This window comes from Sturnus vulgaris, chromosome 6 (genome assembly GCF_052056855.1).
Source record: "Sturnus vulgaris isolate bStuVul1 chromosome 6, bStuVul1.hap1, whole genome shotgun sequence".
In the NCBI taxonomy this organism is placed as follows: Eukaryota; Metazoa; Chordata; class Aves; order Passeriformes; family Sturnidae; genus Sturnus; species Sturnus vulgaris.
In genome coordinates, this window is record NC_142248.1 from 29,892,702 (window position 1) to 30,181,059 (window position 288,358).

Below are 288,358 nucleotides of genomic sequence, written 5' to 3' on the forward strand. Positions count from 1 at the left end.
TATTCAGATAAGGAAAACTAATATGAAAAGTCCATATCTTTTCATTTTGATGTTGACTCATTATCATGAGATCCAAATATGCCTTTCCAAAGTGCTCAGTCATATTTTAAGGGAGGAATGCATAACTAATGTAAAGATGTAGCTAGCAACCCATCTCACACGAATTATATTTGAAAAAGCTATATGTAAGAGAATCTGGAGACTATATTAACTATTTGGTCCTATTTACTTGATATATAATGTGTTGATGAAGGTGCCAGTTACCTACATGGCAGATTTTATTGCTACCATACATACTGCCTGCATTGTTAATATCCTCAATATCAACAACTTTGGAAAATTAACTTATTTTCATGCAATTCATGAATTTATTCATACAATAGTCTCAAAGTTGAAGTATATCTATAATGTTGGGACAACTGAGAAGTGATACAGAGGAGGATAAAATGTACTAAACAATTCAATCACCCTTATACCTCAATTTCTACCTGATCCAGAATGGACAATTTATCATTTTGAACTGTCAGTCTTACATTCTTCATTAATGTTTTTTTCTTTTATTTTAATTACACATAAGATAAACATGACTTATTATAATAACACAATACCTATCAACATTGGCTATTTCAAAATCTTCTCAGAAGATTTTTTTTAAATGTGTCTACCACTATCTCATGAAAACACAAGATGTGTTTAGATTGCATAGAATAATACTTGAATAGTGTCAGAGTAATTATACCACATTCATTTGATATTTCTTGGCATATGGAGAAGGCATATTTACAGTCAAGTGCTAAATTAACCAATTTCCTTAAAATAGGTAAAAAAGTACCCTACTGTTGTTTTGTAATTTATTTCGTCACTTAAAAAAAATAATTTAGCTGTAATTTTTCTTATCTCTTTAAAGCTCTACAATAGCTTTCTGGCTGATGTGACATGGCTACATAACAAGTTCTCTTTCAGCAATGTATTTGAAATGTGTGTATATATGCTGAAAAACTAACTATGTCCTCACTTGCAAGCAGTTATTTAAGTCCCATTACATTTGTGTTTAGAAGGCCAGGGTGGGTGTAAAAACTTTGAATGGTAGGGCTGGACAGCTAAAAAGAGTCATAAAACAAAGACAATCTTTCATTTTCATACTTAAATTAAATACAATGACACTTGATTGTCACAGTTGAGTTTGCGAACTGATGTGCTGCTAAAAGTTATGATAAGCATTTGGAAAGCCTATCTCAATCTGTTAAGCACATTGATTTGTTGAAATTCCATCAGGAAATTAATAAAGCAGACTCAGACTTTCCATACATTCTGTTGTCTTTCCCTGTGCATGATACACCAGGGACACTGCATTACTCTTCATAGCCTGTAGGTATGTCTGGAGTCAAAAGATCTCTGTATCATCTGTAAAACCTTTTCCGTTTTCATATGACTTTTCATCAGCCTATGAAATAAAAATGTGGAGATGAAACTTATGGGATTTCAGAAACTCTTCATTTGACATTTGAACATTAAATGTTCGCTGGAGCCTTTATTTCAAAGCCAAAAAAGGTATTGCTATTATCCCAGAAATTTGTAAAATACAATATTTTCTTTTTTAATGATGTGACACTACAGTCTTGGCCCATTTCCAATTCTGTATTTTTAGACTCTTTTAGAAAGCCTGTCATAGATGACTCTGAGATTTAGGGCACAATTCATATAGCTTTAAAGAGCAAAAAATAGGTCACCAGCCATTCATTATATGCTCCTCAGATGCTGGAGTTAAAGTCAAACCTTCTTAGAAAATCTTCAGATGAGATTTTTTTCACGGAGATTAGTATTGTGCTTTCTGAATTCTGAGGAGGAGAGCACTTTTTTTTTTTTTTTTTTTTTTTTTTTTTTGAGGATGAAGAGGAGCGGGTTGAAAGTAGAAATACAATTCTTGGGTGGGAAAGAAAAAAATCCTCCTGCTACATTCCCCCACTGAACCACAGATTTTTATGACCAATAATACACTAGATTATGCCATGGTTTAATCCCAGCCAAGCCCCACACAGCCACTCACTCCCTACCAGCAGGACTGGGGACAGAATCAGATGGGTAAAACCTAGAAAATTCATAGGTTGAGATAAAAATGGTTTAATAGTGAAACAAAAAGCCATGCTAACAAGCAAACCAAAACAAGGAATTAATTCACTGCTTCCCATGGGCAGGCAGATTGTTCAGCCATGTCCAGAAGAGCAGGGCCCTGTCACACATGATGGTGACTTGGGAAGACAAACACCATGACTCCAAATGCATCCTCCCTTCCCTCCTACTTCCCTCCACTCTATATGATGTCATGTGACATCTCAGCATGATATGACATCTGAGCATGATGTCACATGGTCTGGAATATCCCCTTGGTCATTTTGGGTCACCTTTCCCTGCTGTGTCTCTTCCCAACCTCCCAGGCAACCCCAACTTCCCCACGAGTGTGGCAGTACAGAAAGGAGCAAAGGTCTGTGTAAGCTCTGCTGAGGAGCAAGAAAAACATTTCTGTATTATCAATCCTGTGTTCAGCACAAATCCTAAAACCTTACAAGACACAGCTCCATACCAGCCACTGTGAACAAAATTAACTCACCTCAGCCAAAACCAGCACAGATTAGAGGAAGCAAATAATTCCGTGAAATTCTGTGCAAATATACATGTCTGTAACTAACAGGATATATATCATGCAGCTTATTTTGTCACTATTTAAAGTATGATAATAGTTTATGATAATATTGCTAGTAATTTGTGTCTCCTAATCCTTTTTTTTTAATAAAATTATAATTAACAGAGAATAAAAAAATATTTCCACCCTTGATTTCTCAGAGCTTTTTTAATGCATGCTAAAACTAGGCCAGAAAAGTATAAATACCATGATCAGACATATTTCTAAACAACTATAAACAAAACTATTTCACAGAAAATTTAATAGTCAGTCAATCCAACTGAGCCACCACCACCCACACCACACCAAGGCCAGATAGATCAGTAGTAAAAATAAAATTTTTACATTTTATTTAAGTACAAGTTGTCTGTAGAGCCCAGAATCTAAAGTGGGCAGAATATTACTGTTAAGGAGAATCTAGTTTTAACCTCTGACTGATGGATAAAATCAAAAGAAATTATCATGCGCTAAAAACCCGTCTCTAATTTAATAGGCAGCAATGTTAAACAAATTCCAGATCATTTCACACTTGCCTCTATTTTTTGAATTAGTGCTAAATTTTTCTTGTCCATTAAAAAGAAACGTGGATGACAGTAAAGACTTTCATGAACAATGCATGGACAGTGCATTACCTATTGGCAAGGAGTAGAGGACAACTGTTATGGCATAATTAGAATTCTATTTTAAATGTGAAAAAAATCTTACAGAAATAATATAATTGAGTAAATGGAAAGAAACAAACAAAAATAGCATACATATTAATAGACACAGTAAAGAGTATATTTTCATAGTTGATTTTATAAGATTTCAGTTATGTTTTATTTTTATAAATCTACCAAGAAAAAAATCTGAAATATATAAACTCTGGAAGTCCAATTCTATAGAAAAAAATATAAAGAATTTTATAGTTACTTTTACAGACTTCAAAAATAGGAACAGGTATCATTTGTTTTAAGAAGCTAACTTAAATTTGTATCATATGCATTGGAATTTTTTTTTCACATTTTGACTTTCATTATTTTCCATTTTCTTTCAGAGTGTCTTACGAAAAGTTAGAGAAAGGCATAAGGAAGAAGAAAATAAAATGTTACCAAATCAATATAAAGAAAAGGGGAGGAGGCGGAAATAACTTTCCAGTGTCAACAGTTATAGACTTTATTTTTTCAGTAAAAGATCTTGAGGAAAAACAATCTGTGTGTTAAAAGTTATGAAAGTCCTTACTACCAGCATATTTGTCCTGTAAAAATAGTAATGCACACCCGTGGTTTTGAAATAGCAAAACTGTCTTATAGCTGAACTAATAGGACAAAAGAGAGCAATTCCCTCAACTTCAGTGAGAATTAAACTTTGAACACAGTTCATGTGGAATACTTAAGATTCTACCAGAGGAACATTGTTTTGACTGAGCTAGCAGGAGTCATGTTCAACTTATCTCAGCTGCCAAGTGTGCATTTTATGTCCAGAGAGAATTTGTTCCTTACTGTAATCTATGGAAAGTTCATGAAGTTTAGTATCTCCTAGAGAAAGCAACAAATTACTGTAATAGTTCCAATCAGTTCTGCTCTATTGCACTTAGGAAGGAGGTTTACTTCATAAAGACCGGGTAATACCCTAAAATGTGTTTAACTTGAACCTCACATACTGCTTTTATCCATAACAGATACAACTCTTCCATTTGCAAAAAAAAAAAAAAAAATCAGGTTCATCCTAAAAACTTATCATTGTATGTATCTGTCTCATATTTTCTAGTAATACTTCAAAAATTGACAAGCTATTTAAAATTGTTCTGTTCTTCACTTGGCTGTAAGTCTACAAAGAATTATTGAGTTTCACAAAAGGATTTGAACACAAAATGTTTCAAAATGCAATTTCAAGTATTTGAAAAAAAAGCTTTTGTGCTGGACCCTGAACACCAGTATTTTTTTAAAAAGTTTTTATTTACTTCATTTAAAAATTCTGCTAAGGACATATCTGTATATACTGCATATCTGTAAATCTGTTGTCATATCCTCACCCTTCCTTTTTAAGAAATTTAGCTGCTATTTTTTTTTAATAGAAGTTCACATCAGCAAAAAATGTAAAAGAAGAATCAGGCAGCAAGACAGAGAGTACTTTATTATCTGAGCCTTATCAAGACACAAAATACCTTGCTGGTGTGGTGTGAGCAATTTCCCAAATGTTCATATTCAAATCATGTGTTAATTCTATTTAGATTTAGTTTTAATTTATTTAGGAATCATATCATCCCTGCCTAGAGATTTTCAATGAGAGTTGCATTAATCTCTTAAAAAGGGATTAACAGCTGTAGACAGAAGTACTCATCAAAGTTAATTTTAAAATACTGGCTATTATATTAGTCAACCTTAGCAAATAGAATTACTGCCATTCATATCCTCCAGAAATCTTTCTCAAAGGATTTCTCCTTGTTAAAAGGGTTATTAAAAAAAAAAAAATTACAGAAGAAAAATGTAGGGAGGAAATAAGAGATTGCAATCGCCATTTTAATTACTCTATGTAATTATATATTGCTGTAAATGTTTATAAAGTCTGGGTTTTATAGGAAGCAGGACCCTTTTTTTAAATCCAACTCTAGTCTTGTGATAACCATCATTACTTAAAATCTGAAACACATGCAACTTGCAATCAGCTTGATCATTTTATATATATACAAAATCCAGTCTCAGACAAAGAATTATATTTCGGCTTTATAGTGATGCATGGTCACAGTGCTTGCTCCACTCAACTGGTGATGTAGGTAAAAGAAGATTCTCTTGACAGTTACAGCCTTACCAATTCCTGCATCTTCATCTCTTCTCTCCTATTTACCCTCTGAATGTCTAACTTCAGACAAGCCACTAGAAAGAGTGACAACAGTCTAACTTGGTTAGATCTAGACTAAGAGGCAGACACTGTGCATATTCTGCAGGAGAAAAGAGTTCTGTGACACACCAGCAAATGCAAATTCATATGATGTGGGTGGAAATTTAGACACATCTAAATTCACCTTCATCTGCCCTTTCAGAAAGAGCAGTGACCATAAGTAGACACAAAGAGCTGTGGGATCCTCTAGAAGGTCCCAAGAATGGAAACCATTATGTTTTCAATAGCAAGTGTGTCTGACTATAATAGAAACACAACTGGAAAATCCCTTTTCTAGCCCTTGTGTACTTCTGAAGTGGCTTTTGAAGATCTCAGGAGTGCTATTTCACAGGGATCTCTGGCTATGTGATCCTATTGTTTGCCCTCACCTGACCTGACCAAGAAGAGCAAAAGATTTGGCATAATAATACTTTTTCTGCCAAGAGAAATAAAGTCTATGCACTTATTTTATGTATCTTGATAATCTTATAGTCTACTCTGCTCTCATGAGACCCCATATTGCATCCAGCTCTGGGGCCCCCAAAATATAAAATAACAATGACTGTTGAAATGAGTCCAAAGGAGGCAAAAAATGGAATCAGGTGGCTGGAGCACATCCATTATAAGACAGGTTGAGAGAGTTGGGGTTGTTCAGCCTGGAGATGAGAAGGCTCGGGGTGGGGGGACCTTGTAGCAGTCTTCTTGTACCTCAAGGGGCCTACAAGAAAGATAGAGGGACTTCTTATAAGGGTGTGTACTGACAGGACATAGCTAATGGCTTCAAACTGAAGGAGGAAGGGGTTACTTTAGATATTAACATGAAATTATTTACTCCCGAGGTGGTAAGTCACTGGAGGAGGTTGCCTAGAGAAGTTGAGGGAAGTCTCCCTGGTGATGGCAGGGGGGTTGGAGTGAAATTATCTTTAAGGTCCCTTCCTACCCAAACTATTCTATTATTCTATGATTTCCAAATCCTGTTATATATTTACAGATTTGTATAGACAAACTCCTCAAATTAGATGGTCTCATAACTCCTTTCTTTGTTTGTTGATACATGTTGGAAACCATGAGATCTTCAATAGCAAGTGTATCTGACTGTAACAGAAACACAAACAGAAACGTCCTTTTCCATTCCAAAAAGTCAAACAGGATGCTGTTTGGCTTTCTTGTTCTTTGGGATGGCTAGTGTATAGTGCTCACGATCCAAATATAAAATTCAGGCCCCTAGCCTCCAGATCAAAGTAATTTTAAAAGCCTTTTGACAGCCTTGGAAACAACCACTTATAGTGGAGGCTATATATACAAAACTTCATTTTAACAGATAGATATGTATGAGTGGAATTTAGTTACCTACACATAGAGTTAATCGAGTTTTCCTTATGCTAGCAAAAATGTTTACGTGCAGAGCTGGGACATACACATGGGAAAGATGTTCTTTAGAACTTAGAAAAAGCCACAGCACATCTTTAATCGTTTCTCTTGTTCCTGCTTCTGAAACAGTTCTTTATAATCATTCATGCTACTATTATTTTTTTCAAATTCTGCTTATAGGAACTGCCATTTCTTCTAGTTGTTTCATGACTTCAATTTCAATTAATTACCCAGTGTATTCAGTATATTCCTTAGTCTATTCCCTCTTGAATAAGATTAAAACCTTGTAAAAAACTGGCAGAGGGATTGAAAAGTAATCACTCAATTTCACTTCTGCAGGATAAAACGAAGAAAACTTCAGACATGACTGTTACATAAAAAAGTGCCATTTCAGAACAATCTCTTAGAAAATGTATGCAGAAAGAATCACAGTTAAAGTAGTATTTATTTTATTTTCCTGTTACTGTTCTTAATAGGGGGTGTATGGATTTTTGTCAGAGATCTGCTAGTTAATATCTGAAATATTCCACTTTATGATGGAATCTTTTTTGTAGTATCAACACAAAGTCACAACCACAAAATTTCCATTGCTTCTCCTTTCTCTTGAATACTTACAGTCATCCTCTCCAGTGAAAGCCCATATGCAGTTTTTTATGGGAAGTGTATACTGCTACTCTACATGTTTCAGAGCCAGCCAGAGATCAAATGTATAGAAGGAAGAGAATTGTACATCTGAAATGAATTTGGCCTGATGATTCATGTGCTATTGGTTAACACTGAATAGAATCATTTGAAGGAAATTGCTCTAGTGGCACCAGGCCATTCAGACCATGGCTGTTGTATTTCATAGGTCTCACCCTCTAAGGATTACTTATACCTTACAGAGAAAACCAGCAGCTGTGTAACACATTTAGCCTTCACTGTATAGACATATCATTGATGTTTTCCTCTTTACTGCCTACCCACAAACCATTTTTGCCAACAGTTCCCAAACCTAGTAATACTGGGAGGGTCAAAACGCATCTCAGGGTGCAGAGGGAAAGGGAGAATGATAAATTTAAACTGACCTGGCTACATTCAGGTAGGACAGTCTGTGAGAAATAATTTTAAGTCCTTCTTTCTCAGGTCTTCTGCCTTTCCATCTGGGTTTGGTTTATATTTCAGGATGGACTGTCACTGTATCTTAGCTAAGCAGAGATATAAAAAACAAATTCTAGAGTAGAATTAGATTCTAGAGTAGGACTATCATTCACACAATCTGGAGACAGACTTATCCCCACTTATTACAATGCAAGCAAGCTCAGTATGAAATGCCAGATCAGTAGCTATTAAATATTACAAAACAAACTGACTTCAATGAAACTGAGTGGTGGTCAGAGTTCCAAAAACTGTGCCTAGTCTAATATTCACCTGAGAAAAAGCTGGTATCACCTTAGAAATCTGCTTTCTATTTATTCCTACCAAATAGTTGAAAAAAAATGTTATCTTTTCCCTATTATAAGTAGCTTAAAACTAACCAGAAGCATAATACCTTTCTGAGGAGGCAGAATATAGCCGTGGAAAGGGGTTTTAACCCTTTAAGTGCGGCGGAAATAAGATGCACAGCTACATGGTCATCTTTCATGACAGGAAGAAAGAGACAAGTTTATTCACAAACACACTTGGTTTTATAGCATGACGCGCAATTCCAAGAGTAGAGAAAAGGTGATTGGTTCAGAGAGAAGACACCCCATCCCCAGGGCCTGGTCACACACCACAGCAGGTGCTCTACCTTTGTTATTAATTCCTTTTTATTTTGACCAAATTATCACCCTGGGAGAAATTCTCCCTAGCCTTGAGCTGGACCAGCTTATCGGCTGGGAACAGAGCTGAAAAGCTCCAGCCTGGAATATTTTCCAGGCTGTAATTTTCTTACTTTCTCAATATGTGTTCCACAGTAGAAGAGGTGTGGCAAAAAACAGTTCTACAATAGCACTGAAGAAAAACAAATTTTATAAGATTTTTCGTACAGAAAACTTGTTTAACTACAATGTGTCTTAGGTTGCAATGCAAGATGTAACCAGCAGTATGTATTCTATCACCATCTGTTGAAACCAGGTGGAGCAGTGTTCTTTATCTCTTCCATGACCCATCCTCCCTCCAGGGAAATATCTTCTGTTAATGAGCCATTCTTGCTTCATGACTGATCAAATTACATTATCCCACTGTGAGATGTTCCACACAGGGGGAGGAGCCAAGCTTTTCCTACCTAGATAAAATCTGAGATTTAGAACACCAAGGCAGCTTTTTTCTACTGGATTCCCAGGGTAGACCAGGCCCATCTACACTACCACTGGACCTTCAGAGGAAAAACTAAACTCTTCTATGGGATCATTGTTTCAACAGAACCACATCTGTTAATCCAGGAAGACTGTAGCCACCATTTAATCAGACTGCTACCAACACCCTGACTGACACGGTGTCAGGTTGTATTCTGACTCTATCAGTGGATTTCTTTTAATTTCGTTTAGTTTAGTTTAGTTTAGTTTAGTTTAGTTTAGTTTAGTTTAGTTTAGTTTAGTTTAATTTTATTTTGCTTTGTTTTATTGCATTTTCATTTTAATTTTCCTAGTAAAGAGGTGCTATTCCTATCCCTACATCTTTGCCTGAGAGCCCCTTGGTTTCAAAATTATAATTTGGAGGGAGGGATTTAAATTTTCCATTTCAAGAGAGGCTCTTCTCTTTCTTAGAAGACATCTGTCTTTTCAAACCAAGACAGAATGCATCCCACATGTTCTGTAAGTGAATTATTTTAGAGCCATCCAGGAGATACTCAGCTTGATTCACTCTTTTTTGCCATTGGTTACTGTGACAAGCTGCTGGCAAAAAGTTGTCAGGTTCCAAGCAGACATGGCTGTACTTCATGAATAAAAGAATGTGGTAAAGGATTCTACCATCCCGCACATAATATGAACCAATATCAGGAATAGTAGATTTATTTTAAGGGCAAGACCAGTTAGGGAAAAAAGACAAAAGGAAAGATTTTGTAAAATTGAAACAAAATAATCGCACTAAAAATACAAGATATTGAGATTTAAGTTTGATTTGATTGGTTTTGGTTTTGTTTTTGTTTTGGGTTTTTTTTTTGTTTTGGTTTGGCTTGGTTTGGTTTGGTTTGTTTTAATAAAAAGTTCACTTTCTTCACAATTTTTTTTTCTATCCCCTCCAAATGCAAATATTGAATCTTATTGGTTCAGGTGACCTTGCTTCTTCATTAAGGACATTTTTTGTTATCAACAATTAGCCCTTTTAGTCAGCAGAAAACCACTCTACTATACTTACACACTAGTTATTTTGAATAACTTCACCTTTTTCTTCCCTTGGGATCATGTTAAATTTGTTCAACAATCAGCCTCCCGGGTATGCACATGTAGAGTCATAAGACACAGGAAAATGACTGGGATGGATATGTTCTGAGTCTGGCATACAAACAGAAACTCATAAAAACTATCTATATTGTAATGCCACATGAAAAGGAGCCACCCGTCTGACTAGCCAACATGTTTCTGCATCTCTGCAGACAGCCAAGATTAGTAAATGTTTAACCACCACATTTTCAACAATGAGTCTATTCATTAGAATTAGGAGGGAAGGCATAACTTCACCACAAAAGAGTGTTGCACCAAGGCTATTAAAACAGAGAACAATTTACATGGTACTGGCGGAGATTGGTTGAAAAGACAGGTACATTTTCGTAGACACCACAGGGCTGGAAGGCCTTCTGAAAGAAGAAAATTTGATAGTGACTGACATGCAGTAAAGGTATAATTAATAAGAACAAGGAAACTTAAGCATTGTCAAAAAAACCCAGCTTATATGCTTCCAATGAAATCTGTAACAAAAAAAATTGTGTATCATTTCTTCATAAGCAGTGACAAGTCTATTTCGATTTATACTAAGAGAGGCAAACCTCTCTTATTTTCCAAGCTTGAACGACATGATAATACTTAGACCCCAAAAAACCTGAGCAACTGAATATCTTAGGTTTCTTGTCAAAATTAATGTTAACTACCATGAAAATAAACACAACTATAATCAAATCCTAGCATGCTTCCTTTTGCCTTTCAGCTTTTTGTGCCAGATGTACAGCCACGCTATTTGCTCTGTGAGAGGTTTCTTAGATGTAATCTGGAGAATGGCTAATTGATGTAATATTTATTTCAATTTGAATGTTGTTTTCATATTTAATTAAAATGAAGTATTAAATTAAGTATTAAGCCTTTTATTCAATGGCTGCTGAAGTCCATTATCTGCTGTTAAACTTTTCACTTGTGTATCTCTTATTTCCTTTTTCTCCCAATAGTGATACATTTTAGATTTTGAGAGTAACGGAACATTATGAATACAGTGTGGCTGACACCTGATCTTCAATTTGAAAATAAATGCTAAAATTTTAATAGTGCATTTAGTGTTCTGAAACAGAAGAAAAAGAAGATAAAAATAATTAATAAACTCCAACAAAATTGTACTGTGAAGAAAAAAAAGCAAGACGAAAATTTCTCTTTTTGAATTGACATTTGTGCCTCTTATATTTTACATAGTACGATCACATGGAAAAAAAATAAAAAGAATGTTTTAAGATCTCTGAAAAAAGGTCTGATTATTTTTAGCATAATCATCTTGTCATGAATTAATCAACATTACTAATGCATCTTTTTTAAGTGAGATGCTGTCATTTGGAACCCTAAACAACAAATAAACAATTTATTTCACTTTGTACCACTCAAGCTACACATATCTGGATTCAGTTTTTGAACAAGTGAGGGTGAGAAAATCCACAATTGTTTTTTATTGCCAAGACATGATACCATACATGTTTACCATTGTAAAATAATTGTTCCCCTATGTTATTTAAGGTTTTCTGCTTGTTTGCAGTCCTTAGTTAACTAAAATGCTCCCAAAAACTGATGACACAGAGCTACACAAATTCAGACTGAGATCATGCTACACATGTTTAATGAAGAATGTATTAAACCTTTGGGACATCTCACACAGAGCTGCAGTAAATCCTTTTTGCCATGGAATGCGGTGGTCTCAACACTTAAAATGATGTTTGGTATGTTTGGTTGCCTCTTTATATATTTCAAAATTGTGGTTGTCACTCTGGATCACTTAGTGAAATTGATTGTCCTGTAGTATATTAGCCATTATGTTAAGATGTAAATGCTGGTTTTGGGCCTTAAAATCTACTGATCTGAAAAGCAACGCAGGCAATTTGGAGAGTAGTGGTACAGATCTCTTCAGAATAACAGTCTGAACTATTTCCTGCAATAGGCTCGTATTCAGCTCTTTTATTCAAACTACGTTTGCCAATGTATACCAATTATTTCCTGCCTTACAAATAATTTGATGTTCATATTACTTCTCAAACCACTTCCAGTTCTCTATGCTGTTCTCCTCTTCTGAATAAGGAAAGCACTATTCATAAAATATAGCCTAACAAACAGTTAATAATACCAATCTGAAAAGTGACTCTTTAATAGCTCCTATTAAGGAAGCAAAAACAAAGTGATATAATCCTGCTATTCATGACCTGTTCATGAATAGCCAATGAGGGTGATTGTAAGAGAAACTGTAAGCTGATGGCTCGTGGCTGGGACTCATCATAAGTAAATAAATATACAGTGTATGTGGCTCTAACACACTTTCCCCTTCATGACTTTGGACTGTAGTACATTTTTCTCTCTTTCTTAATCCTTGGTGACTTAAAAACAACAACCACATATGCAATGAACAGCAACTCATTGTAATTGCAGGTGATGGGTGTGAGCCAGGTTTGTGTAATGTCATTGATTCTGCTATTAGGATAGCAGTTTTATATAACTTAGGAGCTTGCACTCTACCATTCATCTGCAAGCAGACTGCAAGATCTTCTTAGAAATGACCAGCATAAAATATCATCATGAAAGAATAAACTGTTTTGGAAAAGGTTTTGCATACTTGCTTAATAATTTTACCTTCTCTTATTTCTAATTTTAGGTAGAAATATGAATTTTTAGGCATATTAAATTTCCTCATTTTAAACAAAGACTTTTCCATGATAGTTTACTGGGTTTAAAGCATAAATAATGCTTAAATCTTTGAAATGCTGAGTTTATTTCCCATTCATTATTTCCCCACTCACTGGGTCTTTATTTAATGGAAGATATTAAAAAATACAGATTCTTTACTTACAGGGAATCGGTTTAGACAAATGTTTAATGCTCAAACAGCCACCAGGCATTGGAACGCATACCATCTGTTTTCTTCCATTCCCTGTGTTTGTGTAGTCAGCTTTCCCAATGTAATCAACTTATTCACTAGGAAAATAAACTGTGATCCCTATCTGCCAATTCCATTTGTCCATCTGTCTACCTATCTGTCAGACTATATCTGCAAGGAGGACTTAAAAGGGTAAAAGTTTTCTGAATAATTTTGAATACACACAAATAGAAAAATCTTTCCATGACTACCAGAAATTTTATTTTCCCAATTAAAAGTCACCAATAAATCCCTGCAAATATTTTACAATATAGAAAAAGAAAATATGTGTAAATAACCATACTGTAATATAAAAATATTGAAGTCTTGGGCAAGTATTTATATACATTTTTGTCAACACTTGTTGCCAATTAACATGAATAAAGAAAGCTGGATTGTTCTATTACTTTCTAAAATGAATATGACCAAACTAAGAATTAGGGTCTGAACTACATGAATTTTGATTTATTTGGAATGCTTTTTGTTCAAAACTAGTAATTTAATTTACTGCAAAGACAAAAATCAAATGCTTAGTTTTAAGTAAATTAATTTAATCCAGAATCATTTATGCACTTTCTCTCTTTGATAGACTCTAATAACAAAAATAGCAAAAATTTAAAAAGTTGTACAAAACAATAAAAGACACCAAACTGGATTATTCAGAAGTAACTACTTATTTGTTCTGCCCACAAACATATATGCATAACAAATACATGGTTTTAGTTTTGCTATCATTTTAATTATATAGAAAGTTTCAAAATTTCATTACAAAAACCATTGTTTACTATGCAATTAATAGAAAAGGGCAATAAACAGAAGCTTAGAATCAGAAACATTTTTACATTCTTATTATTTGAAAATAATAGTGACTCATTTCTGAAGAATATTAAATCTCAAAGTATAAAACTAAAAAGAAAGTTATTTCAAAATTATGTACTTCATTATAAAGCCTGTAGGTCCATCTACATGTCAAACTACTTTATGTTATTTAAACTACTTTATATATTTACTTTGCACTATTTAAAGCAGGCGAAAATCCATCGTACAAGATTTTGATTTTTAATGCAATCAGCATTATAAAACACTGCTGACTGTTGCTGTAGTAATTTCTGTGTGCATTTTGCATTATTTCAGCACAGCTTCTTATTTTCAGTAAACTGCTGCTGAGATCTTTTAGGCTAAAATCTAAGGGCAGAACATTTTTTTAAGTATTATTTAACTTAATTTGTATATATTTAACTGCATTTAATTATAGGCTAGTAGCTAGTCTTCAATTCTTTATTTTAGCTTCATGTTAAGACTGATTGGTATGTACCTGAAAGATATAAGGACATTCCATCTCTGGGGAAGTATCAATCCTCAAACCAGGATACTGATGCAGACCCTAATGTATTATTACAGTTATTATAGTCCTGTGAGATACAGATTTATTGCCACTAGTTCTGTGGGTTTGTGGACTTGCTTGGCAAACGATGAAACATCTTCCTCTGTCTTCCATTACCCACTGCTGTGCTTCAGCAAGACAGTAAAGGCTGGAATCCTTGAATCACATGGATCTTGAGTGAGCCTGTAAAGCCTGGGTTTAAATCCATGCATTTAAAATATGGTGAATTACTATTTCCTTTGATAGCTGATTTTCTAATGTTAGTGTTTCTGAACACTGGGTTAAAATTAAAAAAAATATGAATAAAAGAAATGTGCTCTGCTAGCACTAGTTACATTTTAAAAAGGGGTACAGGTACTAACTGCTTTCAAGATCAGTTAGAGCTTATCTACATATCATAAGGAGAGATTTTATTAAAGTTTCCTTTTTTTGTGTAATTAGGCCTTTCAAAAAGCTGCTCTCAGATGTTGGTAATGTTAGCATGAGAATAAATATTACACTAGAAGCCCTCAAAAACAACTTCTTTCTGTAGAGCTGGCAAATTCACATCTGTAAAGGAAAATTTAAGTTTCTGCTTAAATATTTAACATATATATTGTAAATTATGTTCCTTGTTAATAGCTTCAAGAGAAGTCTCTTTGCTTATTAACATATTGCTGCTCTTGGATGAGACCAAAAGCAACATGGATGTAACCCTCAGAAGAAAGCAAGCAAGAAAGTAAGGCCAGATTGTGTGACATACGGCATGGCAGTCACTGTAGATATCAATATAACCTCAGTAGCACAGATATCAGCAGTGACTAAATATCTTAATATTTATTCATTTTCCCAGACAGATTTCACAGCCTGACTCTGCTCAGTGCTGCCACAACTACTATCCAGCCTGCTAGCTCACATGGGCCTGAAGTAGAGTTGGTGCCTTGGGGAAGGATTGTTTCTATTTTCACAATAGAAAGCTAGTTTTTCCCTTTGAGGATATAGAGTTTTTGATTAGATTTTATTGTCAGAATCTACGAAATTCAAACATTATTTGGAGGAGTCAAGTCCAGGCAGGCAAACCTAACACTGTTGGCCATACAGAAAAATAAAAGAAGAGTTTCAGAAATTTATGTCATTCATTATTTCACCTCTGATATTGTTAACAATGAGATGATTCAGAGGTGTGATCATATATTCAGGGCACATGATGAACTACAGAAAGTCACTCTGAAATCAATGCTGAGTAAACAAATGATCCTTCAGATATTGAAAGTTCCTTTAAGTCCCATATATTGTTTTCCCTCTGATCATTTCAAAGATATAGTAAACATTATAAAAACATATATCATATTATTTGATTAAAAATCCTTCTCAAAAACCACAACTCGTGCTTAATGCAGTGATAACAATGAATCTATTGAGTAATCCTAAACAATAAATTGCTTAGCTAACTATCAGATGACACCCTTGGTTATGTCATAGCTAATAAAAATTTGGGGAAAAGCAACTGTTTGGAATGTGTCTGGCATGGGCCAAATATGAAACTCTTTTGTCATCAAAACCGACTATTTGAAATGCAGCAGTCGAATAACGAAAGGCTCTGCAAAGGTCTTAGGAGTCAGCTCCTGTGATACGAAAAATAGGACTGAAAATAGAATTCTCTACTCACTACTCTCAAATTATTATGTTTCTGTTCATCACGTAAAGGCTCACAGAGTAAAAAATATAGCTGGTTGTTTTCAGCAGTTTTTAAATGAAAGATTATTGAAATGCAAGGTCTAATTAGCGTCACTGATATGCTAAGGTTATGAAATTCAAAATTTACTTCCTCTTTTCCAGGAAAAAAAAAATCAATTATTTATTCCATTTTGCACAAGTTTTTTAACTTATTGCGATTGTGTGATAAGCTAATTAAGTCATTAGGTATCAAGGCAGTTATCACAACAGAACTGCATCCTGGGAAGACTTATTGTCTAAAACACATTCCCCTATAAAGATGCTTTTGCTTTGTGGCAGAGAAGAAGGAAGGGGTAAATGCCCTTCTAGTGAAAAAAAGAAAAAAAGAGAAAAATGTCTATAAAGCTCTAATTGAGACAAGACTTACTCTATTCTTATACAAGTGTCAGAGTGAGGAAATATTTTAATAAAATCAGAAATGTCCGCTATTATTTTTAAAAGTGGTCAGCAGTGTTTTGTGCAAATTCAGATTTCTTGTCAGCATGTGGGAATATTAATCTTGCAAAACTCACTCTTAGTTGTAGGCGGCTTCATTTGAACTCTCTTTAGTGAGTAGGAGGAACTCCAGACAGATGACTGACATCTGCAGGCATTGCTGTTCTGTACCTGAAAGATCAAAAAATCACAAACACTGAGGAAGGCAATGTAGGGCGCATTTTACTGGATGTGAAACTGAAGTTTGTCCACATGTACACATACATTCTCAAGTAATTAATAGGTGATATCTATAAGTACTATTCAAATAAGGCACACAAATCAGAGACTGTACCTGGCCTATAATATGCAACAAAAAAGACTGAAATAAATGGAATAATTGTGTGAGATAATGGTGTTTTCATGAGTAAGGGTAGAAACCAAATCTGTGGGGTTTTTTTTCCCCTCTTCCTCCCTTGACAAAGATTCAATACTGAGTTGAGGAAATTTAAACTGTAAGTAATGAATGTCTTTAATGAAAACCAACATTCATTTTTCAAATCTCTTTTGCAACTTGTCAAGAAAAATGTAATAAATGGAATAGTGGGGTTTTTAAGAAAAGAATGATGCAGCAGTGTGAAGGTTAACACTATAAGGATCCCAAGAAATTTGAGAGCTAGAATCTGTCATAAAGTTCTGTACAAATTTGTTTAAAGTGAAAAAAAAAGGGTAGAAGAGAGAAAACAAACTGAAGTAAAATATATCAATGTTTTCTAGTGATAGAATAGTGTAAAGGGTTTCTTAATGACCCACAGAAAAGGATCAAAACTCCATAGCTTATGGAATTTAGAACTGGATTAATAAAAACATTACTAAAAACATTGAGGAAAAAGATTCTATACAAATTCATGATAGACAGACATTTGCTTTATAACCCAAGATAAATTTTCTCATTCTGACTACCACTAGCCCTTGATATTGAAGAAGAGCCATTCCAGTATATATACATACACACACATCCCTATATGTCTCTATATATAGAGAGATATCAAGGCACTACAGCAGTTCAACCCTAATTATCAAGTGGATTTTTTTCAATTACAGAAAATTATTAGATTTTTACTCTTTTTTAACAGAGATGGATTTAAAAAATAGCAAACAAAATGAAACAGAACCAGAAAATAGTGTCAAATCTTAAATAAATAATTGTTATATTGTATGTCTGCTGTTATCCCCTTTTCTGATCTAAAGTATGTGTCAAGCCAGTAACAGATCACAGACTGAATCTGAAGTAAACCTGATATTAATCTGAAACATTAAATTATCCTGTACACGCATATTCCATTCCTCTCTGCCCAGTTCATGTGGCACAGCTTATCCTAATTTTTGTCCTACTCTGTGCTTATCTTCTGCATAGAAATATTTGAACTGAAATATGTCAGTGTGCCCAAAATATTGTTCAACAGCACAGGAGATATATTTGAATACTAATTAATGATTTATTAAATATTCCAGACTACAGAGGTCAGATGAAATCATATTCCTTTTACAGAAAACCAATCAATTCAGTTGTTTTGGTAACACCTGTCCAGATTTTTCCATTTATCTTATAGAGAATATTAATCTCATTTTGAATAGTGTGAAAATCTGTTACAAACCAAAGAGAAAGTCGGTTTCTCTATTGTATTTGGGAAAGTGGATCATGTGTTTTAAAAAAAATAAATAAAAGCAAGAAATGAAAGGCACATGCAACTTTTTTTTGTCAAAGTAAATGTCATTCAACAATCAAGTGTGTCAAACAAGTATATGTAGGGCCAGGATCAGCATGCTGCAGCAATCATCTCTAATACCCACCATATGCCTTTAAGGATGGAAAATGTGACATGTGACAGATCGCTGGAGATGAACAGGGAAGGATAATGGCTGTTGGAAGATGTTCTCCACAGCTCCCTCCTGCTCCTCTTTGCAGAACAGGACTGTTGGAGAAGTCAGAGAAAGAGAGTGACATAAGAAGCTTCTTTCATAAGTTGCATTTTTCTATTGCTAGTGTGATGTTTTCATTAATATTAGTTCAATTACTCCTGATATACAGCAGAACAAATGAATTTTAGGACCAGCATCCAACATTTCATCCTAAGCAGTTTTTAAAATGAGAAAGAGAATCCTTTCTTTAAGAAAAACACTATTTAAGAAAAAAAATCCTCTCTTTTAAATCTTTCATTTTAAAAATTTCATAGAAAAAGAACTACTGTAGGGAGACAAGAGATAAAGAATAGAACAAGAATGTATGTGTGATGCTTGTTCATAGTTTTTGATTTCTAAAAATTCTGTGTGACTGTTGTGCGTCATGAAGACAATAGAATTCCTATACACTTCACAGCAAAAAATCACTTTTTATTTTAAAGTAACAATCCCTTGAAGAAGGATTAGAATCTTACCTTCAAAAATGCTTCAAAAACTTAATATTTCAGAGCAGTCAAGTCTGGCATAAGATTTAATTTATTTTGAGCACCACTGCAGAATTAATTCATAAGAGGTTATACCTTGATAGAATCTCCCTATTGTTATACTGACAAGATTTCCTTGTGCTTCTCCTGGGAGTCGTTTTTTGTTTGGTTGGTTTTTTATTTTTTTAATGTTTGTTTGTTTGTTTGTTTGTTTGTTTGTTTGTTTGTTTGTTTTGGGGTTTTTTGTTGTTGTTTTGTTGTTTTGTTTTTTGACCCAGATCTCCTCTGGGAAATTAACCTTTACCAATCCAGTGTGTTATCTAAATATCGTGCTTTTATGGTTTCTCTAGAGATATTTGAGAGCTTACACTTTATAACAGGACTTCATGTTCTATCCTGAAAGCATATTCTCCCCAGGAATCATAGCAGCCCTTGCATCTAGGACCTCCTGTACCACTTCTCAAGCTTTTCATGACAATTAACCCATCAGAACTGTACTCTGAGACCTATGACTTAACACTGTATGCAGAAGTTGTCTTAAAGAGCAGAACAAAAGGCAACCCTCAACATGAAAAGAGAGTTGATGAATGAAACATTTCTAAGCATTCATTTTCTTCCAATCTGCATATAAATATGCATTGTTTATGAGGTTAACAATATACAGCAGTAAACTGTTTCCAGCACAAAGACTGGGAATGCGTCAAACAGGAAAAATATGTGTTTACAGTGAATGTATTGCATTTAAAGAAGCACATGATTGTAAGCACATGCAGTGACAGTCTCTTTTGCCAGAGTAGTGAATGTACTGTTTCTCATTTGATACTGAAGTAAAAAGGGTGGCTGAAGGTAAAGTCTCCAGGTGATGTGACTTGTAACAATGTAAATACCTATCTGTAAAGTGGTCAAAAAGAAAATCTCAGCCTAGGAAGGAAATAGAGACAAAAAGAAAACAGTGTGAATTATAGCACATTGGTGCAGGCTGTTTTGAGTTGGAAAGGATCCTTAAAGATCATCTAGTTAGTTCCAATATCCCTACAGTTGATGAGGAAAATACATCAAGCAACAGTGAGCAAAGTGTTGTTGTTAACAAGAGAATTGATCCAAACTGGAGTACTTCAAAAATAAAGGCCATATCAGCAATGGTTCAGCAGAACTTTTTTCCAGCATTTTAAACATTTGAATTAGTAATGCAACATCTTTTCAGGATTTTTGACAAAGGTATTAAAACTATCAGTGTGCCAAATAATAATATTTTATGATAATTAATAGTAATATAATAATAACAACAATAAAAATAATATTTTATCTAGAAAGAAAAAAAAAAAAAAACAACAACAAAAATCAACCACCAAAAAGTTGACAACCCCCAAAACAAAACAACTCAAAACTTTAAAGGTTTATGTTGAAGGAATTAGAGGCTGGATACAATTAGCTAAAAATAGGTAAGAGCTGTTATTCTTTTCATAGCTCTCTTATTCTTTTGAATATTTATCTTCTCTCTCATGTTCTTCGAGTACCCTCCATTTACATTGATGGTGAAGAACCCTGGAGCTCACTGCCTATGATAGGGTGATCCCAACATGAAAGGACAATATTCAAGGATCTTATAAAAAAAATCATGATTCTTAATATTTTATATTAAGTTTCTAATTTTTCTGTGCCCGCAAAGGTAGATAAAACCAGAAGAAACATAACATTTCTATACTAAACAGGACATCACTAACCAATAACCCTCTCTTCTGGTAGGGTAGACTGAGACTCAGAAAGTTCAGATGAGCTCAAGGCATTCCAGGTACTGACACACCGCATCATTCACAAGAGTGTTTCCTGAAAGGCACCTGAAAACTTCCAAGAGAGTCTAATTGGGAAGCCTTTCTCAGAGCCCAGCTGGAAAGACTGGGTGGGTTCAGCTCTCTAACCTTGATCCTTGTGAAGTCTCCCCTCCTACATGCACAGTAGAGATTTATGTGTGTTGTGCCTAGGCACGAATGAAAGGTCAAGGTTCAAGGAAGTACAGCAATTTCTGAATTGTTTTAAGCTGACTCATCACTGGTTGGTAACATGCCCATCTATGTTCTTCAACATGCCCAGTAGAAGTTCATTGCATGGGTACCTTGTGCAAAAAGACTGTAATGAAATAAAATACTTAGCTATCAATCAGGAAGACCACAATTAGTCAATTAATATGGGTGAGAAAATCTAAAAGGTCCAATCATGAAAAAAAGTCTTTGCTCTCTTGGGCTGTACAGATCACCCACCAAGCAAAGAGACAGTCTTATCTCCATAATATAAAGCATTTCGGGATAAGAAAAGAATATATCCGTGTCTCTTCCCCAAGAGCTTAAAATATTTAAAGAATGATTCTCCGAAAAGGAATCTGTGACTTACAGACATGCATAAACAGAAATAAATTGAAAGAGAGGTTACCCAGAGAACATTTTTTTGTGTGTTGTTGACATTAAGAAATAGAAATATGTTCTATTTACCTAGTAATGAAGCAATATTAATATTCATTGTATTGTGCAGACAAGGAGCTCATGAGCATAAATGACATCTTAGTTGATTTTCTGTACTGGATGAATCAACAACACTGAATCAAGGACTCAGTCATTCTATTTTAGGAAGAAATTTTGGAACTTAAGATCCCCTTATATTTGATCCAGTTTTAGAAAAAAAAACATTTTGGGCTAATGCCAAGTAGTTTAAATAACGTCATATATATGGAAAATAGTATTGCCACCTATTTTCAAAATACATGACAAGAAGGTGGAACAATGGAAGCAAATCAGTGCATAAAGACTTTTATTGAGAGAGATGCAGAGCTGTCTATAAAGAAAGGTTGTCAACAGAAAAGACCAAATCCAGCTGTAATTTACTGAAAACTCCCTTTTGATCTAGCATTATTATATCTTCCCACCAGCAGGACTCAAAGGGGAAAACATCAGAAAACCCTTCATTAACATTTCCTATAAGTGAATTACCACAAGCCACAGTTTTCAACACAGTTCCAGGCAAATGGATTTTTTCCACTGGCAACACATTTGGCTGAAGTTTAATTACATCAAATCATATAATATTTTTCTAATTATCATTATAAAAATTTATACTTTTGATCTACCTCCAACCTCATACCACTTCTTATGAAGGAAGTTTTAACCATACCTTCTGAAACTAGCCAAGGACCTCTCAGTGAGCTCCAATTTGTTTGGAGTTCTCTCAGTGTAGGAAATTTCTTGAAAATTTGGAAGTTATAGAAGCATAAAATCATAGAATGCTTAGGATTGGAAGATAATCTGTTTCCAGCCTGCCTGCCATGAGCAGGGACACCTGTCACTAGACAGGTTGCTCAGAGCTCCATTCAACCTCAGATTGAACACTTCTGAGAGTTGAAAGTCCACAATCTCTCTGGGCAAAAAAGGAAAAAGAAAAAAATAAAATACCCAACCACTCTAATTCTTTCACCCTCTGTTAATAGGAGAGATATTTTAGTCCTGTGATCAAGTGAGTGGCTCTCCTCTGGACTCACTCTAACATGTCTCCATCTTTCTTGTGTTGGAGGCCCCAGAGCTGCTTGCAGCACTTCAGGCAGAGTCTCACCAGATCAGAGTAGAAGGGCAGAATTAATCCCTCAACCTGTTGGCCACACTGCTTTGGATACAGCCCAAGATGTGGCTGGCTTTCTGAGCTGCAAATCCATGTTGCTGAGTCATATTGAGTTTTTCACCCACAAATGTCCCCATGTCTTACTTCCCAGGGCTAATTTTGATCCATTCTCCTCCCAGCTTGTACTTGTGTGTCGGATTGCCCTGACCCAGGCACAGTACCAAAACACTGAGACAGCTGGTAAACTAATTGCATCAATAATAATAGGCTTCCAATAAGTACTATTACTCAAACCATGACATTTTTGCTTTTGTCTTATATCTGTCACAGGAGTATGACTTTAATACAGAGAAGATGTGATCTGTGTCTTACCCATTTCCCATTAAAAGTCTGAGGAATTACTTGTATTTGCTTCAGAGCAAGTTATGCTCGTCTGGACTAATCCCATAAAATCAACACCCGTGAACTTAAACAGACAGATGTCTGAAAGGCCAAAATATTGCTCTTTTGAGAAAATGATAAATGCCAGAAAATGACAGAACATTACTTACTTTTTTCAATGACAATCATACTGCTAGATATTAGTTTCTAAAGCAGAAGTTCTCTCTGCATGAGGGACCAGATCAGTCTTATGTTCCTTCTGAAACTACCTGCCTGTGACCAATGAAAAGGAAATCTACGACATTGACCCTTTATTGCAGGGTGTATCAACACACAGTATAAATTCAGAAAGAAATTATGTAGGAAAAAAAGGAAAAGCTTAAAGTCCTCTAGTTTAATGTCTATTGTTTTTTTCATCTTTTTTTTTTTTTTTATTGGTTACTTTTTAGATTTGATCATATATCCAGATCTTACTTCCAGAATATCAAATGCAGAACTCAAAAATGAGAAATGATCTTTTGCATCATGTCTGAGAACTACATTTGCTTTGGGTTTGTGATCTCCTCTGGCTTTGGGAAGTGAATTTTTACACATGGGGAACAGTTTGAGCAACCCTGGAAGCCCACAAATCTTTCTAGGCATAATTCTGCCTCCAGCCACATTCATACAGCATTAAATGTAGACCTGTTCCAGATTTACAGGGAAAAATTGAATTTTTTTTTTTTTCTCATTATAGATTCTGTTGCTTTGGCAGTAGAATGGGCCAGAGTCTGCTAACAAATCCACAGATGAAGGAAAGGAAAAGTTCGCTCTTTCCATGCATATTGGGTAGAAAATATCATTCAATCGTTATATTCACAGGGGGAAGGAGAACAGATGCAGAAGAGACATTTTATATCTTTGTTGCTCTGAAAGTTATGGTGATAACAGTGCCACTTATACATATATTTATCCCCAATGCTTAACAACTGTGATTCACTCTAACTTTCCAACTGTTCAGGCATGTGGGTATTTGTTACAGTAGTGCAATCCCATTGCCTCTTGGATTTAAACCACACATTTCTTTTTTATTTCTTTTCTGGCTAACAGCCCAAATCCACACAGCAGGTGCTGTCTTAGGAATGTCACCATCTAATAAAAGTACTGTAACATAACACAGAACCAATAAAAATTTCTTTGCATAGACTTTGCTTTTCCTGACAGACTGGATTCCTAATAAGACAATGTCTACAAAATCTAAGGAAGATGAAAATATAAGCTTTATTATTAAGTAGATAATTTTTCTCCCTTGTTTAGACAATGAACTCAGATATCAGGTGACAGAAGCTGTGTGAGATTTGTACAAACCTTTCTCTGTCAGCAAAACAGGCGGGGAAATGGGGAACCCTGGCATTGCATGTTGTTTTCATTATTTCTGGGTGAGAACTGTGACTCCATTCATGGTTGGATAAAGGATTTAATCGAGGAAAATACAATTAAAACAAGAGGACTGGGGTAATCAGCAATTGTTTGGTAAAAGATTTGGAGATTCATTTTTTCTGTAAAACGTGTATGGATGTAATTTGCAAACTTAGAATTTGTTTGGATGCTGCTTTTATTTATCTATTTTGTAATGCAGAGCATTTCCAGGCAGATTTAATCTGAGATATGATTTAAACACCCAGTACTTCATAAATCCCATATACACAAAACTAATTAGCAGTTCAAACAAAGGAAAGATTTCAGCTTTCAGCATTATTTTAGAAGCCCTGAAACTGGGAACAAAAGTCATTAGACAACAGACTGAAATGCTGAAGTGCAGACACAACAGTATTTTCAAGTTGGGGGAACAGAGTGGCATTACATCCCTAATGACTGTTTACTTCAGCTGTAGCTGCTATTCTAATTTTTTTTTTTTTTTTTTCAAAGACAGACTTCCAAAGCAAGGTTCAGAGGTGGAATATGTTTAAGAAGTTATATTCAAAAGAATAAGACACATAAGATATAAACGCATATGTTTGTTCTTATTTTAAAACTCTTTCTATCTTTCTTCCTCAGAAAGTCTTTCAGCTCTCAATCTATTTTGGCTCTGCAAGATATCTAAAATATCACAAGGTAAAAAAATGTTGATTTTTGGTGCATAGAGGTAGATACTGTTAAACTAATCACTTAACATGAAGTATAGTTTCCAATGTGGTAGAACAGGTCATGTTCAAGTGAATGGTGGTTAATTTTGAGAATTTCTAACAGAATGTGTTCCTGCCCAGTGCAATGGAAGTGCTTATACAAACCAGAAAATTCACTTTTGCAACATGAACATACAGGCCATTTTCTCTGTAAAATTATCATTTATCTTTTAAATTCTATATTAAAATTGTATTTCAAAATTTGCACCAAGATTTCAAACCACTTTAGAAAAAGGAATTATATCTCAGAATATATTGACAAAATAATCATAACCACAATAAATATGGAAATACTGTAGTAGAGTGATTTGATATAGGAGAGTACCCTCATTCAAGACAACAATCTAAACATGAATATGTAACTACTAGAAATCAGCAGAGCTTAAGCACAGTTAAAACTAAAAACATACTTAAAATTTTCCTGACTCAGGGCCAGATCAATTAAATAATATTGCCAGATTTTCACAGTGACTCATAGACTTTATTAACAGGCTTTCCTTCAAATTGGAATAAAAATCTGATAATACATTGGGCATACACTTGGCATACTTGCATACGTGGAGTCTACAGGGGAAGAAACAATCATTGCAATGCAAGGCAGCACAGACTGATGGTCTTGATTTAAAATATTAACGGCCTTTGAAAGTTGTTTTTATTTACCTGCTAAAGCTAGTATTAGTCTTTAATATGTCAGAAAACATTGCACTGGAAATCACTTCAAATATAAACATGCATCAGTACTTAGAAGTTGTGGGTTTTTTATTGGAAATGAAGAATCATAATTATTAGTGCAAAAGTGCTGATTAATTTTGCTTTTCTTTGCAGTGTGTGTTTTCACTGGCATTAACTCTGTTACAGTATATTCTTACACACAGAGTGCTTGATGGGGCACCCCTCTATTCATTTCCTTTCTTCTTAGCAGAAGCAAACAGTGTAAAAAAGAAAAAAAAGTAACTTTCCAAAGACTAAGTGGAAATTGCTAAGACACTTGTAGTTTTCCATTTCTTTCACAATCACTCTTTTTTTGTTGTTGTTCTTGCTTTTTTATCTTTACTCAGACAACATAGAGCTTTATCTATGTGTTACCTGTAATTAATGGAAAACAGTTCAGAGGGAGAAAATGCCTGCAGGGAAGGGTTTACTTTCTAGTAAGGAGTTTGCATTGCAAGTAGCTGACAAAGGATTTTGTTTTCCAGTGGTAACAGAAAATGAAAAACTTCATTTCTAGAATACCTATATATACTGAAAAGTTTTCTGCACATATGATAAACAAAATTAATTGCTGCACTAGCTTTGCATAAAGCTAAATTTCTCTCTCCATAATGTCATTATTCCTCCTATGATGAGACTTAAGTGATACATGGGGATGTCATTGTGCTAATTCTATATATTCCTAAAATCTAGTCTCCTGACAATTGACTAAATAAAATAAAGAAAATCTTCCCTTTTTAAAAGATTTGTTGGAAAGAAGTGGATACAAGAATCAGTTAAAAATAGCAGAAATCTCCTCTATGTGATGGAGCTTAATGATAAACAATATAACCTCCATCCATTATAACAAAACACATCACGAATAATAGGTTAATGTATATTATTGCAGATAAATAAGTCTGCCTTATTATTTAATTGTAACCTATGCTTTTATGAGTATGCTGACCAGCTTGCAAAACATGTGACTTTGTCAAGTGAAGCAGATGGGCAGAATTACTTCACAGACCTACAAACTTAAAGGTTAATGTAACACTCAGTTAAATATTAATGCACAAATACCTTTACATGCTACTCAATATCAAAGCATCTGAGCACTTCACACTGTGTATTTGCATCTCTGCTCTGATACAAGGAATTGTCATTTACCCCTTTCTTAAGTAAATTTAAAGAAACTGAATCTGGAAAATGGCTCACTGAGTTAAATTCCTGACCATCTTTCCCATCTACAGTTATCATACATTTCACAGACATAGTCTCATTAACTTTATCTGATGAATATGCTACTGTTATATATATTATACTACTCATAAATTGATATTTATCTGAGAGGTTAGTTTTCATTGTCATTTTATAAGCAATGGGAGTTGAAAAGAACCTGGAATACAGGTTTCAATAAAAAAAAAATCAGTTTGGAAGAAACATTCATTGTTAAATGTATATACGAGTCTGTATGGCTTTGTGTGGCAAGGTTTTGGTAGCCAAAGGTCTGTAAGGGTGGTTTCTGCAAGAAGCTATCAGAAGCTTCCCACATCTGTGACAGGGCCAATGCCAGTTGGCTGCAAGACAGATCCACCCCAAGGGCTGAGGCTGAGCCCATCAGCAACAGTGGTAGCACCTCTGGGATGACACGTTTAGATGAGGGAGAAAAAATGCACAGCAGCAATTGCACTGGGAGAAAGGAGTGAGAATATTAGAGAAACAACTTTGCTGACACTAAAATCAGCAGATGGTGGGAGGACCTCCGGGTGCCAGAGCAGAGATTCTATTGCTCAGGGTGAAGACCACAGTGAGGAAGCTGTCCCCTTGTCACCCTATGTGACATCTGCATTGGAGCAGATTTTCTGGAAGGACCTGCAGCCCCATGGGGGACCTATGCTGGGCAGGCTGTTTCTGAAGGACTGCACCCCCTGGAAGTGATCCACACTGGGGCAGGAGGAAGAGTGAAAGGAATGGAAGAAATAATATGTGATGAATAGCACAAACCTATTCCACATCCATCTCTGATGTTGGCAGGAGAGGAAATCAGGAGTGAAGCTGAGCCCAAGAAAAAGGGAGGTGTGGGAGGAAGGTGTTTTAAGATGTAGTTTTTAATTCTCATTACTGTACCCAGATTTGATTTTTAATAAATTTAACTAATTTCCCCAAGTCAAATGTTTTGCCTGTGATGGGAATTGGTGAGTAATCTTTCTCCACCCTTATCTCTATTCGTGAGCCTTTCCTTATATTTTCTCTCCCCTGTGCAGCTGAGGAGAACAGTGACAGGGCAGCTTTCGTGGACACCTGGCATTCAGTCAGGGTCAGTCCAAAACAGTGTCTATGCCTTATTTAAGAAATAAGTCACTTCCCTGTTTATCACCCACAGAACAGGCAGGTATTTAGAGGAAATTCAGTACGTAGTGTACTAGGAATGTTATTAGTTCAAATAATCCACTGTTTTGGTATGGGAAAAGAAAATGTTTTCTTTGAAAATCTGAACCATCAGCATCAAGAATGTTTGTTCTTAGGTAGTTCACTTCATTAGAACTTTTCTCCTTAAATGTATTTTTCTTCATATTTTTAGTGAGTAATTTTTAAGTATTTGTTATACATTTGTAATTCTTGTAACCTTTTAAAACAGAAAGAATATCTTTAAAACCTTCTATAAGGAAGATTTTTGCAAATTTTTATCAATCTGCTCATTGAAGTAAAAAAACCAAACTTTTAGATAACAATCTTAGCAATATTTGGTTTTACTTGATAATTTTCTGATAAAATTAATTAGAGAAGTGTATAAAATTTTAAGTAAAGGGGATAAGAGAAAAAAAAGGAAACATTTTGAGAGAAAATAAAAAGAAGAGGAAGAAAAGAAGAGAGGAGAAAATAATGAATTTTGAATTAGCACTGGATATTAGGAAAAAAATTTAATTACCCAATGTTTTTCTGCAGAAATCTAGAATGTAACCATAAAATATGTGTACAGAACAGCTGTGGTAATTCAGATTGTTTGTTAGCTTTGTTCTCTTTTCGTAGTGCCCAGGTTTACGTTTGTGTATAAACAAAGTGAGTATCCTCCAGCAGTTGAGAAACACACCCGTCAGGCTTTTTTGTCTCTCTTTTGGGGAGTCAGGAGAGTTTGTAGAATTTTACAGGCTGCTACCAAGAGGTGGGACTGTGGTGGTATGTGAGCATTTTTCCATCTGTTCCATTGTGACTTACGCAAATTCCATGCAGATAAAGAAGAGCTGTTACATCTGACAGACCTCCCTAGGCTGCACAATAAACAGCAGGAAAGACCACCTGCTACACAGAAACTCATGTTACATCAAAGCAGCAAGCATGGCCCAATCCCAATCAGATGGCAGCAGAACTTCTAACCACAGCATTTGTTTGGTAAGTTAAAAAAATTTTAAAAGAGACCTGCAGACTAGATGTAAAAAACACTTTCAAAGATTCTCTAGAGAGGTGTAAATATTTTTCATAAAACAAAATGAGTTTATAATTAGTCTTGCCTGCTGTTCATCATTTGTTTATGCATGTATTTCCTCCAGATTTCTTTCATTTATATATCATGGCTTCATCAACCTCCACTTATATGAACTAAAGACCAGATTCACTCAGGCCATTGGAAAATGAGGTAATTCGCTACCATGATGTAGCCTACTCCCTCAATAAAAGACATTTTCCTTACAAAGGAAAAAAAATATAAAATTCTTGATGACAAGCAGAAACTGGGCCTTTCTTTATGTAAGGTTTTGTGTTTTGAAATATTTTTTTACTGCCTTAAAGCGGAGTGACAGCAAGAATAATGGTGATGAATAATACAGTTTATTACTGAAACCTGTGCTAAAGATGATAGAATAAAAGCATTAGAAAATAATCCCTTTCACATTCTGCTACTGAAAGAATAAGTTTAGAGCATCATCTCTACATGCTTCCCAATATATCTCAAAACTGAATCACTGAAAAAAAATCAGTCTGTTTCTGTTTTTACTGTTCATCCCATTATCTGTAAATACCAGGATAATGTTCAGAAATGTTGTGTTATAAACTTGGGAATGAGAGAGAGTGCAAGTACCTAGGCATACCTCCTGAGCTCCAGAAGAGTCTTTAGAGAGTAACTCAAAAGCTTTTAACTATTGGCCTACATTGGATTCACACTGACGACTTAGTGCAGAAAAACGCCATATGCCCTTACTAGTCCCTTGAGCAATCAAATCCCTCATATTTTACACCTGGACTTTTTAATGAATTGTTGCAATAACAGCAGGTTTGGGGAAATTGTGTTCTAATTAATATAATGTTCCACAATTTCAAACAGCTGTGTATAAAATGAACAAAACCAAAGCTGTGTTTTAATTTGTTCTAACAAAGGAATCAAACAAATTAGATTTCCTAATTATTTTTTACCCCTCCCTCCCCAGCTGAATGTCTAATAACTGAAGTGTGGACACTGAGTTTTATTTTTTTTGAAACAGAAACTTTTAAAGGAAAGCAAGGTAAAACTATCTAGAGCTAATAGAGTGGAAATGTAAATTTCAACACAATATTCTAAGTTTGGCAATGCATTCAAATAAGCTTAAACAAGAAGAGGAATAATGAAACTCTCATTGTCATTGTAGTATATATATTAGTCCACCCTCTATTATGAGTTAGAATTATTGCATAACAGAATAGACACGAGAAACCTTAACAAAGTTTTTCGGTACCACAACTGAAGTAGCTGAAACATTGCTGCTAAAAATGAGAATCCTGAGAGAAGACTGAAAGAGACTCTTTAACAGTCCCCAAGAATTCTTATGGTTTTGTCTTTTTTCTCCATACTCATATGTAGAACTCACAGAAATTAATAAACCAAATTCACTCATGCAAAGAGCTGCTTTTCTGAGACCGTCGTTCCAGCACCTAAGATCATGTTTTCATTCAAATGAAATATATTTTCATCTCCTAAAGCCTGTATGAAACATATATATTTATTATGCTTTCCAGATAAAAATATATAGCCACTGAAAAGCCAGGAATATATGAACAGAACTATTATGCTCTTATTTAAATTATTGTAATATTATTTCTTACAGCTACTAGAGAACAAAAAAAGACATATGTCTTACTGGCCAAGTGCAGAGCAAAGAGATGCCCTTCTTTTTTCTATATATTTAACTTTCAGTTTCATTAACAATCTCATAACCAAAACAACCCCCAACAAAACAAAACAGAATAAAACAAAACAAACTCCTGTAAGTACTTAAAGCAATATCAATGAGGTTCAGAATATGGGGAATAGAGAATCAAGTCTGCCCCTGTGTGATCATGATTCAAGTTACAGTAAACTTGATATCCTTGTAAATGAAATAATCTTAAGGTCTCTGAGTTCAGGCCACATGTGAATTGCAACATTTGATACAACTTTTACTTTGCCTGAGAAATACCTAACAAATGAGCTAGGATTTAATGAGGCTATTGCCCCTCACATGCAGGAAAGCGAGGAAACCCAAGACCTAATTTTTATTTCTCACATATGCATAAATTAGGGGTAACATCATTTAAGTCATGTTGCAACTGGGTACCTCTGGTACCTTCTAAGATAATAGGCTATATATTTTCCCTTATGGTTTCAGGAAGCTCTGTGGTGTTAGGAGCACACTATTTTCAGATGAGATATGAAACAAATCCCAACTGCCTGCATTTTTTCAAGACTGCATAACATTTTTCAGAGGAGTCAAATGTGTTAATTACAATGTTCTGGCCAAATTAAACTGCACACATAGTTGTAATCTCTACATCTGATACTTCTGAAAATCCAACTAGCTCTGGTGCTCTTGCCCTATGCATTTGGGCACTATTGAGAGCTGAAGGCAACAGCAGAACAGTTTCTGGTGGATTCAATGATTTTGCTTGCTGCTTACTTTGGAAAGCACCTTGTGATGCCTCATAAATATTTAGTTAACATATGCAGAGATTTGAACCACTCTACAAAGACCACTGCCAGTGGTCAAGGAAGGCATTCCTTTCTTGCAGATGTGTTTTAACAAGACAGCCCAGACACTTTGGTCTGTTTGTGAAGATTATCTTACCTTGTAAGCTGAAGATTTCCTGAATCTATATTAGGCTTTTTTGCTCAGAGGCCATCGGCCAAAAAAATTAATTGGAATGTTCTGTCTTACGTATGTGAAGGACTCCTTGGTTCTCTCAAGCAGATCTTATCACTTTTTATACAAAATCTGCTCACATTGATCTAATGTTTGACTAAAAGTAACCTACAAAATGTTCATATATGCACAACAAGCAGGTCCAATACAATCTAGTATTAATCACTGATGCAAAGTCTGTAGCCAAGAATTTCATCATGGCAGATAACCAGGCACCTTTGGGATCACCCTGAGACATATAGCTTAAGAGACACTCTAATATGTATCCAAATCCTTCTTGTGCCTTTTAAATAATAAGATTCTCTATTGGCATCTACTGTATTCCACATCAGTTAAACTTTTCTCTGTCTGGTCTTCATGCTAGTCATATATATATATATTTCAGACATATGTATTAATTAGATAAAAAAGAAGCACACTACCTGGGCTACTTGTTGGTTGTTTGTTTTTTTGTTTGTTTGGGTTTTTTTTGCTGATTATAAAAATTATCAAGAACCACTTTGTTTTGAAGGATTTCCAATTCTTCATGAGCTTTTCAAGTGCTTAAAATTATAGTGATTGATGTTAACAGATGTTATTCCATATGATCACTAATATTATCTGATGATTAACTTCTAAACAACACAACAATATGCTACTTGAAATATTCATTTGCAGATGCTACAGAAAGCCATAAAAGTTCCTTACTATTCAAAAGGCTATATGAGTACTGATATTAAATAGAAACACCTGCTGCATAAATATTCTGAAGAAGTCATTCCTAATTTATCTTGCATGTAAGGGAGAATTCTTTTATGATGAAGTTCAAGATGGTTGAACATCAATACTAGGAATTGGAGAACTGTATTCTAATCTGAAAAATAAGCTGATGACTGACTTGCTGATTGTCTAATAAAAAATTCATTGAGACAAATTTACTTAGAGCAATGTGTAAACTGCCTTTATCTTGCTAGGCAAAAAAAAATCTATTTGGAGAATATAATATTACTGAAAAAAAAAAAAAAAAACAAACCCAAACTTTAAATGTGATTGCTTTTCTGATAATTATCATTTTGGAACTTGAAAATTTGGTCTAAACTGTATTCTTTTCCTTGCTTCTAGTTTTGCTCAAATATTTTCCATGTTCAGAAATCTGAAAGCCACTTATTCCTAAAACAAATAGATTAGTAAGGCCTTTCTTACCATTAGATCTTTAAATGCCAACAAGAAAATAGTATTAATATATTTTATTATTTAAAAATTACCCCATAACCTCATCTAGTTAGTGTTTACATTGTGAACCAAATGACAGGGGTGATTGATTGGAAATAAATCGTGATCAAAACAGTGGGATCCAGCCTGAACATTACCAAAACTAAGATGTAGACACATATTTATTTTCTAAATTCACCTTCAGCTCTCTTTGACTTCTTTATCATGTTTCTTTACTCCATTATCTTGCAGATAATATTAAAAAATCTGTCCTGAACTATTTTCCTACTCTTGTTTCAGCTGGGTTACAGAGTAAACCAAATGTGGTCTTTTCCTTGGGAAAACCAGTGTCTGCTTCCTTTTTTTCATTTCCATAGTACCTTGATGCTTATATTAGATCAAATGCAAGTCGGCATTTGTTACAAATGAGTGTTTGACATTGCTTAAAAAAAATCATTGGCAAGGGTATCAGCAAAAACCAGATTTTATATTAAGTGACTGCACAACAAAGTGCATTGATAAGATTCAGTCTACTACTGACAGGAGACTTAGGGCATACCACGAAAAACAAGCAACATCAAAAACAAACAAAACCTAAACAATCAAAATAGAAATTAACCAAGAGCCATCTAGGGGGTGTGGGGGTGTGTGGCAGTGTGTGTTTAGATGCCTGTGACAGAGGATAGTGAGAGCAAGGATCAAATGGAAAAAGGTCTAAAAGTCTAGCAGCACTCAACAGTACTTTAAAGTAACCTTAAACCTAACAATTTAACAAATGAACAATTTATATCTAACAATTTATAGCTTAAACTTAATTTATAACTTAACTTTAACTATTTAACAGAGGAATAACACTTAACAGCATTTAACCTAACATTTCAAAGTTCTACTTAACAACTTAGCAAAACAACAACACTTAGCAACACTTGGCTTATAACTTATGTTGAACTTAACCTCTTAGCAAAAGAGCAACACTTAGCAGCATTTAAGAAGTCATAAGTCACAAGCTTATTTACAGGCCTAACTTATTCAGTATCCAAGATATTTAAACATTTAAGAAAGCAGCATTTCTCTCAGATTTGCTACAGCATATGCACGTTTGTGCACCCAGACAGAAAGAGTCTGTGCAAGCACAGTACCTGTGAGAAATTCCCCTCAAATGTCAGTGGAATATTCCCTTTGGATGCTTCCACATCTCCTGCTGGGTCAGGCCTCAAGGAGAGAGGCATTAGCCCAGGATTCAAAGCTCCAGGTACAGCAATAAAAAAAACAGCAATAAAAATACCTGAGGGTGTCCCCCTCAGAAGGATGCCAGGATTGCTGGATGCAGCCTGCTGCCGTTCAGGAGAGCTCAAAGGGTCTCATTTTGACCTCTGTTTATAGGGGGGAAAGAGAGTGGGCTTTGGTCATAACAATGTTCCATCCTGGCCACAGTTTGGGTCAGGGCATTGTGTGAAAGTGTGAGAACAGGAATGTTATTCCATTCAGGCAAGAACAATATTTTCCAAGGCTGTTAATAAGGAAAACAGGAGCTTTTTTAGCAGTTCCTGGGAGCAGACAGTGTTGCTGATAAGCTCTGAAGAGCTGAGCCCAGATGCTAATTTTCAAGGCCAAGACCTAATGAGCACTTCTCAGACCTCAGTGGAGCCTGGAAAGAGGGAGCAGGATGGACCACTACAGCATTAACTTGTGGGTTTTCATTATTCTAAAATGATAGTATAATAATAATAATGTGATTTTTAAATATAGCTAGTGTAACAGATTGCTCATTATTGAGCACTTTACAAAGTCACCTTCTCAGTTATCATCCCTTAAACTAAATAGTTATAGATAGACTTCCTACAAAAGACAGAGAACATGAGACAAGACTTTTGGAGTTGCATAATTTTTAACAGTATTTAAGGATTGAGATTCTGCTGCTGAACAAAATAAACCTCTGAATAATTTTACATATTTAAGTAATTTGTATTCAATCCACTAGACATCAAGAAAATCATAAGCTGGAAATTGTCAGGATTGTGGCATTATGTAAGAATGTAAGAATGTTCAATGATTTTACTTTTGATATCTCTTTTTCGTTAGAATTAATATGTTCCCTTAGACTGATGCATAGCACACCACTAAAGGGCCATTTCACTGATACATGACTGTCACAGACATAAAGATATAATTTTGCTATTCCAGATTTTAATAGCTACGTTTCATCACAAATTAAAAAAGAAAAGAAAACAAAATAAAAGAATAAAAAGAGGTGAAAATTAAAGTTTTAACATTTGGCAAAGTATTATTCAAAACAGCTTTCTTAACATTCTGCTGCTTGCCCTACCATTAAGTACAATATGTTCTTATATATTTCATAACATCAAAGGACAACATGTTGCATAAACATTTAAGCAAATTGTGTTATCAAAACTTTAAATGCCTCAATAAATCTCAGTGTACATTGGCTAAATGAACTACAGGACTAAACAGTAATTCACTGACAGATCCAGGTATGGAAGGGAAACCAGCATTAAAAGTTGGTTTGTCTAGTAGTATTATTCTGTTGATTCCTTTTGAAAAAAATATTAAATATATTTATTGCATGACTGGTAGAAGACAGTATGGTTAAGTGTCAGTGAACAAGAGCTTTTCTATTCAGCTACTTTTGCCATGTCTGAAAGAAAAAAAATATATTTCTTCGCATCAGTGAACTGTTCGATATTGTAAACAACACCAGTGACCCATTAACTCCAAACCCTGGGAACTGTTATGAGGGAAGATTGTAAGAATGTTGTATTCCTTTCCTTATGCTTAAAAAAAGAAAAAGCATGAAGTTCAGTACCATAATCAGAAAGGCCACAGTCTAGTGCCAAAGCTACAAAACAAAATTGAAGTTTCCCTGCAAGAAGAAATTTAGAGAAAAAGAGGCAAATAGATTTTCCTAATTAACTGAAACACCTATTATATGCTGACAAGAAGCTCAACATGACCTGGAACTCTGTGCATCTCAGAAATCCAGCTGTATCCTGGGCTACTCCAAAAGAAGGATGTCCAGCAGGTCAAGGGCAGTGATTATCCCCCTCTGCTATCTTACTGTGAGATCCCACCTGTAGTACTGAATCCAGCTCTGCAATGTCAAACATAAGGGATGGAGCAAGACCAGAGAGAGCAATGAAGATGATCAGAAGGCTGGAGCAACTCTCCTTTGTGAGACAGGCTGAGAAGGTTGGGATTGTTCAGCCTATAGAAGAGAAGGATCCAGGGAGCTATTGTAGCCTTCCAGTACCTAATGGGGACCTATAAGAAAGCTGGAGAGGGACTGTTGACAAGGGTGTATACTAATAGGACATGGAAAATGGATTTAAGCTGAAAGAGGATATGTTTAGATTAGATATTTGAAAGAAAATCTTTACTGTGAGGGTGGTGAGGCACTGAAACAGGTTGCTCAGGGAAATTGTCCCTGCAGTTGTTCAAGGCCAGGTTGGATGGGACTCTGAGCAACCTGGTCTAGTGGAAACTGTCCCTACACAGGACATAGGTGTTGGAACTGGATGGCCTTTATGGTCCTTTCCATGATTACATCAAATGATTACATGATTCATGTTTATCAATGCCAAAGAGAATTTGACAACCAAGATATGAATGAATGGAAGCATATATGGAAAATAATCTATATGTGAATGACCTAGTAAGTTATTTACCAATCTAAACAGATAAATGCACAGATAAATGAGATATCTGCTAGTTTTTGGGACTGTACCACTTTGAAAATCAAGCTATAAATTTTGATAATGAGTCCGTTTAGAATCATGTACTGAAGATGTTCTCAAATAGTCAATGATTCTGATCATAAAATCCAGCTTCATTTAGGTAACATCGTTGTAATTTCATGTTGCTAATTTGCCACAATTTATATTATAGAATGCTTCTATGCCTGATAAAGAAGTGGAAAAAAAAATTATGGGTTGATAGCTATAAGGGTGCATTTAGTACACTTTTTATACACTATTTATTACTCTGTTCTTCAAAAAACCACTATTTTAGGTTTAGAGGCACTAAACCTATGCAAAATTTGGTGGTGAGATCCACATGTCTTGATATAGGCATTATAGGAAGGGAAATAAAGTGTTAGTAGGTCAGTAAAGAAAATCTCAAACTAACTGGCCTGGAAAAGGAGATTTTCAGGTGATTTACGACTTAATGAGGCAAAGGAATACAGGAATGTTGTTCTAAACACCAGAAGCGGTAGAGTAGGAAGATTTTGCCCTAAGTGTAGCAACATCATTTGGAGAGAAAATGGAGATAGGTGTGAATGTGTGATGAGGGAGATAGAAAGAGAGAAAGAAGATCATACTCTAATCATCCATTATTAATTAATTAAGACAAAATAAGCACTGTGGCATGCTATCTGTTTTGGTCGTGTTCAGGCGAGGGGCCAGAACCAGCCCCTGAAGCTGTTCACTGCATGTTTCCACTTTTATCTTTGTCTTCCTCCTCGCCAGAAACATGCTGATACATCTTTGCTTTGATTTGCAGTGCTCCTGACTATTGACTTTTATACAATATTTGGGTTTAAAAAAGGCAAAACTCTAGCATTTACAGCCTGGAAGAACGAATGATCTAGATCATCTCCTCAAATATCTTCCATGTCTGTTTATCTTTTTACAATGCCTCTTATACCATAATACTAATTGATTTAAGTCTTAACACAGAATGTGGTAATATTTTTTTATGCATTAACAAATTTCAGTAATAATGGTCTTGTAGGTTACCTCATTACTAAAATGTTGGTTTTCCTTTTGTACTTCTGGGGATACATTGACATAGTTACTTACTTGTATTGGTAGTGCATATTGAATTCTTTTCCTTACATATTTTTACCTAGTTATTTTCATTTAACTTTATTTTATTTGCAGATATTGAAAGGAGGTTATCATTCTGACTTAGAGAAAGACAATAGTCTCCAAATAAGTCACTTTAGTAGTCTGCCTGTCACTGAATCTAAATCTGTCTCTTTGAGTGCTGAAGTAGTGCACAAACCAATTCCATCTCTGAACTTCTGAGGTGTAAGGAAGAAAGTCTCCAGGTGTTGGTATGGAATAAACTGCATTTCTTTATGATTTGCTATGTAGTGTGAATTACTTCTAAAATGGCTTCTGAAAGGGATTTAAGAACTCTTGATCATGCTTCTTTGAGGAGGTTGAAAATCCAGCTTAAACATGAAGAAAAAATGTCATCAGAAATCCTAAACTACCTAACCCAGGCTTAATTTAGGTTATATACTAGTTCCAGATGTAGAAATATACCTTATGCTTGTTAAGACATTAAACTTCCCCTATTGGCATATAGTTCTTTCCCACTGATACTTCTGAAGGTTTGTCTGTGAAACAGTCCCACTACCTATATATTCATATTTATAGAGACCATGCATTTGCACTTGCTGATTTATATATACATGCAAAGTTCTTTGCCTTTTTATGCTTACTTGTCAGAAGTTAAAGATTTAAAATACTCTCCAAACAGTCTTGTTTTCAATAGGGTCTGCTGTAACTAGACATGTCTAGAGCAAATTACTATTTTCTTTTTATTGTCAATGTCTGTGACTTAATCATGTGTTCATTTTATGCTGGCTATTCATAACATCATCAGCAGTGGTGTGAATTACCTAATGTGGGATCATAAAACTTAGCAGAGTCCTATGCAGAAGTCAGAGTCTTAGCCATAACTTACCATGCACCTGAAGTCTAGAATCAGAAACAGAGCAAAGTGTAGCAAAACTGCCAAATGAATAGCACATGAACACTGCTTAGAAATAAGAAAAGTACTGTTGTATTGTGCTAATGACAAAGCAAATATCTGTACACAATTCCCAGTTGTTCAAAATCCTTATGGCTAACAGGGGTTAGAGTACTGCTGTAAAAGCAGTTTCATATTTAACATGCCTGCTCTGCTCGGCCAGATCATGTTCAAAGCACTAAGGATATTTCAGATAGGCTGTTACAGGGTTAGGATTTTTTATACACTGTTTGGGTTATTATGTTATCCTGAATAAAATATATACATTATATAACAAAATCAAGGGATGAAAGATTTGTATAATAGGCAGCTAATTCATCAGAAAGTATTCATAGATTTTTTTGTTGTTCACATGCTTGATTCTTGTCACTTTAAAGGTATACCTTTGAAATTAGGTATTCCATTCAAACTCTGGGTTTTTCAGTAGGATTCTTTAAATTTTCTGACAGTATAATTACTAGATAAGAAAACTGTCCATTTTTCTTACTTCCAGGATTACTAGAGGTGACTCTAGTGGTGGTCTGGGAAAGTCACTCTGCCAAATAGGCAAAACAGAACTATCAGCTATACCGAGAGCAAGAGGACCAAGAGAGTCCTTTCATCTCTCCTTTTTCTATTTTCTATTTTTCTATTTATGCCTTGGGCATAAATGTGGAAGCCTTACTCTCCGTAGTTCGTTATGGCCTTAAATACTTTATATTTTCAAGACCTGGATCTCTTTTATCATTACAAAACCTTCCTGATATATACATAGTATTTTATAGTTGTAATCTCTGAATGAAAACATTTTAGAAACATGTAGAGACCTCATGTTGAAAATGTTGATTCTGCTTTTAAGTAAAGCACAAATTTGTCAAAATAAAAAGAAAAATATTAGATGTATTTTTATCTTTTTTGAAGTGAAAATATAAATTTTGAGTTGACCACATATATGTGACTGCTCTTTTTCTCTGCATATAGAACTGGGACAGTTTTATAAATATAAACATTCAGCTTAAAATATTCACAGAAATAAACCTGTATTTATTTATTTATTTATTTCATTGGATTTTTCATGTTAGTATTAGCCTCCTTAGATGGACTGTCTGGAAATGGAAACAATACAGAACTAAACATTCTTCTATAGGACACAACCAAGGATAAGGGATTTTCTGTGCTGGTATCTACCTTTGTAGAAGCAATGCAAATGGTAGAGAGAGGAAATAAATATTGGGGGAACTCAGAGTATGTCAGGTACTTGCAAATTTCTTAACCTATGCAAGTTACAACTTGCACAGGATAAGAAGGAAAGGAAGCCACACTTCATGTGGAAACAAAACCAGTATCAATTAAAATGTGTACAGCAGAAATAAAATGAATCCAATGTAATTTACTTAGTGGAGGTTTATCAGTCTGAGAAAGGATGAAATCTGTGGTGCTTTAGAGATAGATATGAATGAAAAGAAAGCAAGAAATCGTCTTCCAAGACAGAAAAGGCATTAAAGGTCTACCAGACTTAAAGAGCTTGAGGAAAGAGAAATAAAGCTGTCACACAGATGGAAGGTTTGAGTTGTTTACCCTGCAGATTTGCACAGGAAGCAAAGACCTGTTGATCTTGCCTTAACTGAATGTAGTTTCCTATATTAGAAACACATGAAATAGTTCTCTAAACAATTATTTAGGTCCAGATACTAGACTAAGCCACTGAGGAAGAGAAATCTGTTCTTCAGGAGCTGTAAAATGCACACATTCAAAGAAAAAGGAAAGAAAAGGTCTAGTGACAGCCTGGTCTAAAATGAAGCGTGGAAATCACTGCAATAATTTTGTGCTCTTTTCTTCATAAAAACCAAAACCTACCTTTCATGTCTTCTTTGAGAGTCAAAGACTTTACCTCCAATTTTCAAAAATTCATGACCTGTTAAACTGAGTCATGCTTTGACAAAGACCCTGAAAAGATTGTGTACCTTTGTAGTTCTGAACACATTTAATGACTAAAGCAGTAGCTCCCCGTCTTTTTCAGTTTATGAATAATTTTTTCCAACCATGGTCCAATATGGAGTCATTCACAAAATCATAATTTTGCAGACTTCCACACAGATGTTGTAACATTGGTATTTTAGGCATAGCTAGTGAGAACCTAAAAAGAAGATGAGGAAATCCGACACCCATGCTACCCTAGGTCAGCTGTCAGATAAGAACTAGATAAAACCGAAAACCACAGAAACTAACTTAAGACATGACTCAGTTGGAAGGGAAAGTGCTTAGATCCTGTGGTTCTCCCTCGATATATGTAAGCAGTTTGAGGTTTGAATTCATTTTCCTCTCCAAGAAAAAGTCATTTCTCATGTAAAAAAATGTGAGTGAGACGATGCTTACTTCCTATTTTTTTTGGGGGGGGTGAGGGGAGTGGGGAGAAGGGAGAGGGGGCATTGGGTGTTAAGAACCAGCTTCCTTTGTTTCCTTAATCAACATCTCCATGGAATTTCAAAACATAACCTCTTCACCTTTTCCAATAGGTAGCACAACAGCAGCAGAGGGTAATCATTTGCTGACATGATGTAAACAGCCTTCTGTTTGAGGAATGAGAGATGAAGGTCTTGATGAATGCTTCCTTTTCTTTAACTGCACTGGAGATGCAAGCACTGGTGGCTGGTGCTACATCTCCCATCTGTCAGCAAGATGTGGCAGAAGTGCTCAGATGCCTTGCTACCCTTCTTTGCAATTTGTCTGTTTCCATTTCAAGGCTGCCAGACACATTTTCTTGTGCAACCGAATTCAGTGTCAGAAGGATGACTTGAGAGGTGAATAATTTGTGCTGCCAGGAAGAATTGGATTTGCAGTCACCTTGAATAGGAAATGGTGCATTGTTATGGATTGTAGCCTAAACTCTTGCTCTGCCCATCAGAAAAAGAGGAATGAAAACTAGCTACAGAACAACATACTGTTTGTTCCTTACTTTACTCTTTTTAAAAAATTGCATTTCTTGTTATCAGTAATTTGCTTTAACAACAGAAGACTTGTTGATCCTGCAATATTATAAGGATATATGTACTGCCACTCTCATGACTGGTGTCTCTGGCACTGGGAATCATTGAAAGTGAAAATGCAGCATTGAATATGGCAATAATGAGAGTAATTGGAATATGGATATTTAATAAGTAGTTTAGAAAAAAGGATTAGGATGGCATCATACATTAGTAATGCACCAAATATAAAAAAAAATAAATGGGGATGGTATGAGTGACAGGATACACGTTTGAAGATAATGATAGTTTGATAAAAGCATTCCTACATATGCCTGGTGCTCTGCTTCAGATCTCCAGGATATTTTTTAGCTATGGGAGATTATGATGTATAATGTATCATATGATATGATTTTGTGTTTGAGAACAAAATGCTAGAGACACAAAAGGCAAAAATAAAGCGTTTGTCCACCTGACTGCATAGTGAATCATAATATTTTGATCAACTCTCTGCTAGGTTTTTCCAAATTTTGAGGTCTTTAAATCATCAAAATGTTTCTATTCAATTAGATAATGAGGGTGATTTTTTTTTCAATATACATGCCTTGTAAGTTTGGATTCTGAAAAAAACCATCAGAAGTAAAACTAAAATAAATGGACAATAACAAAAAGAAATCATTTTTCCTGTTTCCTTAGTTACATGGGTACACAGATACAGAAAAGTTTTACACCCCTAATTTCCTAGATACATATGGATTCTAGTCCTCATATAGTCCTCTCGTCCTCTAGTACTCTAGTCTTCACCACCTCAGTGTGTTTGCTGGGGCAAGGGTTATTTTCTTTTTTGATAACTCAATATTTCTTTTCAAGGGAAAAGAAACCCAAAAAATCAGGGATTCAAATGAGATCATTGTAATTAACTTCTGATAAAAATATTCATGGACATTTTTTTCACATTAATAGACATTTTTGTGGCATTTTAAATTAGTGGAATTAAAAGTAATGTGTGGTAACATAGAATTTTGAAACATTTCATTATGTGTGTTTTACATCATTATATGATGAGAAACTGATAGATTTGAAATAGATTGACTATATATATGAAGCAAATTCAGTGTAGGTCAAAAATGATTAATTGTCCAAAGATGCCTGCTAATTGAAGTTTAGAACTGTACTAAAAGATATTTCCCTCTCAGTGACCTGCAACACATACAAAGAACTTCTGTGAGCCATTTTTGTGGTTTAATATGTCTGGGAGTCCACCTTTGCTGATTTTTAGGTTCCTCATTAGTAGTACTCAGAGGCCCAATTTCAGATATGTGTGTCTTTTCCCTGGAAAATCTGAAAATTACTCCAAGAAAAAAAAAATAACAAAGAAATTATGTAAGAGCCTGACAGAGATATGGAGGCTTTCAGCCGCTCTGAAAATTCTGTTTACTGCACAGACGAGGTTACAGCAGTTGAGAGTCGTGGGTGAGTCTGTAGCTGCTGGCCATAGGCAAGCCGTGTGTCCTGAAGCCCCATTCTAGTTCTGCTTACAATGCATTAGATACTTTTCATTACAGAACATCTCAATACGTGACTATCAATCAACATCATACACAATACCTTTTACATTTACATATAACCTATCAAAACTGCTAAAATTACCATATTATGTTAGTGACTAACCAACCATTGTAGCTAGTAGTTACATGTTAAACTTTGGGACTTGTTCTGCAGTGGAAATTTCTGAGATCTTTTCTCTACTTGCAACACTGGCTTTCTTGTTTGCCTGTGAAAATCCTTTCGTTTGGTAGAAACATCTATTGTTTGAGGTGGATTTATCCTTTGCTCTAAGTCATAAAAGCCCCTTCCAATTCACTTGCTCTTTGCCTTCTAGTTACCCAGTAAGACTGGCTCAGCAATTCTTTTCTTCTATATCAAAACTTGCTTTCATTCCTATAGAACCTTCTGTATATCTGCAAAACTCCTCTGTTAAATTCTCATCCTTCCCAACAAAATCACAAAATGAAAGACAAAAGGAATTTCTGTGAGTACCCTATAGTTCTGAGAAGTGTCAGGACCCCGAGGGAAGACAACATACCATTTACTCCAGATTTAAACAAGGCCAAAAATGACTGTTGTGGTTTGCTTTTGAATTAGTTTTATTAAACTGTTCATGTAGTCACCTATTCTATGTGCCATTACATGACCAATAATTTCTGTGAATAAGGTTTCAACAACATTTTCAGCTGAAAATATTGGGATCTTTCTTCCATAAGATGTGTCAAGATGACTGAAGAATAAATAAGATGTAATGGGAATGAAAACCAGGAATTTTATTTCCGTTTCCATTTCCACTATGCTGGATCATATTTTTAATCAGTTCACACTCCAAAAACAAACCTCAAAAGTATTAATACTGGTTTTTAGTTCCCTATATCTGCAGCAGAGCTACATGTCATCTCTTCAGATGGCCTAATTCTTTGACATTTTCCTTAAGAGAGGAAAAGAAGTATGTGTCATTTTGAGAAGTTGATCCCTGTGGTGTAAAAACAACTAGCTCTTTGCATCATCCTCAGTGCTTAAACACAAATTACATTATCACACCTCAGCAAAAATATATAATAACTACATAGAGAGAAAGGATTTGTCAAAATCCTTTAGAAGGTTGACAAGAAAACCAGAAGTAGGTGGTTTTTAAAATATTATCCTGAAACTTTTTAGCTAATCTAAAAGATAGCCAAGAATTTAAGATATTTTTGCTCTTAAAATTTTCTGTCACTTAATAGTGTTGCATTAATAAGCCCCATACTTCACCTGTGCTTCCCCCTTGAGTACATGGAACTACAAATGAGTAAGTGGGCAGTTTATTTGTGTGTGCATACATATCCACGCACACACACTCCTCAATATGTTTCAGGAACTGTCCATGGAATTCTAAATAGGATTGTTGAGGTAAAATTCCCGGTTAGGGTGTTTATATTGTTTGGGAATGTTTAAAATTTTTATTTTAAACCCTTATTTTCTTTTAAATTATATATCAATTTATATTATTTTATACATGCAAATACTCTAGATAATTTATTTGGGGAGATACTGGAAGATCTGTGGGGAAAGTGACATGAAATTTGTTCCCTAATTGCTTTATTTCATTTTCTTTTTTTTTTTTTCCATTTAGATGCCTAGAAAAAGGTGTAATAGATGTGGAGAGTGATTCTTATGATTATGTGTAGTCTTTTTCTTCTATTTTGAAGTGAAGCTTTTGGCTTGTGAGCATTAATGCCAGGATCTGTCCCAGGAGGTGGATATGAAGAGTCAGTTTTGTTCACTGCAAACAACGGTGAAAAGGACCATGGTGTGCTGAGCACATGTACATGTTCCCAGTGGTATTCCTAACAACAACATTCCTCTACTCAGAAAAAACGTTTTGCCCTACATGTGACATTTACATAACTTACAAATTTTACCTAGGGTGTCTTGCTTTAATTTTGTTCCATCCTCATGAGGCTGTCATAGAAATGAAGCCACTCAGACATGAACTGAAAATATAATGTACAGGCAGGTGTTTTCAGGACTTCAGAATTGCTTTAGGACTCAGCTGGTGCAATTCCATAGAAGGAGAGGAAACCTGGGAAATGTGCACCTTCTCAGATTTTGACCCTTTGCAACAGACTTTTCATCTAATTGTTTATGTACTGTTTGAAAGCAGAGCTTAAGCCTTAGTGTGTGAAATAAGCTAATATTCCCCTGACAATTCTGATCACAATAGTTATTAAAACTCCATTATATTGTAAGATTTCTTTTCATTACGTTTTTTATTAATAAATTTTTGGTTGTCTTTAACATGATTAAAATAAATTGATATATGAATTACAAAATCCTTAAAAATTTCTGCTTTTCTCTTGAGTTAGCTGGAATGTAGATTAAGGGGTAATTTTGCTAAAGTGCAGGTCAGCCCAAGCCTTCCATTTAAAGGAAAATTTTTTAAATTTTCAATTCTTAATATATCCATATATGTAATCTGAATTTCATAAAATATTATTAAAACAAAATAACCTCTAAATAAAACAGTTGAGACAAAGCAATTTTTAAAGACAAGCATTGCTTTCCTAAGCGGAAAAAGTATGCTTTCAGATCAAAAATTATACCATTCCAGAATTCCTATAGAGTCCAGACAGGAACACATAAAAATATCATTTTCTTCTTTCTGAACTTCTGAAATGTTGCAATTTCTCTGTCTTTCTTGATTTTTCTATTGATATTAATTTCTTTTAGTTTCATGACAGCAGTTCAGTGCTGCTTCTAAGTACCACCTTAAACTATGCTCTTCAGATGGCCACATGTTAAAACACACAAAATCGTGTGAACATGATACAATTAATATTTTACTGAATTTCTGTTTAGTCATCTAGAAGTTTTTTTCTACCTCATAGACAACTATTAGAAAGAAATTTTTCAGTTTGACCAAAGATAAACAACTTCATAGACCTGAATCTGGAAAAGTTATTGCTACTATAGATCAGCCACCTCTCCTTTGATAATTGATCCTGTTAACATTTATATATGAAGGGAATGAATTGAAACCCGTTAATATTGTTACTTATTCTCTTTTCTTGGATTGTATAAGTATCAAATTTATTTGTTTGGAAACCAAGCTAATTTCTTAATTGCTTACTGGTTTTGTAGCAGAATTATTTCGATTATTTCTACTGTCTGCTACTTTGGGAGTGGATATATCTAAAGCTGTGGATATAAGCAAATTGCTTTTCAGGATGATATTCTTCTGCTAAATACCTGGATTTATTTACTTGCATAGGTAAAACACTGGGACGTTCTCATGAGGACAAAGCAGCAGCATGTTCTATTACAGTCAAAGTTTGCAGTTCATTCCTTAAAACAGATGGAGGAATAGAAAGCCACTAAATTCACAATTCATTGTGCATAGGTAAGTAATGGAACACCCCAGACAGGTGAGAAGAGCACGATGTCAGCCTCACCAGACCATCAGCATGGTTCCTGTAAATAACAGCCCTAGAGGAGTCTCAATAGCCCAGCCATTCCAGGAACAGCCTGTGTACATGACTGTGTTTTGTCTCTTGAAAAAGTGAGAGACAGCACGACAACAGCGTAGAGGGAGGTAAAGAATTATACCCTAGCAGTTTGTTACTTGGTGTGCTTTTACCAAAAACACAGAAATTTCTGCACGACAAAATTACTATTTTCCCAGGTACAGAATTACCTTTGATGAAGATTTCAATTGGCTTCTATGCCTGTCTGTATATTTACAGCTCACATCTGAATAATTTTCATAGATATGCTGTTATATATGCAAACGTCTTTTCCATGCACTGCAGTAATCTACTCCATGCTCTTAAATATTCTGGGTTTATTTCTTAAAGAAAAAGGCACTCATTTTGTTTCTTGGGGTACAGAAATGAATGGTTAGTTGGCTTAACATGTGTAGACAATTCAATAAAAGGTTAATCTTCCTACTTGAATTCAGGTTAACAATTACTATCAGAATTAATGTTAAAGTGTATGCTAATCAGAATGTCTTGATAGAATAAAAATAAATTGCTTTAAAATTTAAGTAAAAATCCAGAAAAAATCTTATTCTCATAGTAAAAAAAGACAACTTCTCATAAATTTATATTTCTGATCTTGGTTTTTCATTAATTAATGTGAAATATAGCAAAACTCATAATTATTTTTTCTTTTGTGCAAAAGTTTCCATTAAGTTTAATCAAACACTGAAGTAATGTATTTTCTTTTTAAATAAAAACACATGCTTTAAAATTTTAGGATTTATGACAGTCTTTAGAAGATATAACAATGGACCTGTTTTAAAACGTTTTATGCAGATGTATAAGCATCTAAGCTATTGCTTTTGAAAGTTATCTTTAACATTGCTTGGTCATATGTCTGTGTTTTCATAAAACTTAAATGTGTGTTGACTATAAGCAGAAAATGAGAGTCTAACCTCTATAAATACAAGCTGAATTGTAAAAAAAAAAAAAAAATAAAAATAAAAAAAACCCAGAACAGAAAAAAACAACAAAACCAAACCAAAATAAAATAAAATAAAATAAAATAAAATAAAATAAATAAAATTAAAAAAAAAAAAAAGCCACAGCAATGTGTCAGGACATTTAATGCCATAATTTTCATCTCATTATTTCAGGTCACTGTTTGACTGCATGCTAGCATTGTTCTTGCTATCATTTGCCTCTAATAGCTCAACTGTTTGAAAGACAAAAATCTTTTTCAAGTCTCAATTTAATAACCTCATATGCTCAGGAAAAAAAAAAGAAGGAATCATAAAAATAAATGTATATAATTTATTTTCTATGGTGTTTAATCTTAATAGATGATTTTTGGCTTTATTTTTAATTAGGAACATTGCATCTGTCAGAAGTAGACAGTAGTGGTTTCTATTTGAAGGTTAAGAAAGATAAGAGGTGTCTTAAAAAATTTTAATACTATCTTATAAAATATCTAAAGATTAATCCAATGAGGATTTCATTATATGAAATCATTTACAGAGGCATTCAGTAAGTTTAAATAGGTATGAAATTCTGCACATTTCAACAGAAGTATCCCTGAATATATCATTTTAAGGGAGATCAGAATAATATAACAATCTGATCTCTGATGTTTTGATAGGTCAGCAGTCTGCATAACATCATCTTAAAAGAACAAGTTAATCGCATAATTTTTCCTAGTTCAGCTTGAAAATTTGTTCTGTTACATTTTTATCTCTATCATGTAGAAAATATTGCACAAGGAATTTTTATACATGAGCACAGAGCCATCAACATGAGGAAATACTAGGAGTTCAATGTTCTTTTTCAGTAGTGAAGATTTCACTTAGATTCTAATCGACATTACATCTGTGTAAAATACTGAAACATATGAACGATGTACTGGGCTAATAAAGGGCTGAGTGAGGCCTGCCTTTAACAAATTGAGTTATAGATGACAGGGCAGTAAAGGACTAATCTGATTTAAATGGTTAGGAAAGACTAGGCTATAGTGGCACAAATCCTTGTCTATGGCTGAATGTTGTCCTGAAAGCAGGGTAGGGAAAGCAGCAATTTCCTAGTCCCAAAGCATACTGTGGGACAAAGAAATAATGAAATGAAATTTAGAGGACTCATCAATACATTATAATAGAAAATTACTTGTATCCAGAATTCAAACTAAAGATTAATGAAATATTTTTCTGGTGACTTAGCACAGGTTTAGTAAATATGACAATCATTCCTTTCTTTGATTTAATTTTCAAAAACAAAAAGTAAAAAATTTTGAAGCTCTTATCTTTCATCTGTACAGGTCAGCTTTAAAACCCATAAACTTTAATGAGCAACTGCAATCTCTAAGCATCAGTCTTGAAAAATACATGATTCACACTTAGATTTTTCTTAGCTAGATCCGACTACTCTCCTTCTCCCATGCAGTGCTTTATGAAGGTATTGCTCCATTAAAAACAGTTGATTGCTTGCTATTCTCTTTTTGTGTCCTTAACCAGAAAGTTGATTTTAGGAGCATCAATGTACCTGTAGTAATATATTAATCTAACAGAAGTTGTCACAACATCAGCTAATAAATTATTTTTTGCTGACATTTGTTACAACCCCACTGCTCAAGCACTGGAAGATGAAGGAATAATGGACGAGGAGACAAAATTGATTTTTTACCCTTTCTCTAGGTAATAATACTGAACATCCATCTTATCTTTTAAGATCAAGGCTAGAAGCTAATATACAGCTGAAGGCAGGGGGGGGAGAAAGAATTCTCCAGATCAATATTATGCATTATAAACCACCTGCATGCAGACAGCGTCAAAACCAATACTGTGGATACAGTATGAAACTGGTAACATCAATTTAGCACTACCTTTCTTGGAGTTAGTATGAGAATGTCATATTGCAAACTGCCCAACTGTTCTTTTACTGAATTAGTAATATTTTAGTCAAATGACAAAGTCCAGTGGAACATTAACTAGGATGTTGATTCAGGTGTTTGCATCAAACTTGCTCTAAGCAGCATTTCCTCACAAATCTCTGTACCTGCTTCCAGTCAATGTTTATAAAAGTACATTTCTCTCTGAAATAAACCCACTACTTTAGCAGCCTCTGCCTAAAACAAGGCTCAAAATTAGATACTACACCTATTACTTTTAAGAGGTTCTCATTTCCAAAACACATTTATTTTATCACACACTCCTTTCATGAAGGCACATTGAAAAATCTTGGCACAGTACAATAGATTGCTAATGTCATCCTAAGGTGATGGCATGATGAAAGGCTTCCTCAGCCTGTTGTCCATTGGGTTTCTCACTCTGGCAAAATGCATGAACTGCCAGCTGTCTCTCTTTTCTACCCTGCCCGATGAGGTTACATGTCTTGTTAAGGAAGGTGACAATGATCAGCAGTCAGAAGCAACAAACTTTGTTGCTTCTTTGAGCATCTGTGACCACATTCACTTAATGTATTTCTCCTGTCCTGGTGCTTTCTGTATTTGTGTAAGGTTTACTGACAGGTAAATGTTGCTGAAATACAAGTTAAGGCAAAGCTCTTGCATATTCCCAGGCAAGAATCCGAGATGCTTACCCAAAGCCCTTGATCTCTGCTTAGCAAGTTTATTTGTTATTCACCATCTGTCACAAATCACTCAGGGCAAAACCGTGGCCTCAGGCCTCTTCTGAGTCAAATAGGAACCACACGTGTGCACCCAAACCGAGACACAGATAAACCCTTAGTCTTCAACAAGCAATGTCCCCTCATCACACTTCCTTCATTTTTTTAAAAAAATGAATTATTAAAAACTGAATGAAAAGTCCTTTATGATGGAGCAGCTATAAAACATTTTTATGCTGGTTTGAGTTTTTACTTTCCTTATTTTAGCTAGTTCTGTAACTCAGAGCTTGTTTTACTCTAAAGCAACTGCTTTGTTTATTTACTTGGTCTTTTGACTTCAGCTGAATTTCCTGCTGTGCATGATGATAGCAAGAGTTGGAAAATGAAGACGCAAAAACAAACCAAGTGAGCACACAATCTGATAAAAGGACTTTGATTTTCAGATATAATATTTTTGTCAGTTCTCTAAACAAGTGTAGAAATGTAAACTAATGCTGGCAGCTAACATAATTTGCTTTTATTTATTTGGTCTATAGCTGTAAGCATACCAAGTTGAAAAATAATTTATATATTATTTATGTGTCTGCAGGAAAAGTGTATTATCTCTGAGGGTAATATGCAAAGTAGAATTGATCAGGAAGATTGTAAATAAATTTAGTTTCATTGAATTGTCATGATTTATAAATAGAAAGACTTTGGAGGAAACTGCTTTTTAGCAAGGAGTAATCTGAGACATTAATATAAGTTATTACCTATAAAATAATTATTTTAAATTTGAGAAAAACAAATTTGAGAAATACAGAAGAATTTCAAACTACTTCACCAAACAATTCAAAACAAGCCTTAACAGAGGGTAGAAATTTCTTGTTCTTTTGACTGGATCATTATTGACAATGCAGGGCAACATTGGACTAACAATTATGGAAGAAGTTACAAACACTGTAGCTATAAAAAAGTAAAATCTAATGCCATCTCCCAGTGAAAATAATAAATTAGGAAAACAGTAGCATTTTTTTAAAACTAAAATATAATAATACAGAGCTTTTATTACAAAGATAATAAATTACTAAATTCTAATATCCTCATTTAAGTTTGCAATTTATTCATTTAATCAGGATAACTTTGTCTATTGTATTTTAAAATTATTAGAAATAGTAGGAGAGACTATTTTAATCTTAATTGACAACTGAAGGATCTGAGCTGCAGAATTTGAAAGGCCTGCCTATAACATAACTCAGAGCTGATCAATGGCAAAGGCAAAGCTTAGGATATCTCATTCTCAGACTATTGTCTTATGGCTACCATTTTGCCAAATAATGAAAAATACCATTACCTGTCATTTACCATTAAGTGGCAAGACATTTAACCTTTGTCTCTTTCCTTTTACACTCATAGCTCTCAACTTTCTAATTATTCTTTGTGTGGCCCTTCATTTGCCAGTATCTCACCTTTGGCCCTTATGTTACCTACTTGATTTCACAAAGTTTGTTGGTAATGAATCTGCTGCCCAGTTTCTTCAACTTCCTGATCTTTTTACTGTAGCTTAGCAAAAGGGAGAGAGAAAAAATTATAAGACTTGCAAGTTTTATTTGGAAAGCCAAGCAATGTTTTAATCTCAAAGCAGGAGTCCGTTATTGTCCTTTGGAAGCAGTACTGAGGGTGACTCCCATGTCACTGCAAAGGCATCAGAAAGATTATATTCATAAGGGAACAATTACCTACTCCTACAACAGTGCAGGAACCATTTTCCTATTAAAGATTAGGGCATTAACAAGAAGCCCGGGAAAAAACAAAACACAACAAAACAAAAGCAATAACACATTTAGAACAGTTCATTAATCCATTAATCTTTTCTCAGTATCCTACGCAAGATACTTGCAGACTGTTGCAAGTGGATTAAGTATTATAATCAGATTCAATTACTCTATTATTTCCACCAGAACAGCTACAAATCCTCTCTTCTCTAGTGACATCTAATGTGGTCGAGAGGATGTCTAAATTAATATGTGTTCTCACAGATTATATCTTATTAAAAATAAAAGGCTGAATACATGGCAAGCAGAAAAGTAACCAGGCATCATTTTCCAGAACTAAGTAGCAAAAAAGATAACATATTTCTGTGACAAGGTTATAAGCAGAGAAAATATTCCTGTGGCCACTTTATTCTGGTAAGTCAGTTGCAGGACATTTCCTACTAATTGGAAACAAATTAGGACTGTCTGGAAAAAACAGTGAGAAAATTGAACTCTAATCTCCTACTAGAACATGTCATGCATATTATCTAGAAGGATTTGAGCAGTTTTGTGTACAACTATTATTTTGTTCTTAGCCACTCATTATTTCATTTTGCCTCTGAGGTTCCACTTTCAGTCAGACATTAGTCCTATTTTCAAATCTTGAGCTGTTGTGAATAAATTAAGAATGTTAATTACTATACAGGTAATGTCACATTTGGACACTGCAGGACTAACTTTGGAAGTATATTAGAATTTTAATTTTTTTTCCTTTCTTGTTGTCTCTGTTGATTGTGTAATGTAAGAGAAGTGTTTGATCTGTGTACATCTCATGAGCTTGATATTTTGTAAATAACCTGCCTGGATCTCTACCCACTTTAATGCAAATTCTTATGTGGGTGGGTAGAAGACATTTGTATAAACTCTGGAATTTTATTGTATAAATGTAGATGGAGAAATATTTAAAAAACAAAAAAGAAAAAAAGTCACACGAAAACAAAAACCTGTAACATGCTTGTGCAATGTGATAATTTGGGTGTAACCATGTGTCTTATAGCAAAGGCAGTATAATGAAGGTGTTTGAAGGGTAAAGTCACATATTTATAAAACACTTAAATGTGGTCAACACCTCTGTCTTTCATCCTTAGAGGTACTATACTTGAAGCAGAAGTGGTACAGAGATGCTGGATAGGTGAACTGAAAGGTAAATGTATTTTAATTCATATACTGATGGAACCTCTGTAAATATACTTTTATTACTGCACATTCCAGAAAACTTTTCTCCTGGGAGCCATTCACTGCAGAAATTCACGTGTTCATCAGAGTTGAGCCTTCTTGAAGAGTAGGAGATATGAAAGCAAAGACAGCATTATTGGAATATCCATACCAAAATCAGGACTTTTGCTAATTAACAATGTATGAAAGGATTTATTAGGGGTCTTTTAGGGGTTTTTGAACATGTGTGGACATGTTCATGTGTGGATATCATACACTGATGTTCACATGTCTTTGTGGTCTTATATGCTAAATGTTCATAATTATTCTCAGAAAATATATTTGACGATGTATTAAAAAAGATCCCCTGTTGGATTAGGTCTTCATTTTAAATTGTTCTTCACTATTTTAAGATGAGTATCTTGTTGCTGTCAGTCTTTTTCTTAAACTTTACAGAGAAATGTCCCAAGTTATCTACTACGGCAAAAAAATCTAAAAATTAAAACAACCATTCATTTATCTTTTGATATTTAATGACAGACAACAGAGATAAAAATTTATCCAAAATGCTAAACTTGGAAAGACAGAAACTCTCTTTGTGAAGTTGTTCTCAATGCACATACAACTGAATTTCAGCATCTTATTTGATTGCTATGTCATAACATAATTTACAAAATAAATTCTTAAAGGCAAATGACATAACTGTACATTTAACAGTGAATGCCAGAAGATGCCTTACACCTGTGTGATCATTACTGACATATCTTCAGACAAAATATCTGGTGTTGAAAGCCTCCTTCAAACGTTGAAAAATACTTGTCATTTACTATGCAACCAAGTAAAATGGCAAGTTAGATGGCTACATTCATGTTAATATATTGGTACTATACAGAGAGAATGAGTACAATAAAACTTTCTGTACTTGGGGCCAGATTCACAACTAAACACAATTCCTTTGTCAAGAACAAAAAACTTACCTTAGGTAAACCCAGGAAATTCCAGCTTTAAGACATTTTGTTTGCGATCTTAACTATGCTAAAGCTCTCACTTCAGAGCTTCTACACTGGATTTTATACAGGAAGGATTATGGCTGTCAGAGATTTTATCTTTACAGCATAAAGTGTGCCATCACCAGCACCTTTGTGAAATCCCATATTAAAATCTTGTTAGTCACTGGGATTTTTCAAAGGATATTAAAAACTCTTTTGTAAAGAAAATACATTTATGGATTCTGTATAAATAGTAGACTAGTAAAAAAAGACTGAAAAAATTAATCACTATTGTATGCCATAAATCCTCATCTGCTTTTCCTTTTATTAGGCATGGGATTTTTCCAAAGAACTAAATCTTGGTCCAGAAAAGAATGGATTCCTTACTAAGATTTTCCAGAAAATTTCAAATTAATTCCTGTTGTGAAATCATATTATTAAAGAGTGGCAATTTTGTGTCTTCATAGTGAATATAGACTATTATACCAAAATAAAAATTCCCTACAAAAATAATTGCATGGTAAGCTTTTGAAGTCTAACACTATAATACAGTTGTACAGTGGATGCAAAATATTTTCTGCAATATTTTCTTGTCTTGCTTGCATTTTTTTTTTATTATTATTAGAAGTAAGATGAGTCCTAAATAATGAAGAACCACAATAATGGCTTTAAATTTGTGGTTTTTCTGTAGTCATGATTTTTCCCAGCACAGTGTAGGGCTCTGTGCTTCTCAATTCCTAACAACTGTATCCCACACCTCTGCTGGAATCAATGGATCTCACACTAACAAGTGCTGGGGTTTCAAATATATTATTTTCTTTCCCACGAGTTTTGTGACTGCTGTTGTGTTTACTCACATATTTCTCAAACAGCAAGGGAGCATTTTTGATAGACGCTCTCTCCTCTCTCCCCAGCAGAGCCAGGGTGGATTCCCTCTGTCTCCATCTTTTATATCCCTTTTCATGTCTTCCTCTGAGCTAATCAGGTCTGTCAGAGAAGAAGTTCAACTTAAAAACAGTGGAAAAAGGGAATTACCAGTATTACCACTCCCACATCAGATGTAATGTGCACAATATTATAGTAGCTTTCAAAGTCTTAACACTAATCATAATAGTTTCATGGGGAGGATTTCTGATACTATTCTCCTAAAAATAATGAATACTGCTGGGGGGTTTTATTTCATTTGAAAAAGATAAAATGTCCATGTGAGCTAAGACTAAATCTTAACTGATTTACTGAAATAATATTGAAAATATCATGGCCACTGTCAGGAACCAAAAGGATCCAAAGGCTGGTGAATATTACAGTAGATCAATGCGTCTTTCTACTTCTCCAAAAAAGAGCGTTTAACCATGCCAACAAGTTTTCAGTTTCCCAAGAGCAACAAAAAATTTTGCCCAAGATCCAAAGTGAAACAAATTAATTACAAATCAAGGAGGGAAAGGAAAGACAGCAAAAACTCTTCCAAGAATCTAAAAGGAATTATCTAAGAAGATTTTTATTTCCATTGCTATACTTAAAAATCGAAAGCCATTCTTTGATATTAATAGTTCCTTTTCCATACCTCATAGGACTAAAAAACATAAAGAAAAAAAATATAGAATTCAATGGCACGACTGTGAAAATGAATGATTGCACAACATAGCAGGAAATACAGTTCAAGATCATCTAAAGAACCTGAATGGGCACAAGTCCCTGGGATCTGGTGAAATGCAACTGAAGATCCTGAGGAAACCAATACACTAAGTTGCTAATCCACTCTCCATCATATTATAAAAATAATGGCAGACTGGTGAAATTCCCACCGACTGGAAAAGGGAAAACATAAACCTCATTCTTAAAAAGGTAGGAAAAGGAAGACCTCAACAAGATCACAGAGCAGATCCTCCTGGGAACTTTGCAAATGCACATGGAAAATAAGGAGGTAATTTGTGACAGCAAATATGCCTTTACTAAGGGCATATCATACCTGACTAATTTGTTAGTCCTCTAAAACAAGTATAAAGTTGGTGGATAAAGGAACGGTGTCATTGTGCAAACATTTGACATTGTACTACACAATATTCTTCTCTCCAAAATGGATTTCGGCATGGATTTGACAGGCAGGCTGTGGATAAGAAGCTGGCTGTATGGCTGTAGTCAGAGTTGTGATCAATATCTTGCTGTCCAGGTGGAAAGGAGTGACAAGGGCCACTCCTCAGGGGCTGATATTGGCACTGGCATGTTCTAACTCCTTTTGTCAGTGACAGGGACAGTGGTATGTTCAATATGGCCAGGTGCAAGATCCTGCACCTGGGTCAGGGCAATCCCAAACAGGAGCACTGGGTGGTGAGTGGAATGATGAGCAGCCCTGAGGAGAAGAACTTGGGGATGTTGGTGGATAACAAACTGCACATGGTCCAGCAAAATGCACTTACAGCATAGAAAGCCAACTGTATCCTGGGCTGCATCAAAAGAAGCCTGTCCAGCAGGTCAAAGGTGGGGATTGTCCCCCTCTGTTCTGCCCTGGTGTGACCCTACAGGGGGTACTGCAGTAATTCAGTTATATTGGTAAGAATTAAGTATAAAGAAAAAAATTGCTTATTATAGTACATCATCCATCGTTGGTGGATGGCAGGCAGTATGGGATCATGAAATCCAAAACGGGTCAGAATGTATATGCCTAAGAAAGTGGAATTAAAAAACTTCTTATTTTAGATTCCAACACTTTTACAATCAGCTTTTAACAGAATGTAAACATAGAAATATGTTTGTATATCCCCATGCATTTATATATACACCTCTGGCAATACTAGTAATAAAAGTTGTTAAAGATTATAGCCAAACATCATGGTTGAAAATAGTTTATTAGAGATATTAATTAAAGGGGTGTACTGCAAGAATGAGTTGTTTTTTTTTGTTTTTTTTTTTTTTGTTTAATGCAAAAGATCTCAGCTTCTCTAAACTTTGTTAAAGTGCTATCTTTTTCTCTTTTGTGAGAATGACCAATATCATACTATCTCTGCAAAGACCTCTCAGTTTGTAACTACATACTTACATCATAATCACACAAACTGCAGTTTTTCTTTATCCTCTCTTTATCTTGGCCTTTCTTTGTCTGCTGTTCTTTGCCTCTTTCATAAATTAGAAAACATACATCTTAACTTGTTCCAAGTCTTAAAAGCACTCCAACTGTGGGAATTGGCTTCAGCTCATACATTCTTATTTTCAGTTTTAAAGCAAAAAGAACTTACCCTGCAGGAAGGAAACAAAATAAAAATTAAAAAATAGAAAAAAAGAAAGTTGATTGTTTGATTTCTGTGAATTCTTGAGTGGAGAGGTGAGAGATGAAAATCACTAATATTTAAGTGCTATATAGAATTTCACATGCATAAACTTAGTATCTAAATGTATAGATGATAAATGATATCCCTAGCATGAGTATTTAAAATACTTTCAGTGAGTCTGAAAGTAGAAAGTCTCTTTGTTATGTCTTCAACACAAATACAGACTTTTCAGATGGGATGAGGCAACATTCCAGAGCAGATTAGCACATTTGGTCTGCAGTGCTTCATGATCTTGACTTATGAACTCAGTGAACTCAAATTCTGTTAACACTGCCACAGAATCACAATGAAGGCAACATAACTCCACTAGCAGAAGCTTAAATACTGTGGTTTTAAGTAATGTTCATTTTAACCAAAAAATTCCCTACTGGAGTATTCCATGTATTTCATTCATGGTGAACCAAGTGAGCTGGAAGGATTGCCATTGTGGTTAGGCAGTAAGAAATTATTTTATTTAAAAAACACTGTGATTAGCTTTGTGGGTGGGTGGAAGTGTGGGTGTGAGCAGCTCTAGATGACTGCATGTCTATGTAGACACAACAATGTGGTAGCCAAAGCCAAGAAAAGTAAATGTCACTTTTTTCCATCCTTAGAAATATATAAAATGTGGAGGCAAAAAATGTTGCTCAAAACAAAAGAAAAAAACAACAAACAAACAAAAACACCAAACTAACAGCTATATTAGACAAAATTGCTATTATGTATAGCAGTTTCCTCAGGGTACGTATTGCTGGCACTTTATTGTATAGTGCCTGAAGAAAAATGTTGCAATGCTATGATAAAAATATATTAAAGGTTTAAATGCTTTGATAATATTTAACTGATGCATTAGTGGCATGATTTTAGAATCAAAGAATCTCTTCTGCCACAGAAATGGGCCTGATGGATCATGCTGGCAAGGCGTGTGGGAGGCTGGGGGCTATCCTATCTTATGCATATCTTTCCCAACACTTCCAATCCACCAACTTGTATTAGTATGTCATTCATAAAATATGCAAAGGTTTTAAACTTCCACATCTTTATAATCTGTTATAGGATCAGCTTAGACTTTTTTAAGATATACTGAAGTCTTATTTTTAAATAATCATAGTAATAATAATAATAATAATAATAATAATAATAATAATAATAGTAATAACAACAGCCAACATGAGGCAAAATTATCAGAAATAAAAATAAATAAAACTATTTATTAACTACAATGTTACATTGACAAATGATATGTTTTAGTTATCTTACAAGTACTTCAAACACTTCTCACAAATCAAGAATCCAAAAGCAATTTCATTTTAAGATGTTTTGAATTTTTAGCTTGCAATTGTAAGATTAAAAAACCAAAACAATACCCTTTGACATAACATTTGTGGTTCTGAGACTTCTAAAGGGAAAAATAAAGTCTTCTGAAGGCAAGCCAGATACAGCTAGGAAAAAATAAAAAATCCATGCAACTGTTCCCTGTACCTTGAGGTTCTTTGGAAAACCCCAGCTTAAGACACCTCTAAGGGGAATTAACATAATGCCATTTCAAAGATATCGAGACAGTGTGTATGAAGTACCCTGGCACTTTCTGCTGAACTCTGACATTTTTGGAAGTTTTGGTTTTTTGGGGTTTTTGGCTATGGTATCGTGACTCAGCTATTTGTGTTGGGAACTGAACTGGAAACATAATGTGATAAAAGGTCTCTTGTGGGAGATCTTGCATCTATTTGTTCTTATAAAATGTAATAGCTGTAAACACACCAAAACCAAAACCAGTGACAACCAGACAACTAAAAAACCCTGAAACCCAGAGATACATTTGTTTGAATGATTAATTTATTACAAGGGAAAAATGCAAATAGAAATGAGAACAAAGATAATGTCTCTATTAGGGAAGACAGTCCATAGTTCTTTGCAACATGCTGAATGAAGTCTGGATCACAAATCCCTTAAAGTCAGTAAAGTAAAAATGTGTACATAGAAAGGAAAATGTAGACCTGCCACCTCATCGATAGTTTCATAGTTATATGAATCTCAAGAAAGTCCAGATATATTTAATTTAGTTGGTGGATTTTTCTTCATTGACTTCACTGGTGCCAGGCTCTTATGAGAACTGTCTTCACAATACTTTCTAATGCTTACAATACTAGTGAAAAACATATGTGTTTTTCACTTCAAAATAGAAAACTGATTTGAATTGAAAATGTTTGAGTGATCTAGCCTCGTTATATTGCCTTGATTTGGTCATTTTTTTCTAGTACAAGTGTCAAACCAGTCTAATGGTCATCTACAGACAACAGATGCAATGGACCGAAATCCAGAAATATTGTTGTTTATATTGAAGCTGTGAAATAAAAGAAAACCAGAAAATATTGATAGCTTTTAAAGACAGTTTGTTGTTTAAGAAGGACTGTCTCAACATAAGATCTAAAGTTCTTGAAAGATAAAAAGCTCCTTTAGCCAACATATTGTATCTTGACTTAAAAAAATATTCTTTACTACCTCCTTATCCCACAAGGTGAAGAATTCAAACATTTTGTTTACTGCTGACACTGTATAAATAAGCAGCACATTACTGGAGTAAAATCTTTCAGATAGCTGTTACTAACTCAGTAGATTATATTGACAAAAAAAAAAGCAAACAACCTGACTAAAATAATTGCAGTCTAACTTTATTTCTTGAGAAACAATTCTAACATCCAAAGCAAAAATTTTTATTTCTCCTATTTTCAAAAATATTTGCTGGATAATATTTCAGTCCATGATAGGCATTTTTAATATATTACCCATCAGGATCACAATATCTGTTACAGCTATTTTGCTATATATTTTCTTTCTCTAATCTCACTAGAATAAGAACTGCTATTATCATAAGTCACTGAATCTAAAAATGCCTCTGTGGACAAGGCCCTTTTGGTCCTTAGACCTTGTCAACTTTGACCTTTACTGAAAATGTGATTTGGAAAACTATGTTTTTTAGACAACAGTTGGTAAAAAAAAAAAAGTGAATTTTTCAATGTACATGTAAATTTCACTTCATCTGGTGTGGGAGGTTTGGTAGAATTTTGAACCATAATGTATCCTTTTGTCTATGATTAATGAACTGTTAATCCTGAAGATACAAGACTGATAATAAAAAATACCATTGGGGAAAAAAAATTAAATATTTCATTCACTCCTTCTCCCATCTATCAGATGGCAACAGATGCAAAATGGATTTTTCCCAGCTCTTTCACTCTTTGTAACTTAATACATACCTGCTTGGCCATCACTTCACAGATAACACATTCTTTATGAAGGATTTACGTCTCTTAACTGGGGAGCCTAACATATGCAATGCAATGCAGAGTGAAAAAGCTTTTCTTTTTTTTCGATGAGTTAAAATTCCAGACCCAGTAGTATTTAACTTCATTATGATTTCCAGTTTCTGTGCTCTTCACAAAAACCTGATACATGTTGTTGGATTTTTTTCAGTGAATTCCCTTACATGGATTGTCCCTGTTAGATATGCATAGAGGAAGTGTTGGATCCTTACAGAAAATGTTTCCTCTTAACAAATCAGAATGCAGATTTCTTCTTCTACCTGTCTTTTTTACAGTGGACTTCGCCCTGCAAGTTCAGCACCTTTTCATCAGCTGACAAGTTAATTAAAAGAAAAAACCAAGCAACAACCTGAGATGCAGATAAATAATCTTAATGAAAATGGCTCATATCAATCTTTCCACTTTGTAATGTCATAACAATTCAATAATACTTTAATTGGATTGCTGAATTATCTTTTATAATAAGGACACTAACCTTTCCTAAATAAATGGAAATTTAAACTGTTACATATGAAATTTTTTCTTTAAATCTCTCACTTTATTTCTTTGAAATATAGTATGTGAGTTTGAAATACTAATAAGGGGGGCAGGAACTATAAATGTGTTTTACAACATAATAGTAAAAAAAAAATGTTGTTCTTTTCACTATAGGTTGATTACAGCTGTTATTGCTTCACGCTTGTAGGAAAGCTGGTGGGAGGTGCATATTCTTAGTAGAAAAACAAAGGATCATTCCAAATATTAAGGGAGATCCAGACAAGAATGTACCAGAGAACCAAGGAAAGTCAATGGAACAGGAGTTGTTTTGTGCTGTTGTTGGAAGTGCTTCCAGGGTTGCTAAAGTGCAGATCGTGCCCTTTGCGATCTTTGACACTGGGAGCTGCCGAGCAGCTGCTGGAGCTCCTGTGCCCAGCCCAGGCCCCTGAGCCGGGCAGCTCCTGCACCTGGGACTGCATGGCCCGGGCACCTGGCAACAGCTCGCTGCACTGAAAACTGATGAAGGCACTAGAGTGGCAAAAAACCTGGATTTATTCTCAAATTCAGCACTCATCAGGAGGGAGAGGAAGGAAGGAATTTTTTAGCTTGGTTTCCACTTCTACTGTTTATGAAATGCATAAACTCTTAAAACAAGAACTTCTTTTGACTGAAGGAGCACAGTCTGTCATTTCACAGGCTGAATTCTTTCAGAACTTTTTTGTACTAAGTAAAATCTATTGCTAATCTACCATATATTGCTAATACCATGCAATATATATGTAAAGTACATGCAATTAGAAAATCTGAAATTCTGAATTGTTTAGTTATGTCTCTGTGTGTGCAACTATATCTTAAGGTATCACAAAATAATGTTAATCATAAATGTTTTTAGCCTTCTTTCTTTTCCATTTGTACTTCTTTTTCATCAGCTGTAGGTATAATTTTTTGGCAATGCAATGTTTATAATCAGAGAGGATAGTCAGCAAGAAAAATATATTTTAGCTTAGTAGTGTCTTCCTAAATATATGTCTATGTGTATGTATGTGTATATGCATATGCATATGTATCTATTAAAATAAATGTAATAGAAATGCAAATTAATATTAAACACAGCAATCACAAACGGTAGTTCTGGAGGTTCAATACATCAGCAGACTGTGCCTCCAGGTCCACGTAAACATGATCAAGTTGTCTCCATCTTCTATTCCATAATGTTTCTCAAGAAAGTACAGGTAGAACCAGAGCATGCACAAGTGCAGGCTGAATGAAATTATTTATTCAGGTTAACAATATAGAAATTAAATCAGAGGTAAGACCAATTAAAGGGCCAGCTTTCATAAGAAATCAGATCTACCTATGCTTTTCTACTAATAAAATTGATAGCTTTTCAATATTATATCTTGGAAAGTGTGTCACTGAGTGACATGGCTTTTCACCTTTAAATCTGAGGTGAAAATAAGGAGGTCTGTCTTTCATTAATTTTGCAAATATATTTTGGAGCTTTTTCTATGTTTTGGCTGGCTGAACTTTCCTAAATTCCAGAAGGAAAGCTCCCTTTCCTGTCTTCTGCCATAAATAACATTTTTTCCTAATGTATTTCACTATTCAGAACAGTTTCTAAGCCTGTTCACAAAGCTGTCAGGGCAAATGAATCGCTCTCCCCTGATGTTTGTTATTAACAGATTGTATACTGATAGGATAATAACCTCTTTCTTCATACATGAAAGGCATTCTTGTGAGCTGGATTACAACTCGAGATATAAAAGACGTGCTCTGTGGATAACTTCCAGGCCACTTTGCACCGCATTGCTCTCCCATAATTTTCTGTTTGTTATCTTGAACGAGTGACAGTAACCACCGATCAGAAACTGAAATTTATGTGAAATGAGTACCACATGTATGATGTTTACTTCAGTCTGGCCAAAGTAGGGACAGATCATTATAGCCCACAGAACTATGTGTTTTAGACTGTGTGCGCAATTTGATATCAAGTGCCATAACTGGAATATGCAATAAAAAAAAAAAAAGAGACTGGTTTGAAAAATAAACCTCTTGTCATATCATGTGTTAGTTTCCAGCAAGCTTTTGGGGTGGTTTTGTCAAACAAGTACTTATTTGTTTGTTTTAATATGTTAAAATGATCATTTGTCTTCTTTGGTGGATAACTGTACATGTTTTTAGTGTATGTAAGCCATTGGTACTTGATTGAAGATTTGAAGGAGAGTGGCAAAGGTTTTGCTAATAAAATAATAAACTCCCCAAGATCATTAGAAAGGGCGAGTGAAGATATGAATGACAAATAACTTCAGCTAAAAGTGAGGTATTTCAGTACAAGACCTTTCGTTACAAGCTGGAAAGGACCAGAGTTCAGAGTTCCTTTGTGCTTCTGCCACACCACTGAAATATTAAGTACAAGACACTGTATCTCTTCATTCCTGTATATTGTTAGCCTTTTGTTGAGATTTATGAAACCTTGCTTTGAGTACCTAAAAGGGATATTTAAATTAAGAACTTAAGTTCATTTTGCAGTCAGTCTAATATGATAGACAGTTGACCTCGACCTTGAATTAGGATTTTAGAATCAATTTCCCTAAAATAACTATAGTCTTGTGTCATTTGCTCTCAGTTAAAGTGACAGAAATTATGTGTGGATCCCATTCTGAGCTACATAAGTGATGCTGTTGTTTTAGTCAGTTAAAGAAGCAGAAATCAAAATTTGAGGCAGTATCCAGGAAAAAAAAAAAAAAAAAAAAACATGAAGGCTGATAACACATTTTCTAACATTTCTTAAGGAGAATAATGATCACTAACTGAAAATGTTTCAAATATATGAGACCAATTGATTTATTTTATTCTATGGACTAAAGCCCTAATTAATTTTTGTGTTTGTTCTTTGAATGTTCCAACACTGGAATATTTCAGTTAAAGTACAAATATTTATAAATATGTTGTCTCAGGGCATATTGAGGATTGTCATACAATTATTTGAGTTTCCATTGCATTCTGTGTGAGCTTTGCATAAAATTTTACCTTTGATGTATTCTGTTCTTTTCAATACAATTCCAAATACAATATAATTCACACTTAAAGATGTTTTTCCATCACATATATTTTTTAAAGTAAACTCCAATTAATCCTAATGTTTTCTGTGTTGTCAGGATAAGCCCTGAACCTGTTGGAAGTTTATCTGGACAATATCACAAATTTGATATTTTATCTCCTGATGTCATTTCTATGTCAATTATGGCATGTGAATGTAAACCTGAGGGATTTTTGCTCTGTGCTCCATTACTGATTAAAAAAAATCACCCTATGACACATCTTCCTATTGATTCTTGCTGTTCTTCTCTGAAATTCATCTTTGGCTGACAAAATATTGGGATTCCAAGTTCAACAATTTAAGAAAACAATAAGAATTAGCTTTTGTTATGTTGGTATATGCTGTTTTGCAGCTGTAAATTTGGAACACTGAATGTACATTCTGATGGGTTCCAGTTCAGTAGCTTTCTTATATTAACCTTGATATAAATTGAATATGTGATTAACTGTCTTGAATACAGCAATACAGAAAGTTAGCCTTTATCATTTATACAGACTCTATTCTTCACTGATATGTCAAAATAGAAGTCGATTAACATCAATGACAGTTTTCAGAAACAGAATTTTTAAATTTCACTCATAGGTTTATTTTTAAATTCTATATTCTCATTTCAGGTATGTGTCTACACATAGATACACCATATCTATATATATATATATAGAGATATATAGAGGTATAGATGTACAGATGTATAGATGTATAGATGTATAGATATATAGATATATAAGTATATGTAATGCACATATATTTTTATTCATCTGCATACCTATATTCATATAAACATAAAATGCAGTAATTTCACTAAAAGCTTGAAAAATAGCACACAATTTCAGATATATTTCTCTTTCATTTACCTCCTCAGAGTATGATGTGATTTTATACGAGTCACAAACTCAGAAGTCTTCATCTGTTTGCTTTGACCTGTCAAATGATATTTCATATACTTGCTTACAGTCTTCTCTCAGTGACCTTAATATTTTTGTGAGCAGTTTCTACACTGCATGTGTATGAAAAAGATCCTATATTCAAATAAACAAACAAACAACACCAAAAAAATTTCTTTGATATTTCACAGTTTTTTAAAGATGTTCTTCCTTGAGGAGAAAACATTTTCAAAAGCACATACCCATGAACATGCTTCAGAGTTCTAATCTTGCTCTTTTCACATTTGGTCCAAGCAGGCTAGAGATTATTGTATAAATTATTCTACTTTCTTCTGAGGCTTCAAGAATTATGACCAAATAATTAATTCAAAACTGTCTGCACAGAGCTCTTTATTTTTTTAATGGGAGACACTCAGTTTGGAAAACCATTCTACAGTTTAATTGTATGCAACTGCTGCCATTTTCATAATTAATTTTTCCACAACTTTTTAAAAGCTTTATTGTGAGAAAGATTTTAATGAGTAGCCAGGTTCATTTTCTCTGCTGTATAAAGCATCAATATCTTCCTTACTGAAAATTTCATAACTATGATCGATGTATAAGATGTGCATTTTGTTGTTTGTTTATTGATATAGTAGATTCATTTTTGAGGGCTAGATTGATGGATAGATGGATCTGAAAGGAGAATTTGGGCTTTGCTTTTGTATTATCAACATAAACGAAATTATTGAAAAAGCTGACAACTTTTATTAGAGCAAGAAGCATAAACAACTAGAAAGAAGAGTCCTCATTTCCTTTAATAAAGATTGACTCTCTCTCTCTGCATACTCAGAGGTATGGAAGAGAGATGATGAAGTTTATGCTCATCAACATAGGTTTTCTGCTTTAGCTCAATTGTGAAACTCATACAAAGAGACTGATGAGGAACTAGTGGAAGTCTTAGCATTAGAAAAAAGAATCTTTATAGGGATGTGAAGAGTGTTAATACCATATTAGTCATCCACTGTATCTGTGACTTAACCAAGGTCTTCTTATATTAAAACATTCTCATAGATATATAGTCTTCAAGAGATTGAATCAATACTGGCAGTACACATGACATGAGGAAACCATGCAGACTGATAAACTATGTCTAGTTAAACATATTTACACACCTTCAGAGCCCCCTGAACTTCCCTAAATGACTGCCTGTTACAGAGGAACAAAATTTGCACAATAGAATAGAAGGAGATGATTTGTCACACCAGCAATTGCAGCAACTAATAAATCAGACAATTCTGACAAGTCTTCCAGCATAGGGTGTGGGCAGAGGTGAACAATGCAAGGGGATAAGACAGACAGATCTACACAGATTTTAGTCTGCATAATTTGCCCTGCAGGTCTTACTACACAAAACACACTGCTTCAAGCAAGAATTCAAATTTGCATTAAGCCTGAACCGTGCACATAGTGAATCATAAGGGCTGGGGAATAACATTTGCATGTCGAAGCCAAACAGTTGGTGTCACACCCTATTTTCCTGCTCTCACCACTCCTCTAGGCAAAGATGATGTGGTAATGTGATGTCTGCATACAAGTCTTGGTTGCTCCACAGGCAAGGTTTATTTCAGCTAAAATCCTCCTCCCAAGTGTCATGACCATTTGTGTCTAGCCAGGGGCCAAGTGAATATATAATTATATATCTTGAGTCCATCCACCACAGTGATAACTGCACATCAAATTCCAAGTGAGTGCAGATCTGAGCACTTACTCTTAGAAGTCAAGATTACTTTGATGGGATTTGGGACAGTAAATCAACTATCTTAAAATTTTTAGATTTACAGAATCTAGAAAAAGAAGAAAGGCATTTTAGCCAATCAAGTCTGTCCTCCTGGATAACTTATGGTTCATAATTTAACAATTTGTCTCTGTTACAATAACCTTTTTTTATTATATTATGAATATAACCAGAGGATAAAAGGTTTTGTTATTTACCAGTATAAGAGGGCCAAATGCAAGTTAGAAAAGTTGACATTCTGTTGCTCAAAGAGTTAGTTATTTGAAGGGACAAAAATTATACAATACTTTTGAGTGGTTTACGTAATGTCTAATGCTTTTTTGATCATTAAAGATAATAGCCTTTGTTATAACTGCCAAAAGAATCACAGTTAGCACTCTTCATAACAGTATATTATGATTTTTGAATAAATGTCCGTATATTGTTTCAAACTTGTCTCTCTTCAGATATGGAAAGCTGCCTCCTTACAGAGTACTTGTTTAAAATCAGTCTGGTTTATATGGATTTTGTTTTAACTTTACAAAGAAAAAAATTCATCTCAAATTTTTCTAAAAATTTCTAATCTAAAAATGTCAACCCAAACAATAATTAATTTTCACCCTGAAACTGTGAAGAAAAAAAAGAAGAAAAATTAGTCCAAATTAGAATTTAATTTCCACCACTGTAAACATGTAAGGTTCTGTTTACTGTCAGTGGAGTTCTGCTATGTGCAGAAATTAGTCCAGCTCAGTGCATCTCCATCTGAACACTCTTATGGGTTGGAAAATTTGTCCCCTAAATATTCTTCATTTTTCTCAGCTCAGTTTCAGTGAAGGTTTCATATTTTGAGTTTCTGTAACCCTTGACCACAGGCTGCTAACCTCTCCCTCAAGCTAGCCCATTCTTTCCCTTGTCCCACCCCATGTCTTCACATTTTTCTGGCAGAGATCCCAGGTGCAGGAAATACTCTGCCAAACCCAAGTTCAGAGCGAGGACACATCTCAGTTTCCAAAGAAGAACATTTCCACGGAGGAGAATATTACATATGAGTAACTTCATCTTTACAAAAACAAAGATGCTTGCACATGATTACTTACAGTAATGAGTCTTTCCAATTAAAACCACCTGCTTTTGAGGATCCATGTAAATAATTTCTAAATATTTGTGACACTTCAGGTTTTTATGGGAAAAAGAGAAATGGGTGAAAATCATATTCCTGTTGTCATTCTTGTTTCTATACTAAAAAATTATTCAACATTATCTACTGAAATAAAACACTGATTTTAGGGGTAAATATTTAATATTCTAAAATCTGCATAAATAACACCCACATGAGTATTAAATGCCTTCATTTTGATTTAGCTAACTAGATTTGTTAAGCTTATGTCCCTTTGACATTGTAGTAGTAATGTTTAGTGTTGTACATTTTCTTCAGCCATATTTTCCCTCAGGTTTCTTTATAAAGATCAGCTCCCCTTGTTTAAAAAATGCTAAATTATGCTAAAAAAGACATAGTGTAATGAAGTTTTATTGTAATGAATATCACTATTATTTAGGTAGAAATTCTTCCTTCATGCCCTAAACCAATTAATCAGAAATAGTGCAATGCAACAATTATGTTTTATGTTCTTGCCAGTGATGATAGCTTATGCAGATAATACATTTGTGTCTAGTTGCAGGCTGCACTTAAATCTGTGTGGGCCTGCTTAATCCTCTTCTGCCTAATATGTCCCACTGCTGAGGCTAAAGATAGAGCCTTGTTGAGCTGAAAAATATGATGTGCTGGAGCAGGTGGAAGCCAGGATTAGATGACTTTCAGCAACCCTGGGAAAGGCCCAGCTCTGAGGCATGTCCAAGCTATAGCTGCAAAAGAAGATTTTATTTCCCTTCTCTTCAGACAACCCATGGAAAACCCCTGCTGCTAGTGCTGCTGAATTTACCAGGGTCACCATGGAATTTTTAAAGCATGAGTCAGCATGTTGTGGCATCCACTTCCTTGGTTTCCCCTGCTTCTTTTCAGCTTTCCTCTAGTGATGGTCTAAATATCAGTTCTAGTACAAGTCAACCATCTCCTGAGACTCAGAAAGAACTGAGAGTAGAGAGTCTAAAGAGATCAGCAGTAATTACATACAAGCATTGCACCCAGGCTGGCCTTACCCTAAATCCAGAATCCTCTTTCTCTTGTGCTCTAGCTGCTGATGTGGTTTGGAGCACATATGATCTTTCTGCCTTGTGGACAATAATGCAATGTGAATAAAGACCTATTAGGCATTTCTGAACAAAATGCTCTGCCTTGCACTAGCCTGAGCTGGATTCCTTCTGTACCCATTTAAGTCATTGCAAACATGTTACAGTCCAGTTATTTCAATTTTAATATTGAGCAAGCTTCCTGCCTGATATTTAGACCTGGTATTTACCCTGTGTTGAAGGATAGGCAGCTGATGCAGATGCTTGTTGGACTTTTGAAATGTATTACATTATTTAGGACCTTAGCCATGAGCTGCTGTTTTGACTGGATACAGGATCAAAGAGAGAGAGAAAGAAGCTGCCACACCTAGCGCTTCTGAATGAATAGTTAGATGTCTTGTATCCTTTTGAAGAGATAAACATTTAATTCTCCCCGTGTCATTTCCTTGTTGAGTCATCCTCCTGTTGCTGAGACAGTGTCTTTTAACTTTGAGCTGCCTAGCTCACATTTTTTTCTTGATAGATGTGCTGTGCAAAATGCAAGAGAAAGAGGAAGTATGTCACCCCAATGTGCTCATATGCACAAGGTAAGAAGGCACATGCTGATCCATGCACTATTCATTCAACTTCTATTGACTGGTGACAGCCATCTGAGGGTTGGATGAGGGTATACTTATCTATCTCCAAATCATTCTTCATAGGTCATGCTCCTAGGTCAGCAGTCATGAAAGAAAATGTATTCTGGAGTTCTGAACCAAGAGTCAAGACTCTAAGCCCTGCTTGCTGTGGCAGTCAAACTTCCCAAGGAACAGTGATACTCTGAGAAGTCTAGATGGTTTCTTCACATGAATGCAAGGATGCTGTTTCAGTTGAGAGTTCAGTTCCTTTGCTCTTTCAAAAATAGCTTTAGGACTTCACCTTAAAAAAAGTGTTTTCCCTATATTTTTTTTCCTGAGTAAATAAATTTTTAATTATTCAGCTTTTGATATATTTTCAGGTACGAGGATGGATACAGTGGGGATTAAAAGGAAGAAACAACTGCTTACCTCATACAGCTCCACAGGGTAGATACTAGAGCTGTTATTAGAAAATGCCATTTCCTCCATTCCCTTCAGTATGCTGGAAATGGAATCAGTAATTTTCAAAATATATTCTGCATCCAAAATCATAATTTGTAGGCACTATATTGAATGTTTGAATTCCAGCGAAGCATTATAGTTCTGAAAGCCTGTTGTCAAACCATGACAACAGATGCCCATTTCTTTCAGAGTGGTTAGAGCTCCCAGCTGCTGTGGTTTAGTGCACTCTCATGATGTAAATTGCTGTGTAGAGGAAACCTCGTTTGACAGCACTAGGAGTTCAAAGTAGAGGATGTTCATAGGGTTTCATGTCTCCATTTTGTCAAAAAGTCTGGAAATCATGGGAATACCAATTCAACCAAGACTTAACAATACACTTTGTGGTTTTGCACATCTCTGATGTTTAAAAATGCCTTAATTATTTTTTACTTTTTTGCCTTCTCTATCCATATTACTTACTTGTAAATAGATATTCAGGAAGACTCAAAATTCTTATTTTAGGAATACAGATTTTAAGCAGAATCCCCACCTTCTTTTTGGTCATTGTGAAAGAGAGTTCCAAACCAGAAATACATCATTTGTGGTAGAAAAATAAACATGCATTCTAGAAACCTGTTGATTTTACTAACCAACTGTTTCAAAGTTGACCTTGAGTTAGCTCTAGGTGACTATGACTGTCTGCCTTGATACAGGAACCACAGACAACCAAGGTAAGGACTACTGAGGAGGAAACTGGAGTGCAGGACAGCATTCACATCTTGTCTGAACAGGGAGATGACAGTCATAGAGCAAGATTTGAAGTTCCAGCATTCAGGCAGTACCTTATAAACTCCCCCCTTACCTTTCATTCCTTCCCAAAAGACAAAAATTAGGAAGACCATCATTAAGGGACTCATAGGAAAAGAAAAAAAACCCTTCTCTCTTTAAGATGTCTAAAAGAGCAGATATTTGGTTTACAGAGCAGAATTTCTGGCAATTTTTATTTACTTTTTGACTATGTATCATTTAACCACAGAAAGAGGACAGTGATTCACATACAGTGGGATTTTTCCAACCAGACTTCAAGAGAAATGATAGAACTTCTGTCAGACTTGCAACATTAACATATTAAAACTTCCCTGAACACCCATAACTCAAATAATTGTACTTTGACTAATACTTTATTAGTATCTGATCTTTCTTATCAGCATCTGTGAACAAAATAATCTTCATCCTTTCCAGGTTAAAAATACTATAAGTAGATATATCTTTTTGTTTCTGGTATAATGAATTTGCAAGTTTACCTTTCAAAAATTAATTCCTGTGATTCTATTTCGGGCTGTGAATTATGGACAATTTGTAATCAGTTTCAAAAGATTAAACCCTAGGCATAGCTAATGGGGATGTTTTAATAGTGCAGATGGCAAAACAGCCTGTGAAAGCAGGTCTGGTGGGCATCCTGCAAAAGCTAATTCAGTCAAATTTTATCCAAGATGACATAATGTACAATTGCTACACTGGGAAAGTCTATTAAAATTTCACACGTTTAAATCTCTCCCTTCTCTTTTAATTAGAATTTTCCAAGATAAAATAAAAGATGTGTACCTCTCTGAACCCAACAGGAAAGGTCAAGGATAAACAGCGTGATGCATGAAGCTCCTTTGTGCCCAACATGTTCAGGTTAGGCAGAATGTGTTAAAATGATTGTGTGGAAAAGACATGTCTGGGAATGAATTTTCATTGTGAAGCAACAGTGGCACTGAGATGTTCTGCCTGCACATGCACACCCACCCACTCCGCCTGTTACATTATTCAGTGTGTGTGCTTGCAGTAAGCACTGCAAGGGAAGTGAATTCCTCTTTTTCTAAGGACTAAGTATTCATTTTCCAAAAGACTTCAAAGTTTTAACCTCATTTACCACCGAATTTTCCAGGGAATGCAAATTTTATTCTTGAAAAAATCCATAGAGAAAATTACTCTGGATCTCATTCTGATACCCAGTGGTGTTTATGGATATTATTGTACTGAAAAATCAAGGAGCAATCCCTTTTTATCCTAATATAAAGTCAAGGTAATTTTTTCCCTTATTTTCTTTTTTTTTTTTTTTCCTTCTATCCCTGTGAATGCTGTATACCTTGCCATGAAATGAGTTAGCTTGACAAGGGAATTGGGAAATGTGTTCAGAAAACTCTTTTGAAAATCACTCTGGAAGAAAATGCAGTGACTGAAGTGGAAAACATGGGTTTCAGCTTTTTAATTGTGAGAAGAGAATCCACGTTTAATACTTCTCATATAATCTCTGTTGTCGTAAGTGTATTATCAAAGAGATCTTGGCCTTCTTATGGAGAGCAATTTCTGAATGAACTTTCTGTATGTGAAAATGCTTGCTGGATTAGGCTGTGCATGGATGCCAACTTTATGAACAAAATATGCATCTCAAGACTCCTGAACAATTAAATGAGATTTGTAAACAGCTGTTAAAGCTGAGCACTTAAATGGTACGTGAAGTGTTGCTGGCTTCCTATATTTCTCAGAGGAAAGTAGTATTAGACATTTATGCATTTGGTTATCCACTGAAATGACTATATTTCAAGGCCCAAAGATTCCTGGATTGTTGGTAAGGAACCACAATATGTTTTATATAGGACTCATTCTTTCATTTCTATCTGTAGAAGATATCTGTAACGCCTTTTAGAAGTAACTTTTTAGGAGCCATATATAAGCAAAATCATCTGAGTCAATAATCAACCCCAAAGGCTAGAGCAGGGTTCAGAACATACAATAACAGTTTTTTGATGAATGAGACTAAACCTTTTTCCTTTTATTTTTTTTTTTTTACATTTTGGTAGGAGGCACCAAGCACGCCATAGCACATAAAAAAATAAAGGGAAAATATTTTCTGATTTCGTGTTCAATATAAAATCTTTGTGAGATGGCTTCAGAGTAGTACAAACAAAATCCAAAAGGTCAAACATTTTATGCCACTTCTTTGATTAAAATTTCATTGCACTGTGTAGCTGAAACTGTGCACATGTGTCTACAGACTTAGCTTCTCCTATCCAAATACAAGCACCATAAAATTTCCATTTAAACTAATCCACTTGATAGGCATTACTTAATCAAAGGGTACCAGCTGTGGTATTTAAAATAGCAGCTCCATATTCAAGTAAGATGACAGACTATTTTCTATCTTTTCGAAGACTATGTTCCATTTATTGTAAATGTTTTAGAGTTACTAAGCTGTTAAATTGCCAATACAGAAGATACCTTTAGCTAAAGTTCTTCATGCTAAAAATTAAAAGGAACTATTCATAAATTCATCAGTTTAAACTTGATCGAGTTCAGTATTATTGTAACTTCAACAGGAAAAATCTATTTAAAAGTACAGAAATATTATTGTTGCTTGAAGAAACAGGGAGATATCAGTTCAAAAACATATTATTTCAGAAAAATACTATGCCCTTGTCAGTGAAGTTTCACAGCATATTTCATCACAGTAATTTAACCACTAGAAGTTTGTTTTGGATTGCAGTAAAAAGAATATTACTCTTTTCCTATAACTGTTAGTTTGTTTATTACTAACAAGAGTTTTGACCAGATACAACATTAGTCAGCTAACTCCAACATGTTCTACACATCTCTTATAAAACTGAGCACAAAGAGTGCATAATATGCATTTCAGTTGATAACTCCACTGTTATGGAGAATGTAATTTCCATTTCTTTGTTCAGCCATTTACTTCTGTTGGGTTCTATCCTTGAATTTTGTGCTTGTAGGAAAATCAGAGATCATCCTGCTGGCTAGCTTTCATTGCTTTGCATGAACTTGTAGAATCACTGTCAAAGCTGTAGAATGTGTAGCACAGAAAGGATAACAAAGACTGGGGAATATCCTGTCTTTATGGGCATGTTCTACCCATCAATCTGTCAGTCTGAATCATTTCTACAGCTGTGTGAATAATTCACAGTGAATCATTCTGCAATGATCTAATTTTTTCTGCTCATGAGAGACTTCTTACCATTACTAATATTTTTATTAGATATCTACTTTAAATTATCCAATTAATTATTATTCCTTAATTTTTATATCTTGGTCATGAAAACCTCTCATCTTGTAGCAAATGCAGATTAGCCATCAGTCAGTAGTCTTGCTAACCCTGAAATTGGCTTTCTGTGGGAGCCTAAGTGTAGTGAACAAAAGAACTATTCAAACATGTCAAAATCTGTCCTATGTTATATTTGCTATTTAAACTGTTAGATGTGAGCGGTCAATTAATTTGCACAAAATTGCTACCAGTGGCTGTCTGTGATAACACTGCCAGAAGTGAGTGTTCATTTTGCATAAATGTTAAATGCAGGTTTCACAAACAGTCCAGCCAGCTAAACCTATTCACACTAACTGCTGCACAGAATGAGCACTTAACGAATATAAAGCTTGATTTGTGTAAACTGATTTTAAAATGGGAAAGCATATCTGAAGAGATACAGTTCTATCTCCATTTTTCACAGTGAAATTGCTACAATTGTAAAGTTGTAACACTCATTTACTGCTTTGTTCAAAAATTATCTTCCAAAATTTAAATAAATAAATTAAAGCCATAACATCCCTACTAATGTAGTATATCATTCCTATAGTTAGGAAAAAATAAACATACAATACTTTGAAGTGATTTATGTTGTTGAAGCTCATATAAAGTCAGTGAAAGATTAGGAAAGAAAATCCTTGAAAAAAGAACACATGAGGGTTTTCTCACACATCTGAAGCTTGGACCTATTTTCTCAATATGCTCCAGAAGTATCAAAACCTCATCCAAGTTTTATATGCCAGAGAAGGATTCAGATGAAATCTGGCAAAATTTTGCTCTGCATTTTTTCAAATTCAGTCAAGCTTGAAGTTCCAAACAGTTTTCATGAGGGAACTTTTTAAAATGATGATAATAAAAGTTAAAACTGTTGCAATAATATTTATTTTTTAATACAATCAATATCCTCCATAGACACCCACATAATTAATGTTACTCTTAAACAAACCTTATGAAATTATTGTTTACCTTAAGAAATTAATAACATTTTTGACTTTTTTCTTTGTTCCATTGTTGGCAGTTAAACTGTAGTGGAAAATGGTTAGCAAAAGCTGATCTAGATAGTGAAATAGGGAAACAGTTTCAAAAAACACAATCATAAATAAAAATGAAATTTCTCTGGTCAGATCCAGATTGCTTGCATTGGCCAATCTAAACAAGTATTTTGTAGAATTATATCATTTTTCCTTATAAATGCATTCATTTCTATTGATTAACATCCCTCAAGGGTTCACTGGTTTCAGAACAGGTTTTCTAACAAAGTGGCAGCATCAAAATCACACATCAAAACATTCTAAATATGTCATAGTATTGCTGAAAACAGAAACACATACACACTTGCCAACTTCCAAAACTAGAATGTTCCACATACAGGTTAACTGGAATTTTTGCTTTTTGAAACAGGATTCAATTTACCAAATTCTCCTAGAAAATAGCATCCAGGTATGAAGCATTTGTCATTCAAACCCTGGCTTGTCTCACAGGCTGCAGTGCATCAAGAAGCAAGGTGGAAATTGAATGGATGCTCAGTGACTCGGTAGGTCCAGATTCCACCAAACTGAGAATGCTTTATCTGCTACCATTTATTTCAAAAATGCATAATTTTGCTTTTAGAGTTAAATTATGCAAGACATAAAATATTGTCCTGATATCAGATTCTGTGGGGCTTTTGTTTTGCTTGTTTTTCTGGTTGTTTTCTAAAGGTTTTATAACAGCAGTCTAGAGTATAATTGTAAATTATTAATATATTTAGATTTGGTGCAGATACTGGCATAGAAAAGATGATTGTTAAATTCTTTGAAAATTAGCTATAACCTGGCCATGCATGAACGCAGTGGTCTGCAAGGCCAGGTTCTAGCAAGCCAGATTATATTGTCAAAAAAAAAAAAAAAAAAAAAAAAAAAAAAAAAAAGAAAAAAAAAAAAAAAAGAAAAAAAAAAGTGTAAAAGAGAACAAGGTGCTTTTGCAATTTTAATAGCCTCAGCTGAAGACATTAAAACTACAGGTCTGTGATTTTAATCTCAGACAAACAGGGAGACTCATTTGCCTTATACAGCTTTAGGTAAGACAGTGTTTATCTACAGGACCCAAGAGTGTTCCTCAGCTCCAGGATTTGAGTCCTAAATCATTCCTAAATCATGTCCCAGCCTGATCCTGTGATGAGATCAGCTCTGAGATCACTTCTGTTCCTGTGTGTTTTCCATAGAAAGGAAATATTGGCTTTTAAACTGACTGAAGTTATCACAGATGACTCCTATGACTGAAGGAAGAATAAGTAGCTAATATATGCATATTATTAGATAAATCCTCAAGCTGATCTCTTACCTGTCTTCTGAAAGGGGAGCATCCACAGACATTATAATCTATGTTTGCTTAGGTTAGCAACAAAAAAATCTCATAAATTTTGCCATTATATGAAAAGATCAGTGCACCACAATTTGTTCAAGAAAGGATATGTTAAAAAAAAGGTATAGTACACAATGACTAATAGTTTATGAAATCCATCATATTAGCTGTGGTTTCTTTTCTGATCGTAAGTAAGTTTGGTTAATTACCAAATCAATTAACAAATAGCCTTTGTAGCCTTTCTTCTGAGCTAGAAAAACTTCAGATGTCTACCTTCTTTTACACTCTTGCTAACCTGAATCTAATCTTTATCTGAATCGTACTAAGGCACATTTGTATACATTTTCCCATCGCGTGGAAGTCAACAGCTACAGCGTGATTTATGCCATTTTGTCTTTCATTTTCAAAAAATTGTATTACCACAAATCTCTTATGTTTATAAAAGAAAGGTATAAAGAAAATATCTCAAGTAGTCTTTCCTGTGTTTTGTAAAGTATCTTGCTTCTTGTCTCTTCCAAATGTCTTTACAACCATTTTGTGCTCCCTATTTCATTAACATTTCTTGGCCCTCATGTGGCACAGTAACACCATTATTGATTACAGAGCAACTTAATTTAACTTGATTAATTATATTCCAGAACAATTAAAATAAGTATGTAAGAGCTATGAATATTAAATGATAGTGAAATGGAAATTTCTCTAATAATCATTTTTATTGAAGTTATGTTCAATAGCCAACCTAATAGATTTACCATTTATATTTCGCAGAATATATCTTATGTGTATTCTGATTGTTATCCAGTTTCTAAAGGCACATTTCCTCGAGGCATGGCTGAGTTTGATATTTGTTCTAGTTTTGTTATGTTAATTTCATAAAAATTTGAATGAGGATGAACTTCTACTTTGTCTGTCAGAAGCTAATGGCTATTTAAGATTCCAGATGCTCACCAGAGAATGGAGTCTCCATAAACAACAGGGATAAGTCTTACTCCACTGAAGTCATTGGGAACATTTGTTATTCCTCCAATGTGAGACACAATTCAGTCAGACATATAAAAATTTCAACTAGATAGCATTTTTTTTAAAGTTCTACTTTATTACTGCCTATTACCTATGTAATGATTTAGTCCTGGATGCAGAAGAATCTAAAAATAAAGAATAGATTTTATTTTACTTTATCTCCACAATCCCCTGGAGAACAATAGAGATGATGAGGTGAGGTTGATTCCAGTGGTGTGGGATGGAGGGTGCCTGCCCAAGAAGACAGGTGAAGATGTACTAAGAGTACAATCCCAGGAACAGGCTGCAGCAATGACCCCTTGTGCTGTAGAAACATGGGCTCTGAGAAAGATTCTAAGGTCTCAGACATGGTAGAGGCTGAATAAATCCATTTATTTATAAAAGACAACTTGGAGAACCTGCAGAGGCAGCTGGTAAAATGTGAAGCAGAGTAGATGTTGCTCAGAGGCTTCTAGTTAAGTCATGGCTGAGCAGGGGTGGGTGGATACAGTGCCACAAAGAGGAAAGGACAGGTAGGAACCTTCAGCAGTTCCCTGCATGAAGCCAAGGGTTTGGGCTCCCCAGGATGTAATACATATTGAGCCACTGGTTCAAGCCCAGCAGGGATATGGCTTTATGATACATAAGGAGAGTGTGAAGGAATGAAGTCTGCTGGATTAAGGGGGATCTCATTGGAATATTCAATTAAGTAGAGCGGGATTGTAGGAGAGGCTGAGACAGACATTTCTTTCTGCAAGCTGGGTATTGAAATAAGGGAAATTCTGATCAGGTACAAGTGGGGAAAAAAAAATCACAAGAAGCATGCCCAGAAATGCTGTAGTCTCTTCAACCCTGAATATATTTAAAACTCAGTAAGACCCAGAACATCTGGATCTAACTTCGAAGTTAGTCTTACTCCCCTCAACAGGGTATGGACTAGAGATCTCTGGAGGGCCCTCCCAGCCCAAATCACTCTGTGGTTCAGCACCCTGTGGTAGTAATTGGGCCAGGAGTTCCATTATACCATCTCTCTGAGAGCAGATGGGAAAATCACCAAATAACCTTCTTCAAACCAAGAGGCATATAAAGATTCTTTGTTGATATATGTAAAAGAAAAAGCTGAGTCTGCACAATAATGGTAGTTCTACTTGCTATAACAAGAAGATCATTAGCTGTGTTTAGTGTTTGACAGACTGCTACTTTTAAGACAATCAGATTTATTTTTTCCAACAGGCATATTAAAGATACTCTGAAGCTGCTATTTGGAAAACCAATACTCCCCCAAGATTCTTTTCCAGAACACTCCCAGGAATTTAACTTATAAATTGTTGGTATCTGGCTCCCAATTTGCCAGATTTGAGACTCTATAAGACACCTTCTTTCCTATACCCAATTAAAAACTTTGAGAAATCATAGAAAAACTAAAAGAATGTTATATTATATATAACAACAAGTTTAAAGCTCTAAGCCAACATCAACAGTGAAGATCTAACTCATTCAGATACAATCACTTATTAGAATACTCAACTAAAGTTTAAGGTCGAGTGAAAATATGGATTAAGTTGTATATTATGCATACTAAGAAGTAATAGAATATTAAATTTCTATTCAATATAATATACAATTTAGTGACAAATATTTACAAAAAATTTATCATCTTTTAAATATTGGGGTAACTCTCTGAAAATGTACAGGTTCTGCAGGCAAACTTCTCCACTGGTTTTGAAAAGTTTGGTAAATCAAAAACATCGGTAGTATTTTTCCCTTTGGAAAAGATAACACTTTTTCATTTTGAATTCAAAAAAAAAACAAACCAAACAAATGCTACCATTTCCTTTCAAACTTGAATTTTTCTTTAACATATTTTCCAAGGAGAAATAAACCCATATAGTTCTAGTTTTCTTGATATTTTCAGATGACAAAATATTAATAGCATGCCAGTGAAAAGTCTATTTTATGGGCTATCAACTCTGTCCATTTCATGGGCACAGAAGTCAAGGAAGAGGACAGTTTTAACTTCAAGGTTGAGCAAATAAAATAAGTTTTCCATCAAGCAATTTAAACTTCACTTGTCCTAATAAAGTAGTTAGCAGAAAGAATGTGAATCACTTTAAAATTTTTCCCTGCCACTCTCTCTTGCTTATAATCTCTGGTGTCTGAAGCCAAACTTTAGTTATTGACTGTGTGTGTAGAATTGGCTAATGAATAAAGTATTCTAAAAAAAAAAAAAAAAAAAACTAGGTTTGACCTGATTTTGACTAGTGTGTGAGATCTCTACTTTCAAACTGTCATTTATTTGGCAAATGTTGGCATTTAGTCCAACTATGAACATCACAAATCATTACTGTCAATGATTATGAATTAGGGATCTTCAGTTATTTTAGAACTTTTCTTTGTGTTGAATTATTCCATTGAACAGAAATTTTCCTCATATATTTGTTTTAGTTTGGCACCTTTCAAAGGCAAAAATATCTAATAATAGCTGATTACCACGTAAAAGAAATGACAGCATGCAGCATAACTAATATTCATATCTTTGAAATCATTACTTTAAAACATCACTTTAAAATACCTGTAAAACTTTGCCCCATGGTGTCAGTCTTAAATCTTCATTCACTATAATTCTATCCTCTATTTCTCTTGAAGGCGTTTCTTTATTTGCACTCCTCAAAAGTATATCAATATTATTATTATTACCTATATTAAAGTACTGCCTGAAGCATGAACCAAGACTATGCCTCAGAGTGTTATATTCTCCACAAGTACCAATAAACAGGAGTTCCTCTACTAGAAATTTACACAGATTAGAGAAATAAATATTGAAGAGAAAGGTAATATTATCATATTTGGGGAAGAAAGAAATTATTTATTCCAGATCACACCAGCAGAATGAAATACAAGCCTTTGCAAGTCTTCAGAAAGCAAGCAAGCCCTCCCAATATATTTTATTACCTCTAAATTTAAAGCTAACCACATGGTAGGATCTTTAGTTCTTGTTACCCTCAAGCCAAGGGGAGCACATTCATGTATTTGTATAGATAACTATGTGATTATTCAGAGAAAGTAAGGCTAGAGCATTCATATTAGATATTCTTGGCACTTTAAAACAGCAATGTCATCCTTCCTCAAACTGGTTACCTCTGTGTTAATTGTCTGTGTGATTTTTGAACGTGGGTGAGCCTCAACCCTCCCTTCTTCTGGCCATGAGCAGCAAACACATGTGCAGAATGCATTTATCTAAATCAAAACACACGGGAACGTTCTCTCTGACTGTGCATCACAAGTTTAATCCCAAAGGCAGCTACCAAACCACTTGCAGAAGACACAGGTAGTAGTGTCCTGATGGTAGCAGTTTTTATCTGGTATGTGCAAAAGTAGATCCATCTCTACTATGTAGGAAATGGCTGAATTTCCCTCACTCTTCAGCCATGGCTTATGATGCAAGGCCCAGGTGGTGCCTTCAAGTCACATTGCCTCTGGGGACAAGCTCCAGCATAGTCCTGCCTTTCTCTGGCACAGAGTTGCTGGAAGCACCACCACTGCTTCTGAAAGATGTAATTAGGAGATGAAACTTTTACCACACACAGCTGCCTACTCATCCCCTACCACACCAGTACCCTACAGTGTGATATTTTAGCACCACCTTTCTTCACATTGCTTCCAGTAGCCAAATAACTGAGGCAAGTTTAATGAGTTTTCTAACAATAAGTATTATTTTATGTTCATAGCACTCCAAAATAAAAATTGTTTTTCTAATCAGGTATTTCAGAAATAGTGCACAAATGCTCAGAAGTTGCAACACAGTGTTCTGATAGCAGGCTGAGATTCATCAAATGCTGGACACTTCTGTATTGAACTCTAAAAACAATTAAAAGAAAGCATAAACTTTGAGGAGAGACATCTTCTTATCATTCACTCTCTCCAAGTTCCCCTATGGTATAATCACAGTTCCCTGTGTCAAGATAGGTCAAAAATTCTCAGACACTCATACAAAACATTTGTAGAAGCTGTAGAGCTGGCCAGTCATAAAGGGAATACAGTATGAAGGAAAATTTAAAAAAAGAAAAGTTATAAGACGTAAATATTTATTGTGGTACCGTACACATCTAAGACAGTTTCTGTACATTCATCCCTGCAGGAGATGGATCTGTGCATCCTAAAGCTGATAGAAGCCCTGTATTTCTACTCTAACCCACTAAACAGAACTGGATACATGGTTTCAAGCATACTTATTATTAAAGATAACTGCAGATCGTACATTATTAAATTTTATCTCTTTCAAAGTTCAAGACAAATTTTGGGGAAATTTCTCAGTGCTTATGTGGATTCACAGGAATTCATGACCGTAAACTTCACTGGTCAAAATAATATGTGCTAGGATATGTGTAGCAATGCTTAGATCTGGAGAAATGAACCTATCTTATAAAAGGAAAAGCACAGAATTTTTCTTAAAAAAAAAAAATCAAGTATTTTTGCAAGTATTTTTGTCCTTCTGAGAATTTTTTAAGCCTTCTGGGAGATTGGCACCATATACTAACTTGTTGCCCATGAGGATTTTGTTTTCCTTCATTTCACTTTCCCTGTGTTATGAACTACTGCTTTTATTGCAGAATCTTGGCAGTCATCTACTTCTAGCAGCTTTTGCTGCACTGTAATAAGGGATTTTCCCTAAGGGATACCACTTTCAGCTGGTTAATATTTTCTCAAGAGTTGTTTATATAGGGAGACTAGAAAAGTACTTGTTCCTAAATGCTGTAAAGATCAGTTGGAGAGCAAATCAAAGTGTTTCAAGACCCTTTCAGCAGGCTTCATATGCTGTTCACATGATTTATTTCTCTTTGTTTCTAATCAACAGGCAGGAAAGAGGAGCCATAATTTCAGCTAATAATTACTACATTATCCTAATGTGCCCAAGAAGTTGGTACATATTAAAATAACCTTTGTAGCACTTGCTCCAAGTTCTTGATATTTGTATGCAAGAAGGTTGCTAAGAGATGAGTTCATAGTATCTTCTTCAGGAAAAAAGTTTATATGATGTCTTTGCACATAAGAGGGATGTAATTTCAGGAAGAAGGGGATGACATTACCTTAGTTACTGTGGAATAAGAGAGTCAAGTTATTTAAGGTCTACCCAGGACAAGAAATTTAATTACAAAATTCTAGACAACTTCAAATTCACACAGTACAGTAAGAATTCAAAGGTATCAGAAGTAGGGCAGAACATAGTGATATATTAGCCTTTTCATTCTCTTGTAAAACAGATAATTTACATTTCCATAAACAAAGATAAGGTATTAAAATGTCAGTATTAATTTCCTAAATTCCATTCACTTCTGTTTCCTCTGTTGGTGGATCTTAATGGATGAATCTGATTTCAGTGTCCCCACCAGAATGTGCACCACCTGCCAAACAGAAAAGTCACATCCCTTCTTTAGTTTGGCTACACAGTTTTCTTTGCTGCCCACTCTTGTACTCATAAACTCCAGACAGCTATTTGAAACAGTTTGTAAAATATTAGGATCCTTCTACTTTCAGGATATTTAACTACTGGTGATATAAATCGTTGAGCTTTAATCCTTCCCCAGGCAAAGTACAGCGGGTCATTTCTACTTAGTCTTTTCCACTGCTCAGAAAAGCCTTTGATAGCACATCTTGATCAATATGTGCCATTTTAAAGATGAAACCATGTATTTTCCAAGGCTATATAGGACAAATGACTGCATACATTTATTCTTTGTTTTTCTGTGTTTCTAGGCAGCATGCTGTGGACAAAATATACATTGGGGATTCACATTTATCTTTCTTCCATTCATTCATGATGTAAGGCACTTACTGTCCACTCTGTTATTTCTAAGATATCAGAACTGTAGTAAGAGAACACAGCATAAATCTGCATATATTCAGTTTGGTCTCTTGGGTAGCACTGCCATTTGTTTTATATCCCTTTAATTAAAACTGTCATTGCTGGGATTCTTTTTTTAATCTGCAAGGTTTTGTACAAGGTAAATATTCATGATTTAAAAAAAGGAGTGGGGAGAGAGAGACAGTCCCATCACTTGCATTTAATCACACTAAACAAGCTCTTTAGACAATTTGTTCTGAAATTCCTCTAATTAGAGCTCGCCCTCCAGGTAATGCTCTGATCTGATTTACCAGTGAGTATAAATTAGGGACATTATGTAATTAGCTCTAAGACCACAAATAGAAGGAACAGCTGGGTGGCTCAGAGGGGAAGCAAATAAACAGCTCCCATCTGATTTCTTAATAAAAAATTATAATAAAAGTCCCTTCTTGTAGATACAGTCATCAGTGACTGCTTTTCTAGCCTTATGTACAAAGGGATCCTATATTTGAATTTTCACTGAGAGATGGCATTTGGCATTCTTCATTAACCTGGCACTTCTTCAGACACTGACACTCTGTGAAGAGTAGCTGGAGATTCATATCACAGAGGAACCATCTTATTCAGGAGAGATTAATATTTTAGGTAACTGGCAAGAATATCTTCATGCTTTAGCAATGATTTTGTCATCCATATCCCATGAGTAATGCATAAAGCCAGCTCCTGACTTCTCTGCAATTTCTGCCTTCATTTTGTCTCCTGCCTATCTCTAACCTGAAGTGTTACCCTGTCACCTGGGAAAAGATTTAAAGAGCAGCCTAGTTCCAATGTCCCCACCCGAATTTTAAGGTATAATAAAATATAGACTGCAAAAATATTGGCTTAAAATATTTTATTTTCTTCCTTTCCTGACATTAACAGCAGTAATCCACAAAAGCCTCATTCATGACTTGTCTGAATTTTGCTTTTCCTGAGGATGGTGACAACATCTCTAAAATTTTCATAAAACAATCAAATTTTAAAAATACCTAATATCTTGATTTTTCGGCTTTCAAGTGTTGCTTACTTCACTGCAATGAATGCAATATAGTCTTGATAAATGCATCACAATTCCCAGAAATAGTTACAGGACATAAGCTAGGATGTAACAGTTCCCTCCACCTTTTCTTACCAAATAAAAAAAGGTTTTGAATTGAAAGAGGTGCAAAACTTGATCTGAAAGAGATCACTGGGTAAACTGGCTGATAGGGTCTCAGTATATTTTTTCTGGCCTTTCTTCTCACTGTTTGCCATTTGATCTTTGAGAATGACCACAGGTCAGAACTGTACCCATGTACTACTCAGCTGTACTGAGATGAACACTGTTGCAGTTCCCAAGTGGAGTGCCCTCCTCACACAGCAATCCCTACAAGGTTTTTGCCCTTGTGGATGGAAGATATAATATCAAAGCATGGCTTTCTCACATTTCCTGTTCCACAGGTAGTGATGGTTAGAATGAGAGAAAACTCAAAGGGGAAATATTGAAGCTGCACTATTGTATGCTATATTTAGTAATCTATAGGGTTTTTTATATGCTTTGTCGTATAACATACTTAAAGAAAAAAATCAATTAATCATGACACCAGAATATTCTTGCAGTATTTTTCACAGATGGTTACATAGCCGTCACTACTCCTTGTGCCTCCCTAATCCACAGACACTTCAACTAAGGTGACTAATTAAAAGGCATAACCCCTAAATTCTCTACCCAGCCAAATGGGGATTTAATCCTTAGGCAGCATCTCACTCACCAATTTAAAATCATATGTGAGGATTTACTCAGTGGTTAAATAACTATAATGATGTATCAGATGATACAATAAACTATGGGAAGAAAAGTGTTTGGCTAAATAACCTATGTAAGAGGAAATATTCACTGCTTCTATCTATCAACAAATATTTCTGAATTCTAAATTAGACCTCAGGCCCCTAATAGATGCAATTATTCCCCTCCTTGTCACTGTGTATTTTCTCCCTTAAAAAAATAAAATCTTTATGTGAGGAGGAAATAGGCAGAGCTTCTCTCTCATGCATTACGTGGTGCAGTTGACTCAGGTTAGGGAATGTGATTTGCCATTACTATTGCACTCTGTCCTAGAACCCAGAAATTCCTTGTGCTACTCATAAGCTGCTTAAGTTTATGCATGACTTGTGCTAAAGCTTCGAGTCCCAAGAGAAATTTCCCATTACAGCATTTCCATACAAAACAGAAAAATTATTCTAAATTTTACCAAATCTTTTTTTTCCACTAGGTATGCTATTTAGCATTTATAGCAAATCACTTTGGAAAAACATTGTCAGGAAACTAGCAAGTAAGCCATGGGGTATGTTATATTACACATCATCATAACACTGAGGGCATGTATCGTGCTCTGAATATTTGACTCTGCAGCAAATGTCACTGATAGAACATTTTCTGTGTGTATTTATCACACCTAAATATTAGATCCACTCACTGGAAAAAAAAGTACTGTGTTTACATGTATAAATATATGCATACCTGTATGTATGTGCGTGATATATATCCAAATCTCTTACCAACTTCTCTAAATATTCTAGGATTTGAAGGAGAGTATGGAGTTTTTTCCCAGTTCAAAGCAAATCATATAGCCCTCTTGACAACAGGCTATTTTCTCTACCTTCTACTCAAGTCATCAATATCTGGTAGATACATTCATTTTAAAAATACTCCTTTGGTGGAGTGGAGATTGCAATGCTCTCTGCCCTGCTTAGGTTTAATTTTGATTTTTTTTTTTTTCAACTGGATCTTAGCCAAGAAAGCATTCATTCAAGCCATCAAATGAGAACCTTACATTTTTACTTCATTTGAATCAGTCTTCTTCTTGCTTTTTCCCCCACTTTTTTATATACTTGAAGAGCATGTTCATTTCACATTAAAAATGCTTCACTTAAATAAGTGAATGATTCATTTCTCTATTTTTTGAATTACAAAGACTCACTCTCATCAGTATACAATAAATATAAACCAGCACTCCTCTTGCTCAAAAAACAAGAGAACAATCTATTGCAAAGATCAGAAAGACAAACAGATGCCAGTTTTCCACAGAAAAATATATGTTTTTGAGTGATCAGTTAACCTCCTCTACCCCAGTTTTTGTAACGATTGGTTAGTACTATTCCTTTTCTTGACCACCAGTTTTTGATTCCTTTTTTGGCTTTTATTTATCAGACTTCTAATACAAACTACCTGCATGAAGAGAATTTTGCTATTTTTAGGTTCATAGAACTTAAAGTTGTTCAAAAATATTCAGATATGGATATGAATAAAATATATACAGATAAAGCCTTGAAGTTTCTAGAGAACACAAGTGACTCCTTGCCTTAATTTCTTTAAGCATCAGTCAGTATTTGTGAGTTCTGACTTAAACGTCCTGTTTGATTCTTTATCAAAGGCTCCAAAAATGAAGAAAATAAATTAAAATTAAGATATTTTGCGCCTTATTTCAAAAAACAATTACTACAAAATTCAGCTTGAACGGAAGCATCATTTTTGTGTTTAATCTAAATCAGATTTTGAACTCTTTCCAATGCTGGTAAGACTCAAAGGAAGCTATGGAGATGTTCATCACAGAACACCTATGCTTCATACAGCTGTGCTGCACATCTGATTTTTGAAAAAATCCAGTGTCCTTTCAATGAATGGGTTGAGACCTGAGCTGACCTCAGAGTGCCCTTAGAAAAGGCCAGTCTGAAATAAAGCAAATTTAAAGACAGTTTCTTTCTGGGACATACAGAATCATATTCAAGCCTGAGAGAATCTTGTTTAAAAACAATGATTTTGTTAGAAAAATCTTCATTATAATAAGATTTGCCTACAACTAAGGGAACTGGCTTTCATAATTTTTTTTTTTACATTTTTACCCTAGGGATATCTCCTTAGGGTATCATTTCAAAAAGAAAACATGACAGGAGTCTTCTAATTGTGGAAGTTAAGTAAATACTGCTTAGATATGAATAATTTTATTCATAATCATGTTGGCCTCCACAATTTATGCCATATATTTCAGAAATTTTACTGCACAGTCATTTGAATTTCAATAAAATAAGTGGGTCTGCACATGTAGCTTTCATTAATTATTGTATAGAATAACAAAATAGCATTCTGGGAGTTGGTAATCATCCTGAAATATCAACCACGTGCTTTAGCACATCATGAAGAGTAAAGTCACACCAGTGATTGATTATGTGTCTACACAAAAAGAATTCAATCGGCAGTAATCAAGGGTAAGTACCTAAAAAATGAAAATTTTACTTTAATTACTATCTTATATGCACCAGTTGCTGACAAAGAAAGAGCTACAGCACCATTTAAATAGTAAAAGCTTCACTTGCATTCATTATATCAAGGACTATAAAAACCTAAACTTGTTATTCTGGATCTGCAGACAATTGTAGCTCTTCTTTTTAGTGAGATCTCACACCCAAAGAATTAATGTCCAGCTTGTGAACTTGAGCTTCAGTGAGGAGGAAAAAAACCAGGAAATATCTTATTTTGTTTGATAGAATTAAGAATCTACAAATTTTCTGAAGGTGTGTTTTTAATTCTGTCTCTATGTGAGGAATAGTGAGTAACAGCAAGGTCATAATGAACACACCATTGGCTTTTTATTTCTTTTTAACTAGGCAAATATATATTTATATACTTATACTATGTAGATTTACAGTAAGGAACTATAAATTATTCCACACTACTACAGTGATGTTATAGAATTGAATAAGCAATATACCCATGGATATTTGGGATACATTAATTCCTTACTACATATGAATTATAGCAATATATTCATCAAACGACTAATAAAACATCAGGTATTCTGCAACTATTTTATAAAAATCTATTAAAAACTTTTAGAGTGTTTTGAAAAAGGTTTTACCATTTTTATTTTTCTTCAGCTATTAAGATACACTACTAATATCACATAAAGGATACTTTTGAGATGAGATATAAAAAAAAGACAGAAAAAATGAGAAGAAAAATATTTTAGAAACTTTAGAAGTAACTTATTGTACCTCAGTGTTGCTGTTTATGCAAAGTCCTTCTAGTACCAAAGAAGTAATCATTTTTGTTCTCAGAAAAATATTTCACTGCCAGTACTTACAATGGGAAACTTGCTCTGCTAGGAAAGTAAGATTTGCTGGATAGAAAAATAAATTGTTTGATAGACGCAAATGCAGTAAAAAAAATAATTTCAGTGTTATAAAAATAACTTTTATTGTACTGAATAGCGATTTTTCAACTGATGAGATCTCTTTTTTGTTACGAGATTAATAACACCTGTGAAATGTTCCAATTAAGTAATGCTTTAAAATGCAGGCATTTGTTTGCATAAAATAAATCATTCGGAAGTGTAAAGGTATCTGAAAGTTGATTTAATCTTGATTCAGCACGTATTCTGAGTAGGACTCCAGATCTTAACAAATTAATAATAATAGTATTTTTTAAAATCCAAAAATCTAGAAACGTAAGCTTTGAATAAAATTTTATTATTTGAATGTCATAAGATAAAGGGCTGGATTTCTTTCTTTGTTTTCACCTCCCCCACAAAGTGTTATGAACAGTGACTTCTAGTTCATGTCTTCAATCAAACAATCCCTTCATATTGTGAGTCAATGTATGAAATTATCAGGTATGATAATGGTATTGGAATTTCTAGCTCTGATAAAAATTGTATTTGAAAACTAAGCTGATAATTGGTAAGTATAAAATTAAATTAGTCTTTAAAAAATAGTTTTGAATTTTAGAAGAACATAATTTCACTTGTACAGTTAACTTATTAGCTGCCCTGGTTAAAATGAATTTCCATTATCAACATCATCAGCATGAAATAATGTATGTTTTTGTTTAATAACCTGTGTAAAAGTTAATATTTCTTCTTGCAAGCTGGAAAGACATTCTCTGAATATATGTTTTTCCAAGAATATATTACAGGATTATCTTTTTTGCCTCTGTAGAAACTTCCATTTCTACTCCTAGAAGATATTAAGATATGCACCTAAAAGATTTACTGATAGTGGGTGATAGAAATCTGCATGAGGGACACAGGTCTGTGTGCCTAGAGTAACTCTTCCCTTGATCCTTTCCCCTTCTCTATATGCACAAAAGGAACTGAAACCTAGCTCTCCTTATTTTCATATGTCCTCTTAATAAAACTCCCAGGCCCTGCCTATGCAAACAAATGGCAATAGATCAAATGTGACAAGAACCATGGAAATTCAGTTACCACAATGTGAACTTCTGGCTTAAAGCAGAGTAAACTGCTAACATGGTGAATATAGAGATTAGAATTTTAATCTCCTTGATGTAACCATATCTTTAAGGAATTTTTAAAAATGAAACATTTTTCGTGGGTTCTAATGTTGGTTCTCAAATAAAAGTGTGGGTATGAATTATCATTTGCATAATATGCATGAATCGAATCCAAAAACATGTTCTTTTTATGTTACTGATCCAAGTATTTTAATTATAAACAAAACACCTACGTATTTTCACCAAGTCCCCTTAAAATGCTATCTCAAGGGATATATTTTCCTGCATACTCTCTTATAATAATACATATACCAAAAGCAATATAAAAATGGAGAGAAATGTCAGCAGTGCAGAACAGGTCTTAATTCATACCTCATTTATATCTTTACTACTCAGAGAGCTAAATTATGAAGAAATACTGCTGAGAAATTTGGTGTTCATTGAAATGTATCCTTGAATCCGATCCTCTCTATGAGTTTCTTCATAAACACACAGTACACAAAATTCATGCTATTAACTAGGGAATTAATTTTAGTGCTGGGAAGTCAGTATTCTTTTCCACTTAAAAACTTAAGATGATTAAAAAAACCACATAAGATCATTAGTTTGAAGTTAAGTATCAAAGTGTTAACAAAAAATCCATCACAAATGTTTGATTTCAGCTGAATACCAGAGATAACATCTAAAAGGCAAAAAATAGACCAAAAAAACCACAATCCAAAACAAAACAAAAAGCTTCAGGAATTAAATATATTGCTTTTAGTTATAAGAATTTTAGAATAACATGTAGCTCTATTCTTGAAATCTGAGACCAGAACTAGAAAAAGAAAACACACACAAAATCGTAATTATAGATAACCTTTTACTGCATATTCTCTGCAGTGAATCCACAAATAAAATAATGAAAAGTTATTTGGGAAAGAGATGTTATCTACATGTGATGTCTTACAATGACTGTGGCACCTGTCTTGATCTCATGTAGTCTGACAGAAGAGAAACTCTCTTCATTGACCCTCACCATTGTCTTTACAAGACACTTCTATTGCCATGTAAGAGCAAACGCTCTTATTTGAGCTCAGCAAGCTTATTTTGGTTCACAAAGAACACTACACCAACTACCTAGTCAAGACAAAGCTAAGTTATATCATGCTTCCACCTTTGAATTTCAACCTTTCAATAACAGAACTACACAGGCATAAAAAAGCAATTAACTCTGGTTTTGACAACGGGCACAAAGCTGTTGTGATTGCACAAATTCTATGATGAAATGAGTCTCAGGTCATTCCAAGTGAATAGCAGGGTTCAATCAACCCTTTTTGCTTTAAAAGGTAATTCAGTTAGTTGCACACTTTGGCTAAACTTCCTTCGGCGTATATGATGTCAGAACTTAAATTTAGAAAGCTCCTCTATGATATAAAAAGATGGTAGCTATCCCAAACATGATGAATGATGACCCTTCATAATACGGAAATAATAATTTAAAAAATCTCATAGAAACATCACATTGGGGAAAAAAAAAATTAGTGAGTAATTATTCACAAATGGCTCAGAGATTTAAATCAAAGGAGTTTAGCTTCTTAGTTAAATTTTAGTTGATTTAGCCAAAGCTTATGAATACACTAGGAAGGGGAAATACCTCTACTGAGAATTTTCATCAGAAATAATCTAAAGATAAAATGTAAAACCTTACTGAATTAATTCAATTACCTAAACAAAGTAAAACATATTTAGGAAATGTTCAAGTCAAAAGAAGAAGCAGAAAGAATCCATAACACATGTTTAGATATTATAGTGGCAATACTTCAGAATGACACAAAAGAATGAATTATCAATGTAAATATGATAGATATACATATGCACATTTTAATGCTGCTTAATATATATCCTCAACCCTCTGAATTGATCTGTCATTGCTGTAAAAGGCACACTATTATACCAGGAATGTGAATGTCACTTAACAGAGATAAAAACCCTATTTTTCCTTTAATTTGTATTGCAAATAAGTTCAGGCTATGACTTATATGCATCTCTGTCCTTACAGAAGTTATTTGGCAGGGTCCTCCAAAATTATTCTGTAGTTCTGCCAGAGAAATTGAAGCAAGATAGTGATTCATCTTACATGTTTACTCTAAAGGTTTAAATTCCATAGGCTTCATAAGATTTTTTCCCAGAGATGTTTTGAAAAATTTTATGACTTCTACCAACAGCTTTCTGATAATATTGTACATGATAATATTTTTGAGTAGAGATCGAATCTTAGCCATGAAGTGATTGAAGAAATACTTTATTTATATACACAATTAAAAGACCCATTCTTAGCCAAAGACATTATTTTCTTTATACCTGTCACTGAGTGAATTTTGGAAATGCTTCTGTACACAAAATGGTGTCAGGCTTTCATTTAAAGTTTATTGATTTGTGAAAGCTTGCAAAAACTTGTACCTCACAGAGGTGTGAAAAGCCTTTAACTGATGTAATGGCTATAGTTTGATGTTTCCCTCAAATTTCTGCTTTTAAAACAAGCAGTGCTGACTAAAGAAATGTTCTGAACAGATGTTTGTAACTGAAGTGATATTGGTATTACTGCAGCTTATAATACAGGACGTCTCTTAACTTATTTAAGAAAGTATATTATTCAGGAGCCAGTATTTATTGACAATATTTATGTCCAACTTACAATAAGGGCCTTTATAGCACTGTATGTTTCGGTAAGTTCATAGTTCAGTAATACATGGGTAAGCCTTCCCAACTGAATGAATTCTCTGTTTGCCTTCTGATAATTTCTTCCTTGTTAAATAAGCTGAACAAACTGTGTGCAAGTATAATAAAACAGATAAGACTCTTCAGAAAAGGAGCTGCTACCTGCTCTAAATCAAGGACAATTTTTTGGAACCATTTTTTTATTTGATTGGTTGGTGTTGGAGGGAGAGTTTTTATTGTGAGCATTCATACAAATCTGCAAATAAATCATTTAGTTCTTCAAAGTATCATCAGAAATAAACTAGATAATAAACTCGTAGATAATTATACCAGCTTTTTAACATTTCCAGTGTCTAAACAAAAAGCACAGTCCAGATGTCCCTGAGGCACAGGTCCTTTACTAAAAATTTATTATGTAGCAAGAGAGGAAATATGATCCAATGGATATATATAAGACACACTGGTTTAGAGCCACGCCCTTTTATAACCTTTCTCTGATGTTACAAGGTGACTTTACCTCACGCTGAGGAAGAGCTTAATGTGGATATTCCAAACTTTCGACTTCCAAACTTGTTTGAATTTGCAAAGCTTAATTATGTACCTGCAAAGAATAGATCAGATGTTTATGTATTTTTCAGAGAATCATAAAATGGTTTGGGTTGGAAGGAACCTTAGAGATCATCTAGTTCCACCTCCTCTACCATGAACAGGGACAATTTCCACCAGACTAGGTGGCTCAAAGCCCCCTCCAACTTGGCCTTTAGCACTGTGTGGGATGGGGCATCCACAGCTTCTCTGGGAAACCTTTTCCAGTGCCTCACCACCCTCACAGTAAAGAATTTCCTCCTAATGACTAAAATAAACCTACTGTCTTTCAGTTTGAAGTCATTGCCTCTCGTCCTATCACTAAATGCCCTTGTAAAATGTCCCTCTCCAGCTTTCTCGTGGGCCCCCTTATCTCAAAGGCTGCTATAAGATCCTCCTGGAGATTTTCTTCAGCCTGAACAGTCTCAGCTCTCTCAGCCTGTCCTCATTAGAGGTGCTCCAGCTCTCTGCTCACCTTCATAGCCCTCTTCGGGACTTGCTTCAACATATCCATGACCTTTTCGTGTGTGAGGCACCAGAGGTGGATGCAGCACTGCAGGTGGGGTCTCAGCAGAGCAGAGCAGAGCAGAGGCACAGAATGCCTTTCCTCTCTCTGCTGCCACGCTGCTTTGGATGCAGCCAGGGACACAGCTGGCTCTCCGGGCTGTGAGCAACATTGCCAAGTCAAGGTGAGGTTCTCATTCACCAGCACACTCAAGACCTCCTCAGGATGTTCTCAATCTATTCTCTGACCAGCCTGTATTTGTGCTTGGGATCACCCTGACACATCTTGCACTTGGCCTTGTTGGACTTTATGAGGTTCACACAGGCCCACCTCTCAAGCCTGAGAGGGTTCCTGATGAAGCCATGCTGGCTGTCACTATTCACCTCATTTTCTATCCACATAAATTCGAGGGGGATCTGCTCCATGATCTTGTTAAGCACTGAGGTGAGTGTGACTGGCCTATACATCTTTAGGCCTTCCTTATTTTTTTTCTCAAAAGTGTGAGTTATGTTTCCTCTTTTCCAGTTGATGGAAACGTCACCAGACTGCAAGGACTTCTCAAACATGCAGATAGTGGCTTTGCCACTTCCTCTGCCAGTTCTCTCAGGACCCTCAGATGCATGTTATCAGGTTCCAAGGATTTATACATCTCCAGGTTCCTTGGATGGTCTCAGAACTGATCCCCTCCTACAGCAGATGGTCCTTCATTGTCCCAGTCCTTTGTTTTGCCTTCTGCAACTTGGGCAGCACTGTAGGAAGACTTACTGGTGAAGACTGAGGCCAAAAACTTGTTGAGCACCTCAGCCTTCTCCCTCTTCTGGGTAACCAGGTCTCCCATCTTCTTTTGAGAGGGCCTATTTCTCCCTAGTCTTTTTATCACCAGCAAACATATAGAACTTTTTTCTTTTTATTACCCTTGATGTTCCAGCCCAGATTTAATTCTATCAGAGCTTTAGCTTTCCTAAACTGATATTTAGATAATCTCTGTATTCCTGTTGGACTACCTGTCATTGCTTCCACCTCCTGTAAGTTTTCAAATTTTGGGGAATTAAAGTGAAATTAACAATAGCTACTTTGTTGAGCAGAGTAGGAAGTAGTGATGCTGGGGAAAGGAGACTATTTAAAACCTGGTATTTTCCCTTCCTTTGGGTTTCTAATGACAGCATTAAACACCACTGGATTCGCAGCCTGGATTGATGTTCAATGTTATGTGTGACATACATGTGTCAAAACCAGCCAAACCTGCCAGTAGATGCCCAAATAAGAATAAACTAGAGACGTGCTCTGAGACAGCTTCAGCACAGTGACATCCAGCTCTGGCAGGACAATTGCATTCTTAACTTACAAATTTGCAGCATATATAAATGAAAATTCATTCTTATAAACCTCAGGAGTCTAGTCAGAAGCCTATTCACCCTTTTCTCCCTCTGTGAGGGTATTTCATTAACTGCTAAAAGGCAATTCAGGCCTTCAGCAAGCTGACAGACTGAGAGCTCATCTCCAATTTAATGTGCTGTTAGGAAGCTAAAATCCACATTTGCTCTTTAATGCCTACAGTTAGGTAGGATAGCTCCTCTAGGTGTGTAAAGACTTACCTAACAAATGCTTTTGTGCAGATGTCATGAGTGACTTCCTCATACTTATACAGAGGTTCAATATACAATAACTCTTCTTCTTCTGCTATCCCCCAAGCAGCCGCTGGCACTAAAATTTCTGTTGCCTAATTTGCTAGGGTCTGGAAGAGCTAGGTGAAATAGAAAAATGATGGATATTAAGTCAGTCTCAAAACTGATCAATGGAAATCAAACCCACTCCAAATACAGGCATATCAAAATGAAAGAAAAACCTGTCCATATTTCTTTCTTAGTCACAAATGATAGCAGCAGAAAAAGTCTTATGCTTTGTATGTCTTCAGTTTAGACAGGTGTAGCTCTTGCTCTTAATAACCTCACTTATGTAGGAACTTTCTTCCCAGGGTTCACAACATAATAGAGAACCCAGATTTAATAAAATATTTATAGAACTCTATTAAAATAAGCAGCACTCTTTGCTCAGAAATCTCAGGTACTTTCCATTCTGCTTCACTTCTGGTAAAGCTATTAGAGAAGAGTAGCCAGAAGAGTATCACCTCATTCCAGAGATAGGGTGGGAGCAGAGCTGGTGATGGGGAGTTGGAGGCCTCCCAGAGCAGCCTCCTGCCTTGGAACCAGAGAAGAGAAGGGGCCCTGGGAAGGTGTGAGATCATCCAGAGGACAGTGGCTGATGTGGACTCTGCAGCAGGACCAAGCATGGCTGAGATTGGAGTACTGGAGTATTCCCTGGTCTCTTCCTCTGGACTCTGCTGAAGCAGTATATGCTGAAAAGAGAGATGGCAGGCCAATAATGTTAATCATTATTATTCTAAAAGCCCATCTGCTTTTTTTTTTTTTTTTTTTTTTTTTTAAACATATTTTTTACACAGATTCAGTGAAAAGAATGCATATAGTACCATTTTTCAGAAATTACCATAGAGGAAGAAAAATAAACAGGTATGCTATTTCAAATCCATATAGTTGCTAGGTTTGAATATATAAATCAAAGTCTGAAGCTGATTAGAAATGAGACATTAATGATTTCTATTTGGATTGTAACAACATTAGTTTAGTATCTTCCTTTTATAAGGTGAGTTAAATCCTCTATACAAATTGAAAAGAGATGTATTATCTTTAAAATAAAGTTAATAAAATGACAGATAGAATAACTTCCTTGGTGCCTTTGAGGCTTGATACAGTCCATAACACTGTGGTATAGACAAGCTACACTAAAAAATTCCAGGAAGCCCATAAAAATAAAATTTGAACTGTCACTATCCCAAAACACTGTGATGACAGTGCAGGGCAACCCCTTGCAGCCTCTTGTATATGTCCCTGAAATTGTGACAAGAAGCTGTGCAGTCACAGGATATAGCAGCACACAATTCCATGACAAAAGTAGAACTTGGAAGCCAAAAAAGTGAATTATAGCTTCATGAAGACTTATAAAAAACAGTTTGTATGACATTTCTCAAACCTACAGTACCTTTAAACCTAATCGAAGCTCCACTTAATGCAGAAACTGAAATTTATTTTATAAGGCCTTGGATTCGAGTTCAGGCTACACCTCTTAAGTGTACCTGTCCATTGCTTCATAAAAGGTACCAATTGAATTTCCTAGTAAAAGCCAAAAAAATTAGATGGGAAATAAAACCTTATAATTCTTTCATTTATGTAATTAAGTATCTCAATAGACAACAAGAAAAGTGTAATTATTTGTAGCACATCAATCGTATACTGGTTTTCCCATTTCTCCTTGTCAATTTTCCATTCCCTAACATTCCAGTTCATAAAGCTTGAAACATACACCACAGAGAGGAAACTGATTCCTCTAGTAAATATTTCCTGTAAGCCAATGGGATCAGCACATCTCAAATGAAACCAAATCCAAAAGCATTTCTAATCAGCTGTTTCAGATAAAATTATTAGAAAAACATGTAATCTTTTTCTAACAGATCACTCATCACTAACCTATTTCCAGACATAGAATATGCAACTATGTAAATATCTCTATAATCAGAGTAGTTACAAAAGAAGAGTTAAATATTCACATATACCCTCTTACTCCAATATACTGTAATATTTTATGACAGATTATAAATTTGCATCTAGCTATCTTCCCCACTCAGCCCCCCACAATTTCTTTACAAGTTCACCCATAAACATTGTTGTGCATAATTTGGGGTCACTGAGATGTCATACTGTAAAGTATTTATTACTTTAACTGAACTTTTTCTTCCCATGCAGTGATATAAATAAGAACATCAATGCTCTTTCCAGTAAGTAACATTATGTTCTCACAGTTCTTCTATATATCTAGGCCATATTAAGAGCATGAATTACATAGGAGGCAAGTGAGTTCATACATAACAGCCTACAAAGGCTCAAATCAGAAAACAAAAAACAAAAGCAAAATTATTGATGGTAGTGTTGAGATAGAAGCCTGCAGAACAGATTTTACCTAACAAATAAGTCTTTGTTCCAAGGCTCAGATCTGATGCACAACTAAGTTTAAAGGAGAATAAAATGATGCAAGTTACATCTTCTGTCACTCTCTCAGCCCATAAATTATCCCAGCCTACCCTCTCACAACCTAACAACTGATATGGAAATATTAGCTGCATTGTCCTCTTTTGGTTTGTTGCCTGTCACATTCACTTTAAAACTCTGTAAATACAGTGAGAAAAATTCACGTGGATGAAAAAGTATGCATAATTCTGATATAACCCTAGCCTTTCTCTAGAAACTCAGTTTAACTATTTTTTCTTTGAAACTATTGCACAGTGTAAAACTTGAGTGTTAAAAACTGCAAAGCTTACATAATTCTCACACTTCCCAGTCAGTGTGTAGAGAGGGTACCTAGCATTTTCAGTCAGAAAAATATATTTCACTGTCCATGTGAAATATAATAAATGTTCAAAAGCATATAATTTTGTAATACCATTACCTCTAAGAAAAACCTAAGTCAATATTTTTAATCCACTCCCCATAAACCCTTTCACTTTGTTACTCATCCAAAAAATTTAAATACTAACTTGAAATGCAACATTCACAGCTCTGCACTGCAACATGCACAGCTCTGTAGTGTGTGCACACAAACATTCCCTCTTATCATTTTGTTTCATGCGTGATTTATCAGATGTCTATCATACAAGCATTTTGCCAGCATAGACAAGTAGAGCTTTATCCCACACAAGCAAAAACTTTTTTGAGAACTGCGTGTTATGACCCACCCTGTTTTCCCCACTCCTCAGTGAAACTCTCTGTGTTGACAAAATAGTTTTTATCTTCATAGCTAAGTTAATTAGTGATTACAAATGTTCATAACCCCCAGCAAAATACACTTGAAGTCTGTATTACAGGCAAGTTTCAGCTTTTTTTAGCATAGCTTTAGGATTTGTTTTGTGTGCTTGTGGTTCTTCAGAACCAGAAAAAAAGGATAGACTCCCACTTTCTTTCTTCCCCTCCAAACAGCAAAATCTTGTCAGCAATCAATCTGGAGCCCATGTAACCAGCAGCAGGTTAATAGGTGACTGGTCTTAGCTCAAGCAGTAATTTGTAGCACGTAACAGAAGTCATACACTTATCAGCCTGTAAGGTATCACTTACTCTTATCTTACAAAGCTCTAAATTTAGAGACCTTATCTTTACCATTTAAACCCAGTGAAGGCAGGGAAGAATTAATAAACCTTCACCTCAGTGACTTATGCTGCTGCTTTTCTGTTAGCAAAGGCACAGCTCCAGCTCAGAGCTAATAGCTAGTCTGAGTTTTGCAGCCTCAATAGCCTTGAGACTTAAAGACTGCTTCTCTTCTGTCTTGTCTCCTGTAAGTCCATAAAACATGTATGTGCAGACAAAGCAATAGATAATAAAGGACTGTCCTCATAAATATACCTAAAATAACAGCTATCCATATTCAGGTGGCAAACAATGGATTCTAACCCCTTCTCATAATACCTGATTTGATTGTGTTTTGATCTAAAACAAAATGCACAGAACCATTTTCAGCTACTACAAGCACAGTTGAGTAGTTGTAACAACTGCTTTTGCTCAGGGGACAGTTCTAGAACAGTGGAAAGGAAGGCTTTGTTCAGTGGTGAAAACAAAATGTTACTTAGGCTGGGACCATTTTTAACAGCCCAAAAAACTTCTAGGAGTTTACAAGATAGCACTATAAGTATTTTTTAAAATTTATTTTTCTTAAAGTCTAGAAAATGAAATATTTCAATAGAAAGTGTTACAAGTAAATATTTCAAATTTTCCAATTTCCCTGAATACATAATATGGTGAAGCCAAGTTAAGTGCAAAACATGTTTCAATCACTGATTGCATTTTCTGCCAAAAACTCACAAACCAGAAACCCCAAACAAACAAACAAATAACCAAAGCTCAAATTCCTCTCCCCCCCACAAAAGAACGTAGTCAATGCTTTTGTAAAAATATTTTACTTCAGTTTATTTACAATCTTCTTTAACTCTGATTAGTTCTTCTATCATCACATGATATATGTGTAGAAAACATCTTTTCCATGATGTAAGCCTCCTACATAGGTTCACAAGTTTTATTTGGGAATCTTATAAGTGATATCTCTAATGTTTGAGAACTTTTGTGACCTTCTCCCTATACCACTAGATTAAGACTTCAGGTTATTTACAAAAGTACAGAGTATTTCACCTAAAGTTTATTATATTATTCTTCCCTTTTCCTGGACGGTTTCTAACATCCCTGTCAATCTTGCTATGATGTATTCTTTATCCAGACAGCAAATCTATGACTCATTATAGCAATAATATTATTTTTTGAAGAGTAAGATAAATCTAATATTAAGCTGTTGTTCAAGTATATTTACTCCGTTTTCTGAAAAATAAAAAATGTTTTATCCTAAAACCCCATATTTCACTTAAAGAATCATTATGCATGATTTAAATAACAAGGGAAAACACCTAAATTTTGAACATTTGTGCTTTAAGACATGAAGTAATTCAACTGACACTTCTTTGACTCCTTATTGAGCTGACATTTAGTTCCTTTATTTACCTATTTTTATTCTCGTTCCTTGTCTTTGGTTTATTTGGCAAGATTTTGATAGCACTGAGCCTGCAAACATGACTTCTATGAGAAAATCCTGGAAGCTTTATCCATGTCTGACAGAACCAGCCCAGTCAGCTCCAAAAGGGACCCAGCACGGACCAAAGCTGAGCCCACCAGACAGTCGTAGAGTCTTGTGACAACATGTTTAAGAAGGGTTAAATATGCACCATGCAAAGCAGCATAGGGAGAGGAGTGAATATGAGAAAAAAACAACTCTCTTGACACCAGGATCAGTGCAAAAGGATGGGGTGCCAGAGCAGAGGTTCCCCAGCAGCCCATGGACCCCACACTGGAAAATGTGACTGTGCACAGGAGGAATCTGAGACCCTGCAGGAGATCCTGTGTTGGAGCAGGACAGTCCCTGGCAGGACTATGAATAGAAGTCAGGAGTGAAGTTGAGCCCAAGAAGAGAGGAGGTGATTTTAGACTTGTTCTTATTTCTCATTATCCTACTCTGGATTTGATTTGCAATAAATTAAATAAATTTCCTCAGAGTTTGTTTAGCCCACAAAGGTAATTAGTGAGCGATGTCTCCTTGCTCTTAATTTGACCTATGAGCTTTTCATTGTATTTTTCTTCCTCTGTGTTTTTGATGGAGAAGGGAGTGATAGAGTAGTTTAGTAAGCACCTGACAACCAGGAAAGATCAGTCCAGCATACTCACTCCCTGCCTTTTTAATTTATTGGCATTTTGGTATGCCTTCCTACATGGTCCAAATATACCAAGAAGAGAGAAGACTAAAACCTTCTTTTAGTCAGCATAGGCTACTTCTTGAAAACTTTTTTGATTATAGTATAAATCCCAACACAGTAAGTAAAACCAAAACTTAATTGTTGAATTATTGCCACTTCCTGGCAATAAATACCAAGATGTAGAAAAAAAATATAAAAGAAACAAAATAATATTGGGCTTTTTAAAATTTTATTTTCATTTGAATAATCTTGGCTATTGTGCTGAGTCATGTGAGTGCAAGAGGTAGTTTAAAATACATAAGGTTTAATCTCACTGACACCAGAGAGAATTTATGAGGTGTGTTAGTCTCTCAGTGTCCGTGGGGCTGAGGCAGACATTTTGGCACTAGGGGTATTAAAAAGCTTTGCTCAAAATTAAATTTTAATATGTAGACTATTTGCAGTTATCAGGATTGAGTGCTTCTGGACCACAGCTCTGAGCAGAATACCTAGACTGGGCATTGTCCTCTTCAGGCATGTAATTCTTCATTTACATTAGCTCTGAGATAGATGACTGAAGGTAACTTGTAGCTGTGTGTGTTCACAAAGCCCAGTTCCACTTACCCACACTGACTAGCAGCAGCCACAGACACCCACTGGTGCCACTCACTGGCAGCCTCTTTTGTGGCTGCCTTCAAAGCCTTCTTTGTCTCATTGTTCTGATATTGGCATATATGCAAAACTACTATGCTTCCAATTCAAGAAAGTTCAAAAGACACCTTCACACCACAAGATAAAAAACAAAACACGTATGGTTTTCCTTGGCATACTCACTACTTTATCCTGAATCTGTGTCATAGATCCTCTAGAGCAGTGGATCTCACAGTGAGATATTTGTTAAAATTTTGTTTAGGAATAGCATAAAACATTTCTTTAGCTCTCTCACCATTAGTTAAACTCCAAGGTTTGCAATTCTAGAACATACCATTAAAAAATGGAAGTTCTTAACTCAGCCACAGCTAAGTTTTTCCTTAATGAAGATTGAGTGAAAGAATTTCATCACTTCAAGAACAAACAACCAACACAGAAAGCAAGACTTGCCATAATAAATGAGATCACCCATCTTTTTGCAGTTGTCTAGTGTTCTGACACTAAAATTGTTCAGGTGCATCAAAAGTTTGACGGGGAGAAAAAATCCTATTATCCATGAATGAAAATTACCTATACTTCTTTATCTCTGTAGACAGTTTCCTTAGATCCTAAGACACCACTACAATTAACTTTTTACTATTATTATTTTAGTGATGCTCCAAAAGTCTTGGAAAACAGGCAGAAAAATACAAAAACAGATATAAGAATAAAAAATAATTTTGATTATATGAAATTTTTAATTTCCTTATTCTATAAATCCCTTCCTGAGATGAAAAGATGATCCTGCTTGGTTAACCATGTCTGAAGTGGGTTAGGAGATTATGGAAGATTTATAGGATTAGAATTAGGATTAGCATATAATTGTTCAAAAAGCATGAAATCCTTTCCATAGTTGTGGTTTAGAAAAGCCTTGTATGCCTTATTATTGTCTATGTTCTTTTGTGCATCTTCCTAAAATGAAATTTGGAATTCAAGAAACAATAGTATTAAGTAGTTTTCTCATTGTTTTTTTTTCCAATAACACCATTTTGAGCAACAAATAACAAAGAAGTTCAGAAGAAATTAATAAGTGATCTCTTAAGAATGAGCAAACAATTCAAAGTGAAGAAACATCTGAGAAGGGAGGAAACAGATGATGTTGTTTTCTTAGACAGCTTTGGCCTTAGTGACGCTGAACACACTCCATTCCAAAACCAAAGGATTCTATTGCATTTGTTCTATTTGATTCTGTTGCACTGGTTGTCCAAAAGAAAAGAAAACAGTTTAAAAATTTATAACATCTGCAAATCTCAGTTGCCTTATTCTTCATCCTGTTACCTCAACCCAAACCCTAACTCAAGGACATAATGGAATGGTGATGGGTTTTCCTCCTATAGAAATAGTGTAATTAGGCCCAGTGAGAAAAACTGACATGAGTATATGAAGTCAGTTTAGTGATCTTTATTGACAAAGGAGACTGCAATCTGCATTACAGCATTTCAAATTATTTTCTAATTTCATAGAATTTGTTTATGCCATTATTTGACATCCCAAAAGAAAGATTTCTAACAGTTTTACGATTGTTGGCATTAGTATTGTTAGGAACATTAATGCAAGTCCACTAAAGCCTAAATCAAGGCATGTACATCAGTTAAAATATGTAATAGTCTTTGCATTTGTTATCACTCAGAATCAAAGTGCTATCAAGCCCCACAGAGATGTTTTGATTTCTGAATGCAAGTATAAGATGAATGCAGTTCACTCACATCGTAAAGTTTTTTAATGTCTTCACAAGGACATAGTTGCTTTGTGTGCAAGACTACTTTTCCTATAATTCACTAGGATACTAATAGAACTAGCATTTCAAAATGTAGGGAAAAAAAAACAGAATTTAAAAAAAACAACATTTCTTAAATCAACTGTTTCTAAAGTGAAAAACAGGAGACTACTTTTTTTCTTTCTACTGCTTTATACTTAGTATTCTCATTCATTTTAGATTTCTAGAGATTTTTTTCTTTTCCACCAAAAATTTCATTTTACCACTGTAGCACCAACAAGCCACTAGATATCTGACAATATTGAACAACTAGATGTGTTTATATAAAAGAAAGTAAAAACTTTAATCTTGTAAATAATTAGTGCTCTTAATATTTCTTGACTTTTTAACTCTTTAGCAAAATTCACAAGCACATAATCTCTCAAGCATCATTAAACATTTTAAGAGATGATGGTGTCTATACTATAATATCTCACTCAAGTAGCTGCAGTGGACAGCCACTGCATTCAGCAGAAATCTACTTTTCAGAATATACACATACTACTCTAATTGATCTCCAGTGGTAACAGACAAAGCAATCTTCAGCTTCTGATTTTGGTTACCAGAAAATTTGCTGTTGTTTTAGGTATTGTTAACAATTTTTTTTTTTTACTTGCATACACTACTTATGTTATATTTTTGTTCTCTTTCTCCAGTGTGTGTTTTGGGTACTTTGGTACTTTGCTTTTATTCTGTAGAGTTAGAACAGAGGTCTCCAACCTTGAATTAAGGAGTAGATGAAACTTAGTGTAGGTGTCTGCCCTACAGTTAGCCATGCAAAACAACAGCCTTTGCCAGCACCAGTCACACAGGACACACAGGGCAGGGAAGGCAGCCCCAGGTGTATTTTTGGGTGCCTGGCTATACAGCAACAACACTGTTACAAAGGCAGTTTTGTTCTGTCACAGAACCCCCTGTGCTATATGGGCATGGTTATCAGGATGATCAGCTGGAAATACATCTGAGAACCTGGAGAGTAACACTGACACCAGGCCCCCTTATACCTTTGAGAAATTTTTACTGTGGCTGGCCTAAGAGATCCAAGGAAATGCAAGGGAAGCAAAATAACACTGAAATACCTACTTAGCAGTAATATGAAATCCCTCTAATGTTTCCACCATCTCAAAAGCACACCATTCTACCTAAAAAATGTATAGCAAAAAATAATGTCCTTCTATCTCTTCTCAACAGTGTCATTGATACGTTCAGTTTTGTCTGAAAATACTAAATACAACAAACCACAACTGTATTCTCTATGATTCTCCAAAATTTAGTTTTAGTTCTTTCTGCATGAGCTTCTTCTAGATCTGAAGAGAAATGGCAGTAGTTTTCAGCCAGAAATACAACAGGGGTTATAACTTTCGGGAAAGTTTTGTTTTTTTAAAAAAACTAAGAGAAAAATATTTAGTCACTAGAAAACATGTTATTTTTAGAATTTATTAACTATTTTTCCTTTGCCTTGACCAGCTTGTGATTGAGGTACATGGTGAGAAAGTATAACCTAGGAGCAGAATTAGTTGTGGTGACTATATCAACACAGTAGACTCTTTTTTCCCCCCTCATTTTCCCTACTCCCACACAAACTTTCACTGTAAGCAATATTTTGCAAAGATCTTGATGGCATAGACTGTCAGCTCTGACACAGCTGGTGATATTGAGAGGAGGATGCTGAAACTTCTTCATTCTTCTGATAAATTACTATAGCTAAAACAGTTCCTTCTAATGTTGTCATTTGCAGCTGACTCCCTCTTCTCCTTTAAAGTCTAGTTGCATTTATTCCTTTGCTGTCCTGTGACCAACAAAGACTTGAAACACGGAAGATGCAGGTGGCTCAGATATTAGCCCTGTGGGCAAAGTATCAGGTATCTACAAAGGGCTCTGTCCCAGTCTCTGATATATAAGATATTCCAAGTCTTTCATCTGAAACATGCAACGAGAACACTTGAACCTTGGATGCTGCTTTTCTGTCTGCATTAATATTGAAAGCTTGGTTTATTGTGCTTAGTGTGTTGATTGTCATAGTTGAATGTCTACCTCTGTGGATAGCTTTCAGTATATGAAAAAGGAATCCTTGAGTTTACTTAGAAAACAGAAGTCAAGTATACTGACAACCTTTCATGGTGACAGATGTAAGCAAGGAAAGTAAATTAAAGAAATACATTCTTAGCTAAGGAAAAATTTTATTGAGGCAATGTATTCGTAAGTTTATTGCACTACCCCAAGAGTTTAGTGGTTTGAAATTCTGCGTGCTACAGACTTGCACACATTGAGTTGCACATATATCCTAGTCAAGAATTACATTTGTCTTTCAACTGGAAAGGACCTAGACAACTTTAACAATTTAATTCTGTCTTATGAAAAATTTCACATAAAAAGAAAAGAGTATGTGCGCTCTCTTCTTCATTAATTAAGACTGTTTTATGTATCTGAGGATGCAACCATAAAGCAATATATTTACTGAATAGTGAAAAATAGATATCCTCACAACTATATGAATCAATATTCTAGGTCACGTTTTTAGCAGTTTAGCAAAAATAAATTCTAGAAGTCATTCTTTTTCTCTGTCATTATGATTGACCTTCATGAGAAAATAAAGAGATCACAAGTATTACTTTCTTATTTTAAGGGGGGAAAAAGTCCTTGGTCGTATTCTTGACAGCATCTTCCATAGTTTCATCAGAAGTGAATAAGCCCTTCCTTCAGATGGGCTAAAAAAGTCTGTCTAAGCACCAGTACACTGTGCTCATGCAGAGGTAAAGGATACGAAGGATAACTTCCATACTGCATGAGAAAAGTAATCTATTTCCCTGTATACCTTTCAAGGAAGTGTAGCACAGCCATTCCTAAACTATTTGAAGTCTTCCTTTTGTTGAGGAGACAAACATGCAAAGTATTGCATCCAGTTCCCCCTGCCCAGCTGCATTCTCCAGAGCGAACACTGTCATCTGAATTTTCCTTGCTCCTACCGTGACCATCTTCTTTGGCATTCAAGAGATGCAGTTGTTCTGTCTGACCCAGTTCTGGACTGGACCTGACATCTCTAGCCTCCCCTCTGGCTCTTGCTCAGGCACTCCAGTGACCCAGAGTGCCTTACCAGGCCATTTCCCCTTGAGAACCTTTGCTGTTCTGTGTTGGTTTACAGCAGTAGAATGTCAATCCTACACAGGCTGGACCAGCTTCTAGTATGTGTGTTCACCCAGCCTTGTGTATCAGAGCTTTATGAGTGCCTTTAAAGTCTGAAACAAGTCATTCCATGATATGCAGCTGGTAGGTGGAGGAGCCATAATTAAAAAGTGGGTAGCATGATTTCAGACCAATTAGTGAATTTTACTATGCAACCTGGAATTTCTCTTTCCATCAGATATCTCTTCATGGCTCCAGTACACAAGCTGTGGTGTCTATTGTCTCGTAGACATGTGGCAGACACCTAGATACATAGACTTAAAAGTGAAAAAAAAACAAAACAAAAACAACCAAAACCATCATGTTTGTATGGATCTGGAAGAAAGAAAAAAAGAGAGAATTAATTTTGTGAAAGATTAATCTTGGGCATTTTCTAATTTTCCAGAGAACATGGGATAAAAAGCATGGACAATTTAGATTATTTAAAACTTGAGAGAAGAAAAACCTTTCTGACAAGGGTATTTTTTCTTCACAAGAATTTTGGTGGAGTTTTATTTTTTTTCTCTTTGCTTCCTTATCATTCTATCATCATATCAAACTAATGCTCAAATCTACACATTTATTTGGGTACATATTACTTATTCATACTATTATTATATTTCGTTTACCTTTTTATTAAATAGGACTTCTGGCTAATATATGAGCATATCTAGTTTGTTACTTTCCCAAGCATCTGGATGTTCGGATTCAGTCTGGGCTTCAGAAGTTTAAATTGCTTTTCAGTATCAATAAGTTAAATGAATGCACTAGATATCACGTGCAGAACTACCTATTTTTCTGATGTGAGTTTCAGAAAGCAAATAGAGGTTTTGCTAAAATTACTGACTTTGTGATATAGACTATTTTTCATAAGTTATGATAAAAGAAGTAGTCATACCAAATGCAAATGACTGCAACTTTTCCAAGCTAGAAAGGCTTTGCATAGAACAAGCTTCTTAAGCTCTCAAAAGCCATTGATACCTCTAAGACGTTATAATCCACCTGATGAAGATTTAATTTAATAATATTGATGATATTTAGCTTTGTGAGGCATATTACACAATTTAAGTGAGTCACAAAATAAATATATCTTTATTGGTGATATATATGTAGATATTCTATTCTAGGCATATTTGATAGTTCCTTTTCTGACTGCCAATATTTAATTATTTACTATAACTTTCCACCAAATTCCTGCATTTTTTCTTCAATTTGCAGGTAGATAAAGAACAAAGTCCATGAAGAATTTGTAAGAACATGCTGGAACTAAAAATGGATATGTTCAGATATCAACATTTTCTAACGGTTCTTGAGTTTGGGCAAAATTACCATTTCTCACACCTCTAACAGTCAACAATAAAATTGCAAACTCTGGCTCTAGACAAATATTTATAATATTCCTTCTTCCTAATGACTTCCCTGAGATTGTTTATTTTATACAAACAATAAGCTATGGAACATAAATTACCAAGAGACAAAGATGACGTGCAACACTGAGATTTTTTATGAAGAAGAAAATCTCTCTCAGATTAAAGATTTTGTTCATCTTGTTAGCTTGACAATTTGTACAGGCTTTCAAGATATAAATGTTAATACACCTCTGTAAATTCTTAAGTTACAAGTTTAATGCTAGTAACTTCTACAGAGGTTTTCTTCAAGCAAAGACAGTCTGAACTGTAGATACAAAAGGATTATCAAGCATTAACCTGGATCTCTCCCAGGAGGGAAACATACTCAGAGCAAATAACATTCTTCCCCAGTTAATTGTTAGAGTTGTAGTTCAGATACCAGCTGAGATTGGTGCATCTCATTTAATAAGGACAATGGAATATGACTAGAGAACAATGGTAACCTGATAGGTTTGGGGTCTGACCCTGCATTTTTTAATCTGCCAGAGCCCTGTCAGTGCTCAGGTCTGAGCACTTTACTTCTTAATGCTAAATTAGAAATGAAGCTCAAATTATATGTGTGTATATATATATGTCACATTTTACTTTTTAATAATCTGCTCCTTGAGGTGATTTTAAAGGGTTATGTTGAAGAACATAGTTCAAATTAAAATTGCTGTATTAAACAGTTTCCTGGAGAGCCTCTTTTCACACAGGCCGTTCAAAACAAATTGGGCAGTCTCAGCAAAAGGCATTTTTGCATTTCACATTGCAGAGTTGGTATCATACCATAATAGTCATTCTCATGATGAGTCTTGATGGCTAACCTGCCAGAAAATAGCTGACATTTTTGGCTTTCTTCCTCCATTTTTCACCCGCCCCCCTCTGCTCTCTATAATATATTTAAATAGAGAAAAAAATCACACATTTTTGACAAGTAGGAACTGGGGTCAGAACCAACCCCCATCTCCTTCCCAGCTTTCATCTGCCTGAAGCAACATGACTTGTTTCATCTCATACCTAGGAAACAAGCCAAATGGAACATGCCCTTTGTAAGAGCTGCCTCTCATATGAAGAGCCTGTCTTTTCTGAAGGACAGACTGCTCCTCCCCTTATCCTTAACTCAAAATTACTTTTTATAAGATTCTCAAAGAAATTAGAAAAATTATAATACTCCACTAAATATACTTTTTTTTTTTTCAGGAAAAGTAAATAAAATTTGGACTCTTGAGGACTAAAAGATGGGGAAACAATCATCTTTCTTTCCTCTGGAACAGAAAGAGGCCATAACTGCAGTTCTAGTATGAAATGGGAAACTTCATGAAAAGTTTGCCTGTGCTATGAACAGAAGCACATAAAGCCTCAAAAACGTTAAGTGATTCATAAAGAAGACAAAATAGCAGGTGCAATTTTGGTTTAAAATTCAAAAAGTTGTGGATGGGGTTTAGTTTAGGTTCTGAGGTTTTTTTCAGGTTGAAATTGTTTTACTGTCTTAAAAAAGTGCAAAAGAAAACATAATCCATACGTGGTACACATATTTCACCTATTGCACTAACCTGCATTTCAGGTGTGTAGTGAAATTAAAGATCTCATTATTCTATGAAGGATCTCAGCATTGCTCACAAAATGTAGATGATAGATAGAAAAGAGTGGAATGGACTATTTTGACAATGACTTTGGCACCTCTGGGCAAAAAAAGAGCACTCTAAAATAAAACATGTTAGCAATATTCTTGTAACAGCAGTGTAGAGCTTCCTATCTGATCATTTCTTAGCAGTTTAAATGAGTCCTGAGGAATTTGACTGATGTAAGCACCTTAGTGTGTGTGTGTGTGCAAAAAACTAAGGGAAAATAAATATATTTTGCATATATTCCAAATATTCCCCCATTTTTCTTGGGATTCGGAGGATTTCTGTTAATGTGTTTTGTTTTATTTTGTTTCTGGAGAGATACTTTGTTGTATTCCATATGCTACTTTTAATGTCAGAATAATAGATAAAGTTCCAGGGAAGAAGGGTTTGCAGCAGCCAGAAAGAGCGACACAGGGAGTTCTCATGTGTTGCCCAGGAGTTTTAGTCAGGAGGAAAACTGTTGCTGAGTTAATAATCTAACATTGTAGTCAAATAGATTTATACAGACCCAAAGTTTTCAGATGCTTCCAATTCTAGTAACTGATCTAACAAAAGACAGCTGATGAAGCAGAGTTGAAAGCACGAAACAGTGTTCACTTAACACAATCAACAAAATTAAATATGTGACAAAAGTAGTAACAAACACTTTACGAAGTGTGATCTCTCAAGTATTGTACTAACATGGCACTTTCAAAGGGAACTTCCACCATACAGGTTGGCAAATGAACATAAGAAATAAGATGTAAGAAAATGAAATATGATATTCCATACAACTTCCATACTTCTGTCCACTATTAGGCTAAAGGTCTAGATGCTGTGAGAATTCTTTCAACTCCTAAGCTTATATAAAATAATTTACAGTCTATCCTACTTACCACTTCGATGTCTGGAAAACTAGGGCAAAATTGAGAAGAAAGAAAAGCATGTCAAAGCTTCAACTAAAATATTGAATAGTTTATGGAGAAAAGTTGCTTAATTTCTACTCACTAAGACTCTTAAAACGAGACTGGAAAAAAGCAAACAAACTTCAAATATTCTGTTTGTAAAAAATCTTTTTCTAGCTGGAAGATGTTTACAGTTTCTTTAATTCCAGTACTGCTTAGTGAACAATGAAAAATAAAATGGTTTGAATAATACATTTGGAGGCAGGAAAATCATACCATTCATTAAAATTTGTCATCTTCATTGCATGTCAAATTAAGAAAGACATCATTATTTAAGAATGCATTTATATTTGTGTTTAAATTTATACTTTTGCTGAGACAGAGGAATTACAAACTCTGTGGTTTTGCTTAGCTTCCTGCATTTAGATGTAATTCTAACATATTACTGCCCAAAGGCCACAGAGAATTATGTTTTAAAAGTGGGCAAAATTCTGTCCTCCAGTTCCTGTAAATAGCACTGAAAATTCCCTAGAGCATCAATGTTGATGGAGTGATGAATCAAATTCATTCCTGCAGCAGATGCTCATGAACTCATTACCTAAATCATGGTAAAGTACAAAGTGAGAGTTAGGTGATAAACTGGTTTAGAGCTGGCACTTTCTAATGCCATCAGAATTTAAATCTAGACCATTTTAGTTTGCTGGAGGATTTTTGCCAAGGTAAGTGGTGGTCTTTGGACATTAACCCAAAGCTATTTGTATGAGAAAAGTCAATATCAGAAATATTCCAAGGAGTGAAAATCAGACTTTCCCATTACTTCGTACTCCATTGATTCAGTTAAATATTATTACCTATATGTTATCTATTCCTTAAAAAATTATTTCCGTTTCAAAGACTTCAATAAGCACTGAAGTTTTTAATCAGTATTAAAATACACACACACTTATTTAGAACATATGCCCTATAATGTGCACAAAACCCATGTTTTGCTGTTAAGATGATCCAAACACCTGTTATCACAGAAATACAGTAAAGTGTCTCAAAAAATTAAAAAATATAATTTCTTGAACACCAATAGTAAAAAAAGGCCCCCTTCAATGATGTCTTTACACCTTTCTACATTATTTAATATAACTGAACACCTGAAAAGCATTATTTAAAATTATCCCCGATCTATTTTACAACTCAAGGTGAAATCAGGGAAAGAAATGCAGTTCTTCCACAGGGGTAAGATATGGGAAACAGATTTACATTGTCTTTACTTTCCATTACTCTTTCCATTTTTTCATATTACAAACTGAACTGTCAACTCTTTGTTGAGTTCACATGTTTTCCCAAATGCTTTTTTTTGGGGCTTTTCCACCTCTATCCAGACAAATTCATCAGTCACATCAGTGTTTGCAATAAACTCTTTTTGAGAATCAATAGAGTTTATTCATTTTCAAAGAGAGTGAGGGTAAGAGTGGTCACAACACTAACCTCCAGAAGGAAGAAATCAGCAGGAATTCTTCAATTAGAGAAAAAGAGGATGAAGAGAAAGAATATAGGGGATGAAATTATAGTTCTTTATTTATTTTGAAGTGGCATATAAAATCTTGATTTTTGACATTTGTTCATCCTGTGCAATTGTACAGATCCATCCTCTGAATTTCTTTCTAACAACAAGTTTTGAAGAAAATGCTGTCTCCTTATCCCCTGTGAAAATTTGTTTTGGAAAACTTACTGTGTTTTCGAAACATGCATTGTGTTAATGATTTAGTAAATGGTGTGTTCATGAGATTGCAAAGTACTCTTTGAGCCCCACTGAAATGAAAAAGAACTCATTAGAATGAAAAATACATGGAAACTACTGTAAAGAGAGTAGAAAACATGATTTCCAGCAGTTATGTCAAAACCTGATTTAACATATGTATAATTAATATGTTATGAAAAAACACACAGTCTCCAGAAAACATTGGACTGAGCACGTTTTGTGGTGCATCTAGAGATGCACCTTGATGCATCTAGAGGTAATCTAAATGTGAAATTGCTTACCCATTTCTTTTAATTTAAGCCTTTGCATGGAAATTCTAAGTAAATAAAGAAGCAGAAATACAATTTCTAAAATGTCTAGTCCACATATAATATGTAAGTAGAAGTGGGTGGCTCTGATAGGTGGACCTATGATATATAGTAACCTTCACAGACAATAAAGACTCATACAAACTCTTAGAAAAGCACAGTCTTAACTAGAGATTGCAAGCTGAAGAAAATTCTGGTTAGAAATGAAGTATACAATTTTTAGAGAGAAAGTGAAAAAGCACTGGAAGAAATTTGGAGATAAGCAACCAAAGGAAGCTATGTGATTCTTCAGATTCAGACCCAAAACCATTTTTTTCCATACATGTTCAAAGTTTTTAAGAATGGAATCACCATAAAAAGCCTTCATTCTTCCAGTAGCCAATTGAAAGGAGAAGGCATCTTGCCAGGATGATTCTAGATCTCAGTGTCTTTAGGGATGTCACTCATACAAGATACCAAGGTCAGTTCAGGGGAAACTTGGTGAATTTAAGTTTTCATAGGGACACACAGTTCAGTTGTCTCAGATAGTTTTAAATTTCTCTGTTCTCCCTTTTCCATATTACACTGCAGCAGCTCATTTCTGCTTTGAAAGAGCTGCTTGTAGGGCTGATAGAGCAGCTCTATCCTCCATTCCAGTCAGGTCTCTGTTTCTACTGCAGTAATGAGCAGCTATGCCAAAGAAGGCCTGCCATGGCAGTTATTTTAAGTAGTCCATTCACTAAAACAAATATAGAATAACAATTCACACACCATAGAAGAGTCATCAGGTAGTGATGATTTACCAGAATAAAGTTCAATATATACAAACTGTTGACCTAGAAATGGTTGTATAAGCCATTACTAATTTTCTGAGTCACTTAGTCAGATCTCCATTGGGTCTTAGATAATATCTTGTAGCTGAACTCAGAACAGCTAACACAAAGCTATAGCAACTTCTCACCTAACAATTACTCATCCTCACTCTGTTGGGTGTAAATTTGATAAGAAACATTCCTTGGTGGTTTCTGCCCCCATGCAGCCTACAGAACTTCTGTTCTGAGTGAACACTTAACGTCTTCAACATTTCTGTAGCCTTGAGGGAATAAACTTATTCAGATGAGCAGAACAAAAAGGCTGATTCGTGCCCCAGTTCTTACTTCCCTTGAATTCTAAGCAGTCATCTATACAAATGTTGATTGTGATATGGATGTAAAGGAAACCATCTTTTTAGTGTGCTGCTTCTCACAATGTAAATGACTACATAATGATAGTACTGAAAGAGGTCCCATTAGCTACAAAGAGCAATCTGATATTGAAGTACAAAGTTCATATTTTACTTCAGAAAAGTGAATTATTTTCAGATATATCAAACACTTATATCAAGTCAGTGAGAGGTTATTTTTGAAATTAAATTGAATATTTTGTTTTGAATAGAGTAGCCACAGAAATCTAAAAAATAGAAAAAAATCGGAGCCTCAACTCTCTGCTTACCATAATGATTAGCAATCTTCATGTTTTCTTTCCCATCAAAACTATTTTAATTTTTTTTCTCTTTAAGGCTTTGAGCATCAGATTTTCTTTGCCTTTCTGGCCTTAAGCACATGTTCAGCTGATTGGTTACAAGAAATTCTTTTACAGTCTCTGGCTAGGTGCCACCTTCCAGCTTGCTTTTCCACATTCTTGAAATGATCAGTCTGTTCCCCGTTTTGAGGGGATGAGAGCTCATGGTTCAATCACCCTTTAATTGAGTTACCAGAGAGTTTCCTTTTACCTGCCAAGGTACTGTTGCACATACACATGTGCAACATGCTTATCTTTTTTGTTATTTTTATGTTTTTATTTTTATGTTATTATGCTTTTATGGGGTTTTTTATTATTATTTTTTAACTGAAAAGCAATACTATTTTGGAATTATAGTTTCTTTTGTTTCTGCTACACTAAGAAATATTATATGTATATTTATATGCATATGCATATATGTATGTGTATGTATGTATGTATATAATGTCCTGTAATAATTTTTTTCTTCACATATTAGCATTAGTTCAAAACAAAACAGGTGTAACTGAGTTTGTTATTTTCTGCATTCTTAATGACAAAATGACAGCAAGCTGAGTGTAGATATTGTCTTAGTCCATGCCAGTATGCAGGTGTCAGGAATTTCCATTTTCAGCCTTCCATTTGGAAATTAGCAGATCACTGATTTCTGATGTATTTCATTAGTTTTAGCAAAAAAGCTTTCTGTATAGAAGGTGGAAAATAACAAATTATTATTATTAATACATTCTTATTATATATGTAATAACATAATTTTTATATTAATTATTTAGACCATCGTTGAGGAGATGAAGTTTCAAAGTCACTATTTTGCCATACTTGCCAGTTTTTTCTAACAAATTCTTTTGAATTATCTCCAGGTATTCGAGGAAGATATCCCACAGATGCCCTGTAAGCTATAGAAAGCTTTATTGCAGTTTGAGTATTTTCCATTCTGCACAGACTTGAGCAATTTTTCTCCATAAAAGATTCTGTAATCTGGGTCTTTTGCTCCTGAAAGAAGGATCCTACATTCAGCAACTCTATAATGTTTTGTCAGTATATAAGTTACCAGTAGATCAAGACTGTGTCACTGACCTATGCTTTTATTATAACCATTATATTATTTATCACTACATATGTTTTGGCATTCTCCTCACCAAATAGGATTAAAGTTTAATTTCTAATTCAGTGAAAAAAGCTTTTAATAGGTTAGGCTAACATACTCTCAATCATGGCCAGAAAGATAAATCATCATATCCATTAACATAGCTTTATTATCCCTATGTATATTTACATCTAAAATATATTATTAGCTATTTTATTATGTGACAAAGCTGGCATTGTTCTTCTAGTTCATCAGTCAAAATGTGCCATGAAAACCAGTCAAATAACTTGCAACGCTACTCTTAAAAATGTGCAATAGACTGAAAGGCACAGTTACATGCAAAGTGTATTACCCAAGACATAATCTAAAGCCATAAAATGACAAGAGCTTATAGTTGAGAATGTAGATGAAAGACAACTATATATACAATTTATATTAATATGAACTCACATGGTTATATATATGCTTCACTATATATAGTGTTGTCTGAATTAATCTTAGATAAATACGTTGGTTATGATATTGAAGTAGCTCTGTGGATGAGTTTATAATGAAGTCAGCTACAGGATTTCATGAGTGAAAGAAGGATCACCAGTTAGCAGCCTGGGGTAATAAAACACTCTTTGCCAAAAAAAGTTGTCACTTAGGCATATAATTTCAATATTCAGTTCTAGGTTTTCTCAAGACTGTCTACAATAAAACTGAAATTTAGAATTGAAACCACAACAGATAAGAACCTTAAGAAAAACAGTGAAATTAGTGAATTAGAGACTGACTGCAAGCCATTTCTAACCCGTGCTTAAAAAAAATAATTTTTGTAGCACACAATATTTTCGATAAAGAAACATAAACCACTAAGATCTCATCTGAAATATAAGATTGCAGTCATCAGTTTTCAGAAAGACTAACTAAATGTCTGAGATGACTGAAAGAATGAAAAAATAAAAAAAAATTAAAAGAATCTGATAAACATCAAAATAAAAGAGTTTTGAGGAAAATTTTTTGGCATATATAAGTACTGCAAACAAGTTAAATGTTATGCAGGTTTAAGAGGTATTCAAATAAAAAAATTAGCTGGTAGAAAAAGCAGTGGTTTGTGAACAAAACTAATTTTTTATGTGACTAAAAGTTCACAGAATATTTGGAAGTGAAAGGGACCACAAGGACCATTGAGTCCAACTCTTAAATGAATGGTCCATACAGGGATAAAACCCACAACCCCCCCATATTATTAGCATGCTCTAACCACCTGAGCTGATCTCAGGGACAAAAAACCTTGCATCATGATCTCCGTCCAACTACTCTTCAATATAATAGTGCCTCTTTAGTTGAGCACAAAAAAATAAAAAAATAGGAGATTTAATTTGGAATTTCTTTTTTTTAAATAAATATTAAAATAAAAATTGTCTACAGAAATATGAGATTGGGTTTAATGAGCCAGGAGGTCCCATTCATTATTATAATCCTAAAATGCAGGGTGTAAAAAACCTCACCAGTTGTTTCCCTTGTCCACTCACTGGGAATGTATTTAATTGAAAGACAGCAATTAATATCCTGCACAGTAGTTACATAACTCCCACTGCATGATATGACAGTTACAAAGGACATAGACTGAATTTCATCCAGCAATTTGCAAGCAAAATATCCCACATCCTTTTAAGAATCCCATGAGCTTTTTGTGGCCCAGTATCAGTCTTTGTTCCCATTCTGGTCAAAATCCTAAAGCTTCCCAAGAACTGCACATTGTCACGTTAATGGAGCAATTAGTAACTCGCCATTGTGTTTTCCTTGTTAATTTATGTTTGAATCCTTTGTAATGTCAGAGCTTTAAGTATCTTCAAAATAATTGTGCATAACTTTTGCTATGTCCATTACAAGTCCAGTTTTCTAATATTTGTTGAACTAGGACTGTTTCACAATTCCACAGCTATAAGGATTTACTTGTGCTTTCCACCATTTCAGATTCTTTAGTTCAATCAAGCATATGATACCTAAAGCTTAGGACTGTGAATAGCAGGCAAATACATTTTATGATTTTGATTTCATCTCACTTTTTGAGAGCCAAGACCCATCTGGTTTTTTTTTTGAAATGAAGTTCAGGAAAGTCAAGCTGGAATGAAAATGTTAGTTATTTTATTTCTTCCTCAAGAAAAGTTCTATCATTGCCTGAGTGATAGACCTTTTTCTCATAAGTCTGAACAAGTTTTAACAATATTGAGCATGCCCACCAAGACCATGAAAAGGCAAAAATCAAACCTATTTTAAAGAGGGTTTGGTAGACTCACCCTTTTATGGAACCACATCTTTGATACTTTTGTGCTTCTTACCCAATCTCTAAAATGAATTTTAATCCAATGACTCAGACTTCTAAGATAATACAAATTTTTTATGCATTTTGAATTTCATAACTAGAGTTTAAATATTGACTTAAGACAATTTTGAAATATAAGTAAAGTCATGTATTTCTTGTTAGATAGGCATTAGGCCATATACCTTTATGGAACTACTCAGGCTTGGGAATCCATAAAACCCATAATTTTTCTGTGACATCTTCCAGATATATTCTGGTACACAAAAATCTTTTTTTGGGCCTGAGCATCTCTGTATATGACACACATGATCATGGAAAAACGTTGTTAATTGTATAAAAGCAAAATTCAAGTATTATAGTAGAGAATAATACTTTTTGAGTCATTACTCTTCCAGAAAGCCAAAATAAAAATTTTCATGTTAAATCCATCAGAAAATATAATTTTCACCTAGACTACTTTGCTGTCAAATCTCACAGAATTTGTCAAGAAAAAGGGATAAAAATCCAATATGATGCCAAATTTTAACTGAGATAGGAGCTCCAGCTGTAAAAAACCCCCACCCTCTCTTTGGACTGTATCACACTATATTTTTAAGGATCATCATGGTATTATAAACTCTTCAACTTTGACACATTAGTGAAAAGAACTTTTTTTTTTTTTTTTTTTAATTTCTGTACAAGATGTAGTATGTCTGTAAATCCTGCCGTGCAGGAGAGTTTATAGCACTAATGAAAATGTAAGTGGAATAATAGTCTAGAGCTATGATTATTACATGTAGGATTTTGTGACTGAGCAACTCCTACTAGCTAGTCAGTCTGGGCTTTTAATGTCTTTGAAGGAAACAGACAGCTACCTGAATCACAAATATTTATACATGTCTCCCAAAATACTTTTAGCTCCAGAAATTTTCTGTAATATAGTTTGTGCTTTTCAAATGCTTAATAGCAATGAGAAGGGTTTTTTCTAACTTTTTGCTCGTGTAAAAGAAGTCCAGTGAACAAAAAAACAGATAAGAAAGCAAATAATAACTTCAATATATGGTACCTGATTGGGATTGCAAAGGCAGAATAGCTGTTTAAAGAAATAAAGGTTGAAATTTTTGTTTTAACCTATTAGAAAGACCTTTAACAGACACAGAAAGGGCTCATTAAATGGAAAATTACCAAATAAAAACTTGCTACTTTTCTTGCAAGGTTTGCAGATTTTGGAAGACTTACTAAGCATTATTTTTATTACAGCAACATTCATAAGCACAGTCCTAATCTTCTCCAGCTTGGTACATGACTCAGTTTCTTATGGTATGATTCTTCTGCTTTCCACACAGCTGTCTAGACAAGTAAATGATGTAGATACACTTCTCAAATCATCATACTGCCACTAAAAGCTGGAATGAAATCCTGGACAATGTAAGTAGAATGGTAAAGCAAGTTAGACTGAATATTTTCCCCCAGTAATGGAATTGGTAAGTAAGACTGATTTTAAACTGCAATAAGATATACTATTTATGCAAGACTTTGAGAAAGAAGAGGCTAAGAAAATGTAATGAAGAGATTCATAGAGGGTCCATCTCTTTTCCTTATTAAAAAAAAAATATGTCTTATTATATGTGTTGATGGACCTTGAAAAAAAATACTAAATTACTAATCACTGACAAGCAAAAGAAAGTTACTATCTGAAACTTGAAGATACACACTGAAATAGTAATAAGGTATAAAGTTTTCTGTGTTGTTTTTGTTTGGACCAGGCACTTCAGTGAGCTACATTTTTTTAATATGTTCTAATTAAATACAAGTTAGTATGATCTCTGTTGGTCATAGTTTCATGACTAACACCCAGCTATTAACTTTAAGTATCTCTTGATGTATGATAATACTTCACAGTATTAACTCTAGGACTGAGATTCTTATAGTAATTGAAGAAAATTATCAACAAGAGCAGCAGATAAAAAAATCAGTCTTTCAAAGGGACTGAGAGAAAAATGCTCTTATATTTAGGAGATTTTAGGGAAGGATGGTCTGAAAAAGAGGACAATATTATGGTGAATATACTCTCCACTAAAGAAAGTTATTGAGAAAACAACAACTTTACAATTCAGGACTTGAATTATCTACTTTTGTCATATATGGATGGAGAATAGTGTAGCCCCTTGCTAGTACTTGGTTCAGAGCCATATAATAGGCCAGAAGAAATAGAGCCAGTGAAAATCTCATTTTGCAATCAGTGGGGAAGACATGATCAGAGCACGACACACTGAAATTTTCTTGTTTCTGATATAGGGAAGATTTTCTGATTGCTGGCAAAACATGAGTCAGGCACTCCCAATTCCTCCTACTAAGCACACAGGGCATATACAAAACAAACATTGGTTGTATGATTTGCACTTTTGTTGCATCAACAGTAGCAAGCAATTGTTTCCCATCCACATATGTCTGGGAACAACATGGTGCTCACTGAAAGCAGAGGTGGGGAGACCCCATTTATGTGTACCAGCTGAGACTGGTTCATTTGGCAAGTCCACAAGGACTGGGGGGGAATTTCCTGAGCAATGAAACAGAAGTCTAGTCAAGCTACTCCTCCAGGAGGCATTGAAATGTGAAGTCCAAATTTGTACAACTAAATACAGCCACATACTCGAGGATGAAGTCCCAGCTCACTTGCTCTCCTGTAAGGAGTAGGACTGCTCTACAGTGACATTGTCAGTGGACATCAGGAGTGCCATCTGATGACAAAAACTTACCAATTGGTAGGAATTAACCAGCTGGAAAAATTCCCTTGCCAAACAAGCTTAGCTGCAGCATCAGTCATATGAGGCCATCAGAACTGCTCTGGATAAGCATCTGTGCAAGACTATTTTTAAATAAAATAGAACTAACAACATCTAGAGAAAATAATCTAAATAGGATTTCTCACATGATTAAGAGGTAGCCGTTTCTGCAATATTAAGAAGATAGATCTGTCTTCCTCTAAGTTTCAAAACTTCTCTTGAGTACCCAGTCTTACAAGAAGATCTTTCAGGCATTGTACAAGCCTTAAGAGAAATCTCTTCTTAGTTTCAACTTCAAGAAGCAGAATATATTGAAATCGAACTGAGACAAGATGTTAAGGCTGGTGCTGCAACTTTTTGTAATTGCTTCTGGTCTCTCTCACTTTATTTTTTTTCTCTTGTATCGCAAAAAGTATTTGTTTCACAAAGTCATTCCTGAGAAAATTCAAAGCAGCAAAAACATAATGAAACCTCTACCACAGGTGTCAGCATGAATACTATATATAATTAAACTGGAATTCACAGTCCCAATACATTATTAGGGTGCATTCTTGAAATGGATTATGTATTTGTTAATGTAAAAATCAACTTTTACAGATATTTAGAGGAACAAAACTACAGGGCCTGCCAGTAAATAATTCAGTATTACAGGATCTTTCATAGACTTGCCAATTTAGTGCTAATTTTATACAAAAAGAAATTAAATACTACATAAAAAGGTAATTCATTTTCATAATCAAATTATAGCCATCATAAAAAGAATGTTATAATTCTAAGCATGGGTGGCATACTCTTGCTGACAAATGGTATATCCTAGACTGACAGCTCCACCATTTGTGATTTTCTCACATACAACTCCTCAGTCTATAGACTGTATGTCATCCTGCTGCTCTTACTTAGGAATTCCAATAACAAAGCACCTCTCTGTCAATATTTATTGTATATTTCTTAAGGATTTGAAGTGTGGTTTCTTTTATCAAAAGCACTACATTTTTTAGTGTGTTTATTTGCCCTGTGGAATGATCTGAATGTATTTCAACTCAAAACAACACTATTAGAACTCCTACTTTAATTCCATAGATTCCCTTATCTCTTTAAGAACCTCCCAAATAACATTGATATCCCTGTCTATCCATGTCTGAGACTGTCACTGACCAGTCATTTGTCTGCTGAGGGTTGTAGTCTTTTATATTGAATAAAGTTTACAAACACAGGCTTTCTAATCCATTATTCTACTGAATGAAGTTTACCAGATAGATGAAATCGAAACACTTGTAAAATGCTTTCCAGGAAAGTAGGCTACAATGACTGTTTTTTGATAAAAAGTGGTCAAGCTATATCTAGAGGAATGGGATTTGATTATTCTCAAACACAGAAGTAAACTAATATAATGCATCTAATATAATTTATGCAATAAACTACATTATCTCTGCTATGATTTATACATAACCCTGAAGCAGAAAGAGGATAAAGGAGCAAAAATTTTAGTTTAGGGTCAATCTGATCACTGGCATATTGCAAAAACAAAGATTCAGGACTTGATCTTGGGGGGCATTTGGAACATTAACAGCAAAGTTAATCAGGCCTTTCTTTGAACAGAAGTCAAGCATGTTTTCCCTATATTTATTTATTATATGCATTTTTTTTTCTAATTTAAATGAAACATCTTTTTCTCCAAGTATCTTAGTGATCAAAAATTCATATCAAGTGCCTCAAGCACATGATATTTATATTTTGTAAGGGTCTCCAAATACCATTTCCAAACCTCACCTTGATAACAAAAGACTGAGTACACTCAGTAGTTCTGTGTTATACCTATTTTATAATGGTATGTCACTAAAAACCACAAGTAAAACACAGGCCCAGAAATGTTTTGCTTTGGGAAATTTCTTCTATTTCTATTTCAGCACTAAAGTAATTACTGGATATTCTAATAATCAAGATGTACTCCTTATTGAGCAGAGTAATTATAAATAAATAATATATTGTACATTTTTAAATTTATTTTTTAAATTAAGAAGGATTGTATCAAAGTAACAAGGTATCAAAATATTGTAGATTTTCCTTCTTAAATGAAGAAGGGAATATTTCATGCAAACATAACATAGAAAACCAACAATAGATTCACTTTCTCAAACTCTCTGAGCCGGATCTCAACTTAGAAGCCTTCATCCTCTTCCTGTGAGGTCATCTCTGAACACTCCTGAATTTCTGCTTCTCTGAATCTGTTTGAGTCTTCTGATTTCTTCCATATATTAACCTCCCTAATCAAAACATTGTCTTTCAAAGCTCCCACACCAGACCACATAGTTTCAATACCCCAGGGGGTTTTCATGTTGCTGTTTTAGTGGTCCTGTGCTATGTTTGGATGGGTTCTTTGTTGTTGGGGTTTTGAGGTACGTTTTTATTGTTTTGGGTTTTGTTTGTGCTGTTTGTTTGTGATTTTAATTAGCCCACTTGTTTTCTCACATTTATCTAAAAGAAGATTTCATTTGCGTTTGTGTTTGATATAGCTTAGACTATTTATAGTACTTTATCATCATGAACAAAAGGGGCTCAGAGATCTGAGAAGGAATTTCTTTGTGCAGTTCAAATGCATTACTTCTTGCTTCACTCACCATGTCAACAAATAACAGATTGCACCCTCCTTCTTATTCCAGTTTTGTAGGTTATGTCCTGAAATGTTTCCTTGGCTCTCTTCAACTGGGCTAGCCATCACTCAGGCTATGAGTACTCAAAGGTACCAATGGCTGGAAGCCTAATCCTTGCAGTATACCCTTGCACCTTCCCAACTACAGCTCTGTTCATATGTAGGATCGGATGCTTGCATTTTAGCAACAGCAGGAATGCTTTTTACTCAGTCTGTGAGCTGTATTATTTACTTTTTCTGCTGACTTTGCACATGCTCAGAGGTTTTCAGATCTTATATTTGTTTATTTTATTGTTTTCAGCTAGATTTTTCCGTTTAAAAAAAAAAGTTTCAGACATTATCAGAGTAAGCCTACTCTCTAAACCCAAGTATTTTCCAGTAGAAGACTGGAAACTGTTGTTTTTCTTACAATTCCTAAAATTAAATCCATCACTTATCTCAAGACTTACAAGTCATAATTACTTGATTAATTGACAAAAAAAAAAAGTTAAATATTAAGGAACCCATAATATATATGGCTTGTCCAACCAGACTGAACAGAGAAAATGCTAATCTGAGTACCAGTTTCTTAGTATGGACAAGTTTCTACAAATAATCATATTAGACACCAAAGTGTCCAATTCTTGGTCAGAGCAAGTATCATGTGACAGTGATATTCACCCACATTTACGTTAAGCCACTTTCAGCAGTAATAAACAGTGTCAGTTGTTACAGAATTTTTCATTGCCCAGGCAGTTGTTCTCTACCTCCCCTGTCATAAAAGCACAGCTTGGATGAAACATCCCTTGGGTTTGTTCTGGCTTACAGACTGCCTTTAGGACTAAATTGTGTTGATGAACTAGATTTTAATCTTAATTGCAGCCCTCAAACTCAAAACAACCTCATGAGATTTCAGGGATGTCAGCATTCACAGCAGCAGCAACATAGAAACCAAATCATTCCTCCCCTCCCCCAGGTGCAATCTGGCTATGGCACTCTCAATTCTATTATCACTTCTGTTCTTGCCAAAAAAATGCCAAAAAATCTTTTAAAAAAATCACAGGCATTAGTTCTCAGATACTTCCAGATGGAGTTTTGGCTCAACATCTGAAATATTTATTAACTGACCAAAAATATTATCCTGTAAGATAAATATTTTTATTTTTCAATTATAAAATCAAGTATTGAAGAAGTTTGGGTTTAATGCTATGTGCTGTCACAGGTTAATGAAGCAGACAATGTTTAAAATCAATCAGTCTTATTGTGAAAATATATTCATTAGAATAGCTAATAGCATCTTTAATTCAGAAGTCAATTTAAAATTAAATTGGCATAATATATAAAATATTTTAGGCCTTAGAGGACACTGTTTAGTAGTAGGGGTAGTAAAGAATTAATATTTATAGCAATGGAACATTCCCTATAGCTTCTGGGTTTGCAACATCAAAAAAGTGAAAATGATCCAATGAGTTTTGACAGGATGCTTGCTACACATGCTCAAACACCACTTTACTGATCCTGATCTTCGGGTTGATCCAATATCAGCCATCCCGGGAGCTGGAGAAAGAAATTCTATTGACTTTTGCCTCAGAAAACAAACTGCCTGTTGAAAACTCGAGTTACCCTATTCTATTAGCAAACAAATTCAACCTCGCTTATAAGAAATGAAATTCGAGTAAGCAAAAGCACAGAAAGTATCAAGGTCACACTGGAGCAACAGGCAGTTAGTCCAGGATCCCAAAGAACCCACAACCACATGATCTGGGTTTAAGTTTTTATTGCAGAAAGGTCATAATCTGCTTTGCAGTTTTCATATGGAAAGATGGTGTGTGAAAAAAGGAACTGTTCAGCAAAACCTGTTAGAAACAATGCTCACATGGCCCTGCCAGGTCACTCTGGTTCACAATCCCATCACTCCCATTTCTCAGGAAGGAGGAATTGTTGCTCAGAAGAATGCAACAAGAAATGAGGCTCCTAACTGGTTACACACTATTTAAATATCTATAAACTATAAGACTCTAACAAGCCTTTTTGTCAAAGCAGCATCCTGTCTACTTCGCAGGTGACAACTCATTTGCACATTCCTAATGGCTTCCAAAAACTGATCCTTCTTATCCCTGATTACCTTTCTCATAAATGTCGATAAAATATGGGTGAATGCTTGCCTTTCTGTTGACTTTGAGGGAATCCCAGGAAGTCAGAATGGATTCCTTCTGATAAAATGCATAGCTCATTCAAGAAATGAAATACTTTAAAAGGAGTATTAAAACAACAAGCCACAGTTAATCCTTTAAAAGACTGTAAGTAGCCCAATTGAGTAGAAGGGGAAAAAAAGTTTTAAACAGTTTTAATTACTCAGACAAGACATTACAAACATGACTAGAAATGAAAGCATCCTTAAGTGAAACCTTTTTCGAAGTAACTCAAGTGGTGGATATTTTAAAGAACAAGCACTGCTTAAACATCTCTTAAATAGATTCCAGGAAAATCATTCTGGGAAAGAATTTTAAATTCTGCAAGTGATCCTGTAATGACATTAGATTATCCTTCCATTTATGCTTAATAATCTGTAAAACAGTGGATAATTTACACTAGTGAAACCTCGACCTGCCATAATCTCATTTATAGTCCTTAGTGAGGCAATTACACAAATTCTTTTTCACTTTTTTTATATCTGTCTTTAATGCATATTGATCTTATGGTATACAGTATATAACTCTGTCTCTCATCTGTGGAGAGGGAATGAAACAAAGTTTACAATCGACAAGACAAACTTGAGTAGTTTAACCTAATCAATCTATCTAATCAAATGTCACTCACATTTACTGTCACTGTTGAAGTATCTCCTGCATTTAATTCATGAGCAGCATCAACAGTCACCCACAAACCTCTGAGGATTAAAGGTAGGCCTCAGGTTCAAACTAAAAATCCAAAGGACATGCAACAACGTAAATGTAAGTGTATAATCAAAGAAAAATTTTCACCCTGTTTCTTATGCACCTATGAGGTAAAACCTTTTCGATAATACAAATTAAATTAAAATGAACAAGTACTATACTTATTTGTGCATAACATAGAACAACGGGATAAATACAATTAATGTTTCTTTCTGGATCCAAGCTGATTAAGACTAAAGATAATTATTCTCTCACGAATAATTGGCAACTTGCAGGAACACACTGTATTTTGTTTAGATTTCATCCTATTCTTCTACCTACAATAGGCTGCAATTTACTGTCAATGTCAGAGTTATGATCCAGGGATGAATGGGCAGGGAAAGTCAATTCATTTTGTCAAAATATTAAATTTGGGGGAAAAACGTGAAGATATATGTGCTACTTAGTATGTTTGTCCTGTTATTTTTAAAACATATCTTAGAAACTGACATTTTTCGCATGCATTTAGAAAAACCTGTTTGAAAAGAAATGTTCTCTATATTTTCTTTATGTCTCTGCTAGGATGGATCACATGTAGAAAGACAGTATTCAGTAAGTATTTGAGTCAGCTGTGAACTAAATTACTCACAAATAATTCTTGACATTATTCAAGGAGTGTTAAGTCTGAGTAATGACAGAGACCGGAAAGGACCTTGTTTTTAGCTGTCATGATCCATTACTACAGCATGTATCTTTCCAAGATATTTAAGATTATGAACATCTCCTCTACAGCAGCTGCACTGGGCTTGGTTTGAGCCATTAGATATTTCCTGGATGTGTGTTAACACAGCCAAAAGCCATTTCAGGCTCTGTCCAAAAAGTTCTAAGAAATAATCTGAAAATATTTGAGCTGTGTGAGTAAAAGAGGGGTTTAGATTAGCTTTCAGGGAAAGTCAGCAGCCTCAATGCAAAAGTTAATTAAAATGCCTTAAAAAGCAGCTACACATATAGGAAAACAATCAATAATTTAGGATTCTTTAATTTCATTTGATGACTACATTTTCTCCAGCATGTTCAGAGTTTCAGGAAAAATTCCTAACACACAAGTGTTTTTATTAGTAGCTTTTGTCCCAAGGCATCTCTGAACTTATGGTCTCATCTTACTGGTATTTTGGTACTCTCATTCTCAAAGGCAAACTTCATGTTACTGTCTAGATATAGCTCATCCATTCCTCTTAGTGCCTTAATTTTCCCAGCCTCTTTCACTATAGATAAAATAGTAGCTTATTGAAAAGCACTGTACCTTCATAAAGATGGGCCATGATCTCCAGCAGCCTCAAAAGATGCTACTTTATTTATGGGGGTCATGTCTCCCCATCAGAGAAGACAGGTCAAATCAAAGGGCCCAGTTCTGTCTTCAAATTTGTAATCTGCCACTGAAATCAGCTTCAAACATTTTGCTAAGAGGAATTCAAAGCATTGCACACCTTGTAATAATTACAGAATGACTCTACCAAATCATGAAATAGCAAAATCTCAAAATAAACAACTAAACCACCATGAGGAATAATATCAGCTCAGCTGCAGATATTTTTCTGCCCCATCCGGTGCTGGAGGAAGCAGGTTTCCTCTTCATGCTGAGTATATAGAGTTTTGACTCATATTACCAGGAAGGCTAAAAGGAGAGGCCTCCCCCAAGCTTCTGAACTCATCTGGTATCTACTCACACAAAGACATCAATGTCCTGAGAGAAATTAGCCCCTGGAATGTTTTTGTTTTCAAAACTGTGTTCTGAAAAGGCAGTGTTTGCCACACATCTGGAAAAAGTGCTCATAGGTTAAGGATGAAAATGGGAAAGTCTTGAGAAAATAAAACATGAAAAGGGGCAGACTGGGTGGGAAAACTGCTGCAGACTAAGTGAGAGGATGAAAGGGAGCTATCCTATCAGGAGGATGTCTTGCAGAGAAGCTTACAAAGATAGCATTTTGTTCTGGGGCTTGGAGATGCTTCGCTTGACACACTTCACTCCCCAGCAGAGTGGGAGGACAGCTAACTTGAGATTTTATAAGAGAGTGAAATCTTTGAGATATAAATACATAGAAAGGATCACAGAAATTTTGCACAGGGTTGGTTGGGTGATTTTTAAAATTTTTTTAAGACATCCTTTTTTGCTGGATCTGAAATGACTTACTACATTCTGATTGTAGAGCATAATAGGTGGGAGAAAAGAAAGAGGATAGAGACCTTAAGTGGCATTTCATTCTGGCCTGTTTTTTTGTCTGTGGTATTCCTAACTGTACTTAGTAGTAAACTGTAGGTATAAACAAAAAATATGTGAGGTGTATTAATGGGTAATGTTCCCATATGGGTAATGTACTCGTACTAATGGGTAATGTATTAGGGGAATATTCCCATAATTAATAATGCACTGCCTGCTGCAGCCTTTTCTCCAGCCTATCACCAGACCTCAAGCCTGTACCTTAAGTTCAGTTGATAGTAATGAATGCCTTTACAGTTCTTGCAATCATCCCAAACAGTCAAATGTACTTTACTAAGAGTGAAGTTGAAGCACATTTCTAGTAAGCAAAATATTGCCATTGCTAGAAGAATCATCTAACCTAGATTTCCAATATAGTCTTCACAATTGATTTCTTATGGTCTGACCATTTCCATCTGTAAAAACTTACACAGATCTTTCTGTTATTTCTTTACATACAGAAAAATAAGACTAGGCAGCCATCCAGCATTTGTATAAATACAATCTGAAATGAAGTGGAGGGGAAGAAACATACTAAATCTATATAAATATAAAACCAATAAGTTGTCTGGTATAGCATTAATTAATACCCAGTAAGCTCAAGGATATTTACTAGCTTGCAGATACTACTATAATGCAAGGAAAAAATCATCCATGACTGAAAAGAAAGACAAGGTCAGAAAAATAATCTCTTTCCATCACGATTATGCCAGACAAGCTATCAATATACAAAAAACTGCAATGGTAAGTCTCAAGAAAGAGTTCCATCCATTCTGTGAAATGATAAATTTTATAATCAGGAAAATAATTTAAAGCATGTATCAATACAATGTGCACAGAGAGATAAAAACCAATGAAAGTGAAATCATAGTCCACTGAAAAGTCTAACAAAGATTAGCAGTTGACCTACAAGTCAAAGACTCTTGACAACAGATTTTAAGGCCAGAGGTGAGTATTAGATTGTCTAAAGATTTTAATTACTTATCATTGACCAAGAGCCTATGTCAATTATATAATTTCAGTAAAACATGCACTTGATTTGAAAGCAGCAAGATACAATCTACCACTTTTCTAAAGGGTTTGTTCTTGGAAAATGTTCTGTTGGAAAATGCTGATCTGGATATCCATAGACTGACAATAACTTGAATTTCAGTCTACCATTTCAGAGTGTCAGGAAGACTATCTCTCCATAATGATCAATAAATATAAAGAAGTTCATCTCTATCCCACACCCCAAGCACCATTTCAAAGGAAAATATTGAATAAATATGGAAAAGTCTTGAGATTTCAGCCTAGAAGTGAAGAGAAAAAGGCAGAGTGGCAGAATCAAACAAAAGCCTTCTCTCTGTTTTTCTTATTGACTAGATAAAGTACCTAATCTATTTTTTCTCCCCTGTGCCTACTCAGATTAGAGTCTTGACTGTTGAGAAGCCTGGTGCTCCTGTCTATCTCCCCAGGACATTGTACAAGAAATTTGTTTAATGTTTCAAAATTCAAGACAATTGACACACAAAGAAGAGGCACAGCAATAATGACTTTTATTACTCTTAGAGTTTCAACTTTCAGCATTTTAGTTCAACTTTTACCTTTGCAGAGCACAGAAAAGTGTATGTTGGTATGGATGCCATACTGCCTGGTGTCCTTTTTAATCTTGTTATTTATCAATACATACTAAGACCCGATGAACCGTTGTTAGTGAACATGACCTTGGTAAAAACAATCCATGTCAGATATTTCCAGATAATTTCATTATATGCACATTTTTAGATTATCAAATCAACTACATGTTCTTCTATACACTTCTTGAAACTTAGAAGAGAACATACCAGAAGTGTAAATTTTCTGGAAACTGATCAACACTTAAATGTTCTCTTTACATTACGTTTCACACAGTGTTTTCTACCAGTTTTGTGCTTACCTAATAGTTTTTAATAAAAAAATTCTCATATAATGCAGTGCCATCGTTCAAAATAAGTGGTAATATCAGTTTATTTAATCTTGTTTTGGAAGCAAAAGAACATTTTTAAAGTAGGGAAGAAAAAAATCTTGATGAATAAAGGAGAGGGTGATGCAAAATATACGTGGATAGGTGACGGATGAATGAAAATCAAAGTTGATATTAGCTAATTTCGTATTCAGACATATGTGCACACTAATCTTGCTAATAACTTGCTAAAAATCAAGGAGCTGCGAAAAATGCTTGAAATGCATTGCATATATGTCACATGTATATGTTTTTACTAAGGATCCGTCAAACAGAAATCTCTTACTTTATCTAAGAAGGGAAATGCAACTGAGCCATTATACAGAGATGAATTCTGTTTTGAGCTGTTTCCCCCTGATAATTTTATTTGTTTCACAGACTTAGCCAAAATTCAGATGGAAGATGAGGACAATATACAAAAAGCTGTTCCTTGTAAACATTCCTAACAGAGATTCAACATCAGCTGACAATCCAGAGAAAAAGATCCTTTCCTTTGGTCTAATTCCAGTCTGAACAAGTGGTTCACTGTGAACTATGAAAACATGAGCGATTCCTTCTTTCACATGCAGGATAGCTTTTGCAAAATGAAAACTAGCATCTGTTAGTGGTTTTAAACTTGTGCTAATAAGTAAACCTCAAATATTTTCCTCGTCTGTGTTGGACTAGAATAGCATATTTCCCTTCAACCAAGGGCATCAAGTGGAAGAATTAATTTATTTTTCAAGCTACCATAGAAAAATGCAGAAGATTTAAATCCATCCCTACTTTATCTGCACTAAGATGCAATGCATTCTGGTGATTGACTCAAATGCTCTTTCAGTACTAGAGAAATTTAGACACAACAGGACTGACACAAGAGAGGTTCACCTGTTCTGAGGCATACATATTCCCTCCACCCGCTTTTCACTGCTGTGAAGGCAGAAATTGGATTGAAGTCAATCCATCCTGCACCTCGAGGAAAAATATTTGTCCCCTGGCTGGCATACTTGGACATAGCTCTTAATCATCTGTTTCTTGCCTCTGTTAGAGAAACTGGCTAAAAGCACAGCCCAATTACTCCATTTAGTTACATCCAAAAAGTACAAACCATTCTAGAGAGCAACAGAAACCTGGAATTATTGAAACTTTTCCACATGTTAGGCCAAAGCCTTAACATATATGGATGTTGGGTTGCAGAAGAGCTGAACCCCATCTGCCCCTGAAACCGGTAGGAACAGCTTTTGCTAACTGTCTCAAAAATTAGGTTAGTGGATAGTGTAATCCTTTGTTATTTAATAAAAATCATTCTTCCTTTCCTGCTTGAGAAAAAAGTGATGCACTAAACAATGGTCTGAAGAAAACATTTCCCAGAACATAACAGCAAAGGCATCAAGATTGTCCCTGTCTTCCAGAGCGCTGCATGGGGATCAAATGACATATTAGCACTGCACGGGGATCAAATGACATATTAGCACTGCACCTAAGGGAACAGCAAGGACCACTGTGCCCTGAGCAGCTGAGTGCAAAGGGGAGCAGGAGCCTAACACAACAGGCAGACCCAGTGCTGGCAAGAGGAACCACCAGCAAGCCAAGGAGGAAGCCCAGTCTGTGACAAAAAACACTTGGGACAGAGAGAGGGCTAGAGACGGCACAACACACCTAAACGAGGACTAACATGTTCACATCAGGAAAAGACTAAATTCACAAACCTGAGCTTAAATGAGACCATTTCAGGGTGGATGCTTCAGAGAAGGTCAGGGCCAGTAAAACCTATTAGCATGCTCTTTGGTCTGCCACTGTAAGATATTGTTGCTGCCTCTTACTGCAGTCGGAAGAGAAGGATTTGGGGAAAAACCCAACAACAAATAAACCCAAAACCTCATTTCTGTGTCTGCTTCCTCTTAAGCTTAAGGTTTTGTATTGTTCATCTTCTCTCTGCTGAGGACACAAGGTCTACAGCTCTTAGAGAAATTAAAAGAAAAATACTGACTTAGTCCTTTAAAAAAGAAAAGCTCAAATGAAAATAGTCCTGCAGGTCATCTCCCTAATGCCTAAATTATTTGAACAGCTGTATATCAAAGCTAACAGAATTGTCTCCTTTAGTTAGCTGTGAACCATTTTAGGTAAAAGTCTGAAGATGTCAAAACATTTTATATTTATTTTATACAAGTGCAAGTTCAATGGCATGTGTGGGGAAAGTATTTCTTAATCTCTCTCTATAACAAGTGCATGCACAGCAGCTTTTTCTCTACTTGGATTTTTTTGACAATTAATTCTCAGCCAGAATAGTTTAACTGGCAATAACATCAATGGGAATAGCATTGTTATCAAGGGTTCAGGAGCTTACAGTCTCATTTCATGTCTGACTGGGTACGAGCAGTCTCAGGTTACAGTTTAACTGTAGTTATGGACTGTAGAGTTTCAGATTTTAAGCATGAGCAGACCCCACTACAGTTCAGGCCATTGCTAATTTTTCCAGGGCCATCATTGTTACAGGTGTGACAGCATGGGATTCTTGGAAGAACATGCAGAACATGAGACAGTCTGCACACTGTAAAGATCACAAATATTATCATAGGTGCTAAGATTTAAATGACGTTTCAGGTGTGTTTTGGTTTTGATAAGTTTTCCTCTACTAACACTCCATTTATAGTCCAGATCAAATTAGAAATACTGGCCATAACCCATGTTTGAAATCAAAGAAACAAATACAATGATTATGCCTTTTAAAAGAGGGATCTTGGCATAGTGTTGTGTTCTCATCTTCATGAAAATTATGCCAGATCCCTGGCAATGGATCTGTAAGAGAGATTGATTGCCAGGGAGAGATGGCAGGGGTGCAGGTACCTCTGCCACCTCTTCACAACTAGTTTCTTGGTTGGTAGTGAAGCAGAAAAAAAGCAAAATTATATATGCCATCTTTACTTTGAGGATTTTGACATACCCAAAGAAGGAATTCGCTTCTGTTGTAGCCATTCTTTGAATAACAAGAAAAATTCTGCCACTCACTTCCACAGTTAAAACCAGTTATGCTCTAGCATTAAAGAATCACAGAATCACTGAATATTCTGAGCTGGAAAGGGACTCGCAAGGATCAGTGAAGTCCAGCTCCTGCACAGGACAGTCCAAAGAATCACACCATGTACCTGAGAACATTGTCCAAATGCTTCTTAAGCTTAGTCAGTCTTGGTGCTGTTACCACTTCCCTGGGGAGCCTGTTCCAGTGCCCAACCAGCCTCTGGGTGAAAAACCTTTTCCTGATATCCAACCTAAACCTCCCTTGACACAACTACAGCCCATTCTCTCAGATCCTGTCACTGGTCACAAGAAAGCAGAGATCAGTGTTTGCCCCTTGTTTTCTCCTCATGAGGAAGTTCTAGACTGCAATGGGGTCTTGCCTCTTCTCCAGGCTGAACAGACCAAGTGACCTCAGCCACTCCTCATGCAGCTTCCCCTCCAGAGCCTTTATCATCCTCGTGGTTCTCCTCTGAATCCTCTCTAGTAGTTAAATGTCTTTATCATGGCACCCCAAACTGCCCCCAGCACTGGAGGTGAGGCTGCCCCAGTGCAGAGCAGAGCAGAGCAGGACAATCCCCTCCCTTGCCTGGCTGTGATGCTGTGCCTGATGTCCCCCAGGACAGGGCTGGCCCTCCTGGCTGCCAGGGCACTGCTGGTTCATGTTCAACTTGCCATGGACCAGGACCCCCAGGTCCTTTTTGACAGTGCTGCTCTCCAGCCCCTCATTTCCCAGCCTGTCGTACATACAGGGTTCCTCATTTCAGGTGTCTTTGTTAAGCTTCATACAGTTGGCAATTGCCCAGACCTCTGATTTGCTGAGAACTCTTTGCAGGGCCTCTAAGAAAGTCAGCAGCTCCTCCTTATTTTGTATCATCTACAAATTTGCCTAGTATCCCTCTGAGTCCTGCATTGAATTTGTTAATTAAGATATTGAAGAAAGCTAGGCCTAAGATGGAGGCCTGCAGAACCCCACTAGTGCCTGAATGGCAGCAGCACCCATTGAATGCACTTGACCAAGAGCCACTTAATCACCCATCACATAATGTTTTTGTGCAGCTGAAGGCTGGACATGTTGTCCAGGAGGATATAATGAGAAACGATATCAAAAGTTTTGCTGAAATTCAAGATTGTATCAACTGGCCTCCCTTGATCAGCTAGGTGGGTTACCTTGTCATAGAAGGAAATCAGGTTTGATAAGCAGGACTTTCCCCTCATGAAGCTGTGCTGCATGATGACTGTGTTGTCCTTCAGGCATTTTTCAATACCCCTAGAATAATCTTCTCCATAACTTTACCAGGCACTGAAGTGAGACTAACAGGAGTGTAGAAATTAAACCTCAGTTTTTCCTCTTCTGTGCACTATGTCTCAGAAATCAACCCCCAAAATATTTCATAGAATCAGAGAGAGAGATTTAGATTGCAATGTGAAGGAAATGTAAATATAATTCTTCATTTTCTTTATTCATACACAATTATCTGTTTATAATGAGATAACAAAAATAGGGACAGAGCAATGAAAAAAAAATACAAAAGATAGAAATATCATTTCTATTTTTAAGGAATTCCCTTCCCTTCCCTTCCGGACATGACAAAATTCTCATACTTCTCCTGTACATGCTTTTCCCCTCCTAAAAAAGCTGCAATTTATAAAATTTAGTATGACCAGAAATTTTTAGGACAAATAGCAGACGTCATGAAATCTTGAGAGTATGTGTCAGTGGATTCATGGGAATCCAAGTAGCTATAGGGAAAGATTTTACTGCCTAAGGAGAAGGTGGTCAAGGGAGTTGTGACATGAGGTCCAGCATGTCAGTGGGCAGCTACACTTAGATGTAGGAGGCTAGAATTAAATAAGGCAAAGACCCACTTGATTCTGAAATCTACTGACAGAAATTCATATTGCCTTTAAGATCATCTTAACTGTTTTCCTAAATTTTTAATATATACTGTATTCATTCCACTTTCATGTTACTTTTATGAAACACAAGTGATAAATTTGCTTTATTGCTCTTCAGAGGTACTTTTGTGTCCAATTAGTTTGTTACCACAGTTCGCTCTAATTAGCCTGGAAATCCACATCATAGTTAATTACACTGTGCGCCATTCGAGAGGCTGGAAATAATTAAATATGTTTTCATTACTCAACTGGCCTGGAAAAAGTATATACATTTCAAACTCTAGTCCTGAAATGCTCTTTCAGGTGCTGGCAGTCAGTTACAACAGAACTTTCAAAAAAGCCTGAATATGTTGTCAGAAATACACAGCAAGTCAAAACAATGAGCCATATGAAGTAATGTAAACTTTACTCTTTCCTTAAAGGAGCTATATATTTCTGTGGAACATCTAACAAAACCAAAAAACCCAAGAGACTGTATGAAAAATATAAATTTATTTGGTATGAAGAATGCTTAACCTAAACATTAGTATATGTGCAATGAAGTTAATTGAAACTATAAATACAGAAAACTTTGAAAATCAATCCAGCAAATTTTTCTCAGACTTATCAAATAATTAAAATTCAACAGTTTCACTGCAAAATAGTGCACTGTGATATCTGAACAGGAGATTGTCTTTATGAAACAACTTCATATTTTATAATCCTGCCTTAATGTCCTCTGATTCAGCTGGAGGTTTTTTTTTACCAAAGGCTTGTGTCTACAAAGGATTTAGGTGACTTTAAAAAATGGGCACACAGGCTCCCTTGCAGGAAGCATTTAGACAGCCAGAGCCCTCACGGCAGCACATTGAAAGGCAATGATGAGGGCTGGAGCCACTCAGTGTTCTCCAGCTCAGCAATCACTAATAATTGATAATAAGTAGCCAAGAGGGAGACTCTGTGCTCAGGAACATGTCAGAAATGTCACTCATACCAATGTCCCAGTGGCATGTACCTGCCGTGTCTCACCTGCAGCCCTGAGCATCCTCCTGGAGGGAAAATCAGTTTGTCACATTCTCTGAATGACAGAAAGGGTAAGGTTGGGAGGGACACGGTGGGGTCGTCTGGTCCAACCTCACTTTCCTTACACTGAGGTGGGCAGATTTCATGTTTTACTTTAAAAAATAACCCACAGAACCAGGCCATCACAATGGAGGTGTAAGCTTTTCAGTTTGGACAGCCAGGTCTGTCCTGAATTGCCTGGGATGTACACCTACAACCTCCTCAGTTGGTCTGCTCACCTCTACTGCAGGTGCATCAAGAATTGGACACTTTGAGAGAGCTTCTTGCAGAATTATCACTCTTTTACATGAAATCTGAATTGAACAACAGAGAGCTTTTAGAAAATCAATCCTTAGAGCTGTGGAGGGTCTGGAAGCTCCATTTAGGGGGAAAAAAATCCATGTATAACAAATCTTCAGACTCCAAACCCTCCAGGAAAGGAAGTTTTAACAGGGGTGACATAAGGGAGGGAAAATTCCTGTGGCTGGTTAAACTTTTAAAGTGTTGTAATTTACAGAGTGGGGAAAAAAACCACAATAGAAATGTAAAATGTAAGTAGTAAAATCAACAGCAAAACTTAATAATTATGAAAATGATAAAATGAGATTTTTTAGCATTATGGTGATGATTTTCCCCCTCAAAATAAAATTTTGCGAATTACATCCCATATATAAGAAATGTAGTTTCGGAAGAATCATTAATTTCAACCAAATATGATCCCCTCAAGATTTCTTTGACCTGGACTATATTTTAGCTCTTTCAAGAGAATAATTCTGAATAGACACAAAATTTATGTTTAATCCTGAATTTTGTCCGAGCATTTAGAAACGTTATCAGGTGACACAAAAAACTAGAAGAAAACCTCTTTCTTCATCAGGTATTTCAAACTAGCTTTTAGAACCTTTTATCTCCAATGATTTATTAAACCAGGAGATATACTTACTGTGAACATCAGCAGGAAATAGTTTGCTTCAGCTTGCCTTTACAAACGACCCAAATCAGATACAAAATTTGTTGCTCATGGATTTGCAATTTTGAAATAACCCATTCCTTTTTGAAGTTAAAACAAATGAAATTTAACCGCCTTATAAAATATTTTTCTATTTAAAAATGTTATTTTTATGATCTGAATTTTTCTCATGACTTGACAGCTATATTAAACAAAGAGAAATTTAAACCTGAAACAAATATGCCTTCATTGTTGTAATTTAAACTTCAACCAGTAACAAATTCAAATGTCAAAATGAAATGTAGTCAACCTAAAACAATATCAAGAGTAGAAGAGGCATTTTTTTCTGTTCATTATGTTAATTTAAATTTCCAAACACGATTGTTTCAAATTATTGACTCATACAAATTAAACAGAATTTTGCTTAATTGAAGCCATTCATAAGCCACCAAACTCTTTCTTGAAATTATGCAAGGATACAGAAGAGTTTCAAGTAAATTTTAGTTTCTATTTTACTGCAATGAGAGTGAAGCTGTGTAAAAGCCTCTTGAACCAAACGAAGCAAGTTTTGGTTAGTAGGTGAAAGCAAAGTAGCCATGCCTTAAGGAGGATACCTTTATCTGTAAATACTTCTGTTTACTTCTCTAGTTTGAAATGCACATCTGTGGTGAATAGGTACATATGCCCAGAATCTAACTGGAAAGCCCACTGAACTCATGTTTTTTACTGACCTCAAAGGGTCAAGACAGTCTCATGGCCTAACCTATTGATATGCAACTGTGTTTGCTTTCACATGTCCATTTTTAGCTATGGGAACATGTGACAGATTGTACAGAAGCTGCTTTAGTTTTAAATGGAACATGTAGCAGCTACATACCAAGCCATTTTTATGTACTGAGTATATATCAGCTGTCATTTCTCTGCCCATTGATACATAGCAGAATTGACAGAAAAAAATAGAGAAGATAGTATTATTGTTGTAGACTTTCTATCTGAATAATGATGCTGTGATTTACCATAACAGAACCATAAATGTGTTATTTGGTGATTTCCTCTTAAAACTATAACTTAACTTGACAGCAATGCTAGATGAGTTAGGTATAATAAAAATACCCCATTGAATTTGTTTCTGTCATATAATATTTAAAAAAGCCTGCAAGTGACAAGAACAATAAAGGCTATCAGGTTCTAATTGCTCCTGCATTGAAGGAACTTAACAAAACTTGTGACTTCCTGACTTAGTCCAGTAACGTCAAGCACAGCTGATTGGCAACTTTACTGAATGTCCACATTTCCCTTAATGAAAGGAAAATGAGGGCAAACTGAGCATCACATTAATACATTCTAGTCCAGCAGGTGTATGCAAAGTTGAAAACTTCAGGAAGAAGACGTTCATACTTTTACCTCAGACTACAGATCAGAATTTTTTACCCACCTTGGAGTCCACAGAGAGTCCATGGAACAAAGGAAATGTCTGCCACTAAGTCTTAGATAAACAACAAAACTTTAACACTTCAGCCTTAAAAGAGTACTTTTCAACCCTTATTTTACTCTTTAATGTAAATGTAAATTTTTTGCCGCATGTGAGGTTTAGGCTAACAGAGTTTTCACTGTTTGCTGGGAGACTGCATATAGTGTTATTGATTTCAAACAGTTTGGAGGATGAGAGGCTGCTGAACTGAAGCCTCTGCAACAGCAGAAGGTGGTGTTGGTGTTGTGACAAGTAATACAGTAGCAGCAATTTAATGGAGCATTTCCTTCTGTACATTAGTTAAAAATTAATTTAGAACCTGGGAGCCTGATTCTAATTTCGAGAAAATCAATGTTTAAACACCCACTGAATTGTACAAGTGAGAGATAAACTTCCAAATTATTGACTGCTGATGCTTATGTCATCTGTTTGCAGTTCAGGTGTCCGGTTTCTTAAGGGATTTTAGCAAGATTCAAAGTGTTTCCTTATCTCAAACACTGAGCAAACTCAGACAGCCTGAGACATAATCTGTACCACAGGAGGACCAGTCTGACAAGCCAAGGCGATGCATCACTCCCATGACACTCTGGATTTTATAACACACGGAATTACACTAAATAGCTGACGCTTCACCTTTGCTCTCCCAGCTGTTCAGAGCAAGCAGATCCAGTTCCAACTGTGCTAGGTCATCACTGCTTCTCCTTACTGTTAACAGCAGGATATCTAACCTAAATAAATAGCCATGGCTCCAACTTCTCAGTCATCTCTCAGTCTGCTGGTCTTTCAGAACCTCCTTATTTCAGTACCATGATCACAGAAAGGATTGCTTAAGGCTAGGAAAAAATCAAGATTTTTTAGGAAGAGGAAATATTTGTCATTGAAATGAGTGATAGTCCAGCTTTCTGAGGTAGAAAGGAAAAGGCTTCTTTTTAAGTAAAGAAAAAAGACCCAGTTTCTGTGTATCAGCTTGTCTGCTTTTTCCAACTTCAATTGATTTAGCTTCAGATAGCTTAACAAAATTGTTTCCCCTTAAGAGTGGATGGTCACACCTATGTAACATCCAGATTTTTCATAAAAAGTGGTAATTTTAGTATAAATATAATCTATAGCAGCTAGGACTTTCCAGATGTAATGTGAAATCAAATTTGCACAATTAGAACACCATCTTTAGAGGCAATAAAGTCAGTTTTGTTCCTCACATTCTGAAGATTTGAGCCTTATTTTTTTCTTATTCAATTCCTTTTGGTGTGATATTAGGATTAGGTGTGACCCACTTTAATAGATCAAGGTAGTTCTGTATCAATCCCCAGAAAAGGCAGGCTTATGCTTAGTAAGAATTTGAAGGAGATTAGATAATTAGCTGCAAAGAGTGAGTAGAAGAAATTATTTCTTTTCAGAGACGAGCATAATAAAAATTCACTCACTTTGTTTTATTAAAATATACATCTGGTAAATTGTTCTTTTAGATGACTGAATGGTGAAAGTTAGGTAAGCTAACTGAGGCAAGGAGAATAACAAAATAATGCTTAAGTAAAACATCGCAAAAACAATAGGAAAGTATTCTCTAATTTTTTCAATGGAGCTGATAAAAACCTCAAAATTTTAAACACAGTCCAATATCAAATAAGCCTAACTTTTGTATTATCTTATTCTGCCTGTTTTTCTACTTTACCTGCTATATTTTTTGTGTAATTATATGTTTAAGTATCCTCACCAGCAGTACGTTCTTACCTGTAATGACTGCAAATAGATATGAATAGGTGTGGGAGGAAAATGAGATTTTCTGTTTTGTAAATAGGTACTTTGACTTTTTACTGATTCCTTTCAACCTTAATTCGCTACAACCTGGCCAACATTCTTCTGACAATCAAAATATCTAGTTAATTTTGAATGTTTGTTAAGGTTTTATGAACTCCAGGAAAAAGGTAATTTTGTTGGGTAGAACAAAACTTAGACGCAGTTTCTTGCTTTCAGGACTGATCAAGGGAAATGAAAGAAGAATATTTCCTCTACAGAACAGCATAGAAACACAGCAAAATTTATTAAAGACCTACTTTCTTCATACCATCTAACAGATTTCTCTGATCTGAATTTCAAGGTCTTCCTGAGTAGCAGGTTTTAACTTATATTTATTAGTCTTTCATAGAATATTCTTTGAGGCTGCTTAATGAGTTTTTAAATTTATTTAAAATTTTGGCATTGGCAAATACTTTAGCAACAAGTTGCACAGATTAATACTTTTTTTTTATGTAGGAAAAAACCAAAACATGTTGTTTGATTTAAACCTACAATATGAAAACATAATTTGATTTCCATTGCTTCCTGTATTTAGAGAAGCAGTGAATAGTCATTGCATATAAGCATGTTTTCCCCAGGCAAATAAAAAACTTTAGATCTCTGTAGTTCCCACCTTGTTTGTGTCTTTTCTGTCTTGTATAATCTTAATCTATTTGTATGTACTTAATATAGAAACAATTTGTTTCCTTAATCAGCCTTCTCTCCTTCCAATGCAGTTTGTCTATTTTACTACATCCCATTTTAGGTTAAAATGATCAGAAATTAATTAAATGTTGAATCTATGGGCATTTAAGCAATATATATGGAAATACAATAATGTTTTTCTTTTCGTACCCAGTCCCTTTCCTAATAATTCCTAGCACTCAAATGATTTACATTTTTTGGTATTTTTAATATCAGAACTTAACAAGATTAAGTATGTCAAGACTTATAAAATATCTCCTTTGCTTTCTAAGGGGAGACAAGGAAAAAGTTTAGCATAAAATATTTAAAACTTAAGTCTAAAAGATCTTGAAGTAAAAAATCCTCCAATTTTGTCAAATTAGAATCTTACTATAAACTGAGTGATCTAAATAAATGCAAACAATAAATAAGAACTATATTTAGTTAATTTATTGAAAAGAGTTGAAAAACAACTGTATAAAATGTCCTGTGCAGAATGCTTTTCTCATACTGTCATTTTCAGACTGACTTTTCCTACCAATATTGTATTTGGATATATTTTTCAGCAACTGTGATGTGTTTAATTTTTTGCCCTAACATAAGAAAGACTTCAGTCCTCATAGGAAGTTACTGTAAACAATAAACAAGGGGGGAAAGCCTTTTGTGGACTCCAATCTCCAATTTGGATAATGGAGCTAGATGAATTAGTTCATGCCACATTCCCATGTCTTTGCTGGGAACAAACTATCTATCTCACTACCTTGCTCTCTGGAGTGCTTACTTGGCTCCTGTTCTGCCCTTCCCCACCGTGGAATTTGCACCACCAGCCTGTGCACAAGGGAGCATCACCCAGGATATCAAAGCTGCTCACATCACCCCCACACACAGCCCAACCCTGCCCTCCTGGCCATTTGCCTCTCCACACCCAAAAGCAAGAAGGAAATATTGGCCCTCTTGATTAATCATAAATTTAACTGCTCTTTTTGAAATAACTGATGCTTTTTAAAAGGATTTTTTTCCTTCAAAGTCTCACTCTGAACACTGACTTTGTGAATCCTATTTGCATGAATGGCATTTGAAAAGAACTGAAAATGGCCTTTCCATTCTTATTTGAACCACACATTTAGATGAAAAGAATAAAAATATTTTTCAATTAAAAATAGAGGGAAATTAGTTAGATGACACTAAAGAGTTTTATCAGGTCTTCAGTGATCTGTAGAAAGTTAAATATTTGTTTTGCAAAGCAAATTCCACAGCACATTCATCACCACTGTTCAGCTCTAGGAGATAAAATTTAGCTGTGGGAGCACAAGGCAGAAGTCAGGGCTCTGGCATGCCATTGAAAAATACAGGTGCTGAATCTCTTTTCTGACCTAGAAAATGCCACTCAGCTTTAAGTCCTTCACCTACGAGATTTAAATAGACAACAATTACTGTTACCTCTATCAAAAGGAGCCTGTGGAAATCATGTTTTACCTGGCTAATATGAGGGTGTGCAAAGGAAATGGAGATGTACTATCGTTTTCTCTCAACCTCAGGATGTTTAGTCATGTATGGTGATGTGACATGACAGGGAGAGCAGATATGGTAAATGCTCATCTGCTATAGTTATTATGATTATTACCTCTGCAGCAAGTAAAGAGCACACTTTAATACAAAATTAAATGGGACTGACTGCATTTTTGTTTTAACATAGTAGCATAAACTGCAATTGCTGGTAGATTCCAGCTGCTGAGGTGCTGACTTTGGGCTTGACAGCTGTTTCCCTGCTCCTTCCACCATATCACAGACAGCATTCACACACCTTTTTCCAATGAAAAAGGCCAGACACACCTGCTTTGCCACCATCCCCTTGGATAGGGCCTCTGCTGTTGCTGGCCACCTAAAGGAAGGACGTGGGTGTCCACACACACACACACACACAGAGCTGCTGAGGACAGGGTATGTTTGAGCTCTGGGGAGACTGAAGTAGGTATTTCCCTTTGCAGTCAGGGTTACCCAGTAAAGATGTTTTACCTCCATGATCTTTCTGAGAGGGAAATCTCCAAAATAGATGAATGAAGGTCTTAATGGAACAAGCTGGCTTTAGTTTGTGTTTATCCTAAAGCCTCAGCATGCTGTTTCAGCAGCATAAAAGACTATAAAATTCAAATAGGTTATATTTACAGCCATTGTAAGGCCTCTTTACAATGTGCAAGTGATAGAAAAAAGCAGGTATGCCTGCAAAGTACTTTGATGGGAGCCTTCTTTTATAAATTGGAAAGCATTACAATCTTTCAACTATCTCAAAAAGGTTTTTTTCCAGCCTTTCCTTCTTTTGTTGTGAGGAAAGGTTTGGCTGCAATCACTTTACACTTATGGCTGACAGGAATATATGGCACTGCCATCCATGACAGTATCCTTACTAACCTGATGAGCATGCTGGGGAGGCTTGCTCTCGCCAGATCTTTCACCACCCCAAAGGCTGTCAAGCCTGTTGTCACTCACATGTTTTGGAGTGTAGCAGATCCAGCATGGGGGTTGTGTATGTGGGAAGCTGAAAAGTTACAAGAAAAGGGCATAAATTAAGAAAATAAAGGAAAAAAATAATATAAAAGGTGGTATTGCTTAATGGTAGTATACAATAAACAATGATCCACAGTGTGCCAAAACTCTCTAGTAAAGGAATTGTAAATGCTGTTGTAATGAGCAGTTATGCTTCAAGCATATCTCTAACTTCTATAGGCCAGATTTGAATTTCTTTATTTAGTCATTAGTGCAAGTCTTGAAACTGATATGATTTTTTTTTCTTTACTCCAGATAAAGAATTGTAAATTTGGCCTTTTATGTCTGTATGATTCATTCCAGCAGTGTCAAACTGAAGTCTTTAATGTTTGGGTTTGATAACCTATTGTATACTTGCAATTTATCAAAAGTGTTATTAAATTAAAGGCTAGCTGATTACAAAAGATTTTTCTCTTCAATTTACCAAAAAGTGACACAGTAACAAAACACACATACTCTGCTGTGTGCAATTCATCTATATGACAATTTTATCTCAAAAAAATGGAACAGAAAAGGGATAAATAGGTCAAACACTCTGACCACTACTTTCCCATCAAAAGTTAAACTGAAGTGTTGCATAAGGAATGAAGAAGTGCTCATGCAAATCTCTGGTATGACAGACCTTAATCTCTTCTCACCAAAATCACTACAAATTAGAGGGCAGCCTAGGAAAGCCAGGACTCCAGTATCAAAGAGTACAGAAGAAAGCCACTCCCAGAGTCCTAGTTATGTAAAAAGCAAAGTGCTATTTAGAAGCCTCACCCTAAGAGGAAATCTGATATGTATAAATTAACTTTCTTAAAAGAAAAGAACCTTGATAACTCTGTCAAGGAGGGCTGCAGATCTGGATGTTGGAAATAGGAAGCAAGGGTGGTTGAAACACCACAATGCAGTGGTTCACACTTCATGTTTAACCAAACCTATTTTAAGTTTCTTAAACAAGGATATATAGCATCCAGAAGATTACATGCCCCCAAATTGTTAGAAAGGCTACAGAAAAAAAAAAAAAAAACTATAAAGAGGAAGCTGAAGTCTCTTAATTTACAGAGTCACTGAGGTACCAAAGCTCTACCTATAGCCACGTTATTCAAGCACCAGAACTTGTTTCATGGGCCCAGAGCACCAAAGCATTAAGTGTTCCCTAGCAGGGGCATTCCTATTTAAGACTTTGCAGGAGTTCTGCTCCCCCAGTCTTCATTTGAAAGATCCTGATATATATTTTACTCAAGCTTTGCAAGAAAAATCAAGAAAAAAATAGCAAAATAAAAATAAATTAGGTACGTGAACACAGATTTCCTGAAATTATGTAAAGATTATATATGCTAAAATAATTTTCCTTCAGAAAATATGAAAGCATGATCTTGGCCTTGCTGCTGTTAAAGTCAATGGTTCACTGCACTAAAAATATGCCATAAAATGCCTGTAACCTTATCGTTCTGTGCCACTGGTTTTGTGCTGCAGTTGATTTCAGGCAAGTCAATCCTTATTTCTGACCATATTGAGTTAAGAATTAGGGCCACTGGTGGTAAAACCTAACAGGTTTTGTTCAGTACTTCACTAATGAGTTATTCCAAGGGAGACAACTTGAAGGGAAATTAAAGTGAACACTGACTTGAGATAACTACATATAATCAGCTGTCCAGTGAAGCAAAAGCCCTGAGGTATAAATTGGTTAAAATTTCTTGGCTTGGAGGAGAAAGGATATTTGCAGTATGAGATCTCACAACCCTCTCTCTGAGCAACAGGTATATCTGTGACTATGCAAAGATAGAACAGCAGTGAAAAAGCAAGCAACTTTCAGAAGTCAGAACTTTAAATAACTATAAAATCTTTCTTTACCGTTCTTTTTGTAAGCCATAACTCACCCCTTTTTTTCAATCCCAGTTACCAAATTACAATGTTATTAGTTACTAAATGTTGAGCTAATGCTGAGCTAATGTTGAATGCATGCTAGCACACTTGATGAGGGTGATCCCTAGAAGACACTCTCTGGGAGATAAGAGTAACCAGAGCTATTTAATAGGGAAATGAAGCAACCAGGTGAAATAATTTATATGAATATGTTATATATAATTGTCTCACTCTGTTGAGGTGCTTGATAAGTTGATATTTTCTGCCTGTCTGTCTTTATCTATGCCACTGTGCCAAAAGGAGCAACATTAGTGTCTAATAGCAGTATCCTCAAAGGTACTGAGGCAATTTTATTCTCTTTTGTACTTCTGATTAGAGTCACAGATATGTAGAGAGGCTGATTCCTAAGCTTTGTTTAAAGGTAGTATTCAAATCCTATTTTTTTACTCATGGGCACAAAATAGAAAATTTTCTCTGGAGAAAAGAGAGTGCAGAGATGGTTCTTTGGATATTACTTATAGCTTAGGAGTTCAGCAGTGCTAGAAAGAACATTATCTCTATGGGATCAGAAGTTCAGAGCAAAGTTCAAGAGACAGCTTTTGCTACATAGAAATTTGGAGCTTATTTCATTCTTTCAGTACTTACTCACTGTCACAAGAACGTGACATGAGAGCAAAACCATTGTCTGGGTAGGGAATAGTGACTAGAATCCCTATTTCCATCTCTCTGTGGTGTTTCTTACAACTTATACCCTTTTTAAATGTCCCTAGACCCAGAAACTGATGTTGCTGTGCTCATACTTAACATGTGTAGAGATGCTAAGTATTGCTCAAAGACACAACAGCAAAATAAAAGTGAACTTTGAGTTTGCTTAAGAAGAGTACAAAGATACTGTACTAAGAAGGCAGAAATAAAAATATGAGAAATACACTGAGCACAGAGATTAACTTTTCAGGAGTTTTATAAATGTGTCAAGTCTTCAAAATGGAGTTACGAGTTCTCTGTGGAAAAATTCTAATGAACAAATGTATAAATGTATTTCTAACTTCTTCCTGGAACTCATTAATTATTTCTCCATTTTTCACAGATGCAAACACTGGTGAGATGGCTAATGTAGTTTGGTCTATAAAATATAACTGGAAAAATCATTGCTTCAACAGTGCAATATCTCTTTAATTTTTCTTTCCTTTTTCTCCAAGTTAATTCTTATTAACTTCACCCCAAAGAGAGAGTTTCAGTGCTCCTGAAACAGCTGTGGCTGTTCCTGTCACAGCATATGCCTTGTGCTAGCTGTTGTCTGCTTATGTCCTTGGTAAGAGAGTTTTACACTTATCCTGTCATCTTTCAGAGGCAGCTGAAAACATACCAAGAGGCAAAAATCAGAGTTCAAATCCAAGTCAAGCTAAACTCTGAACTAATGATTACCCAAAGTAGACAAACAAAGAAAGATGTCACCACTGGCATTCACATTATCCCATTTAATCTTATCCAAATAGTCAAGAAGAGAAAGAGAGAAGAAAAGACCTCCTTATATTCAATTTTTTTTTCCTTCTTAACCTGAATGACCAGTGTACACTCTGAAAACAGTGACAGCATACTGAATGGATGGCTTCCATGCAGTGCTGTCAGGGTGGGATACCAGGTTGCATCAACAGTCAGGCTGTACTCTGTGTTTTCTGAGGTTCTCAACCAAAGCTTGAGATCTGATTTACTTGACTAGCCCACTAATGGTCTTTACATAGAATTATGAGGATAAGAAGGTGAGTTTTAATGGTGAAATGCAATATATTTTATTTTATGTTTTGCAGATTGGGGTCACCTTTTATTTTCATTTACTAACTCAGTGATTCCTGAGCATGCAAGTTACTAGATTCATTTAAGTAAATTATTTTTAAGGCTATATTTTTTTCTTGTGGTGACAGAGAGGTACAAACTTCAGTCTTACTCACCATAATCAGGACCAAAGAAAACCAAAATATGGTCTTAGAATCATGCAATAATTTGGGATAGAAAGGACATCCAGAGTCCAGCACTCTATTGCTGTGAAATCAGTGTTCCTGTAGGGAGGCAATGACTGACATAAGGGAGGATTTGTCTGTGGCTCCATACATGTGAGGTCTTTTGTTGAAAGTGCTTTCATTGAGTTTGATTGTTCCTTTTCATTCTGTTTAATAAAACAATCGAGATGGAGCTCTCCAAACAAAGAAAAATTGCTCTTCTGTGTGCCTAAGTGAAAAATACTCCGCGGAGTTTTTAAGGGATTAGCTAATGCATTTAGAAAATAAATCTTTCCTGAGAACCATGTCATATCTTTCAAGTATATATTATAGGCACAAGGAAAAGGGAACTGGAGAGAATCATGTACTTCTTAGTAGTGTATGGTTGTCCTTTATTGCTTGAGATATTAGATAAAATAAGAAAGGTTCAGCAGGATCATAAGTGGAATGGGCCCAAACCCAAAATACAGCCATCACAGTCTTAGACAGGGAAAAAGATGGAGAGTAGGAAATTCGGGATATGACAGACCCATTGACTATTTCATTTCCTTAGAAAGGCAGACTTTTTCTGCTTTTCATTAAAGACCTAAATGAATATTTCTACTCCAAGAAATGTTCATGAGCTCTCCCTTTGTGTGGGACAGTTGATAACTTCCAATCAATTAGACTAGACCTTAAAAAAGCTCCTCTCTTCCTGGCCTGCTGTGACTCTGGTCTAGGCATTTCCTAAGTAAATACGCTTCAATACACTTCTCTTCTAAAAGTACCAATAGTGACCCTTGGAGCTGAAGCCAAAAACAGGCAGTGAGGTATAACATTAATACTGCCACAGCGGGTTACCTTATTCTATAGTATCAAATATGAATTTATTTTATGAACACAATAGCAAAAAATTGACCAAAAGAGACCCGACAATGATCAGGGAATATGCTGTTTTCAATGCAGGTAATGTCATAAAATCAGGAATAACTCTGTATAATATAAAGATTGAGAGAACATAAACTATTCATGAGCCAATCAACAAGGTCATAGTGTGAATAATTCACTGATTTATATGTCATTTTTATTTGATTTTGCTCTGGATTAGTTACCTCTTTAATTCTTGGTTGAAAAAACTGCTCACTCAAATTTCATGTGCTTCCAAAGCCAAATATAGACATGAATTTCTTTGGATTTTAGACATATGTATGGTGTTAAAATTCACAGTGATGCATGTTAGGGAAGGATCCTGTTCTCATTTCACACTTCTGACAATCTGGAGCACCTCTTTTTACTTCAGTGAAGATATAGTAATTAAGGCATAAGAGAATGTGGGTCCTAGATTTTAATATAGCTTTGTACCTTTGAAGGTGAATTTTTCTTCACCCTAAAAATGTGCATCCCCTGAACAAAATCTTTATACAACAGTCTTCCCTTCAAACCCAAAGAACAAGAACAAAAAGTTGGGATTATGTCAATGAATAAATCTCAGGCATCCGACTTTATAAAATATTTCAAATCTTAAAGGTGCAGAACACCTTAGAAAGGTGAGATGCTTTTGAAAACACTATAGCAATGAGTCTGCTCTTTAAAACAGTTCTCAAGCAAGTCAGAATAATAGTCAATACTATGCAACAAACATCTCCAAATAGCTATGCACTCTCTTTATAAAAAAGAATCCTAGCTGAAACAAATAGATGGATTTGGCTAATGTTGCATATTTTTGCATATATAGAAACTTCTTAAATATAAGAGTAATGTTTGAAGGAAATGCCTAATTTTCTTCAAGGACCGTGCAAGGGCTATTAAGGCTTCTACAAAGCAGAAAATTAGTTAATGCACCCAAAACCTTGTTGTTCTTAAATTACATAGCATTGCTAACAGCTTAAAGGCAGTTATTCAGGTTTACAATTCTTCCTATGCTTAATACCAGTGCTGATGAATTTAGTGAAAAACTGTTGAAGATGTTTACTAAAACTGTGAGGAGGTGAAGGTGTTAACAAACATCTTTTAATTTTGTTTGGTGAATTTTCATATCTTCAAATTTAACTGGCTGAAGTCTGTCAAATGGAAATGAATAAAAACTCATCCTACAATTCAGATAGAATTTTAGTCAAAACTTCCCTAGAAAAGTGATTAAATTAAGCAGGAGCAAGAAAGAAAAATTACTAAATCATTTTAATTCTTTTCAAAGCATTTTAGGGCTTCATCTTACAAGGGTTCCTTACAAGAGATAGTCTCAATCTATTTCCTGAACTCCTATGTTAATACGTGCCAAGTTGGATCTATATCTCCAATGACTGTATTAAATAAATTCCATCATTCTTTTTTTTTTTGTCTTTTTTCATGTTAATTGTGAATCTTAGGGACACGATGTGATATCCCTAGGTATTCTGTAAATAGCAAAAATGCAGGGATACAAAGAAATATAAAAACTTCTCCTCCTGTACTCAGAGGAACCATGGCAAGAGACGAATATCCTTGGGCCACTGCCATTCTCCCAGCTCTACAGCTGGCACCAAAATAGCACAGTAACTGGAGACATATAAATATCATAGATAATTATATTCCTTTCGGTTAATTCCAAAACCACAGCCATACTTTTGAAATGTCACAGTGGTGCTGGCAAATCAACACTTCCACACATTGACTGTGCAATGACGAGTTCTGGGGTCAGCCAGGGCTGCACTGTGCCTGGCCCCAGTCTCACCCTGCCCCGAGTGATCCTGCTGATCACAGCCACCGACAGAGCCCCTGTGGGGGCAGAATGTTGGTTCCCTTCACTGCATTTGCACACACAAACTCTTTCCAGCGCCTTGCTGGTTCATAGGAAGTTGTTTAACCGACATTTGCTGCAGCTATCTACTTTGCTGAGTCAGTTTCCCTTAAAATAAAGATTTGTTCACATGAACATCATCAGTCAGTCCAAGTGGCCTCATACTCATTATCCTCTTTGGGGATATACTATGTAAGTGAGCTTGCATATTTTCTCTTTCTTGTAAATTTATTCCTTTAACTTCATATTTCTCTTTTAACAAAGAGCAATGCAATAAACCCTTATTTCCTCTTTAGGTACAAGATCTCCCAAACTCTTCTTTTTATTTTTAAACTCAGTGCCATATTTAGCCTCAATTACATTTTTTTTTATTTTAAAACACTTGTTTTAAGATATAATGTTAACTATTTTGAAATAGAAACGTAGCACATTTCTTTATTTATTAAGTAAATTTTTGGGGTAGTTTAACAATCAGCTGAAAATGCACCATAATTGTAGCCATCAATTAGGCAAAATTTTTGATTACTTCATGTCTTTATTATTGAAAGATGGACTTAATAGATGAGTTTGGTAACATTAATGTTCATCATTTTAGAATGATTATTACTATCTGGTAAATGTGCATGTGTAAATTCAAGGTTGATACAAGACTTCATTTAGAAACAAGTGAAAAAAAGAATGAAAATTTTAATTCTAATCAAGATTAAGTTAGTTGTATAGAAAGTGAGTTGAATTTATATTGGAACACTTGATCATTCTAATATGTAACAAAAAATTACTTTCTTTGTCTTGACTACAGTTTCAGAAAGCATTAGTTGGATTCAGTCCTGCACCAAAAAAGCTTTTGGCTGCACTGCAAAATCTTCTTAGTATAACTCGAGATTTGAATGCAAACTGAAAATAGCAATTTAATCCTAGAGTAGGTTTACTTACTGTGGTTAGCTACCTATTTACAGTTCATCTGTGGGAAAAACAGAATTAAAAAAAAAAAAATCGTACCTAAAAATTATAGCTCATATAATGGCTAAATTTTTTTCTGCCTATAAAATTTAACTTTACCAATATCTAATACCAATACACTTAGCAGAAAGCTTACATATAGATCATACACATATGAATAAATTTATCATCTTGCAAATTAAATATATAACTACAATAATTAATTGATAAAGTCTTTTTATCAGAATGTGGAATTGAAGAAAAACAAAACAAAACAAAACAAAACAAGATAAATGAAAAAAGGAATAAAAGAAAAGCTAGTGTTAGATTTTTGAGCCAAATGAACAACACTTGATGAAATATTTTTTGGCCAGAACAATTGCTTTTGTTTTTGTCAACAAAGCAAAAGCTGGATACATTTTTTGGTTTGTGGGGTTTTTTTGTTTGTTTGTTTGTTTTCTTTTTTACATTTTATTGGTATATGCTACAAAACTTTCCAGAGGGGTCTAGGCTAAAGTCTTCCCAGAGTCTTTACCAGGATATCTTATATCTCCATTACTTCCCTTCCTGTGTTCTTTATGCTTTATCCCACTATTTTTTTGTTCTTCAAATTAACTTGAAACTTGAGTCTTGCTTATGTTATAACCATGATCTAAGGCTAAGTATTTTGGTCAGGTTTTGGGGGCGGGTTTTAATTATTAAATTGGTGTATTATCAGGAGAGGTTTTAAGGCAGTAGAAACTGAGATTAGTAGATTTATAGTTCTTTATCCTGCAGGAATTGCCTCTGTACTGGGAGGGTTTAAACAGACATGTTTCAAGTGGTACAATTCTGGAAGCTGACAAGGTTTTACATAGCTCACTTGGCAAAAGAGCAACTTACCACAGGGTATGAGTGTGAAATTACAGCAACGTGGTAACTGCCAGGTGCATGTTCTTATCCCACAGAAAATATGGTGGAGCTTTCCTCTTACCTGCCAGCTTGTCAAACAAGGCATCAGGGCAAAACATACAGAGTGCACTGGATGTAAAAATCTTCCCAATAGAAAGCAGAGCAAGAACCATAGATGAGAACAGTCACTACAAGTAACTAGGAAACTGCTGGGTTTACAGCTAACTACAAAGAGGACTGGGAAGTGTAGCCTTTAGTTACTTATTTATAAACCCCATACTCACTGCTCAGCACACAGCTTTTATCACGCTTCTTATATTTCATCAGTGCCCTTGGCCCAGCAAGTCTCACTGAGTGTGCAGGAGCTCACGCAGACATCTTTACTCAGAGGTGCAGAGGAGTAGCAGGAAAAGCAGCTGAACATTAGAAAGTGCTCGTACAAAGTCTATTCCCTCCTAGAGGTAATACCTTCTCACTCTGCCAGCTCCTCCACATGTAAATCACATCAATTTACACTCCATTTCACTGACTTATACTCCAGTAAGTGAGTGTAAGTAGGTCTTAAGGTGTCTAACTGAGCATAAAGGACTCTAAATTACACATTTTATGCATCACCTCTGAACTTAGCTCATAGGTTTAAACATAAGCAGAGTAATAAATCGATAGTTTGGAGGAGGGAGGACATGAAATGTGTGTCCATTTTGGTTTCTTGAGGTTATCACTGTATTTCATCAACACTAATGAAAAGGTCCTGCCTTTTTACTTGAAACACTGTTGAACTCAAATTGAGATATGCACCAGATTCTTTAAGCAATTATTTGAGCAGGCAAAAAAAAGAAAAAAAGAAAAAAGAAAAAAACATGAAGATGTTAAATGAATCAGGATTTAGCTTGGTTTTCGGTTTTTTTTTGGTTTTTTTTTCATATCTCAGTTTTGAGCTGTCCCTAAAAAATTTCAGAGAAATGCACGTTATTTTCTGGTTTAGACCATGCTCTGAAATCTCTATTGTTAAACTTCATTCTGTTTCACTGTCAATTCTACAATGGAATACGCATTTAAGTAAATTGCTAATGAGATTTGTGGCAAAGCTATGAGGCTATGAATAGCATCTCAGAGTCAGTAACAGTGGAATCTATTTATTACCAAATTACTTACTCCTGAGGTCAATTATTGCTACAAACATTTAATTAAATGGTGATGTAAATTTGATGAGCCTACTCAATACAAGCAAAGCCTGTTCTGCACTTTGAAAAGGTGAATAACAGAACTCTCCTTCCATCATTCCAGTTAAAATTAATTGGTCTCCTGGAAGTCTAGTTATAGAAAATATGCAAACTCCCTAGTTCATCTTCCCCAGAATCTCATCTCCATTAACTTAAAAATGTACTAGTGAGAACGAGGTTTCTCAGAGCAGAATAAAAGAACAATGTACATTAATAATAGGAAAAATTCTGAGGGTTATATCTTGCTATGGAGGGGTTTCTTAAGATTTGTTTTTTGTTGCCTTTTTTTTCCCCTGAGTTAGGAGGAGGATTTCTTTAAGGTATGGTGTAGAGCTAGAAGGGAAAGAGTAAAGCTAAGAAAGCTATTATTATTAGTGCTCTGCCTCCACAGTTTTAAAACAGATTCTGGCAGTTATGAGAATGGGGAATGGCATTGCTCTGTGACTTCCTTCCTGATAACAAGTTAATTAGATGCCAAGTGCTAAATGCTAGATTCTATGCATTCAAAGGGGCACTTATGGAAACAAAAGAATTTGGCACCTAAATATCCTGTGTTTGCTTCTGGAAATATTTATTTATTTTAAGACATCAGAAAAATTACAATCCATAGAGTATAGCACATTTTAGTCTACATATTTTATCACAAAGATCTTTTATTTTAATTCATTCTCAGAAATTATACACCAAGCTTACTCTGCTAGTACTGCACTGTACAGCTATGAAAATCAAAAGACTCTCTTTTATGCATTCGCTGAAACAGACATTTTCTTGAAATCCCTTTGTTGAAAGAATGCCCAGTATGATGAATGACACAATCTTTTGGTCTTCATTCAGACAACATTTTCAGTGAAATAAAAGACATTTTCTGGTATAGAGCCCATCAATTTACCCTTGGTTCAGCTGATCAGCGTTAAGAGCAGTTAGGAGGGAGACTTGTGAGCATCAGAACCAGAAAGACAGAATGAACTACTTGAATTCTTGAAACGCTAATGTTGCATTACATATCTGTCTTGTTTAGTGTCTCTAACAGTAAGCTGAAGGAGGTGATCAAGTGCCCTTTCTTCAAGTTTACAGGTGACAACCAGAAGGGGAGGAACAGTCAATACAATTGAGGGTGGAGGGAAACAGACTTGCTGAAGGAATGGGGTGAACAGGAGCCTTTTTAAATTCAGCAAATGTAAAGTCCTATACATGGGAAGCGGAGGCTTTTGCAGTGTTCCAAGCTGGAATGGATTGGTTCCAGGCAGTTCTGCTGGAAAATTCCTGGAGTTTGCAGTGGTTAGCAAGCTGAGTATGAGCCATCAGTGTGCACCTGCAAGAGAAATGGCTAACTGCATTCTCAGCTGTAGAAACAAGAGGAAGAGCACATTCAAGAAATCAGGACAATTGCCTATTCCCGTTTACATGCCACTCTTTAGAACACTACAGAACTACTTTGTCCAGTTTTAGCCAGGCACATCTTAGAAAAACATTGATAAAGAGTATCATAGAATCATCAAATCATAGAATGCCTTGGTTTGCAAGAGACTGAATATCATCTAGTTCCGAGCTCCAGTGTGAGCAGCCATGCCACCCAGTGTATCAGGTTATATGGGGCCCCATCCAATCTGGCCTTGAACACTGCCAGGTATGGGGCATCTACAGCTTCTCAACACAACTTCTTCCTGTACCTCACCACCCTCACAGTAAAGAATTTCTTCTAAACATCTAACTTAAATCTCTCCTCTTTTTGTTCAAAATTTCCCCTTGACCTATCACTATCCCCTCGATTTTATAAGCACCCTTTAAGAACCTAAAGGCCACATCACATTCTCCCCACAGACTTCTTTACTCCAGAGAAATATACCCCAGCTATCTCAGCCTGTCTTCATAGGAGGGATGCTGGACTCTTCTGACCAGCTTAGTGGCAGTCCTCTGGACCCACTCCAACAGGTTCGTGTCTTTTCTGTGCTGAGGACCCCAGAGACGGATGCAGCACTGCAGGTGGGGTCTCATGAGAGCAGAGTAGAGGAGAAGAATCACCTCCTTCAACCTGCCAGCCACTCCTCTTCATATGCAGCCCAGGATATAGTTGCCTTTTGGGGCTGTAAGCACACACTGCAGGTTCATGTCCGCCAGAAACCCCAAGTTATTCTCCTCAGGCTGCTCTCCAAAACTTCTTCCAGTGTGTTCTCATGTCTGGGATTGCCCCAACCTTGGTACAGCACCCTGCACCTGAACTTGTTGAACTTCAATATGCTCTTGTGGACTCACTTCTCCAGCTTTTCTCAGGTCCCCATGGATGCTTTTCCATCCTTTTGTTCTGTTATCCCCACCCATCAGCTTCTTGTCATCTGCAAACTTGCTGAGGATGCTCTCAATCTCACTGTCTGTGTCATTCACAAAGATATTAAAGAGCACTGATCCCTGAAGGACACAACTCATTACCAGCCTCTCAGGCATAGAGGTGAGGCCCACCAGTTTGTAGCTCCCTGGGTCTTCCTTTTTACATTTTAAAAAAATTATCGTGGTGGTTCTCTTTTTTCCAGTCACCATGGGCTTTGCCTGACCACCTTGATTTCTCATAATATAGGGAAAAACTTTTTCCCAGTGAAAGAAGTCAAGATTAAATAGATTTCCAAGAATACAGTCTGCATCCTTGGAAGTTTTAAAGTACTGAGAGGATAAAGCTCATCTGACAATGAGTTGAACCTATTTTTCAGCAACAGGTTTTCAGCAATGCATTAAACTAATGTTAAACAGTACTGTAGTAATAGTGAGAAGAAAACCCCTGGAAAAGAAAAGATATTCTGCGTGTCAAGTTGTCTTGTTGAGGATTTTGTTCTGAATGACCATATCTCTCTCTAGCACTTGTGCAAGATACTACTAGAGTTGATACACATAATTCTGAATAAAATCTTCTTTTTCATACTTATTTTCCACCAAGGAAAGTAAACTACTCCAGTCATAACATACTGTGGAATGACCATGTCAAAGGCATTTGTGCCAGTCAATCTGTACATGTTGGACATGCATTTCTTAATATGTCCATCAGAAACATACTTCACAAATACTTGTGATCTCTAGTCTCAAGAGATCTGGTTCAGTGAATTCACATTAAATATACCTCTTTTTCTCTGGTTTTGTTGCATTTTAAGTGTGAGTTATCTTAAAATTTTGTTTATTTTTAGATAAGTAAGCAAGTTAAATTAAAGCCTTACTTATGACTCTTCAGCCTGTTTCCTTTCCATTAGAATTAAAAGCAACCCTATTAAAGAAGTTAGGAAGTAATTGCTGAAAAATGCTATCTAGCAGAATGAATCTCATGCATAAATATACACAAGAAACTCATTTAAATGCCCTTAATTGTAATTATTCCATTTATCCGTTAATACTATGAAAGTATTATTGGAATGCTTTAAGAAATACATTTTATTCACCCAGTAGGCTCTGGAACCATTATTCTACATTGTGTAAATATATATCCAGTCATATAATTATATTCTTCTATCATTATATATTTAACAGTTTTTTGAATTCTGTTTACTTTTCAGATACAAGTCCAACATACCTATGAAAAACAATGGTACAAAACCTGGATATTACTACAAACATCCAGAAATGAGCACAAACTTCTGGTAAGCACAGAATTAACCACTGGATCTGCCAAGATTGCTGCAGCAAATTGCTCATAATTCAGCTTTTCTCTTACCAGTACCAAAACACATCTGCATGTGTTAATGAGATCTAAAACCTAATACAGTTGCTATTAATGTAAGCCCTTTACTGAGATGTGGAAAATCCGCCATCTACTTTGCAAAAGTAGAACTAAAACTAAGGATTACATCAATGAGAATAACTACTTCCCTAAGAGAAATCCAGAATGGAAGGGTGAAGCACCATTTCTGAGAAAACATCAAACTTTTTGCAGCATCAATTGTAAATCTTTTTCTGCTTTTAAGACATGTAATCATCAATTGCTCTGAAAATTACTACGGCTTATAAGTTAGAAGCAAAACTTGGCAAAAGCAAGCGGGTACATGGACTAATATCACTTTTATGACTTGAGAGTTCAGACCTTTTAAGAAAACAAAGTTTTTGAGGTTTCAACACAGCAAGACACCTAATGCCAGGCATGATGACTTGTGATTTGTATGGATTCTTTTGACAAACTGGAGTCCATGAAGATTTGCCTCCAACTAATTATATTCTTCTGAGAGAGAGAAGAGGAAGAATTTCTATCCTTATAATACCAAAAGACTCCTTCCCCACCCAGCCTTCAGTGATTAGCCACCAAACAAGACATCCCAAGTATATGCTCTGTGATTCATATCACCTTAAAATGGGCATTGCTCTTTCATTACTGCCCAACTAGACGTGGGATTTGTAAAAGGCTGACACACAATTTGACAATTTCCACTGACCTAAGTGGGAAACAGTCCTGTGGTGACGGAATCCCTTCACAGAGCACTAACACCAGGTAAGCAATCAAAAAGAGTGTGTTGACATGTTCATCTGGAGTAGAACACATGCCAGGAAGTGATGTTTTGTCTTCTTCACACCTCCAAAATCATCTCCCAGATGTACGGTCTGTGCAGAGTTGGAAGGAAGAGTCAGATCTTTTATTAGTGTGCCAGTTTCGCTTAGCTGGCAGCTGGGGTTAAACCATGACAATTAGAAAGCTGCAGACTTGTTTAATCCAAACACACTAGAATTATATGGAGAGACAAGTTGTATAAATGTTGAATTTGGCTTAAAGATTGTATGAGTACAGAGAGATCCCTGCCTATGTAAATATATTTATTTGTGTATACATTGCATTTGTATACTATACACTGTATACATGAAGATCTCTGCCTGTGTTAGAAAGAACTAAGGAAAATTTCTTTTCACAAAAGACTGTGTTGGAAAAGGTAATAAAACAAAAACCTTAATTTGCACTTAATACTGAAAAGTGGTTGGTTTGCCCTGGATTTTCATGGTTTGAGAAATATATCCAAGTGAAAATTAAAAAAAAAAAAAAATGTGGCAGGCTCCTGGTTAACAACACATTGAATCTAAGTTAATAGGAAACAACATTCAGATACCCACTGCTTCCAAACTTGCCTCCATCCCTTCTTCACATTTTTACTTTTCATAACTTTTATTTTTCTTTCAGCCTTCTTCTCACACTTCCACTGAAGGCTGCACAAATAGTGTAAATTACAGTGTTCCCTGCATCTTTTTCTTTAGAGAGATCTTTTTGTAAATATCTTTCAAATCGTGTATGGTGCTATGAGCCATCTTGTCACTCTTTCACTCTGGAGAGAGGAGCTGATGAGAAGTGAGAGGTCTCAGACATACAGAAAATACAACATAAGACAAATGAATTACTTGGATGAAAGAAGTGGGAGGGGATTAATTTTAGTGGGCTGTCATAATCCTTCCTCAAAACATGACCAGAATACTGTCACTGCATTCCCAAAATGGAAAACATGTCACAACCTTTTTTTTTTTTTTTCCAAAATGCGTTCGTGCTCTGGCAGATGACCAGAAACTCTACTGAGTTTCAGAAACAGCAGAAACCTATTGTGAAACCTATTGTTTACCAAAAGAGAGGGAAGGACTTGGGATATGTGGCCTAAAACCCTGCTGGACCCAGTTAAAAATTCTTTCACCTCAGTTTGACTCATGAAGAAGACTTTCAGTGGCAACTACATAGAACAGTAGACCCTCTTCTTGATCAGGAATTGTGCCACAAGATCCCAAATATAGACAGTCACCCTCTGGCTCCATAGCTCTTTAACTTGCAGCCCTCTCAGGTCTGTTGCTGTCATGAACTTCCCTGGCATTTGTGTGACAGGAGTAGGGAAGCCAGAAACCCCTGAATTTGAGCAGCTGCTGTTAGGTGGAGAGGCTGAGAAATGACCAGTTGAGAAGACAGTAGCTCTAAATGATGCTGTCAGATATTCAAGAAAAGACAGTTTTTGCTTTCATCTGCCATTACTAAGCAGACCTGAGAATGAGGACTACAGTTTTCCCTGGTATACCACGTACTGTGTTTAGAGACAAGACAGACATTGCTGGTAACACATGAGGAGAAAAATTTAAAATATATAGCTTGTGGGGAGGAAAAAGAAAAAACAAAAAAACCGCATGCATGTGTTATTTCTACAAGATGTCTATGGGGTATGGTCATTTAAACTTCCACTTCATATTGTCTTTGCCTATAGGCAGGTTGGGATATAGTTGAAAGTTGGCATCTTTTGCTGTCTGTCCTACAGGGCCAGAAACAGCTGTATAAAATGCAAGAGCAGAGATTGATGGGGGCATTTTCCCTGACCCTTTTTCATTTTCTTTTGTAAGTTATAACAGCATAGCCACTTGTGCTTATTACATTGCACTTTGTGATTTAGGGCTTGAGATTCTGTGCTAAGATAAAAGGAGTTTAAGAAATGAAAGGGTAGGGGAATGAAGGAAGGAAGAGGAGTACAAGAAGAGAAGATCAGGCAACATGAGAAGAGTTATGTCCTTTGAAGCAATAAATAAGTCCAAGAAATAATAGTTAATCCACAGCGTACCTCAGCACAGATGGATAAAAAAAGCTCAATGACACAGGTGGCAGCAGTGGTGCAACCAATCTATTGGCAGAAAAGAGGTGTAAGGTAGCAAAGGAGATTAAATTGCAATGAAGAAGAGACTCTGATATAACATTTAGCAGCACAAATTATATAGCAGGAAAAAGTAAGATGAACAAAAAAATTAAAGAATTTTCCACAGAACACCAGAGAAGCAGAGAACATGGGAAGTCAGAGATAAAGTCTCACCTGTGGCCCTGAAAGACAGAAAAACGGCATTCCTTCTAGCTGGTGCACTTGGAATTTGGTTTTTCACCAGTTGCACAGGAAAAACTATGAACTTGTTCTATTCACATTGTCTTACTAGCTGTTTCTAGTTGAAGTTCAGAAGTTTTTCCAGAGCCATGTTGTACTCTATGAAGATCAGGAAATAGACTAGAAATAGAATTCCTCAATCTTTCAAACATGGGTAGCTGCCAGGAGCCTTGGATAAGTACCTATTTCTTGATTGTTTCTTGAGAATGAATGGCAGCATTGATAACAGGTGATGTATTCTGTTTTGGAAAGAAAATGAGAGAGTAGCAGCTGGGATGTGTGGGCGGGTGAAGCTGTAGTTGACAAGGAACCAGTAACCAACAAAAGAGTGGCTAAAAGGAAAAAAGATTTTGTTACTTAAGGAAGTTAAGGAGATGATTCCATTTTGTTTGTGATGAGAAGGTTCATATGTCATAATCTCTAGTAAGACACAATAGCTGAAAATTCAAGGTAGAAAAACTCAAATGTGTAATTGGCGTTGAAGACAATTAATCATCATGATGGATTATGTTGTTATATTTCCAAGCTGTGTGTTCCTTTTCAGTTAAAATTTACTAGCTTAATAAAAATATTTAAAAAATCACATTAGGCATACTCCAGGAATGCTTCATAGACCCCTTAGATGATTCCATGGCTAATTTAAAAATGTAACACCTGTTAAAGATTAGTTTGCTTAATTTCATAGCACAGTGTCTATAAAGATATAAAGTATTTCTAGTATTTATAAAATTAATTAAAATTAAAACAACATATGAACAGTTAAGAAGGCTGGTGAAGTAGTTGTCCCTTTTAACTTGGCTTCTGCTCTTTTTATTAAAACTATTTAATAGTTTGTACACACTATCAGAAATGTCACTTTTGGTGAAAGCAGAAAAATTAATTACAAAGACACATTAATGTAAACTGAGTTTCAGCAGATTTCTTCTGACCTGATATTATTTCTAGTCTAAAGAATTACCAAACACTAAATAGTGTTATGCTAACCTGAGCTCAAGTAAATAAAGTTCTTAGGTCTCTGAAACCTGCCTACATTAGGTAATGATACTGCTGTTAATCTGCCTGACTCTCTGCTAAATGCAAAAATAAATGAACAAATACATCCACATTTGTTTTCATTTTATATAAACCACCATAGTTTCATTGATTCCATTGTACCAATGTACCTCAGTTAAGAATCTGAAACATAAAGCATATAGTATTTTACCCTTCTTCAGTAATTTTCTGTCTGATAACCTTCACCTACTTATAAGAATGTTTTCCTTGTGAAGGAAAGGATGCTCATTTGTCCCATTTTATAGATAAGGAACACAGTATCTGTACAGCCCAAAATTAATGTTTCCACATTTACTTTTTTCAAAGCAACTTCTCTACCTCTGAAATTTGAGTTCTTTATCTAATCTGTAAAGCACCTTTCATAACCCAGTTTTGCCAGGTCTTTTAAAGTAAGATATAGTAAAGATGATGAGACAGGTACTTAGGAGGAAAAGGACAAGCAAAAGCAGCTGTATGGTAGGAAAAAAAAAAAAAGGGGGGGGAATATTTTAATTAACTAAAAATAAAGCACGATGCATGATAAAACCAAGAAGAAATGAAAATCAACAGTAACAGTCCTTATTCCGTTCTGGCCACCAATCTAATAATTATCAGCTGATGATTTTATAGAAATTATTTACAATACGTGTTTTTGAGTTTTAGGCTATGTAAAGGATAATGTCCAGAGCATAAAAGATGGATTAGGAAAAGGTGTGTAGGCTGTTGTGGCGTATAACAGATCCTCAATACTGAGATTTATCCTGCCTTGCTGGGGCACATTAGTCTTGTAGATAAATCATAGTGTTGACTATAAACTCTTGCTAAATGCAGAAAAGAAATCATTACCAATATTTCTGGGTTGAAACTGCTAGAAGGTTACAAACACACCTGGTAATTAAAAAAAAAATTAAAAGCAGAAATCAGCTAGCAAGAAGTGATGAATGGTCCAGGAGAAGTAAATGAGGAAGAATGCAGATGAGTGCAGAAAGACATACAGAGTGTTCAAATGCTAATGGATGACAGACAGTTCAATGCAGATAAATGAAGTGCAATTATGACTTTGATGAGCCTTCGTGACACAAGACTACTCTTTGTTCGAGATAAAATATGACAAATATAGATGAAAACAGATGAAAAAAATGAGAGACAAGTCACTGTGCATCATTAATAAGAGATACGAAACAGAAAGAAGAAGACAAATCAATGCATTTAATAAATCTTCATAGTCCAATTGTCTCTGTCTCTGGATTAGTAGATGCATGCTTCATAAAATATGATCATTTAGAAAAAACAGAAACAAAAGGGACCTTCTTCATGCTCTGTTAAATACAAGGTGTCTAACTGAGCACTCAACTGGAAAAAGATCATCAGTTTCCCTGACTTCTGCTTCTTCATCCATAACTTTTTAAATCAAGATATGTAAGTTGAACAATTGTCCAGGTGGTTTATGGATTTTTTGCCCATTTCTCTAAAGTGTCAAACAGCAGCATGGCTGAAAGTAGCAGGGTGTTGGCAGAGCTATACCAATTCTCTGATTCATAATATCAAAAGTTGTGCAGTCAGGGTGATCCACTCAGCTGACTCAATAGAGTTTGCCCTGCAACAGCAGGAGACATTTTTCATCCATTTATCTCCAAGTATAGAATTCCAGATTTGTCATAGTAACCAAATACGTAGAAAGCAATTGAATGGTCTGTCTTTTAGTACAACTACAGAAGAGATGTTCCCAAGGATCTACTCACATGTCTCCAAGAACAGATTTCCTGGGAAATGATAAATTTAATATCAACCCCTGCAATCCTGAAATAAACCTAGCTAAGTCAAATATTTCTATGAGAGAATAAGGCAAGTGACAGTAGACAATGGCCTGAGGCTACAGGCAATGAAGATTTCACAGGTACTGACTGCAACATGCTCCTTAGCTCAGGTATCATATGGCAAAACCATTATTCAGCATTTCTGGGCAGTTTAAAATATAGGGGAAAAAAAAAAAGAAAAAAAAAAGGAGGGAGAATCAAAACAAACAATCCAATAAATGCAACTTTAGCAGTAACAAAAAGTGAAATAAAACCAGAACTGTTAACTCCAATTTTTTCTTAGTTACAAAATTAAAAATAATGAGATTCAAAACCTGCTTTTCTAATGGAAATCATGATGGCAATCTATGGCATGATGTGGAATTCTAACCCAATATTCACTAGGACTTCCTTTCTCCCAATAATTATGTTGTTCATTTACTTTGTATTGGTTTGTTAATGCGTTTGTTGGGGGTTTTTTACTTTTTTTCTAGTTTGAGGATTTCTATTCTTGAAAGTTAGAGACTTTTATTTTAAACTTTAAATTAGAGCTGTGACTATTGACTCATTTGCAGTGGGGGATCAAGCAGTACTGGGTAAAGTTATTACCTCCCCCAGTTGTCCACCCATCCTTTTCCTCCTTTTCCTTCAACAGGAAGAGCTTTTTTAGACTGGCAGCATCCCCTGATAGTTATCAGTTTACAGCCTAGCAGAAAAAAAGGAAGCTGGAAATTGACCTTGATCAATGCTAGTACATATTTTGCTGTCATCTGCAGAGGTTCAAGAATACATCTCCTTAATAACTGCTGCAAAATTATACCTGCAGGAACACAACAGGAAGTTTTGATCAATAATTGCTTAAAGCTACTTAGTTTAGATGACTGCAAAAGTCTGCATGTCTCAAGCAATAGTCTAACTCTAGAAATTATTTCCATCACATTATCATCAATTATAAGAGAAATTATAAGACAATTGTTCAAAATGGTAATGGTGTGTTTCCTCTCTGAGACTGTCCAATCTCATGCACAACAATGAAAAGACTAAGAAAAGAGAAGCATTTGATAGCATCAGAAAAGAACTTAAAACTTTCTTACGTGTAAATGAAATATTCTATCTTTCAAATATGCAATGTAATAGACTATCCAATATGGATTGGTAAAACTAACTATTGTCAGAGAAAAGAGCTCGAGTTTGTTTGTGAGTTTATGAAATGGCTCTTCAGAGAACTATGTTATGTATTCATCAAGTATTGCATGTTTTCAGTAAGTCAGGTGAACAGTTACTGGTAACAAATGACATAAACCCAGATTCCTGGGGCAACCCCTGGGCCCTGACTAGATCCATCCTTCCATGGGAAGCCCCCTCCTCACTTCTCTCCAACTCTGCTCTGGTGCAGGGACTTCGTGTCACCTTGGGGGTGACCAGATGCAGTCACTGCTGGAGGTGTGCAGGTCTCCAGTCCTCTCTTCTGGATGGACATTGGACAGGCATGATAGCCTTCTTTCCAGTCTTGTCACCAGTCCTCTGTGAACCCTGAGCCTGAATCTCCATCCTGCCATGCCTGGAAATATTAATGAACCCTGCACCAAGCCCCATTTTTTGTATACCCTGTCTCCCTTCTGCAGGACTGGCTGAGGGCATTGCCTTTTTCTGGGATCACCCTTGACTTCCAGCTCATCCTCCCTTTTTCTTGCTGTTCTCCACACCAAGTTCAGCAATAAGCTGAACATTATGAGAATGCTAAGACTGGCCATAATAGTGTTCAATTGCCAAAAATAACCTTTGAGACCAGAGAAATCCAAGGACAATGACAATAGAAATATATAGTTAGCCTATTTTGTTCAATAGTAGTTAAGACAAATTGTGTTTGACAATGCAAGAAACAAACACCAAAAATGTTCCTATAGTGAAACTCCAGCTTCTCTGAGCTTGCAGAAATCTGTCTCTCTGATGAACAAATGCTGACAAATATGCATATGCTTCAAAATTAAAAAGAGTGAGCCAAAACCTGAAAACTCTCCTCTCCCTAACTCATTGTTTGGACTTACTGAAGTTCACCAATAAATGATTACACACTCAAGCTGCTTCATTTTCTCCAGGGAGGATTTCATGGTCTTCTCTAACCCTACCAAAAAGAATAGCTTAACTTCTTAGCATTCTTTTTGCCTGAGGCACAGAAAGGAGGATCATTTTGTGATGCAAGTAAAAAGTTCAGTTTATCCTGGGGGCATATTCCTGGCTCTTCTTCATAACTACTCCACCTAGGACATTTTAAGTGTGGTATGTTTAACTAAATTATCTCATGGTAGATTTCAAGTGCAATTTGTCACTTCCAAATAAGCAGAATTAACTGAATGGAAAGCTCATCATGAAATGAGGAAGAATCTGTTTGAGTTAAAAGTAAAGAAGCAGACCTCAATTACTTATGCAATTAAAAATATATATGTATACATGTATATTTATATGATCCAGAAAATATATATTATATATATTATATTATATATATATATATATATATATATATGTGATCTAGAGAAAGAATTTCCTATGAGCTGTTATTTTTGCATGTAGCTGGGGTTTTATATAAAATGGTCTATACTCTCTCAGAGGTTGAATGTATATAGTATATATAAAAGGCAAAATTGGTCTTTTCTAGGGGATTTTTCAAGGTCTCAAGAACTGCAAAGACTGCTGAATGGAAAACACAATTCCACAATAGGAATGGAATTGCCTAACAATGACTCCTAGCTGAATTAAGCTCACCCTAAATTTGCAATCCTGGTGCAATTCTGCAGATGGGTTTTCTCACCAGAAGGTTCCTTCAGCATCCCATCAGTGAAGCAAATTTAGACTTTCCTAGTTCTGCTATACTATGGGAATGAAATAAAAAATCTACTGGCACTAAGCACCATATTCTTCATAGCATTGATTAGTAAGCAGCCTTATAACTTTTAGCACTGCATTTATTCTTCACCATACACGTGTCCCTCAGAAATGCATATCCATTCTCTTTCTGTCAGCAGGCCATGGTTACCTGGATGGGTACCTTTCACTGATTCAGTAGATCTAATCAGAGATCCCTGTTCCTCCTGACAATATTTCACTTAAGTCTAAAAGCCAGTGCCTTCCTGCTCATAAAGAGATTATTGAAAGTGACATAAAATCTCTTTTACTAAATCCTAACAAAAAATTTTAGGTCTGAACAAAATTAATCTGTTGTCCTATGTTTTGAAAGAGTTGAAGTTGTTGACTGCTGTGACAACCTTCTTATCCCCCTCAGTCCACAAATCTGTGATGTGGGCTTTGCACTGCTAAAGAGCAAGACAAATGGTTTCATAAGATATTTTCACTGCCTCAAAATCCTCTTCAAGACCTGAAAGCTTACTGCCAATTTATCAGGATTCAAAACAGATACCATCTGCCTAGTCTTTTTTTTTTTTTTTTTTTTTTTCAGGTAATCAGTCTGTACCACGGTGACAAGTTTTTCTGCCCTCTAGTAATAGCCCCTGGAAAGGGGATCTCTTGGTGCACCAGCAGGCCAAATTATTGTTCATTTATTTCTGAGTTTGGAGGTGTAATCATGTAGCCTTTGCTTCTTGACCGTGATGGTCAGGGTAACATCTTTATAGCGGTTTGTTTAGGTAATTGAAAACAATTTTCCTTTTCTCCTATCCTTTTTACAACAATATGTTCTAAAATAAATAAACAGAAAAGAGTAGAAAAGGCTTTACCAAATGATGCTACCAGTTTATCAGAATCTTGGGATTAACCAGAAAAGGCAAAAATCAATACATTTCAATAGAAAATTTGCCTTCTCCATTGTATCCTATTACACATAATTAGCTGATACCGGAATTGAGAGAGAGTTAACAGCTGTCAGATAGAGCTCGAAATATTTTGAAATACTGTAGATCAAAGTTTTCCAACCTTGTGTAAAGTGATGCATGGAAATCAAGGAAATATAAAGTTAAACCTATGCCATGAGCCTTGGGGTCTATATTATAAACTGTAGCATGTTTTATGTTCTCTCTTTAAATAATATTGAGAGATTTTGATCAGGCTAATCTTTTAAAAATAATGTTCTCATGTCCTACTTTTATATATTCTCATAATTCTAATGCTCATTCATGTTTATTGGACTGAAAGAAAACTGGCTCCTTGTCCTGGTTTAGGGCAAATTTGGGAGGAAGCTTCCAAAGGGGTCCCTCTAGAAAACAGATTCCAGCGACCCCTCCCCCTACTGGTTTGGGAAAGTATTTCCTTGGAGAAAAGTGGAAAAGAACTGTTCATGTAACAAGCAAAGTATTCTTCAAGTGCAGTTTCTGAAAACAAACTTCTCACTTCTTCCCCCCACACTTTGCTCTCAGAACCAGTCTTAAAGGTGCAGAACTCAATATCCAGCATAAACACAACAGATGATTGAGGATACAAGCATCATAAAATCACCCGAGGACACTCCTCTTTGATCACTTAAAGGCACTCTGTCATAATTGTAACCATTCCTTAGAAAAAACAAAAAGTTACAGAAATGGACTTGACAGAGACAAAAGGATGATTTGTGTTTGCCAAACCTGTGGATAAGAAAATACAAATATATCTTATTTCTTTCAGTAGGGAATTAGAATGAGGGAGCTCCTGAGCTCCCATGGGAGATTGGGTAGATAGCCTTGCAATCAGAAAGGGATCCTTTCTCTACAGTGGATTGACAATCTGCCTTCTAGGCTTCTCCACTTAGAATAAAAGAAGAGCACTGAATGCAGAAAGGGCAACTTAATGAATGTTGTGTAACTTTCACTGAGGTGTTTTGGCTTTGTTTCGGCTTTATATAGGGAAGCAAGAGTTTTTCTGATAGAACTGTGTGGATTATTTTTTCCAGAAACATAAAGGTACAGTGACAGAACCAGAGATGGAAGATATTCCTTTATTTTAAAAGTTGGCTATGACAATGAAAATTACCTTAATAATTACACTCAGAAAATGTGAAAGAAAAAACTTATGTTGGCTATTTATATGTTATTCAGAAGGTTTTACTTATGCCTTCCACTCATCATGGTAGGTTGTTAGGTCAATCATAAATTAATTATTTTTCATATATGTGTTAATTTCAGTTTTTCTCATTACTCTATTTTCCCTTGCATTTTCTATACATGAAAAAAAAACCAAATAAAACCACAAAGAAACAATGCATAACAATGTTCAATGACTACTGGATTCTTATGTCATTATTTAGCCACTTTAATAACCTCAATTTTATCAAATTCAACTAAATATTAGTTAAATTGATCTATATCTGTGCAATTGTCATTAGCATGAAAACTATGGTAAGAAACGCCAATATTCTATAACTGGATCCCTTCCCCTTCCTTTCTGCCCCTTTCCTTTTTCTTTCCATCCCTTTCCTTTCTCTTTCCTTCCCTTTTTCCTTCCTTTCTTTCCTTTCCTTTCCTTTTTTCCTTTCCTTTCCTTTCCTTTCCTTTCCTTTCCTTTCCTTTCCTTTCCTTTCCTTTCCTTTCCTTTCCTTTCCTTTCCTTTCCTTTCCTTTCCTTTCCTTTCCTTTCCTTTCCTTTCCTTTCCTTTCCTTTCCTTTCCTTTCCTTTCCTTTCCTTTCCTTTCCTTTCCTTTCCTTTCCTTTCCTTTCCTTTCCTTCCTCAAAGCCTTTTTTACTAAGCTGATTTCCCCAAATTTGAAGAAGAATATATTTAGGGATTTTTTCCCCTTCTGTCAGCTGCATGAATTTAAGGCCTGAAGTAAAATTCTACATTCCTGACAAAAATTGAGGTTATTCAGTATGATTTAGACCAACCTCCCAGTTACAAAATTATTTCCTTTTACCCTCTTTCTTGCAAGCTCAGAAATCAATCTTACAATATAGCTGGAAGAAAAAAAATATTAAAAAGACACTTTCATTTTTATAACATTTCTTAATGTTACCTCATTTTATATTTTCTATAAAATAAGTGAGGTTGTATTATGGATCAGTGGACCATCACTCCAGGCTAGCCGTCTTGTATGATCACAGAAAATGTAAAGGGAATGTATTTCTATATTCTCCTTTCCGTTTACAGCTTTTCAACCATGCAAAGCGGTTTGCTAGCAAATAAATAAATAAATACATCCTTGACACATTGATAGTCTGGTGATGGTGAAGGGGGAAATTGTTTAAAGTCCAAGTAATCAGACTATTACCGAGCTAGCGCGGCGAGGGGGGAAGAGGGGGAAGGGGCGTGCAGCAGTGAGCAGAGCGGGCAGGCGGGAGCCGGGGCAGGGTGTCCGTGCCAGCGCTGGGCTCTGCTGCCACCTTGGCCGCGCCGCGGGACGTGCAGCCGGCCCCGCTCCGCGCCCGCCGAGCTCCCGCCGCGCACCTGCCCAGCCTCGCCACTCACCTCACCCGCTCTGACAACCCGGACAAGGATATGTGTGTTGTCTAAAGGGTCAGTTTTGGGGCAGTTGTTTTTTGTTGTTTTTTCTTTTTTTTTTTTTTTTTTTTTGGGGGGGGGAGGGGGCGCTTGAGTGTGGCTGGGGGTTGTTCTTCAAATGATGTTTATTTGCCTGCTGTGCTTAAAATCGGAACTTAGAAATGTGGGTGGGAGGAGAATACTTTTTTTTTTTTTGTGTCCTTTTGCTTGCTGTAGGATTCTTCTCCTCCCTTGTCCAGCCTTATCTTACACATTTAATGAAGAAAGCACTGAAATTTCCATTCATACACATCTACCTGCCACTCCATCTTTCCTACAACATTACCACGGGAGCTCTGGAAGGACCTCCCGGAATACCAGCTGCAGTCAGAAGTCGTGTCGTCGTCACTCCCCCCTCCTTTTTTTTTTTTTTTTGGGGGGGGGGGGGTGCGGTGGGGGCAGAGAAGGCTGACAAAAACATCATAATGCACTTAAAAATATATAAATGAACACTAGGCCACCAATAGAGTTTGTTAATCTTGTTTCCCTGTTGTCTTGACATCGGGCTCTGGGCTGGTGGTACACACTTTGGAAAGCTTTCAAGCACTTCATTTCATCTTTGAATTGCATGCGCTTTTCTCTCAGTTTTAAGGTTTCTTATGCTTAGGAGGTAACATGTTCTGACATGCTGGAGTTTGGTGGTGGTAAATATTTCCTTTGAGTACAAAGTGCATATGTGAAAAAGGCTTTTTTTCCCTTTCTTTCCTGAAAATACATTTCTTTCTCACTTGCTCCTTTCTCTGTTGTAGTTAATAACTTGTAAAAGAGCTGAATCTGGATATCTGAGCGAAATGACACTTTTGGAATTGTACTTTTAACCACACCACGCTGAGGAAAGTGCAGAAGCTCTATGTGCGTATGAGAGGAATTCATGCTATGCAGATGAGTTTGCAGACTCGGTGACAGAGAGGGACCACAGGTGAGTCCCCAGCGATCTCCTTTGCCAAGAGGATTTTTCCAGCCCCTAATCACAGAAAAGCCTTCAATCTACTCCCCAGAGTTGGCGGTTCTCATCAGTTTCAAGTGAAAATAACCAAGAATAGAAAATGGCACGTAATAAAGAATCCCCAGCAAAGTAGCCTTGTTGCCCTGCATTCCCCCCAAACCAGCATTCCCCGGCGCTGGGGTCTCGGTCCCCCGGCGAGAGAAAGATCTGCAAAGGGTTAAGCCGCTGACTTGCTTGCTAGGCAAAGTTTGAGGAAGAATATGTCTGAGGCTGGATACGCTGCAGCCCCGCGTTTGAAATCTGTCACCCTCACTTAGGAGCGCTGCATCTCTGGCTGTCACCGGTGAATAATGATCGCACGGCGATAAGATCGCTCGGCGGCGGTGCGCCCGGCCGCCCGGGGGAAGCGAAGACAGGAAATTGCGAGGCGTTTAGCCGCTTCAGCGGGGTGTTCTTCAGTGTCATCGGTGGGTGTCAGGGTCAAATGACCGGCTGGAGAGAAGATTGGGAAGATAATTTCTTTCCTCCTTTCCTTGAGAGCAACCTTGGGTGTTGGTGATCATTGGCAGCTATGGAAAACAGAGACCTCGGTGGTGATCCTTAAAACAGTACCATGCTGGAGCCCAGCTGTCCTGCCACTTTCTCCCCTTTCAACCTGCCGGACCCGGTGGGCTTTGGGTGACCTACCGAGAAGGAACTTCCGCAGGAGCAGGTAACACCTGATTAAGTCACTTTCTGGATTGACACGATCTTGATTTGACCAAAACGTGTCCTGAGTATCATTCACTGATTTAAAGTATCGGCTGGTTGAGGGTCCAGGGACAGGGAGAGGAACAGGAATAATTCCATTCCATCTTAATCCCTCTGAGACTGCGGAGCCGGGCAACTGCCTGCAGCCTTGCAGAAGTTTTTAACGTTCCCACTTTCCTCCCTGATTAGGGGCACAGAGGGCAGAAATATCTGTGATCGACAGTGGCCAGCTCTGCCTCCTGTGCTGACGACAGGTAGCTAGTATCAGGGACGTGGAAAACAGAGGGACAGGTGGACTAAACATCAGAAAAAGAGTGGTGTTTTTTTTTTGCCAGAAAATGCACTAGTTGTCCATCAGCTTCATGAATAAGATATAAATCATGCTCAAATAAGAGCTCTGAAAAGTATGCAGAGGCTAAGACAGAAAAAAAAAGAAAGAAAGAAAGAAAGATCTTAAAAAGTCGAAAAATACCTAGAACATTAGCCTTTTTACTCTACGGGGCTCCTGATCCTTTCATCCCTCGGGACCAGCTAGCTGAGAGCAGAATCGACTACAGAGCAGCCCCTGCTCCGAGGCGGGGATGCAGGCTCTGACCGCTGGACTGGCCGGTGTCACACTCTCTTCTTCCCGGCCGGCTGGGACCCACGGAGGGCCCCGGGCTGCCTCCCCTCCATCCTGGGGGCGTAAAGCAGGGAGGGAAGCGGGGTCTGGTCCTTAACTCCCTTCCTCTTGCTGAGTCCCCTGAGAAATGCTGGCTACCTGCGTTCCCCCGTCCGAGCTCGCTCCCCACCCCCATCACTCTGTGTAGGTGAGGGCACAAGTCCTTCTCGGAGCGAGCAGGCGGCGCGGAGCGGCGCGGCCCCGGGCTGTCCATAGGCTGTCCATAGGCGGGCACTCTCCGAAGCGCCCTCGGAGGGCAGGGGGCGGAGGGCAGGGCGAGTGCGGGGGCAGGAGCTGCGCCGAGCACACGGCGGCTGGGCGGGCTGACCCTCGCCGGGGCTGCTCGGTCCGGCTTCATTGAGCCTTTGAAGTCGTGAGTGGTTTAGCCCCCCCAAGCGAAGGGCGAAGGAGGCGCGGAGCTAATAGCGAGTGATTCAGCTTTTGAGGTACGGCCGAGCAAATAGAAGCCACTGAGCACCAGGGCTGAGGGGGAAGCCAACCCCGAGGCATTTTGGTTCCCTTTTCTGTTTCCTCGACACATGGCATTGATCAGCTCCCTCTTCTCCATCCTCCTCAGCCCGTTTCTTAAAGTAACTCGCAGCAAAAGCTGTGCTGTGCCTTTTCTTTACTAATGTAGGAGTTTGAGGCAAATTCTCTTCACACGCTCCACGTCCTACCTTGGCAGCTGTATCCTATATCTCAAGTGCTTCTCGGTATTAAATAGCCTTGTCTTTAAGTGGACTTGCCAGGACAAGGCAGTACCCTAGCAGGGAGCTGGACGGCGGGGGAAGGGTTACTCCGAAACAAGCGCAGACAGCCCGGCAATCTCTCTCATACACACACACACACACACACGCTCATATGCACACCCACTGAATGTGTACAGGAGAAATAGAGGGGTGAGGAGGGGGGGAAGTGGGTGTTGTTACTGCTGTAGGGCAAAAGGCGGTTTCTCCAGAGGTTTTAAAGTCTTTATGACTGATGATGAAAATCAGACAGAATACTAGAGGAGGTCCGTATCTTCCCTGAGGGCTGGAGATTCTTTTATTCTGTGTTGTATTTGTTGAATACTGGTACTGCGTGAAAGTTCGCAAGGGAGGAAGGAAAGGAAAAGAAGGGGGTGGGGGAGGCGGGCTTGTCGGCGGCAGCACATGAAATATCGCCATGTTGGTGGAGAGCACGGCTGTAATTATTGCTAGCGAGGGCATCTCCCAGAACCGCCGCTCGGGGAGTTTGTCAGCTCACTTCCCGGCTTCCCTTCCAATACACTCCGAAGGCCCCCGGAGCAGCGGTGCCGGGGCAGTCCCGCCGCGAAGGACGGCGATCCCCGCACCTTCCCCTCCCGCAGCGCCGGCCCGGCGGGCTCGGCGGTGAGGCAGGGCGGGGATCGGGGTCTGCGCACCCGTACATCCCCCCGGCAGCGCCGCCCGCTTGTTCCCATTGCTGAAAGCGGGGGAGAAGGCGAGTCCAAACGGATGAAGCTAGCTAAATTGTCCTCAGCAACGTAGGGGTTAAAAGCAGCCGGGGGGGACGGGGGAGACGGGGAGGGAAATAAGGAAAGAAGAAAAAGAGAAAATCTAGCCTGACTTTGCCTCTTGGAAAGCTTTAGGTTGCAGCCCTGCCTTCCAAGCATTCTTTAAACTAGAAATGTGGGAGGGACTCCAGGAGAGAGAGAGAGAGATGGCTATCAACTGAATTCATTACTGTAAACATCTCCCTGGGGTGTCAGGCAGGGAGAAAAAAAAGGCACGACTTACATTAGCAGGGAATAGTGAGATGTGAGGCATCATTACTGCTAAGATCAGCCTGCAATCCCGGCTGGAGGCAGGCGCAGGACTTGGAGAGAGCCAGACATACACGCTCACACATATACTCACATACATGTGTCCGGTGCCTTCTCCGACTTACGAGGGTCCTGGGTCGCCGTGCCTGCTCCTCATTTGATCCTTTCATCATTTCCAGAGGACAGAAAGAGACAGAAAAAAAAAAAGCTAACAACCAAAAAAAAAAAAAAAAAAAACCAAAAAAAAAACAAACCAGCAAGAAAGAAACCCCAAGACCAAGCGTAGCCGCGGTCCCCTCTCGTTTATTTTTTTACTGGAGAAGGAGGAACGGCGGGGGAAAGAGAGAGCGAATCGAGGAGAGAAAGTGCGTTGGGAATGCCAGAGCCGTGGGCTGCGCGCCGGAGGAGGAGGTGGCGGAGCAGGGGGTAGGACGATGCCGCCGCCTCGTAAGGGCGGAGGAAGGCGCGGGAGGCGCGGGGGTCGCTCGGAGCTCGGCGGCCGGCGGGGAACGGGCCCGCGGGGCCGGCCGGGAGCGGCGCCGGGCGGAGGGCGGCGGCGGCCACCACCGAGGAGCGGCGGAGGCAAAGTTTTGGTGTGGGGGGCCAGAGGCGCGGAGGGGAATTACGATCGGTGCCGGCGAGGGATTCCCAGACACCGCCAGGTACAGTTGGGATTTCATTTCTCACTCTTTTCCTTTCTGGCAGTTCTAGCCCCGGGCGGTCTAAAACCGCGGTGCCCTTTGCCTTCTCCCAGATGGCAAAGTTGAGGAGCCGGGATCAATCAGGCTGTGTCAGAAACACCGCCTTCGCCACGTTAGAGCCCCGTTTCCGCGGCGCCGGGCACACACAAGTGTGGATTTATGAATGGCCGGCGGCAAGTGCTAGCAGGGTCCCCGGGCTGTGTGGCTCGGGAGCGGGACTCGGAGCTGGCAGCCGCAGCGAGGTCCTGGGTCCCCGGTCGCGTCTCTCTGCCGAGCCGGAGGGTGCCGAGCCTGGCCCCCACCCCGTGGGGAGGGCAGAGCCGAGGACTAACCCTGCGGCAGGGGCACCGGCAGCGGTTCTGCCTGGGAGGTGGTTCGGAGAAACGGGACCTTTAGAGGTGAGCCTTGAAGAGGCAGTCGGCTCAGTTCGGCACTGCCGAGTGTTAAGGAATGTACGCGGAGAGTCGGGAGCTGCGGCCGGCAGGAGGATCCGTCAGATCCCCATCAGCAGCCTCCGGAGCGGGGCTGGCGGTGAGTGGGTGGGGGCGAGGTTGAGAGAATCGGATCGAGACTTCGGAACACAAAGGAGCCGCTCAGAGACCTGAAGAGTTAGATGGGGGTCTGGCAAAATGAGAGTAAATACTGCGGGGGGCTGGGTGTGTGGGGATGGTGTGTGAACAAAAAACAGTAGATCGCAAAAGGAAGTCAAGCAGCTGAAAAGACCTCTCTTGAATATGATATAAAACCCCATAAAAGATAAATAAACAATCAGCAAAGTTAGGAGAATAAGATTCCCCACCTTCTTTTCAGAGTGGGAAGCAGTCAACAGGAGCTTTTAATTAATTTTAATGGAGGAAATCTGTTTTAAGGCTTACAATAAGCTAATAAATCCAAGGCACAAATCCGTGTAAATTCCTGCACTGTGTGTGGAAGGTACTGATTATATTTCTTCAGATACTGCTTTTTGCAATGCAATGTTCAGCCAAATAGAAAAGGTGAGGTTCCTTACAGGAGGAGCAGGAAAAGATACTGAAAGCAAGTCAGACCTCTCCCTCTCTACCTCCCTCTCCCGCTCTCATTCCTTCCCTCTCCCCCTCTCTCTCTCTGAAAGTCAGGGTGTATGTTAAAGAGAGGTTTATTTACTGTAACTGGCTTTACAGTGCTTGCAGGGAAATTAAACCAGGTTAGAGGTTGAAATTGATCAGTGCTTGGGTGTAATACACCCAACTAACCATACAAAACCCTCCCACAGTTTTGCATGAACTTAATTCCTTGCTTATTCACTGACATGGACTTTCTCCAAAGAAAGACCTTTATATATTTGGAGTTTAAGATGAACCTAATGAATTGATTTTCAATATATATATTTCTGGAAAGAGAAAAGTTCATCCTGGCATTTTTTTCAAAACTCTTAAAAGGTACTGTACCTATATCTCTATCTACCTTTCTTTCCTTCCTTCTTTGAAAGAGTCAGTATATGCAATGTTACCACTGAGACAACTTTGCATAATGAAAAAGATTTAAACACTGCATAATAAAAAAAAGGCGTAACAGATGTGATTTTAAAGTCACTATTTCTATGACAAAAGTGATGTTAGAATGTCAGTGTTGATCTTGTTTCTGAAAATTATGTGAGGAGAGATTTCAATAAGCTATTTCAGTGGTTGTTCTGTGTCCTGATATGGTAACAAGGCAGTTAAGAGAGTTCAGGCCTGGAGTACTGTAGGTAAAACAAGTCAGAGCACTGTGCAAATACAGTGTCTATAAAACTACCTGTGACTAGAACAGTCATCTGTGTTTTCCAAAGTCCAAGGCTTTAGCAAGAAGTGGTGCTGGAATGCACCCAGCGCTCTTAAGAGTCGCTCCTCACAAACACATACACCCTGTATTTTGCACAAGGTGATGTTATCTGTGTTTGGCTTGGGGAAGTCTGGATCTAATTTGAGCCACTGTTACAAGTCACATTTTTATCCTGGCCTGCTGGATAGCTTGATTTAGGATGTAGACATATCTCCTTTGCGCAACCCTACACCCTTCCAGTTGGAATCTGCATTACATAGGCTATGCTTTCCTTCAAGAATCAAGAATGTGCTTGCATTCAGCTGCTTAAAATAGCAGTATCTGAAACGTGGGATGTCATTAGGGCTGACTTCCCTACCCTTCCCACAGCAAAGAAGGAGGGACATAGTTTTACCAAGTGAAGAAAACAAAAAAGAGTTGAAACAAGTACAACTATCAGGCTTTTCCTGTACTGAACTTTCTACCTAAAGGACTAGAAAGAAGGCACACTTAAGATAATACTGTTTCCAGGAAGGTGAGAGCTTTATTTCTTAATAATTTCTATTACCTCTTTAATCTCAAAATGAGTTCATTTTTGTCTAGGATACTTTCATGTAACTTTCAGGCTTTCACTAGGCAGATTCAAATCCAGTCCATTAGTGACCTCTATCTGTGAGAAGGGTGTAGTCAATGATGTTTTTTCCCTTCACCATAGTGGATTGGAAATACAGACTATAAATTGTTTTAGTCTTTTATACCGGCAAATCACTTAATTTTTTAGGTTATAAATCTTATTTTCATTGCAAATGGTGTGATTTTCTAGTCTTTTAAGCTGAAAAACAAAACTGAACTCCAGTTCCAAATAGGAAAGCACTTTCAATCTGTTTCAGCTATTCCAGTGATAATAAGATAAATATTTGTAAAAATCAGAAAAATAAGAAGTAGCCAGTGCTATTAAACATCAGTAGTAAAGGAATTGCATTTCTGTTTGTCTGATGTTATAATACTTACTCTAAAACAGGCTGAACCTGTGGGAAATTTTATTGCCCCTCAGTGCTTACATAATTGAAACTTGAGAGAAACACTCAGATCAGATATACTCTGAGTAGAGTTTATAGTAGCAGGGTGTTTAAAAAATAATAAAAAAAAAAAAGTAAAAATTGCAGTGCTGTCTATATTAGGAATACATGTCAGAGATCAAGGAGAAAGGGGTTTTTATAAAACAGATGGACTCTTTTAGGGGATTATTAAACCCAGGTCCCAATACTAATTTGCCTCTTGTTTATATCCACAATTATATTCCATATTTTAGTTAGTGATTGTAAATGGCAGTTAAGGACTTGATCAGCAAAATCTTTGAGTAGATGAATACCACTGTTTGACATTTCTCAGATTGTAGTTGATTACCTCAGCACTTGGTAATGTGATGTTTTTAGGTGTTTCCTTCCCTCCCCCTTGGGCAGTCATTTTAGGATTCTTTCTGCAGTTTTTTATTTATTTCCTCAAGAAACCAAAGGAGTTGGAACTTGCCCCAGAGATATAAAAATTTTCTTTTCTTTTTTCTTTTCTTTTTTCTCTTTTCTTTTCTTTTCTTTTCTTTTCTTTTCTTTTCTTTTCTTTTCTTTTCTTTTCTTTTCTTTTCTTTTCTTTTCTTTTCTTTTCTTTCTTTTCTCTTTTCTTTTCTTTTTTCTTTACTTTGTATTTTTTCTTATTAAAAAAGTAGAAAATAATAATATACAGTTGTTATTTTTTAAAAAAGACTAATTTAACACACACTAAAGAAGATATGAAGATATGAGCTTCATCTTCCCTACAGCTATGTGTAACCCACACCTTTCAAGTAATTGACTTCTTTTAAAGAAAGGCAACCACAAAAAATGATCATTAAAATTATAGCATGTTTTATTCATTTATTTTAAACAAACTCAAAACTTAATCATCAATGATACTCAGGAAAGAAGTGTTTGAAATAAGAACTCTACTCTGTTTAACAAATTATATTCTAATGACATCAAACAATATGCCCCAGGAATACTACAATTTAATCTGCCACTGGTGAAAGGTTTTGGGACCTTCTTATACCTTTCCTTTTTTATGAATTGATGATTTTCTCAGTTAACGAGTTGTTTATTTGGTTTTTTTTTTTTCTGCCTTCGATTCCTTTTCTGATGTGGCCCCTTGAACTATATCAAAATTAAATACCAGCAGCAACTTAAAACAAATCCATCATGCTCTATTCAGCATTCCTGAAAACTTAATGATGCAGAACAAGGTCTGTAAAGTTTCCCTTTTTAAAAGAACTCTTGTGTTTCAACTCTACCTAGAAACAGTCTTCTGTATATTTTACTTCAAGCTATGACTGCTTCATTTGGTTTGGGTTTTTTTTTCATAATCTTTTTCTAGCCTAGTGTAATGCTAGGATTTATTTTAAAAGACATATGACACAGAAAATTGTTTATCATTCAAAGGTACTGTCTTTGAAACTGCTTAAGTCCTTTCAGAAAAAAACCCTCTTTTGATATACAGGATCAGATCGTTGCCAGATTTGGCAAATGTGATGGCTTTACTTTGGCCCCAAGTGAGAGGTGACTTGCTTCAGGCCCTGGTCAGTGTTCTGTTGAAGCTGCCCCTTACTAAGCAGAGTATCAGATGTCACAGATAATATTCCAGCCTGGCCTTCAAGTCAACAGACAACTTTTATAACTCTTAAACACCAGATAACTATTCACAATCTAAGTTATCACTGTAATTTTATTCAACAGTTGTGGATTAAAGACTGCAGTCAAAACATTTTGAAGAAAAAGAAGAATTTTGAAAAGTAGTTCAGGCAATAATCTCTGGATTACTGTGTTGGTCTGCACTGTTTTTGCAAATCTTGGCCCAGGCAGAGACATGCCTTGAGCCACAGAATTCGGTACTTGCTTCCTTTTGTCATAATTTATTTTTTAATATATCACAGTAAAAATGTTTGGATGGAGTAACTGAAGTTCTGCTATTTGGCCAAAGTTCTTTATTGTGTCCGAGTTGTCATTGGTAATCTAATTATCTTAAAAGTATCATATAGATATCAAGCTAGTTCCTTCTAGATGACTAATTTAATCTGAGGCAATTCCAAAAATTCTATTCAGACAAAATTTTCAAGATTTTTTAAATGTCTGAGACCTTGTGGGAGCATTGCAAGCAAAAGATTTTGAAATTTCATGTCTGGTTTATTGAACATTCATTACCATATACATCTATGTTCAGAAAGGCCTGGGCAGGCTGATGCTCCACACTTCTCCTGCAGTAAATACTGTAAACTATATGGAAGTACTGCATGACCTCTAGGGAGGAGAGAAGGTGAGAGCTCTGAATGAAAAGCCTCATCAGCAACTCCTGAAAACAGAAGCCAGTGTACTGCAGCCTTACTCCCAGTTCTCACTGGCTGCTTTTGTCATCCCTTCACAAAACCCACAGGTCAAATTAAACTAAAGAGTAGAGCTTGTTCTGACAGTACTTCCAGCGCTGCCCCACACAGCTGCAAAAGCAGCTCCTACCTGGCCAAGCTGCTCCATAAGGGTTAGCCAAGAGACATCATCTTTAAAAGGTTGTCTGTGTGGGAAGGTGCTCCAGCAGCATGTCCTAGGAATGCTGGGGGCTCTGGTGATGCTCATGCACAGTTTTCAATCTTCACAGAAGTTGCAGAGGATCAAAACATGGTCAAACTGCAGTCACAGTGTCATTAAGTGAAGACCTGTAGGTTCAGAGTACAAATACTTATTTCTCTTAAGATTTTCCTTATGTTTTATGTTTATGCTACAGAGAAAAAGATGTCATTGGACACTAATGCAAAAAAAAAAAAAAAATCAATCTCATACTGACAGAACATGACAATTGGTATGCAGTTTTGCAAGAAAAAAGTAGTTTATATATATGTACATGCATATATGTACAGTTTTTGTATGTGTTATATAGGTGACTGTTACTGTCTAATCATAGAGGTCATATCCTTTAAAGCATATATAATTAATATTAATTCAAAATTAATTTTGTTGGTGAACTCCAAATCAAATTAAACACTAAGAAAGAAGGTATACTTTTCCTCCAGTGTGTTTAAATTTCTATACTGGGTAAAAAAGCTGAGGTGCTCCCAAGAGGTGTTGTTCCTGAGGTCAATGGAAAGAATCTGTAGCAAATTTACCTGTGGTTATGAAATACAACTTCACAGCTGAAGAACTGCATTTTAAATGATTGTACTTTATTCTAGACTCAATCCTTCTCTCTTTCACTGGCAAGTTAATTTCACAGACACTCTTCTCATTATTAGGTATTACTCATGTGAGTAATGATTTAAATACCCCAAAGTGATGTCATTTAGCTGTAATTGAAGATGATACGATCCCAACAGCATGTCTCTGGTTGTGCTAATGTATATATGCTTTCAATATTAGTTTCTTCACGTATGCATAGGAAAATGAGCTATGTAGGTAAAAGTAATTTAAGTTACTAGAATTGTGTCTTTATTAGGATTGTAGCAGTATATGTGTTTGTTACAGGCACAGCATACATAGGTATACTTCTGTAAAAACTATCTGTAGACGAGAAATTGTGTGTGTATATCATTTAATGAATTACGATTCTGGTAAGTGAGGGAGTTTTAGTGAGCCTGTTTCATACCTTAAATGCTAACTGAAACTATGTCAGGTGTTTCTAAATGAAGGAGTATTTGTTAGCAGAACCTTATAATTTCATTTGTGATCTAGGAAGTTTTTCCTAGGTGGTGCTTCTTGTGTCATTGAGAGATTTGCATCCAACTAAATGTACCCTATTTAACAGTCTTGTTCTTCTGGTTTCACAGGAATCTCATTGGCTCATCTAGGTTTAACTCTTTTCCTATCTTTAACCACTTAGCTTTGGAGTTAGGCACAAATACTCCAAAACTACACATTATTTCTTGAGCCATATCAGTTGATAACTTGCTCTTAAGTTTCATCATTTGTTATGTAAAAAAAAAGCCAAACAAAAAAAACCAACAAAACCTGAAACATTTTGATACCTGAATTGATATTCTTAGATCCAGTGATTTTAGGACTCCAATTAAATATATTACAGTTCTATATGCATATTACATCATGTTGCATAGATTCATTAATGTAAGCTTCCATATTATTCACTGGAGAAGAGAAAGTGGAGGCAGAAAAGACAAGAAAGGCTAACCAACAGTTCTCTCTCTAGGATGCTCATAACATTTTCTTTCTTAATTTGCTTTTTAAATATGTCATCATTTTATTTATTTATTTATGCTTTGAACTGCCCATTGAAAATTTATTTCGAAACAAAATAAACAAAGCAAATAAAACATGCTATTATACAGCCTGATGCATTTCTCCTCCTTTAACACAGATTTACTTGTCTAAGAACGAATTTCCTCACATTGAAGATGGGTATACAGTAAAGGGACTGTTAAAATTTAACAGAACATGATCATATAGAGACAGTCATTCTCATATGTATTGCTAAATCCTGTGTATCAAATTGGTATATGCCTAACAGTGATTTTTGAAATAGCTCATTCTGGCCCTGTGCCATGCTCCTCAGTGAAGAGCTGCTTCTTGAACAGCTCAACAGTAAATTGTAAAATGTATTTTGCCAGTAGAAGTCTTTTTCTTTTTCTTTTTTTTTTTTTTTTTTTTTTTGAGAAATCACTTTCACTGTTCAACAAAACTAATTTCAAAACCTTATTTATCAGTGGTGCAGCAGAATTACTGTCTTCATTCACAGAGAGAAGTGCCTACCCACTATAGTTTTGAAAATAGTTAGGAAGGAAAGAAGCATAATGGACACCTCTCATTCTTTTAAGAATGTGCACTTTGAATGCCACAGACAGAGCCAAGTTCTTTATAATTGCCCAGAGATGCTTAAGCATCTGTGGCAGAGCATCTGACAGTAATGTTATTTATCCATGTTGAGCCCTATAAAAATCCTTTTTAAAATCTTTTTTATTCACGTGGTATTATGTATTTAAAATTATAAAAATGGAAATATATGCATATGGGAACACACATACAAAAAATATAGAAAAAAAAACCAAGAAAGAGATTTTCAACATAATTAGAATAGCAAAAGACCATTTAACAAAATCTATTTCCTTCTGAAGCTTAGTTAGAATCTTCCTTTTTTATTATTTAACTAGGTAGTGGGGCAAACAGTGATACTGCAGAAATTTGAAATGGAAACTGTTATATAAGTTTTTCTAATTCGTTTGGATTTCTATTGTAGTGCCTCCACAGTCAATACAGAACAATTTTCACAAGTATTACTCCATTCAATACAGTCTTAAGAAAAATGTTGAAATTTGATTTCATTTTAAATTCTGGATGCAGGGTTCTGTATCCCTTCTTGTCCGATAATCTAAAACCTTAGTTTTAGTTGTGTATAATTCCAGTAAAATGCTGTTGTTGAAAAGACAAAAAAAACCAACCAAAACCCACTAAAACAAACCCAAAAGCAAAACCAAAGGACACCCAAACCCACAGTTCAGTAGCTGTGTAAATCTCAATGCTAACAAGATGGTTGTTTTCTGTTCCACACTGGATAATCTTATCAGTATCTATTTAACTTTATATTTAGTACCACATACAGGTTTGTCTGTTATCACAGAAGTCAAACACTCAGCTCTATTCTCAGATCAGCACAGTGGATCTTTATAAATCTGGAATAAATGAGATGTTGGAGTAGCTGCCAGCAGCTCTGGCAACAGAACTGTTGATCTGCCCAGATTCTCTTTCCTGCAAAAATGTCTTATCAGCAGATCCACACGTCCTACATGGTGTGACTGTGAATTTACAGATAAGAGGACAGAATGACTGAAAGTGGATGGATGGCACGATCATAAATGGGTCATGAGTTACCAACTGTGGAGCTTGATCCTGAGCACCAGGAGAGGCAATTATAAATTTCAGAGGCCTTCAAAGGATAAGAAGGTCTCTAGGTAGAAGAGTTTTAACTCTTCACCCTTCATTTGTCCAAAACTGAAAGTACATAAATCAGTCTGTACGAACAGAGATGACTCTGAAATTCATAACCACTCATCTCTGTGACATTGATGGAAACACTACTGAATCAAATGCTTAGATATTCTAATTATGAACCTCTGATATTCAGAACTTCCCTTAGGCCATCAATATCTCATATGCAATCATATTTTACAAGCTGCCGAATGATTGTCTGGTTATGCATGTGCTGACCCAGAGAAGGCATCCTCGAGAGAAGCCAACCAGCTGCAGAAGGATGATCCTTTTTGAGCACTAGGAGAATAAACACTTTTAAATTTCTGATAACATCAGTGTCAGTTCACAGGATGCTTAAGCCTTGTGAAAAAATACTTGGCAGTCTTGGGAAGGGGTGTTTAAATATAGAGCTGTATATTGTCTTGTGTTGATTGATAGCCAATGCTTGTTGAAAGACATTCCTTTTAACTCTTTCAGTGCCATGTTAAAAGATTATCTCCTGTTTAATACAATAGGAAATAAAAAAGACCAGGAGCCTTGCTATGAAATTTGCCTTCCCACTGTCTGGGGTACTTTTATTGACTTGTGTTTGTATTCTGGTAGCAGCCTACTACTCTCCTGTTTCTCTATTTCACTGTCTCTAGTTTTTAAATGCATGCAGCAGCAGAGGCTGAATCAGAATTTTTAGTTAGCTCTTCAGCTAAGAAGGATCTTTCTTTTAAGCTAGAGTTCATCCTCTTATGTCTATCATGTCAGGTGCATTGAGGACGAGTATCCTAAAGATACTATCAAAACTGAAATAATGCTCATGGAAGCTTTTATTTTCATTTAAATATTTCTCATATCATTTTTGAAAGTCAAGTATTGTGCCAAGGGAAGATAAAAGCTGGAAAGGGAAAGTAACTAGAAAATAACTGAAAAACAGGATGGAAGTGAGTAATCAAATTTGTCCAGACCAAATTAAGTACAGAGATAAACAAGTTTATGTGCAATAGAAAATCAGAACTTCCTAGTGATCAGTTTTAACCACCTCAGCTGTTATTCATCTGAGAAGAAAATGACTGCCATGAGAAGGAGAAGTAGGACAGTGCACCTTCTAATGTTCTCTCTGTGTGTTACCTCTAGAACAGAACCTTTGCTGGTTTTGTGAGTCTGTTGCTCTTTAGCTTATTCTGTATATATATTATATTCTGTGTTCTCATTTTTGTCCCTTTAGAAAGTATGCATTTTAACCATAAGAAAAACAGATACGGAGTAAAGATGGGATGGATAAAGCAATTAGTGAAAAACTAGACTTCAGGAATGGGTTTGTTTACAGGAAGTGTTTATGTGGATAAATAAAAGGGGAATAATTAATATTATTTGTTATTTAAAGTATATAATATAGATCCTGGCTTTTTTTTTAGACATCCCATCTGAAAGAGATTATATATTCCTTATGTGATAAAAAATAGACGGAATTAGGGGAGCCATGGGGACAGTGCCATGGCAGCAAATGACACCAGAGTGGGTCTTTATTACTCTTGTTTATAAGAAACCCGATGAAGGAAATGTTCATTATGCACTGTAACATTCAGAATTGTGATGTGTTTTTTCTGCGTCATCAGTGCATTCATGCTGTCCTGCTGATTAAATCACTAGCTAGGTCAAACATTGATCAAACTCTACACTATAGTGTGCAGTTTGCTTTTGCCTCTTGCAGGTGTAGGCAGGGCAGAATTCAGCCCTGGACTCTGCAGTCAGGGGACAAGAAATGGTACAGACTGAGGACTAAACCTGCAAAAGCTGCAGAAAATTCCTGTGCATGGGAGGATTGGCATTTCTCTTCCTCCAGGCACACCAAATGCCCACAATCAGCATCAGCACCAAGTCTGAGGCCTTAATATGAGGAAAGGAGATAATTCATGGTGAAGGCTCTACGAAAGATATATGTCCTTGCTTTGTTAGTGAGGCTGTGCAATTTTTTTTTACAGTGTCAGCCTTCTCCATGAGTGTTGTGGTAGCAATAATATTTGGAACAACATGCAATTCTCGTTACTTGCTTGCTCATTATCTTGCAGAAAGTCCAGTAAAGAATCTGACTGGAATTCAGTTACTGTAACTGTAAAGGAGAAAAAAAAGCTCAGTGGAAAAATGGCAACGTATGAGTTAACATGTTAGCCCTTCATTCTTTCAGATCAAGCTTCCTGTGAGTAATAAAACACAAGGCAGATGAATTTGGCTGGTCTCAGTCAAGCCTCTCATGGATAGTTGCCCACACGGGAATAACTACTGCATAGATTAGCTCTGTGAATAGTTCCAGGACAGGTGTGGGACTGAGCTGCTTTGGCAGAACTGTGCCAGGGAACTTGTGTGTGATTATTCACTTGGTGGTATCTGCCTTCCCTCTTCATGTGCACTAAAATTTAGCCAAATATGTTTTTAAGTAATTGATTTTAAGTAATTGATTTTAAGAAATTAGAGAAAACTCAAATTTTGTCAGATTAGCAAATACTTTATTAGGCAATTCAGACAAATTAAGTACAAGTGGAAATTAAAATACCCTTACTAGGGTAAGAAATTAGTCAACATGTCATTCCTGACAACGGAAACAGTGTTATGGTTTCTGATTCAGGTTTCCTAACAGTCTAGAAGAAATAACAAAAAAGGGCAATATTTTAAAAGCTTACCAGGGGAGTAAATGAAACAGGGTTTCTCTTGCTGAATACCAAATCTTTTTCTTACTATTTGAAATCCAGACATAGTCTTTGTTGAGCTATATTAAATGAAAGTTGGATTCAGGTAAACCCACCACTATTAACACAGCCTTATTTTCCAGTCCCTGTCAGAAGTGAAAAGATTTGTTAGGTAAGGAAGACAAACTGCTTTTTGACCTCCACATGCTCTTCTTCCTCTGTTCTTAAAAAGCTGACGTGAGCCTCAGTCAGACTGTACAAGTCCTCGTAAAAAGCACATTATCATAAACAAACCCTACACTATTTTTCCTGACATAAAGCGAGGGAATGTAAACATAAGAAAGGAGGAAGAGTTAAGAACATCATTTGATCAATGAATTCTGATGCACAGGCAGATTCAGAAAGCTGCTTGATACTAGATGTGTAGTAGCACTTGTATAAATCAGGGTTTGACCAGTTTACAGCAGAATTATCTACAACATAAAACTGAAAACTTCTCTGTTGAGCTCCTTGTTAGAGCTGACTGTAGGCCAGCCTTCCTTCTTAAACAATAAGGGCAGAGGATTGCAGTCTGGGAGCTGACACTGCTGTTTGTGCTCTGGCTTCCTCAGAATCAATAGAGGACCCTGCTCTTCAAATCTCTCACACAAAGTAAATATTTTTTTTCTTGATTTAACTGGAAATGCTTGGGCATGCAATTGCCTAAGGTTACGTTTACAGCACTGCTCTAGTTATTTGCCACACAGTTTGGAGTTTCAGAGTCATCTTTGGAGTAATTTATTGAGGCATCTATTCTATACTGAACTTATGATCCTTATATCCATCTCATTGCAATTTCTCTGCCCATTGAGACTGACGTTTTCCACAGCGTTTTTATGCATTCCACCATTGCTATAACTAATGTAGCTTGACCATTTTGGGCAAGTAATATGGCTCCTAAAAAATTTACCAGCCTAACCATCATCTCCTTCTGCTAGAGGATTGCAGACATAATGGCTTTATCAATGCAACAGTGGACTTCTGCCACTTGCAGTAAATTTCAAACTTATCAGTTTTACTGAATTAAATAATTTTTCCTGCTGCAGGAGGTCTCTATTGCAGGAGTATGAAGAATAATGACAGAGGTCCTCTGTCAATTTTTCATTTTTAAATTTCAGTTAGGCTAATAGTTGTGCATATTCAGATGGTGGTATTGTCTAAGAAAGATAAGAGCATGATACAAGTGCTGTAATGTTACTGGAGAAAATTCAGAATTGCTGTGTTGCAGTGAATATTTATCTCCAGAATTTACGTAGGACTTTGCTAGCTGAATACCAACTGATTACCATGTTTTTTCATTCAGGATTTAGTGGCCTTTTTCCAGTACAAATTTCAGTAGGACTCCAGGGGCTGTTAATGCCTAATAATAAATGTGTCCTTTCTTTAGTCATTGTTTTCTTTATAGAAACTAGTACAATGTTTTCCAACTAGATATAAAACAAAGTGAATAATAATAAGCCACATTGCATTCTGTTCTATGTGATCTTATTCTGCTCATCACTGATTTAACCTAACACCAATATGTAGAACTTTAATGAAAGCTGGCATTACAAAAAATGTTCTGCAATATTCAGTAATATTACATGTCTTTATATCATGCAGAGAATTATTAATACTCAGCATGAGACCTGGTCAGTCAGAATTGAAAATCTTTAAATTCCCTTCTGATCATGAAATTCAGGGTAGTGGTTTGTACACACAGTAATTTATGGCTGCATCGATCATGTTTATAACTCCACAGACTTGATACACATGCACAATCTAGATAAGTAATTAGCAAAATGATGTCAATTGTGCTGCATATTCCAACTGCAAATAACAATGTTGCAAAAATTACTCCCCATGGATTGTTCTTCTAGAAATGTTATATAGAGCATCTCTCTCTCACCCTTGCTCTCTCTCGAGCTCTCTCACTCCCTCACTTTGCCCTTCTGTTGTAACCTCTAATGCTTAAAGCCCCAGACATGCTGAAAACTAGGTCTTCCCACCAGGATTAAAGGGTTGCATTTTCATGGTACTGTGATTCCATCTATTTTAACATCTCCTATCAGAGAGGAAGGAGTCCACAGATTCACTAATAGATATCAGTACAAAGCTGTCATTTTAGGCTGTGGGAAAATGAGATTAGAGCTGATCTGACAAGAAACAAATCTCCTCTTCCTTCCTCTCAGGTAATTACACAAGTTGAATTCATCATCTCAGTGTATTTCTTGCTTTTCAGGCAATTTCTAGGAGGAAGATTCTCCTTATTATAAATAAGTACCTGTGATCTGTAATTTCTGACAGTCATTTGGGGAACTTTTCCCTTATATGCATTGCTACGCTGCAAATAAAATAATGTGAATTAAATAACACCAAATCTCATATTACTGCTCTTGAATAGAGGGGGATCTTTCTGATAATTTTTCACTGTTTAAGTCTTCTTATTATGTATCATTACCAATAAGGGAAAAGAATTGTAAAACCTGAAAAAACAAAATCTAAAGTGTGACTAGTCACACTTTGACCACAGATTTTTCTCCAGTATAAGTATAGGTTTGTTCTTCTAAAATCTGGAATTACTTTACATCTATGTAAATTCAAATGAAGAGACTTACTCCTTGTTTCAAATCTTCACCTATAGGGTGAATCAGAAAGAATATGAACATCCTTGTATCTGACCAATTGACAGAGTCATGACAAAACATATTTGGAACTGAAAAAATTAGAAACACAGTACATGTACAGACCTGAAATGCCTGAAGTAGAGAGTGCTTGTGGTTTATGAATCCAGGTATGGATATCAGTACCTCGACAAATCAAATGGGCAACTACAGTGATCTGCCTATTTGTGCATTCTACCTATATCCATAGTAGTTAAAAAAGCAATTGCAAAAATCCACAACATTTTTGAAAACAGAATCAAGAGCACTAAAGGGCATATTCAAAAATTAGTTTGTAAAAGTGTGTTAGATTTTCATTAAAATTCAAAGTAATAGGGAAATGTAAAAAAATCTTCTGATTTTTGATATAAACTTGAGAAAACTGGCATTCCATAAACAGCAAAATTTTCACGCTATTTGAACAGAGCTTCTTGATTTATTTTGATGATTAGTATGCCATCCTGTAGAGAAACTCATACACGTGCTTAGTATATATCACTGTTTTGCTATGTGAAGGGCCTGGGAGAATAATAAAAATAACCCAGCAAAACAATTGTCTGCTTCCAGCCCAAGTACAAGCATTGAAAATGCTACTGTTATCAGATGATTCCTAATGAAGCTGCAGCTTCAAAATATCTGAATTTTCTATATAAATAAGCGAATTTGGAGTAAATAGGTGAAGGTAAGGCTCTCCATAAAGTACAGCAAAAAATCTGAAGATTATTGTAACAAAGAGACCATGACTGCAACGTATGTATGTGCCACTTTTTACAAGATACCTGCAGGAAGCAAAGGCTGACTTCTAGGGGCTTTGCTCCTGGCACAATTAACTCCAAATTACTTGATTAAAAATTACTTAAAAACATTACTTACTCACTAGTATCTATGATTGCTTTATTTTTCTCCAAAGCTTAAGAATCATGCAGCTGTACTGCAGTCATGCTAAAACAATAGAAGTTTTTTAGATTTCTCCCCCATCTTCCCATTGTCCCAAAAGTGACTAAGACATTCCTGTGAAATGCAGGCCTCTATTTCATGCTGCATATGACATTGGCTCCTTCTGATTCCAGTTAGATCAAAAATAAATTTGAGAAGCAGTCTCCTTTCCACAGCTGAGGTCAAGTCCTTCAGAATTCTGCATACTTTCAATCCCAGTAAATTTTGAACATGATAACCATTTTGCAGGGTCTCCACACATACTTGAACACATTTCTTTAAGTGGCAATTTCTTTCAGCTATCTCCACTGGAAAGACTAAGAAGAACCACCTTTATATTTTTAGGTTTTTGAGTGAGAAAGATTTAATTTCAAAGCGTAGTATGACCTAAAGTATAAATCTAAGACAGTTTGAAGTCAAAGTTATTTCTGAAGATCAAGTTTGCTCATGGTGACTTTTTTATTGTTTTTGTTTGTTTGTTTGTTTGTTTTTTAATTTAAATTGTAGCAGTATTGCCTGAAAAGTCCACAAAACAACAGCAATAAGTAATGAAAGTAATAAGAATAGGCAGCAGGTTGTCTGGCATGCAATGAGAATTTAAGCAAAGACCAATCTACCTTGATAAATGTTGATGTGAATAATTAAATGAAACAGAGGTAAAATACAGTCTGTCAAAATCAGTTTCCTTCTAGAGACATGGAAGGAATTAAGATTTATTTAAAGGGAAAGCTGTTATGCATGTCTCCAACATACTGGTTTGCAGCTTGTCCATCCAACTTGTCTCTGTGCTAAGACTTCCCAAACTAACTTCCCTAATAAAGCATTTTGGAATAATTTTTTTGCAATATGCATTTTATCCTAGCAATTTCTCATATTTATGTGAAATTTTCATTCCCAAATCTTTCCTGAAGAGAAAATACTGCCATATTATACTGGCCAAACTTCAGTGGGCTGCAATGTGGCATCCAGTTACTGATTCAATATTCAGGATACCTGATGATGCTAGAATATATACTCTGTGTTCTGAACATGCAGTTCTGCTCCTCAGTTGGTCTGCACTGACATAATTTTCTTAGATTACTTATGCTAGTTCAGTACTTGAACAGAAGAATGAGCAGTCAGCTAGATTATCTGATCCAATTACCTTTCCAGAATAACAAAAAATTAAAGAGAATGTGTTATATTAATGAGGAATCCATTCCTCCTAAATTTAACACTGTCATAAGTTTTCTTTCCCATATTATATCCAGAGTTGGCTGAAAATTTTAGAAATATTTAAATAAATTTCAAATAAAATATTTTGATTTGGTGGAACAACATATCTAAAGTGATGCAGAATTACTTATTCGGTGTCCTAAATGCAAGTTTGAGCTGCATAAGACCTTGCAATTTAATACTAGCCCATTGTGACAGGTAATTGATTAATTTGGATGTAATCTATTTTTAGGTATTTATGTGGCATAATAGCACTGAAATAGCCAAGATTCTCTGTTTTAATATAAGTGACTGAAGTTCCTGGAGTCAAAGACTTAGGTGATGGTTTGTCCTTCAGCAAAATCAATCGAAATAATTCCCACTGACATCAAAGAAATAGGGTAACTTCTTCTGACTACCCTTTCCATGTCCTTTATGGTTAATTAAGACTTCATTCAAGCACTTCATTGAGTAGTTGCTAAAACTCTTAGTATGTTTATGAGGTCTTTATGCCTTCCCTGGCCTGCAAAGGAGAATCCATCCAATAAATGGCCACATATAAAAGCTTGTTATTTGATTACTGGATTTAGCTCTGCTATAAAGTCCTATAAACCACCTGGAAAAGGATGTATTCCTTTTCTTCTTGTCTCAGTGGAACAGGGGCACTGAGACAAGAGAGTATAACAAAGGGAGACAAATTTGCACCTGTTTATCTAAGCTAATACATAGAAATTATGAATATGATTCAGGCTTAGTACTACATCTCAGCATTTTTCATCAAAACCATACAAAAATTAGTTTGAACCTAAATGATCCAAAGAAAGTTTGTAAAACTGGGATCTGATACATCTATATGTATTTTCTATATATACTTGTAATATTCAGGCTTGAATTCTTCACAGGCTAATCAACTACTTTTCTGGAACATGGTTTTTTTTCCAGATATCATCCAAAAAAAGAGTGAGAAATGCTGAGCATATTTTGAGAAACTGAAAATCGTGATACATGTCTCACTAGCTGGAATGACATCTCTACTCTTTTAGCTTTTGTCTCAAATAAGCAGAACATCAGGATATTTTTCTAAAAGCAAAAATTAATACATAGTCTCCAAGAAATTATCTAAGCTTCATTTCTAGGCACAAATGGAATTAGCTTTGACAAAGGACTGATGTATTAGTGTTGAAAATATGTCTGCAGTGACAGAGCAGGCACAGCTGGCATAAGGAAACCTTCTCACTACTTAAGATAAATTAATTAACCATGTTTGGTCATTTGGAATAGCAAAATTGGTTGATCAGAGTTGAGCCATACCACAGGATTCCTATCTTCTCCTCTGACAGAGAATGCACTGGCTACAACATTGGCTTCAATTGGAGCCTTGGGTAATTAAGAACACAAGGTACTGAAATAATAGTAAGAATCAATTGAACACTTGGTCCAGACCTATTCATAAGATCTGTTATTATTATTTTCCAGATATTATATCGTTTAGGCCTTAATTGCTAAACGCTTAAAAATGTCTAAATTTCCATTCACGTCAGGAAACCACATTCACACAGGAGGAGCAGCTACAGTGAAATTACACACGATGGAAATCTGAAGAAAGATACTAAGTAACTTAAGTCCTTAACACTGTGTCTGTTAACATTGTGCATTTGGGTCTTCCTTCTTTTTCTGGTCCTTTCTTACTCCCACTGTGCATCTCTTCCATTTCCTTTCCCTTTCTGATGGACATCAGTGCAATAAATCAGTTTAAAATAAAACTTTGCAATGGAAGCGATGCCTTGTTGACATAAACTGCTACGTTGCACAGAAGACAGGCAGGTGTATTTCTATTTGGACACTTCTAGCAGCTACTATAGGTGGCATAAATATTTATATTACCATAAGGTTAGCTTGCACTAGAGTGTCATTTATATAGTGTTATGTTTCCTTCAAGGGTTCTTCCTGTCACAATAATTTCCCGGTTTTTGAAGGTAAACATACAGGACGGCTAAGTCAAGTATATGGAATTTCCAGTATTTTTAATACTATTGCTATTAAAATAATGACCTTTATGCAACTATTTGAGGCTCTACACAGTGCCTTCAAACTCAGAGGTTCTTTGAGATTATTAATAGCAATAACATTATCTCAGCAATGTGAGAACTGTAGCTGTCCAGATTAAATGTCGTTGGTAAAATTGCATTGGAAAATATACCCACCTGAATTGTTTAAAAATATAAGTACTAAATCAAAGAATCACTTCTTCAATTTCAAATATTTCTCAACCATATTGAGCAAAATTCTGGACAGTCAGTATCATCAGCAAATTAGGATTTTCAAGAAAATATTGAAGGTGTCAAAGCTAAGCTTCGGCTAATTTTTTGAGTTTTACTGCAAAGAAGACTATAAGCAATTTGGCATTTACAAATTTTTGTCGTAAGTTTATCAAGTGTAGTAATGATCTAAAAAAAGAAAATTATTTTAAGGAGATACCTGAACAACATTTTTGCTGTTGAAAGAAGAAAAATTTAATCTGATGGGCTATTCAGGGTTGTCCAGACTACTCAAAAATACAAATTATTTTATTTTATTTTATTTTATTTTATTTTATTTTATTTTATTTTATTTTATTTTATTTTATTTTATTTTATTTTATTTTATTATTTCACAGTTTCCAAATATTTATGACACAAAATGTTGCCATTGTTAGTCCCATACATATAAACAAAAGTTGCTAAAATGTTTCTAGATCAAGTTCACAAATATGGTACACAGCCATCATGTTCTTTGGTGCAAATAGAGACATGAGAGCAGTCTTTCTTCAGAAATTTTATTTATAGTTTATTCAATTTTTGTATTATACTGTCATTCTCTATAATAAGTTAATGCTATGCTGGAACTATTTAAAGGGATTATAGTGTCAGTAAATTTTAAATCAAGCTACTTGCTAAGCTTGTATTACTGAAATAGTGATTGATGAGCACTTTTGTAAAATCATGTGAAATCAAGTACATGAGAGGGCAAAAAATATCACCAGCAACACCATCAAAACAGCCTTTAAAAGTTTAAGTAACTGAAGAGTTTAAAAATTTAGTGACTGAAGAGCTACTTAGAGCCATTGTGCTTTAGTGATTAGAGGAGGCAGAAGCATATTACAGAAACTGAAGTGAAATCCTGTCTAAGCAGAAAATGTTGGAAAAATTATGTTGGCTTCAAAAAGATGAAATTTCACTCCTGGGGCTTATTCCTTCTGACTGTGCTGCTGACTCACTGAGCTTACTTGGTCAAGTAATTTAACCTTTGGTCCTAGCTGGTTAAAAATTCTGACCAATACCACAAATTTTGCTCAGAGCTGTGTCATCTTTTCTCTCTAAAATACTTAAAGATGATGTAGTGAAAGATTATCTTTGTATGGAATGTTCCATCAAAATCTAAATATCTCAAATTCTTCAAAATTGAAGTCAAGAGTAAGAGAGAGATTTTTTGGTTTTATTGCTTTTATTTTTTACCTCAAAAGGAAACATACATTTTTCACAATATAATTTGTTGCAATTGTAAGGAGACATTCACTAAATGGAAGTATTTAGCTCAGAAGGGAGATGATATTACAATATAAAAGCTATTAGGTAGGTAAGGAGAATATTCTGAAGTGTCTTTTTCCTTAGATCAGATCAAGGGTCTGGAAGTCAGCTACTTCTTAAAGCGATTGTATTCTCTATAGTTAGGAGCTATCCTGCTGAACTAAGTGCTGCAGAATTTATGGTCAGAATAAGTAAAAGCTATTTATATGGATAACAAGGCATTCTTAGGTAGGAAAAAAAACAAATTATGAGTCTATGTGCTCATGTATGGGAGTGAATAAGACAGCAGTTAATCATTTAAGAACTAGGCAGAAACTCAGAAACCTGGGAACAAGTAAGAGTTTAGGATCTGTAGTGCTTTAGTCTTCAGGACTTTCTGAAGCCTTTGGTGATGGCCACTGCATTTGACTAGTCTGTCTAAGCCTTTTTCTCCCTTTTGTGATGTATAACATATATTTTCCAAATCAAACAATGCTTTTTCTACTCAGAATCATGCCATTTACCATATAGTTAAAGAGGTTATATTATCTTCTTTTTCATGTATTTTAACACTAATCTTCTCATTTTCATACTGTGTGCCTTTCCAGTATTTACTTGCCAGGTTAATTGTGATTAGTCTACATATATGTCTCAGATATCAGCCTATGTTACTAAGCTATGTTTTATAAAGATGTTTTGCATGTAATACTTCCTAAGCGGCATGTATTTCTGATTATAATTTTCAGCCTTTGCAGAATTTTCTTCATCTCATTTGCTTTAATGAATTATGAAGTTATTGTAATAAAACAATAGCAATTTTTGACAGTGTAGGATTAGTGTGTAACAATAGTAATATTATAATAACTTCTTATCATTGCACAACAGTGAAAATACAGACTGCAATGATTTAATCTAGATGGACTCCTAGAAAATACCTAATGTGAGTGTTTTTCATCCAGAAAAACTTGTAAGGATCCCAGAAGGCTACATTTGGACGCTTAGAGTTGTGGTGCCATTCACTGTAGTGAATGCATTCCCGTAGTGCCATTCACTAGAGGTAGAATCGTGGGTTTAAACATTGGGGTTTATTTCTAAAGCAACATAAAGATGCAAGCAAAACAAGTGTGCTCTGAGTGAGCATATTATAATATATATATATATATATATATATATATATATAAAATATATAATATATATAATATATAATATTTCATTATTCCTATTGCAGGGAAACAGATGAGATAATTTTTTTAACTTATTCAGAATAAGTTAAATTACGTCTTAGGCCCAGGGTTGGAAATCTATCACTGAGTTTTCAGAGGGGATGACACTTAAAAATGCAAAGGCAGAGAGAAAAGCTAGTGGAAACATCTATTTAAAAACTGATTATTTCTTCATCTGAGAATGCATCAAGTATTAAGGATGCATAAATTTCACCTGGGAGATTTGAAACAGTAAGTCCTGCGGCGTTCTTCACTAATTGGAGAATATATGAAAAGGAAGAAAAAGAAGGAAGTGATAATCTTTGTTATTGTGGCTAGAGGTTCTTTGCCCTTCTCATAAGCAAGGATTTAAAACACATTTTGAGACAAATATTTAAAAAATAACATCTGTGTAAAATGGGATAGAATACATTTTTCATTAACCAGAGATAGGGGGGGGGAATCATGCTAGACTAGCCTGATAGCTGTGTTTAACAAGATAACTGGTTTTCTTGAAGAAAATGTTAGTGTACTTTTTCTATCTAGACTTCAAAAGAACATCCGATCTGGTGAAATTCTTTAGCACGAGGAAAAAAGTTAGAGATTTAGTCACTGGGAACAATTTTTTAAGTGTAAAACAACTAAAAGGAACAGAGCTAAAAAATGCAGTAACTTGTCTCCATAGATAGTATTATTAGAATTCCTTTAACCTCATCTTTGGTGCAGACAATTATTAGCATTTTCAACTAGAAATTTAGTGTATTAGAATAAAATTGACCAATGGCACATATATAAATTCTCGTGAACGTACTGCCATAATATCTGAAAATTCTTTGACTGTTCTAAGACTGAATTATGATGAAATAATTAAAATACTGAAACATTTTAGGTATTGATGCATTTATATTGTTAATTATATAATAAAAGTTTTAACTTGTAGGCTAGGAGAACAACAGCTGGGAAGGGGGACTTGAATGTTTGAGTCAATCACAAAAGACTTGAGTGCCCTGGCCAAGAGGGAGGGAAGAAGGAAGGAGGGAAAGGAAAGGTTAGTATGCATGAAGTGAAGTATCTCCAGTAGGTAATGAAATTTTGATCATTAGGAATAGGAAGGGTTAAAACTATTTTAGCACTGAAGAGAGTATTAAAAAAACCCCATGTTTGAACTGAGCAGGTACATAGACAGCTGCTTTGATAACTAGAGGAATGAAGAAGCTGTTTTACATGAGGGGACTGAAAGAGCTGGATTTAGTCTAGCAAAATAATAGCTGAGAAAAAGTATGATCGCCTTCTATAAATAAATGGGGGGAAGGCAGAAGATGAGTTATTTTTGCTAGAGGACAAGGTTACACAAGAACAAATGAATATAAACTAGCTATGAATGCCTTTATTCCGCAAATTCATAAAAAGGGTTTTAAGATGGAGCTGAAATGAGATGAATGGGATTATATGACATGATTATTTATGATAGCAGGGAATTGGATTCACTGACCCAGGATGCCTCCTCTAGTTCTACAGCATGTGCTTGTACAAATCGCAGTTCTGTTCTCTGACTAGTAGATCACCTATTTCTGTGATCAGCTACTTCCTCTGCTGAGATATTGTAAAACTTTGATTTTTGTTTCCAGTGGTGATGCAGTAGGAGAGTTGGGTTTAGATTCACCCCCCTACACACACACTTTTCCCCTCTTTTTTAACGTATAGGAAATTCATGTTATGCTTCTGCATTTTCCAGTATTTTTGGCAGAAAAACTGATCAGGGTGAGTGAAGGCAAAAAAATATATGAAAGCCAGGTGGTAAACTTTTTGAGTAGGAATTATGTATAATTATGTATGAATAGTTAAAACAACTAGTTTTACACCACTGTATTTCAAATATGAGCAATAATATATACATGCATGTTACATATTAATGTTGGTATAAAAGGTATTAACAGTTATTTTGATTTAACATTAAAGAAGTATTTTATTTTTACAGACATATAGGAAATTCAAATACAGAGATGTATTTCTCTGTAGGTTCTTGGTTGTCTGGTTGGTTGGTTGGTTGGTTGGTTGGTTGGTTGGTTGGTTGGTTGGTTGGTTGGTTTGCTGTTTTTTGTTAGTTCCACTGCTTGCACAAGAAATTTCTTGTTCTCTCAGATTGCCAAGCTGATTTTGTGAGTGACCTGATGCCTTGAAGTGCCACATTTGCTTAGGGTGACCTAATTGGCTCAGGTGACTAAGGTGCATCTGCTCATCTTGGTTACTCACATTCCTTTCTTGATGAGTTGGATAGACAGAATTATCTTTTCAAGAACATGCATTGTTGATAATTTGTCAAGAAGGGTATGTGTGTAAGTCTTGAAGAATTACCTCTATAGTCATTGGCTATGATGTTGCAAGAATTTGTTAGCCAAAAGAAAATGGTAAGCAACTGGTAAAGTGCCATACATTAAAAAAATTCCTTAGTAGACTGAAAGTTTCTCTTTGCCTTTTATTTTGTTTTGAAAAAATAAGTACATATATCTTTGTAGTACAGCTGAGTGATTTGAGGAAGTGATAACAGAAAGAAAGGAAATTTTGGGAAGACTTAAATGCTAAATTTTTTATTCATCCACTGTGAGTTGTGAGGGCTGTTAGTCAGACAAAATGGTTCATCAATCATAATATTCAGAATTTCATCTCTGCTACTGAGCATGTGCTGGATCTGACTGTGGTATTGTCAGGCATGCTAAGCAAATATTAAGGAGTGTGAGAGCAGCAATGCAGAAAAATTCAAACTTGTGTTGCATTATGCCCTGTCAGTCACAGTGAATGTGGCCTGACACAGCATGGTATTTATGCCCAGATGGTCTCAAGGGCTTAAAATTCTTAAAAGGAAAGTTTCTTGTGAGTTAGGTTATTAAGAGTTTCATCTGAATAAGGAATGAAGGTTGTGGCCCTTTAGAAACACAAAGTCCCAAGAGATTCCTATGTCTTTGTCAACTTAAAATGATGGCAAACAGTGGCATCATATTTATTGTATAGCAGTATTTATATTAATAGCCACCACATAACAGCTGAAAAACATTCCTTTTCTATCTGGGCATGTTGCCTCAGTACATTAGCAAAGGTTCAAGAACAGAAGATGACAGGCTTTCATAGAGAATCATGCTGTTAAAATAACATTCTCTCCTGTGCCATAGCTTCTGGCACTGGAACCCACCCTGCTGCTGTAAATTGCTGACATCAGTGTAGTACAGCAGTAATATTATGACTTTAACCCTTTTGAAACCATTTCTCTGGGTAAGTCTCTATCATATTTGGAAGAAAGAGAAAAAACTTCACAGGAAAATGTCCACATATACATACACCCATATAGTGCATTTCTTATTGACAAATTTCAGAAAACAGACTTCAGATTTTCTTTAGACCTCTCACTGCTTTTTCAAAATGATGGAATTAATGAGTACAGCTCTTTAATTTGTAAGTGAAATAAAATGAGATTCTGTATATTTAAAATATTGTCCTTCAGAAATTCCTGATAAACTCTGTCAACATCAATTATTAATTTCAAGGATAGAAGGGTGAGAAAGAGGGAAGAGGAGGAGAGAGAGAAGCACTCAGCTGTTCCAATGGTGTTCTTGTTTTGTTTTTGTGATTGCAACTCCTTTCAATATATCAATCATAAATCACAGTTCTTCTCTGTTTAATGCTATGCAACTTTGAGATTACATCTGTTACTTTGAAATATAGTCTTTGCAATTTTTGTAGACATTTTTCTCTGGTGATTCTTTATTCATAAAGAAATAATCTAACTATAGACATGACTGAATGCAAAATAAGAAGACAAAATGGACACCCAGTTAGCCAAGGCTTCGTGATCAGCAAGAGGGAAAAAGCACTTTCAGTGTCAATTTACAAGTTGTAGATAAACTTCTTCACTACAGGGAAGTTGAAGTAGAAAAAAACGGTGATTAGTGATTAGAATGAGTGCAGAAGGGTTTTGAACATTTTTGGAAACAGACATCACACAAGTGCTGACCAAATCTGAGTTTCTTAGCAGAATCACAGTGCGAATCACAGTTTGGAGAATTCTCTTGTTAAATTAATGCTCAAATTTAATTCTTTCTGTTCAACTCTCTGAGAAGCTGGCCTTTTCCTAGAACACATAGCAGATAAAATCTTTATTCATTTTGACTGCCCTGCATAAGGGCTCTGTCCTGTAGCAAAGCTCTTCCAGGTGTAAAAAATACTTTCTCTCACCATATTCTAGAGATTCCCATTTACACTGGGTCAGACTGCTTTAAATTCAACTTCTTTTCTGCTTTTCAAATAGCTATTTAATTTAAAATATGTATCTTTGTAGCACCTCATGGCATAGAAATGATGTCTTCTGACATTTGTTTGTCTACAATTAAATCCTAAGGTGATAGAGTAAAAAGGTTAATTAGATTTTCTTCTCCTGTGACGACCTTCACTGGCAGAAATTCTGTTATACAGAGTTTGGCCCAAAAGTATTCTTGGTATAATTCCATAAAATCTAGCTTTCTACTTACATCAAATTCATTTGTAAGGGGTCTGATTTGATATGGGATTTAACTTACAAGATGTAAGATGTAATTTACAAGATTTAACTAACAAGAGGTTGTTAAAAGGTACAACAGCTTAGATAGCCAAAACTGACATATTCATCCCTGAATGTGTCTCATTTTTTTTCCACGCACTTATAGTGTGACGAGAGAGAGGAAAACTGAAAAAATGAACTTTTACGCTCTAAAATTGTTTTTAATATACAGCCAGCTACAACAAGAGCTCATCTGGTTTAAAGTATTATTTTGAGATTTTTTTTGCTCAGAAAAGTACAGAATTATTCATATATATCTTCTTCCTTGTTGCCTTTGCTGAAACAAGGACAGATAAATTTCTTCCCATTAAGCTAATTACCCACTAACAAAACAATACACAAACAGAAAGCATCACTTTGATTCATCCCTGGAAAATAATATTGTATCATCCAGCCTGCACCATCATGGAGGCATATTTCTGGAGGTGATGATAGGCTAGTGAGCTTCCTAAGCTTCTTGGACTTCTGTCACTCCTCTTCACACCAGGTCTATTTTTACCTCTTCAGGACCCTGAATCCAGCAACCCCATTCCTCTGCAAACTACAAATTTCTGCAGTCTTTGTGCTGTTGCAATTCCTGATACTGTTTGATTTCCACTGACTTTTTTTTTCTTAATAATTATTAGGTCTTATTCCACCATCTTTTTAGTTTTTGACTAAATTATTAAGCGTAGATGTCTGCTGCAGGGCTTAGGGATTTAGCTAAAGGCTGTCATTAATGTTAATGGAGGTCATACATAAATCTATGTTCAGCATAGAGAAATTGTTTCCCTTCATTTTTTTGGTGAAGGGTGATATGAGTGTGATCAAATTTTCTTTGATACCATATTAAGAAGGTTAAGAATAAAGGCATTTAAATGACTTCTCATTTTGATACAGAGTAGAAAATATACTACCATGCCTATATATTGTACTGTATTTTTCCATCTTGTCATTTAAGTGAGGAAAAAAGATTTAGTTTCAACTTTTTCAATTATTAATTGTTGTAGTGCTGGTTTATCAGACTGAAAGTCTTAAACAATGAATGTCTCTATTTAAAGCAGAAATACAGCACAGGTGCTATGATAGTACCAGAGCTGTGCTATCATCCTCCTTTCACACATACATATCATCTCATTCTGTCCCTCACCTTATCTCAGAGGCACCTTCTAGGGAATAACTGGATAGTTTCATCTCTGTTACTCTTTGGGGATTTTTGGCCTCACAAGGGCACAGTCACTCCAAGCAGGAATTGTGGTTTTGGCTGTACCCCGTGGTAGCTGCACTGGAATCTAATTCCTTATTTCACACAGAGTGCCATCAGTTGGTAACAGTTGTTGGGTCCAGCTGAAATTAATTTGAAGTAACATGCCAAACTTTGAGGGGTTTTGTAGTTTATTTTCAAAGTTTTCAACCAAATAATTTTCTCATATATTAATCTAATACCATATCTACAGTCTGTGTTCTTTTCTGAACATTCTTTCCAATCCAAACTTTCATGGGCTGAAGCTAGGAACAGGTCACGCAGAAACTGTTATAGATCTGTCTGACTTTGATGTGGAAGCTAAGGCTAATTGCATTTGACCCTTACTGCCTTGTTGTGAATCTGAACTATCCTAGCTCTAAATCCTGATTATTTTCTATTTGTACCTCAAAAAGCCCATGTGAAAATGAGAACTATGTTGAATTTTATAATTTTAAAGTATTTTTTTCTCTAATCATAATGACAAATAGAACTCTTAATATTTTCCAAAGCATCTGACCTCAGCCTTTTTTTCCAGATTTACTAGATATTTAAAGCTATTGGTAACTAGGAGACCTTAACTGGGCAATGTGACTATGATCATGGCACCTTTTTTTTTTCAGAATATATGTCCAGAAGAATATATATGAATCCACATCTGTGTAAATCCAGATCCACCTTTACTATCTACCTTCCTGGCTCCAGGGAGCTAGGGTGGTTGATGGGAACCTGGCCAAGCAGAGGTGCAGTGGTTCTCTCTGTGAAAAATTGTGAGACTGATCGAAGTCAACACTCAGAGTTCACCGATCCCAGATCAGTAGTAGGAGGATGCTGGTTTGCATGAACACTGAAAACATCAATCATTTCTAAACAGTACTCAAATCCAAATTACAATTACAATTTAATTATAGCGTTGCAGTACAAAGGTGTTTAATGTCATTGATTCAGAACTTTTCCCCAGAAAATATGCACTGATGGAAAGTATATACTATCAAGTGCTAAACATCTAAAATCCTATTAGAAATTTTGTGGTTGCTCAAAATCTTCAAAATACAGATATTCACTTTTCTGCTTCAGCTAGTTCTTCTATAGTGTTCATCTACCCTACAGAAATGTTTGGTGAATTGTTCATGCTTACAACATGCTTTTAAATGTAAAAGGGCATGTAAATCAACTGTCGCTGTGATACATGGACTGCTAACAGCTCTTAGACTGAAAAACTTCCTGATCTCACTCAGAGCTTGCCTGCCATACCTCTAAGCTTCATTAATTTTTGACAGTTCTTCCTTCCTGGGTTAAGATATTATTTTCTTTGTGAAGCATGGTCTCTTTAGTGGTAGGTATAATAATTTGCCATTTAGAAAACACAGGTGAACTTTATTAGGATTATATGCTTGAAAATGAAGAATGTTATTAAAATATCCAAAGAAGCATTTGAACGTAGTTCTAGCATTAGTTATATCTATATTTTTAATCAATGTAACTACAGAGTTTGATTTTTCACTTCTAGAATTCCCATCTGGGTTTTGACTCAATAATTATAGTTGTAGCTAATTGCCAATTCTATATTTAAGTTGCTAGGAATTTCTTCCAAAGGATTACAGTGAGCCCTTCTTTCAAAAACTTCCATATCTGTCTTATTTACAGCAGAAATCTGATATTAGTTAAGAGATAACCCTGTGATTTTTTTTTCCCCACACAATTCAATTTCTGATTTGGCTGTAATACAAAGTGTCAAACATTATAGTTTCTGTTCTCGTTTTTTATATAATCGGACAAAGCACACACCTTTTCTAATCTGTCTGAAGCTGCTGGTAATGTTCTGAGAACATTCTTCACTTTTGACAGTGGTTATAATAGTTGAGGTGTAGATGAAGGGCAGAGCCTGCACATGTGTAGGTGCTTTCCTCCCCATTAGTCCAAGAAGAGGCAGGTGGGCTGAGCACCCATCACTGAGACTGGGGACACACTGGAGCCCTCCCTGTAAACTCCACAATCTGACATACGGCCACATCCTGTTCTGCTCACACTGTCAGTGAAGCAAGGGAGCTCCTGCATGGCTCTAACAATGCTTCAATGATTTTTCATGCACTTGTTGTTTCCTCTGTAGAGGTATGTTCTGAACTTGTCTTCCAGTCCAGCTTTTCTCTGGCAGACAAAAGTTGAGTGCCTCTAAGTTTTACAAGTAGCAGAGTTACCTTAAAGCTACAGGTCAGACATTATAATGGAGCAGAGATATGAGAGCCTAGGTCATGTGAGATCCAGGGATTTACAAAGCCTTTGCAGCAGCATTATGTTCAGTACAGGTGTGAGTAGAGTATTGATTCTGTGTTGGTATTATTAGTATTAATAGAAAAATACCAGAAAGAGCCTTGCAACCATTCAAATTGGTTGTTTTGCCTACGATTATAAGCTACGGGCCAGAAAATTAGTTTTAAAGCCCAGTTTAAGACAAAAGTCAAAACAGTTCTGGCCACACAAGTAATGTGGGGCTCACGAGTAAGAGCAGCTTCTTACTTGTGAATTTAATAAAGGATGCTCACCATGTGGTCCCCCATGTAAGCATAGGAAGTAGAATACAACCCACACTAGGAAGGATAATAATGCCTTCTCTCCAAATATAAGTGGAGTGAGAAAATGGGTTAAAACCCAAACCTGACAATAGATTTAACTGAAAGTAATTTTTTTCATCCTTGTCGATTGTGCACTTAAGAGACTGTGCTGCTCCAAGGAGCACAGAAGAATGCACAGGAAAGAGAAGTGGATCCATTCCTTCTCCTCCTCACAACTCCTGTCCAGCAGTCAATAGTAGAAAATGTCCCAAACCCAGAATTTTTAATCTCAACAGAAAGGCAAATATATGCAATAGGAGACCTTCAAAGCCTTTGAAACAAATATAATGCAATCAAGAAATTTAATGTTTTCAGACCCATGTAGGTAGTAACATACTGGAAAATCAGGATTCTTACCAAAAGTTTATCCTGTTTTTCTGTAGAATTTCACTATTCTTTTTTGAGACCTTAGTGATGTACAATTTATTTTCTCTGTTGTATGCATTTTTGCATTGGTCTTAACTACAGAAGGCAAGTCTACTTGAAGATATTTTAGTTGTAACCCTAAAAGCTGTCTCATGATATGCTGCTCTTTCCATACTTTTTGAGTCCTTCACTACCTTTCCATTCCTGATTCCTGAGTTCACCATCTGCAATACTTTTCCAGTAAAAATAGTAAATGTAGCGATGTCTTCGTTCAACTCATTGCAAGCAGATATATTATGTGGTGCTTACTTCCAGGTATCCAGTACTCCTTTGATACCTAGCCTCCCCTAACCTAGGCATTTAATTTAAAAGAAACATTGAAACATGTTTTATTAAAATCAGTAGGTCAAGAGAGCCTTTGCATATTTGGCCTTCAGCAGGGAAGTGTCTGCTAGATACTATTGTACTTAGAGATGAAATCAAGTCAGACCAAATGCAATGAAGTGGCCTAGTTGCATGTCAGGGGTTTTATAGGTTTTCTAATGTTCATTTCTTTTTGATTATGCATTTGCTGGTCTTCATTTGGACTGGAGCATTGTTACCTGATGTTTCTACTACACTTGAGAGGTGCAAAGTAATTTAGCACAGAAGTACATTTGCTATAAGTGTTAAATGCTCTTGCTATCTCCTATGGGTAGAGCCTGGACATCCTTAAATCCATTTATTTAGCAGAGAAGGCCTCTTTTAAAAAAGATGGATTTATTTGCTATGCTTTTTTCAGTGATGCTGCTTCGGCAAGATATCAGCACACTAAAGGAAACAAAATGTTCAGCTCAGAAATCTAAGGGGAACTTGGAGCTGCTGAGACACAATTACTTTGATATTTAAGAGGGATAAAAAAACCCTTAGAAATTCTGTTTTGAAAAAATTAGAATAAAAGGAGTATTCAGTTTCTAAGCAAATACAGTTCTTTCAGAAATCCAAATGCCTTTTAGTTTATGTAAGTCACAGGAGGGAGAGAATATCAGTCAGAAGCCTGTCCACGCTTTCTGAAATCCACAGAAACCTCCTGAAATGGGTTGTGCTTCACATTGGGGAGTGCAGTGATGAGGGTGGAAGAATATCAAACAAATGTGCAGTAGAGAAAAAGGCAATGAAAAGGTGAAAATACAGACGTGTGTGTGAGTATGAACTTAGGTCATTGTTACAGAATAAGGGAAAGAACATCCAGTACAGGGCTCCAATTGGGCTCTTCCTTGGCATTATGCCAGTACCAATGAGAGCTTAATCAGAATGGAGGAGGTGGAGGGAGCATTGGTTTTTTGAGAAAGATGTGAGTAAAAGTAAAATACAACAGTGCCTGGAATGAGTTAAAGTTTTGGCTGACGTTAATTAGTGAGACTGCTTTTAATATGCAGTGGTGCTTTTATCTCTGCTTTCAATTAAATCAAACCATGGCAGTGAGATTTTACACAGTGCAGGATGGTGCACTGCATCACCAGATGAAACTTTAGGATAAATTTTCCTTTTGAAAGTGAATTGCACCCTTAAATATCCCATGAAACTGATAGAGCCCATTATCTTGTTTATTATTCAGGTCTTTAAAAAAATCCCTTGATGCAGCAATAATTGCTTCCCTGAATCAACTGAATTTATGTAAAACAAAGTTTCAGCTACTTTCTTGAAAATATTTCTCTCAAGGCTATTACACTAAGTGTCGTTCAGAATAGTCCCAAGAAACTTGAAGAAAATTGCCTTTTTGCTATTTTTCCCTAACATACTGAAACTATTCTCTTACAGTTTTATGTCCTTGTCATTCCACAAAGTATTAACTGTGTTTTTCTACTGAGCTGCCATTGTTAGCAGTATAACTATTGCATAAGCTGTACAGCTACATATCTCAAATTATAAAGTGGGATGGAGAAATCAAGTCAAGTGACTGGCATTCTGTGCAGCTAACAGAATATAGCACTATAAATGAGGATATTTGGTCCAGCCCTCCAGGCTCATTGACTTCAGTAATTCTCTCTGTTCATGGGCATAAAAATTCTCTCAAGGTCACACCCAAGGTTAAATCATGGGAACTTCAAAATGGGAAACTTTAAAAAATTCTTCTGAAAATAAAACAAAGGGCCTACTGAAACTAATGGGAAATTTTCCATTGACTTCAAAGGCAGTAGAATAGAATCAGAGCCATGAAACTTCATACATGGGAAAGGAATCCATGACGATGATTTTGTAGTAGTTTCTCAAATTATATATTTCCTATAGACCATCTTCTTTTACCAATTTTAATAATTTCTGTCTTCTCTTGAATTAAAGAACATAGTCTTGCAGCCTAGTGCAAAGAAACCTACGTCAAAAATAGAAAATATGAGAAATAGAACATTATATAACTTGAATATTCAAAATTAAACAATAAAATAACTCACTGTAAAGTCTTTTTAACACTCTGCCAAAAGCATCAATGTCAATTTTGTTGAGAAACCATATAGTTGACAGATTTTATGATGACATATTAACACGTGACATCAGGAAGAAAGTTACAGCAGAGTGTGGGGTTTTGTTTGATTGGGGTTTTTTGTTGTTGTTTTTGGGTTTTTTTGTTGCTGTTTATTTTGGTTTGGTTTGATTTGATTTGGTTTGGTTTGTTTTTTTGTTTTTTGTAAGAGAGTAAGAACATTCACATTCTCAAACTTCATCATCACATTGTGGCATCTGTTTTAAAAAATTAATATTTCTCCACAAATCTTAGATATGTTTAGAAACAAACATGAAAAGAAAAAAAAATAAAACCTTTGTAAAGTGCTAAGAATTATACATCTCCTTTTTACTGATTTCTTCAAATGTACATTTGAAGACTTCAGTTTGAAATGTCAAAATGTTATGCAGTATGTTCTCAGCCAGACATGCACAATAAAATTGCCATTTTCATCACAGGAGAATTTGGCCCTGGAAGCAGAAATTCCTGAAAATGGGAGAAATATATTTGCATTCCTTTTTCCTTTCTTTTTGGGCACATTTACATGATTCTTGAGACGGACTGTAACAGTGAATAATAAGCTGTTGTGTTGAGTTTGTCTTCCATAGCTTTCTATGAGCATTTCCACCAGAAATCCTAGAAATTCTGAGCACTGAGCATGAACCCAAAAGCTCTTCAAGTGACTAATGTGACCAACTGCAATTAATGACACTTTCAATAATAAGCCATCTCATAGCTGTAATTTGCAGAAGACTTTACTGTACAATTAAAAATCATACATATATTTTAGAAAATCATGTTTGAATCAAGAGTACTCCAGGAACAGAAGAAAAGATTATTCTTTTTTTGCTATTGCAATTTTTTGTCTCCATTTGAGGTCTAAGATAGCTCATCCAATGAATATTAAAAAGAGTTGCAGGAAGTGGTGAAAGACAGAAAGATTATTTAACTTTGGCACAAAGTTGTCCACATGGTATAGTTGAATCAAGGTATTGGGATAATCTGCAGCATTAGCAACATGAGGTTAACTTTTTTTGCTCATGTAGTAAAATATTTGTCAGGAATTCTACCATGTCTCATTTAGGACACATGAAAACCTGCATGCTGTATAATTTAGGCACTTTGATCCATATGAGTCTCAATATTCCAGGTTTCTGTTTCTTTTTTCTTTCTACCATGCATATTTGACATAGTATGTGCAACTATTCCTTCAGGCTTTCACTCTATTGTTATTCAAAAGCCAAGAAGACAAATTCCCTCTGCAATTCAGAAAAGACAGACTTGCAGCTTTTCAGCATTTAAAAAACCTTTTGTCACCCACTGTCAGAGAGAACAAGGTAAAACCAGCATGGTCACTTTAATAGCTGGTGCTTAAAACAAAGATGGATTTGAATAGTTGCCTTGGCTTTCTGCAATGTGTTTGTGCTGTTCTCTGCACAGCACTGTAGTTTCCAAGCTGTCTTAACCACAACATCAGGGGAAGCTGTGTGCTTGTTTCCCTGTATCCTTGTAAATCATACTGTCTATTTACATGCTTTCAAGAAACAAAAAAAATCTGCAAGTGCTTTTATTAAATTGAGTTCCCTACTGTGACACCAGTCTTCTTCCCTCTACTTGCTTTGAATGACTCTGTCTGAGGTTGGTAGTAAAGGCTAAAAGGAAAAAAACAAACCAAAATAACAAAGCTGGAACAGTCAAACCTCAGGCCATTAAGGGCCGTGTCTTCAAAGCCGTATGTCTAAGCAGAGAGGACATGTGGTTTTATTGATTGAATGCAGACTGAGAGACAGGAACTTGTAACTTTTAATTTTACTTGTGCTCCTGTCTCACTTTGCAACCCTTAAGCAACTTAATTTAACTCTGCAGAAGATCTAGCATTGTCTTTTGTAGAGTCACACCACCAGTCCCAAAGGCCAAGTCAGATTTGGGCCACACTGAGTTGTACTCATTCTGGTCTGCTCCAAGGGGGCAAGAAGACATCCTGGAGGTAGCTCAGAACACCCGCCCAAGCTAGTACAATTACATGTACTAAATCACACATTTATGTGTTATCCTCAAGCCCTTGGCCTTACTCTCCTATATCCAATATACTGGGTCTTATCCTTATATTTCTTGGAAAAGTCAGAGCTGCTTTTGATACTGGCTGTGCAGCTGAGTTACATTCTGCAGTATGTACATTTGCCACAGGGCTGTATGCAGTTCACAGCTGAATCCAGAACATGCAGCCCCCTGTCTCTGTTTCTCAATCTAAACTGAAAAATAAAAATGCTTTTTGAATTCCAGGAGGAGGCCAACGATGCTTGTCGTGCCATGACTTTGCGAGGGATCTCTAGCTAACCCTGAGCAGAGAAGCAGCTGAAGCACATATTCCCATGTCCCCAGAGCAGACAGGGAGGGATGAGAGCAGGAAGAACGAGGCACAGGTCAGCTCCCAGCCGAGGTATTACCTTTCAGTGGCAGGGCTGGCTGTGAGAGCAGGAGTCTGGGCAAGGGGACCCAGGAGCCCGTTTCAGGTCCACGTTGCCATAGTGTAAGGATGAGCCAGGGAATTAGCTCCACTCCTGCTGACAGCCATCTGCTCAGAGCCATGGCCAGTGCTGCTGTTCCAGGACAGAGCTTGTGAACCCCAAACTGACATGAGTAAATGAGCACTAGGGTGGATATAATTGACTGTTGCTGGTATTAGCAAAAAAAACCTTCACAAAACTAGCATGAAGCCATATGAGGCCCAACCTTTTGATTCCTTATTTTGAGGAAGGAAATCAAAACCCATAAAAGTTTCAAAAAAAAATACCAGAAGAACAAAATGTCTCTGTTTCTATCATGATACTGTCTAATGAAGTCTGCGGTACTGCTCCAAACCCTGTTTCTTTGCCTGTTGAACAAAAGCAGCAGAGAACACCTCATCTTGTTAATTTTTGTTACTTTTGTAGTGAGATATCTGGGACATCCTACCCACACAACTTGATGGAGAATGCTGTTTTTTAAGTTCTTAGCTTCATTTTGCCTTTTATTATGCTTGGGAGAGATAGAGTTGTCATAAATATTTAAGTAGGAAGCCAGGTAGGATAATTGAATTAATCAGTCATATTTTCTTAATGCTCCTATTGAGTTTAAGAAACACATCCACTGGTGTTATGTCTGATTATAGGTTCTGACTTGCAACCTGATTTTACTGTGAATCTTAATATGCTTGTCATGTCTTTTATGGCATCTTCTCCTTGAACCAGTGGGTCCAGAAGTACTTTAGCTTGTCTTCCCTGAGATGCAAGACTTTGTGATTACATGTATGAGAATAAGGAATGCAAATGCAAATGCAAAGGAATATCCAGGCATTTCTTAGAAAAATTAATTGCTTTATTGATTAAACAGTGCCATTTAGGGGTATTCTACTTGCCATACATTAGAAGGATGGTCTTATTTTCCATCCTGTCTTTACCTACTGCTTCTAACTGTAAGGTAGTTTTCATCCAAAGAGCTTGTCACAGAAAAAAAAACAATTTCTACCAAGAATAGAGACTGAAGAGTGGAGGTTTTTTCTATCAGTGGAGTGACAATAGTCTCTCCAAGTTCCCCTTTTAGAGGCCTGCCTGACTGCTTCTGGCTCAGTATTTAATCAAAGATTTGGTGTCAGGAAAAAGAAAGCATCACAAAGGCATTGCCTCCTCTTCACACCACTTTGGATTCTACTTCTCCTAAGGAATAGCCTTAAGTTGCCACCTCATTTTTCACCATGCTCATAGCCCATTCTAATGACTGATGACTGGACACTACTGTCACAGTCTGGATTAGAAAGGATGATGAGAAGGTGAATAATGTTGTGTACAATGATAAGTATGACTGTCCCCAACAGCTCCTGGGATATAATTATGCTTTAGGAATAAAGCTGTGTTTGAACTCTCATGGTTGTGTTAATATTCTGAGATGATGATGTTTACTATGTCTTGCAGTAACTGATGCAAAATCTGACCTGACTCCCCGAGAGAAAGGCTGCAAATATAACACGGAAAGAAAATTTTCTTATGGGATCACAAATTTGTAACTTCATTTTTTAAGAGAAGAAAATAAACAATTAATATTTGCTGTTACCAAGCATTTACTAAGTGCCAGTACCACAGCCATCAAGAGACCATCTCTGGATTTTATTTATTTATTTATTTATTTATGGGACATTTAAACAGCAGGAAAATAGCGATTGCTTAGAAAATAGACTTTAAAAATTGTGATTGTTATTGCTTAGGTTAACAATGGCAGAGAGTAGTGTAAGTTTTTGGAGTGTTCATCCACAAAAGGGGACAGACATTGATCAGGATGGATGTTGATGTGTTAAGGATGGTGATAGAATGGAATCAAGCCCAGCATCAGAAGAAAAGATGTGCTTATCCTCTGCCTTTGTTTCTTTTCATTACTACATTTATTCTGAAATTTTCTTTGTGATAAGTGTCTAATATAGAAAGAGAGACATTATTTCTAAATTCTCCTTACACTGAAACACAAGTAAAGTTATGGATTCTATATGTTAGTGGAAGATGAAGATATTTCTAAATATCTTACCTCAAAGGAGGTGAAGTGAGATGGTGAGCAAGTCTTTCTTCAAAGGATTGTGTTTGACAACCTTCCCAGCAGTCAAAAAGGAAAAGACATAACCTAAAAAGTTCACAGACTTCATGTAGACTTTATATAGCAGATGATTGGATGACCTCTTTCACCAAAGTTTCACTGAGAAGAAAGATCCTATTTATATAATGCAAAGAATACAAATAGAATAGAAAAAAAACCCCAAACATTTAAACAAAAATTAGATAAATAACAATTACAGGTGTGTTCTGCCTGAAACACTAGATTCAAAACAGTCTAAATTTCAAGGCAATACAAATCTTTATACAGACATTTTGGCTTGTGTTTTTCTCTATAGGAAAGGTGAAGAGGTCATTGAAGAAAAGAATATAAAACATGACGATATGTTTCAGTTCCTTCTATGGTCACTACTTCACTGTATAAAGTTTCCAGTCCTCTAAAGCTAAAGCAGAACATTTCTATTTAGAGAACCAGAACTTAGCCCTGGAAGCACTTTTTTGTATCATCATTTTGCCATTTTATTTTCTTATTGCCTTAAAAACTCATGTCCTTAAAAGCAAAATAGACCAGTAAAGTCACCTTCCTTGTTGCATTTGGAATGCTCCTGAGAATACATTATTTGGTCAGTTTAGATTTAACATTATATTTATGGTCATTAGCAACCATTCAGAATTTCAAAATGCAGAATTTGAGCTGTTTCAATGACTTTTAAGCTGTCAGATACATTACAGGATGGCACCATATCTAATTTCTGTCTCGATTACTCTGGAAATGTAATGGACAGGTCCAAACATGCTGCATTTCTGTTGTGCTCAGTTCCTAGTTCAGAACATAAGATATAACTGATTAAAACAAGAAATTCTCAGCTGAGACAGACCAAGTACATCAATCTCATTGTTTTGTCTCCAACGAAGACAAGAAAATTTTGGATTTCCCTTTGCCATTCAGTTTCCCCCTGTATACATCCAGAAGTGCCTGAAATAGTGAAACTAGACATATTAAAGGATGCATCCTTTTCTCTTCTCTTTAAGGGAACCTATTTAAAGACCAATAAATTGTGGAACTGTTTCCACAGAAATTGTCACTTCATTATCTTCTGTGTGAAGGAATATGTTTTGTTACCTGTTTTACAGATACCTTACTAATTTTTATGAATCTCTGTGTCTCTTGGTATTCAAAATATGATTTTTATGCAAGAATTTTCCTAATTCAATGCTTCTTGTGAGGGTATGTGAGTCAGAAGCTTCCCAGCTGAAGACTGGTATTTGCAGTTAATTTGCTGCAGGTACCTGTTCAAATCAGCTCACATTTTCTTTTGTTCCAGTAACAGCCCAGTGATTTGTGGGAAGTGGACTCAGAAAGTGACCAGAACAGCCAGAATGGAATTGTTTAAACATTGACATGTGCTTAGTCAGTTCCTTATCTGTACTTTAAAAGTAGTTAGTTATTAGTAATAACAACACTATTGCTTTGACAAGATTTCCTCCTTCATATAAGCCCTAAGCAGAAGATTTTAATATTGTTTTTTAAAAAGAGAGCTAATGCTTGAAATATTTTCAGTGAATGTAGACACAAATATTTTTTGTCTTGAACACAGGATAGTTTCCTTTTTCACTGGAACAGAGGAGGACCATATCTCCCAAGAGACTCAAAAGCCTTGAAGGTAGTTGCTGCTGGGGTGGGTTAGTTTGAGTACATGTTTGGATAGAGCATGTGGCAGCATTTCTGGTACAATACCATACGATGTATGGTATTAGGAAATGCAGTTTATTTTAATTCAAATAGGGAGGAAAAAATTTCTAAAATGATACTTTACAATAAACAAACTCAATTGTTATGGGCTAAACTCTTATGAGTCAGTAAGTCTTATCCATCAGAATAAATGTAAAAAATAAATAATAAATTTTTATTTTTTGTCCTTTACTGCTTCACGCTACTTTTTGAGTTAAGGTCAGCTATTTGCTGTAATGGGTCAGAGGTGTCTAGACAGATTTGGAGTGAAATGTCTGACAAATTCTTGCCAAATCCAAACTGAAGGCATATAGGAGTGGTGGTGGGTGAAGCCTCAGATGACTTTCCCCATTCATATTTATTCTAATCGTCAGTGCCACTTTGTTTTCTAAGCTGTGTATTCTACCTAACACAACACAGATGCAGTAGCCCAAAGAGAGAGGTGGAGTAAAAGGGATTTTCACTACAAGAAAATTTCCTTTGTGTAATCAAAGCAACATCTGCAGTTACTCAAGTTCTCAAAATCCTTTTTCCAGGCTGCATATAAGCTCTCCTGCCATTCATGTCTTCATAAAACAGTATTTTGGTATTTTTCCTCATCTGCTCTGGTTCCACATACACATGTATGTATCCAGTGCATGCAATGAAACAGGAAGGTGCAAGCCCATGCTTGCTATTATGCATGTAGCAATAGCAGTATTTCTAAGGCCATCAAAGTTGATTTGCTTTTAAGTTCCCTTAATTTATAATCCCCTATAAAAAAGGAACATGTAGAGGTCAGAGCAGATGAGAAGAGGTAATATTGCTGAAAATACCATGGATTGCATGTAAAGCTAACACTGACTTTATACCCTACATCAACGGGTTGTGCCAGCTATATACCTTATTAGCAGAAGTGTAAGTAAAGACCTTGTGCATTTAGTATGTAAAATTTAGGTGTAAACATAAATCAAAATCCAAGATTTCCTGTACTTACAAAGATACTTTTATTGGGGACCTACCTCAGATTTCAGTACAAAGAAAAACCCGTCAGCAAATCCCCAAATCCCGTAGCACATCTTTATATGCAGTTCATTTAAAGTACCCAGAGGTCTGCATAGAAAACATGAGTGTCTCTTATTTGATTCATGCAGTGACCTGAAAAAAAGAGTGCTGGCAAACCGAAGAAAACAATAATTGCATTTTTGAGCAGGCATATTTTGCTGCCTGTAGAATAGCTTAAAACTCTATCTCACTTTTTCTTTATATATTTCTCCCTCTGGCCCTCTCTCAGGTTTTTTTGTGCACTGCTTCTCTGCCTTTCTGAACTCATTTGAGATGTCCAGTTTTGTATAAGCACAAAATGCTGATAATACTTTTGTGATTCCTTGCAATAACAACGGTGCTGAAAAGTAGCACAAGGACACATACTGATAAGGACTCTACTGCCTGGAATGATTTGGCACATGTCAGGTGGAATTTGCGTTTGAGCTGAAGGCCAACTCCAGGCTTCTGCACCTCTTAGGACCCACTTAAAAGCTACTAAGAGAGTTTAAGTGGTTTGCAAGTCTCTTGTTGGCTGTCTGCACATGGCTAAAAATCACCTACCATGGCCAAGGACTATGGTATTTGCTTTACTATTGGTATATGTCATTTGTGGGCTTCCTGGCAATTATGTTCAACTGATGCAACCACACACAGACCTCAAAGGTAAAGGGGAGAAGTGGAAAAACAAAGCAGAATTGCTTTCTGTGTTCTTTTCCATCTTTGTCAAGATTAATTCAACGTAAAGACTTTGAACTTTACAGTTGAAATAAGCTTAGACAAGCTCTTTTTAAAATGTTTTAGAGCAGTTATTGAGAAATATAATGATAGAAGCTTCAGGACAGAATAGCAGGGCTGTATTCTGTTCTGTGCTGCTTCTTCATAAACGCAAAAGATGGCAGACTCTTTCCTGTGTATCTACCCTGTACATTGTGGACAAAATGAGACCTATTACCATTACTGTATCCTTCTTTCTCTGTTCATGGTTCAGAAGGCTTGTGACTTGGTATATCAGGTGAATCTATTCACACAGAATAGTCAATCCTACAGTCATCAGCATGCGGCAAAAGAAAAATTGGCTGGAGCAACACATCCAGCTTCTGGAGCTAATGTCCGTTTGGCTCTGCTTTGTCTTTGAGCACCTTCTGTGTTGGCAGCATCTCTCTCCTTCAAGGAAATAGTACAGCAGAAGGAAGACTGAAAAGTGACTTAAATCATAACTACAGACGTAAACACCATTTCTTCTGCTCTGTCTCTTCTTCCCCAGGGAACTGAGCTGCTGCCAGAAATTAAAGGCAGATAGTAGTTTCTTGGTTGATGTAAACTGTTGCAGTCAGTGTTTAAACATATAATCGGTGCTCCTTCAACCTGCAGGAACAGTGCTCTGTTGGCTAACACTGCAGTGTATTATTTTATGATCCCTTAAGAGTTCTCATGAGATTCTTGTGGCTCTAATTCTACAGCTGAGAATCACTGGGTTAGATATGTCTATTTACTATTTCTTGCTTGCTCTTATTTCTACTTGTACCTAAAACTGAAGCTGCCTCATGTTAAATGTCCCATGCAGCCTTCTTTTCTCAAAGAATTTTCAAGGTTAAATGGGCGATCTGGATGGCTCTTTGGGAAAGGTAGTAATGTACCCTTTCACTAAATGAGAACCAAATCAGAGCAAAGTGCCAAAAAATTAGCTCTCTGTCAGGATCAAGAACTGGAAGGATTCACATCCCCATTGCTGCAAAGAAATTCTTTAATTCTCTCATATTTTCTTCAATCCTTTTAATCCTGAGATGTATACATGCTTAGGATATGTGTTTGACCAGCAATACTAAAAAGACACAACAAGACTCTCTCAGTGAAAATAGTTACTATCATAGAGTTACTGAAATCCTGAATGACAATTACCAAAAAATAAATGGCAGAACCAAACAAAAGTAAATGAGGTAAAAAAATCTGTTAATGGTCTCTATCCTTGTTAAACTCTTCTCTCCTACTGCCTCTGGCATTTCTTTCCTCTTTGTACTCAGAAAAATCACTGGGTGTACTGGTGTCCAGATAACCAGTGTATGGAGGTTTTTGTATCACTGTAAGACAGTTACAGTTGCAGCTATACCTTTAGTGTTTAATATTATTGATTTTTTTTTCCTGATGATATGTGGGAGCACAAGTTGTTTCCTGTCTGAAGTGCTGTGTCAAATCTGGTGCAGTGAGATTATTGCACACTGCAGGTGGAGACCTGTGCATACAGAAAAGTGTAATTGGATCACTGGGAAAAGATAAGAAATCCAGATCCCCAGGCTCTTGTCAGGCACTATCAATGCTGAGATATTGTACAGTTGATAAATAATTCGGCTATTTAGCTGAATAGGGATTTCGGAGGCTTAGCTGTACATTCTTCATCATTTTAATATCTTTCACCTTTTCTGTTAACTGGTTATCTGGCAATGATTTAAGAATTTTGTTTGATAACCTTCTATTTTGCCTGTTACAGGGACTGTGTCATATAAGCAGGATTTGTTCTATATCCAGGGAACATCTTTGTTCACTGGCCACATAAGTGACTACACTATACACAGCAGGTTCTCTGAAGCAGAAGTTAAGAATGGAAACAACTTTATTAATCTTTCTTGATAGCTCCTTCGAAGTGTTTATGGAGTAGTTCTTAGAGCTGTGAAGGAGCAGCATGCTAAGTAATATTAAAATAAGAAGTAGAGATCTCCATCTGCCTTTGTTGGAAAGATGAACGTATGATGACACTTTCAACTTTATTTATATTGAGGTGCCTAAGAAGTTGAGGGGCAGCTCCTTCCATATTTTCTTTCCAGGCCATATGCTACAAATATGGAAGACAAGAATATGACAGCCCACGCTTATTTGCTTAAGATCCTAAATGAGCCATACCCCACAAGGTAATGTGACGCCGTACAGGATCTCATCAATGATGTAGCACCATGCAACACATTTAAAATGTGTCAAAATGTTGTCTCCAAAGCAGCAATGTTTAGCCACTTAGGTCACTAAAAGCAGCTTTTTCAAATTCTCCACAGACGTTTTGCCAGGCTGCCCACATATCTCTAGATAAAAGCAAACTGTTTGCTTCACAGTGTAGAATAATTTATAGGTAGGAACTAATTTGCTTGCAAAGAAGCAGCAGGTTGCCATCATTTTTTCTTAGTACAAAATGCATTATGTTAACTGCAGTACAGAATGAATGTGTTCCAAAAGAGGAATTATTTGAAATTAATTTAATATTATTAGTGTTTCTCAAACAGTCGTGCCCAGCTTTGTCAAGGAAAGCTGTAAGCCCTCTGAAAAATGGTCAAGAAGGCAAAGAAAGATTATCTTTCTGTTTCTTTCACTGTGTTAAGTGCAGCTGTCCAGAAGCAGATAATTCCATAATAATTTTCACGGTTTTAAATTGTGGAATGTAAACGCTATTTTACAAATGCTTTTATGAGGTGGAGTTGTGTCCAAACTTAGGTTTTTGAGTAAAAAAGTAAATTTGTTATTCTTCCCCTATAGCTTTTTCTCTCTGTCTCTGGTCACAAAGGATCAGAAAACATAGGACCGCAGGCACATTTCCTATTGAAAACATTATCAAAACTCACAAATCTACATGCAAGTTTTTGACTTCAGTGAAATAATATATTTTAATGAAAATGCATTTTGTTGAAATGTTCTGGATAGCTCCTTATGTGAGATTCTTTTCATCTGCCATTTCCAACTTTCTCAAATCACATCATCACATGGTACATTGATGAGTTTATGGAGTGCTGGATGAGATCTATCAAACCTATTTCACCTAAGATATGAGAACAGCTTTTGGGGATGAAAGACTAGGGAGTTAATTTACTGCCATACTAAATAGATCATTCTCACTGTTTGACAAATTTGTTAAGTTTTGAACACTGCAGCATAAGACTGGTGAAAAATTAGAGTAGGCCTTGGGGCAAGGTTAATAAAGACACCAATAACCCTTTGCTAGTAGGTGCAATACTCCATTTAATATGAGTCCTGGAGGTGATCATCTGTTCCTCTTTACCCACTGGAGTGAAAATATCATGATGGTCACCATCTGGAGTAAATTTTCAGCAATCAGCAATTTTATAATGAAAGCAGGGATATTTTCCTATAAAAAGATGCTTGGGCTGTCAATGACTTTGGGCTGCCTTGAAGTCCTACACAACTCAGAAGTTCACATTGGTAAAAAAACTGAAATTCTGCACCTTTTCTTCTTCTTTGTGTTCTGTGAGGGAGTCTTGTCTGCTCATGTACAGGCAATTAAAGATTTTGCTTTTTAATTTGCTATATGTGTCCTCATTAACTTTTCCTAACAGCTTCAATTAGTTGAAATATTTGTTGTGTGTTTCCTATATTAGAATTCAGAACTCCCCAGCAGGAAGTTCTTAGTGGCAGTTTTCCATTTCTAGAACTCCTAAGATGAATTATCACTAGAAATAGGTCCATGAGAGATTAATTCATGCAGGCAGTCATTCAGATAAGATTGGATGGTATGACAAACCAAAACATGAATTTGGATGGATATGTTTTCCACTAGATATTCTACAGTATTTCATTTATGGGTTTTATTACTAAAAATAGTCTTATTTTTAAAAATTTGTATTTACATATGAATGCACGAGGAGCAGAGGCAATTTTTTTTTTTTTTTTGCCACAGACTGCAAACAGTTGTTTCTGGGCTCAGAGGCTTGTTAATTTTCACAGGTGAGGTAGTCTTGATAAAGTTGTGCAATGTCAAATTTTCAGAATAACTCCCTTCTGCTGCAATTCAGTAACTGTTAAACACGTGAATGAAGATAACATTAGTCTAGGTAGTTTCCACACCTGAACTTTGGCACTTCAACACCCGTTTATGGAGGAGTCTGAGGAGGTGAGCAGGGTGTGTCGTACAGCACAGTGCCTGACAGGATGACTGGCAGCCTTGAATGCATGGCCCCACCTGAGGCACTAATGCTATTGATCTTGTAGCTATTTCAGCTCTGCTTCCTGGACTACAACAGGCACTTTAGTGATTATGTCTTGTAGTAGGTTCTCTCTCTTGACCTGTTACTGGTTCCTGCTAATGTGTGCAAGGAAATAAATCTCTTCTACCTGCGTCCTCCCACCTCCACCAAAACCTATATTTTTTTCCATTGTTTGTTCTCTTTTCTCTCTCTCCCTCTTACAGGCCTCCTCATACGTATGAAGTAATTTCACTCTGCAGTAACTCACAAGTAAATAATTTTGAACCTTGAAGCTGGGAATAGTTCTTTTATAAGAATACACGTACATTTTCCCAGTAACAAAATCTTATACAACTCAGTTTGTCAGGTATGTAACAGAGACGCCATTGAAAAAGTCAGCAGCCACAAACAACTTCGAGGAAGAAGTGTGTGCATGGGTGCGAGGACAGACAAAGTGAGAAGAAAACAAGTCCCACATTTATTAATTTATTTGTTTATTTAGGGGAAAGAGAGTTTCCTGCTGCTTAGCTCCCTCTCCTGGCAGTCAGGAATTGGGCTGTGTCAGAGTCCTGTTGAACCTGTACACTACCCAAACTTCCAAAGACAAAGTTCTTGTTCACTATAATAGCATTCCTTTTAAAAAGGGATTTCCTGAACCCTGCATCTTCTGGGCAATGTGTCAACATAATAATTTGCAGAAATGTAGCTAGAAATAGAAAAAAGGCTTGGAGGACCAGAAGATTACAGAAGAACCAGAAGGAGAATGATGGTAAATGATGTCTTTACACCCGTTGTTGCAAGATGTTCCATTCTCTAAATTTTCTCCAGTCTCCACCAAGGCAGATCCAAATCAATTTCACTTGCTTCCTCAGGCTGCCTGATTAGAGGTTTTAAGAATAATTATAAATGCAAGTTGAGAAGTAAAACCAGAAACATCCTGATCAGAGTAGAAAAAAGCACAAGAGTTCAGAAGTGTACATTTGCTGAATCATTTTGCTAAAAATATGGCAAAGACATTAATGCTCTTCTCTGCCAAAATCGGTTCATATAGACTTCATTGTGTCTGTAACAGTGTACAGAGACACTCTAAGGTTTCCTTCCTATACTAGCTACTGAGCATTATCCTGTCATCAATACTCACTTTAGAAGAGGGCACCAAGGATGGTTTCTTCCTCTTTCTATCCCTTTTTCTTCACCTCTTTTTCTTCCTCCTTACCTTTTTTTCTTACACAAAACACACCCATAATTATGAAGTGACCAGAACAGCACATATGCAAAAGGGCTTCCATTAAAAGCATTTTGATTCCTTTGGGTCATTTTCCCTGTGCCTTTGATGCAGAGATTATAGACTCATATTAAAATTTGAACACAAAGTTCAAACCCAAGAAACTCATAGGGAAATATGTACAGGAAGCTATCACCCAAGGCTCCTAATCACTTAAAAAAAAACAAAACAACCCCCCCCCCCAAAAAAAAAAAACAAAAACAACCAAAAACAAAAAAACACCCCCCCCCAAAAAAAACCACCCCCCAAAAAAAACCCCAACCAAACAAACAAAAAAAACCCAGAAACCAAAACACAAAAATCAAAACACCAGGATATTAATTAATGTATACACTCACAGATATAAACTTACTTATATGGAAAAAAGGCATTTGTCAGGTAGTATTTTGTGTTTTTTCTTGTTACCAGTTGAAAGATACACAGGGACATTTTTCTTAAGAACGAGGAACTCTGTACTAGATTTTATACGAATGGAATTAGATTTGTTTTCTGTTTGTCATTCAATTCCAGACATAATAGCTTTGTACTTACTGTATATTATAATTATGTAGAGTAAGATTATGACTTGATTATAACCCTGGTCTGCAGTACAGCCAAGAAAATCTATGCCAAATGGTTTAGTGCTAAATAAGTCACTGACTGGTAATAGTGAAAAGAATAGGTATGACCATTTGGTTTTGGTTTTGGTTGCTTTTCAATTTACGTGGCACTGAGGTCCAGATAGATGGAAGAACTGCTGGGAAAAGTGGTGCTAAGTGGTTAGACTATCAGAGCAAAAAAGGCCTTGGATTCCTTTGACCTGTTTTTTTGTTATTTTCAGGATTCCTTGAATGAAAGAATAGCCAAGTATTCCTAATTTTATTATCTCTAAAAAATGTATAGCCTTAATGTAAACCATAGTTAGGCTAATGAAGATAGACAGCCTGGCTTTAGGAGCACTTCAAAACTCTGTGCTTATAACATAGGGCTGTAAGTATTCATATGCAGGCTTGGCCCCATATGCTATCTTCTCCCTTTATTCTCTGTTATCTTCCCTGAATATCACGAGGTTCTCAGGTAGCCACAGGGACCTTGACCGCCCGTTTGGGAGACTGCAGAATGAAAAATGGAAAAGATGGTTCTAAGAGAAGTTTTGGAGATTCTTTAGACAGTGTAGGCAGAACCACTGAGGCAGTATGCCTGTCAGTGAGGTAGGAAAAAGCTCCACAAGCAGACTACTAGTGAGTTGATTTTTTTCCTCTAGATGCCACAAATCTATAATTGAACATAATTTTCAGTAATATATTAATTATTTAATGGCTATGCACAGCAGGGTGACAAAGGCTGGAAGTCTATGGAGGATTCTGACCAGTAAAAGTACAACTAAAAAAAAAAACAGAATTCACCTTCCCAACTTGCAGACAGATGTTTCAACCTTTAAATTATCTTTAATCAAAACACCATATCTTTTATCCAGTACATAAAGCCAGAATTTTTTATTTTCCAGCTAGAATCAGTTATGCCAAAAGGGAGTTTAAACAAGGCAAGTTTGACAAAAGACTGAAAGATAAAAATGTTGATCAGGAATGCATTGTAAGTTATGAAAATAGGTATTTCCATTGATTGCAGGAACTACTAAGCCAAATTTTCAGACTTGGTCACCTGAAACATGATATTTCCTCATCTATTTCAATATGGTTTTCTTAACTCCATTGTATCATTCCTTAAATCCTAATGGGATTTAATAACCTGTCTGCAGTAAGGTAGGAAATGTCTTACCCACTTGGAAGATATAACTTGTGTCTAAGGAGGATATATAATAGAAATAAGTATATATACTATATATAATAGTATAAGTATTCTATATAATAGAAATAATAGAAAACAAGTGTACAAGGGAGGAAATAGAAACAAAAATTACCAAATTGGTAGTGGACAGATGTGTTATTATTGAGGCATTTGCTTGTCAATTTCTTTAATTTTAAGTTAATTGTGACACTTGCCTTTTTCTCTACCTACATTGGTTTATAGAACTTTCTCATTTCAAATAAGCAAAGTTACTGCCACCTATGGCTTGTCAGTCAACTCCTAAGATTTACAATCACAATAACTTTAATTCCTCCACTTCCAAATCTCTACTTCTGAAAAAATCAGTAAATTTGCAGAGAGACTCAATTAATATTTGCAGTTGTATTGAAAAGAGAGTTTGCTTTAGGAAGCCAGCATGCCAGGAATGAGGGAGTGGGGGGATGGGGGTGAGCCGAGTGACTCTACCTGCCTTCAGTTTTGGGTGTTTACTGAAGGAAAAACTGTTTACACTTTTCTAGCCTTTTGGAATTTATGGATGATGGTTTTCCTTCATAGAGTTTCTTTTGCTTTTAATCAAATAGGTTTACAGCTCTTCAATCTTTTTAATGTTTTTGGGGTAGAGATTTCTGACACAGAGACAGAATTCATTTTTCCATTAGGGTCCCTGAGATATGCTGAAACATACAGCAACTATTAGCCCTCTTTTAAGCTAGTATTAAACAGTTGTAAAAGACTACTGAAGTAAACCCCTTCTCAAAAAAGTTATTTAAATACATTTAGTTATATCCTTGCTTCCTCATTCTTTACCTCAGCCACACCACTGTCAACCCTGAAGTCATAAATATCTAGTTAGATATGTCCTTGTGCTCTTGCTTAGTATGATCAAGTCTGGTTCCAAATACGTTAATCTCTACTGATTTTTATTGTATCAGTTTATTAAGGACTGATATCTAGAGTTTAGGATAGTGGCATTAATAAGAGGACTACCTTTCTTGCCATCACGAGGGAAGAAAACATTAGGAAAGTTTTAACAGATTTCTGAAAGCAAAATCCATGTAACAAAATAAGAAGAGAAACTCCAGAATCTGCTTAAGTGACTGTCCAATCAAAGCTCTTTTTATTGTAATATCTAATGAGAAGTGCTGTGTGCTTCACCTAAGTTTTTTAATCATTACTGAAATCTTTAATTCAGGTGCCACATCTACTTAGGTGAGAGGTACACTGGACAGAGTACTAGAATGCATAAATCAGTTTTAATATGACAGTTTGTTCTTAGAAGGTTCCCAGCAAACCAGGAGCTGCAGCTGCCTGTGGCTGCATGTTCTCAGCTGGGCTTTCTGTTTTACCCGGGAGTGAAATAAAACCTAATCAGTAACTGGACTTACAATGGGAAGTGAGATTAGTGCAAGGTATTGGATCTGTTAGGATGTACAGGCTGTCTCTCTCTGATGATGATGGAAAAGTGAGAGTAATAACAATTATTATTACTCTGTGTGGTCCCAAGCATCTCAGAGGATGCTCTGCATATCCATTCTCATTTTAAAAGAGAGTGTCATGACCGATCAGAGCACTGTGATCTAGATGGGAGCCAGGCCGTATTAGAGGCAGATAAACTGTCACACTTAGGCTCATGTTAGGATGTAATCCTGTTAAGAGTTTCTCTACAGTATCACATCATCTGACATAATTGAAAAGAAATCACTCTTGACTGAAATATGCCTGTGAGAGAGAAAACCATGAACAGTGGGGTACCTAATTTACTGTTTCTATAAAAGGCTGTATTACATATCTATATTTTTAAAATTTGAATTTTTAATAATAAACAGGATTTTTCACGGTTTCACTTTTTTATCTGCAACTGTTTGAACCTTGATGATGCTCTAAAGAAATACAGTAATCTGCAAGTGCAAGGTTGAAGGGTTATAACAGTTTGTCTCCTAAGGATGCTTTCTACACTACCAGTCCATAGGACTCCCAAAAGTAGCATCAGGGACATGTTATAAATTGCACAGCTCTATCAGAAGAACAACGTTATATGTATGATCAAAGTAAATTTCTTTCTGAATGACCTGGATGTTCTTAAATTGTTTAAATAAATATAATAATAATAAAAAATAAATAATAGGGGAAAAAACACCATTTTGAAACAGGATTTTTGTTCACTAAAATTCTATTTTGTTGAAATCCCAGCCTGAGTTTTGATCTGGATAAACAAAACCTGGAAATATTCTGTGCTTATGTCACTGCAATTGAAGACCCTGAAATCTGCACATTCTTTGTACTTGCTAAGGTTGATATCCTTCATTAGGTCAACTATGTATAATACATGGGGGGGCTGGGGGCACGACAATCATTGTCAACAACATAAAACAAGACAAGATAGCATCAAACAACACAGTATCTTTCATTGCATGCTTTAGAGAGTGGGAATGTTTAGTTATAGATCTGGATAATAAATAGTAGCTGAGAACACAAAAGTATGCTTGCAAGCTGAAAATACACATTAAGGAGCTCAACTATAGTAAAGCTAACATACTTGTTTATGTAGTCATTCACAGATAACTGTGTAGCAAAATTAAAAGCCATATCTAACCTTTATGGTTTCAAAGGAAGTGTTCTGCAAAACTGCCATCATTTGAGCTGATCTCCTAAAACAATAACTTAGCAGATGTGAGCCTCTTTCATTTAGTGGAGAGCAAGTTGTGAAATTTATTGACAGCACAGTTCACATCAGAACCAATATCAAGATGATAGTTTTAGCAAATATATGTCTTACAGCAGGGTATGTTACATTCATGGAGTACCATACTTGTTTAAAAGACTCTCCTCATAAGGCTCTAATTCACTAGAGCAAGGTACAATAATCTGGCAGCGTGAATTAATTTGGACAATATATGCAATGATATTACAGAAATAAGGGCAGAATATTCCAGAGTCTGGTAGAAAATGAGAAAAAACATGGAATGTGATTAAAGAATACAGCCCAGAGTCTGCTCTGTCAGGCATCAATGAATAGCAGTCATTGAAGTCAGTGGTTCTGCAGAAGAAAAATAATTACCTGAGCAAAAATTTCCAGTTAAATGGTTTAGGTTTGGGGTTGTTTTCAGTTCTAGAATTTTAAACAGACTGTGAGGGGACAAAGACTGGAGGTATAGTATGCAAGTGCAAGTAATAGATCTAGCCTTCACTAACGTCACTGAAAATCCTTCAGTCTTTGCAATGACTTTGCATCAAATCTATTTCAGGACTATTTAACAGTAATATTAAGCTAATGTTTAATATTAATGCCTTTTTTTCCCTTTTTTTCTCAGAAATCCATAAAGAGCTCAACCTTAGAATAGTCTTCTAATGGGCTTGATCTTCCCTATTAAACATTTCATGCTATTCAGCTTTTTCTTTTCTCTTTCCTTTTACAGGCAGGCCACATCTGACAGATAGCGGATATGAGGACTTTGCTGACTTCAGAAAGCTGACAGAAACCAACAGACTTCAGTGAAATACCCCTCCAACCACAGAGACTTTTGGTAGCTTTAAAGTAACCTGTTGTTCAAGTGCAAAGACATGGCAACTGGTTCTTTCAGCACACATGGAGGAAGGCAACAAACATTGTAACCCTGGCTAATAAGACTGTGTTTTCCTTATCAAAAGTAGGAGGTAGGCCAATTATAAAAGGATTATTTTATTGTTATCCTCCAGGACTTTAACTCTGGCCTGAACACTGGACATAAATAGAAGCCAATTTTAATGACCTGCGATTTTGTTACCTGTGTGTTATTATTGTTATCAGTTCCTAAACAATTTGGTACTTTATTTCTTTAAATTAGAAATGGGTTCGTGGATTAAAATGTGGCCCACAGATTGGGCTCTTCTCATGAAATCATGGCTTATCTTTTCCCTGGGGCTCTACATACAGGTCTCCAAAACTTTGGCCTGCCCAAAAGTGTGCCGCTGTGACCGAAACTTTGTCTACTGTAATGAACGAAGCTTGACCTCAGTGCCTCTTGGGATACCGGAGGGTGTAACCGTCCTCTACCTCCATAATAACCAAATTAATAATGCTGGATTTCCTGCAGAGTTGCACAATGTCCAGTCTGTGCACACAGTCTACCTGTATGGCAATCAATTGGATGAATTCCCCATGAACCTGCCCAAGAATGTCAGGGTTCTCCACCTGCAGGAAAACAACATTCAGACTATTTCACGTGCTGCTCTTGCTCAGCTTTTGAAGCTGGAAGAACTGCATCTGGATGACAACTCCATCTCCACTGTTGGTGTTGAGGATGGGGCATTCCAGGAAGCCATCAGCCTCAAGCTTCTGTTCTTGTCCAAGAATCACTTAAGCAGTGTGCCAGTAGGCCTTCCTCTGGACTTACAAGAACTTCGTGTAGATGAAAACCGGATCGCTGTCATTTCAGACCTGGCCTTCCAGAATCTTACAAGTCTGGAGCGTCTGATTGTGGATGGCAATCTCCTTACTAATAAAGGCATAGCTGAAGGCACCTTTAGCCACCTCTCCAAGCTCAAGGAATTCTCAATAGTTCGGAATTCACTGACTTACCCTCCTCCCGATCTTCCAGGTACACATCTGCTAAGACTTTACTTGCAGGACAACCAGATAACCCATATACCACTTACAGCCTTTTCAAACCTCCACAAACTGGAACGTCTTGATATTTCCAACAATCAACTTCGGATGTTGGCAAAGGGAGTATTTGATAATCTCCATAACCTGAGACAACTCACTGTAAGGAATAATCCCTGGTTATGTGACTGCAGCATAAAGTGGGTCACTGAATGGCTCAAATTTATTCCTGCTTCCATCAATGTACGGGGTTTTATGTGCCAGGGACCAGAGCAGGTCCGAGGTATGGCAGTCAGGGAGCTCAATATGAATATGTTGTCATGCCCTACCACCACCCCTGGTCTGCCACTTATCATCACCCCAGTCCCAGCTACAACCATGCCAACTACATTAGTTCCCAGCTCATCATTTCCTCCCTCAAGTAGTAAATATAATCCTCTCACTCCCATTATTGCCACACTCCCCACTGTGCCTGACAGAGAGGACAGAGAAAGGGTGACACCTCCTTTGTCTGAATGGATTCAGCTCTCCATCCATTTTGTGAATGACACTTGCATCCAAGTCAACTGGATGTCACTTTTTTCAGTGATGGCATATAAACTCACATGGGTTAAAATGGGCCATAGTCTGGTAGGAGGAATTGTTCATGAACGAATAATTAGTGGTGAGAAGCAGCAATCAAGCTTGGTAAATCTGGAGCCCAAATCCACTTACCGGATTTGTTTGGTTCCACTGGATACTTATAACAACTACCGAACTGGAGAAGACACTGTCTGTTCAGAAGCCACAACCAAGGCTTCCTTTTTGAATGGCAGCAACATCCCTTCCAGCCATGAACAGGCAACTTCTCAGAACCTAGGCTCCCCATTTCTGCTGGCAGGGCTGATTGGGGGTGCAGTGATATTTGTCCTCATGGTCTTGCTCAGCATTTTTTGCTGGCACATGCACAAAAAAGGTCGTTACACCTCCCAGAAGTGGAAATATAACCGGGGCCGTCGGAAAGATGACTACTGTGAGGCAGGGACCAAGAAGGACAACTCCATCCTGGAGATGACGGAAACCAGCTTCCAGATTGTCTCCTTAAATAATGATCAGCTCCTTAAAGGAGATTTCAGACTGCAGCCCATTTATACCCCTAACGGGGGCATTAACTACACAGACTGCCACATCCCCAACAACATGCGATACTGCAACAGCAACGTCTCAGACCTGGAGCACTGTCATACGTGATAGTGAGGGAAGATGGGGGTCTCTAGGACAAGGAGAAAAAAACTCTAGAAAAAGATAAGCCCCCCAACAATAATGAAAAAAAAAATTACATTTGATAAATGTTACACAGATGCATTTATGCATTTGAATACTCTGTAATTTATACGGTGTACTATATAATGGGATTTAAAAAAAAAAGTGCTATCTTTTCTATTTCAAGTTAATTGCAAATGGTTTTGTAACTCTTTGCTTTTTAAATCTTTAAAAAAATATTGCTGAGTACTGTACAGGGTTGTACAATAAGAACCCAATGTCATGGCAAAGGAAAGAATGACTCATTCTTCAAACATTAACCACTTTGCTGTCGAAGCAGTCTGAGGGATGTTAAGTTTCTAGGTGTCCTGGAATACAGGAAAATAAGTGCATATTAAAACAGGGTCACTAGGAACAGGCAAAAGCAATTCATATAAAATGGGCACAACCCTTCTAACTTGAACCCAGCAGTTGCTGTTGAGCTTCAAACAATTGGAAATACATCCGTTCCTCTTTGTCAGTACTGCACTTCTCACCTCCAACTGAAAGCTGGAGTTCTGAGTGCTGCCAAAAAAGCTACTTTCTTGTTTGATTAGTTTTCTTTCAATCTGCTTGGAATAGGAAACGCGGAAAGAGCTCAGTGTCGAACTCAAAGTGACCTTGATTCTTATTTGCAAAAGTTGCTCCGAAAATGTCCCCACTACTAGATACTTTATCTTAGAAACTGTTTGTGCTTTACATTAGGATTAAGAAGCTTCAGGCATTCTGGACCCTGCTCAGTGGGAGGTGAAGGTTATGTAACAGAGAGTTGTCATTAAGTTGTGCCTCTTAGTAGAACAGCATTTGTTGACATAGCATGTTCAAGTAAAACCAGAATGAGGGAAATTCTGAGTGCTCCCAGCTCTGCAGTATTCATGTACATGTTCATGTAATTTGAAATCTAAAAGTGCATATTGCTGAAAACATGGTGCAAAATATAAGGGCAATGGAAAGGTTTTGCTAATAATTTGTATGATTCAAGCTTTGACTTAAGGGTCTGATTTATGTTCAGTAAGGAAAAATAAGGAAAAAAAAAGCAAAAAGAGAAAACAACAAGAAATATATTGTAAAAATTATTTAGTACTGGAAAAAACTCCAGGGCTATTATGAACTGAAATACGTGCAGTGGGGAAAATCATGTACAAATCTTGGTGAGTTTGTTTGTTTGTTTGTTTTGCTTTTTCTCCTTCCCAATTAAAGTATACAGAGACTGACATTAGCTAAGCATTTGATTGACTGGGGAATTTTGAGAACACAGGTACACAATCTCCTTCTGAATTACCCTTCTTTTCCTTAAGCATTTTTGAGTTTTCCATAATGATTTCTGCTCACAACCAGTAGGCGGGTTTAGAATTTGATTTTTTATACCCTCAGATTCTTCAGCTGCAATACTTTCTCAGTCCTTGAGCTTTACATGCACTATGCAAAACATCATGCTTGTATTCAAACCATAATGCAGCTCTCAAAATTATGTAATATTTCAACCACTCTGCTAACTCAATGACTGCCAAGAACTGTGGTGAAATCTAATTATTTGGGGGTTTTTCAGTTTGCTTTTTTAATGTAGTGAATTTTCTTCTGAGTTTGGGGACAAGCTAAAGCTACATCACATTGAAAAAAAAAAAGCAAAAAAAAAGCAAAAAAAAAGAGACAAAACTTCCCTGAGGTAGTAGGGAACCAAAGAGAGAAAATTTTACAGTTATCACCTAGGAATACACAGAAAGTTGCTGCATGTGCATTAGAAGTAAAGGCTGAAGCACTTTCACAGTGGAATACTTAGACTTTTCACTTTATGAAGCTCCTTATGTTGGAAGAGAGGTTTTTAATCCTTTCCTTCGCTCATGTCACTCAACCCATTCTTGAAACTCAGCAGTCTATGAGTATGTATATTCTGCACCTCAGATCACATGATAATACTAATTTTCTGCAATGACAAAATGATCCTCGTTATGATTGATGGCAAAGTACAACCATTTTGTAAGGAATCACATCCTCCCACCAGCACCTTATAAAATCACATTTTGAAATTCCACTCTATATTCTGTATATTTGCTATTTTCTCCAGCTATAGCAGGTATCCTAAACAACCTGTGTGGCTATTGTAATAGTCATCTCACTAAAATTTTGCTGAGTAAAAGTTTACCATATGATTTCAAATGGCATAATTCTAGTTAGAAAGTCTATGCAAAGCAGAGGTTTTTTTTCTGCAATCTATTTACTGATGATAAGGTTGATACTTTTGGGCTTTGGTTTTTTGTTTTAGTCGGTTTTTGGGGTTTTTTGTTTGTTTGTTTGTTTTGTTTGACATATTTTAGGTGCCCCAACTCAAAAGACAAGCAGATAATAGTTGTGCTTCTGCACAGGCTTCTGTTGCATGCTGGAGTTTGCTTGAAGTTAAGCAGAGCCAGGAATTCCCATTGGGTGTGGACATAGTATTTAATTTCAATGAAACAATTGGTTGTACATTCGGTTTCCAAAGGCCTCCTTTGAAAGTACATGCTTACTAGTATTTTGTACTTCAATGACTGATGCAGGGGGAGTCTTCTGTTCTAGACCTCAGTAAACCATAGGCACTTTATTTGTAGCAATTGGCTTATTCAGGGAATTTGGCCTGTACTGCAGGTGAATGATCCACAAGCCCAACCTGATGACAAGAAATCTGGTTACTTATTGAATAGGGTGAAAACAGAATATATTCACAAACTGTTTGTTTTGATCTTTAATGATAAAACACACACACACACACACACACACACACACACACACACACACACACATATATATATATATATATATATATATATATATGTAGACTATGACTCGCTTACCTAGATCAAAAATCACAATGATATTAAAGACAGCATATTTTATGCTTCCTCTCAGTATGAAGAAAAATATATGAATTTGTATGGGTACTGAGAAAAGTTTCTTTACTATATACTCTTGAAAAAATCATAGTAAGCACCTTATACCAAAATTTGTGGATAGAGCTTGGAATATTATCTAAAAAAATTCAGAGCTGTAGTCAACTGAAGGATCATATGTGTCATTTGCAGAATGTTTCTCCCAATTTAATTGTTCCTTAGCTCCAAAACAGGTAATATATTTCAACTTAAAACAGAATTTGGGACTTCCCAAAGTGCCTGTCACAGAAACGTCTGAGATTTCATTTTAGTTCCCACCTAGATAAGCACTTAGTGAACAAATTTCACAAGGTAAAGTATGTATAAAAAGAGTTAAAAATGGACAATGATCTTTTGGCAATATAAAGGTTAAGATTAGTAGCCTTTTCCTTGGGCATTGTAAACGTTGGGGCGATCTTCACTTAGGACGAATACCTGACCACAAATAATAATGAAAAGCTATTGAGCAGAAGTGCCAAATATGAATATGTACAACTCACTGGAAATGTTCACTTTTAAGTCCTGATTTGATCAAGTTCATTGGATCTGGGGACAAATTAATTTTTTCAGACAAAATTTCACCCATCTTCCATTGTATACTGCTAATAGTAGACATAGATGTGCAGAAAGATTGGTGAGTAGAATAAAATATGCAGTTGTGTTAAAGATGCATCACACTGCTGTTCCCAGTACTTAGGGTTCTTCTGAAGGCATATTTATTTACAAACTTGTCCCTATTTTCACGGATTCTGTCACTTTAACAAGTGCTCCTTGTGTATGGCTTGCTGGCACAAACACCTGATTAATGCATGGACTTTGTGTTAACAGGTTCTTATTGGAACATTATTACTGAGTTTCTTTGTAAGAATATTTAGGGAATAAGCTACTTTGAATTGAAAAGATATTAGCAGTTTTCCCTATATGCCAATAAAGGACTACAGTGAATATCATGTAAAACAGAAAAATGAATTAGAATATGATATTTGTTATTAGAGTAGTTCAACTATATTTTTCTCTGAATAGTTTTCTTTTTTTCATAAGAGCAAATTTCTCTCTCGGAAAATTTATTAATTTCAATTTTGCAAACAAAATAACTTTATGCATATTGATATTGTTTTAAGGGTCTATTTAAGGCACTTTATTAATGGCATTGAAGTAAAAGTTCAGTCTCAGCTTTTGACAGTAAAGTGGTTAATTCCCATTGAAGTCTACATTTATAGTACTTCTTCACCTTAAATTTAACATGGAGATATTAAAGTTTTTTTATTTAGAACATGAGAACAATGGTTTTACACATGACTTATCTTTACAGCTCAGTGGAAAAACAAAACAGAAGTGAGTGCCAAAACCAAAAGTTACTGGCTCTGAACCTCATCAAATCCTGCCTGATGCTCTCTTCTAAACACAGAGATAATCCTAGGAAGCTGATGATCACTCCTTCCCTGAACTCTATCAAACAGGGCACTTGGTATCCCAGATGATACTGCAGGCAATATTGAAGCATTTGGCATTAAATTTTTGTACAGCAGAGAATGTTTTGCTCTTTAAAAGGACTCTGGCTAGTAGTCCATATGGAAAACTAGCACAGAAGAGATTTGGCAGCATTTTATTGCTCTGGGGCTCTGTGAAAATGTGTCTCATGAGAGCTGAATTCTGATCCTCTCAGAAAAAGATAAGCTACTAAACAAATTGTTATCATGAGTTGATCCCAAATATCTGAAGATGATCTTTCATAAAATTGATTTTAACGGAGATATGCACACTTGATTCTGTTCTGTGTTTGCTATACTTTCTATCTTTAACATGGAAAAATAGATGGTTTGAAGTCTGCGTTATCTGTTTTCTGCAATCTGCCATGTTGCACGCATTGTTAACTTCAAAACCTCACTATACACTATATATTATCTTGTTGACATATTCAGTAAAGAGTTATTTAAAAAAATACAACAATCTTGCTGTATTTATATGAGCAAGTTAATTAAAATAAGGATGTGGGTATGTGAAAGGGACAAACAATACCAATCTTTTGTACTTTCATTCATGGAGATATTTTCAGGTGTTCTACTGAAACTTCTGTCTGTTCAATTCTCTCTTCAGTTCCTAAAAGACAGATATCATCTGTCTCTCGAAGACTTAAATAATTTTTCACCTCAGTTTCTCAGATTTAATCTTATCTTTAAAAAGTTATCTTTTTCTAATACACATTAAGAAAATCATTGTAAAATGAGAACAGATGTACTCCAGTGTTTGCAATTAATAGGTACACTTAAGGAGCTACACATATCTATAAAAAATATATATTTGTGGAAACTGTGACTCATATGCAAAGCCATTTGATAAATGCATTGGACATTCATCCATGACAATCATGAATCTGTTTTTTAACTATTATTATTTAATTCATTTGTTTCCTTGAAATGAAATAGGATTTTTTTCCAATTCTCCCTTCAAAATGGTTCTTGAATTTTCAGAATGCACAACATTCATACATAAGCCTTAATAAATTTTTGTATAAAGCAAATCTTATATATAACATATATGGTAATATACACTACATATAAAGAGATGGTTTAGCTACTTAGAAATGGAAATTACCCCCCTTCTTCTTCCATATACAAGAACTATTTTTTTGCTTTACCAGAAAGTGAGATACTGAATGTTGTAAGCTATGTTATTTCAAAGCTTAGAAATTTAATATTGCTGAGTGTCACAGTTCCTTAACAAATTATCTTACTCTCTTTCTTAACCCCGAGTATTATGTAAAACTACCGAGGGCTAGTGTGCAATACATCCACACCTAGTCCTGCCTCTTCTCCCTTGTAATATGCCTCTTCTCTTCTGATGTTTCTACTGAAGCACATTAGACCCTGGTAACCAAACCTGCTTGCCTTACCACGGGAGGATGCACAATAGACTTAATGAAAACAACCAACACCTGTCACCAGTTATGTGTTTCTGACAATGGGGGCATCATCATTTTCAATTGACAACATTTTATGTCACAAAAAAGCAGTTGACAACCACTGACTTCATCAGGTAATTTTTTAAGAACACAAAATTATTTATTGTAGAAAAGATAAAAAATTATTTTTAATAGTTCTAAGCTCAGTTATGTGGAGTTGTTCATATACGTGCAATTGTGCATAAATGTCTTGTGTATGGAGGATTTAGCTACAAATATCTCTCAAAGAAAGTACATGGAGGAGTATTTTTCATTATTGTTCAGTAAAAATTTTTAATATTCCACTTTAAAAAGAGTCCTGCCATTGAAGAAGAGTTACTGTACCACATGGAGAAAATGCATTCCACCATTAAAGTATGTAACAAATAATTTAATTCTACTTGAAATGCTACTGTCAACAAAGGCTGAAAGTAAAAATTACTAAAATACTTCTGTTACACAGAGAGAGACTTGGTGAATTTTTTAGCAATAATTTTCATTCCTAAAACAAATTAGCAGATTTTTATGGTGAAATCTTGACCCCACTGATTTCAACTATAAATCACAGTAACATATAACAGAATGATTATTAAAAACATGCAATATGACACATCATATAGCATGTCACACCATGTATCCCCAAAAGAAATATATGAACTGAATAATGCAGCAGGCCTACGTCTCTCTTATGCAAAGCTGGGAAAGCTGTGATAAAGACTGTGCAGAAAATGAAGGGGGAGATAAGTATGCACTAAGCAACACTGCCAATGTAAAGCCATGGAAGATAAGAATATTTGAAGCCACAAATGGGCCAGTGAGCATAGCAAGAGCATTCTTTTTTCACATAAACAGATACTTTTTTGCTTATAACCTCATATTATGGCTAAATTGTGACTGAAAAAAAATGTATGTATGAATATTGAGGAAGAAAAAAAGAAAAAAGAAAGGAAGAGAGAGTGTTGGTTTGACTAGAAAGTCAAACAATTTAAATGACAGTCTTATAATCCTGACCTCATATATTTTCACAAACTTTGGGCATTCACAGCTCAGGAACCAATACATAATTCATTGTTCTCTGACTTACAATGCAAATGTTAGGAATTTCTCCCCATTTAGGAAACATGTTAAGAAAATTTGAGAGTTGATGTGAAGTCAAGTTCCACAGTATATGAACAATGACATTTATTCAAGCAGGACATTGGCATGTGTTTGTAATTGAGGACTGCTGAAGCAAAGCATGCACATTATTTCATTTTCAAGAAACACTACACCTGACAAAAAGTGCATATAGGTTATCAAGAATAGATGACTTAGAAAAATAAACAAGTAGAAACCTGAGTAAGGGGAGATATTCCATATTATTATAGTTATTTTAATAAGATACAGTTAAATACTTTAGGCAATTAGAAGACGAGTTCATAAAAATATTGAAGCTTTTCATTATTTCCCATCCCTAGGAGCGTATATTCCATTTCCAGTTCACAAGAAATTAGTTTAGACAGCTTTTTACTTATATATTCGTTGGAGGTTAGTTTTGAAGCCAGTGTTTTCTTCTTTTTTTTAATTGGTCATGATGCTTATTTGAAGTCTTTGTGTGCACTGATTTATTTTATAAGTTATGAAGATTTTGAGGAATAGACTATTTTATGTCCAATACTTGCTTTCATGAGAAGCAAGTAGCAAGCATATATCTAGAGCTTTCTGATTTTGTTTTGCCTTTCCTTTTTGTGATTCAGCTTTACAAAAATAGAGCAAATTTGAAGTAGAGCAAAGGTTAACTATTTTCTGCTGTAAATAGAGCAGTTAGAGTGTGTATTCTTTCCAATAGAAGACAATATTTAAAAATATTGAGTTAAGAAAAGTTATCTTAAAGAATTCTGGTATCAATTTTCAGTTAAATTAATTATTTGTCAACATTTATTTGCAATAGTCATGCTGAGAATTTCAGCTAGAAACACTGAGTAAACTCAGGTTTGTGGTTAGAGGAATTTTGGGTTCATAGATTTAGTTTTACAGATTATTAACAGCTGCACAAAGAGAAGGGAACAAAGATTTCTTCCTGACTCAAGTATCAGATTCCTTTCTGTAGTGATGGAGGAGGAAATACAACTACTTCACAGAGATCTCCCTCAAGGAACAAGGTGGCCAGAACAGAAGGAGGATGCATGCACTCATGGCATTTGTCTTTGATGACTACAGAAGGTGGCAGAAGTAGAGCTGAATCATTTTGTGAGGGATGCAGCAAATTACAGGTGTTCTGCATCTTTATATAGGACACTTGGTTTGTCCAGGACCCTACTAAGGTGCCTTCACTGAGGTCCACGCTCTTAGAGGGCTTGTGTCAAAAGGCAAAACCCATGCCCTTGAAATCAAGGAAGGATCTGGGTTTTACTTTGTTTTGTGGGTCTTTAATTACTCTTTCCTGTAAGTTCTGGAGTGCCAGCTACACCACAATGTTCAAGAAGGAGTGTGCAACCAGGCGGTTTTGAAAGGTTACATTTTTGCTGACTCTCCTTTTTTCAATGCAAATATTAGTAAGGTCCTTGCAGGCAAGATTCCAACCCACAGCAGACGTGATCATTGTGTTAGCCATCAGATCGGACACTACTTTCAGGTTAGATATCTATAACTTTTCTCCCTTCTTTCTTGTCATATTAGTTTTTTTCTTAATACCTGAAACTAAGCAGTTTGTACTACTGCTTATTTGTCACAACACAAGCAAGTTTTCTACAAAACCATTATATCTTCAAACTGTGATGATTACCCAGCAAAGCTAAGCTACAGAAATGCTGCCAGTACAGCACACCATTTGTCATGAAGTAATCTTCTACTGTGATATCAATTCCATTCATATCCAGACTATGAAAAATCCAGTGGCACCAATCTCACAATTTCTGTTGCTTTTGCCTCGTTTCTTCTATGTCTCATCAACCTTCTCTAGCAGATCGGCTTAGAGATTGCTGCTTGATGCCTCATATGGTTATCTGATTTATTAGTGTTTACATTTAAGATTAAAATAAGAAAAACAAAGCTCTTTTCTTATTGCCTGTATCTTTGGGCTGCTCTAGTAATTTACTCTGTACCTGTCTACTGCACTATTGGTTTCTCACCATTTTACACACATATAGGACACACACACACATAAACATATGCACAATCACACTGTATTTATACATTTTTTTATGTTTATGTGTTTTCAAATACTCAAGTATACAAATATATAGACATATGGTATACATATCCGTAGTATAAATATAGATGGATGGATGTTGTTGAGTCCATTATGGATCTTTTGCTCTTGATTTATGCATCAATTCAGTTCCACCTTAGCTTGTTCAAGAGAGCAAAGAGGTAGAATAAAATTATTTTTTTTGAAGAATTGTAATGTCAGTATTAGTAAGAGCATGTTTTCAATAATTTATCTGCTTTGACAGCCTCTACACTAAAACTTGAAAATTACAGAGAAGATTATCACAGCTCCTGGAAGCAGATTGTGTGCATCTTTTGGAATACACTTCGGAATGCACAAAGCATATCTGAAGAATCCGTTTGCAGCAGGACTGTTCTGTGTGGTCACTAAACAAAGTGTAGACAGAGGAGAATGTGAGAGAGGCAGTATGAAACTGAAACCCAGAATGAACAAGAAGGGAAAAATTCAGATATTTCTACGTTAGTATTACTGTTGACTTTCTATGTATTTTTTTTCTCTGTGGTCTATATTTCTTTCCTTGTATTTGACAGTTTTTCCTTATCAAAGGAGCTGTCTTTTAACTCACTCTTCACCTTCTGCTTCATGAAGAGCCACATTTTTTATGCAGGATTTTTGTGGAATGCCGCAAATGAGCACTTCTTTTACAAGTAAGCAAATGCATTTGTGTGTAGCAGCCCAAATGGAGAGTGTTCATTGTCATCCTCCTCAAGTCATTAATCTAACTGTTTGAAAAAGATCTTTCTGAGGTGAGCCACATGGCCAGTGTGCTATTACAGGAAAACTTAGAAATTTGGTGGATAACACTCTTTCAGTGTTTTACTTTGGAGTAATAGTAAATGAACTGATCTAAGTAGTGAAGCTCCTTCTAGTTTATGAACTTTCACTAACAGACTACTCTGAACATCAAAGCTGTTTTAGTATTTGGAGCAGGGGTGGAGACAGAGAGATAGATTTGAAAGACAGAAATCCTGCCAATAAAACTGTCTTTTAAATAAATATGGGCCAAAATATAAGAGTTCTATATGGATTTAGGATAGTAAAAAATTGTGGTAAATATAAAGATGCAAAAATTTCTTCTTTTTTCTCTATTTGTGGGATTCAATTAGGGTTGCTGCTTATTTTAAGTCACTAAATTAGTACACCATTAGGAAATCTTTGCCTGGGTTGTGAAAAATTCTTTGTTTCATACATTTTCCATTAAAATTTTGAATTTTCTTTTTCCATTTTCTTCCTCAAAAAAACTAGTGTTGTCTGTGTTGCAGTGAATTTGGAAAGCTGCATTCTTGTCACTTAAAACAAAATATCACAATAGACATTCTTCCACCTTGCTATAGAAGATAAATTGCTTAGAGAAACATTTCCTTGAACCCTAATAATCCAGCAAACAGCTGGATCAGGAGAAAAAATTTAAGTATTTGAAAGACTGATGTTAATTTGCAGTAGTAAAGAATTTTACTGTCAGATGAATGCTTTCTTTGATTAATTCTAAAAGATTACGTATACTCATTTGAATTTAGATTTAGACAGCTAATGAAGGATAAGTGAAATAACCATAACAAATAACAAAGTTATGAGTAAAACTCTAACAGCATTAGTTTAGTGCAGAGTATGATATGCCTGAAATAACATGAATTTCCTCAAGTTAGAATATACTGCTTGCTGTAAAATGTGGCTGTATTTTCTAATGAACACTATGACCTTCAAAACTTTTTGATATTTCTCGTAATTATTTAAAAATTGTGTTTCAGAAGCCATCCTTCAGAAAGATCTTCTAGCCATGCTAAATACTCTGGTGTTTTAACTGCTTCCAGCCCTGACAGGTCTTTGGTAATGCTCTGTCGGATTTGCTTGCAGGTTTTTTCCTTTTGTTTTTCCTGCTAGACTACCCTGGCTGGAGCCAGTCATGTGAATTATATGCCATTATTCCGTGTGCAGGCTTTTTTCTCAGGGCAGCTGGACAAGAGGGAAGAGGTAAATTAGGGCAGATCCTTTCAGTCCTCTGATGGTGACTCAGAAGGAGTTTGCCAGCCCTGCACAGTGGCCACAGAGCCCTCAGCAGGTGCTGCAAAGGGGGAGGATGGCAGTGGTGTGATGGACAATCATCACACCTGCCACGGGTTTCTGCAACCTTCCATCCAACACACCTGCATCAGCAAATGGAGCCCTGCTGAATGACCTCGAGTGTGTTTGTGAGCCTGGTGAACAACATGAATGGCACAGAGGGGACTGGGATCCACTCTGTGGGCGTTAAATCCACATTTTACAGTTTCTTTTCACCAGCTACATGCACTGGATTCCTGAAAAAGTGTTAAAACCATAAGTTAAACTGACAAAAGCGAAAGCTTTTGTAACTTATAGCAAATTCAAAGTTTATGCTAAAGGCTCTAGTTTTCCATATTAAATAAGAAGTTATATTAAGATTTTTAATAGGCTATCCACGTCCTGAAAGAGTGCTTGGATGCATCTCTTTATACAAGATTAACAAAATGTGAATTGCATGGGAATTTGAAAGGACTGGAATAATCTGTGGATCCTGTTACAGTCTTCTTCAAAGGGAATTATTCTAAGAGGTTCACATTTTGGAATGAATCCTGAAGTGTATCTTTTCAGCCAAAAACCTTATAAAGCTACTGTCAGATTAGAATAATTTATGTAGAAGGCCATCTAGGTCAGTTCTGATTTCTTCTGTAGATCCACATATAAATTTCTAACCTTCAGTGTCATCTCATGCATTGAAAAGACAAATTCTGACACCAAAATGCTAATGATCCTGAGCCTGCATACTTGTTGATTCTTGCTTATTATGGAAAAAATGAAACATCCTTTACTAACCTGGAGATAAGCACTGGGTAAAAACTAGGCATTTTTCTTATCTCACAATATTAAGCCCTGCTGAAAAACAGTAAATTTACCTAGAGCCATTTTAGGAGAATGTAAGAAACTGCTTTACCATTTTGAGAGCTTACCTTAATATACTGACTCCACAGGAATTCAATAACAATAAAATATAATGGAATTATATATTATATCCACACTTCTGCTTTAAAAATGATACTTAAAAAATTAAACAATGATTGTATGCAAAGCCAGGACTTCATTATTGGTATAAATGAAAAGTTTAATCAGAAAGCCAGTCAATATTTAATTATAACAGAAAATTAAGAAAATAAAAAGTATAAAGAAAGGATACCACCATTACTAAAAAGCACCAAACCAAACCAAAGTAAAAAAAAAGCAAAACAACCCTCAATAACAATACAATTAGAAGTGTATCTCACATTTCCTAGCTGCTAACCGTTTTGTTAAACCTTTCATTCTCCTTTGGGATCGTCCCACCTGATATGGTACCATGTAGAAATCACCAGCACTCAAACTATTTCACAGGGAAGACTATGGCGAAATTGTGGATTTCTCTTTACTTTTGGATCTGCTGGGGTAATATTTGTTTCTTTTTTTAATGGTCTTTCACACATTGTTTCTTCTCCATTGCTATGCAAGTCCACTGTACATTCAAATTTACTACATATGATACTTGTCATATCCTCCCAAACCCCAATTTTGTTCAGGTCTGCATTTCTTTAACTAACTGTTGATGAGTTGTTCATAGCCATGGGATCTCTGGTGCCAGGCTGTTACTCAGCTCTTTTCCCACACCACTATTCCTCTACACTGCTTACTTTGCTTCCTCTTCTCAAGGACTCCAACATACCAGCCCTGTAATTCTCTATATTGCTTCATTACATCAAGCTCACAAATATCTCATTTTATATAGAACAACTACTTTTTACTACTATATATGAAACTGCTTATACCATACGAAGACAAGCCATATTAAAACAAATTAAACATGGTTATCCAGTTATGAGAGAAAAATACTGTTACAGCTTAACTAGGTCAAAGCAAAGTTCCAGGAAGATCAAGAAAAAGTCAAACAAAGTAATCTGGACAAGCCATAGTCCTGACAAACTCAGCATAAATCCTGTGGTCCATTTCTAGCAATGAAAATACTGTAATACTGAGCTAGGACACATAGTGCACATGTAAAAAACACTGTAATAAAGCCACTGTTACATGTTCTGTACCCTAGTTTAGAGACTAGAACCTGCATGATTGTAAGAAAGTCTACTAAAGATTAGAAAGCATTATCTTAGCTGTAGGAGTACCTACAAAGTTGCTTAAAGAGTTTAAAAACACAAAAGTGTGGCTAAATAAAGTTGGGGTTTTTTGTTTTCTGCTACAAGTGCTTTGCAATTTAAGGTTTATAGTTTAGCCTATAACAAACCCTTCTGAAAGAGAATGTATTGTGGGAACCCATGACAAAGTCAGTAATAGTTTCTGCAGTGATTCTACAACCTTAATTTAGCAAAAATCTGTTCCTGAGAAGTCTTTACAAGCTGTCAATTCCACTTTAGAAGACACTATCCTTCTCAGTGTAATAGTTGGCTTCTCTAATGAGATTATATTTCTTATAAGACTTTCCTAAAGTCTTATTCTCATTCTCTGGCTTATTTTTCTGTTCTGAACAGATTCTGAATCTTTAATCTTACCAACATTTAAATTCATTGATTAAGTTTCATATTGAGATATTGCTCTCTAAGTTAAAAATGTAGGGAGTTGTTGCTTAATCTAAAGTGGATATATATTCCAGATCACTCATTACTTCTCTAAGAAGCATACATTTATATGGTTGCATGTTATGTGCTGATTGCTTCCTCATCTAAAGAGATAAGGATCAGAAATCTGGTTTAAAGTTAAATGCATTACTAGGCAGATATTATAGGAATATCATATTCAAATGAGTTGTTTTAATCTATTCTGTAGGGCAACTTCCATATTTTTATTACTTAAACAGAATCCTTAGTAGGCTTCCCAAAATGTCCTGATTTCTTATATTCTTATTTTTTTGAAAAGCAGTCTTTCTCTTACCTCTTTCTTGTTTGGTGAACATCTAATTATATCTTGTCTGTCTTACAGAATGATGTGTCTACTTGATGCATTTGTACATTTATAATAGGATGATAGGCTTTGTTTTAATTTAATTAAAGGTTATCAGATGTTTAAAACAACTTGCCTTTACAAAATAAAATCTTCCTCTCTTAAGGGAGGAAAATCTAGCTCAAAAGAAAACATTATGATTTCATTATTACTATGCATTCTCAGACTTTCTGCTGTTAAATAAAATATCACTGACTAGATAGTGCTGAAATTAATAAATAACTCTATAATAACTGTTTTGTTAGGGCTAATATAACTGAAGGCACATCTGTACTTCAGCTGTAAATATCCATATATTGAATTTTGAAAAAAAAATTATAGAGAGAAAAAAAGCCAATATAAATAGATTGAAAAATCTATTGGTGTTGCTTAAATTCCTCAAATGATCAAATGAAACAATTTGAAGTTGTTTTCAAAGCAGGCTTTTAATATAGAGAAAACAAACTCCTGAATATGCTTCTTTGCCTCTGATCATTGCTCAGCTGGATGTCCTAGATGTCCTACGTATGCCTTTTCTCTTTTATTCTTAAATGTCACTTCTTTTTACATCCCAGATGAGATACAAAAATAATTGATTCAAGCTGGTAGAAATCTGGTTTTAGCTAGCAGAAGAATGTATTCCAGTCACACTTCTGTGTTCTTCTCATCCATCCAAATATGGCTGCAAATAACATTAGATAACTTCGTCAATTTATCAAGCAAAGATTTTTTATGGTTTATTTTCTAAAGCTTTGCTTAGTCTTAAGTATTCCTTAACTATTTTTCTGAGTCTAAATGTTAGCTATTTTAGCTGTTTTGTTTTTCATAATGAAAAAGTCTGTTTATTAGCAAACTTTTCCTCTTGATACTTCCTTAATTTCCCTTATGCTTAGTGTTTATGTTGTTTATAGGTAGAAGACATAGTATTCCAAATACAGAGAAGCATTAGAAGTCTCTATCTCTTCTTATTCCTGTTTATTCCTTTTACCCTTTGTCACTACTTTTAATTGATTCTAATTCTGTAGAATCTTTAAGTGAACATATCACAGAATTCTTTCCCAAAATGTATTGCAACTTGCTGAAAAGCACAAGCTCCCAGACAGCTTTCTCTCTCCACAATAAAATCCTTACAGGAACAAGTGATCAAATCGACATGCTATGAATTTATTTACTATGTCCCATATTCTTCTCCACTCTTCTCTTTTTTTCATGTCCACCTCCACTTTGTTTCTACATTTAATTCAGTGCCACTGGCAGTGTAATATCTCTGTTGTGCCTAAACAGTTCTCCTAGCTCCTTCCATGTTATTTACCACCATTTAAACAAGAGTCTAGCTGGTTAATAGGCAAAAGCCTCCATTGGTGACTGGGAGAAGGTGGTGATGAAGTGATGTAGTGATAAGCCAGTGCATGGCCATGGACTGACCAACTGGTTGAGTTCTTCCCCTGAGGATGGACATTTACAGAGCCTTTGTAATCTACCTTGACATCAATTTTCACACATCTTAAAGCGATCTGGCTGTTTGTGATACCTGTTATTTTATTACTTCCTTGAAAACAACCAAAAAACATGAAAACCAGGCAAACACAACAAAACAAAGCAAAACAAAACAAACAGGTGTGATTGGCAATCTGACAGGCAGACATGGGACATAAAATGTTTGTTTTCTGCATAAAGCAATCAAAAATGGTTAAGTGATGCTGCCAGAAAATCATCTAAGGAACCACACTAGACCACCTGAGTAGGGAATAACAGGGTATTGCTATGATAAAACAGCAAGAAAATCAAACAAATTACATCTGGAGTTGTGTTTACAGCAGTGCCACATACTAGAAAAATCAGGGTGATTGCATAAGCCTCACTTAGGGACAGAGTCTGAAAATCTGAAAACCAGAAAGGATAAGAAGAATGAGAGGAGAATAAGAGGATATAATTCTCCCAGTGCATCACTTTGTTCTTCTGTTAAAACATTAACAAATGGATGGCATTTGTGAAAGCTTTTTTGAATTTAAAAAGATGTCTTTGCAAAGAAATTTTATAGCCTATAATTTGGCATATGTTAAGCTAAACAGATGTGTACAAAATGGCAAGATTTAAATGTAGATTTTAATTAACCTGTGTGTTGAGTGCCCTCTCCACAGAGGTTTGATTCAAGGCTTTACGCCTGTTATACTATATTGTGTAATTAAACATTGAATGTAAGCCCATTTTCTGCACTTCAGAATATGGTTACTTTTGTGTTTTCTAATTCAGTTAAACTTCAATCTAATAGCAGCACTTCTAAAGAAGTACAAACAACTAACGATGTTAAATTCTTAGAATTTCCTAGAAACTAAATTACAGTTTATATTTGCTGCAGCACATTAGGAGGCTTGGAGCACCTTAATCTGGAATGACATGAGCTTATTTCGTGAAACATTACCAAGTCTATAAATTAAAAAAACTATTACTCAAGACATCAAATATCAGACTTTAGTATTAAAATAATAAAATTTTTAAAAGTATATATTTTGTCTGTTTTTTTTTATTATTTTGCTGTGGACTATTTGGTAATTAGACAGATTTTTCTTTTTGCACAATTTTAAATTTGAAAAAAAGAATTATGTTAATTGTACTTTGGCTTAGTTCTAATTTTAAAAGACAGCAAGACACCAATATCGTCAGTTATGCCACTGGTGATATAATCAGAAGAATTAAAAACACAAACAATTTTCAGAAGAGAATACAGTACTGATTTACTTTTAAATCAGGACTCATCCCACTGAATGAAACCCTAGAAATGTGGAGAAAAAATAAATTGTGGTCTCAAAGGACATATATGAATTTCATAACTTTGATGCATCTTAAATGAAATGGAATGCTGAAACTTTTAATTTACATCAATCCTCAGAAATATCTAAGAAATACTAAAAAAAAAAAAAAAAAAAAATCAATCCCACAACATCATCTTTTGATTCTGACCTTACTTCAGTGTCCTACTTTCACAGCTTCATTTGTTCCTAGAGTTAAGTAAGGTGAATATCATGTTTATTTTGACTAAAACTCTTTGCAAAAAAGTTCTAAAAAGACAATTAGTAACAAAAATAAGTTCCTATGTCACGCCTCCAATAGTCACACTCCTCAGCATGGTTTCACAGTCCAAAGAATTTTCTTAGTCATTGAGTTCACCTTTCATATTTTTTCCCAATCTCCTGTGCCTTTTGACTGGGGACTAGAAAGGCATTTGGTCTGGTGATTAACTCTGAATGCAGCAGATGTTCTTCTAACACCCAGGTCCCGATTTTTCAAAGACTCCATCCAGCTCTATGTATTCTTTGTTTCTGTAAATGACTGCTACCAAGATAATCATGGCATCTCTCTAGTTGGATTCTGAAACATAAATTTGCCATTGGACAGACAAGGAGACAATATCTTGATCTCCCAAAATGTCTATGGTGAATGCGGATTTGAACATTTTGAACAGTCTGACAATATAAGCTTATCAAACCAAATGAAAGTTTAGTTGATATAAGTTAATCAGTTCAAAGGTACCAGCAGATAACTTCCTTTGTCTAGAAAAATGAAAATAGATGAAAATTTGCCATTCTGCTCAGTCATTGCCAAGTCATATAGAAAATGCATTTCCAAAATATTATGTCTAAGGGACTACTTAATTTTGCCTTAGTCCTTATTTATAATGTTTAAAATTCCTGACTTCATATTACTGCCTGAAACTTTTTCTGATAGGATCTTCATCAGAGCCTGAAATTTTATTAGAAACATTTTTCTATTGATTATGCCCTTGTTGAAAGAGGCACCTTCTAAAGAAGAATTATGTTCTTGAAAGAGCTTCCTTTCATTGTTGGTCAGTATCCGACAGAAGAGGGTTTAGGGGTGCCTCCTCTTTCCTACAAACCATGTTTCTAACCTCTTTACACCTGTAATAGACTTTCTAATTATTATTGTGCATTGCTTGTGGTACAGCCTGACTGTGTCACTTCCTGTCATTGTAAGTAGATTTAACTTCTTCATTTCCTCAAAGGCTTCTGTCCCAAGAAGTTTGCATCTTAAAGTAGTTTTCTAGAATTGAAGGTAGCACCAAGACCTCGACTTCAAAAGAATTCTTGAAACCATTCTGGCTTTACCACATTTTCCAGGCTATTTGGCCTTTGGTCATGTATTATTATGTCAAATGTCATGTGCACTTTAAATCACCACATAACACCCTGAGTATATGAAGTTCCTCATTTAATCTAGTGCTGCTTCACAAAAAGTATCCATTGAGATCTGAAGATTTATGTTTTATCTCTCTGCGTGGATGTATAGACTCATGAACCACAGAGATTCTTTAAGTACCTTGTAGTAGCCAGGAGCAAATGAGGTAATATTATGCTGCCATTGTAATCTTTTTGGTTGCATATATTTCAATTTAGCCTTAAGCACTTTTAGCAAAAATGTCTATTAAATAATTTATTTCTGGATAAAATAGGAGACAAATGTCATCATTTTATTATTCTTTAATAGACCATAAAAATTGTTTTTTCTGTTGTTATCTGAAAGGGCAAAGAACTTGCTGTAACATGTTAGACAGCAAAATTTCTTGCCAGGTTTAGAGGCAGGGTATTTTTCTCTATCTAGCCTGACCCATAAGGGCACTCATAATGATGATGGAGACCATCAAAATGCCTGCTGGACCATCTGAGAGAGTAGCTCAGTGGGATTTTCCTGAAAGCAAATATTCTTTTCAGATTTTGAGTCTCGGTGCTTACTTCACCATGACTGCTAGCATTAAAAAAGAATAACTTTTTAAATGAGTATCATAATGTGATAGCTGTAAAAGTCCAGTGTGTTTAAGAACTTACAGGTCTGTCTCTAATGAACCCCCTCGTCTTTGTAGTACCTCTCTGTACACCTCTCTGGTCATTTTCCATGAGCCATTTCTATTTTATGCCAGCAATGGCACATTAACACAAGGTCTTACCTAGGCTTTCTTTTCTGACACATAAAATTTTGTGGTGTGTGGTGGTGCATCACCTCCCTCCTTAAGGCTGCGCTATGGTCTTGGATCTCCACACCATAACTACTCTGACCTTCCAGTATTTGTGTCAGTGGGTGGATTGTAGTCCCTAGCTATTCTTGGCCTACTTGCAGTGGCAGCTCTATCTGTGCTGTGATCCACAGCTTCTCTGGTTTTAGCCATTCACCATTTATTATGGAAGAGAGGTTATAATTTTAGTCTGTGTGTTTGTAAATAAGTAGTAACTCCCACCAGTGAGAGTCCCATCACAGTTCTTACTCAAGGATAATTTTTTGCTTTTCCCCAGCCAATTCCTCCAATTGTATTATCTCAGTAACCCTCCATATTCTTCATTGATGTATTCCTGGACTATAAAACTTTTGTCTATTCTAGTGTTTTATTCTCCCTCCTAGTCCTAAATTCTATGTCTGTGCTCTCAACAGACATATTATGTCTTGTTTAACTGTCATCAGAAGCAACCAGTTTATTCTCTCTGTGCAGCTACAGCCCTAGCTGTGACCATTCTCTTGGGTAAAGCATTCCTCAAGTCAAGCAGAGGATTTTTTATTTTGCAAATTCCCTGTTCTATCTTATCCTGCAGAAACATACTGGGTGAACCTTCCTCTTTTTCTCTTGCCTGTTCAGTAAAGTGAGCATCTCTCCTTGGCAGTACCTCCAAAACTCTTATTCATGCTTGTTTAACAGACTAAGATTCAAGTGATTGGGCAGTAGGAAGAGAAAATTCCTTGGCTGCAGCACTTTTGCACGATTCCTTTGGGACCGTCAGGTTTTAGTTGTCCTGTTTACTACAGTGACACACTGTTACTACTGAAAAATACTTCTTTCTTAATTTCCTTACATAGCCTCTTATTCATGCAGCTTAAATAATAGATTTCTTACCTTTTGAATTTCTTGCATCAATATTTAGGGAAGCTATGAACTTGATAAAAATTCAATTTCAAGGATCACCACATCTGCTGATTTAAAATAGCTTTCTGTTAATTGTATGTATTTTAATGTCCACAATCTGAACTAGATTATGGTAAAATGCAGACAAAAACTATTTATGCCTTTAAATATACAACTTTATGGACTCTTGTAAAGAACGGGTAACAAATGAGCACTACTTTATTGAATTATGCTAGCATCAGATTTTTCTATTGCTAGTATTTAGCTGAGGACTCTCTAGTTCAAGACAGGTCTCTATTTCAGAGCATAATTACTTTCTGAGGGCTTCTTCCTGGACAATACTATGTTCTTTCTAAGACACACAGAGCTTCGCTTGTTTGTTTTGGTTTTGTTAGTGTAAATCTCCTAGGAACTCTTCAAGCCCATAATATTTTGAGATTCCACAAGACTTTCCTTCCAAAATAATTTTCTTTCCTCAAAGCTTGCTCACCTGTAAGCACACAGAGATATATTTGACATTTTTCCTATTAAATTACAGTGGTGGTCAGGTTTTTTTAGATTCTTTGGAAATGAAAAGGCGCCTGTTCTACAATTGCTTATTTACATATCTTGAATTCTTTTAGTAGTAAAGTTCTCTTCCCTGTTTGCTTCCTAAATGTGTACATTCCAATGTAAAACATCTCCACGTAAAAACCTTAAATCTGAAACCAACCTGCAATTTGTAAAACACACTTAATTCAAGGTTACAGTTGGAAAAAATGCCTGTCATTCATTACCAGCTCTTGACTGAGACCAGACATAATATTAATCAACACTTTGAAAAGATGATGGCTTGGGATAAAGGTATTCCAAACTAATCTTTGAAGAATACCGTGGCAATTCTCAACACTGGACCCGTGATTTTCAGTGAGAAAACAGAGACATTTTGTTGGAAATATAAGATTTAAAGTCACAACCAAACTATTGTAATTACAGAGGTTAAGTGCTTTGATTAAAATCCCTGAAACAGAACTTGAAATGTGTCTTTATAATTATTGAATCATAGAAAATTAATCTAGGAAATAATCCGGGGAATTGCATTTGGAGTTTAGTTACCTTGTCTAGCTCTTTTTGAAACTTAAACACATTATTACTTACCCTACTAGTCCTAGAAATGGAAAATGAAATAACATTTATTGATTATGTCTACATGATCTCTTTGATTGTAAGAACTACTCGTTTTTCTAACCTCTGTCATGTCTTGACTAAGCAAGGTCAGATTTTTTCATTGTTGTTCATACTTCTAAGATCTTTTGTTTCCTAATGAATCTGTTCAAGCAGCTTGTTTGATTTTTTTTTGCTTTGGAGTGCATTACAACAAAACGACATATAATATTGAGATGCAGCCAGTACTAAGGAAATGAGAGTTATGTTGCTCTTGCAGCTGTTGCTCATGTTTGGCATTATCTTTTTCACAGCACAGCAGTGAAAAATTGATTCCTGTTCAGCTTGTGATAGCATTCTCTTCTGATGTTTTATCCATATGCTAAGGGGTCCGTGAAAGACTTCTAGTGACACTGTGAGACACAAAATTTTTTTTATTTATTCTGACCTTCCCATGTATGTTATATTCTCTGTTAATTCTATTTATTTTTATACTTTGTTTTCTGGCATGAAAGTCAGACATGTAGGTCCTTAGCTTTGTATGTCCCTGGAAGCATTTTTAAAATAATTTGCATTTATTTCTGTGAAGTGTCTTTGAAAATTATTAAATTTTCTACTACCTTTCAGAAATTTAATTTCTGAGTCTGTATAGGACTCAAAAGTTAATATTGCACGGCTTGGCTATTTATTAATGGTAATTTTATCTGTTTATTTAAAAAACTCAGTTTGATGCTTAAGTCAAAATGTTCTGTGATATTTAAGATGTTTCTGAGCTCACATGTTCTTAATCTTCTAAACTATATTCTTGTCAATGTGCCCTGAATATGAATATGGACATATTCCGTTCCACCGCTTCACTCTGCTTTGCAAGTTCACAGAATCACAGAACCATAAAACAGTTTGGGTTGGAGGGGGCCTTAAAGACAATCCAGTTCCAACTCCCCTTCTACTAGACCAGAATCCTCAGAGCCCCATCCAGCCTGACCTTGAACACTTCTAGGAATGGGGCATCCACCACTTCTCTTGACAACTTGTTCCAGTGCCTCACCACCCTCACACTAAAAAATATTTTCCTAAAATGTAATCTAGACATACTCCCCCTTGAATCTGAACCAATTTCCCCTTGTCTTATCAATACATACTCTTGCAAATAGTGTTGCCCCATCTTTCCTACAAGTTTTCTTCAGGTACTGGAAGGTCACAGTTAGGTCACTCTTTTCCAGGCTGAACAATCCCAATTCCCTCTGCCTTTCCTCACAGGGCAAGTGCTCCATCCCGCTGATCAAGCTGATGACCCTTCTCTGGATTTGCTCCAACAGGTGAATATCTTTCTTGTGTTGAGGGTGCAGTATTGGAGGTGGAGTCTCATGAGGGCAGAGGAGAGGGCCAGAATCCCCTCCACTGCACTGCTGGCCACATTGCTTTGGATGCAGCCCAGGACACAATTGGCTTTCTGGGCTGCAAGCACACATTGCTGGATCAAATCCAGCTTTTCATTCACCATCACACCCAAATCCTTCTTGGCAGGGCCACTCCTAATCTCATCTCCTCCATCTTGTGTTGAGGATTGAGGGTTGCCCCAGTCCAGGTGCAGCACCTTGCACTTGGTCTGGTTAAACCACATGAGATTCCTATGCACCCACTTCTTAAGCCTATCTAGGTCTCTCTGAATGGCATCCTGTCCTTCAGTTATTGATAATGCTGAGCATGGAACTAGTTTTGTGTCTCATGTAGAATGGTTCTATTGTATTCTCTAATTCATTCAAGAAAATTCCATGTGAGACATGAGCTTCTCAGAAAACAAACTATACTGCTTCATATCATAGAAACGAGACTGCCTTGTTACTGTTTGTCCTTGATAGCCAAAGTTGGCTAGTATTCATCATCAGATTTTCCTCAAGTGCTTATAAATCTGATTTGCTTGATGAACTATTTAAATTAATTGAAATGGAACTGATTGTTCTACTACCCTCAAATTCTTTTCCAATTTGTAGTTTCAAGATATTTGGATGGAATTCATGTATGAATGACTGTGAGATTAGCTGAGTTGGTTAGAGCACGGTACTAAAACCACCAAGGCTGTGAGTTTAATCCTTATATGGGCTATATACTTAAGAGTTGTACTTGATGAACCTTGTGAGTCTCTTCCACCTTCCTGTCTTATTTCAATATGACTTACAACTCCTACAGCATGCATGTGGTGACAAGAGGAATTTTCATTAATCTTTTTTCTACATTAAAGTCCTTTCATAGATACTTGAAGGTCATGGCTTTTAAAATGACTGTAAATATATCAGAGTAGTTTGAGGTCCTATCTGAATATTGAGAAATTAGCCTGAACCCTGTCTCTTAACATCTGAGGGGACTGGAAACTCATAGAATAAGATAATATTTACAACTACACCTTTAGTAAAACTTCATAGCACTTTTCTTGAGCTACCTGCAAGACATGTGTACCAGAGTGGCAGAACTGTCTCTGGAGACAAAGACCAGATGGGATGTGAACACTGTGCAACTTCAGCTGTCTCTTTTTAAATCTTCTAATGAGTTAATGGAATATAGCTTATTTAGAGCACTCACTAGAAATGGGCATGGAAAATGACATTCTGTTTTTCACTTACTACTTTGTGGAAGTAGATACAATGACAATTTTCAAGATTCTGATAAAATATTTTTCCTTCAGAACCTAGCTCTGGATTTCATTTCATTGAGTCACCTGGGACCTAAAAACAAAAGGGCAAAATTTGCCCCAGGTGGAGTAAAAAAATAGATCCTCTATTTATAACAGGTAAAGCTTTTCTACTATTTCTACAGTCATGGTAGATGAGGTTGCCATTCAAGCTCTCCTGATCAGAAGGGGGAAAAAGCATAATTTTGGTGGTGTTGTCTCATTTGTGGCAAGAAAATAAATCATAGTCTGCATTCTGGCTTTGGTTTCTGGAGCAGTTCCAAATAGGAAGTGTGCAAGTGGAAAAAAGAAAGGAAAATAACATAGGTTTAATTTTTCTGGTAAATTCTGACACTGTAAAATGTTGGGGTGAAATCCTCTCCCTTGGAAGTTAATGAGGATTTCTTACAAAGAAATTTAATGTTAAGTACTAGTGGACTTTAGCAAAACTAAGATTTCATAAAGAAAACAAAATTCTGAAACTGAAGTCTCTGTTAGATTCTATTTGTTTTATCCATTTCAAAGGCAAAGCTACATTAATAAAGAATAATCTTGAAAGTAGTTTAATCTAATTCGCTCTCGTTCAATCTGAGAGAGGATTCAAGTGGATGCTTCATTTGTTACCTTCCATTACAGACACAATATCAGACAGCCACGTGAGCCATGATTACAGCATCTAAAACTGTTGTTATAGATGCAGTAACAAACAGTAAAAAACAGTAAGAAAATATTTGTTACTGAGTTTTTGTTAGTCATCTTAGGGCTTAAATTAAGCCCCACACAGAATCCGTTTGAAAATACTGATCCATATGCCAAAGGTCTTTCAAATAGGATCTAAGATCTAATTCTGTTTTTTAAGGTACAGCAGTCTCACAGGGGATTGTATTCTAACTTCCAAACCCACAGACTCCTTTCTGAGAGAGTATTGGTTTTTCCAGGGCTAGAAACACCTTGGTGAAGGTTTTGGAATCAAAGGTTTGAATGTTGGCAAGTCTCACAGACATTAGTCAGGCAGTAGACTCACTAAGCTATATCATAATTTTCTTTGAACTATATTAATTAAAACTTTATTATTTTGTCTTAAAAATACAATTTAAAACACCCAGCATGATCTAAAATTCATGCTTAATGCTTATATAGCAACAGAATTTTGATAAATGATTACATTTCAGAAGCTGTTTTCAAACTGTGTATTTTTATAAATAATGTATTTCCATTAAATGCAGATGCTAAACTCCCACAATGTCGAATTAACACAATAATTGGCTAGAGCTGTGTTAGTTTTTCTTTCATATGGTTATGTTGGGAGACAGTTTAGCAGATGTCAGAATTACAGTTTGTTAATAAAAAAGGCAATGCACGTTTCAAAGAGATGTTTTTAGGATTCATTTTTGGATAAATTCCTATACAAACAGAGCATAGGCCTTAGGCAAATCCAAGAAATAAAATAGGAAATAAATTGGATACAAAGGCCCATATGCTGTGTACAAATCAGGTCTATTATCTTTGCTTACCTTATGGCGGAGATAGCATTTATGAACCATAGCTGAGGAGAAATAGCTGAGGACAAATAAAAACTCAGTGTTAACAGTACATTGCATTCTATCTCTCAAAAAGAGGTAAGGAGTCAGCTTTTTCTTTAGGAAGAAAAAAAAATCACTAAAACCTACCAATCTATGTGTGTATATTTGCCATGTTTATTTAATTGCAACACAGTGAAAACATAAATAGGAAGAATCAGCTTCTTCTTAGAACAGTGGAATCTGCTCAGCCTGAGCAATACCAGCTCAGCACCTACTATTTCTCTGGATATACCCGTAGAGTATTAGAATTCAGTTGTAGTGTAAATTATTAAATCAAGAGACTGAAAAAAGTCATAACAGATATTCCTTGAGTTTGAAAATGTCCAGGCTAGATCAAAGTCTGCTGACTTGAAATATATTTTCATGATTAGGATGAATGTTGAGTTGGTTTCTTTGTTTGTTTTTGGGTTTTTGTTTGGGTTGGGTTTTTGTGGAGGTTTTGCTGTTTGTTGTTTTTTCTTTTCTTCAATTGTTTTAATATAACTTTTCTCTGATTGCAAAAGGCTTTCAACTTTCAGATATGCTGTTGGAATCAGAAAATTCTCCTGCTCATAAATATGAGAAAATCAAATTCACCTCTGTTTTTTTGATGCCATTTTAATGTGATACTATTCTCACTGTCATCCTCATTATTGAAAGTTAATTAAGGTTGGTAACATGGTGATACACTGGGAGATTATATATCTAATTCTTTTCATTAGAAGAGGGAGACATTGTGGCTAAAAAAACATATAAGAACAATAAGTTTAAAAAATGCTGGAACATCATCCTTCTCTCTTATATATTCCTGTGTTGGTTTAGCCAAGTGATACAAATCATTGCTATAGCATGTTATCTAGCATTAGTGTGCATAATGTAATGATGTGTTAATATTTGATGATCTTTATTATTGTCTTTGACTCAATTCCTTTTCTGTAAAATAGGGACAAGACAGTGACATGCAGTGCAAAAACAACTACAAAGATAAATCTATTAACGCCTAAATTATAACATTAAATGATTCAAGCAATGAATACCTTCATTACATCATCTGTGTGCACCTTACTATAAAAGTACTCCCACCATCTGCAGCTCAAAGCATAATGCAATGTTAACCCTGTAAAATAAACTGTTCTCATTTGGATTAATGCATCTTTTTCACTGGGAGTTTTGGGAAAATTTCCATCTTAATCTAAGCACACCAGTAAAAAAAACTGGAAAACTAGCAGCAATATTTGTCACCTATACATAACAGTCAGCAAATCCAGCAATGATGGAAGGTATTTAGTTTATTTGTTCTTCTTCTACAGTACATTATTTATTTTTTGATCCATTATTAAATATGACTGAAAAACGTAGAAGATCATCACCTGTTTGAATTCTCTTTGCAGCAAAATTCTATCTCCCTTTTGGAGATTAAGGGACAACTTATGCCTTTTCATGAGCTGGAATGCCCACAGAAGTGAGGGAGGCCACAGAGAACATGATGGGTCAGCAGGGATGGAATAAAAAGGCAATCTGGGAACATCCAGAAGGAGCAGAGGAGAAGAGGCTCCTGAGAGCAGGAGGGAACAAATATGTAGCCAAGTCAAATAAAACACAGAGCGAGAACAGTGTGTAGTGTGCTACAGCTCAGAGGCCCTGGAAATTTCTCGGGTAAGAGAAAGAAAGGAAGAAAAATCCACTCTGCAAAAATACGTATGTGTTGTGTGTAGTTTGTGCAGTTTTTAAATCTCTTATTTTAATCTGTCTTTCCTGTGAGTAACATACGTTCTTCACAGTCTTTAACAAAAATAAGCATTAGGTCTTGTCAGTGACATCCAGTAATAGAACAAGAAGCAACTGTCATAAACCAAAATACAAAAAATTCCCTTTAAACATTAAAAAGAGAGAGAGGGTTTTTTTCCCTATGAATGTGGTTGTAACAGTGGAAGAGACTGTCCAGAGAGGCTGTGGCATCTCTAATCATTGAGATAATTCAAAATCCAACTGGGCACAGACCTGAACAACCTGTCCTAGGTGTTTTGAACAGGAGTTTGGAGTAAGCCAACTTCAACCATTCTATGATTTTATCTTGGGAGAGATTTTCCGAGGAGTAAAGGGAAGTTGACATGTTTATTTAAATTAAAAATACTTTCCCCTTTGTTTATTTAAGGAAAAAGTGGGAATATATCTATGCCTAACCTCTGTCTGACTTGTGCTTCCACAACAGAAATCTAGAAGTATCGAACATCCATGTTAATATGCTGCTGCATCAGTAGGTCCAGGTGTCTTCCACAAATTGAAGTCATAGTGACACAGCAGGCAGCAAAGGCCACTAGAGGTCACACAAACTATTTAAAAGAGCATGAACAAGGTAATTTATACTCCCACTGGGAACCTTTTCCTCTTCCACCTGTTCCCCTTGCTTGTCAGTCTCAGGTCACCTTCCTTCCTGATTAAAAGGCTGTGGTCAGGTATGTTTAGCTTGTTTTCTTCCTAATCTTGATTTTCAACTCTAGTTTAGTCATGTGGAAATGCTATCACTTTATGGAAAAAATTCCACTGTGATCACAGGCCATGAAAGTGTCAAACAGTGGTAAAAAATATAATGTCATACTAGCTAAGAAATTTTTTTCTTGCATTCCAAAAACAGACTCAGTGAATGAGCAAGACAATATGGGAGAGTGAGAGTCAGTAGCAATACCCACAGTATTAATCTTCCCAAAACCAATTCAGCTTTACCAATCAGCTTTACAATTACCAAAATCCATTTCATTGGGTTTTATGGCAAGAGCTGAGATGAAAGAGAAGTGAGAGTATTTAATGGTAAGACTGTCCCACCCAAAGCTTTATCATTGTTTTCATTCTACTCTAAAATCCAGTCTCCTGACTTACAAATTTGCTATCCATTTTCTCGTTACTGTCCCCTCTTTATATTTCCTTTTTGTTTGTCAGATGTACATGCCGACAGAGAAATAAGGTTTTAAATACTCTCAGATTTAGGCTGTGTTTCTATTTTTTATTGTCTTCCCTCCTCCATTCTCTTGTCTATTTTTTTGCCTAGAAAGACTATGTATGAATATTTTTTCGATTTAGCATGTCAAAATGATTCCTTCCAACAGGGCAGAGAAGCACATGAGAGGAAGAAAGAAGACTGAGCACTTCAGACTTGCCAAGAGCTTCAGTGTTCATTCCCTGTACACAGTGTACAAAATAGCTAAAAGTTCTGTTTAGAAACAAATGAAAAAACAAACAGGATTTTAATCCCCTACTTTATTTTAGCTAGAGTTAACATTTGTCAAGAACATCCCTGATAGTTAGTTCTCTTGACATTGATTCAGCTTGTTTTTGATTCCTGTTTCTTCCTAAAGACTTTTAGTCAAGTTACACCAGCTAGCCCCATGTTTGGTATGCTAAACATGATGTTTCTCTACCTTCCTCTACCTCAGTTCAGTGGTGAGAGTGATCCAGTGTGCTGGTACTTATGATGAGGTTCATATAGGTAGTAGTGGATGAGTGATTACTGTCGTATGAAAATAACTGTTTTGGAATATTGCAAGTTAGTCATTAGGACAACTTTTATTTGCTCATTTTTTAAAGGACAGGAAGTAAGAGGGCAAGCATCAACCAAAAAAAAACCCATAACAGTTACTGCAGAACAGCTGGTAATCAGAAAGGATTCAAAGTCACTTTTTATGGCTTGAATTAAGACTGGAACTTGAGTTTCCTGTTGTCCTTGACAAAAGCAAAAGCTTTAAATATCAGCCCCCTTATATTAGTCCCTTTCAAGCTTCTTTAAGCTTCTCTACACTGGACTTTGTAGAAGTATAGAATAATTTGGATATAAAAGTATGTCATATCCATTAATATCTTTGTGTTTACCAGTGACCACAGCAAACTATTTCTTTGGCTGAAGCCTCCAGTAAGAGACCTAATGATCAATTAAAACATCTTTTCTTTAATGCTTTAATGCTTTGTACTGCACCACAGGAATTCCCAAAGGAAGGAGGAAGAAGCATAGGATTTAGTTTTATGCAGCAAGAAACAATGGGACATGGATTAATTTCCTTTCCCACTATAGCAAGAGTCTTTTGGATATCATAACAAATAATTTGAAATGAAAATCTGAAGAATGAGCTGAATGCATATGGAAGATTACCAGATGGTTTTTAGTTAAATAGTTGATAATGGAAAAAGGAGCAATATCAGTTATCAGTTGCAGAGTTGTAGTTTACTTTGTAACCAAAATAAACAGCTTATGAAAATATAGAGTGGGATAAAACTTTTTCTCTAATACAAATCACTTAATACATGAGTTCACTAGGTATGTAGTATTTAGTTTCCTGCACTTTAGGGAATGAATTTTCTGTGCAGATGCAAGTTAGACAGCTCCTATTCCCTCTCTTCTTTTTTTCTATCAATTTCCCTTCCTCTCCTTTTTCTCTCTATTTATTTTGCTAAACTTCCTTTTATTTACAATATAGAGATTAATTTGGGTATAATTTTTCAGAAAAAAAAAATAAGGAAATCATTTGGGAAACCTAGTTTGCTTATAGTAATTATTTTTGTTGATTTGTTGGGGCTGTACTGAAAGATAGGTTTTAATAGCTTACTAGACATCTCAGTTTGGGCAGGCACATGAGTTTCAGAATAGAGAGGTCTGGGGAAGTGACCCTGCACAACCTATGATACCAGAGTATTTTGTGAAGCAGGTCTGTCATTTCTGCAGAGGCAGAGTGATAAGGGGATGAATGCTATTCGTGTGAGGGATAGCTGTAGATGATCTCATTAATCTTTCATTTTATGGGCACTGGTTTCAAAGGCAGAAAAAAGTGACTCAGAATGTGCAAATGGCATAAAGGCTAGTTTCTGGCCATTCAGGACACAAGTAAGTACAGTACAGAGTTTGCTTAAATGTCACACTGAGCCATTATCCCTGGCTCTGAAGAGCTTTGCAACTCTACTGGAGCCCGGAAATAAGGCTCACACAAACACAAAGCAAGATGCTCTCTTCTAAGTCCAGGTGAGAAATATTATTAGTGTTCTCCATTAGTACATAGTACTAGTATTTCTATGTTACAGAAGGATGTGGACAGATGTGTTGCAACCTGATACACGCCATAGGCAGAGGTTCATGAACTGAATGACATGGACCTTTATGTGTTAGTGAAAGCATTCTGCTGCTGAGGCTCAATTATTTCCGCATATTGCACACAGAATAAGTCCAGGAATTTTCATATTATTGCTTTGTAATCCTTCTCACATACAAGTGATGGGACCTTAAATTTTACTTTCATTCTGACCCTCTGTTTAGACCTTTGCTAACTTGATACTGTCTCTGCCAGTATCACTCCAGACACAATGACCAGCACACAGCTAGGTAACTGTATTGCACAGTGGGTGAGATTTGCAATTATGTCAAGACAGACTGGACTGACACCATCATCAGTCCTTTATTAAAAACTTTTCATGCCTTCTTTCAGGCAGTTCTAACTCCTTTGCTCTCAGGCAGCTCCACACAGTACTGACTCCTTCTCTCCTCTCTGCAAGTTTCCTTCTTCCTTCTGCATGACTGGCTAACCCCAACCTGTCCCTTACCCAGCTGCCTAACCCTGTCTGTCCCTCACACAGCATCTTCTCACCTTATCTGTCCCTTTACGTTCCTTACCTCCTCACAGCACAGCCAGCAGCCTCCATCCTGAACTACAGCAGACTCTCAAGCTCTGACTCCACCTTACCCTCAACTAGCTAGCCCACTCTTTTATAACCCAAATCCTCATTGGGCAGGCAAGGCTGTCTCCACTTCTCAGCAATCAGTACAGCTGTAATTCATTGAGGAAAATTGCCTTCTGCACTATCCTTACAAACCATCCTCTTACAGGTGAGCAACTGGCTCATAGGTTGGGCACAAAGAACAAGTACATGGGGTGACATCAGACTGGCACCCAGTCACAAGTGGTATTGAGCAAGGCTCCATCCTCCGTACAGTTCTCTTCAACATCTTCATAAACAGCACAGATGCAGGACTCAAAGGGCTACTAAGTAAGTTAGCCCAGGACACTAAATTAGGAGGATTTGCTGACTTCCTTGAGGGCAGAGAGGTCCTGCATAGAGACCCTGACAAATCTGAGAGATGGGCAATCACCAAAAATATGGAGTTCAATATGGGCAAGTGATGGATTGTGCACCTGAGACCAGGCAACTTTTGTTGTATGCCTAGACTGGGGAATGGGAGGCTGGAAAGCAGCTGGAAAAGGTACCTGGGATCCTGGTTGATGGCAAGTTGATCATGAGCAATCATTGTATCTTGGCAGGCAGTCAGGAGGGCCAGGTGGGTCCCGAGGGGCATCACACACAGCATCACCAGCCAGGCAGGGGAGGGGATTGTCCTGCTATTCTCTGCTTTGGTGTGCCCTCAACTCGAATAAGGCATGCAGTTTTAGGCACCACATCACAAAAATGGCATTAAGCTATTAGATAGTATCCAAAGAAAGCATGTAGTGTCTTGGGGTTTTGTGCTCAGAGCCAGGACTTAGATCCTGGTGGACCCCTTTCAACTCAGCATCTTCTCTGGTTCTATGAAATCTGAAAATTAACTTGTGCTTAAGCCTAATATTACCCTATCCTTCCCTCAGTCATGTGTTATTAATGTGGCTCAAGACACCTCTAGAGTTGGAAAAAACACTTTGAGGAGTCTGTTTTACTGCAGATGAAAGCTTTTTTCATGGTAACGCTGACTTTTATGAAAAGCAGTGAAAGTTTCACAAAGAATCCCATGCTCAGAAAATAACTTTCTTAATGATCTACTTTAAAACATCATCAAGGATTCTAATAGGATTTTTCCTGATCTTCACCTAAACAACATCTCTGCAAAGATGCACATTTTCTGCTTTTCCAGAGTAGGACTTCAGACAAATTTCAGTGTCTATCTTGCTGTGTAAACAGCCCAACTCAGCATAACTACATAAATAGAGTGGTCTATATAAATCCAGTGGGAGTTCATGATTAAAAAAACTTAATCAGATATGGATGATTTAATGGAAGGGTAGCTCCTCTTCATATCTATTCATATTAGTCTTCACAAAGGAGAGATTGAGATTTGTTACAGCATGTCAGACTTTTCTGTGCTATGCTGTTCTGGACATTTTTGGAGGTTGTCATGACATGGTCATTCTGTCCACGCTTGTGTAAAGATGCATATGTCCAGGAAGAAGGATGTTTTCTCTGTGATTTTCAGCATGTCTCAAAATATCTTCTGATTTTTTACCTGGCATTTGAAAAATAAAAGATAGTCTCTAAGATTTACTCTCCAAAATGTCTTAATCACATTTTAACCTTTAAGAGTCTTTTACTGAATAATGATCTTTGTTATACATTTCCCAGTTGTTACACAGGATAAAATTTATAAGGATTTGAAATTGCCAGAGGAGATCCAGCATATTGAAGACTTTGGTGAGAATTACATTTTCTCTGTGTCACTATCACCTGAGAATTAAAAAACTGTGCTAAATAATTATTTCCTCTGTAACCTAATTTGACTTCCATGGAAGATATTTAGTGTCTTTTGTTTTCTTTACAGTACCACTCCAAACCCCATAAATTATTTGGGAATTTTTTCCCCACACTAGAAAGTCATCTTTCCCACATGTATAATGTGCCTATTTATGCACAACACTACTAATGAAGAGTCTTCTATCTGTATTATCAGGGGACCAGCCCTGCAGAGTTTTTCTGATAGGTGATCAGAACAGAAAACTTTTAAACACTTTTTATATTTTCCTTGTTCTTCCGAGCACAGTACTTACCTGCAGCCAGATAGTAGCAGCTCTTTATGTGTGTTTGCAGCTTGGGAGAAGCACACAAAAAATCTTTTTATTCTGTTAAAGCTTTTGTGAGTATGTATGGAATGGTTATTCTCTATAAGGAAGGAAAGCTTCCATTTCTAAGATCTTTGAAACTCAAAGCAATCAGAGTAGAAAAAACTTTGGACTATGACCCACCAACAATCAGCCAGAAATATGTGATTTACCTAGAAGTAATCCCCCTGCAAATTCTAGGAAGCAGGCAATGCTTTTTAAAATGTCTGTAGAAACACTTTTAGCTAATATTTAGCAATTGGTTAAATATCAGGTTGACCATGCCCCTTTAATTTCATTCAATACAACCCCATTCTATGTACTTTTAAGGAGCTGCAGCATTTCTATGGCCAGATAATAGATTGCAAATTTATGAACTGCTTTATTAACCATTGGCAGCATCTCTAATACAATAGCCACCCTACCCAGTAGGACTGTTGAAAGATTTCCTCAAAGTTGGCTTGGCATGTCTTATTTACAGCACGGCTTTAGAGAGCAGACTCTTCTCTAAACATAATTCTGTCCATCTTTATGATCGATAGGCAATACTTTATTATAAATCCAGCCAGGCTGTGAGTTTTAATCATAATTTGTAAAATATTGAGAAAGTACTGCCTTAAAGGAAGTGTGTAAAATCATCCTGGCTGCTGTCATGAATTGTATCTCCCTGCTGATGCATATACCAAATCCTGCTAGCATAAAATCTAGCATACAGTGAAGCAAGCAGGGCTACTCACAAAGGATTATTGTTTATTTCATGAATTTCTCAAAAAAACCACAATATACAGTGTATTTAATATTAATGTGTTTAGCATTTTTTTATTTCAAATTATTTTAAAGTGTGTTTTGAAAAACCCATTGACTGATTATTTCCTTAAACATAACTAAATATCCTAAGTTACTAAGGCTTTGCTTATCAATGAAATTTGCATCAACAAAACGTTGTCAATGTGAATATTTTGTTTCAAGACCTTTCTATAAATGTGCTATCAAAACAGAGATGGACACTTTTATGAGAACACATGGTTGAAAATGTAGTAAACAAAGTATCATCAACATACTTTGTCCCTCTGAAGATTATCAAACAGTAGAAGAATGCAGTGAATAGTAAAATTATGGTAGTGTAAAATTATTGAGCAAAACTAGAGTTTTTGTAACTATATTTAACAGCCTTTTAAACATAAATAGAGGGTATAGTCTTGTCTTCTGTATACATCCATTGTCCTGAGTAACCTCGTATGTGCAGTTGTTGTGGATATTACCAGTACCTTTTTCATCAGGTTGGCTGTCAGGTGGAACAATGAATATGTGAATAAACAAACTACTAAGTTACTTACATTTATGCATACAGAAATCAGTCCCATCCCTCCTGTCCCAAAGAAACACATGTAGCATTGATTCTAACCTTCATTAAATTGTACAACTAAAAAGGGAAAGTATTCTTATCCCTTAAAGTCACCCCAACTCTTAAGCATCATTACATTTTTTTTCTGAGAGGCCCTGAAGATGGAACTTTATTTTAGTATATAACTTCAGTCAGAATCTGAGTTTTTCCACTCTCACTGCAGAGTTATTCACTCATGGGGTTGCCACAGAAGGTCCATTAATGTCAGCTGCTTTTGCAGCATGAAATTTTTGCACTGAGATAACAATTGTTGGCATTTGTCTCTGCCATCAGTTACAATCCTTGAGAATCATGAATACATGGAGCCCTTAGAGGCTGAATGGAGTAGCAGCAGCAGCTACATGAGTATATATGAGTGCATATAGAATTGTGTCTAGTGCTTGCTCAGGACTTTATGGTTTTCAGACACTGATCATTGTTTTCCTGCAAAGCTGTAAAGTAAAAATGGCGTGAATGAAATGTAGAGGGAGAAAGGAATCTGCTTTAATTCCTTTCTGTTCCTATCTCTTTGAGATAATCAAACAAATTCATAAGAAATCTTCTCTGTCCTTCTTCCCTCATTTTTTTTCATATGCACACTGAGAGATATGCAGGTTACTTTTTTTTTTTTAATTACATTTACTGGATTATAAAATACATATATGCTCTGAAAGCAAATTCTTTTTCCTTTTTTTCAACTGTGGTAATAGAACCTCTAACAAAATGAATTCAGAGCTTATATAAATATTTATAAAAATTTATTCATGGCACTAATAATGGCTTATCACTGTCAAAATTATGTCAGTGTGCTTTGTATGTTATATAAAGACATCATATTTTTATTGAGGTGATTTTTTTTGCAGTGTCACTGGATTTTACGGCCAAGCAGATGACCTGCAGAGAAGATTGCGTGTCCAATTAACCCCTTTTAACTCTATGCAATTACTGTTCCCATCCATTACGCTTTTTATGAACAACAAGTATTAACAATCACACCACGATCCAGTACAAAATTAAAACTTTAACAGCAGTAGTGTCACAGCTGCCAGGATATAAGAAAATCATGAGAATAAGATATCATACCATCCAGCACAGAATTTTTCCAAAATGAAAGAAGTTAAGAACCACTGGGCTGATTGTTTGGGAAAGCAAAGAGGGAATGCAAGGAAAATGAGCATCAGTCTGTAGCTCAGGCATAGGCTAAATTGCCTGCTCTCATAAATGCAGCAATATTAAATCTAACTGCTAACTTAGATTCATGCACCGTTAGGTAAGTATTGCATTGACCCCATCAGAACCCAGAACAGTAAATGCCCCAGGACATGACTTCTCGGACATTCTCTTTTGCCATGAGTTCAGCTGCTGAGACCAGAGTATATTAGAAAAGTGTTCTAACAAATCCATGCCTTATTTATTTTTCCATCACTGTTCTCAGTTTCTGAGGGTAATCTAACCAAAAGACAACATTTATTTAAATGAAAAAAGGTCTTATTAAACCTCTTATGTAAGACAATGTTAGAAATAAACTGCTTCCACTGAAGCCAGGGTGTGCCAAAAGAATACCATGGAAATAGAAATTTAGCTGTTTTTTTTTTTTCTGACTTTGACAGTAAATAAAGAGATATATGACCTAAGAATGGGAGTCTAAAAACTCTGTGTGAACCCAGGATATTTGGAAAAATATTTAGCAATTTGAGCATCTTGGACTGAAATCTTGGGTGCTGTACACAGTGAAAATAAAGAATAAGGCAGAAAAGGTGACCAGCTGTAGGACACCTCCACTGCAGCCAGTATTTTCAGTATACATCATGCTAACATGTCAGGACCAGCAGAACCACAGCTGACACCTTCATTGTGTGATCAGGAAATGATGCTGCAGGAAAATCTGCAGGAAATCTCTTTGACACAAAAGCTATGCAGATTTTTGTGAAAGTTTAGAAAGACTTACAGGAACCAAGGCTATTGAGGGCATGCTGCTCCATAGAAGTACCATTACATTTTTGGTACTTCTTTTTCTGTCAAATCAGCTTACCAAACCATCGTGCCTTGTAGCTCTATAATCAACTGACCTGGCAAAATGGCAAACTGCAATAGTATATGCTTAGGAGCATGAAGGGAGGATTTAAATTATTTTATCTGAAAGTACTTATTAGGTATTGTATGAAACTGCACAACCTTAAAATCTTAGAAACAAACAGAAAAACCTCACTATAGCAGTCTACAATAAACACTTTGCAAAGCAGAAATGGTTCAGCCATTGTACAACAAATAAAGCAAGCAAGGAAAGGCCTAAAAGCCATGACATCTACTTGGCAGAAAAGTTCCACTTGAATCCAGAAAATTGGCATTGGATAAGTAGAATTATGCAGAAAAATATATAATTATTTGCATTACATTTTCTGGTCATCAGAAAAAGAACTAGGTTTATGGAAACTGTAGCTGCCACCAGTTGCACATTCCAGGGAACATTCTTGGTAAACCACAGCTTCTGCTCAGCTAGAGCAATATCGGAGAAGCAGAAAGACTTTAAGCAAGCCACACATGGAAGTGTAATATGAGCCTGGAAAACAAAGTCCTACTTCACTCATCTCATACAGATTTACCGAAAACAGCAAGAACAGGGAAAAAAATAAAGAGAAGGAAGCTTGGGTGAACAGCTAGCAGAAATAAAAATGTTGCATGTTAGGGTTTTTTTTGAAAAAAGAATAAATACATGGCTTGCTGGCTTGTTCAAAACAAGTTTCTGCTGACTTTGGAAGGTAGATTGCAAACTGCTGATTGAGGCTGGCTTATAAAAAAAAAACAACCAGAGTCTCAGTGAGGGAACTGGTCACAGCACCAGACTGACAGTTTTCAAGAAGCAATGTTCTCAGCATCTGTTGTGACTTTTTGCCGATGGTTCTGTGCAGGGCTAGGAGTTAGACTGGATGGTCCTTGTGGATCCCTTCCAATTCAACTTATACTGCCAGTCTGTGAAAGTGCATCAAGAGAAAAAGAAGCAAGCTTCCATATATTAATCTTTTTAGGCATATTTGAAATCTCATCTGAATTATATTTTGTTGTAACTGTAGGATAAGTGCACCTCAAGTCTGTGTGCAGACTTGAGTATTTGAAAGCAGTGTGTTTTTGAAATGCTATTGATAAAACCTAATTATTTCATCTTATCCCAAGTGGCCCACTCTTCTGTGAGGCAGTAAACTAAAGCAACAGTTAAAATAAGATTTTTTTCCCAAGGAAAAGGAAAAAGAAAAACAACCATGGATAACTAGCAGAAGATGAAGTGTTAATTATTAATTAAAATTGTATTTTTTCTTCCTAATTTCCTTAATTTTGTTTTTAATGTACTGAAGGTGCTTTCATTCCAATAAAATAAATTTCATATCCTACAGTTACAATAAAAATAAATAAATTGGCCAAAATCTTAGTAGTCAATACATATAAGTAACCAGTTAGTTCAAAACTAAAATAAAACTTAAAAACCTGCATATGCTTTGTCAGGTAAACTTAAATGGATCATATCCTCCATAACTATCTTAATTAGATTGTATGTGTCTAAGGGATCATATTAATTTTTCTATAAATTTACAGAACATGTCCTGCATACTAAATAGACCTTCAGCATAGTACTGTCACTTGTATTAGAAAGTGACACCAATATTAATTACCATATAAAATGTAAGCTTCTCTTGAATTATATTTTAGAACCTCACAAGCTGAAAAAAACCCCAGGCAAATCAAGGTAGAAGCAATGATGGGAATTTGGACATTTTTACTTCCACTGAAATCAGCCTCTGTCGGCAGGAGGTTATGTTCCTTAGCAATTACCAAGATGTCTAACAATGCCTAACAATGCTGCTTTTTGCTTAGACATCCACTTTGAGTGTTTTCCCTTGACAAAAAAGATTATTCTGATAGATGAGTACCACCAGAATATTTTCTACTCACAGCTAAGTTGGGAGTTCTGGGAGCTTGTGATGCACAAGGATGACACAAAGATACATTGATAGTCACAGGACAGAGACTAACATAGGTGTAAGAGAGATGACAGTAAAATGAAGAGATTCCCTCTTCCTCAGTGAACTGGACAGCAAATATGCTGTGCAGAGTAAAGTACAATCTTGATATCTTCATTGTCTTGCAACTGCCTCAAGAACTGCAAGGATAATATGTGCTCCAGGTTACAGTCTTGATTTCTTTGCAGCTGCAGTTCTATTTTGTTACATAATTTGTACTTTGGCACTAGGAAAAGATTATAAATGAAGTGTTGCTTTCAAAGTTTCAGACATCGAGATTTTATTTTTTATATCATTATTATTCTGTTTGGCAAAGGTGGCTTTAATTTGACTTTCACAAGTGCAAAAACCTGTCCCTTCAGAAGCTGGTCAAACTATTAATTTTATGGCAAAGACAACAGAGTACAGTAAAACCTTTTCACAAAGCCAGACAGCTTAACCTAATTAAATGGCTGTTTTGACAGGTGGTTTAAAGTGGAATGAATGCTATTGAAAATGGCTGCAGAGTCATATACGATGAGTGTCTCTGTGTTTATGTGTGCAGGTGAAAATGTGACTGTGCGGGGGGTGACAATAGATCTGTGTTCATAAAGCATTTTTTTCCTCCAAAAGCTGCAGCTGTTCAAGATTTATAGATTTATTTCAATTAATTGTGTTGGATATATTGACTCAGGTGAATGACTACACCTGGACTATAGTAAAAGAAAGATGTTTATGGAAGTCTGTGATGTCATACATCAAGGCATACGAGATGTACATTTTACAAGGGGAAACAAGCCTTGTAGAAAATATATAAACATTGTCATAAGGGATCTGATTTCTGGTTCTGCTCAACATCACAAAAGTTCTTTGCCTCAGTAAAATGGTGCACTTGTTGTAGGAGCTAATGAGCATTCACATCTCCAAAAGCAAGCTGAAAGGGCTCTGAATCCATCAGTGTCAGCAGTTTGGACAGCAAGCTGGATAACAACCTTGATCCTACATGCAGAAGACCTCTCATCATCCATCCCTGAATGAATTCCATGTCTGAATTCCTAGGCCCTCCCTCTGGAACTGCTACCTATGTATGCAAGACTGGCATGAAAAGAGCTAGCCAGATGTAGTTGCAAAAACAGTGAGGAACTTAGGGCCTAAACTGCTATGTGGCCTCTCTATCCAATCCTGTTCAGATAAAATCCTATGCAAGTCAAGCATGGTATAATTTCATAAAGTAATTTCATCTAGTCTTTATTGTCCTCTGATGGCAAGGAAGAGATTTTGTTAATACTTTCCCCTATGCATATTTTTAAGAAAGATTAACTGTTTCTTTAAAGTGATGATGATTCAGGTTTAGTATCAGAACAAACACACTGCAGCAAGGTAACCTGACAAAATTATGGTATGATTTTGGCTGAGTTCACCTATTGTGTTAAGAAAGTTGAAACTGTTATACCACTCGCCCCTGTGTGGATTTGGTATGTTTTATTTGTTTGCTTGCTTTATATAGTGCTTGTAGCCCTGAGGTCGTGCAGTGGACACAGTACAATATATCTTTCTTTTAGCTCTATTTTTTAATATCTGCCTACAAAATGACTAATGATAAGTAATTATGAAGATCAGGCAGGCTGCTTTAGGTTCACATTCAGTCCTCAGCACTCTGATTCTCACTTTGCTGATATATTCAGACTTCCCTATCTCATTCTGTATCAGCTGTGGCATCTATTATATCACTGAAACAGAAGAAATACTTAATCATCTGAACATCCCTCTGGTAGGTCTGTTGGTCATTTCTGTTTTCTTGTGTGAATATTAAAGTACAGTTCTGTCAGATAATGGGAGAATTGCAATGGTGGATATGGCTTGTGAACTTTTAACCAGCATCTGAGAATTAGTCATTCATTGTGAATTATATGTTATACGTCTTTTAAGTTATTATCAAATTGGTAATTAAAATTGAATAAAGTCCAACAAACTAGAAAAATATATAGCAGTCAAGCTGAGTAAAAACATATGTTGCACAAGTAATCAAAGGGAGACAGGAAAAAAAGTAGACTTATACTTAGCAAAGCATAATAAAATCTCATAGAGGAAGAAGAATCTATATTTTAGATATTTTATTTACATGTACATATAAAGCTACCTAATTTTTAAAACTATACCTGAATAGTTTGCTGTTTGTCTAACTAATAATAATAATTTTCGTCCTCACACTGCCATTTGGCTTTCCTCCAAGATATTTCTGATTTTTTTCTCTGAGTGTCTGTGAAGATAAAAAAGTTTCTATTAAGAGGCGAAGTTTCCATGTTCTTTTCATGATAATAGGCAGCACCTATTTTTCACTCAGTGTTGTGAGACCTCTAATAATAACATCAGAAGAAAATCCAAGAAGGACAATATGTTCAAAAATCTAAGTTTCACTGTATCTTGATTGATTAAATAGATGAACACAAACCACCAACAGGTTAAAAAGCCTAGATACTCTCTTTTATTATACCTGAATCCAGGAAACTGTGTTGTGCACTCCAGGGACTGGAGAAAATTTTGATTTTTGTTCAAACTTGGCTAAGGTTTATGAGGAACTTGTTGTCCCAAAACAATTTTTACTAGAACAGTCTGTCTGTTAGCTATGTACAGGTTCTTAGGGGTAATGAGGGATCAGGGGGAAGCAAAAGCTAAGACAGGAAGGGCAGATAAAAAGAGAGAAAGGGCAGAGTAAGGGTTTTGAATCCTTTCCAACAGGTGTGCAAATCAGGTTACCAACAGGATCCCCTGTTTTACTGCCAAAGCTCGTGGAGCTCACTGAAGTAATCCCTAAGTATGAGAATGCTGCCAAGGAGTAGAGAAGATTTTCAGTTTCTATACACTTCAGACAATAACAGGGAAATTTCAGGTCAATATGGGCTTGGAACATCATGCATTTAGTGACAAATTAATGCAGAAAAAATATTATCTTTTTAAATGTGTAAGCTGTCTTCTGTTTTCTGTGCTTTCACATTCCACTGGGAGCAAAAATAAGAGGGTTTTACTGCATAAGGAAAAGCTGGAATCCATTGGAATCTTGGCATAAATGTAAGGAAAAACAAATTTAAAATGGAGCAAGGCCAAGGCCAGAGCTGCAGGTAAGAAAGGACATTCAGGGAGACAATATAAATGCTTGACCTTGGGCTGCATTCAACTTGCCCAGGAAATGGGCTGTAATCAAACAGAAATGTCATTTTTTGTCTGCAATTAACTCTTAAAGCCAGAGGTACTAGTTTCAAAATAATTCACTGGATGTGTCCCTTCAACATAGTTTCAAGTATGTCTTTCCATGGTCAATCGAAAAGAGCTCTTAAAAATTTGCCTCCATTACACATTTTCTTCAAGGCAAGCAAAGAACCATTTAACACGATTCTTTCTGTTTTTTATTTCATCATTGCAAAACAGCTATGACTGCTCTATGGTTAAGAAGGGTCACAGGCTTGATTTTCTGCAGGCACCTTTCAGTCAATCTGTTTTGAAACTAGTTCAAACCCAACGTTTCTGATATTTAACATGCCCCATCTCAGCTTCTCAGAATAATAAAAGATAAATCAGGAAAGGAATTTTCAATTGATTGCTTTTCATAAAATTAGCCTATTTTTTATTATTTTAAAAACAGAATAATCCTAACTTTTCTTCCCTGTTTAACTCCACTAATTTAATATTTAAATTCATTTCCTTTTTACTTCTAAATTCGTGTTGTTAGCATTGTAGAAGTTACAAAGAAATGCCTTTTAATATATACAGTGCAGCAGTTGAAAGAAAAATTCCCCTCTGATATAATGGAATTTTACACAGTTCTGGCAGTATAAAAAAAACCTTAGAGTGGGCATAAATTTTATTGAAATACACTTTAGGGTTCCTTTGTGCTGCCAGAATCTGTAAGGGGGTCTTTGTGTAAACAAGAATCAGGGCCAATGTGTTTGAGGATTATGTTTCTTTGGAAATCTTTTCTATACCTAAAGACCTCATATTTTGATATCTAAGACTACTCACAGATTAAGTGTATGAGACTCTTACTGCAAATCAACAATAAGTGAAATCATCCATATACAACTAACAGCTTATTTCCATTAAAAGAAATGTCAAAAATTCGGCACGTAGACCTGAAATTTTCAAGGCAGTAGGAAAAGGAGATTGATTTTAATAAAGGTAGTAATCAGCAATTCTGAATTTCTTAATACACAGGCACTGACAATGCTCCATTCCTGCCCTTTCCCATACTACTGCCATATTAATGTCTTCTATCAACACTTTCATGATGACAAGTGGAAAAAAAGATCAATGGAAAGAACTGAAAAATTTCCCAAAACTCATAACTCTTTCTGGGAATAAGAGAAACTTCATAATAGCACCAGAAAAAAAAAGAATTCTTTTAATGAAGCATTGAAGGACACATGGTGAGCAACTACAATGACTGAAATTTATGAAGGAACTTTTCTTTATCACCTCGTAATTCAAAGTGCAAGGTAGCCACATTATGTTCTGAAGGTCTTTCTTCTGTCGTGAGGGACAAGAATGGCCTTTCTGATAAAATGTGATATTTATTTGTTTTATTTGAGTTGATTTTAACAACACCTGAAAGTATTACTAATTATTTTCTTTATAGGCTTAATAATTCATATGTTTATTTTTATTAATGCTGACCTTTAAGGTATGTAATTAATTAGATTTTTCTTTTTTTTTCCAGACACACCTCAGCAACAGAATGAATGGATACATGTTTCCCATGCAGTACAACACTGATCTACACAGTCAGAGAATTTATTTCAAAATTATTAAAATAATCATATTTAAAGGAGTGGTATAAAAACATTAACATTTTCAAGGAATATATTTTTCATAAATTTGGAATAATAATGATTAAGAAGAAAGTTGTTTTTATATTAAAGTAAAAAAATCCCAAACAAATTGAAAAAAGTAAGAAATGTAGCTCAAAATGATACATGACAGATATATGTTAAAGATCTTGCTAGTAAGTAGGTACCTGAGAGTATATAATGAAACTGGGAAAGTTTCATTTCTAAAGCCACACTTCTGAATCTTATCCATGGTCTACAGTTTGAGGAATACCAGCAATGGTTGCAAGAAGGTAATTCACGTGGTTTATCTGAAATTAAGCATGTGGTTTCATCAGGGAGTGAATTCACACGGGTCCTGTATACCTGCATTCTAATAACAGGTTATCTACCTCCAAACCAGTCAGTCAAACATACAAGTGTTAAGCACTTGCTGTAAGATCCCAAATGCTGGACCTTGGCTTCCCCTGTGGGATGTGGGGAGACATCTGTCACCAAGTCATAGCGAGACCTGTCCTGCCCGTTCAGCTTCTCACTTTACACAAAAGCAGGACAATTTGTATTTCAGGAGATGAAATTTTTTTCATATCAGTCCAAAACAGGGACAAGGACCGTGAAGCCACCTAGTGCTACACTTGAATTGATTAAAGAAGGAATGAAATTAACTTGTCAGAGAGCAGAGGATCCCAAGGTTATTTCCCTTTGCTGATACAGGAGCAAACTAAAAGTGAGTGTTCTTTTGATCTTTTTAGTTCTTAAGTAAATACTCCATTCTGAGGAGCAAATGTTATCCATTTTATACTGAAAATGTGACCACTAGAGGGTATCTGCTCAAAGTCACTGCACACAACCTCCTGGGATTTGAGCAATGCCAAAATCTTGTATGCAGATGCACTGTTAGGTGAGGAAGGAAAATAATAAAGTGTCACTGCCTTGACTGGTTATCCTTTTCATATATTCTTCTGCAGATTCTTGACTGTCTTGCCAAAATATAATTGTCCTTGCTAGCAGAAAAATTAATGATTTCAGTATAAAAATGCATTATAATATATTGATATTTATTGATTCTATTCTGCTGTATTATTTAATGTCAGAATGAAAGATTGACGTGATTTCCTACATTTCTAAGTTAACCCTTTATACATCCATAGCTATGACCAGTGAAGGCATATTACTTTTGCCTTGAAATTTCAGTTACTCTAATAGTTCAGAGTTACTACCAAGGTGAAATAAATACATAGTAGATTTAATTTGTCACATATCTTCTGCTTTGCATGCACACTTTGATTCTGATTTTGAGGCCTTGTTTGGATTCATATTCAGCAAACTAGGGAGAATCTGTGAATGATGGGGAAAATGTAACTTTCGTTATGATTTTGAACCTATTCCCTATCTAATAATAGGAATGTAAGCACAATATACACATTCTCTGCAATTTGAAGTCTTTGATTTTTTTACATGAACCTATAATCTGCTTATGATTTTCTCAGGTTCCTCAGCCAAAAAAAATTAAAATAATGTTATTTAACTAGTTTACAGGATTTAACTAGTTTACAGGATAGTATTATATTACCATGTAATATCAAAAAATGTAGTATTTTCAGTCCCTTGAAGATATTGTCTACAAGAACATATATGTTAAATGCTCATCTGTGTTTAGAAAGCCATATAGCATCCTAGGTTCTTTTACAAAAAGTAGCCAAGGGAGTGATGTGGCTTTCTTCATTTTCTTACCATCTTTGATGTCTCAGCTGAAATAGTATGACATCTATTTGTAAATAAGAAAACTGGACATAGTTTTTAGTACAGGCATAGATCAAGGCTTAGACTCAAGTGAAAGGATTTTTCAGCATCCAGATTGTAAACTGGGAATCTAAGGCACATGAGCTGCACTACACTTTGATAAATACTGTGTCATAGTGTTATACAAGAGGCTAGGATAATTATTTTTCTCATTTTGAAACTGAAAATAATTAATAAATGAATTATGACAAATTACATTAAATTTCTGCCCCCTCCCCTCTCCCCCTCCTTCCCCCTCCTCCAAATTATTGTTACTTGGAGAATTTCTCCTGGCCAAATACAGCTCTGAAAAATTTATATGTGTAAACACAGTTTCCATGTTTTGGTGGGCATGTTCCCTAGCATATCCCTGTTTTGACCTCTGTGCTGCAGAGGGGATTTGGTAGACAATAAATCCCTTTTTTATTTTCTGTGAGACCCTTGAGCACTTTGATTTCAATGTCATTTCTTGCAATTACTTAGTGACATTTAAGTCATGAAGTTGCTGTACTTTGTTTCAGTGCAATTACATCACAATAAACTGATAATGAACTATCTGAATTCAAGCCCTTTCACTACCCAAACTCGATCAACGTTGTTTAATCTTTTGTTGTTTTATTACCTAAAATTACTTGGCTTAAAGAAAACCCTGTGGAATAAAAAATTGACAGATCAGCACAAAGTTCACAGCGAGCAGACACTGAAGTTTATCAGCCAAGTGCTTTATTTCTTTAAATCTAAAAGCCATTGCCTCTATTTCCTAAATTATAATTAGCCACAAGTGATTTTTAAAAAGAAGTATTGTGCACATAATCATGTGAAACAAATGAACCATGCCAAGACCTGGATACAGCCTTATCAAATTCCTTTATTTGATATAAAATAACATAATTAGGATCAGGTGCATCCTGAGATGGACTTTTGTCTTTGCCAGCTCTTGATGCTTCCTTTGGGTGACTGTTACTAATTCAATACATGCTGAGCGTTACGGAAAGAGGAATATATAGGAAACTGCAACAGTAGCTGGTATTAGGGACATTGAAGTTAAAAAGAGCTTATAGTCACCAAGACAGAGCTGTTTTAGCCTTGGATTGAATACAAGTTATGACAGTCTAATCAAAATTAAAGACAAAGTAATAATGCATAAAATTAAGAAGAAAGACTAATGACTCAATGAAGAGTTAGATTTTTAGTATACTAATATATTTGAAAAAGGGAATAAAACTCTTGTTTCAAGACTAATTTTTGTGTTGCACATATATATCGAGACAAAACAGAATATGAAACAGAAAATACTCCAGATTATCAGTGGAACAGCAGAAACAGCATGATTTTTAAAATTGTAGTGAAGATATGGTTATTAAAAGCTTCAAGTTTCACTGAAGATTGTTGCAAACTATGTCTCATTGAGTATTTTGAAAAATCTAGAGAATTCATGTTGATACCTGAGACCTGAGCTTTTTTGAAAATATGACCATTGACTTCAAAAGCACTACTTAAATGAATTAAGTAACAAATTAAGCAACTTTTAAGTTGAAAATCGTGATAGTTTACCTAAGATGCTTTAGCTGCAAGTAGCCTTGTTAAACAATGATTGGAGAATAGAAAAAAGATGGATATCTTCTCATTCCTCACATTCTAATGTCTTCATAGCTGGCTTCTGTAAATTTATATCAAGGTCTTGTAATCAGTAAGATGCAAATGAAGAACAATTAAATAGAAGTATATTTGCCCTTCAGATTGCTGTCACTGACTCAACAAAACTTAACCCTTCCTTTTAATATTGCCTAATTTCACTGTTTGCTTAGTGTTTCATGAAGATTAACACCTCTTTTCAAAACAGTTGCACAGGGCTTTGGCGCACTGGTTATGTCCCTTTCTTTATTCATTTTTCATCCTTACTAAGAAGGGTTCCTGTCTTACCTTTGTCTTTCGGTAAAAAAGAAGAAAAAGATAATTAAATGTTTATTATTTTACAAAAGGACATTAACAACCTTGGTTAGTTCCGAGAACATGAGAGAGGATAGTGAGGTGAAATTGAGTGAAGGAAAATTTAGTTTGAGTATCAGGATATAGTTACTATAATTGAAATTTATGTCTGTGGAGAAATTTCCCACAGGGCCCTATACAAATAATGTAAAACTCATTTGAGTTATTTATGGCTGAATTAAATCTGATGACCTAATAGCTCTTCACCACAAATATATGTGACTTTAGGAAGCTGCATTACCTGGCCTTTAAAATGAAGTATATCAATTGTATTTTTATTCAACACCCTTTCTCTCAAAATACTTACCAAATTGATAAACAGGAAGAACCTCATCTATCAGTGAAACACAGTAACCATATAGTGGTAAACAACTCTATGTAATTTTTGAACAAGACTTTAAAAGTAATCGCATATATAAAAAAAAATTGGTTGTGATTCAATCTGAAATGTGGGGAAAATACAACCAGAGCTACTACTATGAATATCAGATTTTATTTTTATTATTTTATTTTTAAAATGTTGCCTAATTGTGTAAAAATAATACATGAAGCAAATGTTTTCTTGCCTTATCAACACAGCATAGTAACAAGAGAGTACATTACTAAAATACTTTGTTCATTATTGATATAAAAGTTGGATACTAAATATCAAATAATTTGATGTGGTTTCAGTTGAACATAGATGCTTTCAGTCTTCTGATATTCAATATTTTATAGAAATAAATTTTCATTGATTAAAGAAATCTGTGAAAATAGCACAGTAAGATCATTCATTACATTGCAAATTTTATATGGATGCGATTAAGGTCAATTAAGCCTACAAAGACTGAGTTGATATTTGTTCTGTGTTGGTCTTTTTAAAATTTCTTTGTGTCATATTTAATAGTAAGATAAAATCTATGGTTTTTTTCATATAGTTCTAGGGAATTTATAAGAGTGTATACCTTTTTTAGTGTGCTACCATCTTTAGAAAAAATCCTTTATGGGAAAGTACAGAGGTCTTAAAATTATTTTTCTAATGGACCTTATTATTTACTACAAAAGTATGACTGAGACAAAAAAGTAAAGGCTGATTACTTTGTCAGGTATTGACCAAACTGCATGGCTAGCTTGTCCTAATGCTTTGTCTATGCACCTTTTCATTGATTTATAAAGGCCTCATTTTCTGTGTAGTGTTGGCCTTCTGCACACCAAAATTAGATCTGAGAAAAACAAAGGATTGGCCTATGCATTCTTTAGGGACAGGATAGTGGTATAGGTGCAGTGTCAGTCTAGACCAATGCAATAATTCTTTTGTTCTATTTTGATTTCTGTCAGTCTTTTTCTTCTTTTTATTAAATTTCTCCTGTTTTCTTTTTAACTTCCAGATTCAGAAGGCAATTATAGTTGATACTTTGTGTTTAATATTTGTTTCACTGTAGTTAATCAGATTCATATTCCCATTTAAACCATATAATTAGATCCTGTCTAATTTTGACTGCAGCTTTCTGTTGAAATTTCACCCTGTTTTTTGTTCAAACTCAATTAGTTTATTGACATTCTCTGAGACTTTTGTATTTCCTGGCTGAAGGGCATTGAATGGATTATTATTTATGATTATAATTTTCTCTGCCCAGGATGTGATTGGTTTTGTGATCCATATTCTACAGTCATAAGCTGGAACTACAATGGTTTGTACTCTTGCTAATTTATTTCTGTATTTCATATGATAAATTATTCTCACATATGATTAATTAACTTGGTATAATGCAAGTTTGTTACACAGGCATCTTGGATGGAATGTGCAATATATATTTACATCATCTCTGTTGGATGAAGGCAGAAGATATCCCCTATCATCATTCACTTTTTTTCCTGAAAAGCATCCTCATCCTTCTGGTGGTACTTCCCAGTCACATCATATCCAGACTACATAGTCTCCCATTTTACCCTGTTAAATCTCAGATTGCCATTCAGTATAATGAAAACTAAATTCTCAAGGGCTCTATCTAGACTCATGTCCATATCATGTAATTAACTAACACGTTTTGAACAATTACATTGTGGAAGGTATTACTGTTATTAAAGCTGACCTGCAGCTATGTCAATAAGCATTCTGTAGACAGTTTTCCATGCTGCAGGCGATGCAGCTGAAAATGTACAGAACTGCACAGACCCATCTGTAGTGTTTGATTATGTATTTTCTGGCAGTTCTTTTATAATTGCTACTTTAAATGGGTTTTTTGCACTTGAAAAGTCATTACTTTTTTTGTCAGGAAGGGATATGTAAGCATTTCTGCCTGCCTCTCTGCACTAGAAAATCACTGTGTAATTCAACAATATTTAGTCCTAAAAGATTTTGAAGGGTTTTAAAGCTAGAAACATTTTATTAAAAATGCATTTTCAAGCCGAAATCTATTAAAAAGCACCTCAGCTATTTGAACGGGTTCAATTATCAATTTTCCCACCAGTTCAATTACAGTCTGGTGTTATCAAGCACTAGGAAAATAGGTTGGATGCAGCACACATTTTGTAGCCATATACTCATACTTTTCAAATGAAAGCTAAGAATATTCTGGAGTAACTGAATATTCATTACTAGAGCATGTTTCTCAGATATATAAAAGTTACTTATGAGTAGGAGTTAAAAATGTCAACAGCATTGTACTTGGTCTGATCCTGTAGAAGTCACTGAATGTTACACTACTGATTTCAGGGCAATCAGAGACCTACACTTCATGCTTTTGAAAATCCCGTCTTACCCATGTGATTTTTTTCTCTATGTTCAAATATATTTTTTTTTAAGTATGTTATATCCCATTTTACATGGAATGCTGATTCTATATCCTGTCACTTGATGTAGGCCTGTCTCAAAGTGTTTCTTTTTTGAGCTGTGTATTGAAAATGTAACAAGGAAAGTTATCTCAAACTTATTTACCTGTTACGAGATTTTAAATAATTAATTTTCTCAAAATGTCCATAGACTTTCTTGTATACTAGGACTGGGAATCTATATCATTCATTTATTTAATTTTTTGATGACTTAAAGAAGTTTTGTATTTGCAAGAGCCTGATCATAGATGAAACTTTCTAAACAACCACTTAGCAATTTTTCCAGCTTATATGCAGGAAGTAGATTTGAAGCCAGACAGAATATCTGCATTTTAAAATGTGCCAATTATTATTCAGGACCCCTGAGGCAGGCTGTCCCAACCTCCCTGTAGGTGTTGTGGTGGTGGTGGTGTCTGCAGATGATGCCTCCTTGGGTGACTCTGGCTCTCCAAAGGTGATCTTAGAGGCATAACTCAACTTTATTCATGATTATAGACTTAAGAGCAGTGTTATTCAGGGAGTAAATATTCCCATGTAAATTAAACAAATTCAAAGCATTCTACTGATGTTCACCAAGAGCTTGGTGAGATGTTCAAGATGAAAATTTTGTCCATGTTTTAGAGTTCACAAACTTGTTTAGCAGGATGGCCTACATGGCCCATCTGTGAACTGGCTGCACCTGCAAGGCTGAATGGCATCATGGTGAGAATAATTTCAGTAGGGATCCCTTGCAGAAAGAACTCCTCAGGTTCAATATCTGCAGCCACTGATAGGAGCATCACACCATAACTGCAGTGAAACCCATGAGACTCTGGGAGTTGTGATACCTCCCATGGGACACCAGTTCTCTCACACTATAACAATTGCTTTATTTTCTGCTGGGCAGAAAACTTCAGATAATGTCCTAAAGAACCACAGCCATGAGACAGACTGATGAAACTGGGTGACAGGGTCAGAAGCAACTGTGACAGTACCATTCTTTGAGCTAGGACAGGGGAGGGAGGCTCTTCTGTTCCTGAGGAAAGGATATTCAGCAGATACCTGCTCTGACAGCTTCAAAGTGATAACTCAGCTAGCAGCTAAGACCCTATGAGGATCACAGTTACTCCCACACTTTGTGCTCCTATTTCCCCAGAGGCACAAGAAGGACAGCAGAGTAAGTAAGCAGTACAAATGTAGTCTTTAAAGCATGCCTTTAGAGGAGGGAAAACAAAAATCTGCTGAAATGAAATACATTATAAGGAGCTTTTATGATTTGGGGCTGATGGATATGTTACACTAAAGAGTAGACTAATTGTCCAACCTCTTAATCCACAAGAAGCAAATCTCATTAGACAGAGCTGGAAAAAATCCAAATTAAATAACACTTTGTAAAATTATTAATGCTTTAATAGACATCTGATTTTACTTCATTTGTTTATTGTCAGAAAAAATTTCTGTAATTTCAGTTAAGGTGATAGAACTAATAGTAACTCTCTTTGCTAATGTGATAAAATTTTCTGACATTTAAGGAAGGCAAATAACATACCTTGTCTTTTTTCTGAGGGAAATAACTGAATTTTTATTATAGTATATAGTAGTGCTACTAATTATTCTGGCAGAGAAAAATATTGCCAGCACAAAGAACTGAAATACAAGGATTATTCCTTAGGAGGTCATGAAATAAACAAAGTCTCCACAATTTTAGCTCATGGTAACCTTTGCCTTTTTTTTTTTTTCTTGCTGGTATTTTGAACCTTCACAAATCCTAGTTTTTAGCTTCTATTTCTTTCACAAAGAATGCAAAAAGAAATGTGAAATACATTGTGTTACAGGATCCAAAAGAGAATATTTAAGAAAAATATCAGACTCATGTCAAGCTCAAAGTAATAGGTAGCACTACAAGAATCTCCTGTTTAGGAATTTGTGCACCTCATTTCTATTGTGAAGAAGGCATTTTCATGTTTGTTAATTATGCCACAAACATAGTACTCTGCAAAGTGTCATAACTTCAGTTTTTATTTTCCAAACCCTCATTCCTCAGTCACCTAAAAACCATGAAAGGCATTTTTATTGCTTGTTAAAAAGGATAACCTTTCCATCAGATGGACCCTTATAATAAATCTATTCAATCAAGCAAAACTAGTGGAAAATTTGTCTAAAATTAGACTTATGAATATTATTTCTGTAAAAACAATTTCATAAAACTCACACAGACACAAGAAATTGTATTACCCACTATATATAAGGTACCTCTATTTGCCCATATAAAAATTCAGTCATTATCATTGCTTTTAGAAATAAAATTAACTTGCTCTTCAGTTAATTCAGCTCATACTTTCTCATTAAATTAGATTTTCTTTGTCTAAAAGTACCAAGGGTGTGAACTGACCTCATTTAGGTAGCAGCCAGAGTTGCTGTGGGTCACAGTTTTCCCCTGCCACTGGTATTCTGCTTCAGTGTCACAGCAGGTTCAGCCCCTAGAGCAGCCTGCCAGAAGGCTATTACTTGTACTGCTAGAAGTGTTACCCTTATGAAAAGATATGCAGAATATGGTTCATAGCTTTTGAATGTACAGGAGGTAAAGACTTGCTCTAAAAACAGAGAAGACAAAGTTTGTCTAGCCAACACTCTGCATAATAGAAGAAAAGGTTCTTCATATTGAAAGGTGTAGGACTAATGTCTCAGAAGAAACAGCAGTAGGTAATCCATTTTTCATCTGCAAACAGTAAATATGAAGTTTAATAATTCAGGTTATTAACATACTTTTTGTTTTGTCTGCCACTATTTCTTCTTTGTTAAATCTAGAGTAATATTAGATACAGTGAAAAAACTTACTACCTATATTTCCTGTTTCTGCACTGGATGTTACATTTATATATTTGGTGCAACATTTTATAACACATTCGGCATGGTGGGTTGACCCTGCTGGACACCAGTTGCCCACCAAATCACTCTATCAAATCCCTTGACTGCTGAACAGGGGAAAGAAAATATAAGGAAAGGTTAAAGGGTCAAGATAGGTACAGATTGAGATAGAAATGGAGATAACTAGCCACTTACCATCACCGGCAAAACAGCCTCAAGTTCGGGAAAACAATCTGATTTATTATCAATCACATCAAAGTAGAATAATGAGAAATAAACCCAAATCATAAAAACACCTTTTCATCACTTCTTTCTCCTTCCCAGGCTCGACTTCACTCCTGATTCTCTGCCTTCTCACCCTGAAGTGGTAGATGAGGGTGGGGAGTGGGGGTTAAATTCAGTTCAACACATGCTGTATTTTTCACTCCTTCATCCTCAGGGGGTGACTCCTCACATTCTTCCCTGCTCCAGCAGGAGGTCCATCCCACTAGAGAGAGTCCTCCATGAAATTGTCAATGTGAGCCCTTCCAGTACTCTGCAGCTCTTCCCACACTGCTCCAGAATGGGCTCATTCCCCAGGGTCCTCCAGGAGCAGCCTGGCCCAGTGTGTGTCCCCCATGGGCCCCAAGCCCTGTTCCAGCAGGAGCTCCTCTTTCCATGGTGCAGCCAGGAGCCTGCTCCAGCACAGGCCTCCCACGGGGGCTCAGCTCCTGCAGGCACACCCACCCACCCACCCAGCGTGGCCTTCTCCAGGGGCTGCAGGCGGCCTCTGCTCGCCGTGGCCCTCCATGGCCGCAGGGACACGGCTGCCTCGCCATGCTGCTCACCAGAGGCTGCAGAGGAACCTTGGCCCTGCCACAAGGAGCACCTGCTCCTCCTCCTCTTCACTGGGTCACTGCAGAGCTCTTTCTCTCCTTTACACTTCCCTCTCCCACTGAAGATGTGCAGGGCGTTTTTATCTTTTTTAAATGCAGAGGTGCTACCATTGTCACCAACTGGCTTGGCTGTGCCCAGCAGCAGGTCTGTCTTGGATCCAGCTGGCACTGGCTCTTTTGGACATAAGGCAAGCTGCTAGCAGCTTCTCACAGAAGCCTACCAAGCTAGCTCATGAAAGCCTAGTACACCTGCATACCTCTATAAATTTGAGGCCAGCAAGATCTCCAGCATGCAATGCAACAAGTTAAAAAATATATCAGCTACAAAATGTAAATTTCCAGAGGTGATTATTGGTTTAGTTGATTTCGTGGGGTTTTTTTTAGTTGTAGTTGTGTTTCGTGGGGTTTTTTTTTTCTTCTTTTTTTTTTTTTTTTGGTGTTATGCATCTTCAGAATTATTTTTTCATGTGAATTGCTTTGCCATGTGAAGTCAAGAAGTCTTAGTGCTGGAAAAGACCGGGGTAAAACCCTCTGCATCACTAGCATTTTTATTTAATCCTGTTAAATGTTTTATAAGCTAAACTAGTACTTACACTTTTCCCCTCCTGATTTTCTCTCTGGCAAAAGTATTGTGATGTCTCTTGACCTCTTTTAAGGCAAAACAAAAATAATAATTTTTTTTAAAGTCTTCTGAAAAAACAGAAACTATCAGTTTCCATTAAAATTGTTGAAATGAAACATTTTTTCAACTTGGGGTCAGTGCACACATACTGGTGCAATTCCATGCAAACCTCAGTCCAAAACAGCTTATTTCCATGATCTGATAGAACCAAATATTTTTCTGCCAGGAAGATTCATCATTACCAATCTGAGATCAGTGCCAAATGTATAGAAACACACACTAGAGCACATTGAACATTTAAAGTGATCCCTATAAAAAAAAGAACAAAGACACAAAAACCTTGCTAATACTACACACTGACTACAACAGGCAATTTCCTCTTAAGATTCAAGCATGGTTTTAATTTTAAATTTGGTTTGTAGTGGGGTAGAAAGAAGTTTGACAATCCTTTTTACTATGGTAATTAAATGCACATTTTTGCTAATGGGGTTTCAGTTGGCTGTGCCAGCTTATACATTGCAGAAATCTAACATTCCTTATTATTAAATATATATGTGTATCTGTATGTTCCAGTTTCTGCATTACAAATTTAGTATCTACACAGCTTGAATTCTGAAAAAGGCAGGTGAAGAAATGCATCATTAAGTCTTTTAATCATTTATTCATTTTTGAATAGTGAGGCTAGTATTTTATTAAACCTCTCACCCACATCTCCAAATTCAGATTATATGTTTTTTGAGATCTATAGTCTTCCCTTACACACTTTAGACAGATATTTAAAAATGTTGCCATTAACTCTAAAAGTGCCTTTGTCCTCACCTTTAGTTGCTCATAGCCTTGATTATTCCATGGATTAAATGCATGGGCAGGAAGAGTATCCAAGAGCCAGAATGTAAAATAACCACACTAGGAGCTTTAGCTCTCCCCCACCTGTAGTACAGATTCAGAATTTAGATTGAATCCTCTCCTACCAACTTATCCTCCATGTTATCATAACTCCTGCATAATCATTTATTTTTACAATCTTTTCACCTTTTAATAAACTTTGTTTTATTCTTCATAGTGCACTTGTCAGTCTTTCCTTTTCTCAGTGAGCATTAGACTTTTACCTATTAGTTTCTTGCATGTTTATATGTTTCTTGCCAAGGTCTTACAAAAGCAAATAGTAGTCATTCTTTATGAATATCTCTGATAAAGAGCAATATAAAATCTACACGTAATTGTAGTTTTTCTGGTGTTATAAGTGAACACTTTTTTTTCCTTATCTCTTAGCTTAATCACCATCTTCTTTTCTTTGTTTTCTATATGAGATGACAAATTACGAATAAGTGGGACAAGGAAATGTCATTTCAAAGCAAGTGTCAGTAAGAAGTAAGCCAGGGAATGAGATAGATGTCAAAAACAAAATTTCATATGCTGTTCTTGTAATTTCCTAGCTCAAAAGATAAATAAATTTTGTGAGATTATTTGCTTTCACACAGATTCCACAGTCCAAATCCTGGGCATTCTCCTAAATTAAATAAGTTTCAGACACTTCTGGTCTTTAATCCTTTGTATTGGAGAAGACATGGCAAAAAACTCCAAAGCAGTCAAGACATATTACAACTTCAGATTTTTTTTGTCAAAACTGTTTAGAAGTTTAAAAGGAGCTTTGTTTGAGTCTGAAGTTTTACTTAAAAAAACCCCTCAGAACAATAAAACGACACAAACTAAACAAAAAAAAACCCAAATCCCTAAGGCATCTGAATCTCTATCCATATACCACTGAATATATTTCAACTTCAGTTTTTCTAGAAAAATACCCCAACCTATTATCTCCCTACCTTTACCACCAGCCATGTAATGCTGTAATTTTGGAAAACCATAAAAGTGTTTGTTGTTCTGTTTTTTTTTGAGGAAAGTGATCTGCATGTACAAAAGTCGGTTTTTCCTTCATTTATTAGGTGGTCTAACAAAATGTATTAGCATTTCTTTAATATTTTTCTCTCCCTATAAAACAATGGAACAACCACTATCTCATTTTTCCTTCCAGTTAATGAATCAAATTTACAAGGACTAAATAATCATGTTACTGTTCCTTTTATAATAATTCAGAAAGCTGCTCAAACAAAATTACTCTCTGCTTTCTATATTCTGGAGATAATCTGTTTGAAATTAAACAGCATGAAGGGTGTTGAAGGCATGGCAAGGGAAACTTAAAACGGTGTGGGGGAGATATGAAGTTGTCAGAGTAACTCCAAGCTCTCCCAGCAGCCGTGCTGTGTGACCCACTCTGTGCCAGATACACACAGCAGCATGTGCAGCTTATCTTCATCGTGTGCTCAGCACTCAGGGAGCCAACTGCTTGATACAGTGCAAGATGGAAGAGGACCCTGGGGAAAGGTTCAGGATCAAAATTACAGTTAAACAGCAATGCTTTTTTGCTGCTGACTGCATTCCTTCCGTCTGTTGTTTTTTTTCTGGCTTTTAATTTTAAATATAGTTGCATTAACTTCTGATGAGATAATAGTTGGTCCATCTCCAGATAGTTATTCTGGGATGATGTCTTCTGTTTCTGTTGACTCACAACTTTATTTTTTACAGGAGAATGTGAGGATGGCAGATTACCAACTTGGTAACATGTATTTCAGTACAAGCTCTGATTTTTGTCATTATTGCTATAATTACCAAAGGAAACAAGGATTTAAATTACACACAGCTTATTATGGAGACTTAAAGCACCAGTTGGTCTACACTATTCATCTTTCTCCTTTTGCTTCAGGCTGTGATGTGAAGAAGATAGAGGTCTTAGATTACTTAGACAGGTCCATGCATACGATTCCCATTAGAAGTAGACTGACATTGTTCAGCTCAATCTTGGTGGTGGTTTTTTATGACTATATATATAATTTCTCTTCTTTTTGTTAACTTTCATAAACTACAGTTTCTTTGCAAACTAATTTTATTTCTGCAACAATAAAAGGAAAACAAAGGAGATTACAGAGGGAGAGGAAATTGAAATTAAGTTTCAGTCAAAAGATATAGGCTTAACAGCCTTGTGCTGCTATTTCTCCCTCTTCACTTTTTCTATGTACAAATTTGTTTCCTTTTCTAGTCTGGGAGCCTAGGTGTCCTAATTAGAGAATGGAACAGAAAATATGACATCAAAGAGCTGCTCATCTGACTTAATTGTCACTTGTTTATAAAATTAAATGAATTGCCTTTGGATGAATAACTTTCAAGAGTGTTTAATACAGGAAAGGAAAATTTATTTTCTTAGATTAGACATTGAAATTTAAGATAGCTCAAGTTATAAAGAAAGGTTTTTATTCAGGAAGACTGAACACCTTTCACCCCTGAATTACATGAGAAATGACAGGGCAAATTTTCTATACTCTTTTCTTCCAGATTTTAAAAAGACTTTTCTCTAAAATTGAAACAGAAATTCAACATCTATAGTCATAACATCTTTTAGAACTCTGTATGTATGATAAATGTGATACTTTCTACCTCTGCATGAATGCTACTACTTGAACTTTGGATGTAGACAGTTGTTGATTTTGGATAGAGACTGGCAGCTCATTTTCTAACAAACAACATTAGGCAGCGTCAGCGTTCTGTTTTCTACCAATTCGGATTTGATTCAAAGGATTCTTAAATGTGGAGTTCTTAGGCCTTCCTGTCCCTCAGACACATAATTTATTTATTTATCCATTGTTGGTTAAAAATTAGGTAAGTTTATATTCCTAGATAGTTTTAAAATATACAAGCAAATTTTAAAGTAATTCATTACCTGAAAACGAAACTAGATATTAATTAAATTCCTGTGAGACAGATGCTAACATCCCACATCTGCTGCTAGCAGGAATCTGTGCACCCCCTGTGCTGCAGTTCTGTGGACTTTCTGTGGACAACAAAGCAACTTTTCTTCTCCTGGGGAAAGGTAATGAATAGGACACATCAACAAATTCCATGGGTTCTACCTATGAAAATATGTGCTAAAATCTGGCCTTTAATTTGCCAAGGAGAGTTTTGCATTCCAACTCTAAATTCCATAGTGACAGTCATTGGTTGCAGAACATTTCCAAATTACCTATCTGGTTCAAGACTAGCCTTTACCTTCTTTTCCTCCTTATGCGTGGTGAACTTAGGAGATAGAAACTCCATCTCCAAATATGCAAAGCTATAGGTTCAAATATTGTTTTTAAAACTTCCAATTTTATTCTTTTTGGGCTTTTTATGATTTAGATTTTGTATGATACTTGAAGCAAAAAGCCAGAGTAGTTTGTCTGAATTTGACAGAAGGCAAACAATGATACAAAAGTACAAATTAAAAATAAAGAGAACGGCCAACTGTAACTTCTATCTAAATTTATATGTATATATGTGGAAACTTATTAAAAATTTTCCTTCAATAAAAAAGGATATCACTCAATTCAATGGCATAAATGTCAGTATATTTTAACTCTGACTGCTGCGGCATTTGACTTATCTAGAAGCAGAGAAAAAGTCAATTTAAACAAGTGGTCTAAACTTTTTCCAAAGGGTTAGGGAAGAGAACATCTTTTTCCAAAGGGTTCATTACCTGTCTGTAAAGCATGAATATGCAGATAGTGCTCCCATTTCATTTCTAACCTCATTTTTTCGTCCTTAGGCATATGGAAAGCTATTTGTCTGCTGAAAGACTTTGTCCACAGAGATACGGATATATAATTTTTTTCTCTCATAATTTTCATGCTACTTCAAATTTCACACATCTCACAAGAAATTCTCAAGTCTAATTAAAATAAAGGTCTGGTATAACATGAAAGATATTTCAGTCCTTATATTTCATTGCAAGGGAAAGACAACCCCAACAAAAATAAAATTTAAAAAATCTGAATTAGATTACAGGAGATTTGTCAAAAACTGTACAAAATGCTATCATCCAACAGCAGCTAAAGTCTAGATTTGAACAAGTATTAAAAACTTTTCACAAGCATTACCTTGAATAAAGCTTTCATCTACTTGAAAACATTTATTCACTTTCATGTGGAAAATATTTACAGAAATGTTAATTTCAGAAATATTTGCTGCATAAAATAGAATTTTTTTTGCTTGGAGTTCATGAAGTCATAGAGCAAAAACATATCACTGGGTTGACATAATTCTCTGTTCAAACAGTGAGTTACCTTGAGCAATATTTAAATCATTCATGAACCAAGCAGAAGTTGAAAGTTATTTTCATAAAGTTTTGACATAGATTTATAAACAATGAAGTAAGTTGCTCTGATCAAAGGTAGATAAAGACCATCCCACTGCTGTAAAATTATGCCTGTGATTAGGGAAAGGAAAAACCAACAGTGGCTATGGGTGTAAAATATAATACAAGATAACAATTTAAGTTCCTACTGCCAATCTTCTACTCAAAGAATACAGTTATGATCACATATAGGACAGTAAATTTAGGACACTTGCAAGTTCTCACATTAATCAAAGTTGATCCAGAAAATAGTTTACTTTTTTAGATATTTTATCTAGTAGAAAACTGTTCAAAACCTCACAATAGAGGCACTTAAAAATTTACTGGGTTTCACCCTAACTATATTAACAGCCAGTGTTATTCAATTTTTCATTTTCTAACATTGGCTGCTGAGTTTTTTCCCATGGGACCAATAAGATGCACTCTTCCCTCCATTTTACTAGGGGAAAAAAAATTCTAAGTTCCTTGAAACGTTTTTGTGGAAAGAAATCTGTCTTGTATCTACAATCTATTTCAGGAGAAAACATTGCAACAAACTTTTATTAGCCTCCCGTAGGTGAATAGCTTTTCAGAGGCCATGGATGGGATGATTATACCAATACACTGTTGCTGTCACATGATTGAGATTGTACACACCATAACTAGACTGCAGCATAGCAGGATAATGCCCCCTTAACTGTCTTGATAAATCCACGTCTTGTCACCTCCACCAGTGACAAAGTAGTACAACAGTACAGTTTGTTAAACTCCTGACCTTTCCTAAGGATGCCAAAGTATTTTTGTGATGTCCAAGCCATTTAGAATGAATAGAAATGGGGTCATCAATCAGTTTAAATTGACCATGCAACAGCCTCAAGTTAGAAATGTTGCCCATCAAAGTTTGTCTTGACACAGAAATGATGTGTGAACAGTCTACTAAGCATCCCTTTGAGACCTTCTTTGCCAGAGGTTACACTCATGTTTTTGGGT

At 35.9% G+C, this 288,358-nt stretch overlaps 2 protein-coding genes across 11 annotated transcripts; one reads left to right on the forward strand and one right to left on the reverse strand.

The window, feature by feature from the left end:
* Positions 1 to 8,209: 8,209 nt before the first annotated feature.
* LOC148223390 (uncharacterized) lies at positions 8,210 to 173,937 on the reverse strand. 7 transcript variants are annotated; one of them, XM_088167445.1, is made up of 7 exons: positions 173,799 to 173,937; positions 96,191 to 96,418; positions 95,658 to 95,806; positions 55,465 to 55,594; positions 18,558 to 18,679; positions 16,802 to 16,895; positions 8,210 to 10,670 (listed from the first exon to the last, which is right to left on the reverse strand). In XM_088167445.1, the coding sequence occupies exons 3-6, from the start codon at positions 95,698 to 95,700 to the stop codon at positions 16,804 to 16,806; spliced, it is 387 nt and encodes a 128-aa protein (XP_088023571.1). In that variant the 5' UTR covers positions 95,701 to 95,806; positions 96,191 to 96,418; positions 173,799 to 173,937; the 3' UTR covers positions 8,210 to 10,670; positions 16,802 to 16,803. The 7 variants fall into 7 exon arrangements, 4 of the variants coding, with proteins under 4 accessions (XP_088023571.1, XP_088023568.1, XP_088023569.1 ...); XM_088167442.1 differs by having other exon boundaries at positions 95,658 to 96,418; XM_088167443.1 differs by having other exon boundaries at positions 95,658 to 96,418; positions 173,795 to 173,928.
* On the forward strand, positions 169,431 to 229,115 carry FLRT2 (fibronectin leucine rich transmembrane protein 2). Of its 4 annotated transcripts, XM_014869842.2 has the most exons (3): positions 169,431 to 169,536; positions 170,310 to 171,218; positions 225,455 to 229,115. In XM_014869842.2, the coding sequence occupies exon 3, from the start codon at positions 225,865 to 225,867 to the stop codon at positions 227,848 to 227,850; it is 1,986 nt and encodes a 661-aa protein (XP_014725328.1). In that variant the 5' UTR covers positions 169,431 to 169,536; positions 170,310 to 171,218; positions 225,455 to 225,864; the 3' UTR covers positions 227,851 to 229,115. The 4 variants fall into 4 exon arrangements, with proteins under 4 accessions (XP_014725328.1, XP_088023567.1, XP_014725331.1 ...); XM_088167441.1 differs by lacking the exons at positions 169,431 to 169,536; positions 170,310 to 171,218 and adding an exon at positions 173,987 to 174,126; XM_014869845.2 differs by lacking the exons at positions 169,431 to 169,536; positions 170,310 to 171,218 and adding an exon at positions 174,227 to 174,362.
* Positions 229,116 to 288,358: the final 59,243 nt, after the last annotated feature.

What these genes read in the sequence shown, in the direction of transcription:
- LOC148223390 (XM_088167445.1), bottom strand. Translation starts at nt 95,700, where the DNA reads ATGAGGAAGTCACTCATGACATCTGCACAAAAGCATTTGTTAG. An exon ending in TGCACAAAAGCATTTGTTAG is followed by an intron (nt 55,595 to 95,657) that starts GTAAGTCTTTAC and finishes CTTCTCTGACAG; the next exon opens with ACCTGATTAGCTCAGAGGAA. An exon ending in TCCATCCTTAAAGGCATATG is followed by an intron (nt 16,896 to 18,557) that starts GTGGGTATTAGA and finishes TTGATCTTTCAG; the next exon opens with GTACAGAACAGCAATGCCTG.
- FLRT2 (XM_014869842.2), top strand. Translation starts at nt 225,865, where the DNA reads ATGGGTTCGTGGATTAAAATGTGGCCCACAGATTGGGCTCTTCTCATG.